We start from the raw sequence: 284,738 nt of genomic DNA on the forward strand, positions 1-284,738 counted from the left end.
TCAGACTCATATGAAGCATCATAAATACTTAATGAATCACCATAAAGTACAGCTGTAATAATTTTCCATAACATATGTGTTAAAGGTGCAGATCTTTTGGATTTGTAGCAGATCATAAAAGAAATACTCGTGTAAACTTTCTGGTGAATATTTAGATCAGAAGCTTGGGCCCGGGCCTGTTTGATATGCTAAGGCCAGCAGGCTCTGAGCCTATCATAACACGTACTCACTTCAACCGAACGACAGGACGCAGCTAGCTTGACTCTGTCCAAAAAGAACTAACTCTGCCTACCAGCACCTCTTAACCTCAGCAGTGAAGGCTATTTCTTGCTTTTTTTAACGCAATTAAAACATTAAAACATATGGTGGAATTGAGCTTGGATTGGAGGAGTTGCTAGGCAACCAGTCGTCGTTTTTGACCTTTGGTTTTTGTTGTGGTGAATTGTAAAGAAGCAAGATAGAGTGTGTTCATTTGTAAATGGTCTGCACTAATATAGCGCTTCTCGACCTTAGCTGTACTAAAAGCCTTACAATTCACCAATTCACCAATGGCGGAAGCTGCTATGCAAGGGGCTCTCCTGCCTCTGGGAGCAAGTTTGGGACCAACGTCTTGCTAAGGGACACTCGGCAGGGCAGGGATTGAATTGCAAACCCTGTGATTGGCGGACAATCCGCTTTACCACCTGATTAGTCATCAGGTAGTGAGCTGCAGGTTCCAGTCCCTATGCTATGCTATGCTATGCTATTCTATGATATCAGATAGGTACCTACAGGGATGGGAATTAATTAGATTTTATCAATCTCAATGTCACTGTCGATCCAGCTTATCCATCCAATCCTTTCTTAATTCCATTATCAATTCCTGATCAGTCTCCTGAATGGAAAAAAAAAGTAGTTCTTCACAGCTTTCAGCACAAAACCAGTTGTTTTGTTATTTGCCAGAACACAATCTGCTCCAGGACTTGAACATGTTAAACACAGGAAATCATTACTCATCATGTGAAATGGATGAAACGAGACAATATTTGTACACAATATGTTTTGTGGGCTGTTTTCTAAGTCAGAGTGTTCCCGCTGCTTATACGGCGCCAGAGTGCCAAGGCAGGAAATTTAACATTACCTTCGTCAGCTGAGGTCAGCTGAGGTCGACTGGAGGCTGCTGCTTGTTTGGGAAGCAGGCAAGTCTCGGATTGCTAATTCTTCTCCATGAATCCTCACAGTCGCGGGGTGTGAAGTCATGTTTTATCCAAAAAAAAAAAAAAAACTGAAACATGGCTTTGTTTCAGCTGTGATGCAGAAACGTGACTCAGTAATGGGAGAAAACCACTGACTATATACATCCTGTCAGCCATAACATCATGTTATGAAGTGAATAACATTGAGCATATTGTGAAAATACAACGTTCTGCTGGGAAACGTTTGGACCTGGCATTCATGTGGAAGTTACTTAGACATGTACCACCCACCTAGACCAGACCAGGCACCCCCATCCCATAGCAATGACACTCCTTAATGGCAGCAGCTATCAACAGCGGGATGCAGCCTGACACAGACACACACAAAAACGGTTTAGGAACAACTAAAAAAACATGAAAAACAGTACAAGGTGTTGACCTGGCCTCCAAATTCACTAGATGCCAAACTGACCAAGTATCTGGTGGATGCACTAGATCAAGTCTGAGTCAAAACTGTTTTGGAGGCACAAGGGAGACCTGCACAATATTAGCAAGGTGGTCATAATATTATATGTGATCGGCGTATACTGTATATCACATAGAAAATGTCACGCTGGGTGTGGGACCCAGGAAGAGGAATCGATAACATCTGAGGTGTACAAGTCAGACGGATTGTAGAAATTTGAATCGGAACTGATTTTCGATTCCCTCTCCTGGGCATTAGTCCTCTCAAAACCACTTACAATGTGCTGTATCTAAAGGTGGATTCTACTTTAAATTCACTGCAGTGGTTCCCAGATCTCAAACCGACTATTACTGGAAAGAAATTGAATAACATCTTCACAACATCATCTGCAGGTACCACAAGACAGCTGCAAGTCAGCGTGGACCTCCATCCCTGCAGAGCACTTCAGGCATCTTGCTGAATCCGCTGTTTGATGAATTTCTCTGTTCTGGAGGTGAAAGAAAGTCCTATAGGTACCAGCCTAGTCTCTGTGTGTGTGTGTGTGGATGAACTATTGAATGTGTTGAACTGATTTATGCCAGATTTGATTGTTCATGTATGTAGTTTTGTACTTTCACTGAACATGTGGGGGACAGAGAAAAGCACTGGAAGGATCAGAAAGATCAGAAAAAATGTGGGAGGGGCCGAAGGCCTGCAGAGCCTCGTTAATAGCTCCATTAGAACTGACAAGTAGCTCAGTGTGACTTCACATCTGGACACTGCAGTGGCTCATTATAGCTGCGGACAGCTTTTCTTTAATACGCCATAGATTTGGCATGCGGCTGACTGCACGAATATACCCTTTCAAATAGAATTCATGCTGACACAGTGCACACTTCAGCCTACATCCATGAAGTGAAATGATCATCAGTCATCTGCAATGCAGCGGGCTGTTTTTTATGTTTCTCGAAAGAAATAAATTGCTTTGTTTGAGTTGTGCTGGTCACTGGTCTTCAGCGATGGCTTTTACAGTCTAATGTGTAATCCAATCATCATAATAGTTTTTCCTATGATGTTATGATTACTCCCCACAATAACAAAAGGGAATATGAGTCAGCTGCGGTCCATCCCTCCAGAAACCACTGACTGGCTCTTGATGAAAGTTCAACTGCATGTTGTTGCTCAACTGCAGCATATTCTAAATCCCTCTGTTTTGTCCTGAGGGCTGCTCCACAAGATGGATTCTTACTTAACTGTGAAGAATGGTAACATTCTCACATACTCATAAATAAACAGATCGCCCCATAGAAAGGTCACTTCATAATTTGTTGACTCATCTGCGAGTCGTATGCAATAATATCCGACTGATCTGGGCCATGTTTCCCAAAAGCTTCTTGAAGCTTAAACGGTTGTAGCACATGGACTTACAATCAAACTCAGCCTTGAAGGAATAGTTTGACATTTTGGAAGATATGATTATTGGCTGCGAGCTGAAGTGCTTCAGCACAGGCCGTGGTTTTCAGAGAGAGCAATTCATAATGTTTAAAGACGTGTGATGGAATATAGCGACACGGTTAAACACAAAGGTTGATTTTCACCTTGGATAACCCATGTTCAGCCAATCACAGTGAATGAATGAAGGACGCATGGCGGCAGCTATTATGTAGCAGTGTTATAATACACATGGCCCTCTTAAACTCATATATTTACCAATAGGTCCATTTAGGCTGTATAAAGAGAAGCTTACAAGTGTATCCGTGGCCTATGTATAACCTGCACCGATATGTAACCTAGCCTTCTGTGACTGCGAGCAGTTGAACTAGAGAATTTGCATGATTAAAAACTTTCATAGCTCACTCCCTAAGGATTTTATGACTGTAGACTACACGGATCTCGGAGCAACTGCACTCCACAACTCCACAATCAGCAACATTTCACCTTGAACCTTTTAAAAATGCATTCATTTGCCCAAGGCAGTGGCTTATGTTGCTGACTGACCAAGATTTATTCATGTTCCTGTTGCTCTGCACAATGTTTGAATTAGATTACATCAAATTAAAAGGCATTTTTGTAAATAACATCATCTTATTTATGGAGAGCCATTGATCGTAAAGGGGAATTACTGTTTTTTTACAACCTGGCCCTTATTTCTGGCATAGCATACGATCGTTTACTCACCCATATAACTTTTGAGTCATTTGTAGTCAATCGGGAGATATTTAGATCTGCGTATATCCATATAGTGGGAGTGACTGGGGCACCGAAAGGCAGTCTCTAAATAATGCATTATCTGCTGCGAAACTCGTTCATTTCACCAATATTTTGTTATCGTACGCTCGTGCTATTCCCCGTTGAGTCCGGAGTTACCTGCTATCATCATTCAGGGTCTGTAGATTGACCTGGTAAGAACAGGAGTTTCACAGCGGATAATACATTATTTAGAGGATGCGTTTTGGTGCCCCAGTCACTCCCACTATATGGATATACGTGGACCTAAATATCACCCAATTGACTACAAATGACACAAAAGTTATATGGGTGAGTAAACGATCATATTTTATGCCAGAAATAAGGTCCAGGTTGTAAAAAACAGTAGTTCCTCTTTAAGAGAATATTTTCACAGTGTTAGTAAGAACTAATTTTGTCACAAGTACACTGTAGATAACAACTTGTTCTGTGCAGTATTAGATCCATACGTGAAAGCCCCGGTACATGAAAAGCAAAACGACCTTCCTGACAGTTTATGAAGTCTCATCATTGTTTCAAAATACCCAGCATCCGCAACTCCTGCAACAAAGTGAAACAAGGTTCAGGCCGAGACGCTGCTTGAATAACAAGGATGAACAAACTCAGAGAAGTAATTTTATTTATTCACTGAAGCATCAGAGGAAGTAGAACAGTGTGTCTGCAAGCAAGTGTGAGAAGTAGGGGGAAAAGGCGCGGTAATACTCCAGTTGTTTGATGTTTCTATTTACAACTGACAGCGGTTACAAGATAATAGCTAAAGCTTTTTAAATTTGACAAGCCCTTGAGCAAATAAATAAAATGTACCCCCAGAATGCGAAGATGTAAAAAAAGCAAAAAAACAACAACAACAAAGCCTGCGTGAGACGAACCGAAAGGATGTGCCCGGCTCATTACTGCTGGAAATATAACGTGTGCGCGCAGCGGATGAGCGACAGAGTCCAGGTCTTTGAACGGGAAGTGATGTTCCTGTCACGGGAGCTCCTCTAGAACCTAATTAGAGCACAAAAGGCAGAGCGGCTCCTGCTTGTCGTCCAGGTGTGTAGCGAGCAAGTGCCGCGAAACACCTTTGAGCAATCATCAAAAAATGATATCAAAGCTCGACTCCAAATTGCTTTTCTGTGCTCCTTTTTAATCACACATGCTAGGTTTCAGTGGATGAGACGCGAGGAGCAAATGCCACCTAAACTGTGTGTTTTGCATACAAAAGTCAGTGCACACAGTGGTCTTTAATGAATCTCATTATAAGCACAAAGTCAATTACAGAGGATTTCTACATATGCTGTTTAACTACCGTTGTACAGCGGCTTTGCAGGGATACGGGTCTTTTAATGAGATATCTTAGCCTCTGTATGAAGGCTGGTGTTGCTTCGTGTTAAAATATCTTTGGTTTTGAATTAATGAGGTGCTGTTTTACTCTCTCCCAAGCTCACATCTCATAAGAGCCCTAAGGTTGGGGTAGCAGTGATTGCTGGGGTTTGTGCATTCTCTCACAGCCGCAGAATTGCTTCACTCCGTGCAGTTTATGTTGCTGACGCAAGAAGGTTACGTTGTTTTTCTGTAAAATATTTCCGTCTTTCTGTTTGTGTATTCCCATGCTGTTCCGAGGACTGGTAGAAAAAAAATAAATAATCCAGACTTGTTTGAAAAACATTACGATAGCGTGGTCTCGGTTACATATTTTATCCACTGTCCCGAACAATATCACATCATCTCTGAAGTGAAATCCCCGCCAGCATAATGGGAAACCTTGAAAGGGGGTAAAGGGGTGAGGTGGAAACACTGCCTCGCCTGAATTCAGAGGAATAGCTGTTTCAAGTGGCGTCATCAGCATATTTTCACACTCGCTGTCACCGCCTTCATTGACCGTAACAGCAAAAACACTTCATCTAGTCCGCCGCTTGACGGTGGCTATTCAACGGGGATCGGCTCAATAGAAGTGCAGAGCCTGCGGGAAGGCCGCGTCCAATCACGGCGAGCGGACAGGCGTGCCAGACTGAACAGAGAGATGGAGCACCGCGAGAGATATTGTTGTCCAGAAATTGCATTACAGGAATGCGTGAACAATAGAAACAGGTCTGGCCAATAGATTGTCTGTAAATGTCACCGAGGCATTTGTGTTTAGCTCATGCAAAAAAAAAAGAAGAAAAAAGAAAAAGGAGTTTGGAAAAAAATGTCTTCATGTTAAAATCGTACAGCCGCTACAGCCAACCGGACACTTTTCCTTAACACAAAACATTTTTTTTTTACTCACACAAAGTGACGATGGAAAAAAAACTTCAAAGAAAGAGTCCTTTAGGAAAAATGTTTTACAGTGCCAAATTTATGGGATTTTTCAATTGTCTGCACATAACACCCGTGTCTTATGTGCAAGGCTATTTTTGAGCCATCTCCCACAGCAGTAGCTCAGTTTAATAGAACAGTAACGGGATACTAGCCTAGAACAGTGTTCAATTTGATTACGCAGTTCATGGGTACTGCGGACTTTGATAAAGGATTGATTTATTTTTCAGGGAGCTTGAAATAATAATCCTCTGCTAAACCTTCGTGGCCTCCAGGCTCGAACTTTTAATAACGTTATGAGAGAGACGAGAATAGCGCATCACTCCGGGCTTGGTGCGGCTCCGCTCAGCCGTCCTGTACAATAGGCTCTTCCTGTAGCTGTTGGTGCTTCTGCATGATGGGTTGTTTGTTTTTGATTCTTCTATAAGCCGTCCAGGAATGCGCCCTTGGCTTTTATCTTAAAAGTCATATGTGCACTTAAATAACCAGCGCCATGAGTCACTGCGCCGTTGTGAGATTACAAAGACAGTGGCTCTTTGTAAAGGCTACACAATCCTCATAATAGATGTGAAGCTTGTTATTAAAAACCAGACGAGCACATAGAGGTTATAGGCTTTGTGGGGGCTGCAACCAAATGCGAAATTAGGAAAGGCTGAGGAGAGGGCACACGAGGGAGATTGTGATATAAACAGGCTGAACTGCCTTGAACTGCCACTGGGGGCTCATAAAAACTGAATGGAGACTGTGCTTTGTGTGAATTATTTAAATCTGCAGGGCAAAGACCCTACAGCTGCTGCATTCTCAGTGGTTGTGCGTGGAAATGTACATCACTGCTCACATGCCATGCAAGATTTGGGGATGAAAATAAGTTGGAGGAGGTTAATATATCTGGGTAAAAACTAGGACAACTCCGTTTTAGTTTTTAGAGATATTTAAAGGCCTGATGTGTAGGATTTAGGGGCCTTTGCTAGCAAAGATGGAATATAGCTCTCATACATCTACATAGCCCTTCATATCTGCATTGTGGGTAGCTGCCATGTTTCTACAGTAGCCCAGAATGGACAAACTAAACACTGGCCGATAGTGGCAGCCACCGTAGTTTCTCTTAAAGGCTCGGAAAGAGAAGAATGAGCCGCAACTACAACTAGGGGATGCTAAACACCTGTAAATTGTAGCCTTGAAGCGTCTATGAATTTGTTAACGTGTGTAGTCAGGCCACGTCTCACAATATCCTTTCAAGGAACAGTTGGACAAACATGAAGCTAATCACAGAGGATGGTTACCGTAAAGCATATTGGCATAAGACTGAAGTCCAGCACATGATCTGAACATGTAATTACAAGGTTTTTACATGAATGAAAGAAGGTGTCTTAGCAGATGGGAGTTTTTTTTTTTAACCTTGGGCTAGATTGATACAAATATGAGACAAGTGTTTATAGCTTGGCGTAGACATACAGGAAACAGCTGGCCTGTAAACGCAACAAAATCCATGCACCTGCCACCTCATTTAAAATGTACCCATACGTTTTATGTACATGCTGCAGGCAGACAGTACAACCTTCAACTAACTAAATGGACATTGTGGACACTTAGTTAGTTTTCTGGGGTTGCAGCTAACAACAGTCTGGACCGGACAGACAGACAACACTGAGGGCCACCACTCTTTAACATGTGAACTAGGTTCCACGGACGTTCTACCAATTTGTAGTGACCACGTTTTTCACTGTGGTGTGCTTGGGAGGTGGCATTTGGGACTTGGGATGCCGGTGAGGAAAGTCAGCTCCGTGATGACGATGGAGCTGGACAGTGTGGAGGCTTAAGACCATCGCGGACAACGGATCTCATTCTCTCTATGTTCAACAGAGGCATGTCTCAAATCGTCAAGGAGTTCTCTTAAGCCCCATCGCCTCCGCTGACTGTGTTCAGGCGGCGACTTAGCACACAAATTCCTTTTCTGCTATCTCTCTTTCAATTTCAGAGGTGTCACTTTGATTTTCCTCCGCTGGGAATCGATTGAGGCACATCCGCAAGTTGTGCTTAGCCATCCATCTGCTGCACGTAGGTTTATATTTACTGTACAAGCTTGAGTGTGATGCCAGTCTTTAAAATTAGCAGCAAAAGCCACAATGCTGACATATTAAGTCCGGTAACCCTTTTCTGTTCTAAATATTGAGATTTGATCACGGGTGTAAGACAGACGATACCTTTTTGTATTCTCTTTTGATTGCACACAAACCTTATTTGATTTGATTTGATTACCAGGTAGTCACATACTTGGTCGGTGTGGTGCTCAGGTGGAGGTGTATAGTGGGTTTGGAGCTGAAAGACCAAAAGTTGCAGGATCGATAACTAACCGTTGGCTCGCTATTAAGCTCCACAAGGCAGAAGGAATCTGTAGATTTTGCCGGACAGTTCTCCAAACGCATGTCATTGCGAGCGGCCCCTTTTGCAAACACTTAGACGGTAGATTCATTGACTGCAGCCGCTTTAAGGAGATGGACTGTCACATGACATATCTGCAGCCATCACTATCTCATCACAAAATGCATCGGCGCACTAATGCTTCCATCTGACTAGTGCTAAGCTATGAGGTACTGTACGCCCACACTGCCTCCCACACAGACTCCATCATATCATTAGGTCGAGATGAGATAGGTGTCTGGCCTTACCCGCTATCATCCAACCAAGATGTTATTATTTCACCGGCCGCCGCTCGTCTCCCTCAGCCACAAAAGCTCATTACAATTGATAACTGATAGCATCGCTTAATCACGGCTGGACAAAGGCCATGGCCATCCCAACAAGTCCCCCGATTGAATTAATGGTATTCATTAAGCCCCAATGGGAGCCTTTACAGATGCTGCGACCTTATCCTGCCACTTCATCTTGTTGGGGATTGACTGAGGTAAAGTACAAGCAAAGGGAGTGAAAGGAGTTGGGAGGAAGAAAGAAAGTAAGAGAACAAGCCCAGAGGAGAAAGAGAGGAATGTAAAGCATGAGAGGTGTTCATTTCATTGCTACTAGACTGACAGATTCCCACTGGGAGGAATGGTGCCAACACAGATTGTCCCAGAGCTGATTACCATCAGCTTTGCGGTGACTTGAGCATGCCTGGACTAATGGCCCTCCAATGCCACATTTCATCAAAAGTCTCCTGAAACATATGTGAACAACATTACAGAGAAGGGGGGAAATCACTTCTTCCTCATTAATAGGACTAACCTGAGGCATAATATGCGCTCAGGGACCCCCAGACCTTGAGTCAGAGGACATCATTCAGCTGCTGTTTTAAAATCTGCACTAGCATGAACGTGCCTGCCCGTATAACATGAATCATTTACAGCCGTGCTCCAACAGCTTGCTAACACGCTGCTGTGCTCCCGGACTCCCCCAAGCAACCCTGAACCTGCAGCTCAGGAATACACAATGATTTTGACCCCAAATGTCCATGCAGAGACGCAGTGTTATGTAGTTAAGGCAGCACTGTGCACTTTTCACCCCGCGGGGAGGGCTTAGCGTTGGGTTGGGGGTTACTGCACTCGTCCTCCCCTGATTATGCTTTGGACCTGGCTGGGGCTTGGCTGGTTACTACGGACACGTGCAATGAGTTCTTCAGTGGTCTTGTTACAGATGTGATTTGTAATCCCAGGAAATGGCCTAAGACCCTCTGAGTTAGAGGTAAAAAGAAAAACATGTTGGAACATTGATAGTTGCTTTAGGACAGAAGGTTTAATGCAATGACAGACAAATCTAGAAGGGAAATTCCTTCATGTTTTTTTGTCCTATGTTATAATTGAATTTCTTTATTAACTACATTTTTAAATGTTTACATTCGCCCCGAAGGCGAAGCGACTGAAAGTTCGACTTAAACATGAGCTCTTTTCATAACCTGGAAAAGTTCTGGCATCAATTTACATGATGTCTTTTTGTCTTTCAGACACGCAGTAACTATCTTTTACATCAACTATATTCAGAAATGACAGAACATTCATGGAAATGTCCACAATGGAGTGTGATTCTTGGCATCTGGGACACAACATAGTTTTTCTTATGTTACTGCTGACCTTGTATCAGGACATTTTGTGAAAATCTGATGTTTTCAGTGAGTTAAGCATCAAATTGGCTTTCCATTACTTTGTGTCGCCAACATAATTGTTGCCTCGATTGTGTTCCATGTTATTTGGCTGTGACTAAAGTTCTGCATTTATATAGAACAGGGAACTTATAGAGAGGTTGTTGGGGTTGATTGAGGGCTTAAAAACAAGAGACTGGTATTGCATACTGAGCCAGCAGCGTATGAGTAACACATAAAGTCATGTAGCATGCTATCAGTTCTGTATTCTTGGTGATTCTTGGTTATGTTACTCTGTGTAATGTCAATGAGGGGCTGCCCTGTCCTTAGCTCTAACCCTAACCATCTTATGTGTCATTTTACGGCGGAATGAGGCGCAAAATTGTTGAGTTGAGTCTTCTGACCCCTTTTTCATCAGTTTTTGGTCAGTTTTAGCCTGATGTAGTCAACATTAAAATAAGATTGTTGGATCAGACGGCATGAAGTGGACCTAAAACACTGATGGCTCTCTGTTATGCAGAAAGACTAGCTGTAAAAATCTTTCACTTATTTTGCTTATTTAACTAAGCATGCACAGATCTCTGAGAGAAACGCCATTTCAATCCGTATGTATTACAGTATGTATTTCAAAATAACAATAAAGCTTGATTTGATTTGATTGATTTAAAGCAGCAGGGTCAGAAATGATTTCAGTTTCTTTAATAGTCCAGAAGCTCTGCATTTGGAGATATAGGCCTGGATGTCAGTAAATTAGTGCAGTATGGCAGTTGAGAAAGCTGCATTTATTAAAAAATAAAAAATCCCCAAACACAAATTTGCTTATATCCCCAGCTACTACACACATACCCAATGCCCCATGACCAAATGAGCATGAAACGCTTCTCAGCATGCTGCAGTATGGCGCCCTCTGTTAAAACACTGTCACCCCGCTGCTGGCATTGTTTAAACAGTTATTCTTTGAAGTGCATACATTTCTTTTTATTGCGCACTTGATGTACAGACCTTCACATATGAAAACAGACCGGGAGCATGTGCGTGACACTTGTGACAAATGAGCTCAAGACTATTTGGTTTGCAAAAGGTTGCAAAGTGCGCGCGCGGTGTTTACACTGGGCACTTAAATTCTTGATTGTTAAGGTTTGGGGACAAGTTGCTAAGTTGTTGTACCCTATACAGCCATACATCATTGTCAGCGGTGTGCGAGCAAATAGCAGGCCCCCCTTTGTGAAACATATAGTTGACTAATGAACGCGGTAAACATCGCATTTCTTTCATTTAGTCACAGCTCAGTCTGTAATTACACGGAGGGATTGCTATCAGAGCGACGCTCATTGTATAAAGCTTTAGTGGGTCATCTGCAGTAAAACAGAGAGGGCGGGAAACAGTCCTCTGCAGACCTTTCATGGTTATCAGATTGGCAAGAAGCAGTGGGGAAAGCACACAGTGGAAGACCTGCTAAATGTGCCTGTAATTATCGGCTCAGTTGTCACTAATAAACAAACATGCTAGGGGAAAGAGGCAGCCGTCTACGAGAGCGATTTTTTTTTCAGCATTTCATGAATTAAAGCTCATTTTTGAGCACATGAAAATTAACCTAGAATATTCAAAAAGGGTTTAGAGGCTCACGGGTCAACCTACTTTACTGTTGCCTTCTGTTTCTCCCCCCCTCCTCTTTCACCTTCCTCCAGTGTGTCTAGTTAAGGCAGTCGCGGATCATCTGTGAGCCTATTAATTAGTCCAATCACTGGCAAACAGGCCTGCATTATCACTGCGGCACGACAGTCTTTCAAAGCTGAAATTAAACCATGCACACTACTGTCTCAGTGCCAAGGGGAGTAGAGATTTAGCTCCACTGGCACTGTTCACGGATAAATCACCACCGCTAAGCAGCCTGTAGCCATGCCATGGCAAAAAAAAAAAAAAAAAAGGAGAGGGCAAATTAAATGTGCTGCTGTTTATGACAAAAAGACCATTATATATGATGACAAACTAGTGATGAGCACTTTGGTTCAAAGAGAAATGGCTCCGCAACTTCAAAAGGAGGGAATGTCTGTCAGAATGAGAGTGGAAAGACAAAGGGAAAAAGAAAGGCAGGAAGAATGTGCGTAACCGTGGAAGAAGAGGGATGCCAAGAAGAGCTCCGGCAAACCAAGGTCTCCTTTTATCGAAGGGGAAAGATGAATGGCGAAAAATGTGAGAATTAAGTGACAGAGAGAATGAAAGACAGAGGATGGGGAAAAGCCAGTGAGCTGAAGAATGTGCATCAGTGTGTGTGTGTGTAATAGGCATGTCTACGTGCCCAAAATGTTTCTGGACCAGACTTTGGCGTGAGGGAGTATCGTGAAACTGTTTCCAAGCTTAGGGTCTGTTTACTCCCCTTAAAATGCAGATGTTGGTAATAAATCCTGCGTTTGCTCATTTATTTGGGGGGGGGGGGGACTGCACCTTGCTTTATTAAACCCATCTATCACTCAGGGCTCCTGAATCAATGGGATGCAGAGGAAAGCAGTGTCAGCACGGCGGCACGCAGCGAGAATACCGGCAGCCTGCACAAGTTAGAGGGGAGAGGAGCGCCGAAGCAGGAACAGATCAGAGCATCTGTCACACATTGAGAATGAAAAGTGACAGAGGTCATTTTGGATGTGCGTGGGATGTGTGTGCCGGCCACTTCGGCGCAGAGGAGAAGATGTTTAAATATTGCACAATCTGAAGAGGAAATTCTGAAAAATGTATCAGGTGCAGTATGCAAATACAGACCTAAGTGCAGCGAGGTAATTAATTACACTCAATCTGCATTTACTATTCAGATATGCAGTGATATCCCGTATGGCGTTCATCTAGGGGGAACCAGGGGTGAACTGCTTCAAACCGGGCCCATCTGGAGACTGCCTCTCTGGGATTCACTCTCCTGTGGTAGAAAGGGCCACATCAACCTCTTTCCCACAGCTGCCACATCCAACGCCCAGCCTGCCAGGCAGCGCTTGTTAAATAAGTCTGTCGCAGCCCGCGGACCTGAGCAAAAGGAATATGGAAGAGATCTGGCTCAGCGGAGGGAGATGAGAGAGAGAGAGGGAGAGAGAGAGAGCGCGAGGAGAGGAGAAAGTTGGAGAGCAAAGTGAGAGTGGGAGGGGATGAATGGGTGGAAGGGAAAATAAGAGTCTGCGGTGAGAGGCGAGAGAGTTTCTATGCAAACGGACATCAAAGGCTCCAGATCGGTCTGTGCTTTTTTTTTTTTTTTTTTGTGGGTTGGTACTAATCGGCTAACCGGCACAGCCTCCTCCTCAGACGTGGGGAACGCTATACCTGAGAGGCAGAACTTCTTAAAAAAGATGTTAGGAGAGCCCGCCTCCATTGTCCATCCTGAGCTGGGAGTGAGCACCCGGTGATTCAATAATCAATGCTCGGTAATCTGTCAGTGACTTATGTGTCTGCCCACCTGACACTGCTTGTTTTTTCATGGAGAGGACAGAGACTGGACAGAAGCAACTGAGTAGATGGACTCACCAGAGCTGTACATCTCACACTTAGCACTTGTAGACAAACTTAGTGTCTACAAGTGACTTGACATACTTAAAACTTGAGAGCGTGACTACAGGCATTTCTGTATAACTAATTATTAGGCCTATTGCTTTTAAATAACATGGTGTCCCGTTAATAAATGTTATTCTCTGCATTCTAACATGACCACAATAGCCATGCATCCATAATGTACACCATAATGTACATAATGTACCATCCATAATGTACATACATGACATTATGACCACTGACAGGAGAAGTAAATAACACTGACCATCTTGTGACAATTCAGTGTTCTGATGGGAAACTTTTGGACCTGGTATTCATGTGGATGTTAGACTTAGACATGTACCACCCACCTAGACCAGACCAGGTACCCCCACCCTATTGCAATGACACTCCTTGATGGCAGCAGACATCTCCAGCAGGATGCAGCCTGACACAGACACACACACACAAAAACGTTTAGGAACAACTCAGAAAAACATGAAAAACAGCACAAGGTGTTGACCTGGCCTCCAAATTCACTCAATCCCAAACTGATCAAGTATCTGTGGGATGATCCACAGACCCTTCCCCTCAACCCATAGGACCCAAAGACCCCCCACTAACAACATTCTGTTGCCAGACACCACAGGACGCCCTCAGAAGGCCCATGTCCATTTGATGAGCCAGAATTGTTTTGGAGGCACAATATTAGGAAGGTGGTCATAATGTTATGCCTGATCGGTGTACACTGATGTGCATTTTGAGGTATTGCATTGGAAAACTTTTATGGAAATGGAAAAAATTCTGGCATGAGGTCCTTTTTTCCTTTTTCAGTAAAGAGTTATTTTTTTTGGCTCAAGTTCTGGCGTATCAAACATTTAAATGACGTCACTGATCAGCTGTTAAAGCTTCTGCAGATGAAGGAGTCATTCTTTGTCTTTGCCTCCACACAGCATGAAACGTGTCCAGTGCTAGCTGACATGAAAGATGAACTCCATCTTGCCCACAAATGAAGAGTCATCCCGAAGCTCTTTCTCATTTCTTTTCTCAATTTTTGACCCACATCTTCTTCTTTTTCTTGGTCTTTGATGTTTAGTTGTGTTTCTGCTTCGCTGCCAGTGCTTTGAGTGGAAAAGACTGGCGTAGATGAGATGAACAATACACAATATAAAGCACATAAACCAGGAATATTAATCTAAAATAACATATTAAATCGTTTGTTTTCACGGTCTTTTTGTTCTGGGAGGAGGAAATAGTTGTATGTCGGGTTTCAATAAAAGTTTATTGTTATTGACTTTGGATTATGCAAAGTTTTTATGGGAGGATTAGGTTGATTTAATATATTCTTTGCATTTATTTATTTATTTATTTATTTCCTTTTGTGTAAAGCCAAACAATACATTTTATATTGGAAAGTTAAAGTCAGTGCTCAGTGTTTTATCCGTAATAAATCTGCTCAGTCTTTGGTCACAATGCCAGGGAAGTAATGCAGGGTAGTAGGCAATCTGTGTAAGATTTTAAATGACATTTCTATCACTTTATTGGTCAATAGATATTTATATTGTAGAAGCCAAATGGGTTTCCAGCTGAGCTCTTTTACAGAGCTGTTCCGGTAAGTAACCACATAAGAAATGGTGACTACATCACTTTGGAAGGGCACTCACCTGGTGCGTGGCGAGCCATGTCCTCATCTGACTCCAGTCTGATCCGCACTTTCTTCTTGCCGGTTTATCCCAAATTGTTGTGAGTCATGAGTAACGCTTTTGCAAGAACCAAGAACAGAAAGAGGTGACACATAGTGCCCCCCTGGATGATGTGGAGTAAGTGCCAATCTGCGCACATAGGGAAAAATCAAGAAGTAGTGTTACTGCATACTGAAGGGTAACAGCTGACTTAAAGCACTGTTTGCAAACTCTACTTTTTCTGCTCTTGTAAGGTGTATTTCAGCTACGCAAAAACTTCTGACTAAACAGTTGTTCCACTCCTAATCTGCTGGTTGAAACACACCTCAAATGTTTACTTGAGAATTATGAGGAAATGGAGCTAATGACATCAATAACTCGCTGATATTTTACAGTGTTTACCAAAGTCACCATCTTAGTTTAGCATCTTGCTAATGCTGCATAATGCTAATACTTGCTAATTATTTCAGTTTTGCATAGTTAGCGCTTTTAATGCACACACTACAGTTGGTTGTTGTTTGCAAAAGGCACAAACTGTGCAGAAAACTTGGTAGAGCAAATAACCAGGCTACTGCATCATCATCATCATCAATGAAACAGAAAACCTCTGGAGCATGTTGCATCATCTGGGAGGCCTTTTTCTGTGTTTGCTGAACACCCACACAAGCTGAATCCACTGGAAGGTCAATGCACACATCACTCCTGTGACTTTCATATAAGCGTTAATAACCATCCTGGTTCAAGTCTACTACCGGCAAGTCAATTATAACAGCCAATTATGCAATTATTACTGCCTAATTGCAGGTAATGTCAGTGAAAGCCCAAAGTCAAACAGAGACATGCAACAAACTGAATACCGAATGTAGTCTGCAAGGAAACATGACAGCTTACAACATGTCTCCTAATGGCTTTGTACAAGCGCTTGGTAAATATTACAACAAACAAGCCACTGTTATCTTATACTTCCACTTCTTCAACGGTGTTCCCACACATTTGCGAATGACTCGTGAGTGATGTGGTGAAGTGCCGTACACAAACATTTTTAAGAACAGTGACAAAAGCTCTAATTTCAGAATTTCAAGGACTTACTGTCGGGTGGGATAGTCTTAAGGTGCCATGACGCTCATGCATAAATCATGCAATCATCATCAATGCATATTCAGGGAGGCTGTATCGCTCCGCTTCTCAATGGGAGATAACAGGGAGCCCGGTCTGTGACAAAACCCAGCTGATTGTAATGAGCTTTTTTGTGGCTTCCTGCGCTGACAAAACAAGCCTAAATTAATCATGATACCACCCTCCTACTGCGGCAAGGAAGCCTAATGCTTCCATCGGCACACCCTGTTGTAAATTGGACCCCGAGACAGAAATTTCTATGAAGCGAAGGGAACCAGGCTCTGAAGCGCTTTTCATTTAAGTCATTCATAGCAAATGGGCAAAAAAACATGTTTTCAATAATTGGCTTGCCTTTATGAAACATGAATCAAATGGTTGCAGTTTGTTTGTTGAACCATCTGCGGTGAAAGGCATTAGATAAGTGAGAGGGAGGGTGGAATGAACAGCAGCAGAAACGCGCACTAAAGCTACAGCATGCGTCACAGGAAGCAGAATATCAGGGTGCGCATGCAATGAAATTTGCATGAAATTTTTTTTTGCATGTATTAGCCTCATCCATCTCTCATAGACAGCATATGCTCTATCCATTATGTCGGCATAACTGTTGGATTTTTGGCTAATCACTGTACATTTCAACAAAGTAGATCTCACTTCTAAGAGAGAATTTGTCTTGTGTTTAAATTTGTCACTTTAATACTTCTTTGTTGAATGAACTGGTCAAAGATTACTTTCAGTGCAACTTGCAAGCTTGTACTTATAATATGAAGAGACCTGTTAACCAAATGCTCTGCGTTCAAATGGTAAAACTAGCCACAAGATCTCAAAGTGTCGCATCACAACTCGTGAACTCGGACCTTACCATAAATGCACACTTGTACCACAACCACAAAAGGTTGTCGTCCATATGAACTTTTCTTGTGCACGCAGACAACATAATGGAACTCAGGAAGTTGTTGCTTTCTTCCTGTCCTGTGATTTCCCACCTGTGTAATTGTCTGCCCTGCCCTGATTGTTTTCCTGCTAGGAAACTGTTGTCCTTAGCAAGTTAACAACTTGGTATAGGAAGTGTAAATTCAAAAGGAAAAGATGAGGCTGTTGCTTTTGCATGTTTTACGAAAAATTTCACAGACGAGGTTGAGAACACCTCAACTTCATAGGCACTCTTCTTGAAAAAACAGCGAGGTATTTTGAAGAGAACAAAAACTTACGAGACATGAACTACAAGTAGCAAGAATCTTGGCACAAAAACGAGGCTTGAGACAAGTACGACCTAAAAAGACAAGACATGGAAAAACAGTATGATGCGACAGAGGACAAAGGGAAAGGCAGGACTATATATACACAAGGGCAGAAGAGACACAGGTGAAAACAATCAGGGCGGGGCAGACAATTACACAGGTGGGAAATCACAGGACAGGAAGAAAGCAAGACAGGAAACCAGGAAAAACTTAACAAAATAAAACACAGGACATCAAAACACAGAACCATGACATTATGAGCATTAACTAGCAAGCTAAATTGATAGACAGATATACTAAAGTTTAAGTTAAAAACAGGCCTTAAATGTTAGCAATATAAAATATAAATATGTATAAAGTATAAACATGTGAAAAATACAAGGTATGTATGATTATATACTGTATACAGTCAGAAGTAGAACGTAGTAAGTTCAAAATAGAGACAGTATGTTGTGCAAATAGTGCAACAGTGAAATGAGTTAACGTAAGATGTATGAGTTGTTGGAACCTCGTTTCAGTCTGCCTTTTAATATTTTTAATTTTTTTCCCCTCCTAACTCTATTCTTTTTTTTTTCTATTTTCATTGGATTCATGCCCTATTGTTTCTGAGCAAACATTTTTAGTGTGCATCTCTTCTAGGGTTACTATGTTTGCTAACATAATGCTGTACGGCCAAAAAATAGGATAGCAGTATTAAAGTTTTAGTCCTGTGGAGGAGCAGTTTCCACGCAGAATAGAAATTATACACAGTGATGTGTTAGCAGAAACTTCAGGCCGTTTTTTTATGATCGCAACAAAAGTTGTTCGCTGTTGAAATGTTCTTGTCCTTACTACTCCTACTGCTGTAAGCTAGTTAGCTGGCCATGCTAACATTTACAACTTTATCTTTGCTAACAATGATTTAATCCCTTACTTCCACTGTTGATTTTGTGTTTTTTGGTTTTGGAAAAGTTTAAACAAAGCACAAACCCCCGGTTGAAGAAAGCGATTTTAAGCATTAGCTAACAAGCTAAATGAGTTAACGTTAAATTTAGTTGGTTAAACCAGGTTTCAGGCTGCCTTTCAATATTTTTTTACATCTTACTTGTTCTAAATATTTTGAAACTGACATTAGATTAATGCCCTATTGTTATTGAGTAAATATTTTTATTGTGCAACTCTTCTAGGGTTACTATTATGCTAGCATAATGCTGTACGGCTAATTTAAAAAACAAGAAAGCAGTGCTATCTCTTAGTGTGAAGTAGCAGTTTCAAAGTAGAATAGAAATTATACACAGTGATGTGCTAGCAGAAACTGCAGACATTTTTCTTAAGATCCCAATAAAAATTGTTCGCTATTAAAATGTTCTTGTCCTTACTCTTACAAGCTAGTTAGCTGGCCATGCTAACATTTAAAACTTTCTTTGCTAAACATGGTTTAATCTCTTGCTTCCACTTTTGTGTTTTAGTTTTGGAAAAGTGGAAACAAAAGCACACAACCCCCTTTACCGAGCAGAAAAATCCAAAGTGACAACCCTGCAGAGCCTTTACAGTTGCTGTGCCGAAACTGAAGAGTCAGTGTTCTGGGGAGAGGTCTGGTGAATGGTTAATGTATGAGCATTTTGATTTGACTCCAGTTTTATAGAGCTGTGTGACAGCAGAATGTCATCCCAAATAAGTCCCGTCCGCCTTTTATGCTGCCAATCATGCAAGTCGAATGCAAATACGGCTGAAATTCAGTGACAGCATTTTAATTGTACTTTTAAAGTGACTTCCTAATTGTGCTGCAGGCAGTCAGAACTGACAGACCAAGAGTGAAAAGACAGCAGCTGCTTTGAATTTGTAAAATGTTTGATTTCCGTCCAAATATTATCTGACAGGTAATGACATTACCTTATCTGTTTTTCCATCATGTGAAGGTGCCCTTTTGGTCAAGAATGATGACACTGTGGAGGTTATGACTTGAGAGGAAGCTGAGGACACATCTCATCAGACTCTTTAGTCACACTGAGAAGACATGCTCATGTCCTCTGTCTAACTGATACTTCCCTCATGATTCCATTACCTAGAGTGCCAGAGGGCCCGTGGGACAAGAGCCATCCACACAGGAAGCCAAGAAGCAAGTGAAGGCAAGGACGAAATGAAGGCTGGTGCTCGGTGGACGAGTGGAACATGGATATATCAAAAAGGCTTGAATGTCTCCTTCCTTGGCAAACAGATGTCTGGGTTGGGTAGATTTCATTCCAGCCATGTGCCTCAGGGATATTCTGGGTCTTCTCATTTTAAGGCTCATCTTCCCATTTTTGCATGTTCAACATTTTGTGATAATAGAAAAACTGGGTCAAACTAGCACTCTCATATTCCAGTCTCATCATTTCAACGGAGGGAGAACTTTTGGGCATTTGTATTCACTGCAAATAATTTCAAGTTGGTTCAGTTTGAAAACCTGCTGCCTTAAAAATACGAGTTAACTTAACCTGAAGGTTTAACAATTATGTCAAAGTCTCCTAATTCCTAATCTCCTCAAAGAAACAACACACTTAAGATTAATCAACAGTTCTTAAGCAGTCATCACACAGATTGGCTTTTCATTTACATTTTCAGAGTCATTTTATTAAACCTGAAGAACTTCCCACTGACTGTTTAATGTCAGGTGTATGGGGTAATAACTGAATTAAATAATGCATGATTCACATTATTTCAGTTATTAGGCTTTGAATCATACATTTGAGGGTGAATTGAAGCAAAGTGTCTGTCATCAATAATCTCACTGTGAAAAAAGACGAGCTATTTGCAGCTGATATATATTTTGATATATATCAATATAACTGTATGAGTTAAATGTGAAAATGATGGCAGAGAACCAGCTACTGTTCTTTTATTTATTTTTTCTGCAGGATTAATCCTTTTCGATTCAAGTCACAAGGTTACCAAGGATATTACTGGGTTAGCTAGCTAGCTATCCCAAACAAGAACCAGAAAGCATTGTTGTGGTACACCGGTGCAGAAAGTACTAAAGTATTTTGGTATCATAACTTCCATAAAGTTATTTTTTCCTCAGTAAAATTCATCTGGAGACTGCGAGTATGGTTAATTGGGTCATATGACGTAAGGCATCGCACTTTGAGCTATGTAAGGCAGTCCTGTATTACTGCTATAGCATGTTACAGACAGCAAGGCTAAAATATACTGTAAAGTGTTCCAGCTCAGTCAAAATGACCCAAACAGCAACACGAAGTATTTTACCGTATTGAAGAAAATGTGGTATTGTAGTGTAGGTTTTTACAGTACCGTGCTGCAGGTACAGCAGCATTCATGAAACTCATCCTGTAAAAGTCAAAACACCACAAGTTAGAAAGACGCGTGTTTAAATAAAATGTTAAAGCTGAGATCAATAAATATATGTATTTACAATACGTTCTTGAGAAAAGATAAGTTGATTCCACTGAATTCCTGTTTGATGTTTTACAGTGTACTGATGGAAAAGTCCCGGTTCAACTTGTGAACTGGTGTATTCCACAGGGATATGAAAGGAGTGAACTACCGTACGGCAACAGAAGAGGGAGAGGGAAAAAAAAAAAAAACGTTGCAAGCATTATCTGTGCCCTAAGTGCCCTAAGAGGCCCTGCTTCAATGTTATCAAATCTCACAACTGCTACAAAACTTTGTGCTGTGCTCAACACAGAAAAAAAAAAAAGAGCGATACATCCTGAGGGTTCAATATGAGAACAGGGATGCCCCAAAGTAATTTACCCAAAATGACCTAGCACATGAATAATGCACAAAAGCCATACAATAGCAAAAATATAACTTTAATGGTTTTACCTCGCCTTATAGAAACTATCCCAAGAGATGTGACATTACAAAAAAAATTATATGGAAACCGCAGCTTCCAGAGCAATATAAGCCACAATAAACTTGCTGACAGCAGTAAATATGACTCCCATCTCAGCCTGCAGTTTAACCGGTGCTGAAAGGCACTGAACTGAAGACTGTACAGACAGAAAGTGAGTTTGACAAGGAACTCGGAGCCCATGTTTATCAATGCAGAATCGTCCTTTTAAAAAAGCCTTTAACAAAGATTCCCCAGGCAGGAGGGACATGCAAAGGGAAAAGGAGTGGATGTGTGAAAGAGTGAGAAGGAGGTGGAATGAAAAGAAGAGAGCGGCGAGAAAGCGAAGGAGGGAGACAGTAAAAGCCTGAGCGCTAGCACTGAGCCACTCTAACCGAGCGAAGACTATAGCCAGCTATTTGGACGCCACCCAGACACCTGGAGCTGTTATCAGGTTGCGGTGAGTGAGGCTTTCAGGGGGCTGTGAATGGTAAGCCCGTGCTCAGCACTAACCGGCATTTTAAGTCTCTTTTTCCTCTGATGATGGTGGCGTTTTAAAGCAGGTCAAGCTGACAGGGCAGCACCCAGGACCTCTGCGCCCCAATCTGCTTTGAGGAAATCTGACTGAATGAAGGGACAGCGAGACCGTCTGGCCGCCAGGGCAAATCCTGGAGCCACATTACACACATCGCAGAATGGAACAGCGTGTTCAGCCAGTGATACATCTGCAAACATGCACATGTGCACATACACAGATGTAAACACCTAAAACTAAGTAGCTGTGCAGACAAACACAGATGGTGACATTCTTCCTCTGGTATGTCTTTTTGGTGTGAGGAGAGTAACACTGGCTGCAATAAAGCCAGGGAACATGGAAGCACATTCTTCTGGATACCGAAAATATGATGAGAAAACCTTTTTTAAACTTCCTATTAACTCAGACCAAAACGTCCTGAATCACTTATTTTATTGTAGAAAGGAGTAAAATATGAACAGTACCTCCCCCCACACCACATTTACCTTCAGTGTTTACCTAGTGACTGTTACTGTTTCAGACATTTTGACCCTGGTGCCTCTGAAAGTGGTTCAATCAGCATCAAGCAGTGTTTTATGGAGTACTGCAGGCTTGCTGCTTTTGGGCAATTTCAATGTCATAAATTTTATTTATATATTTATTTGTTAAACTCAGTGGGTCGGGAGCATCTGGATGCCCTGGCAATGCTTTTCATGGAGCAACTTAGCCATCGCTGCAACAACAGAGAGATTTGGGAGGCCCCTCGTGATTAATAGCGTTACATAAAAGTACTCAAATAGCCAAGACTGAATACGTATGTGTGAACGAGAGGGACCCGAGTGGAACGGTAAAGTTACAGGGAGCGGATCATTCGCTGAAGGGAACAGCCGAATGGAAAAGAAGTATTAAAAAGATTTACAAGCATCCACTAAATGTATCAGAAGTCAAAGTTTATATTTGGTTTGAATTTTTATATGTTAAATATAATAGTGAATATTATTACCATTGCATTAGCAACATCATTTTTATGTTATAGCTCATATGTGTCAAACATACGGCCCGGGGGCCAAAACCGGCCAGCCAGAGGGTCTAATCTGGCCCACGGGATGAATTTGCGAAGTGCAAAAATTACACTGAAGACATTAACTGCAATTTTTTCCAATAAAAGACCTAGAACTAAACAGAAATTGCATTTCTTTTTCTTAATAAATGTGGGGTTTAGGGAAACATTTGGAGGGAAACATTTAGAGATGTCGTTATTTATAGGTAAATACGCTATCGTGTTACTGGTCCGGCCCCCTTGACATCAAACTGGCCTGGGCTGTATGTGGCCCCTAAACTAAAATGAGTTTGACACCCCTGTGTTATGCTGAAGGTAGTGTGTGCTAATCTGTGAAAGTGCTTATTCTTCGTGTTTTAAGTCTTACCCTGCAAAAAAAAAAAAAAAAAAAAAAAGCTTGTAAAGACTACTGGAGCAGATGGATGAGGAGTTTAATTATTGAAGTTAAATCTATACAAATACGGCACTACAAAACAATTCTGACCTTTTCATGACCACAAAAGATGGAAAAATTGGAGAAATAATCGTTTTCTCATAACAGTTTTGGCCATGAATGTGTGGGAACATGAATACGCCTTTGCACTGACAATGAATCTAGCTAAAAGGGAGCAGACACAATGAAAACTTGACACTCATTCATCTTTAGCTGGCGTTCTGGCTGAGAGGAGCTGGAAGGAAAGGCAGACGGAAGAAGGGGGGGAAGGAGGAGGAGGGCTTTTTTTTCCCCCACTGAGCATTAGTCCTTGGTTCTGTCAGTCAGTGCTGATCCAGCCTTTTAGTTTCCTAGCTGATTCCTCTACTATTCCCTCTGAAATGCTAATATGGCAACTTACTGCGCCAACGTCAGCCTTTCCCAGCCTCACATTTAGTTTATATCTCCTGCATGATCTTGCATTCTGCCCCTCTGTCCCCTCTTCTAGGAGTGCACAAAAGCAGGGTTAGCTTAGTTGCAGCTTATTTAAAATGTCTACAAACGGAGGCGAGAAGGTCAGGGGCCGTGTAAATTTTGCATCCTCCAAGACAAGAAAGAGAAAACAGCCACATGCTATTAAACACTGCTCCTCGTCGCAATTCGCCAAAGCGGTGACCTTTCTTTGTGCCGCTGTGAGAAGAGCCAATTTAAGGAACCTTTATCTTGCGTGTGGATGAAAGCTATAATTTCAGCTGTTTCTCAAAACTTCCTTTGACAGTTCTTTGAGTGTACCTGAGTCCCCAGGGCGCCTGCCAGAATGCGAGAGAGACTAGCGCTTTCACAGCCTCAACACATGGTGCCAAGCTCCTCCACGATGCCGCTGCACACACGCTCACATCCTCCTGACAGACGCATCTACACATTCATCCAAGGAAATTGAATATGATGACAATGAAACAGCGCCTCTGCGTATCAGGACCGGAGCAGAGGGAGTTCAAATTTGGGCGTAACCGAATCTGATGCCATCGCTGCTGCTGCTTGTATCTAAACCTCCGATCTGACTTGCTCAGAAATTACACTTCACACTGTGATTACAGAGCACCACGTCTGCAGTCTATCGGAACCCCTCCGCTCTTTGGTTGGCTGAGCCCTTTCCCTGTATCTATTCTAATAAGCGGCAGAGTTAATCGAGAGCATAGACCAACACAGCTTCCCCCTGGGAGCAGCCAGGCAGCGCTGCTGACTGTGGCGCTGACAGCCAGAGAGCATTAAGCACGGGGGTACTGCCGCCCAGTGCAGGCGCTCAGTGAACCATGACGGTGTCATTTCTTTTAATAGGGCCTCTTTCGTTCTCTTTCTCTCATAGTCTGTTTCCTCCTCTCCCGCTCCTTCTTCTTCGCCTGCCACATATTTCCCGTCCCCACTCTAGTAACGCCAACTATTAACCCTTACCAGCCTCCTCTTTCCTAGTTCTTTCTTTCTTTCTTTCTTTCTTTCTTTCTTTCTTTCTTTCTTTCCTTTCTTTCTTTCTTTCTTTCTGTAATCCCAGCACTCATTTGCCTATTTAAAATGCAAGACATGGGGATGCTGTTGTTGCCGAGAACCCCAACGGCGTGTGGGGAACTCTAATTGGTTTGCTTAACCTTCAGAGCACAATGAGCAGGCTGTAATGAAGGCTCATGATTCATGGCCAGGTAATAAAGCTGAAGAGGACCGTTTACCCAACAGCGAACACACACACACACACACACAAGCCGCAAGACGCTCTGAGTAACACACAGCTGCATATGGGATTTAACACAACATCGGGAGTGTGTTGTCAGACAGACGTATGGTCCCTAATAAAGCCCTAAGCTATTCTACTGAGAGACTATTGAAAAGCATTCCTTCTTGGCAAGTGATTTTCATCAAAAACATGCAACCAACATGGCGACCAGGTGCGGGCAATTTGAGCGCTGGATGCCAGGAGGGAAAATTATCAGGGTATGTGACAGTTGACAACATAATGTTAAAGTTTTCATTTCTGCCCGTGACAGGCCAAAGCTGTTTTTTGCACAGTAGATTTCACGTGCAGCAGCCTAAAGCCCGAGCCAAGTTTCATGCGGTGTGTTCTGACAAAGGCCTTTCAGGAGGTAACACAACCCGATTTTACACCCTGATAAGACACGATATGAGAGCTAAGGGAGACTTGTTAGCACCATAAGGCTAATTTAGCATGCGTGTGTGTGCGTGCGTGCGTGCGTGCGTGTCTGCGTGTTTGTGTTGTGCATGTTTGATGAGGTTTTTTAATGAACTGGCAGACTCTTGGTGGATATTGCTGTGTCAGGGCACACTCTGCCTTTTTAAGGGCTTCTGAATAAGTTATGATATTTGGAGAGATAATGAGATGGAGGGAAGGAGATAGAGGGCGTGAAGGAGTAGCTGAGCTCATCAGCAGAAAAGTCTTAACACAAAGTGACAGCTGGAGCTTGGAGGCACTTTTCAAGGTCAGACTGAAATATTCAGACTAAAGAAAATGCTCATTTAATTTTTTTTATTTTGTTAAATTTGAACATCAGTGCATCAATTTTCTAAATTGTATTTTTGCCCTGAAAACATCCACTTAAAGCTGTGGTTGGGGATTCATTGATAATGCTTCATTTAATGTCTGCAATATTCATATTCATAACATATATATTTATATAGAGTATGACATTTAAAAAAATGCAAATACTAAAAAAATAAGCCAGAAAAATATTGTTCTGTCATCCTGGAGAATGTGGGACTGTAACAACTAGATGATTTTCATATACCGTAGTGCAGCCGAAGCCCATGTATCTTCCATCTGACTATCAAGCCACAGATAAAACTAGCTCTCCCTTCAGCCTCTACTGCCAGGCTGGAAATCCGAGGAGCCCCTGATGCTCTGACTCACTGATGCACTCTGTCACAAAGGTGCAATGAATTATGGCCTTTGCAGTTCACTAACAAGCACTTGGGGCTTTGCCACATTAAATCTTGAAAAATTGAACTACATCATTGAGGCTTCATGTATCACGACACCTGTAATAAATCCAAAACAAAGGTTTGCTTGTTGCATTGTTAATTCAGCCAGTTGCGCATCCTGTGATATAAGCCGAAGTCATCTATGGATAAACACGGCCTTACCTGACTCCACATGCCTGTGCCAGTAAAGAAGACTCGTAGAAATGACTTCATCGTAATAGAACTGAGGTCTGCAGCTAACCTGAAAAAGTCAAATCCAATCTGTCTCAAATGCAAAGAAAACTGTGGGATCAGGACATTTTACCGATGTAGTGTGGATGTGGCCTGAAAGTCATGGCAGCCCTTAAGTCAGCTATTCCTGCTGAAAATAAGTTGTAGACTGGTATTTTTTGGGAGGTGGGGAAGTTAACCAGACACATGTGTGTCCTTGACCTGTAGTTCTACTGTTAATAGGAGGCATATTGCACTCAGAAACATTATGTCTTTGTCAGTAATGTGGCATCATTAGCGTTAAACTAGGAGCTGCAACAATACTGCTGAGCCAAAAAAAAAAGGAGGCACCGACCCAACATTTACACAAAGAGAACTTCTACATTTACATTAAAGACAGTGTCACTCATTAATGTTGACCAAAGATTTAGCTTCTCTTATCAAGCTAAACCCACAATGAACGGTGCTGCAGTGAACAAGTGACTGAATCCAGCTCCAGAGTAATTCATCACTCATTCTGCAGCAGACAGCACAGGAAGCTTCTGTAATTTTAATTCTATGCTAGCTGTGGTATGACTACAGATCAGATTAGTGTAGGACATTTCACCTGGATTTATCAAGGAGAGAGTGTTTGCAGTAGTACAGTTGCAGGGCAGACATGTACATGGGCACATGGCCACTGTGTCTATGCCCATGTGTGAGATACCTTGTCCACTAACCTTGCAACAGGCAGAGATATCTATACCCGTGGTGTGCATGAAGAACATGCAACAAAAATCAGTTAATATGTCTTTAGTTTTTTGTTTGTCAAAAGATTAAAAACTGAATTGAATTTTTTTTTTCAAACATTACTTTTCAGATTTGTAAGCAAAAAATAAATAAATACCTCAAGGATGCAGAACTACCGGTTGGTTGACTTCCTCACCTGCAGTAAAGGGCAGCACACAGCTGCTTCCCGAAGCTTTCCCGAAGCTCCTTCCTGGGATTATCTGCCACCCAGCAGAAGAGATGGATGAGGCAGTCCCAGGCGGTGCTAGGGACTCTGTGCTTTGCTGTTATGAACATTAAGTCAAAGGGATATATAGCCAGCGACTTCTCATGTAGAGCCTGGTGCCTGTGAGGCCAGAGGAGAAAACCAGTCGCCTGGAGAGGTGCTTGTTGATCATTTTTTCCGCTCCCTCCAGGTATTGTAATCCAAATGTATTCCAGGACCCTATGGATGATCCACTGTATGCTGCCATTTTTATGACACCAGCCCGTTGTCTAGATGATGTTGAACTGTTCTCTTTGTGTGAGGTGTTCCTATGTTTACTGAGTCAATGGAATGACCTCAACCTGTCATTAAAGGTTAATTCCCGACATCTTGATTACCGGCTCCTTTTGCTTCTGGTCCAATAATGTCATGTTGTCATACTGACAGCATGCACTTTGCTTCTTCACAGAACTATTACTTACTCTAAATCATCAATCCACATGCTGACTCCGTTCCTCAGGCGCCATATTTCTTCCAGAACGCTGCAAGAGTGATAGTGAATGTGGTTTAACATACTCATATGCACCCACATAACATTTTAGCATGCTAACATTATCATTTAGCTCAAAGCACCAACGCACCAGTTGCTTAGTGTTGTACATCCAGTTGACAATGCAAGAATCAGTTAACCCAAGACATTTGAAACAATCCCTTAGTTGTGTGTGTGTGATTTTTTTTGTTATCTATATTGTTCACTGTTGCCTGTCATAAAACTGCAGGTGTACGAGTTAGTGTGCCAAATCCGACCCAAGCAGTAGCTCATGGTTGAAACTTATAAACATTTATATGATTGCACTGCACACTCAAGTCGCGTTTAGAAGGAGCACCTAGATCGCTACAGTGTAATGTTGTTATGATAAATACTAATGGTTTTCATAGCCATTGAAATAATGTCTGCTATGTGGTGTGGACAAAACAGAAAAGCCATTTTATGTAAATTTGGTCCATAACTACAACCTCTCATTACAATAATACAGAAAACGTGGTATACTACAAAGAGATTTGACCAGGAGAGATTGTGTAGCATCTTTTCCTCTCTTGTTGTCCCCCCTGTTATCCTCGCAGGTATCGCAGATAATCCAAATTTATAGTCCTGAGAGCCCTGTGTGCTGTTGACTGACGCCACATTACATGATGTCTGGGTATCACAGCACACATTTTTCAAACGGTAAGTCTCTTGCTTCCTTTTAAAGTCATCAGCGCGTGAAGGTGTCAGGGGCAGCGGCATCAATACTGCTCTTTGTGGTTAGAGTGTTTGTCAGGGAGAGAGTAAAAAAAACAAAAAAAAACTAAGAATGCTTTAAAATGAATTAGTTCATTTCAGGTGATAGGACCTTTGCCACTTCTGCCTGGGCAATTTGATATGTTGCTCTCATGGTGCGCAGCAAATAACTTCTTTGTAAGTTGTTTTCTTTTTCTCTGGTGAGCACAACAGCAATTACGTTCGGTGGTTGGCCTTTTCACACCTCCCATTTGTATTTTTTGAGCCTGTCCATTCAGCTGTTTGAAGGAAGGAATGGGGTTGTATTGTTTAACTACAGCCATTTCCCAGTGAGAGCACTGGAGTCATTCATCTTGTAGAGTACAGGTGAACTCACCCCGTGAGGGGAAAAAATATGAACACTGACCCGAGCAAACAGGTATTTTTCTTCCCAGCAATGACTGTGCTGGGAAGGAGCGAGATTGAGGGGGACTGAAAAAATAAATAAATAATTGTGTGACAAAGTGCATGGTTGGTGGTAGACGAAATGGACTAAGGGTCTCGGATAGGAAATGGAATCCCTGACATATGAGAGTGCTAGATTATCGTGACATGATAGAGGATTCGGCGAAGTCGAATCAAGGCGATGACACGGTGGTCCGCTGTAAAATATTCATCCCATTCCGAACAAGGAGGAAATGCATGCAGGTAAAACACAAAAGACAGGGAGAAATAAACAAAGAGGGAGAGGCTGAAGGGCAGATTACCCCTGGGTTCACCTCAGGTGTGCCTCTTGATCATTCTGTTGGCCTGGCTTAGAGATTTTGATAAGGGGAGTGACTGCTTATTGAAGGTGGCAGCCTCACACGGGCCCCAGAAACAAGCAGCGAGGAAAACATCCAGGGAGCAGAGAGGCCGTAAACTATCATCCCGGCGCGTGTAAAGCCTCATATAAACATGCATCTCACTCATATTTCACCCGTTTATTGGACGCAGCTTCACGGCACATCCAAGATATACAAGTGTCTACAAGAAGAAGTTTAAATTATATCTCTATCATTGTACCTGCTGCGGGTTACTGAGCAATTTGATGCCTAAAAACCCAAAATTTAAACACTCCTCCAGTGAGGGAGCTGGCAGCAAAGCCTGAAGAATCTAAGTAGATAATAGCTCGGTCTTCTGATTCATGAAAATGAATGGTGAATTCTTTCCAGTGACACACTTTCCGCTGTCATTCTCTAAACTTCAAAACAACAAAAAGAAACTGACAGAGAGAAACTCTCACGATATAAAAAAGAATCAACACACTGTGTATGTTTTAGCAAATCCAGAAGTTGTTAAAGCCAACCTCACCTAAAGTTGCTATATTCAGTACATAGTGTGAACAATAAATCACGTGTGAAAGTATTGGTCAAAGCGATTAACCCACGGATAAGTAACTTTACATTTCCTTTCTGCAGCTTTTTAGTTTTCAAGGTTACAAATTTATACACCGATCAGCCACAACATTGAAACCACTGACGAAAGAGAAGTGAATAACATTGACCATCTTGTGACAATTCAGTGTTCTGCCAGGTAACTTTTAGACCTGGCATTGGTGTGGATGTTACTTAGACATGTACCACCCACCTAGACCTGACCAGGCACCCCCACTCCATAGCAATGACACTCCTTGATGGCAGCAGCCATCAGTAGCAGGATGCAGCACAAGGTGTTGACCTGGCCTCCAAATTCACTGGATCCCAAACTGATCAAGTATCTGTGGGATGATCCACAGAGGCCCCTCTCCTCAACCCATAACATAACTAACAACATGTCCATTCCCTGATGAGAAGTGCCTGATTTCTGATTTCTGAAGGCAAGTGCTGCAATCCCCAGTGGTCTCATCCTTTCATTTCATCCACAGGCATTTTAATTTCCTACATTAAGTAAGCTAAACTAAACTGTTGGCTCCTCGACACCAAGCTTTGCCGAGCAGTGGGTTTTCCTACAACTTCAGGCTGATGTTACCACGGCAGTTATTTTGAGTACACAGTTTAACTTAATCCTAACCACAAGCTCACAAGGTCCACTTGAGGGGAACCAAAAAACTCCCTACATGTATGTGTTGAGCACAACACAACAATTACGCTGTAGATCATGTTTTTTTTATGCTGCACAAGAACAAATTTTAAAATAATAATTCCTGAAAAACTCCTGTTATCCTTTAGTTTGCGCAGAAACAGAACGGACCCTAAAGGATGCAGGTGATTACAGAACTGTACTTTGTACAACCGACCACAAATCCTTCCGGCAGTAGGTGCCTTCCTCAATAACCACAAGTACATCAGTTTGGTTGGGTGCTCACTGGTCTACATTAAGAATTTCAAAAAGGCTTTGGACTTTAATAAAGGGCTTGGTTTGTGACATGATTAGCTATTGTCAGTTCTTTAATTCGATTCATAGAGCTTACTTTTTGGTTCACCTGTTAAACTGTTAATAACTGTATTATATATTTTTCGGAATTTCAGCCTTACAGTTTTTTTTCATATCCAGTTCAATATCAGCAGGGTTTTCACTTTATGTCACGAGAACGTGCTGTAACTCTTGCAGGTCCTCTGCTTTTCATTAATATATACAATTACAGCACTGTTTCTCTGCTGGTGGGGCTGCAGAGTAACAGACAAGGTTACTCACAGAGGAGTACCGCTGAGCTCAAGGCCTGGCAAGAAAGTACAGCCTCTTTCAGCAGAACATCACTGTTTAATGTATCGCCTGAAACAGGAAAGACTTGGCATGTGAAAAACTGCTTGTAGGCACAGAAACTTTGATGAAAGTTTGCGTACAGTTTATGTGAGACAAAGTGGTATTGTATATCTTTTCTTGTCATTTGTAGACTATCCAGGGATTAAATCAGTCATCCGAGCTTCTACTTTGTGATGATGCAGGCTTTAGGAACAATGAGATAGGAGTACTTTTACTAAAATACTCTTATATGGGTCAAATGAGTCAGTGTGTAACGTGAAGGCTGTGCATTGTAGTGAGTCTGCTGCCCTTCTCTTCTCAAATCTCCATCTATGGAGTGTTCAGTGTCTTTTAGCACATTGATTTGGTTTCATGTCCTGCACAAACATGTGTGTTGAATCAACTTTTCGACAGGCTACATGCTAAATGTGAGATAGATCATGTTAGGGAGCTGCTGGTGAAAATAAAGGTACATTTTACAGCTAGAGATCCAGACGACTCTGTTGTGAGAGAATACAATTAAAACTAAAAAGAGAGTGAGGATTGGACTTTGCCAGCTGGAACTAAACATTGCTCTGTGTGTGGATGATTGATTAGGAATACAAGTTCACAAAACTTTATAATAATAAACATTACAACGCGGCAATGTGTCAGCATTCATTTTACAACATGCTAATCTTCCCTCGAGTTTTCAGAGAAAGAAATTAGTGCTAAAGAACATGTTTGAAAGACTTCTACCTTACTTTTGTGTTTTCAAATATTCCAGTTTTATCTCCTTTCCAAAGGAAGCATTGCACTAATGCATTTTTAATAGACATAGCCTAACTATAAATCCAACGACATCAAGAATCTCATACAGATTAATGAGCCGGTAGAAATAAGACAGCGTTGTTTCTAATTTCACACTTTTAGAAAGTCATTATATATCAGAGCTTCACGTTTGATACTCTTAATTGTTAATTTGCTTGTGATATTCCTTTTATTTTTTTATTAATATTTTATTATCACTGTTTTTACTTAAGTAACAGCTATGAACTAATACATATCTAATACATAACTATTAAAACAGCTACTCATTTGCCATTTAAATGTATGCAAATACAACATTCAGAGTTCATTTCTGGTCCAGTGTCCTATTTGCATGCCGATTTCTCCCATATCTTGTATGTCCTGCCTTTATCTAGTCTGTCCCTTTTTAACAGAGGTCTTGTGCAATCAAAATAATATATAAAAAAAGAGCTTCTTAATGCATAAATGCAAACTTAAAATTATATAGTTTGCCAGTTCCCCTGAACATGATTGCCTAGAGAAAACACACAAAACAAGTGCTCTGAATGCTAAAACAGCCACTACACTGCACCAGTTCTGTGTGGAATAACAAAAAAAAAAAAATCAATTAGGTTTATCCAAACTGTTTCTATAGTGAAGTTTCACAGCAGGGAGGAAATAGAAAGATGAGAGCAAGGTGAACGAACAAAAGCAGCACAAAGACAGAGAGAGAGCTCTCTGATCTTGATAAGGACTCTTAAGATAGACACCCACAATGAGAGTGAATTAATCATTGTTCGGGGAAATGGCAGACATGGTCCAATTTACAGGAGATTTATAGGTAGGAAATCAAATGCCACAGCATATCCATTAGCCAGGGTTACACCTCTGCAATCCAATGCGCAGAAACAATGACTCCTTCCTGAGTAGCTAATGTATGGGCCGGAGAAGTCTAAAACACTAAAACAATTTGCTGTAATATGTAAGGGCGTCACTCTGTTAGCTATGAATCACATTACATTCCTTACGACGGCAATCGAAAGTCGATTTTAATTTGAGACAGCAACACTTCAGCTGAGAGACCAAAGCAGCCATCATCTTCCAGCAGCTTCTCCAAGCCCCGAGCCTCAGCCCCACCGCTCAACTCTCCGTGGTAAAATATGAGAGCGCCTATTCCTCCCGCAAAACTCTATCATCTGGCAGCGAAAGCCTCTAAATCTTGTTATAAGCTCAGAGAGGATAGAGTGGCACACCATTTATGAACGCTGCATAGAAGCCCGGGGGACGTTATAAGAATTATTCCTGCTCTTTTCAATGCCAAAATAAATAAATAAATAAACCCAATCACGACAAAAACTGGCTGCATTTGTCACAGGCTTTAATTTAAATTTGCGTTGTGTTGTCTGAAACAAGGCAGCAGATGGGCAGGTGACTCAGATAGCGGCATTGTGTTTGACCTTTAGCTCAAAGCTGTCTGACCTCCTCCTTCCTGTAATACCAAACAAAATATGACAAAAATTGGTAGAATAAAAGCCCTATATATTCTTAAACAACTGAAAATATAACCGATTGGCTAGAATTATAGGAAACGCATCCTCTTAACTGTTACAGTCCTGAATCATCAGCTCAGAGTCATTGTGCCTGCTGCATGGATGAGAAGCATAGCAAACATGCTTAGGCTGAGCCCTCCGTCACAGGACCTGTGAGGGTTACTTTAAATGTTTTTCTCTCTTCAATTTCATTTTCTTATATGACAACAATGGGGCTATGACTTCCTGTGAGAGAGAGAGAGAGGGAGAGAGGGAGAAAAGGAGGATGCTCGATTTGAGATCAATAGCCCACAGAGAAGCAATAAAATACAAGATGCTTTAGAATTTCATGCTGTTTTGTGTTTTAGGTTCAAGCTCATCAGGACACTGGAATGCAGCGTTATTGATTTATGGCTTGGCAATGCTGCCCTTCAGTGGCAGCTGACTAGAATCACTTTTTATCCGCAGACGAGTTGGAGAAATAAAACTGATTCCGCTGAGGAGAAAGAAAATGTGGTGCAGCGGCAGCAGGAGCGGAATCAACCCAAAGAAATACAGGTATGGAATCTCCCTTTCCGTGCAGCGACCACCTTAAAGATGAAATTTCTAAAAGTCATTCTTCTCCATTATTCTCTCCCCGCGTCATCAAGTGTCTGGAGGGGCAGGCCTCCATGTAGGTCAAGTGCACGCAAATGTCAGGTTTTGTCCCGAAGGAATAAATTGTGGCTAATCCATCAAGCCTCCATGTTTCGGCCATGCTTGGCGCGGCGGTTTCATCATCTCGAGACTCAAGGGTGGACTGATCCACAGGCTACCTCTGGCTCCTTGCTGAAGACATCAAAGCGCCTGCATCTGAAAAGAACAAGGGTCCCCTCTGGATTTTGAAAGCGTAGAAACCGCAAAGTCACATTTTGTCTCGTTAAAGCATTGTCTTTGGCTTTATTTTGATAACATAAATTTCCAAATATTCCCCAAGTTCAGCTGAGTGACACAGTGTTTAGAGTATTTGATGGTGCTGTACACAAAGTGTCGCTGACCTCACCGTGACTCTCCTCCTTGCCCGCTATCATGCTGTTCAGCCTGACAGAGTCCAGATGAAATATAATTATGCCATTTGTAGTCTGTTTGAGGATATAATTTGTAATACTTTTCCACTCTTTGATGACATGACGTAATCATCAACCGCTTGCCCTTGTTCACCGGGGCAATATTTACCCGGGCTTTGAATAAGGACCACCTCTCTGTGCCCCACGTCCATGTGCCACCCACATAACAAAACAAAGTGCCAAACAAAGACCGCCGGTGAAAAATATCATGTCCAAACCCTAAAACACACGCGTAAACAATATACATCTCGCCAGTGACCAAACCTTCCCATTCATATGCACGGAGCAGGAAATAAACCCCTGAGAGAACGTCTTGAAGTGTGTTTTTGTGTGTCTCAAAGTGGCGCTTCATAATCACATTTGTCACAACATCCTGTCAAGTCCACACATGGGCTGCAATGGCGGGGTTTGTCCATCGGGTGTCGCTCAACCACTGCACCGATTGCATCCAGCCCCCAACCTCTGGCCAGGGTTGTTTAGTAATTGCCCCGGACCAATCACAAAGGAGGTGGGCGGGTCTCCATTGTTACTACAGATACTCGTAGAAGTTTGCGCCGACCTGCTGCTGCACCTATGAGCCTCCACGTAAATGAATAGCCGCGGCCCGCGCGAGACAGACGAGCCCGATTATGCCGAGATAAGGAGCATATGACTCGCGCTCCGTGTGATAATGGCATGCGATGGTTCACGCGCGGAGGACTTCCCGGACAAAGTGATGCCCGGAGCGGCTCCCTGCACGTGCGGCAAGAAGTGCAGGAGTCGGAGCGGCAGTGTCGTCTTCCTGGGATTATTCCTGCTCTCGTTGTGTCTGCACGCCGTCACCCTCGTCTGCTATTTGGATCTGCGGTCCGAGTTCAAAAGGGAAATTATCCACCAGAAGCGGGACTCTATGACGCTCCCAGGGAGTGACCCGTCTGACCCGGCGGTGGCGGCGGCGGCAGCGGCGGTGCTGCTCCCGCCCGGACACCCGCGACTTGACTCCGGTAGCAGACCCAGCAGAGAGGCTCCTGAGGTAAAGACATAAAAACCAAAAAAAAAAAGACAAAAAAAAAAATAAAAATGCTTCTTTAACTCAGCATTGTTTTCATTCTTCACACAGAATCCGTTCGTGTTCACTCAGCCTCCATTCAGTCCTCCTTGTTCCCGGTGGCTCGGTGTCAGGTTTTGCGTCTGTGCTCTTGTTATGGCATGTTTCTGGGCAACTTATTTTACAGTAGCCTCTCACGAAGTTTTTGTCGGCTCAGTTTCCAGACAAATATGTTTGGATTTGCGCTCCCCCTTGTGCGTGATTCAGCTCACAAAGATGCACAATGGTGTAGGCTTTAAATCTGTCACCTGGCCAAAGTCTCCTGTTCAGGTAAACACAGCCAGGAGTGGCATATTTTAAAGAGGCTGACAGAGGCTGTGGTGCAAATGGGGAAACATCTATCGGTTTACACCCATCAACTTCTGAAATGGCTGTAGTTTTCTTTCATCAGACCACGTTTAACTCGGTTTGCTTCCAGAGCCCCATCTCGACAGGCAGAGGTGGATGCTCGGGACTTAGGCAGCCTGCCCAGCTGGAATCACAGAGAGGGGGTCAGTCAATGTGCTGGAGCAGGTGGACGGAAAAATTAACTGGATCACCAGCAGGTGCAAAGCCCGGGGGCTGATGTAAATTCATCAGGACTTAGATGGGGCAGTTGGTACTTGGAGCAGAGCCAGCCTCGTCTCACATGTGTTTTCTTTTCTGGCAGCGGGCTGATTGAACGCTCATTGTGTCGTCTGTGGCTTTGGCAACAGCCCCTGCACCGCCGCCGCCACCGCCCGCTGCCATCACACACTCCCTAATTCCATCAGTACAAAGGGGCCGAGTGTACCTCTCAACTTTTGCATTGCTGGCTCAATTAGCTCATATGTCACCGGTTGTGTAACCTTTCTGCAGAGAAAATGATCCTCTGTGTGGGGCATTGGCTGGACATTTAGTTGTGCAGAACTGTCAACTTGATAGTCACCCAGAGGAATTCAAGTCATCCAGGGTGCAGTTATTCCTCTGTAGGGAAGATTAATGAGATCCATTGCTCGTGTGGGGATTTGCTCTGTAACATTTTCCTTTCACAAGCTCGTCCTATTCATTTAGTCCTCTGCGAGGCCTTTGCTAAGCTTATTTTAGATAGTAGCGGTTTCGCCGGTTATAGCTGAGTGAGATGGGCCTGGTATTCGGCCCAGATGGTGACGCTTCATGAGGTGAAAGACTGTGGCCCAGCTGTAAATATTTAACGGCGCTGTGATGCTGTCCTAGCCAGATGTCTGCATTAAACAACTCTGATTACACATCCCACAGTTTACATAGTTGGAGAAACAGGAGCATGTGGCATTTAGATGCCGCGGCCGCACTTGTTAGCTTTTCTGCCTTATCCTTTGAAGAGTCTCTTTTGTAGAGCTAAAAAATTGTTTATTGGATTTTTCACACAAGTCTTCATCAAAGGCTTCTTCAGCGGCCTCAGTGAAATTTGATGTGATGAGCAGGTATACAGACAAGTGCAACGGGACATGAGAAGTATTAAAGAAAACAAGCCTGAAGAAAAGCAAATCATGTAATGGAACAAACATTTCTACCACACTGACATGACATGAAATGCACAAGATTTGTCATCGTGTTGTACCAGTGCACAAGCGCGTAACCTCTATTCAGACTCATTTATTTTTGCACTGAGGTCGAGCTCTGTTTTGAGAGAGACAAGTGGTGTAATTTGTCGTCATGTAGAAACACCTTTGTTGTGAGAGTGCATTGCGAGTCTGGTTGTTTTCAGCGGGGCCTGTCGGTGTCGGAACAGCCGGGATAATCAGCAAAAGAAATTATAAGAAGAAATCATCATAATTATCTTGTTTAGAGTGCTCGTGAGTAAGATTAATGGAAAGAGAAGATTTGAGTCAGTTGAGGACACTGTAAGGACAGGTAATGTTAATGTAATTGGAGAGAATAAAAACCACATGAAAGCGTATTTCAAACTGTATCTGTTATGAGCGAGTGGAAAGATAACTGGTTATTTTTACTGAGCTAAAGTGGTAACCCATGGGAAAAAATTGTTTTAATAAAGTAATATTAGTATTTTCTTTCGGTTTAATGCATTTTTATTGCATGTTTATCCTGATCTCTTTTAGCCGCCACCTGTTTTTTCGTAGGAAAAAAAAAAGCTATTGAGCCCTGGAAAATTGGCAGGCTTCATTTGCAGATACATGCCTGATCTGAGGAAAGTAAATGTGGCTGAAGCTCTGAGATAAGAATCTAGGCTGTAAAAGCGGTAATATGAGACAAAGAATTAAATAAAGCAAACCACGCAAATGCTATCACACTGAGTTTGTAACAACTCTATTTGAGGCTATTTGTGTCTCTTGGGTTGTCTATAAAATTGTATTTTATCTCTTCTCTGTTGTTTTCCACTCAAAGCTTGCACTTTTATATCTTTTAGAGAATTAAAGTATACAGTCCGAGGATGTTTAGTAAGAGCCTTGCAAGGGAAATTAATTCATTTCTGGAATGCAGTTAAAAATTAAGCACCACTTAATACCTCACACTTCATCAGATCCCTCCAGTTGTTTCTCAACGAGAGCAGATGATCATTTGGTCATTTATGATCTGGGCCCGGGAAGTGAACAAACAGTGTTCACCTCAACACTCACAGTTGGAATGCCCTTGAGCAAGGCAGTAAATCCCAGCTGTCCGGCAGACCTGCGTAGTTCCCAACAGTAAAAATCCCCTCCCAGGTGTGCGTAGCGCTAAAATCTGTGTTGCGATGTAGGAGAGCGAGAGCAAGTGTCGCCCTCACTTAGCCTGACCCCGATTCACCTGACGTCAGCGGGGCGTAATGAAAGTCAATCTCAGCTATATTTAATTGTGTTTTATTCTCGAGCCCAACATTTTTCTTTACAACCATTATATGAAATAATTTTCTCCTCTGATGTATGCCTTCAAAGTCTCACAAAGAACAGATGCCGAAACATCTGGAGTCTAGTTAACGGCTATTAAAAAAGTCAGTTTGATGGGAGACAAAGTCCTCTGCAGCATACAAGCTCAGGGGCGCCCCGGGTGGGCTGTCACCCTCATCTACTAAAATTGTGACCAGGGCGTGATTAGTTAGAACAGCAGTATGATATGTGTGAATAGAGCGAGCTTACATATCTGGGAGATTAATCAGTATAGACGCATGTGTCGTAAAAAGCACACGGAGGTAGAGGCATCAGAGATACGAGGCTGCAAACTTTTCCTTATAAGCCTGAATCGACTTGACAGACAGATGGCGTAGACGCCCAGTAAAGATTAAGTCCAGAGTCACAAACATCTACCAAAATAATAAATTCTCAAGGCTTTTACAGCGTTCAGCTAGGATTCACTTTGCCAGCAAGTGTTGCAACAATCTGAAATGTGATTGGCTGCTGACAGGCTACATTTCCCTTAGGTTGAGTTCCACAGCCTTTTGAGATGACAGTCTATGCGTACTGTTATTAAATTACTGAAGCTATGGTTAAAAACACATGGCCTTCCAGAGAACGGCGTCTGACACTGGCTGAGGGAAGGACACTCCTTTTTTTTTTTTTTTATGACATTTAAGAAGAAAACTGTCGTCGTTGAATCCAGGGGTGTGAATCACAGGAGTATTATCAGTTCTCCAGAGTGCGCATGCCACTGAAGTTAGTAATGCCTGTACAGCAGTGATGGGCACCCGGTCCGCAACCACAGCCAAGAGCACTCAGTTTCACCTCTTCAACTTTGTAACCTCACACACTCAACCACAACTTAGTGGCTAATTTTCAGTGAGAGTCCAAGATTACTGCAACCACAATGTCTGTATTTGTGGATTCAGAAACAGCACAGAAGGTCTAAAGCTTTTTATTTTTCTAAATGTCTCGAAGCTTTATGAATGTCAGAGAATTTAACTAGTATGTGTTATAGTAAGTGTTAAAACTGGTAGGAATACAAGCCATTGTAATAATAAGTGTTAAGCAGGCCAAAAGAAGCCTTGTGATCCCGAAATTACACATCCCCGGGGTGACTGAATTTTAGTCATATCCTCACGAAGCAACAGGGAATCGCGTTTTCTGTGCGCAACAGCAACCCCCACGCTTTGAAGACTTGAAAGCCCTCTAATTAATAGCATTTTTTCCCTTGCGCGAAAAAGAATGGTTTACTCAATAGTTGGCACTTGGCATACATACCAACACGTTGTCATCCTGATTTACTGTAACTCTGCGTGCCTTTGAAGGGTATGGAGGCTGTAAATGTTGTAATGAAGTGAAATGAAGCAAACAAGGGCACAAAACCATTTCTCAAAGTCACATCGCATAAGAACTTTTATCTAATCCACAATACCAGCCGCACCAGTTTGGTAGTAGCCTAGTAGACTGCTTGTTTGTCTTTTGTCGCTTTGCTTGAGCTTAATCTCGGGCCAGAAATTGGCTGTTGAGTCGTGTTTGGCTGTCAGAACAGACGAAAGTGTAACGCCATATGCTTGAACATACACCAAGAATCCTTTGAGAGGTAAAAGCCCCTTGCATGCCAACAGCTGGAGAGGAGATGTGGAGGCACCTGCGCACCAAATGAACAGCAAACGCCGCTGCTTGCAGGAACATCTGGAGGTCGGTCTGTGCGTCGGTAAACTGTTCCAACACATGCTCCTCCATCAGGCTGGAATTCCCGTGCTCGTAAGGTCAGACATGGCTGGCAGCTGGTCAGGGATGTAGACTTTAACTACTTTGAGCTTGCCCAACGGGGTGTTTGACATGATACATCTCATCCCTCACCCCAGGAGGGGGTTCCCACATCTGAGAGGAGGTATAGAAAAAAATTCGAAACATAACTTTTCTTGCCTTCTTACAGTCTTTCAGTGGCTTTAAAACCACACAAAGAGGTACTGGGAGTTCACGCTGCTTTCAGAAGAAGGATATGCCTTGCCGTCGGGGTTTAATAACTGTTTACTTGATGAAAACAGGGAATATGTCATCTTGCACCCAACTGGGATACAAAGGCTTCCATGGAGAGGTCAGAGTCTGTCGGTAAGCTTGTCGTTCATTTCTAGCAGTAAAGCTAAATGATACATCACTATTATCTTTTGATCCATGCTAAGGTGTGGCACGTGTCAATGCTTTAGAGAGGTCAGCTGTCCAAACGGCAAACAGATGTCCAGCTCGACACAAAAGTTCTCCGGTTGTCTGTCCTCTGCCATCGAGAGCCTTTATGCCTCGCACTCTTTCCGTTATTTATGCTGACACTCCAAAGTGTGACCGAAAGCGATCTCATATATTGCGAGACTCGACGAAAAGAAGGCTTTGGGTGGTCTTGTTGTGTTTCTATTGCCAGTTTTCTTTGTCTATCGGGTTCTGGGAATCCTCCAAAGATGTGATCAGAACAGGAAGACACTGAGAACAATCTGCGTTTTAAAGTCGGCATGAAACATTTTGTTGTCAGAGCCAGTCACGTCTTGAGCTTGTTACAGTCAGGTTAGCGCGTCCTGCAGAGTTCATGTGAATGTAGGTCGACCAGAACCAGTCACATAAGAACACAGGCATGCGGTTTGTCCCGCCACTCACTCACCCATGGGAACACCCCACCACTGTAGCATAGCTTTCCTGTTTTTAGGGATGAGCTCAGACCCGCTACATCAGATCCTTTTCTTTGACACTTTTTTAGCTTATTCATGGCACCAATGAATAGGGCTGGGACCAGGTGCCATATGAATGGGCAATGCTCTCAGATTAACCACAGTTCATGTCCTCCTTTTGTATAAAAAGGTGAATTTTAGAGCAGTCGTGTCCAGGTGACTGTCTCAAACGCCAGAAGCACAGACAAAAGTGTCTTGGGTTACAGGATAGGTTACAGCCCCAATGGGCCAGACAATGACTTGGCCACAAATGAATGTGCTGGCTGACAGTGTCTCACATCTTTTCAAATGCCCCAAGTTGTCTCTGTGCAAACATTATACCCAATGAATAGAAAGGCCACTTGTAACATGGGTTTCACTCTCTGAAACGTGTATCATTCATTCCTTTTGTTTGCTTCACACAACTCATCCAAGGTGGTCTTTCTTGGTACTAACAGTATTCACAGCATATGTACGTGTGTGCGCAATTCAGTCTCTTGATCAGAGCTTGAATTTTGCGTATTTTTCCGTACCTAATGATCTTTTTTTTTCTTTTTTCTTTTTTGCATTCCAGCTGGAGAAGTTACTGCACAGAAATAGCGACTTCCATGCCACAGAGGATAACAGGGGCATAACTCAGAGATCGAAAAGAAGTCCCGGCAAGGAGCCAGAAACAGGTGCGTGAGTTTTTTTTTTGGATATGTCATCCTTTACTACGGTTGCGTCTTTTATCTTTGTGCTTCAATATAAAAGCTTTTCAGCCTGACGCATTTAAGTTTCCATATTTTTCATGGTCAGGTATGTTTAAAAAAAAAAAAAAAAAAAGAAACCATTGCTCCTGCTGCACCTGCATCAGCCTGTTTTCTGGATTCGGCAACGGACTGGGCAACACTTGAGCAATGGCTTCTCTAACCTTGTTTGTTTGTTGGGTTCAGTGTAAGTAATTGGTTTATGGTGGGCTTAAGGCTCTTAAATTTTGAAAAAGTATTGTTAATGGTTTCTCACTTTTTTGTGGAATTGATTTTTTACTGCTTTGTGCTTACTTAACAAAGCAGCTCCACCACATAATGTTGCCGGGTTTATAGAGCAAGAGTTAAACGGAATGGGACTGATTATTACTTGGATAGCAAACAAGGACAACAAGGAGTTTGGGAGGGTTTCACCAATTTGAAACAGACAGCGAAGCCCGCACAGATTTCCCCCGTCTCCAAAATAATACAAGGTCTCCCAAATGTCTTTTGACAGTGAAACACTTACATACTTTCAAATCCACTTGTGTTATCAGTGAGGTCTCAGGAATCAGAAGAAAGACAAAAAAAGGATCCCTTTTCAGAACATGCACTTATTTTTGAGAACCAGGTGGCCATTTGTATGAGACTTTGATGGCTTTCATTAATCCCATTGAATTGATTTATTTTAATCAATAGCTCCACAGTCAAGACCATGTGGCCAATATGTCTGAATATGCTTTTGTAGTTTTTGTTTAGAATCTGAGCTATGCAAATAAAAAAAGCGAAGCCTTTGAAGTTTCACGTCTGAGTGCAACAAGTGCAGCATGATCACAAGGCATTCCAATGTCTGTGGCGTGACACCGAATACTTGGGGGGAAGTTTAGTGATTGTGTTTAAATTAGAAGAAAAAACTCACCTTTGAGACTTTCTACATAAATCAGTAAAGTCCCGAGCCTCTAAACACTAATCATTCCCAGGTCTCTCCTCTGCTCTCAGCACACAGACAAAGGCTTTTGTAATCTCAGCCTTAGATGTGTGCTTGTGTGTGTGTGTGTGTCCTGTGTTTCCACATGTGTGTGCGTATGTGTGCGTTCTCTGCACTCCTAACGGGCACCAGATTCCAGATAGGGCTGCTCGTTAAGAGAAATCTATGCGGATGCATCCAGTCATTTAGCCAGAGGAGAAACCCTGGCCATATGTTTGAGGGGGACTCAAACTGTGAGGTTTTAAGGTTAAATGGCCTTTGTAGTTATAATGACATGGTAAACACAAGAGCAAGCGAGACGGCTTTTTGAAAAGGATTCTTCAGCTGCGCACAGAGCATATACACACACAGATGCACACTAAGTGCATTTTGTCTTTCAAGCGCTGACATAGATGTCCCACCAACAACCGCGCACGCACACATGGTTGTAAAGGGGAGACACACACGCACACATGCACGCACACTTTCATCTGCATTCTCCATCTGGGCTTAATTCAAAGAAAGGGATTTTGGCAGGATAAAGTATCTCTCTAATGATCTTCTCCAGTTCCACTGCCTGTGAATGCTTAAGGCACTTGTTCATACAGAGGAGGTGAAACCACACTTACAAATTACTACACTACAAGATACCACAGACTGACATACCTCCACTCCAGTGTTCAGTGCACAGCATCTGAATCTGTTGTTTTAGCCTATTTACGGTACCTGGGCGGAATGAGCTGGATACTTGAGATGTTATCTGAGATGATAATTGTTGAAGAGGCCATTTCCAGCTTAATCACGCTGTTTTATGTTTCTTTCAGAATCGACTGGAAAGGAGAGAAGGAAAGAGAAGAGAAAAGGTATTGCAAAATTCAGCCAAAATTTCCTTTATCTGGGCTATTGATTAGACAACTACCACCTGCTCACTTTCTGGAAAGGTTTTTGATATATAATCCAAACTGTTTGGCTTAAAGTGGACGACGATCTTGTATTTGATTCTGTCCGACAGGGAAGAAGTTAATTCTGCCTCTTGTCTCTAATAGAGAGTATCAGAATTTACAATCTACACAGATACTGTATAGATTTTTAAGCCCTGCGAAACTAATTTATGATTTCTGGCTATATATAATTTTGCCTTTTCTCTGTACAGGGAAAAAGCGGCCGGCGCCGGGGCCCCCTGGTCCCCCCGGTCCCCCAGGGCCACAGGGGCCACCGGGCATCCCTGGAATCCCCGGCATTCCAGGAAGCAACGTTGTGGGGCCTGCGGGACCCCCTGGACCTCCTGGGCCGCAGGGACCTCCGGGCGCTCAAGGTCCGCCAGGTATAAAGCTTAAAATAGAATACACTGAGATAACCGAGACTCCAGCCAGAAAACTTGAAAATGAGCTGAGAGATTTGTTTCTTAGATTACAGTATTTTCCTGCGTGTAGACATTTTCCCACACTAGGAGGGGGCTCAAGTTGTCAAAATTGATTAACTCATTGCCTGCACAGTGAGAGTTTCTGATTCAGGATGTTAAACATTGTGTGGAATAGCAATGACCCATTGTTAAACTATGTGAGTGTTTGTTTTGTTTTAAACATCATCTCTGCTTTGTTCCTAAGCAGTGCTAAAGGCCAGAAATTTATCATATCTCTCTCTTGTTGTTGCAGGGGTCTCTGATAAAACCAAAACAAAGGAATTCCAGGTAAGAGTATGTCACCTTTTGGAATTTAATATTGTCCCGCACAGTGTACCTGATGAAACTGCTGCTCTCTTGTTTGATACGAATTCAGATTAGTCACCAGAGATATTTGTTTTTCAGCCTGCAGTGGTTCACTTGCAAGGGCAGGAAACAACCATCCAAGTGAGAGAAGGTGGGTTTTTGTCCGTTTGCTCAGTAGTTACACCCCTGTGTGAGATCCAAAACAATAAGCATCCATAATCCCTGCCAGTGCCCCTTTGTCAGGCAGACGTCTGGAACCGTGCATATAGACATGCATGCAAAACCTCAGAATTACAAGAAAATAAATATAAACACTTGATTGACAGATTGTTAACATGCAGTTTATGTTTACTCTGGAGTATCAACATGTCAGATTGGGTAATTTTTTTTTTATTTAATTCTACTCTTTACTTTCCAAAGAAACCAAACATATTGTATGCAGGCTATGACCAATATAAACTGTGATCTTAAACAGAATTATAGTTGCCTAAGTAATCCTATAGGCATTATACGATTAGTATACAGCTTTTACTATAAGTCAGACTGATGTTGCATGCCAGCAGATTCAGATTATGCTGCTGTAGGAGTGTAAGCATCATTAGCAGGTTTATATTGTGTGTCAGCCCTGAGCTCTGGTTGCAGTTAAGCTGTTTATGTTGACCGTTTCCCTCTTTTTGTGTTTGTTGTGACATGTTTAGATCTGTCTCAAGGCGTCCTTAAGAACTGGAAGATGGTGTCCATCCATCACCGCGTGTTTAAAATGCACTCTCGCACTGGGCAGCTAGAGGTGCTGTTGGACGGTGTCTACTTCATATATAGTCAGGTAGAAGTGAGTACGGTCCTTGACGTAACTCTTTAAATTTACAGTTCAGAGTCAGAAGAACTGGCAGGTGTTTTTTTAGTTAAGGTTAACAACCCACTTTTTTTTTTTAAATCCATAAATGTTACAAGACATATTTCTTTTCCCCCTGCCTGTGTTTTAAATATGAAACTCTATAACTCATACTCTTGTTGGATACTTTGACATTGCAGCTGTTTCAGTTTTAAATAAGCCCTTAAATTATCATGTGGACTTGTTTTGACTACCCCTCTCAGTTTCTTGTGAATATTATGTCCCCTGTCCACCAGGTGTACTACCTCAACTTCACTGACATTGCCAGCTATGATGTGATGGTGGACTCCAGCCCGTTCCTCCGCTGCACTTGCAGCATCGAGACGGGCCAGCGCAAGTTCAACACCTGCTACACGGCTGGCGTGAGCCCGCTCCGCGCCGGCCAGAAAATCTCCATACGCATAGCCCACGAGTACACACTAATCAACATGACCAACCACACCACCTTCCTGGGAAGTGTCAGACTTGGGGAGGCTCCATCTGCTGGGCAGAACGGATAACTACACAACCTATCTGCATACTCCAAAAAAAAGAAAAAGAAAAGAAAAAGAAAAGTTGCTCACAACAGTCACGATAATCCTGTCCTGTCATCCTGCCTGATGTAGGATTAATACAATGATTAAAAGCAACGTCTAGCCCCTCTCTTGTCCCTGTTCAGAAGAAACTGAATGTGACTTTTGTTCACTTTCACATGTCTGTATTAAAAGGACAATAAGGACTGTTACGCTTCCCTTCACATTCTGTGCAGAGTGATGAGCTTTGATGAACCACATGTCCTGCTCACAAAACAAGAGTCTATTTATAGATCCTATTTTGTGTCAACACAGACAGCATATCTCTTTATAACAAGGAAGGACACTGCGCTGACAGATACTAAGTAATTACATTATTTTAAGTGCTGTTGAATGATGATCTTGTATCTCCAAAACAATTGGAAATGTTTTATTTGCATTTTAGTTCTTTGTAATTCATTTGGTTTTAAGTCGGTTGGTTTCACAAATCTCCATATGTCCCTGGGTTATACAATGAGTTAAAGGTTATATAAAGGTTCAAAGCAAGTATAAAGGTATCTATGCAAAGCTATGACGTAAAAAAAAAAAAAAAATGGAGTTATAAGGTATTCACAGAGCAACAGCACTATATATTTTGCGCACATTTGCACTACAGCATCCCTGCAGAATATCAGTGATATGTTTTGTTCCAGTGCTATTGTTTAGTTATCTTATGAATGAATCCATGTAGAAAAAAAAGATAGTTGTTAATACACGCCTGTACATACTGTATATAAAATGGGATATACTTTTGTAAATGGAGTTGATTGATGGATTAAAAATGTTTCGTTTTTCTGTCTGAACACATTTGTCTGCCTCTTGTGTTGGTGCGGCCGGTGGTATTAATTTAAAAAGGTTGAAGACGTCACTTTCGTATTGGACTGAGCTGGCACGGGTGCTGACAAGAACATATGATGTTCTGCGAGCGAGGCCTTTGTCTTTATTAAAATGTGGCTTTAAACTTTGCAAGTTTCACAATGTGCTTCACAAAGTTGGCTGTAATTTTCATGCAATTTAAATGAGTTCCATCTTGAGAGGGAGTGAGCGAAGATAGTTCCTCATTTAGAGAGCTAATTTTGAAACCGAACGTTTCGGTTTCCGGAGTTTACTGTTGTGTGACCTCAGCTGTTTAGTGACTGAGTAACTTGGGGACAGTCAGACCGAGAGCCTCGCTATGGTTTATACTGCTTTAATATCACTGACCGCGTTTATGTTTTGTCTTAGTCTTTTCCTGGTGTACAAAGCCAGTGTTTTAGAACATGATTTTCGCAAACTCCAAGGGGACATAATTCTACAATTAAATCAGCCACGTTCTGAGGGAGTCAATGGGAAAATGGCCAAAACAAGGGAGGTATGTCACTGATTATACAGGATGGAGTCATCTTGGACATTATACTACTGAGATTTATGCCATTAGTGAGTATTCAGATAGCGCTGCAATAATAAATTTAATCTTAATGCCTTGTTTTCTCTTAGGACATAGAGCCGAGTGTTTTCCAAAAACTTCAGAGTTCTGTGAAGTTATCTTCTAAGAAAGTGAAACGGGAACAAAGCATCTCCAGAGGTGGGTTGGAACCTGTGTCCATTAGTTACGGTCTAGTCTGGTAGTGAGACCAGTTAATTAAAAAAAATAAAAAAATTCTAAGTTAATAAAATGAACGTATGATTTTTATTTCCTTCTCTTGGCAGCTCCAACATCATTTCTGCAGTTTAAAGCTAATACTAACAAACAACCAGACATAAGGGGTAAAACTAAATTCAAGTCTTTGGCTTTAGTGTTGCGCCGTCTGCCATTATTATGAATAAGTGTGTCTTGCCTTTTCCCACAGGAAATATAACAGTGATCCCTTGGATTGTTTCTGCACAGCAGGGAAATACAATTTCACAAAAGGAAAACAGAATTGTTGTCCAAGAAGATGGTTATTACTTGGTGTTTGGACAAGTATTGTGTCACTCTAACTCAAGCATAACTAAGTTGATATTGCGTGTGATTTGTTCCAACTTCTCAGCTAATGTTCTACTTAAATCGCAGGTTTTGTTCGAAAGTCCAAGCACGGTTATGGGTCATATCATCCAAAGTTGGGAATCCACAGGGACGAGATCAACAAAGCTCTTGCGCTGCCTGCAAGAGATGCCTGATAACACCCCTGCCAATACATGCTACACCGCAGGTCAGTGAGGCACTAATGCTGGTGGATTTAGTTTCCTTTTGACAAAGCCAGAATAGCTGTTTCCACTCTCTCTGCTAAAGGTTGTGCCTTCACTGCTCCTGTACAGACATCTGAGTGGAAGTCTATTCTTTAATCTATTCTAACTCTTAGCAAAATATAAAACTATTTCTTTATCTCAACAGGCATACAAGTCTACAGGCATTTAAAAGATTTTCATTCAAATGTCTGTTAAGTTACGATCTAATGCTGAATAATCCACTGAAGAAAGTATGGCAGTACTTAGATATATTTGCATTGTTCCAAACTGCAGTGACATTTTCTGTAAAATTAGGTTTTAAGTTGCTGCTAACGTAACGTCTCTATGAACAGATATCCTGGTACAAATGCATAATGGTAGTTTTCATGAGAAGTGAGCTTATGGGTTTGGAGATGGCTGCTAATGCAAGCCAAACATTTACTACTGCTGCGACATATTTTACTGGCAAAACACAAGTTGACGTTTATTATGAAGCAGTCACAAGAAATGTTTTGTCCGTAGGCTTGGCACTTAACACTGTCATTCATCAAGGACTTATGTACAAAGCATTTTTTTGGGCACTGTTTGCGGATCAATTTGAAATGTTACACTGAGTGTTGGAGCAAGAAGCAGCAGCCACAGTGAGCTATTAGATGAGGAGCTGCAGGCCTCCGGTTTCTCAGCAAAGAAACCAACTTCTTTCACTGTACCCTGCTGTTGGAACTTTCATGACCTGTGCAGGGTACACTGAGATCATATTACATTTGTTCAAGGCTAATTATTAGAATGACAAAAGTTTGTTTTTCCACCCCACATTCTTCTGAGCTGTAGTATAAAACCACATTTGCAACCCGTAACTACCGTAACTACAGTCGTTTGACCAGGACTAGAATCACTGCCACTTAAAGAGAAAATAAAAGATTGGAAAAATATAACAAATACTTTCACACATGACAGGAAGCAGAGATCACAAATTACTTTCAAATGTGAAGAAATTATTTAAAAATGTCAAACATATATTTCCTTCACTTTTCCATCCATATTGCGTCTCTCCTGATGCATCCTCTTTGAACATTATCTATCCTCTGTTACAGGCGTAGTGCAGCTGTTTCAGGATGATGAATTAGAACTTATTATCCTAGACAGGGCCACTTCCCTGATCTCCATGGACGAAGAATCAACCTTTTTCGGTGTCATACAGCTAAACTGAAACGAGAGAGTGCTGCGATGATAAGTGTTCAGTTCAGTTGCTGCAGGAAGTGGGAAACCGACACTGGGCTGTGTGAGAAGACGCTGATAAAGGAGCGAGTGACAGCGGCAGGAAAACTGCTGGACCCTGTTATTAAACTCAGATATAATGAACATTTAAAACCAGCTGTCATCTGTCAGTTTTTTTTAATCCTTTAGCTGTTATTCAGACAGTTCACACGGGCCTATCTGCTAGCATTGTTTTTGTGTGCCACCAGCTCCTTTCATCAGTCTATTTTAGTGTGTCTCTTAATACCTCACCGGGGCTTCCCTCCTGCTCCACCTGCTTATTTGTTCTTCTCATCTATTTTAGAACAGCTTCCGTTTTCCAAAGACTATGTCAGGAACAAACAAATGTATAAATTTATATATTGCTCAGGAGGTGTTTTCCTTTGTTGACATGAAACTTAACAGCGCTGCAAATTATACTTTAATGCTGTTGTTATTTGGCTTTATAGCTACACTTCAAGGCATTTATCTCTGAAACCGGCTAAATATAACGCAAAGATTTGTCTATTTTTGCCTATAAACCTTTTTTTATATATATATATATATATATATATGTACAAATTAGATAGTCATTGTTTATATATTTGTAAAAGCTTAATAAAGCCCAATAGAGTGATATGAACTGGCCAAGTCTTTATTTGTCTAAATATAGTATCAGTGCCTATCTATAATCCACAGCTGTTTATACCCCCCCGCCTTTTTTGTTTTTTTATAAAGCGTGGCTATAAGAGAGTGTGTGTGAGTCCCTTATCTGTGAGCTCTGACAACAGCAGTGGCACAGTTTAGCAGCAGCAGAAACAGCAGCAGAAGGAGAATGGTCAAACATATGTTGTCTAATCTCCTGCTACTCTGGTCACTCAGCCTTGACCTTTCTAAGACTGGACTGACACACTATGCTCCAAAGGTAGGTTCAAGATGAACAATTTAAAAGCAAGGCGTGTAAAGACAGCACAATATATTGTTTTCTTAGCCCGCAAAGTTGGTGGTTGTTTAACTTTGGTCTCCATGGTTCCCTCTTTGATTATGATTAATGTTGCTTTCATTTGAAGGAGCAGTCCTGGAACAACCACAACCTCTCCTCTGTCCCTCTGGATTTGAATGTGAGCCTCAGAAGTCTGGACCTGTCCAATAACTTCATCAGACAGTTGCACACACTTGCTTTGCCGTACTTGGAACAGCTGGACCTGAGCAGCAACCAGCTGGATCTCATCTCTGAGAGGGCTTTTGAACACTTGGCTCGACTTGAACTGTTGAATTTGTCCAGAAATGGTCTAAACAACAACCCTGGCAGTAACAGCAAAGCCCTGCAATCCCTGAGTAGGCTGAAGAGTTTGGATCTATCAATGAACGGTTTGAAAGATGATTCAGTGGAACTGTACCTTAAAAACAAATCTTCTCTTGATCGACTTAAGTTGAGTGGCAACATTTTAACAAGACTTTCACACAAGCTCTTCAAAGAGAGTAAAGGTGTGAGGGCCATTTTTATGGATGACAATCTGATATCAGAGATTGAACAGGGGACATTTGAACCGTTGAGCCAATTAGAGACGTTGAACTTGGCCAAAAACAATCTCGTGCACATTTGTGATTTTAAATTACATCAAGTCAAATATTTAAATCTCAGTAGCAATTCAATGGAGTACTTTGTGACACATGAGGATGACCACTTGTACATGTTGGAAATTCTTGATCTGAGCTACAACCAACTTCTTTACTTCCCAGTTGTTCCAAAAAAGAACTGTTTGCGGTATCTTCATTTACAGAATAACATGATTGGCACCTTAAATTCAGAGGCTGCAATGGTGTCTGAAGCCAACTCTCTTCATAATGAGATTGTAAATGAGAAAACAGTTAGAAAAAATAACCTGCACGCAAACTGGAGGCTAATGCCGCTGATTTACATTGACCTGAGCTTCAACCACTTCAAGTCTTTCCCACTGGAGACTTTGAGCCTCCTCTTGTATTTAGAAACACTGAATTTCAGTAATAACTGTCTCCAAAACATCTTCTGGAATATTAGAAATTACACTCACTCAGGGCACGTCCGCCAGCTTTACTTCCACTCCTTAAAGCACCTCGACCTGCAAAGCAATGGACTTGTACATATTTCCCCACTCTTTCTCACTGCGCTTGCACAAATCGAAACGTTAAATCTACAAGACAACTCTGTGCAACCTTGCCCTTTCAGCTATCATTTGAGAAGCTCTCAAACAGCACAGCAAAGAAATCCCAACAGATCCTGTGTCCCCTTTGGGCAGTTAAGGACACTGAAACACCTAGATCTTAAAGAAAACAACATAAAAGAACTTCAGCCAAACACTTTTCAGAGAACCTCTTTGGTTTCTCTTAACCTTGCAAAAAATGTGCACATGGTAATGCATGAGAGGGCGCTTGAAGGTGTGGAAACAACTCTTGAGTCCTTGATTATCAGCGAAATAAACAGCTCTCATTTATCTTTGCCCTGTATGCCAGCATTAATCCAACTGAACATGTCAACCAACCACCTAGATATGATACCCAGCGGTTTAAGTTGCTCTCCTCTTAGAGAACTTGATATAAGAAATAATGTTTTTATGACTTTAAACCATTCGCTTCATGCTTTATCCTTACATCTCACTGTGATGTTTATCAGTGGGAATCATTTCAACTGCTGTGACAGTAAATGGCTGACAATCTTAAATGAGATGAAGATTAAACTGCCTGACATCAACAAGACTGAGTGCTTCACAAGTGTCCGAAGCTTCCTCATGTCTGAATATCTGAAAAACCCTTTAGTGTACTGCTCGGTGCACACAAAGGCTCAGGAAGTGCATTCAGGACCAATGTTCATAGTTGTTTTATTCGTAACTGTATTATTAGTACTGCTCATCATATTCAGTAGGAAACTGTGCTGCACACAAAGATCATTTTTTGTGTGATATTTAAAATCTATTGTCAGTGATCCATATTGTATTGCACATTGTTCCATATAAAGTATGCACATAGGTTATATAAAGTAAGCAAACCATCAACCGTATACAGTCAGTGAGAAAATGGGGTGCGAAGTGCACTTCCTGAAGAAAAACTCAGGGGAATTTCAATTTGCATGACCCATTTTGTTATTAGCAGAAGTGAGGCGTAATGGCTGCCTAGACTGCAAAAACAGACTTCCAGTCGATACAATTCACTGAAGACCTCATATCATCTGACACATAATTATACTCTCACACTGTTCAAGCTTTCTCAAATGACACCAGTGCCTGCATCACTTTGTTTAACCAGCTAGAGTGAAAATTGGCTAGGATTGGTGAGGATTACAGCTTAGGCCAAATCAATGATCAAATGTTGAATTTAATGTTTATTTGCGACTAAGACTTAACCTTGGCTTTCATTTTTATGACGTCTGTGAAGATTGCACAACATTCCCAGAATCTGGGCTTAATGTTCGGTACAATGCCAATAATGGAGACCTTGTAGAACTATCTGTATAAAACGCCTATTAATGTATCTTTAAAGAAAAGTGGCTCATTTGTCTTCACGTAAAAGTCATTTCAATATATATCACTATATAAATCAGTTTGAGTTTTGTAATGTTGCATTTATGTGGGTCCTGGGAGATGTTATCACGTACAAATGTGGAAACAGTTGTGTTGTACATAATAAACATGCTGTACCTAATAACCACAACATGTTGGCAGCCTTCATTCAGGAGTATGAATACCCTGTTTTTATACCTACAACATAAATTACTGAGCTTGGAAGAGGAGCAATATCTGTTTTTAGTTGAGCAACTTGAATCCCACCGAGTCATAAAATACTGACTGAAGCTACTACCATTTAGTGTGTGTGTGCACTCTCACTCAATAAATCTACTGAATTTGGATCCACTAATAAAATAAGACTCTCTGTGTAGCACAAAAGTTAAACTAACAACACATGAATAAAAGTATGAATTGGATCCCACTCTGCCGATCCACATGCAATGATGTGAGAATGTGTACAGGCTTTGTGACATGTTGTAGAGCAAAAAGGGCATCAGAAACGTAATTACAATCTAAACAATCTCTGGGTGAACGTCAGAGAGAAACTGCTGCCTTGGGAAATCCTGTTAAGCAACACTCTTACGGACACATCCTTCTTCTTTAAACCGATGCAAATTGCCATTTTGCAATTCTTGTACCCATTACTACTTTGTCCACTTGGGGCACAGCCAGGCATGTGATGCCAGCATTAGCATCAGAACAGCCAGAATACAATTTGACTCTTGAGCAATATAACTGTAGGAAATGTCTCTACTGCCCCACCCACGGGTTTTTGGGTACTAGATCAAGTAGCAGCTTGACAAGTTCAAGCAAAGAGCACTTGAAGAATAGAACACTGTGTGGATAGTATTAGGTGTGAAACCATAGGAATGCAAATAGCAAATTGCATTCATTCTTCTACCTGGTGCATATAGTAGCAGGAATCAGCAGCAGCTTGTTTGTCTGTAATTACTAAAAGCTTGTCTTACTGTCAGTCTCTCTCGCTAGACTGAAGAAATATGTGAGGATAAAGACAATTTTTTTTCATTACATAAGTGATATTCCGGTTCCTCAAATGTAGCAGTCACACCGTCATTAATATTGGACATTATGTTATTCTGCAGCATCTGGCTGATGCATCTGCTCTCATTTTCTTGTGCTCCATGTTCTTTTTTAGAAATATGCTCACTTGGAATGATGTTTTTCTTAACTAATACATCATGCTCCTTCGTCCACCATGCTCTTACAGTAGTTCAGTGAAGAAAATATATGGCAGTGGTCCACAATACAGAAATTCTCAGAGCCACTGAGTTCTCAATACTTTCTTTTCTCATACTCTACAGCAGCCTATTTTCTTAATGCAGAATGCTTGATTCTGGGATGTAAAATTATACATTTTCATAAAGGCTTATAATGACCTACATGAACTTTAAAGCTGTGTTATACAGTAAAAAATATATAAAAAAAAACATTGGACTGTATTCTGTAAAGGCAGATTTACAATATAAGGTATTAGAAGCACTGAATTCAAAAGGGACAGTCCTACTTTAGCGGCGCTCTGGGGACTTTTCACTATGAAATGTTACAGATTTCTGAATTGGGGTCCCTTATCTCTGCGCAGTAATCTATCATGACCAGAGAAGTACCTGAAAAAGGGGGATCCCTAGAAAGCATCGCTGTAGTATGCAGACTTAATTGCGACCCTAGATAACGTCTGTACAGCAGTAATGGATCTGTTCCTGGTGGTCTAAAATATTCATGGCTCCCTGGCATGCCTTCATGTTTTCTCTGCATCACAAGAGCCCATCCATTAGTGTTTTCATCCACACTGTCCAAAAAAAAGACACAGAGCAAGGTCATCTGCGAGGGCAGATGAGTTGAGGAAAGAGCATCCACAACTGACACCAAGGCGCTAATACTTCTTCTTCTCCTTGCGAAGAACTTTCAGTGCCGCCACCTTCTGGCTTGGAGTGTGGATCGGACCTATGATTCTTTATAATGCAACAGGCTTTTTGATCTTTCCTTGGAACTGCCCTGTCAGATTTCTTAATCAAATCAATCAATTATGTCACTGAAAACAATAGTACTTTTGATGTCAAACACCAAACTTCATTACTGAATATCCACAATCCTTCTGAAAACCACTGTTTATCAAATACGAAGAACATGTTGCTCTCAATGTACTTTAATGGGTTATAGGTATGATTAAAAAAAAAAAGAACAAGGGGACATATGCTCCCTTGCCAGTTCATTAGTTACACTAGTGAAAACAAATGCATCCTAATATACCAGTCCAGCACTAAATCCTCACTCATGACTGTTATATATTAATTTTGTTGCTTTTAAGAAGTAATGTTGTGTGTAATGTTGTGTAGGAGGTAATGTGATAATTCAACTGTATGAACATTTTGGAGGAGGATGGAGTTTGTGGTGCTGTTCAACTGGATTAAATTAAACACTTGAGTGTTTCTGTTATTTAGCCTAGTCCATGTTGGTACAACACAATAAACCAAACAAACCACAGCCTCCAAAATGAAAACACAGTTGAATCAACACCTCCATGTTATTTTAAATAAATGCTGATGACTAAAACCTCCATTAAGAGAAGATATATTAAAAGGAATGTGTTTGCCTTATGAGCATGGAAGAGAGAGTGTGTACAACTTACATTTCCAGCTAACTTATGCCTGATTAACAACTTTCACTCCATGTTTTAAATGTATTTCAGTCTGCTGCTCTCTTCTTCTCCTCCATCCTGTCCTATCACTTTATACTCATGTCTGGACAGATGTTTGGACTTAGTGGGGACTTCATTTTAGTTCAAATTGTGATAACAATCAATTGCCAATTCCCCCTCCAACGCCAAAAGAAACAGTCAGCCACACCTTCCCTTTAAATGAGGTAGGCAATTTAGAGAAACAGGTGGCGATAGTGATGGCAGCTGGAGGAAAACCAACATGAAGAAGAAAAATAACAAGAAAATGTGTCACTCATACCTTTTTTTTTTTCTCCAACATGTCGGGGGCTGAATCCTGGTTGTGCACAGGCTGTCGAGCTGAACAGATAGTAGGACACATTTCTTTGACAACCGCGGCTGAAAAAAGAAACCATAAATGTCAAGAAGACGAAGAAATGTTGCCTCGCTGAAACTCTCAAAGCCGTGAGCAAAGACTCCGCTGTTAAAGAAAAACGGTAGTGGCTAACGACGTTTCAGTTGTATGATGCTAACTGGCTAACTAAGTTGCTAGCTAGCTAACGTTAGCCACTCGTTTAAAAAGAGCCCGGGCTTCACGCGCCGCACCGCAGACTGACCATGACGCTTCAGCTGCTACCTGGCCACCGCCACCTGCATCCCTCCACCCACAGAGTGCAGTTAACTTACAAGCTCTTCTTGCTGGAAAATGCCCGAAATACACTCGAGCAAGAACTGCGCAGCTTCACCAACAAGGTAAAGTTGACACAAGTTTAAGACTCGCAGCCGCGTTTTATATTTCAGGTTAGCAAGCTATGTGAACCGTTTAGCTAGCTAGGTAGCACCCGGGCCACATGGCCAAATAAAAATAGAGGTGCACCTGGCTAGCTAAGTTTGTTGACTCATATCATAATGTAACTGGTGAATAATAGTAAACCTCACGGATATTTGCTGCTTCATTATGAAAAGATGGGCATAAAGCAGATAATCTAATATTTAGAGGCATTGAAACAGTAAAAGTGGGGTGAATTTTCTGCAAATTTATCAGATGATTAACAAAATTATTTTTCTGTACATCAAATAATAAGCATAGCAGACAGTTTTCTTTTTCTGAATAAGTAAAACATTTTTTAATGTTGTTTCATTCTTTGCCAGGCCTATGAAGAGGTGCAAGGTTTCTTGAATTCAAGTCTTCCTAGCGATGTGTTCAGTGATCTTGCAAAGACTTTGGATGTGAAATTTCAAGCACTTACAAAGCTTTCAGCTTTATTAAAAGACCTCACAGCTGGTAAGTCAAGTATCATCTGTTATTAATCGCTAGTGTGACTTTGAAGAAGTGGAAACTGGAAAGATTTTCAGCAGAGGTCTTAACTGAACCTCCTCTCCTTGCTTTTTTTTTAAAATCTTTACAGATCCTCATGTTTGTGTCCCACCTGCTGTCAAAAATGGGGTGCGAACAAACCAACTTCAGCCTCTTGGAGACAGTGGAGTCAATGGGATCCTGATGACGGATTTTATAAAGTTTGGACCCATGCTGAAGAACTCGCTCATGGTGAGCTCAATTGCTAAAGTGGTCAAGGTGCTTGGAGCCACACTGTCCCCTCAGCAGCCAGATCTTTTCCTCACCTCCCAGCCTCCAACAGTGCAGCAGGATGACACGATAAGCAACATCTCATCCAGCCTCAACAGTGCTACTTTGACTACGAGCACGTCCTGTTATGTAAAGCCTGAGGACGATGATGTTCTTGAGCAGAACAGCCAACCAGATGCTGTGATTGATTCACCTGTCATTACTCAGAGCTGCACCAGCATTGCAGAGAAGCCACAAATACTACTACCTCCCATACCAGCTATATTCCCAGAGGTCAGTAACCCTAAACCCATGATCACAACACCAATAAACTGGGAACTGGAGGATGTTCTCCAGGTGCAACACCAAAAACAAACATCCTCTCAGCTACTGCACTTCCTCAGAGTAAAAGCTAAAAATATTGGTGCACTGGAGGTCACTGTTATGGAGTGGAATAAATGGCAAGATCTTTCAAAGTCGGTTCAACCTACAATGAAAACACAAAGCTATCAATTCAGGCGTGTTGTTACTGACGCACTAGCTCCCAAAACGATGCATATAAACATTGAAAGTCAAACACCAGTCTTCAGAGTAAAAAGAGTCAAGCCAGGTGGCTCTCTGGTGTACAGTTGTGTGATCGCAACAGAAACTGAGCTGTGGGATATTGGAGATGTCCTCACAGAGGTGGTACAGGGGGAATCTGTACCTAGCCCCATGGAAGATGGAGACTGCCAACATGTAATGACTGAAGGGAAGAACTCGTGTGTAAACATCCACTGGAAAACCCAGACTTTCCAGTGTGTTGAAGCCAAACATGAGAATAATTCTGTTGGTGCAGAAACGCCAACGATCACCAGTGTAAACATTCCCGAGTTCCAGATCCAGAAGTTTGAAGAGACTGAAGTTGTGGTGTCTCATATCGTCAGCCCTGGCAACTTCTACATCCAGCACGCAGACTGCCCTCTGAAGCTGCAGGCCCTTGTCACAGAGTAAGTTCTTCAGCATGCTAGTCTAATCCCCGTTCTGCTATTTTTCTGTTTTTCTCAGACTGATTTCTGTATCACATCTGTAGGACTTAAAGACCCAGTTATCCTTTTTGTTCATTACTGCTTTCTTTGTAGATTTTTTGTTGTTTAGTAATCCTCATCTTTCTAGTTGTCATCATGTTTTTACTCATTTGCAGCCGCTGGAAAGCCAGTAATTCATACGCCGAGCAGAACTGTATCCCAGACATTGGATCGCAAGTAATGGGTTGGTTCCCTAAGCAAGAACAATGGTGCAGGGCTCAGGTGATAAAGATATGTGGAGTAAGCAGAGGTGGGTCTGGCTTGGTGTGTTTGGAATATATTTGCAAACGCGCACCTCTAGATGGTAGCAGTGTCACTTGCTTGTAGCCACTTGGGAATTTCAGAATGGATTTTTAACTCGTTGTGTTTTGTGTTTTGGATGTAAGACAATGCCACAGACGGTGCTGGGAGTGAGACATCCATCCAGGTGGAAGTGAAAAGGCTGGACTACGGTGACACTGCTCGTCTGTCACTGTTCAATGTGAAGGAGCTGGACCCAGAAATGGCGAGTCTACCACTTCAGGCTGTACATGTCTCACTGGCGAATGTAAGTAGTTCCTTGCTTTAACGGTAATTATAACTTTCACTTCACAAGTTTCCACATGCATGCAAACTAGTGCATGAATCTGTCACTGATAAACACGCTAAAATGTTCAAAGACGTGCAGACTATCCCTCACAAGTTGCATTCATGGAACTGGTTAATAAGCTGTGCTGTGAGAGTGTGCACTTAATTATTTGCATTTGCCTGCATGATTAGTATCAGCTTTGCCTATCGCTCTGTGATGAAGGAAATGAATTATCTGAGTTCATGGTATTTTGAGTCTGTTTCCTCACCCTCAGGTGACGCCTGTGAATGGGACAGACTGGTCTGAGGAAGCAGTGGGCTGGTTCAAAGCGATGGTGCACAACAGGATGCTCTACGCCAGACTTTACCCACAAGGGGCCAAAGTTACAGTCGAGCTTTTCTTGGAAAGGGGAAAGCTAGGAGCTATGAGGTACTAAAGTATGAAACAAGCAACTCAGTGTACTGCATTTTGAAACTGGAATTTGACATGACTGTAAATTGTAAAAACCTGATCATGTCATTAAGATTTAATATTGTGTATGTGCGGTTTTCAGTAACTGCCCAAAATCTTAACAATGCTTTTATAATTTAATTTCAGGAGGGGTGCATCACTGTCTGTGAGACTGGCTCAAAATGGGCACGCAAAACATAACCAACTGCAGAATGCTGGTCTCGTGAAAAGAAGTGAGTTGTAGTTATAATAATTACATTCCTTGACCACGTGTTGTGCGTCTACAGTGGGTGGCAGTATAACCGTTGTGTACCATAGTGGCACTCTTCTCATTATTATGAAACATCCAATGTTGTGTTTTGTTTCTTTAGGCACCGCTCAGCTTAAATTGCAGCAGCAGCACTCTGACTGGGAGAAATACCTCATCTCGTGTTATACTCGAAGTAAAAAGTAAACAGATTCACACTTTCTGATTTCTGAGTTGTGTTATTTTGTCTTACTTGTGTGACGGCCAACCGGTGTCAGATTTAACATACAAATGGCGACCCTGCCATGCAGCATGGAAACAAAACAACATTTAATAATTCTTAAATCAGAGAAAAAATGATCTCATTTGATGGTCAAAAGTACAAGTGAATATACACTGATCATGCATAACATTATGACCACCACCTTCCTAATATTGTGTAGGTCTCCCTTGTGCCTCCAAAACAGTTCTGACTCATCAGAGAATGGACATGGGCCTTCTGAGGGTGTCCTGTGGTGTCTGGTGACAGGATGTTGTTAGTGGGGGTCTTTGGGTCCTATGGGTTGAGGGGAGGGGCCTCTGTGGATCAGGCTTGTTCCAGTGCATCCCAGATACTTGATCAGTTTGGGATCTAGGGAATTTGGAGGTCAAGTGAACACCTCATTGTCATTGCTGTGGGGCAGGGGTGACTGGTCTGGTCTAGGTCGGTGCTACATGTCTGAGTAACATCAACACAAATGCCAGGTCCAAATGTTTCCCAGCAGAACATTGTATTGTCACAAAAGGGTCGATGTTAATTACTTCTCCTTTTAGTGGTTTTAATGCTGTGACTGATCAGTGTATAGGCTACATCTACATGGATACAAAAACTAAAGTGGTTTGGATGTTTTGAAATAAATATCCCATCATATTTAAAAACTGGAAAAAAAATCTGAAAGGTAGAAAATCAGTGTCTTGCACAATGTTACAATGGGCTGACTTTTTTAAAATTTATTTCACAAATCTCTGCAAATGTTGTTTTTGTATTTGAGTTTTCCTTCTTTACAACATCACTCTCTACACGGTTTCTTGAACTCCTTTTAAATGATCCAAGTGACCTGAGAGTTGAAACTGGATTTTCTAAATCGAGTCTTTATTTTGACACTTTAGTCAAACAGTTACAAGCTTTCATGTCGTGATTCAAGGGGAAAGGATCTAGAGTTGTTTAGTCTGACATGCAAACAACATGAAAATGTTAAAGCTTTCCGCCTCTCTCTCAGCCATGAGGTATTTCAACTTATATGAACTTTTACAATAAATTTTCTTGTTAATGAAGGTGACTGGCTACCAAGTACAGATTTTATCGGACTGTTTTGGATGAACTTCATTAGGAATTTGACACTACAACGTCCAGGCATGTCACAAGCATTCTTGACGACAGAGAAGCATCTTTCTTGTTGAGGTATACAGTGCAACTCAATCATTAGCTTTACATCAGTTCTGCCTAACCTGGTAAATACAGCACGTAATTGTACTTCAGACTATACACTGGTATTTACAACAAAAATTTCACTGGGGACTGAACTCTGAACTCTTCCGGGAGTGAAAATATTCAGAAACTCACTTATTGCATGAGAGAGTGTGTTGTCAACTTCTTTGTTTACAACTTGTGGGAAATTCTCTGAAAAGTGAGTGTTCAAACTTGGAACTGTTGTTCTGACAATTTTCAGATCACCATGTACAAAGTTTCAAAACTGGAAACAAACTAATACATGCGGAAAACTCTTGACAGGTTTGAAGCTTCTTTTGTCTGTAAATGTTTGGGTGAAGCGCTGTAAAAAAAACTAAACAAAAAAAAACAGTGCTGCGGTTGTGAAGAAAGAAATCTCAAATACAGAATAAAGTGGTTTACAGTGGTTTGGTTGTTTCCTCAACAGAGAACTGGGTCTAAATAAAGTTCTGGGGAAATTATTTTATCCACAAAAATTTCTGACTCAAGGGGTAGTACTTTTCAGGAACTTGGAGTGTAGAGCGCTCAATGTTACCGGCAGCATTTTATCCCACAGCTAGTCTTTCATTGAGTATTTCCAAATCTAACATTTCGGGTGTTTTGAATCCTCTCTCCTATTACTACTCGTCTCTTTCCTGCAATCCTCAATGACCCCAGTTGTGAAACAGTAAATCACGATCAACCACGACTTGTTTGCTACTTTTTCCATTCTTGGTTTATAAACATAGACACCCAAGCATGTGAATTAACCATATTGTTCCTTGCAAAAAAAAAAGTTCGCGGGACAAAAATTTTTGGGCACTTTGGATGAGAATGTGGCTTTTGATTTAAAGCCCTAAACATTTTTTTCTGTTTTGGATTATCATATGGTATTGATCCTATAAGAAAATATATTCATTCATATAGGGATATATAAATGAACAATATTTAAATTGTAAAAATCAACACGTACAATTATAACTGAAGGTATTGATTAGACTAGTAAATGTTTCATGTGTCAGATTTCTTGTGTTTTACATGGCCGTTCATACGGTGATGGCCGTTAAACGATGTCCTAATTTGAACCTTGTTTTCATTTTATGTGTATTATAAGGTCGTAGTTTTGAATGTTGTCTTTTAAAGTGGGTTAGCAAAAGGAACCGAAAGAAAAAAGGCGCAACTTTTTATAAAATAGAGGGATATAAATACAAAATAGTTTTACTTTGTTTTTTGTTTTTTTGTTTTGGGAGAAGATATCCTCTTTAAAAAAATGGTTATATATATATATATATATGTCTACATTTTGCTCTGAAAGTCAGGGACGTGTGTCCGTCCTCATTATTCCGTCCACTAGACTGTGCCAGTGCAGTCAGAATACCTCCTCCCTCGATTAAGTGATACTGTAAGCTATGTTTGGTCAGTTTTGTTGATTTCCTGTATTTCATTTTTATCTATTACTTGTGATTAAAAAACTAGCGTAGCTTTGTTTATGTTGAGTTTTTGTACATGGCTGTATTGGTTATTTTTACGTGTACATTTCAGCTTTTTGAAATAAAGACGTGTTCTCTGCCATTGTCCTATATGCTCCCTTCTGTACAGAGAATGTAAATTAGGTTCAGTTCATTCAAAGAATTACCAGGCCACCCAAACCCTCCCACTACACTTGTCATAAGTGACGCAGAAATGCCCATGACACAGTGAACTGCTAGGTCTGTGATAGTACATGACAAAAGACACATTGTGTTTTGGCTTGCATGCAGTTTGTTACTGTAAATGATTGTTTCTCCTCTTTTATAGGGAGAATTTTGGATAAAACTAACTCCCTTCTCAAGTATTACATTACATTGCATGGGTTTACATGGCCAAGAGGGCGCATGCAATGAGTATGCATCAAGCGTACATGTGCAGATTTGTTAACAGTGCAGCATTGGCTCATTCAAAGATGGCAAAGAATAACTTTTAATCCAGTGACTGGATATGTAGAATCCTGTGTCTCAGTTTGGTCGGGATTAAAAATGTAACATGCAAAAGTTTTATTTAATTTCAGTTAAAACATTTGTTCATATTTGTTGTCTGTCAAAGAAATTATCAATTTTTGTATTCCAGACGAAGAGCTAACAATTTAGAGCACTGGCCGCTGCATCGGTGCTTGTGCATTTTTTTATTTTTTTTTCTGTTGAATTTGCAAACCTTTTGGTGACCGTGCTCTCTGTGGCAGTGGCGCAGGTCAAAAGCTTCGTTCACTTCCCTGCCCTGCCAAGCACAATAAATAATGTGGCAGGCTGAGGCCTTTTGTGTCCACACAGATTCCTTCTTTTGCCCGGGGTGGGCGGAAATCGAGGCGTTTGATCTGAATTCTAAAGAGTCTTGTTGCAGCCCAATAAAGGCTGCCATTGTATGTAAATAGTTTATATAAGAGCATATGACTGCTACGGTGCAGGGCAGCGGCTAGTGGCGGAGGAATGATTAGCATTTTCCAAACGCTTGGTGTTCTCAGTCCAGCCTTTTGGCTTGCTAAAAAACACAATATTTTAATTCATTTCTTCCCATTTTGTACACATTTTTGTGTACCACCACAGCTGAAGGTAAAATACATGTTCTATCCTTTTCTATCTACTGTTGTACTAACACTCAGAGAGTAGGGGTTGGATTTGATGTGAGTGGTGACTGACATTCCCCAGTGCCTCAATTTGACAAACACTTGGCATGCTAATGGTCACAGTAACATTATATTATTACCCTTCATACATGTAATATTTGATTGAATCTGCTTTTAAGGATGGATCATTTTCAGTTTATTTTAAATCTGGTAAAGACTGTAGCTTTTCTCAAACAATAGACGTCTCTCATATGTCTTAAAAAAAAAAAAAAATCTCACAATGAGATGCATGTCTTGCTGGTTCCTTGGAGAAATTTGCTGGCAGTCTGTCAGTCTGTCTGCAAGTGGGCTGTAGGCCAGTCTGAGAGTACAGTATTAATACGGGGTGAGCGAACCACGTGGATCTGCGAATGTTTCGCAATTGGCTTCGACCTGCCGCGTCTTGTGACGGTGCACGGCGGTAGGCCGTCGCCCCTGCTTTTATAGCGCCACCAGGCTACTTGGCGATTATTGTCTGTTGATTCTTGCTCTGCCAAATCCAGCTTGATGCTCAGGTCACGCCTCAAGATGGTCAGCTTTGGACCCGGTGCTGCTTACGCCGCTTGCACCGCCGGCTGAGCCTGGTAAACTTCTAAAAGCTAATGTTAACGACAGTTTGACTTTTGCTAAATTGTTTTTCGTCAGCCATTTCTGTAGATGTGACCAAGTGCTAAAAGGTGCACATTTTCAAAATGGACAAGCATTTCCAGGAATTATGATCAAATTTACAGATGATTCATTGTTATGCTATGCAGACTAGAGATGTAGCCTACATCAATGTAAACTGAATATATCCTTCTTTATTTTTTTGCAGACCTGGAGTCAAAAATGAACTGGGGTTCCTTTTATGCCGTGATTAGCGGCGTAAACAGGCACTCTACTGGCATTGGACGCGTTTGGCTCTCTGTCATCTTCATCTTCCGTATCCTAGTCCTGGTGGTTGCTGCAGAGAGCGTCTGGGGAGATGAGAAGTCCGGCTTCACCTGCAACACCCAGCAGCCCGGCTGCAACAGCGTCTGTTACGACCAGTTCTTCCCCATCTCGCACATCCGCCTGTGGGCACTTCAGCTCATTCTGGTCTCCACCCCCGCGCTCCTTGTCGCCATGCACGTAGCACACCGGCGGCACATCGACAAGAAGATCCTGAAGAGGTCAGGCCGCGGCAGCCCCAAGGACTTGGAGCTCATCAAGAACCAGAAGTTTCAGATCACAGGAGCTCTGTGGTGGACGTACATGATCAGCATCATCTTCAGGATCATCTTCGAGGTGGCGTTTCTCTACATCTTTTACTTGATCTATCCTGACTTTAAGATGGTGCGTTTGGTGAAATGTGACTCATACCCTTGCCCCAACACGGTGGACTGTTTCGTCTCCAGGCCGACAGAAAAGACCATATTCACCGTGTTCATGCTGGCGGTGTCTGGGGTTTGTGTGCTGCTCAACCTGGCGGAGGTGGTGTACCTCATAGGCAGGGCCTGCAAACGGTGCTTCGGTGGCTCGGAAGATGAGTCGAACGTAGCTTGGATAAGTCAAAGATTGTCCTCCTACAGGCAAAATGAAATCAATCAGCTGATAGCGGATCATCCTCTCAAGTCTAAGTTCGCTGTGACCAAAAAGAGCCCAACGGAGAGGGGTGAGAGGTGCTCTGCTTTCTGAGACTCTAAACTAATCAACAATAATCACACCCGTGGAACATGTCCTGCCTTAATGACACATATACTATTTATTTATTTATATATAGTGACACTACTACTATTGTATATATCGAGCCTGGAGTGGAGGTTCAAAGATGACGCCAGTGTTTTCACACATTTTAGCTTCTTTTCTGCAAATCTGGCTTCACTGATGGTACTGTACGACTAAGCTTACCTTCATTTGTTACAGGTTTTTTTGTTTTTAGTCCTGCATTTGAAATCGTTTGTGTTCACTTCTGTGGAATGTGAAAAGCATGTTTCAAGTTTTCTTCTTGGTATGATACAACCATGAGTTTAAACCCTGTGCTTTCATTTGTTTTAGTCAAAGTTGCATTATAATTGTGTATTTATTGAAATCTTGCAGGATTACTCCCAAATTTCCTGTCATATTCGTGAGCCGCTATACAGGCAATTCAAATCTGGAACATATAGATATATATATATCAACCATTGGAAGGTAAAGTTTGCATTATAGATGTTGCTCCCTTTAGTACATGCATATGAATGCTACCTATAGCAAGCTTTTCACTATTTTCACATTATTTTTGCTGTTATTTTTGAAGTATTTGTAAGAATGATGTGTTAATTCTTAATAAACAGATGTTTATTATAACAGATTGTGCTGAAATTAAAGGAACTGTACGGAAGAGGATTAGGGCCATACCAACAAAGAAATTGGTGGTTTTACCCTATTTTTATTTAATTATTCTGTTATTTTTTATTATTTGATTGGATTTTTTTTTAACAGTGTCCCTGATCCTCTTTCGTAGAAACAGGCAGCTGTCTGGAAGGAAAGTAAATTACAATGAATACAGAAACACCCATTTTGGTAACTTTAAAATACACAGAGATTACTAAAGCATTTAAAATGTTGGATAAAAAAAAAAAAAATCAACTTGTTTATTCAAATCAAACATGATGACACATTTAATCCAGTCTGAGTCAAAGCCACTGCAAGTATTGAAAAGGAAGGCATTTACGTGAGTCAAATGACTTGTAGGAACAGTACTGGTCCTAGGAAGCCAACAACAACATAGTGGTTGGATTTCATTGGACTGTCACTGATTATATTAAACCTTGTGCAGACAGCTATAAAACTTTTGTAACTTAGCATGCTGCTATGGAAATTTTTTTTCTTTTAACGGTTGATGCTAGAAAACCAAACCAAAATTTTAAGATAACATCCAACCGTGGCCCTCAGGCGCGTAAAGAAACACAAAAAGGAAAATGTTTCCCTCTAAACAAATATGTTACTCCTTAACCAGTTATAACACTGAGTCAAGTTATTGCTTTGGTTTGTCAGTAAACCTTCATCTTGAATTCTTTCCAGGCCAGCTGATGAAAAAGCGAAATTAATATAATGATTTATTTCTCCCTAAATGCTGGGTCATCTGTAGATTTTTACAAATCCCAGTACTGTAAATAAGTTAGCTTCCAGTTGAGGTTGACCTACTTTTTTTTATTTTTTAGCAGGGCTCCATTACTGTCGTAAAGTTGCACCTGTTTCCCTTAATATTTCCCTCTGTAGTTTTATCATTCAGTGCCTCTCTTTTCTCTTGTAAATGTAATGTGTCGCGCTCTGGCATCTGTTTATGCTTTGCCATGAAATTATAACCAGTTTATTGTTTGTGTGTGTACATGTATATGTTGACATGCCTAAATGTATCAGTGTACATCCAGGTATACAATCCAGATAAATTATATAATGGGTTGAAACTGAATATTGTGTACATTATGTCATGTAAGGAAATAAACTGCCTGATAATTTTACATTATTTGAAGCTATATGGCAAACAGATGGTGTGTTGTTTCTTTCAACCGTTCACCGAGTAGCTATGAGCCTATTCCTCACTCGTGCTTCTACCTCCTTCCTGTCACAGTGACTTGTAACTTGAGGATGCCAATGACTGCTCATCTCCAAATCAAACCCCTCCCACATGATAGGAGAGGGACCCTTGCGCTAAATTTAGACCCCAGGAGCACTTGTGGCCAGACAGACCTAGCAGAAAACATCATTGGCCAGCTGCCCCGTCACTCACTGTAACAAGCGAGTAGATGGGCTTTAATAGTTTACACTGGAGAGTTACTCTCCGTGCCAAATTTAACCACAAGGGGGGGAGGAGAGGGGGTGTTGAGGGGTGGGCAGGTCGGACGTGGTCGAGAGTGTGACCAGCGGGTTATGTGTGTGTTGTGGTCAGCGGAAGACCCCCGGGGGCCTGGATCTCGAGTCCTGCCAGAGCTGCGTTTGAAGACGGGAGACTTGAGTCAGTGGGTTTGACGGTGTGGAACTGGGTTCGTGGCGAGCAGGAGTCCACTTTTTGTGTCCATTCAAGGGCATTGCTGGGGGCCCGAGGGCCGGCGTTGCACCGAGGCCTGTCAGCAAAGCGGTCCAGCCTCATGGATCCTCTAAGGCGCGTAGAGCTTCAAGAAGGGGGATGTATAAGTTGACAAGGTTCTTCAGTAAATGTGAGTTTTCTACGATTATTTGTGAACTTTATAACAATTAATACTCTGTGGACTGAGATACCTGTTCTATTAGGAGCTTAAGTATTAGGTTATAAACTTAGGTTTGTGCCGGCCAAAGGTTGTTTACAGCTGTCTTGTGTGGGAAGTTGTAGTTGCTTCCACAATTTTTTGATTATGTTCATGATATTGTCCTCGATCATCTCCTTAAGATCTCACTGTATGAGTGGCTTCATAATTGAAAGCACACCTTTGTTTAATATCACCACCCAGTCTGTGATGGTTTAAACATTTAAAAGATTGATATGCAGTGGCTCCCTAAACATCAATTCACCTGCCACGTTTCAGCAGTTAGTCAGGATTCATTCTCCCTCTGTACATTACTGTACAGTACATCCATCAGGGGGGGAATATATTTATAACGCAATGTGTCAGAGGAGCTGGCAGCAGCAACAGTACGCAACTGTTTCTAATTCGCGCTACCACCACATCTGGCGGGTGTTTGATTTCACCTCGTGTGGATCGTGTTGCCACGGCTCGAGTCGTGAAGGCCATGAGCTGCAGAATCACGACTGAAACCTGCCGTCCCCCTGTCCACACTTGCCAAATATATACCCTCCTAAAGTAAATATAATCCTGTCTGCATCCACGTGGATAAGGTCACTACCTGCTCAGCGGGGCAGTCCGCTAGTTGGAGTCTCGGCTGGCAGCTTGGCTCCTTAGAGTCTGCTCTGAGCTCTGCTGAGCTTTTTAAGAGAATTTGTAGTCAACAAGAACCCTGAAGCTTACTTTAGCCTCTGAGCTTTGGATTCATTTTTGGCTTTTCATTTGTTGGCTGTGTGTGTAAGTCACGACTTGTAACTTTTCTTCAACGCTTCCGTAGCCCCAGATCTGACCTCACGCAGCCATGGGGGACTGGAACCTGCTGGGAAAGCTCCTAGAGAAGGCCCAGGAGCACTCCACCGTGGTGGGGAAGGTGTGGCTCACCGTCCTGTTCATCTTCCGCATCCTGATCCTCAGCGCCGCCACGGAGAAGGTGTGGGGCGACGAGCAGTCGGGCTTCACCTGTGACACCAAGCAGCCCGGTTGCGAGAACGTGTGCTACGACATCACTTTCCCCATCTCCCACGTCCGCTTTTGGGTGCTGCAGATCATCTTTGTGTCCACGCCCACGCTGATCTACCTGGGGCACATTCTCCATCTGGTGCGCATGGAGGAAAAGCACAATGAGAAAGAGAAAGTCAAGGAGCATGCGCATCATTCAGACAAACAGACCCTCATTGTGGATGCTAAGCACAAGAAGCCTCTAGTCAGAGACGAGAAGGGGCATGTGCGCCTGCGGGGGGAGCTCTTGCGCACATATGTCTTCAATGTGATCTTTAAGACGCTGTTTGAGGTGGGCTTCATCGTGGCCCAATACCTCTTGTATGGCTTTGAGCTGAAACCCATGTACACATGTGACAGATCACCCTGTCCCAATGTGGTTAACTGCTACATATCCCGCCCCACGGAGAAAACCATCTTCATTATCTTCATGCTCGGAGTGGCCTGTGTCTCTCTGTTTCTTAACCTCGTAGAAATCTACCACCTGGGCTTCACCAAATGCCGCCAGGGTATGACTTTCAGGAGAAGGAAGCAGTTCCTTGAGAATCTCTCGCAGGAGCCCAGCGAGGCCGTGGTGCCCATGGCGCCGAGCTACGACGACTACTTCCACAGCCACCGCCAAGTGCAGCCCGCTTACCCTCCGGTACCCAGCTACAACCTCTCCCCTCTACCTCCGGGCACGGACTCGTCCTACCACCCCTACCACAGCAAGGCCGCCTACAAACAAAATAAGGACAACTTGGCGGTGGAACGAAGCAGCAGCAAGCCGGAGGAATGTGACCTGAAAGGAAAGAAGGGAGCCGGATCAGCCCCCGGGTCACCTACGCAGGCCAGGCCAGGCCACAGCGCCAAACACAGCAACAACAAGACTAGAATAGACGATCTGAAGATATGAGGAGGTTTATATTTCTCTGAGGGGTCTTAAATTGCTGCGAGGGGATCGTATGTTGCTTGGAAGCGTTCTCGCCGAACTGACTTCCCACTTTAAGAAGGTTTGACTCATTCCAGCGTGGAGGGGAGTGACATTTACAGGGCACACAGAGAGGCTGCCAGTGTACTGTAAATGTGGAAAGACTGATGCGGTACAACAAAAACATATCCGATGAACTTTCCCGCGCAAGGAAATTCTGCTGTCCTTTTTATGTCGAGAAACTTTAAACTGTAGCATCAACATTTTCAGTAAATGTAAATTGGCGCTGTCTAAAATTACTTGCGTGAGTCTGGTGCCGTTCAGTTCGATCGCTTCGAATCGAACAAAATCAACAAGTCGGCTCAGGTTTATATTCAATAACGTGAGGAAACTCCAGGATCCGTGGCAGCAACCCGTTCGGCACTGACCCGACCTCGTTGGAGGAAATCAGATAGGTCGAGCAGTTAAATTTAACCTCCTTTAACTGTTTTCATGTCATCATCCAGCATAGTTCACTCGCTTAGACTTGAAGTGAAGAGTTGTGCAATAGCTGACAACATATTGGACACTGGAATAGCTGTTACTAATTCCAGAAAAGAACTGGTCTCAGGAGTTCCCACAGTTGTACTGTCTCTCTCTCTCTTTTTTTTTCTTTTCTTTTTTTATTGCGACAGCCAGCAAGTACATAATTATAAGCACATTGTTTTGTTTATCCTTGTTTATATCTGTATTTGTGTCGTTTGTTGTCTGTGAGGCACTTGGTGACAACCATGTTTGTAAAACCGCTTGAAATAAACCTGTCTTAAATTTGCACAGTTAGCAGCCTGTTTATTATCTCCAGTCTTTATCAGGAAGTCGCTGTTTGTTTCATATTCCTGAGACTGATCAACCGAGATCAGCTCGGGAAACGAAAAGGCGACGTAGGCCGGGTCGGCGGCTCTGAAGCCATGTTTTATACTCTCACATTATTGCGCTCTGAAATTAGAATCTGCCAGGTGTAAGTTTGAGTCATCAACGCGCGACCATTTCACATGTCAAAAAGCTGACATGTTCGAGCGGGAATAAACATGTCATGTGTGAAACATTTGGCGTCTGCATATCCCACACATGCAGCACTCATCTGTGCCAGGAACAGCACGTCAGGCCCCCCCTGGTATGGAAACCTTAAAATTAATGACATAGCACGTTCATGACGAGGAAGCGCTCGCACGCCTCTGGACTCGAACCTCCATAATTTCCTGTCAGAGCTCGGGCGGCGTCAAACCAAGAGCAAATGTGATTTCCTTTTATTTAAACGCATTAAAAAAACAACGCCCGTTTCGGTTTTCGTTTCTCCGCAACAAGATTGAGCACAGTCATGCTTCATGCTGGCCTGTGTTTCTGAGTGTTGTCATGCCAGACACAATGTGCTTCACATCCACCATATGTCACTTGAGAAAACAAATAATAGCGCAACCAGACTAAACAGTCAGAAGTGTTATTTGTAATAAATAGCTCGATAAATCAGCGCGCACGCTAGAATGGTGGGTATTTTTTAAGAAAATGTCACATCCACTTTTTCAACATGAATGATGAAGAGCGTTTTGAAATATAATAAAGTGGCCATCTTTGAGGAAGGGTGTTATATGTGTTTTTGAAATGATGACAGACGAATAGATATGAGTTATGACTTATATATCCAGCACTTTGAAACGAAATCCTTTCGGAATTGCGGTTGCATTAGGACATCGGACTTTTATAGACGCAGAGCTGTCTATGGCGTATTTTCCGGAGACAAAAGTTACGTGAGAACTGACGGCAGCATTAGCATACCGTGCAGAGAGCGCTGGAATCCAAATCGTGTTTGTAGTTTGACAAATTCAAACAATAAAAGTCTCTATGACGCAGAGTCATGCGTAAGGCTTTGTTATTCCTCGTCAGATTTTTCTTTTCTTTTTTTTCTTTTTGGAAACTTCACAACATCCCAATCTAAAGTAAAGCCATGCTCTTAAGTTTTATTTTGAAGCTAAAAAGTAAAAGTGCACAAAGATGGTATACATTATAAATAAGCAGCGTAGTGGAATAATGATTTTCACACAGTTTCAAAATTACATGGTGCTACTTGGCAAATAAATGCCTCTGTATATGGGACATTTACATTTCAGACACCTTTTTTCTTTAATATTTTGACGTTTCAATGAGAAGGGGAGCCCGCTGGAGTCCTTAATGTAATGACCCCCCTCCCACTGTAAAAGTGTTGCCTGCTCTCTTTTTTTAGCAAAGATCTAAATCGCGTACTCACTGACCTTTTTTGAACTTTCCTTTCTCTATATAATTTTCGTTCAGTCCCTAAAAACTTGACAAAGACTCGATTGTAAAGACTATTTACCATATTCTACTTTGCTAGTAGAGATTATGACCTTTTAAAAAAATAAAAAAATGAAAAAAAGTTTCTATCACAAAAGAAAGTGATAAGCAAATTACTTTGGATTCCCGACTGAACCCTCAGATTTATAATGAAAATGAAGGCAAAATGGACATTGATGGATTTGACATTAAATTTTCAGGGCAGACATTCTTGGAAACAGTTCATACAGCTAAAGATGGCAAACGAGAATAAAAAAATCCCCAATTGACGTTGTTTTCTTCTGTGGAAAGAGGTAGGTACACCATCGGCCTCAGAAACCCTTTTAGCAGAAATAACTTCTTGTCCGCTTTGTTTACCGGTCTCTCACATCAGCACGCTCAAAATGTTGACCACTTTTTCATGAAAAATTCCTTCAGCTGCAAGATGTTTGACAGGCATGTACTGCCAATTTCAAACACCCTCCCCCAATAATTTAATGGGATTCAAATCTGGGCTCAGACAGGAGCATTCCACAACCCCCAATTTCTTCCTTTTCAACCGTTTATTTTATTTCATTTTAGTGTGCTTATCATTATCCTGTCTAAAGGTCCACTTCTGGTTTAGCTTCGAGTTTCAGACAGATGGCCTCACATTATATTCAAGTACTTGTTGATATGACGCAGATCGTAGCTGAGTCGGTGACTGCAAACTGCCCGGGGCCCGATGCAGCGTAGAAACCCCAAACATTACATTTCCACCGTCGTGCTTCACACACAGTTGGTATGAGGTCTTTCTAAAGAAAAGCTGCCTTTGGTCTGAGCCAAACATGTCCAGTGTTACTGCGGCCAAACAGCTCTATCTTTGATTTGCCTGTCCAGAGCACATTATTCAAAAGGCCTGGTCTTTGTCTGCGTTTTCACAAGCAACAGTAGTTTTGCTCTAATGTGCTTTTTGGACAGAGCAGAGTTTTTCCCGGTACCCCTCCCATGCAGGTCAAATGTCTGAAATCTCTCTCTGATCGTAGGCCCGCGCACTTTGATCCCAGAGCTTGCAAGAATTACCTGAGACAGAATTTGGGGGAATTTCTTGGAGACTTCTGTTTGTATGAAACACTCTGCGCTGCAGGGGCTGACTTTGCTGGGGCGGCCAGTTCTGGACAAACCGGCAGTCATTTGAAACCTACACCGATTGTGGATGATTTTCCTTACAGTGGGAAGATTATTTTCCAAAAATGTGCAGATCTTTTTTAAATCCCTCTCCAGATTTCGCACGCTGGTATCCACAACAGTTTTCTCCGAAGGCCAAGGTCTAGCTCTACCTCTTCAGAACTTGGCGCAGTGACACCACACAAATGAACAGCAAAGAGAACAAAGATAATAATTAAGATAAAATAAAATAAAGATAAAAGATAATAAGTCTAGATGTCAGAGATTTAAATAGGACAGCTCCCACTTCTCACTCCCTGAGAAGGTTCTAACCTTTACCAATTAAACTACTCTTATGTTATGTGTTTAAATTTGTCTGGAGTCTTGGTTTTCTTAAATTGTGGCATTTTGTGTCACCTGTTTGATAAATATCACCTTTACCTGTAGGCAAAGAAGTGTTAGGAAGTGTTTTCCTGTTCAGATGTGAGAAAAAAGTCCACTATTTTTTGACTGTAAAAGCAAGGTGACTACATGAATTGAGAGATGAATGTCATCAATCTTTATAGTCACTTTAAGATATATTTATAGATATGTATAGACCAATCATAAAACCACTGACAGGAGAAGTAAATAACCATTCAATGTTCTGCAGGGAAACTTTTGGACCTGGCATTCATGTGGATGTTACTTAGACATGTACCACCCACCTAGACCAGACCAGGCACCCCCACCCCATAGCAATGACACTCCTTGATGGCAGCAGCCATCCCCAGCAGGATGCAGCCGGACACAAGCACACAACAACTCAAAAAAAAAACATGAAGAACAGCACAAGGTGTTGACCTGGCCTCCAAATTCACTAGATCCCAAACTGATCAAGTATCTGTGGGATGCACTGGAACAAGCCTGATCCACAGAGGCCCCTCCCCTCAACCCACAGGACCCAAAGGCCCCCACTAACAACATTCTGGTGGCAGACACCACAGGACACCCTCAGAAGGCCCATGTCCATTCTCTGATGAGTTTTGGAGGCACAAGGGAGACCTACACAACATTAGGAGAGTGGTTTTAATGTTGTGGCTGATCGGTGTAAAAGTATACAACAGGCGGCCCAGTCAAGAGAGTTAAAAGTGAGAATACATTCAGTCTCTGCACAGTAATTATATTCTCTTTGTCTGTACTTGCATGGACTTAACACCCAGGTGTTGTAGTTTTTCGTCCACATCCGATTCAGCATTTTTTCCGAGGCACTTGGGCTGGGTTTCATGGGAAATAACAGACCAACACAATGAAGTGCTGCCTTAGTTATGTCTAATGGTGGATATGATTTTATGTGTCCAGATGAGTTATGCTATCACTTCATGCTGTTTGTTCCCTGTGGTGCATTGTAGTCCAGCTGTAGCGCAGTACTCTACTGCCCTCTTCCTTCGCGTTCGCCTTAACACTGACGTGCCCCTCGTTTAAGCGCTGGGTCTGCTGTGCACGCCATCTGCTGGGCAAAGGAAATCCAAGTGACAGTGTGTTTGTATGCTCTGTTAAATTAGAACACATGTCAAGCGGGCCACACAGAATAAAATCAGGGATTGTTGTTGTGTTTTTTTTATTAATCCTTCACTCAAGCAACTGTTCCATCTCTCTGCGGCCTGTTTCTCATCACCCTGACACTTTGTTCACAACCTGCTAATGTGTGATAAATGACAAGGAGCCAGAAGCCATGAATGCCCTTGCACCGACTGTGAGCTGCTGCAAGGACGAGCTTATGAAATAACCAGCCAAAAGCAAAACAGGGCTCTCTGATGTTTGCTGACTGGATCAGTCTGATCGCTTGCAGGCCTGTCACCTCGTCAGCAACACCAGACTCATGAAAGTCAACGCGGACCACACAGCTCCGACTACCAAGCCGGGGCACAGTGCAGTGTGTGTGTGTGTGTGTGTGTGGAAGGTGGGGGGCACAGGGCAGAGATGGCGATGAAGAGGTTTCAACGGAAATCAGCTGCCGACGTGGTTTCTGAGCCAGAAAACGTGGTTATGGCCCGGCATCTGTCAGTACTCAACTTCTCTGTGAGAACAGGCTGACTGTTTGCTGCCACCATGTGACAACTGAAACCCTCTGCAGAAGTCAATAATGCATCCTATTGACTGTTTTCACGCGCGCGCACAATATAAAAGATTTATTGCATTAAAATGTTCTGCTTTGAAAGAGGTTGACTCACGTAATGCATTTTAATAGTTTTCATTATAGCATTTTATGATCGCTCTTCAGGGTTGGTACTGTTGTAACCGTTGAAAGGGCTTCTGGGATTAAGAAGATAAAGAACTACCTTTGGTGAAAAGAGCCACACAAAGACCACACTCACACATACACACATTCGATCGGTATGGCTTACACAACAGATAGCCCGGGAAGTCATGGCCTCCTGTGTGATGCAGCTCGTTCATCACGCGCAGACCTCATTCAGAAAAAAAAAAAAAAAGGTTCAGCCAAGATTTCATCATAAGATGTTCTCGAAGATAAAAATAAAAGTTGTTAATCTACTGTTTTGTTTATGTGTGACTCCTAACCTCATAAACTTCCACATTTCTTTGCCTTTATTATGCACTTAAAATCGATTCTCCGTGGCTCGTCACAGCAGCGCGTCCCGAACAGTGAAATGTCCCCAGAAACTCACCGTGTAAGCTTTAACGAATTAACCGTAGGAAATGCGTCAAACGACAAAAAGGTTACAATTATTCCAGTTTATTTTTTGAGCAAGTCGGGATTCACATCCGCGTCACGCAAACTTCACGGACATCTACATTCTCAAATCAAAACACAGTCACTTAAAAACTTACGGTTTTAGGAGGCGATCCTTTCCTAATTCATAGTTCCACAACGTCACCAAAACACGGTACACAAACACAACAAATCAGAAAGAAAAACTCTTTGTTTAAAAGGACCAACGAAAGAAAAAGAACATTTAAACGACATCGGAAAGACTTTGTTCCAAAATTAAGAACTTTATGGGTTTGTACTGAAGAGTATTTTTTTTTTTAATGTGTGCAGATAAGCACTGAAATCTAAATACAGAATGATCAGTTTAGTAGCACAAATTCTCTGCATTTTGGAATTAAATCCTTCATACAAACACGTCAAACAAAGACTGTGTGCACGCACACATCTGTCAAAACCCAAGATGTTACCCTGCATGAAAAACTCTTTACTGTGAGGGGACTTACAGCACTTAGCCAAATGGAAGCTTATGACAAAGCCTCTTAAAAAAAAAAAAAAAAAAGGAGCTGTCCTCTGTCAACAAAAGTAACATTTTCAGAGAACAAAAAGTCAAAAAGTGGGCCTGCCGAGGCTAGTGAGACAACACAGCCAACAGCGTCCACTTCCCCCCTTGCAAATACAGCCTAAAAGCAAAACCAGACAGCCTAACTGTCTGGTTTCTAGATGGTGGCGCGTTAAGTGTTGGAGCCCACGGTGGTGCTGGGAGGGCGGGTGGTTGAGGGGGGGGGGGCTGTGGATCCCTGCCCAAATATGTCCATCTCTGCCAGTCCTGAGGGCTGATGAGGACGTGCCTTAATCGTGTTTGCCCTTGTCTTTAGGCGTGCCTTCGTTCCAGGCCACGTAAACAAACAACGCCAGAACCACGTGCACAGCGAGCACGGCGACTATGGCTGCGTAGAAGTAGCTGTCGGAGCTCGACATCTTCATCGAACCTGGGAGAAAGGAGGTGGGGGGGAGGTGGCGAGCAAATGAATTAGTGTCTGAAGTGTTGAATGCTTACAACTGACATAAAATTAACACCGTAGCAGTAGGGTCTACATGTTTTCACTTTGCTAGATAATGATTTAATATCTATGACTGTACTGGAACAACAACTGTGTTTACACGGATAATATTTCTTTAACTCGACTGAACAAATCCTGGTTAGAGATTGCAACTCAACTGTTTACATCTGATGAGATATACGTGTTTGTGCCTCCCAAAGCATTCATCAGATTAGACCTTTCAGATGTGCAGAGCGGTTCTGTCTGATTGTGGAAACTGACAGAAATATAACATGATTCACTGAATGCATTCAAAAGCAGAAGACCACCAAGACGGACCCACTGAGATTCTTCGAATTGCTCGCCATTTTGCCCGAGAATTCAGTAATTAATGCCAGACCAGTTAACGTAAATAAGGACACTGTTATTTTAGAAATAATGACAGCCAGACGATACAGTTAGGTGAGTAAAAGTCTTGGTTTTGTAACTTTCTGGCTTAGCCTCACCGTTACTACTGGAGAATGACTGAATCTGACTCTTGTCAGCTGACGTTTTCACATCGTCACATTTGTGGGTCAAAGCATTTGGGGCATTTCATGCTTCTTTTATGAAGTACACAGAGAAAAGGTCAGAGCAGAAATTGAACCATGCAGTGAGGTTAATATTAGTGTCATCACTGGCTTTTATAAATGCCCTACGATTTGTGTCAACATTGTTTTGCAAAGTAAATAAACGGAAACCAAATTAGGAAACTAGGTGAACAGTGCAGTTTGTGTAAGCGGCCTCCTTTCATCTGAGCAAGAGAAGCCAAACAAAAACTAAATGATGTAGTGATAAGGCAACCGTACCCTCAAAGACGTATGCCTTTGTTGCGAAGTACAGTCCGATGGGCAGTGTGACCATGAGGATGGTGAAGAACAACAAGGTCTTGAGGGCTGAAACCAAGGAGCTCTCATTTCTGCAGAGGAGATAAAAACAGGACAGCGATCCTACTGTTAAACATCAACCGGACTCTTAAGATGCTGACTGCTGTTTCCCCGGGGACGATAAACAATGTGTTCCAGGTTTACGGTACTTTCAATAAAAGTCTTTATATACTCTGGCACATGCCCAACATCAGAGACGCGGATCTTAGAGGCCAGGCGCATCTAAGCTCAGAAGCTAGCTAGCTGGCTAAGGCTACCTAGCTAGCTAACGGTTTATTTAAAGATTGACTTCTCACCCTCTAAAATACGGCGGCGGTCCGGCCGAGGCGTCCAATGATGCTCTGACAGATCCGTCCATTGCTGGGCTGACAGGAGGCGAGATACGGAGGAAAAGAAGAATTAAAAGCAGCTTATGTTTGCGTTTATCACTGTCAGTGTTGTGCTGCTACTGCAGAAGTCGCTTCTTCCTGCTAAGTCACGAGACTGTCACATGACGAGGTTTGACGCCACGCAATCTCGCGAGACTTCATGGCACCTTAAAAATGCTGCTTTTCTTGAAGAAATATCATATTTATGTCAGTAAACTTAAAGTATTACACAGGTCACAGCACCAGAGCTATGTCAAAATCTGTATAATCAGTAAACGTTGTGTTTTCATTGTCTTAAGTTGAAGCACAGGCATGTTATCAGTAAAATATTACTTAACTACTACTGTGTTTTCTAAGTAGGCTAGTGTATTTGATTTTTAGCATAGCTGTGGCAGCGTTAAATGGTGTGTTACATGGCTTTATAAACTGTTAAATCGTAAACTATGCTTCATCGTTTATAAGATCCTCATGTGGCAAATTTAGTCTGTAAAAAAAGAACTGGTCGCTTACTGAGGCTCTGAGGTAAAGGAACTTAAAAAACAAACACTGACACTGAAATCTACCACAATAAAACTATAAAGCAGTAGAAATTGTGAAATAGATGTTCAAATAGATGCGTGCTTACTGCTATGTGCTCAATATTACTGTTTATAACACACAGGCATAACAGGTTTAAGGTAATATATAAAATCAAGACTTCGCCCTTCTTTGTTCAGCTTCTTTTTTCACATCAGAGTTTATGTAAGAAGTAAATTTCTTGTTTTTCGTTAATTAAAAAATTTTGCTGTGTAAAGGCTGCTATGTAAGGGGTGTTTAATTCAGTAAATAAACTTAATTTAGATGGTCAGCTTGTGAAATAACAAATTATATCATATAATCACGTGTACAATGCCTTATTAGCTTAAAGTAGCTTTCATTTTTTATCATATTCCTCATATATGCAACCCACACGATACAAACATGATCTAGTTACTTGAAAAAAAAAAAACACTGACACTGAAATCTACCACGATAAAACTATAAAGCAGTAGAAATTGTGAAATAGATGTTCAAATAGATGCGTGCTTACTGCTATGTGCTCAATATTACTGTTTATAACACACATTCATAACAGGTTTAAGGTAGCGTCTCATATAAAATCAAGACTTCGCCCTTCTTTGTTCAGCTTCTTTTTTTCACATCAGAGTTTATGTAAGAAGTGAATTTCTTGTTTTTTGTCAATTAAAACATTTTGCTGTGTAAAGGCTGCTATGTAAGGGGTGTTTAATTCAGTAAATAAACTTAATTTAGATGGTCAGCTTGTGAAATAACAAATTATGTCATATAATCATGTGTACAATGCCTTATTAGCTTAAAGTAGGTTTCATTTTTTATCATACTCCTCATATATGCAACCACACGATACAAACATGATCTAGTTACATGCCCTAAAAACAATGGAAGGCATGGAGAGGAATGCGGAGACAGGCACGTGCTTGAATACTTTATAAATGCCGCGCACACTTTCACAAGGGTTTGCTCTTCTGACTGATGAGAAGATTTTGCTTCTTGCCTCTCAGAGTGTGAATCAATGACTGCATATAATATATTTATACTGTAAACACAGGCTTTAACATCAAACCCATTCTGTTAAAAAAAGGCACTATTTTTCCTTCCGTCCTCACGCAGACGCTAAATATAGATTTACACATGCTTGTTCATTATTCAAAGGTCATTTAATGCATTGCTCAATAAACTGCATCTTATATATAAAAAAAAAAGAACATGAAATGCCTCAGAGGCGGCACATACACTGCTCACATGTGCAGTTTCACTACATTCCTGAATAATGTAACACCGCAGAACGGCACTTGTCTAATTGCACGATGTAACAGACAGCCATTTAGTCCATTTCTTAGAGCGTATACATTTAGTGTCGGTGCGCTGGTTATGTTTTCTGGTGGAAGTCTGCCTGCCTGAGCGTTAAGGAGTGGCACTTTCTGCTCCAGTTGGCTTTGTTCTCACCGGCCCCGCGCTCAGCAGGTTCCCCAAATCACATTTAATTTGAGAAGACTCTCAAGAAGGGACCAAGCGGAAGTGCTAAGAAGCATCCAGCAATGTGAGTTCAAAATAATCATTACGCTCTCTTTGGCAATTTCACTCACAAGTAGTTATCCAGCAAAAAGCCACAGACTTAACTGCCTCACAAAGGATTGGTGAGTCATATTAACCAACAAGAGCAGCTTTAGAAATGATTCTCTGCCTTGTGTGTTTTGTTGGATGTCACGCTCTGGTGAGGTTCAAACATGGCCTTGATGCTATCATGTGACGACTAGAAGAATGAGAGGCGAGGAAGGGGTTAACCTGATCTACAAATGAAGGAGAAAGGAGGAACTGGCAGGTTGATGAGCGGCTTCATAAACGTCGATGGATTTAGGTGTGGGGTGCTTCCCCTGACCCGCAGCCTAACACCGAGCTTTATCAGTGACAGTTGCGCAGTTGTGCTGAAACGTTGGTTCCTTTGTTCTCCGTCTCCACGTTTTAGATGCAGAAAGATTATGCAATTTGTTCCTGTTAAATTCACCTCATCCGGGATAATTTAGCTGATTAAGTTAAGTTATTAATCTGCTGATTGAGCGATGACTCACGCGCTGCATGTTTTGTTCCCTTTGTGCGGCTATATAAACCAGTCAGTCAGCAGGCATCATCCTCAGTGTTCAGCCGTGCAATAAAACTGTCAGTTGGATTCATTCATCTCCGTGATCTTTGTGTCTGAGCGCACTAACATAGTGTTTACCCTCACCTGGAATCCAGTGCCAGCCTGCCATCGGTCCTCAGTATCCCGCAACACAATATTCAGACATGTTTTTTTTTTTGACTGTAGGCTATTCGTTATAAAGACGTCACTTCACTTCCACCTTAGAAAACATTTATCTAAGTCCCCTAAGTATTTAGTTGGTCGACAGTCTGCATACACAAGGCTGTCTATACTGCACGCTCTTGAGCAATAGTCACAGTGTCTTTCACAAAGTATTTCAAGCGGGAAAAGTATTCGGATCCTTTACAGAAGTAAAAGTTCCAGCACATTTCCGTAAAAGGCAAGCATTCAAACAGTTTAATTACTTAGGAATTATAAGCGAAACTAGATTTAAAAAGGCACTGTTTTACTGTAGAAAAAAGAAATAAACCATGTCAAATGGTTTTATTAGCCTGTGTTGTTCATTTCAGTAGTTTTATTCGCTCTTCTTAAAGGCCTAAAGATAATCCGAAGGGCCATTTGATGTTTAATGAGAAAGAAGCAAAGAAAAAGAGTTTTACTATGCAAGTTTGTATGTCTTGGATTCTTCTCTAATCTTCTTAATCCATTTTAACCTCTTTGTGCTTTGAATGATTATTTAAATTAAACCATCTGAGACGTTTGGCTCCCTCTCTGGTGGAACTGCATACATCTCAGACATTGCACTGAAACGCACTACCGTAATGGACCAAACTCGACACTCGTGAGATAAGGACATCTAGGCATCCAGACCTAGTTATAAAATAAACAGTGACCTCTTTTCATAAACAGGTCATTAGTAAATATTCCAAATTAAAATCCTTCAAATACACTTTGTGTTTACTTTGGCAACAGATCCAAAACTCCAAATTAATTAGATGCATTTCTGCAGGGAGAGCTTCGGGGATGGACTGTAAACCAACAGAAGATGAAGGTAGCTGTTGACGCACATGTTCACCATGTTATGGTGGGATTATGAATTTTAATAAAACAACCGGTTCTAAAATAGAAGCTCGACAAAAGCCGTGTCCTCAGTGGAATAGCAGTAGGCAGATTGGGTCGAGAGGTCTTTCACTCCAAGTTCAGTACAAGGTTTCTCTTCCTCACGGATCCCGACTTATGAACCTCTGCAAGTATTTCTCATGGCTCTCTGAGTCTGGACTCGTAGCTATTTTCTACTCTATATGTCACCAGTAGTCTATATTAAACGTGGCGCTCTTTACACTGCGCACCTGTTGTTTTGAGCGAGCGTCGCGGTGACCTTCAGGAAATATTTAAAGTGTCTCCACTGGGAACTCTTGTAAATTAATTTTCCATTTGAAACCAGAGTGAGAATTAGAACCGTTTAAAAACACTCTATGCCGTCTATCTATAGCTTTATCATTTGCTGCATCTACAACTTCTACGAGGCGTCAGAATTGTTGTTAGCATTTATTCATTAGCTGTCATCAACAAGTACCAAGCAGTGGTGAAAGGTAACCAAGTGCATGTGCAGAGCTACTTGTCTTTTACTTTTTTATTTCATACTCGGAGGGAAAAATCTATCTATGTACACTGTTGTCCATAAAGTTGTAATATCTTGTTTTCAGACACATTACACTTTTTATTCCAATTTATGTAAGTCACAATCATTTCAGGAGAAGAGGTAAAAAATATTTTATTCCAACTTCATGGGCAACAGTGTATTTAGAGAAAGGGAAAGCGATATGTGTGTAGTATAGAAACAATATTTTAAGGTGGACATGCTCCCTTGGAGGGGATGAGCCCTTGGTTCATAAGCCACTAGGGTGTAAATAAAGTATTTTGTAATTGCAGAGGTACTTGTACCTCAACCAGCAACAGATTTGCGTCCTGAACACAATGTTGCATGTGTTGTAATATAAATCTGTAATAATTTAATGATAAGTCAAGCATTTTTAAAGATTTCCGTTGCATCGATATGCTGACAAGGACTATGGTACGTCTTCATGGCACACGAGAGGTGATGCCAGCAAACAAGCAGCATGGGAACATTTTGTCTAGCCGAAATAACGAACCATTAAGAAATGGCGTGTGGCATTCAGTCAAAGGAATTCAAGTCAAATAATTGCAGTCATCCATATTTCCTGTTGCTCTCGTCGGCTTCCTCGGACAAACAACACCTAAAACCTCCTGGTAGTTTTGTGACCCACAGCCCATCGGGACATGTAGGAACGCATCATATGCATGAGGAGACAGCCAGCGCTAAACCTGATGCACAAATCCATTAGGAGACTTGCTATTGTAAGCAGCAGGCCCACAGTGAGACCCCGCCGCTGTAAAACGCAATGATGTGCAAGGGCCGTAGTAATTCCTCTGTGCAGAGAGCAGGGCTGTATCTGACTTCATCCAGCGGGCGAAAAAAACATCATGTCATGCTAGCCATATAACGCCTCGTTGCTTGTGTATTTTGTGTTAACCACATTTGTGGCAGAGTTCTGCTGCCGTGGAAGGAATCTTTATCTCCCACAATGATTTGTTTCTTTGAGGCCCCTTGTGCTCACACACCACTGGGCAGGAGGAGGAGGAGGAGGAGAAGAAAATAAGCAAGTGAACGCATGGCTGTGGAGGGAGTATCAGGTCCTCGGACATACTCAGGTGCACGCCTTGCTCCTTCGTGTGACGCGATGATGTGTTTGACGTATCTCTACATGGCGGCACAGGTCTAATCTTACCTGAGACACATACTGCAGCTGCAGCCAAGGCGAGTAATAGAGTTGATGTTGGGGAAACCGCTGAGGCTATATAACACTCCATACAAAGATCATGTAACTCACAGCCTGACAGAACCACATACGTACGTGAAAAGGGCAGAATGAAGTCATGAGTTATGATGGATCTTATAGCGCAGGACAGCATGGATAGATCATGCTGTCCTTGAACATAACTGTAAGACAAATGTCTTCACATGCGGTTGCCCTTCATATTAAGTCACTGGCAAAATGACAGACATCAGACATGGGTGCATTATTTCAGCCATCCATCCCAGACTCTGTGTTAATGAATTTTTCTGCTCAGTAGTTTTGCTATGTCTTTCCTGTCAATGTTTTTAATGAAAAAAAAAGCCAATTATTATTTCCCAGAACATTATACCTTAGGATTATACAACATACATTACATTTTTTAAGAGATATAATTTATAAATCGTATCTGTTTATGTCAGAACGGACAGATTTACAGATAATATAAGACATACATTTGCCTTCTTGTTGAAAAGGTATACAGATGTGTACATTAATTCTGAGGCTGACATTTTTTTTATATATATATAGCTATTTTGGAACATATATACAGTACTACTCCCGATGCCCCCAAATGTTATGCTAAGCTAAGGTAACTGTCTCCTGGCTGCATGTATTTCCTAAAATGTCAGACTACTCTACGCTGCCTTAGGAGAGAGATATAAAGGAACAGGTACAAAGAGCAGAAAAGGAGAGAGTGCAGAGAGGAAGGTGAGACGAGAAGGAAGACGGATGACCCAGCCATTACTCTGTGGCTCTTTGGTGTGGTGGAGCCGGCGCTGTCATTTTCCCCCGAGCCGCTTTAGCCGCTCATCTGTGGCTGACCTTGCGCTGGCATGTCGGCTGCTTCTTTCTTCCACATCAGTTTCTCTGATGTGGAAGAACTGAACAGTTTTTGTGCCATTTTGCTGCTCTGCAACGTGGCTCTGCAAGATAGGAGAATGAGTCCAAGATCCCTCATGGACTCATTCTCCTATTCTTGCATTTGCAATCACCCAATTATGGTTTAATTTAGTCAGACACCAGCACTGCTATCCGGGCTGAGCAAACCAGGACACAAAGTCAGAAAAATGGATCTGTAAGTGAATATGAAACATGCTGACAGTGTTTACAAATCCCAACTTAGACCATGGGAATGTGTAATCTCTTTAATATTCGGGTAACAGTGCTTCATATCAGGAATGTGTCACATTGACATCTCGGAGCCTCCCTGTGAGGTGAACTGCTCATAGTTTGTTTGCCGGGTGGAAGTTACGCTGCAAGGCTGTCAGAGCTCATCTCGGGCAGGGTGACATGTGCTCAGGCACACTTGCACTATCTCGAAATTACATCTCTCCAGATGCACATCATGTCCCGCAGGCATTAAGTATACAAGAAAGCCAGCTTTGTAAATCATCTGTTCTGTTCCCCTTTTCACAATTTTCCCAATTCCTAAATCATTCTGTCTGATAGGGGACGCCCCGGGCTTTGAACTTTACAGTCTCTCAAACACAGGCACACAGTAGTTGGAACAGTTAAAAGACAGCTTCTTTAGGATTGATGAAAAAATATGAGAGAATCCTGTTTTACAAAACAACAAGGCAAGCATTTTCCCATTAACACACAAAGCCCGCTGTGATATTTGTTTTTCTTTTGGCCGAATTAAAACCAGAGAAAAAGCTTCCACAGTCTTCCCAGTGTCATTTTTTGAGGGTATCTTTGCTCAGAAGACAGGCCCGAGGGTGAAACAGCATCATGGTGAATTAATGAGCCTACGTTACCAGTGCAAACGAGTCCGCGATGTTCGCAAACGAGTCCGCGATGTTCGCCGAGGATGAAACATGGGATTCAGACTTCACCGTGGCTTTGACTGAAATGTGTTTCCGACTTGGCACTTACCCCAGTTTTAATACTAAAATCCAAATAACAACATTAAGTCCTTGGTAATTGATCTGGGCGTCAAATAAAAGGGCCCCGGTTTAAATCTAAAATCAGATAAAGGACTGCATTGAAGGGAAATAACAAACCTTACGGCTTTTCTATCATTAATGCGGCATTTAAGAGCGCAGAGACACCATGGCAATAAAAATTACATTTATTTTATTTTATGTGCCTGACGTACTCACAATCGATCCGTGCAAATAGGCAGTGAGTCATTCTCACGCACATGATGTACACATGCTGGGATGTGGCTTGAAGAATGAACCCAACCCTGCAGTGTTTTGGATGTGTACGTACTGTGTGTGTGAAAGATTTCAAAAAAGTAACCGTCCCCGATCCAATGGTTAACTCCCCCCCACCCCTTTCAGTAAACCGGTTAGCTGTAAATAGAGTGCAGAGATGCGGCCACAGTGGAACACAGTGTACTGGCGATGCATTTGATGTGTTTTCTCTCAACGTGAGGGAACAGCGTCTGACAGGCTATAAGGATAACAACGGCGGCAGTGTCCTCTCCAAACACGATTGCATCTTTACAACAGGAAAATGATACACATCTTGAAAAGGCACTGAGTGAATCATGGCACACAGCCACTTTCCCAGCAAAACCCGAGTTTATACATTTATCTCTGCTACGTTGTTGTTCGTCACAGCCGGTGAGGGCTTGCTCTTCAGTCCCTCTGTGGCGCACCTTGAGGTCTCCATGAGCAGCAAGCGCGGCACGCAAACAGCAAGGAGGATCGTCTTGTACTCTTTACGGAAGTTTTGGTTTAGCAGTCCGTATATGATGGCGTTGAGGCAGCTGTTGAAGTAAGCCATGAAGTAGCTTGTGACGAAGAGCCACTCGGGTATGTTGGGAGCGACTTTCACGGGGTTTATAGCCACGGCCAGGCCTATGAGGTTCAACGGAGCCCAGCACACGGCAAACAGCACAAACACCATAAACATAGTCAGGAAGTTCCTCACGTCGCTAGGTTTCAGTTTGGTCCTTTGCTCCGGCTTTACCCGGTGTTTCACTTGAATCACGAGCACCCATATCCTCATGTAGCAGTAGGACACCACCAGCAGCGGGATCAGGAAGTGAATGATCACCACTGAGATGGTGTAGTACGAGCTGACAGTCTGGGCGAAGGTGCAGGAGTAGATGCGGGGATCGTACTGCAGCGAGCCGACAAAGAAGTTGGGCACCGTGGCGAGGGCGGTGAGCAGCCAGGTGAGGCCCAGGTAGCAGCAGGTGTTCCTCAGGCTGTACAGGCGGTCGTAGTGGAGGCTGTGGCAGATGTAGCAGTAGCGGTTAATGGCGATGGCTGTGATGTTGAAGATGGAGCCGATGACGCTGAGGCCCATGATGAAACCGCTGGCCTGGCAGTGCAGGTCGCCCATGGTCCAGTCATTGTGGAAGATGGCGGTTAGGACCAGAGGATATGGGTACAGAGCCACCACCAGGTCTGCCACTGACAAGCTCACCACAAAGATGTTCCCTGAAGAAATAGAAAAGGTTATGGTAATGTGGTCAGCATACAACACTTCCTTTCTTACTTGACGCTCCGGGATAAATTCCTTAAAATAAACCGGAAGTATGACTGTGGCATTCAAATGATGAAAGAACAGCTTCACTGTGCTCTGTGGCTCGTTTTGATAAGACTTCATACCCTCCGGTGCACCAATCTGGATCCAGGTAAATAAAACTAACACTATTTTAGCTGTGCTTGAGACACATCTCTAGTAACTATTAAATTGTCGACCATAAAGGTTGATACACGGGTCACTGATTTTTGCTGTCCCCCACATTTTTTTACTGTTCCCACCTTGAGGTTCACATTTATGAATTTTAGTCAATATCTCAACAAGCATTGGCTACATTATCGTCATATACAGTCTAAATAGTCGGCCTCAGATTAACCGTAATGATTCTTAAAATCCTAAAACGTTTCATTGAGAACCATCATCTAATCAAACTTTAACCACTTGACGCCTGATTTGATTTACAATTATATAAAAATATTAATTATTTGTGTTTGTGCTTTGAAGCTGATGCTAAATTAAGTGGAGATTGTTAATTTGTCTATAGCACACAGTGTAGATATAATTTTAGGTATCATGCAAATTAGACAACAGGCATGAAAGGTAAAAATGGTAAAAACATTTACTGAAATTACAAAATCGATATGTACAAATACATTACAATTCAAATTACACAACTATACACTATAACACCAACTATCATAATCCAATCTGAAACAGAGTTCAAGCGTTTCACTTAGGACTTCTAAACTTTAAAACGTTAATTCAAAAATTAACTTCCTATTCGTTAGCTTCCATTAACCGGATGTAGTTCCCACTCCAACTGGTCCTACGAGAAACTAGCGCTTGCAGAAGGTTCCTAGGTATGTATTGAATGTGCACAAACCGACACGCGACGTCAAGGGGTTAAACTGCCCAGTCCTTTCAATTATCTGTAAAATTAGTAGCCTATCCGAATTCCCCGTAGATCTGTGCTGTCATCTGCAGGTGGCGCTAATTAGCAAATGCTAAATGCTAAATGGTTGCAAGAATTTCTTTCCCTACATAAAACATAGAAATAAATTCAAAATATATTTAGAGAAGCTCTCTGTTAGGTCCAAAGCTGTGGTTATGTACTGCTCTATTTATGTGTTTGCATTCTTAGAAATGGGTGTCTGTGGTGACTATCCCAGAAATAAAAAAAATTAACTGCTAATCTAGTTTTTATAAACAGATATCTTGTTCTGAATGCAGAACGGTAAATCGTCGTCATAAGACAAGGACCGACGGGTTCAGAGATTGCTGCAGGGAGAAACAGTAAAAACTACGGCAAGTGTATGTCAGTGAGCGTTGCGCTTACCGCTATCGCTCATCAAAAATGCATCTACAAAACATGACAATGGTAATTTTTACCACTTGCATGACAGCGGATCAGTTTGATATGTTTTTACACCCTCCGGTATGGAGGACGGAGGAGGAGGAGGAGGAGCAGCCACAGTGAGCTGTTAGATGAAGAGCTGCACACATCGAACGTCTCATTGAGGTGTGCAGCATAAAATCCATTCAAGGTTGTTCTCAGAATGATGGAAAAAGGCCAGTCATTGCCTGACCTCTTTGTTATGAGGACTCGTTTGAGGGTTTTTGTTTTTTTTGCCCCCCAAAATCCTTTGACCTGTAGAATGAAACTTCATATGCTGTTACCATCTGTAACTACAAGTGTCACCAAATAAATCAAGACTAAAATCTTTGAGACATGCCCGTCTTAAAGTATTTTTCTTTGGCAGGCCCATTCCAATAAAAACGCTTAAATCAAACTGTTCCGCTTTTATAGCTTCTTGGCCTCTGGGCACAGACAGTTAGATACTTAGAACATTAGAGATAAAGTACATGAAAAAAAAAATAACAAAACAGGACATTGGTCATTTTTAATGTCCAATTACGTTCCAAACAAGTTCCTGTCCTCCTGAGGTCAGGGCCGACGCTGGTGTGATACCGGATCTCCTCAGAAGACACGAATTACAGAAAATGACGTCTGATATGTAACAGTGCAGCTGTTCTGGGTGGGGACGAATAAAACAATAAATCAAACTGGAATGTTGTATCAGATAAGGAGACAGATAACAAGAAGAGACAGAGGAGCCACAGTGAGACTCAATCGGTCTTTCATAAAATATGATTTAGGGTGGATTTTGTGGATTTCGTGTGAAGTAGACTGGACTTTTGCACAGTGTGTGAAACAAGTTTACTTCGTAATACTTCAGTTTATTTAAAATGATCAATAATTGGATTTAAAAACTGGAAAGCTACATCGTAAAATAAAAAAAACGCAACGACCGTTGGCTCCGATTCAGTCTCTCCTGCGCCATTACATCAGCGGTTAACGCGTAAATGTATGTTTTCTGTAAATGATCTGTCCAGGATTACAGAGGACGTGCCTCATTTTAACAACAGTTCATGTCAGAGGTCGGGGTGATTCCAGGGTTGATACAACACGAGGTGCCTCCTGAAGCTGGAAAGTGACGGCCCGAGGCTCCGACTCCCTCAGACAACAGCTGAAACAACAGCGTTGATTGGCAGATATGATCGGGGTGGATTTAAAACACATGCTGGCCGTCAATCCTCAGCGTTAAAAGCCTGTTATAATCCCCGCGCCCCTGGGACACGGCAGCTACAGTATGCTGTTTAGCAACCAATCTAATTTTAATTTACTCGCCTGAGCTCGACTCAGTGATAAAGTTCTTTTTGGTTTTTTTTATCTTACAAGGATGTTGAATTCACATTTTGCTGCCGCCAACTTAGCCGTTGAGTCAATTTCCAAGTCGCTAAAGCAGCACAAGCCATCTCTGAGGCCCGCTGAGATAAAAATAAAAGCATTTGTTCTTCATCCTCCAGTCAGCTCAGTGGGCAAATCTGTCAGATTGCATTTGCGACGCTCGCAGTGCTCGCTGTGTGCATTTGTCATTGTGCAGAGGTTTGATTCCTCGCTGACATCATGCGGCTGGGTGTTATCGTGTGGTCTGAGTGGACGGAGCATGCTCCAGCCTCGTGGCCCCCTCTCTCTCCCTCTCTCTCTCCTCTCTCTTTTATCATCTGGAGGATGAGGTAAGTGCTAAAATCCGGCGGAGAAGATTGCAGCGAACTGCCCAGATGACCATGTTTGTTATTAAAGCGTTAAACGAACCATTACCTCGCCGCGTTTCATTAACCAAACTGATGCCCATCAGACAGACAATAGTTGTTTTAACGGCCGACTAGCGGAGACATTACTCTCACACCTGCTCATAAGAATAGAAGAATGTGCGCGCTGACATCTTTAGGAGCTATAATTATCAACGAGTGAGAGTTGAATGGAGCTTAACCTGAATGCTGATTGGTTACAGGCCGTCAGGGACAGCTGCCTTAACTTCTCAGGCACCACGTGGCGTGTAGATTATCTGACGGCCGAGCGAGACGTGGCATCAAATCAATAGACTCTTGCTCTAAAGCAGGGGTGTCAGACTCATTTTTCAGTTCAGGGCCCACACACACAGCCCAATCTGAACTCAGGCGGGACGGAGCAGGAACATATTAACCTGTAAATAACGACAACTCCAGACTTCCCCTTTGTTTTAGTGCCAAGAAGTACAAGAACATTATGAAAATGTTAACACTGAATGAGCTATCTGTAACGTTTTATGAACAACTTGAATTATTTTGAGGAGAATAAGTGCGATTTCGGCGCATTGCTGCCATCTACAGTTTAGTTCTGGGTCTCTCAGGTTTGTGTTACTGTATGTCCGCAACTCTTAGTGGACAAATTAGGAATAGGTACCAATTTGATTGAAGAGTTTCAGTTAACGTCTTCTTCTTCTTCTTCTTCTTTTTCTTTTTCTCATCTTCGTCCTTGTCCTCTTTTTCCCTCTATATCTCCTCATCCTCCTTCCCCTACTTCATCTTCACCTCCACCTTCTCCTCCTCTTCCTCCTCCCCTTCTTCTTCCTCCTTCTCCTCCTTCCACTCCTCCTTCCCCATTTACCTCTCCTCATCATCTTTTCTCTCTTCCTCCTTCCTTCTTCTTCTCAACTTGGTCTCTGTCCTCTCTTCCTTTTTCCTTTCTTCCTTCTCCTTTTTCTGCTCTTCCTCCTTCCCCATCTTCTTCTCCTCCACCTTCCTGTTCCTTTTCATCATTCATCCCTCCTCCTCCTCCTCCTCCTCCTCTTCTTCCACCCCCTTCATCTTCTGCCTTCGCTTCATCTCCTCCTTCCACTACTCCTCCCCATTTATTTTCGCTTCATCTCCTCCTTCCTCCTTCTTCCTCTCAACTCCCCCTTAGTCCTCCTTCCTTTTTTCTACTCTTCCTCCTATTCCTCCTTACCCATCTAGTTCTCCTCATCCTCCTTCCTTCTCCTTCATCTTTTTCTTCTCCCTCCGCCTTCTCCTCCATTTCACCATTCATCGCTTCCTCCTACTTCTCTCATTCTTCCTCCTCCTTCTTTCTAATTTTCATCTCCTCCTCGTCTTCCACTCTTCCTTATCCTTTTACTTCTCCTCTGCATCTTTTCTCTCTTCCTCCTTATTCTTCCCTCTTCTTCTCCTCTTCCTTTATAAATTCATCCTACGGGCCTGATTGGACCCTACAGCGGGCCGGTTTTAGCCCGCGGGCCACATGCTTGAACACTCCCCAGTGTACCTCTGCCTCTTTTGTTATCTTTTGCTAAGTGAAATTACAACAGTGCTTCACCATTCAGCTCTGTGTGAGTGAATCACAATATTTCAGCAGAACAGCAGAACACTCGCGGCACACTGCTTCCCTCCAACCCAACACTTCTGAATGGCAACAATGCAGGACGCAAAACGTGACGAGAATAGGTGCGTTCACTCGAAGTGGTGAATGAGATAAACAGACCGAACCAAAAGGCAAAAACAAAAGCCCGCCGGTCGAGTCGGTTTTCAATCTCACGACTGCCATGGCTGCGTGCACACGTGACTCTCAAGGGCTTACGCGCCTCTGTCAAAACCCACCGCCTGCATCCCATCACCTATCACCGCTCACGCTGGAAACGTGATCTACTATGCCGTGATTCAGCCGGCTATATTTATAGACACCTTTGAAGGAAAGAGGGATTCATGAAATAAAATGCGTAGGAGGGCTGGCGTTGCTCGAAGCCAGCTGAATGTCAGCAGGTTTATTACTACAAGTGCCCGAGCTAAATTAGATCTCGTTCGACTTAGTCAGTGAAGTTATCAAAAAATAAGCAGGAGTAACCTTTCGGCAAGGGCACCAGCTCTGATGAATTAGCAGTGACGACTTGGCGAACTCATCTCCAAGGGGCCAGAGAGTCTGTTTGTTTGTTTGTTTGTTTGTTTTTTTCTCAGAAGTTTAACATTAAACTGACATGAGATGCCTTTTGGTGATGCAGCCCCGCTACGAGCCCGGCCAACAACATCATCGTCATCCACAAAGGCCGTGTGTACCAACCAGACCTCCTGTAAATAAGACTCACCGGCCCCCGGGGGAAACGGGACCACCAAGCATGCGTCTGGTGCTTTTTCTACTCGTCGATCCCTGAGACGCTGGAGGACGGTGGTGAAATATCTGAACAAAAAGCAGCATCCTTTTATACTGTAGATGGCATCTCCAGGTGTGGTTTTTTGTTGGATCATCCCATTATGCCCCGCGTCGTTGTTTCCACATAATAAAACTAAATGTCATTTACTATCGCGCTGTCTGGAAAAGAAGACATGCTTAATGTAGTGAACTAAATGATGTTCCCCGTGGATCTGGGCTGTCAATTTAAATTGGCTTCTGGTTTGACTCACTCAGTCCACTGACTCAATTACGATCCAGTTTTTAGGTTTTATTCATGACTGCGGAGCGGCCGCGGGGGGCGCGATGCATGATTTAACAAAATCCTAGTCCATCCCCGAACTTTGCGCATCCCGTGACCCACGGACTTCACGCGCACATGGGCTCAGTCTTGTCATTCTCCGATCCATCTGCTCCCCCTTTCATCCTTTACTTCCTCTCTCTGTCTGTCTCCCTCTCTCATGAGTGCATTTTGTGGGGTTATTTTTAGTTTGGTTAACCCCAGTGGGAAGCTCTAGTGTTAACAGCCCCCCTTTGGCAGCGCTACAGTGGCAAGCCCCGCACTTTGAAGATTCTTGCGGATAGATGCTGCTACATTTGCACACTTGAAAGAACCTGCAGAATTGAGAAAATGGGAGCATGAGGTAGCTGCTCTGAGCAGACATACCAAGGGGCACGCATGTAATTCCACCCAAAAGCATCTAACGACAGTGTGCATGGATTTTTTTATTCATTTTATTTATTTATTTCTTTTTTATTTTTGGGAGGGGGTTAAGTGGATAGTGGAGGGATATATGGAGGCAAAGCCAGTGTGTTGAAGTGAAGCGGACCAGAAAGGTCCTGCCGCTGTGTGTGTGAGAATGCCAACCAGCAGTCTGAAACAGCATGTTTAATGGAGAGAGGAGGTTTTCAGCCGTCTGCCTGTCACAAAGAAACCCACAAACATGTCTGAGTATTTCTTTTTTTTATTTTTACCTTGCATGAATCGTAAACTATACCATTATGTAGGCTGTCGTCCTATGTTATTGCACCTATCCGCCCTTCATAAAACAGCCATCTATCACAGAAACCGGTTCTGTTTTTTTTTTGTTTTGCTTCTTTAATCTTACGACAGACAGATCTCCTACAGCTGCTCTGAGATCCTCAGCTTTGTGCGTTCCTTTCGGAAACTCTGTACAATTAAACATTCATACAAAGTGAGCCAAACCTATAAATAGCTTGTTAAGAACAGAGAGGAGATTGTTGATGGGCTAACAGCAGTAACAATTTCAGTCACATAAGGACAGCCTTGGAAAAAAAAAAAGTAGCAGGAGAGCTTCTAAGCTTTCAGGTCCTTGCCCGTACACGCCAGCCGACAGGACGCTGGGACTCTTCGGAGGACTCTAGTGTGCGACAGGATCTGTCCGTCTGTCACACAAAGTGACACAAGGTCAGCAATCAGTGCGCCGTCCGCTGTCCGCCAGCATGGGGTGGACTTTTGAAGAGGCCATTTACTCCTGCGCTGTTGTTTCAGACCGGTCATCTGTGTCATTTATGCAAACCAGATAATCGAATTATGGTACGGGCTCCTAACCTCCCAAACCGCTCTCGGCCGGTGCACGTCTGATGCGTTATGTAATGTTATTTGAAATTGCCATTAAAAGCCCATTATTCCCAAAGAGTCACTTGCTCCGCTCCCGCTGCCTCATTCACATGTTCTCATTAGCATTACGCTGCGATCACTGAGTTTAGTCTCTCAGGCCGAGCAGGAGGCCTTCCTGGCGTGCAGTTTTAACCGTGAAGCTGCTTGTTGCGATGGCCTGCTTGACTTGCAGGACCTTGAAGTTCAAAGCAGGAATTGCAGGATTTGCAAGACCTTGAAATCCAAAGCAGCACAACATCTAATAGGCAGCTCTTATAGCTTTTAGTTTTCAGGCTGTGCGAGACATTTCTGAGTATTACTGCTCCGTTCTTCTTTTCAGGAACCAGAATCATGAGATATGTTCATTTAACTCAAGTAAAATGTGCTTTTATGTTTCTTTTGGTTGTAGAATGAAATATGCAGCGTGTACTTTATGACTCCCACTAATAGCCTAAACCCTCTGGGGCCTCTGTGTATGTTTGCAGCAGAGATTTATCTAACTGCTTCGTGTATTTTTTTTCCCACTTTTCGTGACAGCTCAGACTGTAAGACTATAATCATATTATCTATTTTCATAGTGGGACACGGACATTCAAACAAAGAGGAGGCTGATTTAAGACCGCATTTCGTCAGGGACTGTGTAAAGATGGGATCAGGAGTGCAACTTTGAGCCGAGCGGGCTTACAGCTGGATTTGCTTTTGGCAAAATTCGCTTAAAGAATATAACAGTAGCCAAAGAGACACATTTCAGTGGATTCGTGAATAACGTTTGCCAGGAGTTGGGTCTCATCTGTCTGCCTGCACTGTTTGCAGTGTTTCGTATTGTTCAGCTTAAGCTTGCACACACGGACTTCATTCTCAGTCCCTTGTATTGTACTTAGTCATGTGTCTTCATGTACAGTAGCTCCATGGTCCTGCAGGAAACATTCTCTCATCTCACTACGCACTGCACCTGCTATATGAGGTTGAAATGAAATAAAAAACCCTTGAACCTCGACCGAAAAGTCACAGGAAGTATGCGTAAACTGAATTAAAGGAAGCAACTTTTGTTTTGTCTCTTAAATTCAACTTTGTGATGTGATTTCTCCTTTTTAAAGTTTTAATATGCTGGCACAATGTTCACAGCAGCCTCCAACGTTCACTTTAAAAGTAAAAAGAAAAGACATTTTGAGAGATTCCAATAACATGTTTGATCACTAAAGCGTTTTGCTTTCGCTCTCAGACAGCTGCTTCACATTCATGATTTTGATTAGAAAACCGAGCGCTTGTTTGAAAAAGACAGCGCCGTTGTCGTTTTCATTTAGCAAAAACCATGTTCATGGACCACAAGGCGGCTGTTTTATTGGAACCGTTTGTGTTATCATCGCAGGCATCAGCTCCAATAAAATATAAAAATCTGAGATAAACCAAAAACACGGAGAGAGCCAGACACGTCTCTAGCCGGGAGGCCTTTCCCATCCACCCTTCGTAAATTTTGCACGGGCCTTTGGTTCTCGAAAGCAAACTTTAGGAAACAATTTGAAGGGCCAGTTTAAAAATAGCACCGGGCGCCGGAAATAACAGGAGCTCTGCGACCATTTGGAACCTCATGCTGGAACGTAAAGGATATTGAATGATGATGCTATATTTACCGAGGGAGGCAAATGACACGAAGGTGGCTACAATAAATATCTTCTTCTCCTTCACTCCGCTGTAAGGACATTCCAAATGCAGCTAAATACAAGGTTATTTCTATAATAAAATCTTATAAAAAGGACACAGGGGCTATACTGCTGGGAGTCCTTCATGTTATCAGTACAGGTATACTGATAGAAGGAGGGATGTGATTTATCTGGGATGGACAAACCAAGGATAAAGCCAGGTGGAAAGAATGGAGGTGGTTGTTATTTATAAAGATATATGAAGGCAGACGTGCAAGGCTGTGGAAACTCCATCACACTGAGACTGGAGGCTCACTTAAGCAAACAGCCTGCTTGTGGCACACAGATGGGGTCACAGGCTACACGGTGCACTGCATAATTTGAGTTGTGAATGAAGAGAGTGAACCCAGCTTGGATCGCACAGGTCACCGGGGCAGAGGAGATGTTTTGGGGTTTTACCATATATTTTCTTAAGGGAAAAATAAAAATCACCCCCCAGATATTTTAAGCCCATTTTTTTGTCCCATCATTAATTTACGCACAAAGCACAAATGTCCACATCAGCCATGCACGTCTCACCTGCATTCCTGAGCTTTTTGTTCCTGTACACGGACAGGATGACGAGGACGTTGCCGAGGATGTCCACCACGATGGTGAAGATCAGCACGCTGGCCAGCGCAGTGGACACTCCGCCGGGGGAGGAAGCGCTCAGCCCGCAGTCGCTCTCATTCCGCGAACAGTTCGAACCGTCCACATCCTTCACCTCTAAATCCATCTCCCCTCAGGATGCAGCGGCCATGATGGAAACACTCCAATATTTAGCAGGGGAAAACAAATAAATAAATAAGTAGAGAGGAAAAAAAAATCAAAAGGGCTTCACAGGAGGGAGTCCTGAACTTCTTCTTGAGGCACGAAACCACACTCCTCCGCCTGCGTGGTAGGAGGAGGGGGACGCGGGCCATGGCATGCTCGTCGGAACAGAGACGCGCTTTACGCACGCGGGGGAATGGGAGAACTCGATTTCTGGTGGGATGATGAAGGTGGAGGTGGTTCACGGCGGTGTCCCGCGTGGCCCTCGTCCGTCAGCGAGGCTCCTGCTGCGCGCCGCTCCATAATTCTGACAGGGGAGCTCGTCCAGGAGGCATGTGAGCGCTCCCCTGTGCGTAATGGAAGTGCGAGGATGCACAAAGCAGAGTCCCTTGCTGACTTTGAGAGCGTTGACTGAGTCAGTGTTTTAATTAAATTCAGTCTGGAAACAGGATGATTGTAGCTCTGGTTTTAAAAATAATAATAATAATAATAATAATTATTATAAAAATAAATAGAAACTCGTTCACGTTGAAGATGTTTCTAGACTCCAAACAGCCGTCATGTCCCGGCCCTCCTCACTGTGCTGCTCTGTTAAATAACAGCTCCTTGTGGACATAGATAATCTCAAAGATGACTGTGTTGCTTGTTTTATTTGCAATGCCAGTAACTACTGCCATTAGCAATTTGCTCTAGTATCAAACTGACCTTTATCAGACACTGGCTGCCATTTTTGTGGAAATGGCGCCTTCATGTGTCCAACAGAGACTCTTACACTGAAAACCAAGAAGGAAAAGACAGATATTTGACATCTATGAAATTGTTAAGCTATGATAAATTGTCCATTTTTGGTGTTAAATGGAGCTCCGCGTTGCCAAGCACCTCTTGTAAAATAACAAACCACAGCCCTCTGAGCGTGACACGAGTCGAAGAGGTTAAACAAGTCCATCATTTGTAAAAAAGCTTTTGGAATGAGCCAACTGGTTGTCAGATGATGTCAGGGGAACAAGCTCTGGCCAAGTCTCAGATCGTTATTGATCTGACTAATATAATCCAAAACCCAAAGGCAATGAGTTTACTCTAATACAAAATGATTACGCTGTTTAAAGAGGTATCCGCAAATGAAAATGACACACAAGGATTTTCGTGGTTTTCTTTAATAAATCATTCAGAAGCACTTGCACGTCATGAAAATTGCCCCGAATGAAATTTGCTTTCTTTAAAAGACCGACCTTTACACTTTATTGGGCTTGACAGCTTTAATTGTTATGCCTCTTGCGCGCAAACAAGTCTGTGATGTCTAGATGTGGGCTAATCTTAGATCATAGCCTTAGAGTAAAAGTTAATTTAATTTCAAATTAGCTTTCACTTTGCTCACTTTGCAGTGCGGCGGCAGTGAGGGCTGCAGAGGGCCCACAAAATCCATGTATTTTGTGATTCATTTAGTATTAACTGTGAGGGACCAATGAGGCAACATGTTTAACTCAACAATTTACCCAGCAAGAACAATCAAATTACAAACGTAAGTAGGTCTGTAAAAGAGCTCCATGAAATATAACTGTACTCAACTAAACTAGATGTAAACTGAACAAACTGACCTCACAGAATGACAAGTAAGGGGACTTATCAGCACATTTTATGAGCCTCATGAGCTGGCTCCAGTATTAATGCAGGCCTCACTCTCAGCTGCACCTTTTGCTCACCAGGAAGAACCAGGGTAACCCATGAACGTTTTTTTAATCAGAGTATAGCAAGTCCGGATCAGCTTCTGGGATGTTGCTCTGGTCAGTTCAGTAGCAGAGGGGGTTGTTGATCAGTTTCAGCTGCTTTGGTGTTAATGAAATTAACAACAGGTGCACTACAGGGGCAACAATGAGGCAAATAGTTTTGCATTTGACTTGGGTCAGTGTCACTACTGGCAGCATGACGCCATACCTGGACACTACAGACGCTGCACAGGCAGCCCAACTCCTCCAGGACGGCACATCAATACGTACCATTGTCGGAAGGTTTGCTGTGTCTCCCAGCACAGTCTCAAGAGCATGGAGGAGTTACTCTAGGAGAGCTGGGCAGGGCCGTAGACGGTCCTCAACCCATCAGCAGGACCGGTATCTGCTGCTTTGTGCAAGGAGGATCAGGATGAGCACTGCCAGTGGTGTGAATGTCTCTGACCAAACAATTAGAAACGGACTTCCTGAGGATGGCCTGAGGGCCCAACATCCTCTATTGGGCCCTGTGCTCACTGTCCGACACCGGGGAGCTCAATTTGCATTTGCCATAGAAGACCAGAATTGTCAGGTCCGCCACTGGTGCCCTGTGATTGTCACAGATGATAACAGGTTCACCATGAGAGCAGATGTGAAAGGATCTGGAAAAGCCATAGAGAACATTATGCTGCCTGTAACATCATCCAGCATGACTGATTTGGTGGTGGGTCAGTGATGGTCTGAGGAGGAATATCCATGGAGGGACGTACAGACCTCTACAGGCCAGACAATGGTACCTTGACTGCCATTAGGTAACTGGAAGAAATCCTTGAACCCACTGTCAGACCGTACGCTGGTGCAGTGGGTCCTGGGTACTTCCTGGTGCGCGACAATCCCCGGTTTCATGCGGCAAGAACATACAGGCAGTTCCTGGAGGATGAACGAACTGATACCACTGGCTGACCCCCCCATGCTCACCTGACCTAAATCCAACAGAACACCTCTGGGACATTATGTCTCGGCCCATCCGACGCCGCCAGGTTGCACCTCAGACTGTCCAGGAGCTCAGTGATGCCCTGGACACCATCTGTCATCTCAACAGCATGCCCCTAAGTTGTCAGGCGTGCATACAAGCACATGGGGGCCGTACAAACTAGTGAGCATCATTTGGAGATTGCTGCATTTTGTCTCTTTGTGTGTCTTTGAATTCAGCCCTCTGTAGGTTGATCATTTTCATATCAGTATAAATATCCAGCATGATTTTTTTCCCCGTTGACATTTGATGTCTTCCTTTATTTTTATTTTTTTTGAGCAGTGCAGTTAAAAGCAAATGCCTACACTAAGCAAAGTGTTGCGTTAAACATCTTGGGATTAAGTGCGATTGGCTGCACATAAAACCAAGAGGTGTAGGGAGTCGTTTGGCGCGTTTTAGGTGCTTGGACACGGTCGTGACTGAACCAGTGAACTCCATGGGCCCAATTATCTTTTATAGCCACTAGCGGACAGCCCTCAAAAGATTTAGCAGACCTTTAGCAGCATCAGTCCCTGAGATATGGGCCCAAAACACTCCCGCTGCGACACTGTGTTAGAAAGTAGTATTGCTGTGGTAGTTCCTTTAGTATGGAGAAAACGAGATGCCTCTTCAGGCTAGCGTGACTGTGGACACGGTCTGATAAACAGGAAGCAGGAGGAGACAGAGATTGACCATCTGAGACTGAGAACAGGACCCCGACTGTGTCTGAACCCCTCACGATGACCGAATGCTGGTTGCGAGGCTCAGTTAACTTGTTTTCCAACCAAAACACACGCAACTATTTCAAACTCAGCAGCGGGAGTCATTGTCTGACAAATGATATTTCTCTTCATCCAAGTGGTTTGACATGTCTTACATAAGGCTGCAGTCTGAGAGCAAAGATGGGGTAATAAGCTGATGCTGTCAGTCAGTGAGGGATAAGATGGTTTCAATAACCTTAAAAGGCAAAAGAAACTGGGGTAAGCGCGTGTGTGTAATGAGCTGCTGACTATTATAACGGCGAGTTGGAGTGTTCGCCGTGCAGGTAGCCAAAGCGACACACAATACATTGTTGGCGGTGCTTGAACAAGGACACGCCAGAGAGGTTGACATTGTGTAGTTACAGTAAGAGGAAGTTGTTGCTACAACTCGGGACTCTGACAAGTTTTCAGCCTCACAAAAGGCCCAGGCTCTCACATCACAGATGCGGAGCAAAGTTTGACTCATTCTGGCTCTGAGCCGATCTGCCTCAGTCAGCGAGTCGTCCTGTTCCAGTAACAGTCGACGTGAGACAGCCAGAAATCTCTCCAGTAACACGTACCATGCAGCCTCAAAGAAGCTGTAGTCTAGTTGCCACCCAAATGTGACAGCTAAATCTCTGATCTTAATATGTCTGGAGGGGCTAAACTCAACAAAAGCACATATCTGATCTCCCAAAGTCATGTGGAAAATGCGCTACGGTACGAAGAGACCAAGATTTGAACTTCCTTGGCCGAAATTACAAAACGTACAGTATGTTTGGCTCAAAAACAACACAGCTCATCGGCAACAGAACACCACGTCCACGGTGAAGGACGGTGAGGGCGGTGAAGGACGGTGGATGGCGGTTAGGGGCTGCCTTTCTTCAGCTGCAACCGTGGCTTTATCGAAAGTGCGAGGGATTGGGAATAGCTCCAAGTATGAGTCAGTTGTGGCACAGAACCTTCTGGTGTTTGATAACGGGCCAAAAGTGAAAAATGTGATCCAAAGAACACGCTGAAATGAACAAAAGTAAAGCCAATAAAAAAAGATTTGATGATGCTTTAGAAGGACCAAGCCAGAGTCCTATGGAAAGTCTGTGGGGGGACCTGAAGAGGGCAGTGAGCAGAAGATCACAATTTGGCAGATATGTAACGTTTTTGCAAAGAAGAGTGAAAATAATACCAAGTTAAGATTTGCCAAGTCTATAGACTCGTCTCCAAACAGTCCTGTAATCTATTCAAATGTTGCATCAACTAAAGCTGAGGACACGATACAAGATTTTTTCATTCATTCATTCATTCAACTTCTGTAACCGCTTGTCCTGTGAAGGGTCACGGGGTCTGCTGGAGCCTGTCCCACCTGTCATCGGGCGAGAGGCAGGGTACACCCTGGACAGGTCGCCAGTCTAACGCAGGGCTAACACTGAGAGACAGACAACCATTCACACTCACATGCACACCCACGGCCAATTTAGAATCACCAATTAACCTAATGAGCATGTCTTTGGACGGTGGGAGGAAGCTAGATTTTACCCACAATTCCCAGTTGTGCCAAGTCTGCACCAGTCTACATTAGTCGGGGACAGTCGGCATGGGGAGTTGGCACAAAAATCTCTCGGCATGTGAGGGGAACAGACCCGACCCGATCTCATACGCAGTCAATCAAACATGTTTGAATTGCTTGAGCCGAATCTGGAGGCAATCGGGTAGTGTGAGCTGATCACCGACCCAACTGCAAACACCTGTTGCCAACAGCCAATGAAAAAGAGAGAGTGGGACACAGGGAATCGTGTTAGAAGACGGCAGGAAGTAGCGGGAACATCGAAAAAACGATGGCGAACAGCGAGCGCAGGAGAGTGGCGACAAAGTGAACCCGGACCACAGAAATTGAGGAGATACGACCACGACTGTTGCCCTCGCAAGAGTTTTCACCAGAGTTTGATGCGTTTAGTTGACTTTAGTTGGTTTGACACGTCATGTAGTCTGTGATCCCTCATTAGGCGCATGCGGTTAAGTGTGTGATCCCGTGTCTTTCAGTCGTCATTCAAAAATCTGTTAGTGTGTACTCCTAGACTTTTAGAAATCTGTAAAGACTGTGAAAGTTGAGTAGTGCGTCCCCTACTCAAGTAGAGTTCAGGGTATAAGGATATAACTTATGCAGTTAGGTTACTCGTTTTTTTATTTCAATATTTTTTCTCTTAAATGTGTCACATTGATTTTTCAGTGGGATAGCAAAGGCTGTAATTTTGCACAAATGGACAAAACTTCTGGTATGACTGTCTGATTTTAACATCACAAAAGGCCCTGTTGATTTAACAAGGGTGTTGTCGTGATCTTGTGTTTCTGGAACCTATCATGTGGTTCCTCTGTTGTAACCCTGTTTGGTTTCTTTGTCTTTCCTGTTTTTATTTTGTGAAGTTTACCTTCCTCCTTTACCTCTTGTGTTTTCCCTCTTTTATTGTTGCTTTGGTTTCTCCTTGTGCATTCCGTCCCTTATTAGTTTCACCTGTCCCTCATGCTCTTAGCCCGGTGGAGTTTCCCCTGTGTTGTCAACACTGTGAATTCACCCTCGCGCTATTTACCTCTGTCAACTTCCCCGGTGTTTTGGTTCGGCTCTTAGTGATTCCTTTTTTCCAGAGTTTTTGTATGGCTTTTGGTTTTTGGATTACCCTTCCTGCGCCAGCCTCCGTCTTTGTCCTGCATATGTGTCCTAACCCACCACCACAAATCGTGACAGGTGTATAGACTGTTTTATACCCATAGTAGAGTATTATGCAGAAACAAGAAGAAAGCATTATGGATAAAAGGTGTAAGTAGGGATTATAGTGTCACATTTTTATTAAAATGTCAGACGATAATGGATCCTGTTTTACAGTAAAAACATTGGCGACGCTCAAAAATACTGTCATGTTGGGGCTGTAATTAGTGATAACAGCGACACAGATTAAACTGATATCAGTCTTTTCATCCGTCTCCTGATATTTCTTTTTTTTTGAGTCTGATTGTTAGGCCTGCTCGAAGATTAGGAGCATTAGACGTAATGAAAGCCGTTGTGCTTTTTAAAACTCTATTCAGCGTGAAAGCCTCGGTTCCAGTATTGAAACTAGACACTCTTCGGTCACACTTAATCCACTTTTATTAACTTCTCATTGTGCAAAACCAGATTCTTCCTTTTATACTTTCCAATCACGCGTTTCTTAAAGCACACCACTGAACACACTTACATACTGCTACAACCTTCTCTCTACTTACAATTACAGCTTTTATTGCATAAATTCTGTATCCGCGTGCCGTTTCCTCACCGCAAACCTTCAGCACTGTACATTGAAAATATGGCTAGGGTCGTTAGCATAATTACTTGGACACGTAATGTGACACAAATCTAAGGCACTAGGAGTCATAGATGATGGTCCGCGTATTCTGCTGAAGCACACATAAATCTAGGACGATGAGACGGTATAGTCACAGCAGCTATTTCTGCTCAGCAAATACATGTGGAGATACAAAACAAGAGCACATGATTCATATGTTCTTTCTTAGCCAAAAGTCAGATTGCTCACGTATGCAGTCTAGAAGGAGCCTTGTCACAGTTCTGCACATGAAGAGCGTAGCGTGTCTCCAGATAGGATTCATCCATGTGAAATGGAAATCTTATAGGCACAGTATTGTCCTGGTGTGGCTAATCTCCAACTGGGGGGGTCTAGATCCATATCCAGCAAAGCCTGAGAAGTGGCGGCAGGTGCTTATCCGTCAGGGGGGGGAAGTCACCTCACCCGTCTGAACGCCCGAGCCATCACGGCCGGTACGTCTTGATGACGTCTTTGATGGGCCTCCTGCATATTGGGCAGCACGCGTTGATCTGCCTCTTCAGCTTCAGCCCGCAGTCGTTGCACAGACACATGTGTCCGCAGGTGTAGATGACCGTGTCCACTTCGTGGTCGAAGCAAACGGTGCACTCTCCGTTTTTGCCAGCAGGGGGCAGCTCTGGGGCGGAGAACGAGGGAGAGGTGGGGGGACTGAGAGGGGAGCTGGGAGCAGTCACTGGGGGAAAAGGGAGAAAGCGATATAGGAAGAAGATGCAAAGTTTGAATTGAAGCCATTCCAAGTGCATGTTTCATGTTCAAATCTTAATCTGACACCTCGTTATTTGCTAAATTATTACTACTAAATGCAAAAGCAGCATGTGCTAGACCTTAATCAACTAACTGTTTGGTTTACATATCAAAAATCCATTAAAAACATCATCACAGTCGTAAAAATGTTTTGTCCAACAAAAAAAATATGCAGTTTACTAGAATGTTTAGAAAACAAAAGGCCTTAAATGTTCACGTATGAGAAGCTAAGCAGCTGCAGATTTGTTTTCGTTGCCTGACAGCATCAGTTAATCTACTAATTGTTACAGCTGTAACACGTAGGGATATTTCCAAACTGTAATATAAAACGGGAGATCCGTTGCTGTCCCACCTGAAGAGAGACAAGACATCTTTCTCCCCGCTCGTCAAGTCTAACATAAAGCGCACTGGCACCGCCGAGCACAACCAGTGGAAAACTCGCTATAGAGATCGTGTGAGGCTTTCTATAATCACTGTGGCTTTAGGTATGCCGTCAACATTTGGCAACTTACCCAGAGAGGATTCAGAGGCAGAGGAGGATCTGTTGACGCTGAACGCCAGGTCTGAGTCACTGTCATCTGGGCTGCTGCTCTGAGAAGTGGTGGGGGATGTGGAGGGAGGACTGGACTGCAGTGTTCCTGTGTTACAAAAGACAAATAAACAGGACTGAACTCCAGATAATTAACCTCATCTGCCTCTAATGTTTGGATTCATACATTTAACTGCGTGGTATGATTTCAGTACGGAGTGTCCTTGAGTTGTTTGACAGTAACGCGGGAGTGGAAGCCTTTAAACTGTCCAGCCCCAACCAGTCAGATCACACACCGGCTTCATGGAGTGGTGTTCTTATAGCTGCGCCTGTTTTTGGAGAATATTCTTGGATCAGAAACCGGCGAAATGGGGTCTGAGCTGGTGGGAGTTTATGTGGGAGTATTGGGACTGGGGCAGATAGGTCACAGCTCAGAGCTGAAGAGGCTCGTGCAGACATGGGCAACTTAAATGCATTCCTTTAGTCTGGGAGAAAAATACTGTGGGGGCTGCTTAGGACAGACATTTATCATTTTAGCATTAAAGCAAAGGTTTTGAGAAATATTTTGTGGCAAAGAGATGAATATGAAGATTGATGCTACTCGTATTTTGTCCAATACACGTGCTACAGCCAGGAGCCATTAGCTTTTCAGTCACTGTGAAATCAAACTCTAAGTGTTTTCATATGGTGTGTTGTGCATTGTACGTCATTTATGTGCCAGTATCTGGCCCAGCAGGACAAAAAAAGTAGTTTTGTATGTATTCTTATTTTAGAGTCTGTCATTTCCCGGAAAATTGTTTAAATCTTACAATCTGGGCCAGTTGGGACAGAGCTGACCGGGACACTGGGCCTATAAAGTTTAATCCACGACAAATACAAATGACAATTAAATGCGACAATTAAAGGGACACACCTTGAGAAACTCATGCAGTTTTTCACATTTCCACATACTCGTCAAGATCTGTGAGTTTCCTTTTACGCAGGAATGTTTTCATCTTTTTACAATTATGAGACAAACAAAATTCTTGGAATTCAAGAGTTTTCATGCAAGCCGAGTAAACATAAGTCCTGTTTTGGTTTCTGAATCACCTCTCCTCACCTCTGCGCCGTTCTGAATTCACTTACCGAGTATCCTGAGTCTATTGACAGCCCCGTGGAGGGTGAAAAAGGCCCACAGGACCTGAGAGGAGTCCACACACAGCAGCCTGCCTCGTCCCACGCCGTTCACCCCGTGGTGCACCTCTCCGCCGGGCAGCATGCTGAAGCTGAGCACGTCTCCAGAGCCAAGCATGGGGAAGCCCCGGTGCAGCACCCAGTACTCTTTGCGGTCCAGGAGAACTTCAGGGTCTGCTGGCAGATCTCCGGAGTGTAGACTAGCCGGATCGCACGAGGTCAAACCAAACGACAGCGCACCGAAGTATGGCAGGCCCAGGTGGCCGACCTCCACGTACAAAGTCTCGCCCACGTGCAGCGGCCGGTCACTGAACACCAGCGTCCGACTGCTGTCCAGAAAGTGGATGCAGGCGGCTGAACGGTCCGCGGAGAGTATAACATCGGAGCCACGGACGGGGTGAAAGTGCAAGTCGTTGTCCAGCGGGGAAGGTAGGCCCCGGACCACCCTGGGGACGCTGAATCCAGTGGAGGCAGACGAGGACGGCGTGGAGGAGGAAGAGGTGGAGGAGCAGCAGGGGATAAGCTGAGAGTAGTTATTGAGCTGGAGGTTGGCCATCTTGGCAGCAGCAGCCTGGTTGTTTTCCAGCTGATTGTTGCTGTAATTGGCTGAGTCGTGGCTACTCTGGGGCAGATAGGCACTCAGACGGGCCGCACTCAAGCAGCTGGATCCCACACTCTCTGCGAACGTGCTGTCTGTGGGAGCAAATACGGACAAACAAAATATATATATATATATAAAAAAAGTACGTGACTTGGACGTAGTTTGATCTGCCCTAAATAAGTTCAGGTCATCCTTTCTTTCTTTTATTTTCTACAGAGTTTTCTTATACCTGAAGAACACAATGAGCTCTTAGATCTGTGTTACTGCAGTCAAACCAAGAAATCCAAAGACAAAGCGAAAAGTGTAAAAATAACAAACAATCATAATAAATGTTCTGTCAATTGACATATTTATGGATTACCCTTCCTGCCCTGCTAACACACTTGAATTTTTAATAAATGATTCCATCGGGGTTTTATTTGATTGGAAAATAAGAGAGTGACTGTTTGCAAATCTGCATTTTCTTTCATTATTTCCCTGCATTATCTAGTGCTATTCATTAGTTTTTCCCGCCGTAACTGGAAGCTGCTGGGAACACTGTCAGCGACAACTGGTTGCTGTCAAGGTACTGGATAATTCACGCTGACCGACACTCCAAAGAGAGCTTGAATACGCTGCTGTGCTTATAGCCCTTCATATGTCGCTCTTGTTGTGGTGTTTGTTGGGGATTTAAATAAACCTTCCTTTTCAGCTCAAATAAGCAAGTTTATTTGTCATTCACCATTTTATACACGTCCCTGTTTCATTCCCTTTCTCCACTACACTACTCTCCAAACCACAGTTCGGCTCTGAATTCCGCGATGTTTTAGAGGCTGATATAAACAAGTCTGGCACTAGTAGTCCTCCTTTGACTTATGATACATTCCTCTATTACTATTTCTAGTGATGCCGTAGCAGTTGAGTGCACTGGCCCCTCACCAAAGCTCCTGGGATCTGCCGCCTTGACCAAACAAGGCCATAGCTCCTGTCAGACTGAAGATAAACACACCCAGTGAGTACGAGAGGGAAGCGCAGGGGGAGAGGGCGATGGAAACGAAGCCAGCGCAAAGGGAGAAAGTGACAAAGCGCGGGAAAGTGACAGTAAGAGGGTGAAAAAGAAGAGTACTCGGGAGTGTTCATGGTCACTTGACGCTGGTTGTTTATCTCCTAAGGTCATGTCAGCCAATCTAAGAGGGAGAAGTTCTGGTTTTCTACAAGATCAGTCTTGTCACACAGATCACTGAATCACTGAGCCACCCCAGGCTGCAAAGCTTACGCCTACTGAACTGGCCCGTGGTGGCGCAGGGCTTAAAACACAGCTGCTTCTGAACTCCCAAGAAGATGCTTAAATTAGGTTTGAGTATGTTGACGGTATAAAAATATAATCCTGCCGTCCAAGATTGTCACAACTATGTTCAAAACACATTACCTAGAAGTGTACACCAGTCCAAAAAATGACTTCATTGGATTTATTTATTTCCTCTCTTTTCTCTATTTATCTTGCTTGGCTGCAGTCACAACAAAACATGTGTGATTTCATTATGCAAACGACATAATAAAATGCTTACCAAGCAGCGTAACCTCCTGAGTGATGCCATAAATATCAATGATGGCCCAGAGTGGGCAGCCGATGCTGAGCCCACAGTGAAAGAGGATGGGCTCTCCTTCATTGATGCTGTAGAAAACCCTCCCATGGCGATCGGCCCAGAATGACAACACATTGTCCTTCAGGGCCAGTCTCTCAGGCAGAGCTTTGGCCCAGTAACCGGGCCGAGTCACCAGGTCTGGACACGCGTACTTTGGGATGTCAGTAGAAAGCAATTCGCTAGGGTCCAGACTGGTGAAACCAAAGCGCAGAGCTCCGCTCCAGCCGGTGTGCACGCCAGTCAAGCGAAGGCGCACCTAGATAAGAGACATTAGTTATAAATGAACTTTTAATCCTTAAGTATCTACACTTTGAAGTGATGAAAACAAACCTTTTCATAGAGGTGAACGGGCCGATGGCTGAACGTGATTCCATTGCAGAAGCTGTTCTTGCGCGTGGCACGGCGAAGCTGTCCGTCCAGCCTGATGTTCTTGCCTTTGGCATGCGGGTGAAAGCGGGGCGACTCCACACTGACGCTGACCGGAGGAGCAGACGTTCTTCTCTCCACACCTGCCCCATTGTTGGGCAGCGTGTAGTACTGCCTGTTAGCCACTTGGCGGGGTTGCAGAGTCGCATCTGTGGGTGGAGAAGCACCAGGGGTACGTTGAGAGAAAAGAGAGCCATCAGTGATTAAAACTGGAGACTAACACGGCATGTGGACACGGGGGTCTGCTTTTGTGTGACTCAGACAAGGTCAAAACTGTAATGTTTGTGACACCAGCTGTTGGAAAGAGTGGCGAACATATCAGCACACAATAACTTGTTTGCAAGTGGCCCATGGCAGCTGGTTTAGAGGGCAGAGGCCAGTTGCGAAAAGGAGCCCACATTCTCGCATACTTCCTTTCTCATAACGATTATGAAGCCTCCCTGCTCCTCTGGAGAAGTACATTAAACAGTCTCTTTAAGCATGTAACCCACATTTACAGTATAAAAAGGCAAACTGTCCCAAATCAGTCTTCTACCACATCCATACGGGATATTTATATCTTACACATAAAACATAGTAAATTTAGATTTAAGTGAGGAAAAAATATTTGGTAAAAGGTTAAACCAACAAGGACATGTTCATTCCTAATATTAGCTCTATCACAGGAGAGAAAAAAACAACAAAAAAATCAACAGAAAGTCGACAACAGACGCAATAAGTCTTCCTCTTTTTTTTTTTTTTATGGCCTACACACACACCCCTGGCCTACAGCATAAACAAACCCTGAATAGCCCCTTTCATTCCTCCATGGTTATCTTCAAAAGCAGAGAATGAATCACACAGTTGCCTAGCCCCGTGTAGAAAATACTCAAATAAAAGGCTTAATCTTTGATCACGTCTTCACAGGAGTCAACGTCCTACTTGGTGAAGGCACCGTCTTGATGAGCATCACAAAGCAAATTAACGGGATCAGCAGTCGAACAAGACAAAGCGAACGTCGGGACTCGAGTAGCTCGGCTTTAATATTTAATGAAATTAAACCTTCACATGAGTGTTTATGGTATGGATTGGCTGAAATTCAAAATTCAAAGGGAGGCCGCGTTTCTGCTCCGCTCGGGGCCACGGAGTGATTACATTTTTGTTTAAAATTCACTGCGATCTGGTGTAAAGACAATAACTCAGTGAAATGTTCCACAGTACATTTCCTAAATGAGACATTATCACTGATTATATTCTAAACTATGAAGCAGCAGCAAGAACATCTGTAACATCTCAAATGATGTGCGGGTGCCCCCTTCCTTTCTACTCTGCAAATTTGGCTTTTGGAGGAGTAGAATATACTTTGTGTAAATGAAGGAAAAACACAGGGCTTAGCCTATATGCCTTCTAGGCTCAGCTGCGTAGCAGACAGAGCGACATAGCTGGGAGCCTACACTGGAGCTTGATATAGACACTTGTTTGCCATTATTAGATGAAAGACATAGCACAACAGGTCATGCAGCGAGAGACAGCTCCCAGCATGGTCAATGTTAAACCTATAGCTGGCGCCTCTCATAAATTAACAATGCATTTGTGTCACAGAGCAGAACATCTAATAAATATCTCTGAAAATCCCAAGACGTCGTGGAACAAAACCTGCCCTTGTTCTTCGGGAATTTCAGAGACTTAAGTCAACTCTTATTCTAAGTCTAAAAAAAAGGACGGTAGCGATAAAAATACTTTTGATTATTTGCAAAGTGTCTCAAAGGCACCTCGTGGAGTTTTTCCACCTCTTGTAGTGCTGTAGAGCAGGCTATGTACTTATTTATATGAGGGAGTCAACATTTTGATGCATGTGCTTGTGTATGCAAGCGGAGCGGTACATATATCTGTCAATGGCTTTGTGTTTTTTTATTTTAGGTCTGCATGCGGTGGTAATGCACCAAGAATGCAGCACTGTCCTCCAGCCTGAATAAACATATAGGTCATTTGTCACTTCTCTCAGAGTGTGATAGAGCGCAGGCCTTTTTTTTTTTTTTGTCTCTGATTAGTTTTATGTACAATAGCAACAAGGGTTTAGGTAAGGGGTTAAAATACAGTGGAAGAGTAATGTTTGAAATGTGTACAGAAATGCTCCAGTGCTTTGTCAACCTGTCCATCCACCCTGACCTCCTCCCTGTACACACTTTGTGGATCTTTAACTATGTCACCTTCACCTCCATCAGTGTCACTGTAGTCACTAGACGGTACTGTCACAATGAAAAGTAAGTGTTCATTGCCATATGCAGAGTTCAACACAAGTCACCCTGAACAATAGAAGTCTTCCTTTGCTGTCAACTCTGAATGCTGGTTTAGTAAAAACTTGCATTATTCAAGAGCACACCGTGCAAAGCTGTCAGCCAGTGTCAGAGCTCAAATTGCTGTTCAGAAAGTTTTATGAGGATGAAAATGCACTTTGGTAAATAGTTTTCTTTCTCTACGTACGCTGTGCGTGGGACTTTGAATATCATATCTGTCTGCACTGATTGACTGACTGATCTGACATCTGGTCATCTCCAGTTTCTTGAATGAAAAATAAAAACACATATTTGAAGGTTCAGATGATTAAAAGAGTCTTTTAGGATTCTGAATAACAGCACAGCACAAACTGGAGCTATGTCAGTGTCATTAATGGAAAGGTCTCATTGTCAAGGCACAGGTTGATGCTTCTTAATGATCCAGAATCCAGGATTCAGGATCCTGTTTTAAAACAAGAGAATGATATGAAATTGTTTTTGCCAGGAACCTGCACTGGGGTCGGAAAAAGCGACGAGACAGCTGATCACGATTGATTATAAGCTCAGCTGATTCCTCAAGGCTGCTGCTGCAACAAAAGGTCTCACATTCAGTAGGTATATGTCCGCTAGCGCACATGAATCTGTTGCTTTGAGAGAAAAACAGTCGGGGAGCAGGAATGTTGACTCCCTGTTTTGTTCCTAATGAATGGAAAAGCACGAATAAATGCAATCATAAGACTGCACAAGACACACTAGCTGTGCCAAGGACCGCTTTTTGAAATGTAAAACTGATTACGTGCATCCGTCAGGGTTATCTCTCGGCCTCAAGAAGAGCTCTTTCCTCGCTCGGGCTGTATGTGTTCATCGTGCTGTATCTAATTCACTGAGCAAGACACGCGCCTTTGTGGAATTAAAGGACATTAAGGGTTGTTTTTATTACGTAATTATTTCTGGAAGTTGTGAATATGAAACGCTGATAAAAAAAAACAAAAAAACACCTGACGATTAACTCGGTAAAGCGAGAGATAAAGAACTACTTCATGTGCACATCTCTAATATAGGCCCAATATACCTATTAACTCCCTGTTAATAGAAACCATACAGCGCAAGCAATAGGACCCACGCTGCTGCTGCTGCTGCTGCTGCTCCTCTATGACTAAACGTTCTCAGACCAAACCCTACGTCAGCTGCTCTGGTGGCAGCAGCCACATCATTTAGCTGGTGAGTGGGTTTATTGGGGGCGTGGGAGTGTGACAGACGGTAAATCAAAGTGATATGAGGAACTGATTATCAAGCAATGTGCTCTAGGTGTCTTGACAAAGCAGCTCGGGTATCCTGAGAGCACGTAATAACAGCTTTATTCAAAAAAAACAGGGGGCTCACAATCAGGTGAATGAATAAATCACTGACAATCACTTGAGACGGTGCTTTATGTGAGACAGATTTGATGGTGCAGAACAATACCAGGAAATGTAGATGTATTACGGCCTATGTTTTATAGTGATGGTTCATTTTAAGATTGTGGTTAATGACGTTCTTTCCTATTCTCTGCTTTTTTCTGGACCTGCTGGTGTAGCACGCATTTGTGTGAGCTGGCTGTGGGAACAATTGCTGATATAGGAATTCACATTAAAAAGTACCAATTAAGCAATGTTGTAGCACATGAACCAATAATAATAATAAGAAAAAAAAGATATTCTCAAATGGTAATATGTCGCACACACAAAAAGCCGAGAAGAAGGCAGGAAATAAATACAGTCAGGTGACTGCACTGACAGCCATAACTTTGGACACTGGACATGTCAAAATCAGGGATGAAAGAAAGGACAAATGCCTCCTTTTCAGTATCAGTGATTAAATCAGAATAGGCGAAGTCTCGCAGATCAAACTGATCCCTTCGTTGGGGGTCAGACTGTGGACAATAGTTAATAAAAACATGACTTTTTGATGATGATGATGGGTTTTCCTCGCATCATGGTGATCGTCAGCAGTTTTCTTCAAATCTAAGGCTGCATCACTGCTTTGAATCCTGTACATGATGGGTAAATAAATAAATAAATAAATAATAATAAGTGAATTTCCAGAAAAACGCGGCTGCCGGAGCGCTCGCTTGGACTCGCTCCCTGGGAATCACGCTCAGCTCCCCCGTGATGAGAAACGCGTCCCTGAGCAGTGCGAACACAAGTAGGACAAGCCATGTGTATCTCTGCATATCGAGCTGCTTCTCTCTCTCTCAAACACACACACACACACATATGCAATATATTTTTCGTGGGCACACGTAAATCCATCGCGAACGATTAATAAATATTCTCACCTATCAAAGGTTTAGGTGTTGTATTCCCCATTATATCCAGAAATTCCTCGCACCGGCGGCTGACAACTTAATTCCGATTGCAGTATTTCTCTGGCCATCCGTGTGTCCTCGGTCCGTGGGGTACCTTGCTGGAACAGCTTCAGACTGAGCGTCGGTGCCTTCAAAACGCGCTGTATACTTCCTCGCTGAAGCATTGACACGCTCCTCTTAATGTCAACCCCAAGCCGCTGCGACAGGCAGACACCTCCAACTGGCGCACAGCAGCCCCCTCCTTTCTTTAGTACGGGCTCCCCTCTGCACGACTTTAAAGACACAGTGAGCAGAGATCCCCCCCCCCCTCCACCACCACCACCACTCTCAGAAGCATCACAGAGCCTCTAAATAATTAATTCGGTAATTCACTCAACGCTGTGATGAAGCCTGGAGAGTGTGTAGCCTGTAAGACAAATGTGTGGAAGGTGGTGCCTAATCTAAAGGGAGACGAAGACAGTCAAGGCATTTGCACATAGAAGATCGTGCCGGCAGAGCAATGCAAACTTTGACAGCAATGAGATGACTACAAGGTTGGTCGGTGATCATGGCTGTGTCACAGATCTCAGGACAGTTGATCTTAAAATCGCCATTACAGAGAGAGCAGATTTAAAAGATGAGGCTGTTGATCCGCCCATGTAGTCAGATTTGTAAATCACAGCTCCCCATCATAGGACAGATTCTGGGAAGGTGACAGACCCTATATTAATGGTGCACTCATATGTAGGACAAGCAGATAAGGACCCCACACTTTTGATAAAAGTCCAAGAACCATATGAGGAAATCCCCTTTTTTTCCCCCACCCTATCCGCTGCCCTCCCACAGCCTTGACTGCTAGTCTTCTCTCAAGCTGTTTCCTGTCTTCTGGACCACGCCGCTCTCAGAGGAGCCATGGCCTGCAGGGCTTGTGGGAGTGAGACCATCAGTGACGAGGGGAGAGCTGGGACGGCACGTCTCCAAGAGCGGGAGAATGAGCGAAGCCCGAGGTGCCGCAGCAGCTGTGTGTCAAACGCTGCTCTTAAAGAAACGCACAGGAACGCTCATGTGTGCGAACGCTTCTCCCTTGATGTCAGCGTACTGACAAATTAGAAAGCACAAGGCAGAGCTCGGGTTGTCCGAGTATGCGGGTTGACATGTGCTGTCAGCGTGTTCATATATGATCCAATTCAGTCTGAGGGCGCTTGTGGGAGATGTTGTTTGGGTGAAGGAAGGCTGGAACTAAATATAACTCAAAGACAAAAGCATTTGTTTCTACCTCCTCAATACTGTTTGTTTTAGCAGGATATGGTGGCTCCTTATATGAGCCTTGGGTGAATGGTGTTTGGGGTGAAGCGAGGCAGAAGTGAAATTCCCCCCACGCCCTAGCCCTTGTCTCAGAAAGAAAGAGCAGTTACAGCAAAGGGGATTAACACAGGAAGTGAATATGAGGCTGCGATGAGGTCTGCAATCAAGCCTTCCCTGTAAACACAGCAAAGCTGCAGTAACAAGTGCTGCTTCCCCTGATGCTTGCTGTACAGCGTGAGTGCAGACTATGGGGTGCTAATGAAAGCGTAATGACTGCCGAGCTGATTTTCCTCCAAAGGCAACAAACTGCACTTTTCAGGTTCATTTTCAGCGCGGGCCGTTTTAAGACACCGTCGGACGTCTGCGGAAAAACAATCGACACTGCAGGGAAGTGTAAAAGGGTTAGATATTTTGGGAAATATTCAGTCTGCCTTTACAGAAAGGCTGATGGCAAACACAACAACGTGTACCATGAAACATATGTTCATGTTTAAGTCACAAAGTACTCCGCGGCCTGCAGTAATTACGATGAGGGCAAAGGAGGGAGTGAGGTGACATTATACGACCTACAGCACCAGATTTCAACACCAAGTAATGGCTTCTGTATATTTTTCCAGTTTTAACAGTGTTACTTCGGTGCTTATTATCGTAACCATGGCAACAAAGCTTTCCCAGCCTTAACTGTTCTGACCCAAAGTTTGACCCTCCCTTAAATCCTTGTTTTTTTTTTGTTTCTATACCAAACCCGAACAATAACACTGTCACGTAACCCAGATTTATTTATTTTCAGGGCACAGACAACTGGCAACCCTGTTAAATTAACAATAAAACATTTTAATTAATACGTTGCAGAGGTGCTGAGAGGAGTATTTGTTACTGTTGGACAGGCTACCTGCTTCCCCCTGTTTCCAGTTTTTGTTCTGAGCTATTTGGCTGTCGGCTGAGGCTTTTTACCACACAGGCATGAAAGTGATATCAATCATCAGAACAGTTTGATCATTTCTTTGAGATTACTTCTCCTCTGATGTGCATAGAGACCAGGAGCAGGTTGCGCCAACTGGAAGGTGTAAGTCGCTCATGCATAACAAGTTAAAGTGGTTTGCACCACACAAACGTGCCTAGATATCACTTAATATTCACACCTAATGTCTACCAGGTGTAATCTGCTGAGCAACTTGCCTGCTGCAAGAGCAAAGACGTGACGAATAGCGCGTGCAGAGCAACTAGATGTGCCAAATGAAAAGGGACGGCACATTTGCCCTCAGCTAAACGCTATGACGGATCTTTTACTGAAATGTGACGCTTCTGCTGACATCCTTGCTTACATTCTCAAATGGTTTCTGTTTGGCTGGTGCAACTCAAATGTTAACTTGCTTAATTTGAAACTGGGTATTAGTTAGTGAACAGTTGGTGAAGCCCACTCCTGCATTGTTAGCTGGGCCGATCGTGTGCGAAGAGAATTAAGGAATAACTTTACTTTATATGTGGACTTTCCCTTCAAACCTGAAGAGTCATGGACGCTGGCACCGACTTTGGGAGTATGGTGTGATTAGTGAGCGTGAGGCGTAAAAAAATGGTTTGATCCAGAGTTGTGGTGAAGACCAACAAAACTAGGTGAAGGACACAAAGTACTGTAAGAAACTGCATGTTTTTTTTTGTGGGGCACAAACAATAACCGTGTGTTCTAAAATGCACCGTAATGAACAGTGTCCCCCTTTTGGGTATCAAGCATCTGTGATGCAGCGATCTCTCGAGGGCCCCTACAGCGAATAAAGTTACTTCCAGAGAGGGAGGGCAGACATGCCTCGTTTGCTCAAGGAAACTTGGCCCACAGCGGTGCGACTGCTGCCATGCAGTGCAGCGCAGTGACTGGTCCTTGGACAGCAAAGTGTTACATTTGCAGTATTTCAATTCTCTTTAAAGATTCAAAGGCCGTGTTGAAATGCTGAGCAGATGGCTGTTTGGGAAGGTTTGTGTGTGGTGGTCTCAGTATCAGGGCAGGGCTCCTATCCAAACCTCAGCCACTGATCTAATGGATGAAGTGAGTCATACCCACCTTCAACGTGAACACAACCATCTCCATCAAACACACATGGGCCAGCACAATGAGCCACATTCATGCACCGATGTTTTTCTGGTCACCTCTTTTTGTTCGTACACAGTTTTCTACTACAGTGAATTCACATGTGTTTCCTATAAGCGCTCCCGTCTTTTCATTAGGTTCGGCTCTTAACAGGCCACTGGAGTCAAGCACCTGCTTTTCAAGAGTTCAACTATTGCCAAGACCGTGTGTTGTATCAAGTCTCTCACGTAGATGATGAAACATGCTAAGTTGAAAAAGGTTTCTTAATCAAAGCAGCAGGGCAGCATTTGCCTTTAATTGGAGCCATTTTAGGGGGAGTTCCTGCCATGTGCTTGGTGCCCTCACAGATTGTTCTAATTTGCAAAATCCTCAGATCATAAGAGTGAATGCTGTGGTAGTCTCAGGCAGACAAAACGTATGCATGCTTGGTTTCACTCCTGCAATTTCAGATTTCAGTAAATTAGAAACACCACTACAGTGAATCACTGGCAAGTGGTGTAAATTGGGAAAACAAAGCACTGCCGCTGGTATGAACACCGCACAGTAATGCCATGAGCTGACAGTCTGTGTGCTTTTAATGTTCTCTCCATAATTAAGTTTTTATGAAAGCATCAATAGGGGGTTTGAGCTGTTTCCAGAAAACAATTTGATGAAGCCATGTTAATACAAGGAATTAAAATATGATTCATCACTTCATGTCAACAACACAGGATAGAATTCGATCGTTTATATCTCAGTGCATCTCTATGCATCTTAAATAAGTTTATATTATCTTGCCATAATGTTGCATTGTTGCATGCAACTATAAATCCACTAACTACCATTTTTTCTTAACTTACAGCTGTATCCGTGAACGAAGTATGCCCTGTCGTCATGGCGATAATTCATTTAATAGCAGCGTCGACTGATGAAAGTGGCTGAAAGTGAAGAAAGACAAGTAATTGCATCTTGAGTAAAGAGAGTCTTTCATTTCATTCGAAGCACAGGAACTCTACAAACACACAGCATAAACAAAACGTGGAGATCACAGAAAGTCTGATCATCTTCACAGAATCTGTTCTGTTTTCCCAATTAATCTCTCGAAAAACCAATTTTCCGTCTCCAAATGAATTCAGTGTTTGCTGTTCTTGTTGTCAGACTGGCTGCAGTGTTCATCACGTCATGGATTACTTTCCCCCAATCACTCCTATGACTATTTACTGACTTCAATATAGGTCTCGTGGGTTTATAGACCAAAATTATAAGTAACACAAAACAGGGTAACCAAGTTTAGTTTGGTCAAAAACAAAGCAGGCAAGAATATTCCAATTTCCATGTTCATAAACTATGATTTTTATGTCTATGTTTCTGTCATTTATGGCTTTATTACATAGCTGACATAAGCATCCACAGATGGAAGCGAACAGGGAACAAGGTCGTACCGCTAATAATGTTCATGGACAGAGATATTGACTGTGATATTAAGAATTTCCAGATACAGTTTCCATTGAAGGAGCCTAAATCATGACATTACATAACATGCCAGACCCTGACATTAAACGACCCCTGTTAACACCAATAAAGGAAGCAGTCTGGGGTCCGCATTGGAAAGATGTTTTGTTTTTTTTCTTGTCGCTGGCATTTTGCATTTCAAAATCCACTTGACTGTCAAAACGACGGCGTAGCAACTTGCTATAAAGAGCAACGTTTCTGTTAACATGAAACGGTGGCACGGCTCCACTTAAATGTTGTTTTAGGCCTCTATGTCAGTGGGAGACGTGCTAAAAATGGCCTCTGAATGCATTTAACCAGATGCACGGACAGTGCTCTTCCTCCATCTGTTCTATTGTCTCAGTGTTCTCTGGGATGAGGAGCGGATGCACCACCGAAGGAGATGCAGGAAATACTCTTGGCCCAGAACAACACTGGCCAGCTCCTTCTAGCCTTTAGTATAGTGGCTTCAGATGCAAAGTAATGCTTGAGACGCGGTGGGCAAAAGAAGGTATTCCCCCAATGCATAACTCTTTTCTATTGTTTTATGTGGAAAAAAAAAAAGTTCAAGCTAGAATTGCTCTCATATTTCAAAGCGGTGACTAGACAAGAGCGTGCTTGATGTAGTGGAAAATTCATAGAGCTGTCTAAGGACAAGTCAGAGTGGAGAGGAAGGCTTATTGGTGACTATGTCAAGGTCTTTGTCATCTCTAACATGACTCCACATAAATACCAGCAGGCTCGCACATGCACATTTCAGAAATAGACATGTTGGCGAAGCCATATATTTTTAATCGCTCAATGGGTAAAAATAAAAGCAAACCTGGTAAAGACCAGAGGTATGTGATGCTAAATAAAGTGCGGTGCGTGTATATATAGAGGGAGGTTTATGTTTGTGTGTGTGTGTATAACGGCGCACGCGTGTTTTTATGGGATAATATTATGAAGGCAGGATGGATGCTGTTGACCCACAGCCTTTCACTGCTGCACCGCAGTTGTAAAAAGCCTTGTGCCATATTCGCATGAATCCCGTCAGGCGTGCGGAGGGGTGGGGGGAAAGCAGTGAATTCTTGTGGCGTATATTAAACAACAAACCTATGGTTAAGAAAATTCCAATTAAGCCCCGTTAACATCATTAGAATTTATGACACAGTTCAAAACTGACTTCCCAAGCGATTTAAGGCTCGTCAGAATTTTCCTTCGGGCTCCCAAATTCTAACCTCTTAATAGCTTCACTCTCAAATATTCAGGAGAAAAGAATCCAAAATCTCATTAGGGAAATACGAGTGGTTTTTGGGGGGAGGGGGAGGGATGCTGAGCATAACGCTTTGGGGCTTTTCAGCTACAACCCTTTTAATCAATTTCTTTATGTTGCTCCTGTTTTGTGTGTTGGTCACGCAGAATAATTTCTCCCTAAAGTTTAGGCAGCAAATTATTGAAGTTAATGTTCCTGAAAAGTGGATGTGAGTTTTCAGCCTCTAAACTGTGAAGCGGATGGGTGAGAAGTAATTTATATATTTTTTTTTTAACCCTCTGGAGTCGACGGACGCGCCGGCGCGTCCAAATCACATGACCAGTTTAAGACGATGTAGCAGCAAGACGAAGTCTCACTGAGACTCCGTTTCAATTTGTGCAGAAAGTGCTAACTTCAAACTATATACCAGTTTTTAAATTGTGTTGATAGGCCAAGTAAAAGTGGACTTATGAAAACTAATATACGGCATGCTTTTTCCTGAATATTGTCATCATATTTCTTGCGCGTTTAGTGCAGTAAGATACGGCGAAAAGGAAAACGCTAGCAAGCGGAGATCGCTAGCCGGCTTCAGGTGATCGAAAAAAAAAAAAAAAAAAAAAAAAACATGACACCCTCTTTCCTATTGGTGGAAAAATGCATCACATCAGCCAATCAGAAAATTATATGGTAATGGTTGCTAAGGAAGAGGGAAAATTGGTGGGAGTGACGCTATATACAATCTATGGAGTGATGACGGTGAAGAGAGAGAGAAACGAGTTTTGAGATTTGAGACATTTGTGACCTTAGTTATTTACTTACCTTACTTATTAGACATTACTTATTAGACATTACTTATTGTGACGCCTGATAGTTTTGCAGATGGTTCTAAATAGTTGTGCAAAAAACGCCTGATGCATTTCCTGTATTTCAATGTAAATAGTTGTAAATAACTTTGTTGTTTGCTAAATTTTTATATAAGCTTTTGAAATTTACAGTTTAGATTTGCATTCTAAGTTATACAAATGGTTCGTTAAATATGTTTGTGGTTTTCACAGTGAAAAATCTAGGTTTTTCCTACTCGGATTTAATATTTTTAGTGTGGTTTTAGGTCCACTGTGTTAATACAGTATATCAGAATGAAAAAATAACTGTATAATCACACATGTGAGGTTGTGTTGAAGAGAATGACACCCAACAAGGCAAGGTAAACTGTTTTTAAGATGAAATATAAAGGTAAAACCAAAAGTAGAAAAAAACGGCCAATTATACTCTGGACCCCAGAGGGTTAATAAAGTATTTCCCCTGTAAACTTTAAATGACACCATGGGAAAGAAATATAAATGAGACATACTGTAAATATTGCCATATCTGAATATTTTCTGCGCGCGTTGCTAGCGGCAACGGAAGCTTTACACACGGCTGCCCATCGTGGTGACATAGACCTTGACTGCGAGGGGCTCAATGACCCGGCGAAGGCCCAGAGGTTGTGACACAAAATTCTTCTGCTATTATTACCCTGTGTAATCACAACAACAAGCCTGGACAAACTTTCTGTTTTAGAGTGTTTCCACGAAGTTCGGAAACAACAGCCAGCAGCTGTCATACTATATACTCTCCGCTAGCGTGTGCCCGCTTTGTCTCGCCGTCCAAAAGGAGAGGGCATATAGGGATAGCAGAGACCTCCAGGTACTATATTACATAATAGCATATTTAAGTCAAACGCTCCTCTCCTTTCATTCCTTCCCCAGTTGCAGCCAGACAGTACGACAGACCTAAGCCGTATAGGGTAACCTCCCTGTAACTGTGGCATTCCTGACCAGTGTTTTTCTGCTAGTTGCCCCTTCTCTGCTCCTCTCTCTTGGGCTTAGGAGGGACGTGCAGGATGTTCAGCTCCAAATTTCCCATAGAAGGCTGAAAAAACAGACACAATCTACTGCTCAAGGGTCACAGAAGTTTCTTCTTTGTTTATGCATAATTCACTGGCGCCTGAGCTTCAGAAGTTATCAAAATAAGAAAAACTGCCATTGGTTTCACTTTGTAGCCGATGATAGATGTCCTTTGTTATTGTTTTCATGATATCATCACAGTCTCCAGCAATGGCTCACCTCCAAAAGCAGATGAACAAAACAGTCTGAAGCGAAGCAAAACCGGGGCAACAAAGCCGTTTTTGTTCTCCACTGGACTGCGCATCATGAAGGACATATAATTGACACTCTGGGAGACATATAAGTCCGGCCTCTCCTTTCAGGGCTCTGGGATGCATGAGTCACTCATGTCAACTGTCATAAAAGACATTCAAGCCACCAGCAGCACTGTACCAGGAGGTCCAGTAATAACGCGCTGTTCTTTTCGGTGTCAAGGGCAATTTAACGGCCTGCAGCTCTCTGTGCTTTGGCTTTAATGAAGGCAAACAGGGTTGCCTCACTTCATGTAACGTTCCAGCAACCGTGTCCTTTTGCTCGAGCAGGGAAGCAAAGCTGAAGTCTAATTAGCCAATGTAATGTCACTTGCACATTCGGTGCAGAAAGGAGAATCGTTTCTTTAACGACAGAGCAATCGCAGCAATGTTTTTACCTGTCATCTCAGCTCTATGCCAGCATTGTATCCCACAGGCCTGTGTCGCTTCCTTTCCAGTTTCCATGTCCTCGGCTGTTGCCCTCTTGCCTCTACGCATCTTCCTTCCACCAAAACGAAGCCAAATAGATATTCTTTGTTTCTACGTTAAGGGTCTTGAGATGAGGCACGCTCTCACTGCCTTGCTCTTGACTTAGGTGGGCGTGAGGTAATTAGAGAGCAGGTCCTGTTAATCCAGGTCTCCAGGGAAACAGCTGCCATCCATCCCCCCAGTTCCCATGGAGCAGCGTGAAGCCGAGGTGTGCAGGGACTCCTCTGTTGGCTACCGCTCTGTTCTGGATGGATGCCCTTCACCGAGCACGCGCGGGCCGCCGTCTTTCCCGCTACCTGAGGTATCAAGTCGGGATCACTGATCACATCATACATTCTGACGGCACGAGAGTGAGATAAACAAATGGAGGAAAATCTCCATTTCGATTCAAGTGAGAGGCTTGATCTGTCAGTTGTCGTTGTCATTGACGCAAAGATGCTGTTGGAATACAGAGCACTGTCGGGAAACGAGAAGACAGAGGACAGACGTTTAGCTGTGTCTCCAGCTTATCGTTCCATCGCCAGACACAGCATAAGAAAAACAAGCGGCTTAAAACAGCTCTTCTACTTCTTCTTGTCAGATTTGCAGCACTGTGACTGTAACTGAACCAGGAAGCAGTGACAGATCATCAACAGTCGCTGCCAGGCTCTGTCTCTCGATAATTCAGATCGGCTTCTTTCGTTGACCCAGTCGAAATCCAACACCAAAATAAACAGAAGTCTATTATTTCTTACATGGAAGGGGCAGAAAAAAAATCAGTTTTTGAGAATTAGCTGAGATTCTTTTTTGGTTTTTCGTCTAATTGCAAGATGAGACGGATGATTGATGAGGTTTATAAACCGGAGAGCCAAATCACACAGTGCTGCTCTGATTTAGTCAAAGTAAACTTATGCGTTCGAATAAAAATATTTGGAGAACCAGATGAAACCTTGATGTACACAACACATTAACTACTCATAACTTGTGGATTAGAGGATTTCATCACAAAGTTATGGATTATTGTGTACACTCTATTTGACGTCCTGCTTTAATCTGTGGCCACGGGCTGAGGAGCGCGGCCGGTACGTGACGTTTGAATTCAGTACCGTTCATTTCCGGCGCCGTCAAAATCTGGCGAACCTGGAATGTGTTGGATGGGACGCTGTCAGCTATCTGCAGGCTCACTTCATGGACAGACTGCATATCAGACATCAAAGAGAGCTGCCATGAGAGGACATGAGCCTCTGTAAGATGATCTCATGTCCAGGGCCCTCTGCTACAATGTACACTATGCGGCTTATATGTTCAAACAGGTAAACAGCTAGGTCCGGTAACATGCAGGGGTTGCATTTTTGGAATTTGTTCCCCTTTATCAATGAGATGAGGGACAAAGTCATGGGTGCCGTAAACACCCATTACATAACCCTCGCGTTTGACTCGAAGCCGGGAAACATCAGGGTCAGCTTCACAGACACTCGCTTCACCTTTAACACTTCTATACCGCTGAGTGCTTCCGTCCATCTGTGCCCCTTTTCCTGTTCTCCGCGTCCCAGCGCTGCCATCGGGTCAGTCATCATCTTCTCTACTTCTAACATGGGTTCGTGAGCTTTTTGTCCTCACTCATTATTCTCATTCCCGCTCCTCGGAGCTAATCTTCCCCCCTCTTCCCAGATCCCGGCCCTCTTCCCTCTTCCTCTCTCTCTCTCTCTCTCCCTCGCTCCCTCTTGTCATGACATCGGCCTGTGACACGTGTGGGAAACTTCTGCGGGGCCCCTGCTTCAGACGGGACACTGATATACTGAGAGTGGTGGGTGACGGGGCTATTTTGGGAACTTGTAAATATGAGAACTTCCTTTCCTGAAGTATATCTTATATCCCAGTGGATCAGTAACAACAAGAAGCAATACAGATGCAGAAAACTGGGATGTTTCCACAGCTTCAACGTTCTTTATTTGCTCTCTTTGAAGCAACAGAGCTCCAGTATAATAGCCATTTTTATTTTTCCCCACAGCTTACTGCGTAGTAAACGTGGCCGTACCTTTAATTAGCAATTGTTCTTTTGTCCGTATGATAGAATTTTCAGGTGCTTCCATGTGTTAGGCCCAAATATTATGGGCGGCGGCTGCATCCGGGTCTGACACCCAAACCCTCTCCCCCCCCCGTTTGGAAATGGGGAGACAAGACAGCGAGCAAAACAGGGAAGAGATATTATTGAATTGGAACTTCAGAGGAGGAAGCAGAGATTGCGATAAGGGCGATCTGGGGCTGGCTGCCAGCATTTTATCAGGAAACAGAGCAGGCTGGATCACATGAGAGACTCTGAGCGGCTAATGGAAGATGGAGCGTGATTTTCTTGCACTGCATTATAAGACGTATGGGTTTGGGTAAACTAGAGGAAGACCAGCAAATATAATAATAATAGTTATGACTGCTTTAACTATTACAAACACCTCATTAATACAGGTGATACTTATCTCTGTCTTCCGTCTCTCACTCACGTCCTCACCGCAAGGCTTAAATAATTAAGATGGTGCTGAATGTTTAACTGCCTCCTCTTATGTCCCCCAGTAGCTTTTTCACGTGTGAGCGAAACAACCAAGGTCAAATTAGCACGCACAGGAGACGGCTTTCTATTTCTTCTGATGTCCATTACATGCACATGCAGCGTGCAACACGAGACGCAGCAACAGATGTAATTTTCCACTTTCTTCAAAACGCTCAGTCTGGTCTCCTGGTCTGGGGTCTTCTGCTGACATCACGACTTTTACGATTTTAAACAACGCTAACGCAGAGCCCAAACACACAATAGGTTCCATTACCCCTCAAAGAGAGGCCGTCCTGCACTGCCCGGCCTTCAAACGTTACTATACACAACCACACCTGTTGCTTGAAACAAGACATAAGCAACTGCCTCCACCCAAGCGCAGAGTAAACACTGAATGGGAGCTTACATTTTAGACTATGAATGTCTCAACAGGAACAATGTTTATTGTCTTGTGCGGTGACCTAACGCAGGGAAGGAAAACGATGTTAGATGTCACTTGGTTTGGCTACAACCATCCAGTGAACTCATTCTTTAACTGGCCAAGTCTAACGGCCATCAGTTTGTGGTATCAATGTGATATAGTGGCGCCACCTAGTGATCGTTATTAGTATGCATTACTTTTCAACAGCCATAATGCCATAGGTGATCAGGGCAAAGAGAGATTGTGTGGTTTAAGTGCCCTTGAGTAGCACCGGGTCTGAAAGGGCTCTTTTCCTTGAGGAGTATTATGTATCCCATTACTTTAAATGTGTTTGGTCTTAAACATAAAACCTTACTGTTAGGGTTAGTATAAGAGTTTGGGCCCTTCTGTTAAAGTGTTCACACTGTCTTAAAAATAGGCTCTTCTACAGCACATAGTTTATAAAAAAAAAATAAGAGGGGAGAACAAACACAACAATGTAAATGGAAAAAGGCGTAAAAGAAATGAAGGTTATAAAAAAAAAAAGGAAGAAGCAGATAGTAAGGGAATGTCCAGGAGCTTAAAAATACTCATCGGTTTGTTTTCTTTGCTTTTAGATTACGCTGGTTCTTGACCAGCGGCTTCCTTGACTATTCTCCAAACCAATTTTTTCTCATCAGGGGTCTGGGAAAGCTATGACACGGCCTCTGTGAACCTCTCTCAGCCACTTGGGGCTTGATAAAGCGACGTATGAGCGACAGGCATTTCCTGTCTGTCTAAAACAATAAATAGCAGCACAGTTTAATTCAGTTAAGATGTGGCCAAAACGGCTCAGACAATGGACCGGGACTTGAGGAAGAAAATAAATCTCAACAGCTGTACGGTGTCACAGCAACAGTAATTAATACATATATATAGTTTAATTTTTAGAGATAATGCTTGCCATGTGATCCATAAATCTGTAATAGGCCAAAAAAAATGTTTGCCAATTAGCCTACAGCATCTTTTCATATTCTGTGTCGTAACATGTTGTAGTGTAGTAAACAGAGCAGTGCAGCAGTAGTTGCAGTTATAGTAAGTTACTGTGTCAGCATACATGTAGCACAGTGGGACTACAGGAGAGACAGTATTTCTCACCTCTGTAGCTTTTTATAAACATATCGTGGAAGTGACAATAAACACAACTTGAACCTTGAAGTGTGCATATTGATGTAAGTTATTATGTTTTGTTGTGAGGTTGTAATATAATATAAAATATCCCATTGTATGCAGTTACTGAGGCAAGCTAGATCACACACGAACCCAATGCAGCCTTGAAATGAACAACTGTTTCTCTGTTATTTATAAATAATTAACAGCTTTAAGTGAAATTACAGACATTCAAGTCACAAAGAGAGTGGGAGGTGTGAGATAAACAGAATTTGTCTTACCCTTTGTGCTGCTTTTAAGTTTCTTGTCTTTGTTGGAAAGAGGCAACCTGCACAAACCAAGGTGACTGGTTGAAGACTGGTTACTTCCCATGGTGCTGTCTGTTGAAAACCTCTCTACCTCTGTAAAGTATAAAAAAGAGTGGGTACTCTGGTGGTTGTCCCTTCTGGTACAGCCTCTTATAGTGAGCGTCTGGTTTTTTGAAACTGTTTGGCAACAAACACCAAATCCCGCCTGAAATTTTGAAGATATGTAAACATGAGCACGTGCCTATTGCCATCGCTTTGTTTTGTCCAATAAAATCCAGCTCGAGAGGGGAAGGACGTTAGCACGTGGGGAAAGGCGTGCGCGTTGGCGCGTGCGCGCGCGCGCGGTAATGAACACCGCGGACCGTTAATGACACTGGAAAGTTTTCTAAAACGAGGAGGTGGGCGTGAACTGAAATGATCCCGTCCTTGAGAGGTGACTGCAAACAGGCAGGCTGATGAACGGGGCCGTGGACTGTGGAGTAGGGTTACCTTTATTTGCTCTCAACACATTCAAATAACGACAAATGAAAGTGAATAAGGCATAACTATGTTCATTTGACAAGTTCATACTTAACCAGCTGTAGCATATTTATTTAAATAGACAGCTGCTTTCATGTGATATCCAGTAGTTGGTATGTGACAGTTGGAAAAGCATGTGTTCAAATGATACAATGAATGCCGGAGAAAATGGACTTCATCAGATCAGAGCCAAGTTAGCTTGCGTCATAAAGCTAAAACTATGTTGTTTCTAATAATACATACAGAATATCTCACATACTATAAACCGAGGCATCAGGCATAACATTGTGACCTTCTGCTTGTGAACACAACCCTGTACCTCCAGTGAGTGGAAAACTTTTGGGAAACTTTTGGACCTGGCATTCATGTGGATGTTACTTAGAGATGTACCACCCACCTAGACCAGACCAGACACCCCCACCCCATAGCAATGACACTCAACACTCCATGATGGTAGCACACACAACAACGGTTTAGGAACAACTAAAAAAAAAACATGACAAACAGCACAAGGTGTTGACCTGACCAAATTCACTAGATCCCAAACCGATCAAGTATCTGTGCGATGATCCACAGAGGCCCAAAGTCCCCCACTAACATCATTGTATTGCCAGACACCACAGGACACCCTCAGAAGGCCCATGTCCATTCTCTGATGAGTCACAACTGTTTTGGAGGCACAAGGGAGACCTACACAATATTAGGAAAGTGGTCATAATGTTATGCCTGATTTGTGTACTGTAAATATGTTACAATATACACTCACCCGCCACTTCATTAGGTACATGTGTGAAAAACAATGCATTCCAATATAAGAGTAGGCTACCCTAAATCGTCATAAGGTGTCACTTGTTTCAAATGAGAAAGCTGTATATTTTGTATTTCAGAGGCTGCGGTTTGTAGTACTATTGGTTGAACTGTTTTGTGTATTTTGACAACCCCATTTTAGTCAGTGGGTTAGGCAAAATAGTGAACACTTTTGTGTTTAATTGAATCCAGTTTAACTGCATCCTTTAAGATGATCATACAGTTGAATTACCACCTTTCTTACACTGTTTCAACATAAACTGAACATTATAACAATCATTTTAGTGCAGGACTGTTTTATTAGAGTAAACTAGTTTTCACAAGTATACCTAGTTAACTGGCAAGTGAGCTAATATGAAGTAAAACGCCTCAAATTTGTACCTCATGTAAATATAGCATGTGTGCTCCATGTTGACTGTAATAAGGTCTGTTACTTTAAATTACTCTGTCACTGTAAATATGCTCCTTAAAATACTTCTGTCGAAACCAAAACAACACGTTTTCAGATATTCTGACATCTCATTTGGAGCAATTACAGTAATGCTTCCAATCTGTTCCCATGTCCTAATTAACCCACGGTAGCAGAGTCCTGTGTCTTGATAAAAGGCTTACCAACATCTGAAGCTAAATGATTTACTTTCCCTCATTTAAACTCAATACGTCAATGTTTCAGTGTTTCAGAAAAGTTGATCATTAACTTCAGCGAATACTGATTGCTCAAGTGGTCACATTTCCCTCTAAATGCTGGTTGCAGCCTCTCCGTCGGGAGCGTTACTCATTAACAATACTGGTCAAAAGTCAACAGTTTGCATCAGAATCGCTCCAATTTAACCAATGGCAGTCGGCCATGTCCCTGGAGCTATCCAGCTTACTTCAGCACTTTTTCATCTATTGGACTTGGGGCTATTTATCGAATCGTAGTTAAAATGTGACTCAGGGCCGACTCATGAAAAGCGTCTGTGTTTTACTGGGGGCTGTTGATTTTTTGATTTTTTTTTTTTAATACGCCCACGCTCATCGTCTCACAGCCAAGAGTGATCACGCTGGGAATTTAAGTCAGTATTAAAAAAAATGTGCACTGCCAAAATGCTTCTGAGGCTGTATTGAACACTTTCTTTGTGTGTGCCCCAATTAATACCTTTTACAAATAACACTTCTCAGGTGAAACATACAATATGTTCCACAAGATGGCGCTCACACTCAATGATTTTAAAAGGAGGTATCTCAGAGTCTGTAATCCCAGAACATGTGTTTAACAGACTATTGATCCACTCCTTTTATCCTGCTGTCACAGATTAGTTACAGATCATATACAGAGCAAATTAAATTACACACAATTAATATTCACATGCACTGTATTTTCCAGGGACCTTCTTGTTTTGTGTGTTTTGTATATGTCACCATGCCACCTCAAGCAGTTCTTCACAAAGAAAAAAAAGTTCATAGGAACAAAAAAGGACAAAAAGAGCTAATGAGTGACTTTACTGATTCTGACACTGCATGGTGTGACAGACAACGTGAAGCCCTCTTGTGTGGCGGTTTGAGTAAGAGCATACAGAGGTCAAAACTGATATCACCAGAGAGGTTACGTAACACAACATGACAGCCGTGCACACATATGCAACCATTTTTAAACATGTGTGATTAAAAGATGATTAAAAAACATTTCCAGTAACATACAAGCCTAAACATTAAAAATAATTTAGGTGTGAAGCATCGAAACACATGATATGAGAATTTAGAGGAAATGCTGTAGGTTTTCTAGTGGGTGACTGCAGCATGGTCATTTCTTGTGCAAGAGGAAGGACAAAGACGGACACGTTTTTGCACAACGTCTTATCAGCGAGCGCATTGCAACGCTTGATATGACAAAATTTCAACGGACGTCACAGTTCAATTCAAATCGATTAAAGCTTTTCTTTCATTAAGCAGCTGCGCTAACGTCGTAAATACACCAACAGCATATGATTTCTCATCCTTTTCCAGTCATGTGGGCTCCGCAGTTTGTAAGGCAGCCTTTGTATGCATTTGGGCTGAAAAGCATCAGTGTTTAGATTCAGGAAGTCCCATGCTTTTGCCCAAGGCCCCCCGGATTTCCAAAGCATGATTACTTAAGCACAGAAGCAGATTTAACTGATCCTTTTCTTAACTTCTTTGTTGTGGTCGTAACTGTTAGCAGTCTCTTCCTGCTTTGTAAGCGTGCAGATTCCGCCACCGGTTTGAGTAAAAGCCCTCAAAAATAATACTTACAGTATGTAGGCCCCAAAATACTTCTACATATCTGAGTTGTTTTAGCAGACGAACGTATCTGCCTGCTGCTTTGTGATTTATGTGCGCACATACACTATATTACCAAAAGTATTCGCTCACCCATTCAAATGATCAGAATCAGGTGTTCTAATCACTTGGCCTGGCCCCAGGTGTATAAATTCAAGCACTCAGGCATGCAGACTGTGAAACAAGACATGTGTGAAAGAATGGGCCGCTCTCAGGAGCTCAGTGAATTCCAGCGTGGAACTGTCATAGGATGCCACTTGTGCAACAAATCCAGTCGTGAAATTTCCTCGCTCCTAAATATTCCACAGTCAACTGTCAGCTCTATTATAACAAAATGGAAGCGTTTGGGAAAAACAGCAACTCAGCCACGAAGTGGTAGGCCACGTAAAGTGACGGAGAGGGGTCAGCGGATGCTGAAGCGCATAGTGCAAAGAGGTCGCCGACTTTCTGCACAGTCAATTGCTACAGAGCTACAAACTTCATGTGACCTTCAGATTAGCCCAAATACAGTACGCAGAGAGCTTCATGGAATGGGTTTCCATGGCCGAGCAGCTGCAGCCAAGCCACACATCACCAAGTGCAATGCAAGGCGTCGGATGCAATGGTGTAAAGCACGCCGCCACTGGCCTCTAGAGCAGTGGAGACGCGTTCTCTGGAGTGATGAATCACGCTTTTCCATCTGGCAATCTGATGGACGAGTCTGGGTTTGGAGGTTGCCAGGAGAACGGTACATTTCAGATTGCATTGTGCCAACTGTGAAATTTGGTGGAGGAGGAATTATGGTATGGGGTTGTTTTTCAGGAGCTGGGCTTGGCCCCTTAGTTCCAGTGAAAGGAACATTGAATGCTTCAGGATACCAAAACATTTTGGACAATTCCATGCTCCCAACCTTGTGGGAACAGTTTGGAGCGGGCCCCTTCCTCTTCCAACATGACTGTGCACCAGTGCACAAAGCAAGGTCCATAAAGACGTGGATGACAGAGTCTGGTGTGGATGAACTTGACTGGCCTGCACAGAGTCCTGACCTGAACCCGATAGAACACCTTTGGGATGAATTAGAGCGGAGACTGAGAGCCAGGCCTTCTCGACCAACATCAGTGTGTGACCTCACCAATGCGCTTTTGGAAGAATGGTCAAAAATTCCTATAAACACTCTCCTCAACCTTGTGGACAGTCTTCCCAGAAGAGTTGAAGCTGTAATAGCTGCAAAAGGTGGACCGACATCATATTGAATTCTATGAGTTAGGAATGGGATGGCACTTCAGTTCATAGAATGAGTAAAGGCAGGTGAGCGAATACTTTTGGTAATATAGTGTATGTATGTTCTTTGGGTGCGTGACATCATCTGAGCAGAGTGCAGTCAGTGGAAGACAGGATGCCAGACATTCCTTCAATACTCCACACAGGATCTCTCTTCTGCTTGTGAACACAACCCCGTACCTCCAGTGAGTGGAAAAATACAGGCTCTGTTCAGAGTCGGAGGGCTGAATGAGGCTCTGAAAGGCCCGGGAGGCGTCTCACTCCAGGCTATTACTCAAATGTCAAATGAGCTTTTATGATTTTGAGCAATTAAGAGCTGTTAATCGTGCAGGAAGGTTTAAAAAAAAAAAAGTTTAAAGCAGGAAAATGAAACAAAAAAAAGTGCTCTACTTTTATCATCTCATAGCAGACTCACTTATCTGGACAGGTGGAATGACCACAAACACAATAGAAGATTGATGTGCAGTCATAACAAAGCACACCTTTCGGGTCGACACAGTTTCTCTTCCACCATCACATTCCAGGCGGGCTTGTCGAAAGGAAGGGGAGCCCTGCTGGCAAGGAAGAGCCACTTCACTGCAGCCATACGTAATGTCCTGACATTCCTTCAGCTATAGACTCCGGCTATCGCGTCCCAGATCTGGCCTTATCTCAGGCTCCTGTCACGCAACAGCAGCGTGTCTGGCTTACGCTGCTTAAAACCGTGCTCTGGAATGTCATGGATAAAAAAAAAAAAAAAGTTAGAAAAAACGCTCTGCAGCTTGCAACACACATCCCCATCTTTGTCATTCTCTCACCAAACCTACGACATTGTCGGTTTTATTTATCCAGTTTAAAGCTTTTTGTTTTTGCTCTGACACATTGGCCTCTTTTTAGACTCTATCAGATTTGGCACAACAGGCTGAGCCTGTGCGTGTTGATGGACAGATTAGAATAACAACAATGCTTCAGATGCTTCAGCCACCGGATATTACAGAGGCCTCGCCGTCACAGTCACAATCCTCTTACAGATTTAGTGCAGGTACCTGTTCTGCCGTGACATCAATGTGTGAACTAAATCTCTCTCAGGATATAAAGCGTGTCTGTGAGATGGGATTAATCCAATTTTAAGGTACACTGAGGTGTGAGTAATTACTCTGAATGTGCCATTCATGAGGCTAACTATTATGTACAAATGTAGCTGTGCCAGTTCTTGAAAGAAAACATATTTGACTTGTTAGACGTTGCAACAATTTGCTAGAAACCTTTTCACATCAGATATTTTAACTTAAGGTTTGGGGAAATCATATTACAGCAGTTATCCTAAAACTGAGGCCTGTGAATGGGATTCATCCATTAACTTTGTCATCTACTGAGAAAAGAGCCACAGAAACTCAAGCACACAGTTATTTCATTTGTTCACTAATTAACAGCTAGAAGGACGAAATATACGGCTCTGATCATTTGAAGTGCTCCCATGTGTTCAAAGCGAGATGTTAAACTGCTTGTGCAGAGAATGTCAGCTGTGTAGGTGGCACGTCACTGTGGCCACGACGCAGCTTTGTGGTCGCAAGCAGCACAAACAACCTCTGAATGCGGTCTGATCGATCGCGTCTGCAGTGTCATTCTGCGCCCCAAATTGCGTAGGTGTTTATTTGCATACATACGCTGAGATGGGATCTCAACTAGTCACTCCAGACACGTGTGGAGATGCATTTTAATGCAAGGTGTGAGCACCCGTACTTGCTGCCCTCTTTTGATTTGATCATCCAGGATCAGGTGTGAACATGGCCCATATGAACTAAAAAGGGACTGAAGGAGGCTTTGGTGCAAAAGTTTTGAAGAATATCTGCGTTAAACCTGCTTTGAGTTGAGTTATAGTCATGTTCTCTAGCATTCACCAGGTGACTGGCCTGCATGGAAACCATGGGACCCGTGAATGGCTTCTTATCTCATGTTTTTATTACATTTTTGTTTGATGAAATAAAACAACATGGAGCCAGGTGGAAAAAAAAAAAGAAAAAAAAGAAAAGAAGCCATTGTTTTCCTTCTCAGTATTGCGAGACAAATGTGGGCTTTTGTGATCGAGCACAGCCATCTGTAGAGCAAACTGCAAACCTTCTGGCCACAGCTGATATCACTCTGCGTGACAAAGTGGATGAGACAGCGTAAAGAAAGTCCTTATTTTGCAATTAATGTACGACGAACCCTCATAGACGCTCATAGACATTAACATGACAGTTAACCTGTAACACTCTACTATAAAAATAAAGGTATTAATCCTGCATGGGCCTGTACAAACATTTACACAGACTGAAAGGTGTAAAGAAGGTGTTGTGGTAGGCTACTAGCAAATTCAGCCTTACTTATCAAAGAGTTCAGTGTAAATATGCCTTTCCCATTCACTAAAGGAGAGTGTATATTACTCACAAATGGTGTCAGAGAGGCATGAAACTTAACAGAGCACAGATCCCACAGATCCGCACTGAATGATGTAAAAGGGAGGGGAGGGATTCAGCCTCTTCCTGTCCTGGCAGCAGCGTCTGACACTTTATATAATCACTGTTTTCTCAAGATTGTGTTAATTAAAATAACTTTGAAGTTAAGTCAGAGCTTAGTCGCTAAATGGAAGAGCCAATTGACAACTTGGTGAAACTGAGAGGCAAATAGCGTTAAGGCCAGTCCCGTCTGAGTGCAAATACTTTTTGAGAGTTTGAGGAAATTAAAAGCAGAGTAGGATTTTAATCGTGGATCAACTGAACTTCGCTTTGAGGGAATCGTTTTGAATGCGTCTTGGAATTGTCTCACACTGTTTTAAAATCTGACACACCGCTTCAGTGTCTCTGACCCAGTAACTGACTGAAATGGAGGGGGGGGGGGGTTATTTATTTTTTCCCTTTACCCCTCTGGAGCATCCGCATCAGATCATAAAAGGCTCCTAACGACTTTCACACACACACGCACACACACACTCCTGCCAAACCCCCTTCTTACAACAGGAAATCTGAAGACACAAAGAAGGGTGGCCTGGACGAGGCAGGAGGGGGTGGGGGGGGTGCACATATGTCACCAAAACCACAGCCTGTCTGAGGGGACTGGTGAGGTAATGAATGAGCCTTTCATCACAGAGGCATCATCCCCGGTGATGTTTTCTCTCAGACACAAACATTTTTGCATTGCCGTCAGAAGAGCGGTGAATGTCCTTTTAAAGATTACCAGTCGTGGTTTTCTCATCCCAAACCTTTAGGATAGGTGCGTCTGTATTTGGCTTTGGGGTATCATCGTCGTCGTCATCATCACCTCAACAGGAAGTACTTTTTCTCACACCCCCTCCAAGGGTCACAGCCAATGTTGTAGCTAATTTGCAACCCAAACATATTCCTCTCCCTTTCACGGCCATCTCCGTCCCCACCTCCTTATTGGTGTGCGAGGCCGGGGACACAAGGCCGGTGCTTGACTGAGCCCTGAATGCTCTTTAGTTGTCACACTTTTCCCAAACGCCTTGCAGCTGCTCCTATTGTGGCCTCGGAGGGAGGGCTCCTTAGCTGATTCTTTGAGCCTCCTGCTGTCGCCCCGGCCTCAGATGGGTTCATAGAGAGGGAGTGTGGCCCGAACAATGGCCGAGGCCATGACATCATGCTCCGCATTTTGGTCAAATCCTCATGCAAGATACGTGGTAGGATTCCATCGCATGGAACGAGACTGTGGAGGGTGGTACGAAGATGTTTCTGACATGGTGGTTGACCGGTTCCTCAGGTTGGTTTAGGTTCCGTGTAAATGTGTTATTTTAATCACAATAAACTTTAATTTGGAATACTTCACAGCTTTTAGAGTTGACAGCAACTTGTTTAGATAAGTGGTAAGTTGCAGCCCCCTTGTATTGCAGACCATACTTGCTTATTAACATTGCCTTTATTAAAAGGCATAGAATTCAATTATTCATTGGATCCATTGACCCACATATGGTTTATGGGTTAATTTTTTATTTATTTCAAAACTAAAATCTGCATTATGCCTTGCTTGAAGTCACCGTGTAATGTTGGCAACTAGCAAAACAAATAAACGGGAACAGATGTAAGGAAGAAAGAGCGGATTCCTCAACTGAGTACAAAAGTCAAATGAGATTTATTCAGTCGTATAAAAACAACATTTACACAAACATTGCAAAAATAGATATAGAAATATATTACTTTAGTCAATAAATATGTCAGAAGAATGCAGCCAAAGACGACTACATGGCCCCATTTTAGTAGTCTTCGGGGTTCTGTCCGTCTCATCGCCGCAGTACACAGTACGGAAACATGAGGTATTTTATGGTCGGTTTCCCCAATGTGTCAGGATCGTCAAGGTTTCACGGCTTGTCTTGAAAGGCAGGCATTTGCATTTGAATTGGCAACCTATTCAACTCAAACTGAACATGAAGATTTCTGCCACATATTCTCTGAGAAAAGAGGATCGGGGGGGGGGTACATTCATTGTTCGTCAAATGAAGGAGTAACTCCCATTTGCGTTTTGGGAAATATGTTGCTTTCTTTGACCAGTGCAGAAAGCAAAATAGACATTCGAGAGGGTATGTCAACATTCCTGAGACAACTGATAGCCCTCTCCACTTTGTTTACTTTAAATGATTGTGATTATCAAAAGCAGTCGTCTTCTTGAAATAAAAAGGAAAGAAAAAAAAAATCAGTCTTTTGAATAATGATTATTCAAATGATTTCCTATATAGGAAAAACCTCCGGTTTATAAAACTGTGGATGACTTTCACATTTAGGAGGTTAAACTTCAATACTGCCTGATAATAATTATCAAATCTCCCTTTGAAATGTTGTGGCCAATCTACAGAGATGTGGCCAGCAGATCACAGAGTCAGTTCAACCCCAAACAACAGCACCCAATCAGCCCAGTGATACCAGTATCACCACAGATTGAACAATCAGGACCATGATTTGTGAGGTGCTCTGTGCGGAGTCACTGGCGAGTTCAAGTCCTAACAAAAGTCTGTGCTGCCCACATCTTTCTCAGCAGCTGGGCGAGGTGGTGATGGGACTGTGGAGGAATGACAGCTGACCCGCTGAGGTGTGAACGGGGATGGAGACGGGGAAATTGAATACTGTGCTGCTGTTGCCGATGGCCGGGCTGCCCGCCTCCGAGGAGCACGTAGACGTGGCCAGGACCTGGGACTCAAACTGCAGGAGCTGACCCATGAAGCTGAAGTTGGGGGAGATGATGCTGCGGCGCTGCTTGACAAACTCGAAGGCCTCGTCCAGCTTCACGCGGTTGGTCCGCATCAGGTAGGCGAGGCAAATGGTGGCGGAGCGGGAGATGCCGGCTTGACAGTGCACAAACACGCGGCCTCCTTTGTTTCTTACAGAATCTGGAGGGAGAGAGAAGAGAAAGCAAGATGAGTGCACTGTGAACACCGACGACGAGGAGATAAATATAGAATCAAGGTTTGGCTGTCACAGGAAACCACAAACAACAAAAGGCTTTGCAACACTTTTAGTTTCTTTTTAAATTCAACAGCGCTCATTAAGACACAGGAACACAGTTAATAGGGGTTCAGGGTGTGAGCTTGTGGGGGCTATTCCCAAAGGAGGCAGACTGAATGGACAAAGAAGGGGAACAGACCCCTGCTGGGGGTATTGATCTGGGAGGAAGGCTGTCAGTGAGTGAGTAGAAATTGCCTTTTGTTTGGCACGAACAAAGAGCAGTGTGGAGGGAGCTATTCAAGCACAGCCAGCCCCGCCACTACAAAACTAGTTTGGGGCTGCTGCCGCCTCGCAATTCAATAAAGAGGGGGCATCCCTTTTTCCACGCCTGAGAGGTGGCGATGATGTAACCACCATTGTGGCGGAGTGGGGAGCCTGCACCGACCCAGCTGGTCGTTTTTGGAGGGAACTTTTTTTTTTTAAATTTAAATCCAGGAGCGAAGAGAACGAAGAGGAGGAGAGGGGGGGGGTTGGGTGTTTGCGTTGCTCGGTGGTAACAGCTGTGACAGGCGCTCAACTTGAAGGGGACAAAAACGGTGGACGTACTCACCGATAAACTCGATCGCCTCGTTGAACCAGGAGCTGATGTCGGCCTTGTGGTTGTCCTCGACGGGGATGCTCTTGTACAGGAAGGAGCCCTCAAAGTGGTTGGGGCAGTTGGCGGAGACGTTGATGAGAGCGGTGATCCCAAGCATGTCCAGCATGTCTTTTCTGGAGGCATGGTAGGCACTGCCAAGGTACAGGAAAGGCAAGATCTCCACAGGACCCCCCTGGATAGAGCAAAAATAAACAATCCACTCAGTCATCTTCAAAACACTGCATCAGGAAGTAAGACACATATATAGTGAGTATAGTGTGATTCTTTGACTATAAAAATAAAAACAAACCTGGTCATATAAAGGTGTATTGCAAGGGCTGCAGTTTGGATCTGCACTCTCAGGTCGGCTGGAGCTCAGGGGCAAACTGAGTCCCTGTGGAGGGGAGGGTTTGGTGCACATGTCTGGATACTCCGTGGAAAACGAGTCAAATCCACCTGGAAAAGCAGAAAGAAAAGACACCAAGGTCAGATCACAGGACAGCCGAAACATGACATCCACATTTAAACGCGGGTATCCAAAAAGGTGACAACTGCTTCATGGCGCTATTTTGGAACATTGTTTACTCCGGCAGCAGCAGCTGGTATGGTGACAGCTGTAATCCGCATTTGTTTGCCCCGTTGTCAGGAGACGGAGAAACAATTGTGCGAGGCTGTTTTAAACTCTTAAAAGCCACTTTTCTTACCTTTCAGAATAAAGACGCTGGCTCCACAGGGGTCGCGACACAGGGCCGTAACAGCAAGCATCAGTGTCCCGTCCTTCTTCGCCTGGCTTAAGTCCAAACTGCGGTCGTCAAGCAGCACCACGGACTCGTACTCCCCGGACAGGAGCCTGTTCCTGGTGTCCTCGTTGGGGACGATGTGCTCCAGTCCCAGGCCGCCCCTGGCTCTCCTGCGCACTATGGTGCTAAAGCGCACGTTAGTGGAGCCCGATATGTGGGACGAGTTGAAGGACAGGAAGGAGCGACAGTCCAGCACCAGGCAGGACGGAGCGTCGTCCTCCAAGAAAACACGGAGGGACGCACAGTCGATGGTGGGAACCTCCATTATGACCATAGTAGTGCGGCGGGAGGGCAGAAACGTAAAATCCAAATACATAAAACAGCAATAAGAAAGAAGTTTCACAACGTTACAAAGTAACCGTTGAAGCGCAGAGTCCTTTGTTCCGGTTGGCTTGATTAAAGAAACAACAAAAAAAAGTAGCGTAGATAAACAAGAAAAAAAAAAAAGGTTTTAAGACTATCTAAACTGGTCCTGTTTGATTCTTTAGTGTATCCGGTAGTTGTGGTCCTTTTTTTAAGAGTTTAATATATTCGACGTTGCGGTACGTAGCTTCTGCCTGCGAGTGCCGTGAAAACCTTTTATATACGTACGCGAACCCGTGCTTATACGTGCGTGCTCGAGGGACCGCCCCCTCCTGGCTCCCTGCCAACAAAGCGGACGTCATCGCGGCTGCCCCTGAGTGCGGCAGGGCAGAACGAGGGCTCGCGCAAATGCGGGACATTTCTGCACAGGCGCGCTGCACGTAGCGCGCGCGCACACTGCGTTGCACAACTTCATTAGAAAGTTTCTCTTTCTTTCTTTCTTTCTTTCTTTCTTTCTTTCTTTCTTTCTTATGCACTTTGGTACAATTATCAAGCATCCCCTAAACTTTTAGCAACATCATGGCCGTTTCCTAAACACAGTATACAGAGAAGGAGGGTCCAACGAGCCGTTACATGCTGTCATTTTTAATTTTCTTTTAATTTTTAATTTATTTATTTTGTGTGTGTGTGTGTGTGGAAACAAAGTCTATTTCTGGCTGAGAGCACAGTGATAGCCACTGATAAATTACTAAATTAATAGTTTAATTTCACTACTTCCCTTTGTCCAAATAAAGGCAGATGATATATTGATGATATTATACACTTTTATCAGCGCCAGCAATTATCCAAAGCTATGTTATAATTATTAACATGATGTATAAACGACAATACCAATTTGAATGGTAACCCTGCAAAGCAATGATTGATTATATTTGATTTATGATTAATTAGGCTGATTACTATTTGTTTATGATTAAAACCAAGGCTATATTAATCTTCCCCTGTTCAAAGAAATGTTCCAGTTATTATCCCTTTATCATATCCTTATAGTTCACCTCATTATTCACAATTTAAAGTGTTTGTGTAAACGGCCTGTATGTCAGCAAATAAGGAATTTTTGCCAAATTTTCCATGATGTTAGTGTTTAATTAGATTTCTATCTTGCCTCTTCACCTGAGAGTTGACAAATAACAAGATAATAAGTAAATACCTGCCATGGGCGCCATAAAAGTTTATTCTTTGTTTTTATTAGTCAGTGGGACATAATGTTCAATGCGCCGAGAGCAAAGGCTAACCATAAAAGTTAATCACTGTATAGAAATCTGAAGTCCAGTAAATTTCCACATGCTGAGAAACAAAACAACGGTATACCAGGAAAACAACAGCAGATGGACATCTCTTGAGTTGAGTTTTGTTTCACTTGTGATCTAACTGAAACAAATGGATGAGGTGTTTTCCCCCCCGCCAAATTAAGAGTATATATTAAAAAAACAAAACACGATTGCCCTCGGTCTGGGAAACCCTTTTCATTTGCTGATGTGGTTTGCTGACTCAGAATGGATAATGCTGCTGTCTCATAATAAGGAAGCTGGAGGATCTTTATTGATGGACACAGTCAACTGTTGACAAGAGGGTGTGTTAAAGTCTTAGTGTCTTGAAGATGAACCCCAAAGACACGCCAAGGTTGTTTATTGTGAAACAAACGTTTACTAAGCAGGTAGGTTTACCACATTGGACTCCATTCTGGATCCAGTTTTAGTTTCAGTCTAAGAGACCCCAACTGTCACAACTAACTAAATCTAATGATCTAGTTAAGCGAGTATGTGTGTAAGAGGATTTCCAAGATGTATATTTCTTTGAATGACCACTATTGTATATGCCATGATATCATTCTCACTTTACATAATGTCATTCTCGCTTTACTGTAACCTGTAGACTTTCAGCCCCCCCTGAATCCACATCCATGCTGTTTTGTTTTGGCTCTCAGTTTTACTTCAAGCCCGGCCAAAATTGACGTGTTATCTGAGAAAGGAAGAGGGGGAGGGGAGGTGCTGCTTTAAGGGCAGAAACTGAACCAATCACAACAGAGTGTAAAAACTCTCTTTAACCTCACACTCGTGTGAGATGAGTCAACTGTGAGGCACATGCCACAAATCAGGAATGTTACACAGTATACAGAGAAGGAGGGTCCAACGAGCCCTGAAAACAGTCTGTACTCAAACATTTTGTCCTCACTGTAAACGCGTCTTCCCTCCAGTCATGAGGTGACGGGCTTACTGTTAGGAAAGACATCAGAAACCTGACGAAGAGGTAAACGTAGACAGCTATTACAAAAGTTGCCTAATAAAGCCATTGTGTGCTTCTGCGGAAGTGATCAGCCCTTTTTCCTGAAATATTAGCTCTTTCTTTCGCTTATTTACAACACCTGCCACTGGTATCTGGAATAGTTCAAAATGTTTCACTAGCATACTGTATAATGACAACAGTTTAACTGGCCAAACCCATGTATCATATTTACTAGTCATGATGAACAGAAACTAATAGAAAGCTGGGTCTGTGTTGTTTATACTGTGTGTGACACAATATTAAAATTGAGCACCAAAAATAGTGCCTGTACTGTTGCTGTGTTTTTGATTCCCATAGCTAAGGTCCATAACCAACCGTAACTCTCGTCCCGAAAGGGAAGTGAAACAGAAGATGACAAAGAGGCATTTCCTGTGGTCCAACCTCACTGTCGCTTGCTGTCATCCCTGCCTGTTTACTGTCATTGTCACTACAGGCAACAGCTGAGCCATCAGTGGGAAAACACAGGGCATATCCTGCTTTGTCGTGTCTCAGTTGCACAGCCCAATGTGTTTTGTTTCGTGTTTCTGTGAGTGTGGGGATAACAGAAACACTTGTAGCGGGAAAAAACTTTAAATTATGGAGTTTGTGGATTGCCTTTCGTGACATATACATTTTTTTAAAACCATGTCGATGACGTATCACTATCACTTTCTATTTGTAGCAGTTATCAACTGATTGAACTGAATATGAAGCAAACACATGACCAATTTTAATATTGCTTAAAAAAATACTATTATTTCCCCTTCATTTACTGAACAGTTTTGAACGCTTGGTCCATATTGCTTGAAAATTAGCTTAGTCTGTGTATCACCCATCCGGACCGACACAGGTTTATACACAGTACAAGTAAAGCATAACCTGTATGCTTTTATTTTTTTGCTGACATTTGTATTATGTTTGCTAGCCAAAAAGTTGACGTGTTTGGGGTAAGCAGGGACTTGTTCCTACAACAACAAGTTGTTACCACAGGAACATCAGTATTAGTTTTCTAATAACAACATTCAGATTAATGTTACATTGACAAAAATAAATGTAACAGTCCTGCACTAAATCCATTTCATGACTGTTATAAAGGTAAGTTTATGTTGAAAAATGATGTCCGTCTCTATTTCTTGTACATTTGTCCATATGCTAATATTCTAATTTGTAACATTTTTGCTTATACTATTTTTATTTTATTTTACTAGATTTTATTTTACTTATTTTTATTTTTATTTCTATTTTATTTAATCTTCTTTTATCTGAGGTTCTGAAGAGTGTTTTTATGTACAACTGAGCTACTGTGACCAAGCAATTTCCCTTGTGGATGAATAAAGTTTATCTAAGTCTAAGTCTACAGTTTAAGAAAGGTGGTAATTCAACTATATGATGATTTTGGAGGATGTAGCTTGTGATGATGTGGGTTGGCACAACACAATACAATTTGAACTACAAACCATAACCTCCAAAATGAAAACACAGTTGAATCAACTAGATAATGAGTCTGCCTGTTTAAGAAATAATAATAAAAAAGAATACAAACCAGTATAACTCATAATTTCAGTAATGTCAGGCTTTTTCATTAGCTGTTGCGACCACATTTTTTAAAAAAATCTTTCAAACTCACTTTCTATTTTAAAAAATAAAAACGTTTAATGTCGGCAAATTGATAATTATATTTTCAGGGCATTAAAACGATACAAAACCTATTGGAAAACCAAACTACGTGGCCGCTATTACTCATTTAAAATAAATAAATAAATAAAAACGAACTCTGAGTCAAGTTTCGAGAAGGAATGTAACACCGATGCAACGCTCTCGGCGGAAGAAGAATCAGAGGGAGCCGGAAGTAGCTCTCGGCCAATCAGCTTTTGCAAAGCGTCCTAAGCTGACGTCAGCCCGGTACCGATGAACAACCGGTAGTGTTGAAGGGAGCTGTATGGTCGCCCGTTGTTTGTAGCTTTGTTCGCTAATCCCCCCCCCAGTCAAACGTGCAAGCATCATGCCTTTCGATGTTAGGAGGTGAGTACGGGGCTTCCGTTCGTTTGGGTTCATCCGTTAAAGGGACGGTGGCGGTGATTCTTTACGCTCTGTGGATGAATTAACGGCTGGCACAGCATCGCCTGCTAATGAAGCAGACAAAGTTGTAACAGCAGTGTTTCTCATTTCATTTGGCATGAATGGGCTTCATTGTGGCAGGAACCGTGAAGTTTTTTTGTGTGTGTGTGTCTGCGTGGAGAGAGTGATGCTCAGGTATGCTCACAGATTTTTTTTTTTTTTTTTTTGAGCGAGACTTCCCTCCTGCGCATGTGCAGATTTCCTCGTGCAGCCTAATGTTTGCAACACTAACCTCGGGGTACAGTGTCCCTGACGGAAGACACACTGGTGTCACAGGTCAGTGTTGTTCTAAGCAAACGTCATAGGCTTATTTACAACTGAATGCTTAAAAATGCACCCATTAGCCACCAATAAACAGTCGGAAACAATGGGAGTCAAGCAATACACCCATTGACATTGCAGAGACATTCAGTTAATCTCCTGATACTTGGGCAACAGGAACTAAACCAATAGTCACACCTACTCCATAGGGCTGTCAATAGAGCACACCCTAATCACCAGAATATACAGGATGTTTGCACTCTGCCGCCATTTGCATTGGGGTGACTTCACTCTGTTGTCCAGATACTGGGTGGTATTCTGTCTAAATCCTATGATTGCTACACCATTTGATTGATGATGTATTGTTTTATTATAATATGACAAAAAAAAAAATAAAAAAAAATATGATTAGATTTTCTCAAGAACAATTGACATTTTTCCTCGAGCATCGAAAATGATTAACTGCTTGTAAAAGTGCATTCGCCAGTTTACTAGGTGCAAAGGCGGAAACAAATGCATTCCAATATAACAGCCCTGCTCTAAATCTCATCTTCATTCAAGTTATTGTATTTAGCATTATGTTCAAAATAACTGAGACAACTATTGATTCCACATTGTTTTCATTTTTTGGAGGCTGTGGTTTATCGTTCTATTGAATCGTATTGTGTTGTACGGACACATGTTTCTATTGTTTTGACAGCCCCGTGTGGCCAGATTAAACAACAGAAAGACCTTTGTGTTTGATTCAGTCCAGTTTAACAGCACCACGAACTACATTCTCCAAAATGAGCATAGTGTTGAATTACCACCTTTTAGACGCGGTTTTAACATAAACCGGACAAGCGGGCAAGTGAGTGTGGCTCCTAATTAGTAATCAGTCAAATGACCAATCATGTCAGGTCTGTAGGTTAATTTTAACCCTGACATTTTATTCACTACATCATCAATGTAAGGAACAATGATAGTCACAGAGCTGTGTGCTAACGACAGAAAGAATTTACTACACAGGATGTCGTAACGTTCTCAATGGGACTTCTTCAGTAGATCGGTTTGTAAGAGCAGGTCAGGGGGTTATCTAGGGGTCATCTTTGGTTCATGTGCTTCCCTCACTCCACTCGGAGCCGTGATTACACATAACCTGCGTTGCAACAGATAGAAGTTGGATTGGCCAACTAACGAGTAGGTTTCGTCGTGTCGCCTGCTCAGAAATAGTGAGGTGTTAGTCACCAGTGTGAGTGTGTGAAACAGCTTTATTCCCAGAATGCCGCGTTGTGTATTTTTTGTTCTTACCCCACCAGAAGTACGTTAAAGCGAACAGCTGGCCTTATGTTTCTTGTTACTATCAAGAAATTCCCTGAAAAGGTTAAAACCAACAAAGTTTTAATATGAACGATGGTCTCCTTGTAACCACCTCAGTCGAAACAGACTGTTCCAATCCAGCCCAATTGTAGATTAATATCTGTCTTGAGCAATATGATCGCAACTGGCCGTCTTAATGTACATGTGTGAGCACACCCAGGACACATTTGCGATCACTCTGACCCCATTTGGAGGTGGTCTGGCCACTTGTGACCACATTCTTTCAGCAGTGTGAACACATGCCTTCCTGGGTGACATAAAGGACCTCTTACTCAACTGAGCTTATCATTCATTCAAGAAAAAAAAATACAACCACAATTACAAATGATCACATGAATAATAATTTAAATGTCAATTTCATTGAGTGTGAGACATTACAGCTTGTTCCAAAATGTGTGTCATGACCTCAAGTCTTCATGATGTAAACTCGACAAACAGCGCTCTTTGAGCTTTTCATACGGCAGAAGGTAGCAATCAATTAGAGACTGCAGCATGTTCTACTGTACATCAGTCCTTGAGATGCACCGAATTTCTATTTAAAATTAGTATTTTCAGCTGGTTACTTGCGGTTCCTTGTCGCTCAGGACGGATTTTAAATAACCTGGTCTGAACAGGGTCTTGTTCTTCTGTTATATTTATGGAAAGCTGGATGCTCCACGATGGGCAGAACCACTTTGTGGTTATAGTAAAAAACGTTATTTAATGTTATTTACAGTTGTGTCAGTGTAAACAGTGAAATTGGAATCTCTAATCAGACTGGTTTTAGTTAGACTGAGCAAACATTCAACATATAAACAAATACACTGACTTGTTTTTAACATTTTGCTCAAACAGGAGTAACTAGTTCATTTGTCTGGTACCATTTTCAGCTGCGGATTAATACACATCAGGGATTTTAGTAAGGTGTACTTGTTTGTAGGATCAGTTCATTGCTGGACTTGGCCTTTCTTAGAATTCAGCGTGGACAGAATGTATAGACTTTCCGTTTTGCTTGTGAATGGCTGCAACAATGCCGCAGCAAAAAGATCATCTTCTAACAATAAGGATAACCTCATTCAGGATGACTCAATGGATTTCTCTTGAAAGAATGAGTGCATAACTGAAAGGCTTTATCCTGAGCATTCATTGACCTTTTTGATTGTGTCATTTATTGACACAAGGAGGGTTGGTTTGGGCTAACTTGATGATGTGCTTTTAAGTGATGATTAGATCATGGTGAGTTTAGAGCTTGAGGAAGAAGGTTCAGCTTTCTGTCAACAGACGTAATGATATCTCTTAATCTTGACGGCTGTTGTGTGGCTGATGTTGTTCACTTCCAGCACACACGGACTGACGACCCACGTAAAGAAAGATGCAGGCGACGTACAGGATCATAAGTGACAACCACAACCGCTTATAACGTAGGCTTACTCACAGAATGGATGAGCTTCTGACTCACTGTGACTCATTTGCGTGATTTGGGTTTATTTAGCAAGACCCCTCCTTGAAATGTGGCCCTGTATTCTCGTTTCACGGTGTCGACAGAGGGATGCTGGTACACCACGTCCTCGCTAATCACAAAAAAAAAACAAAACAGAGCCCCTCTGCAGAAGACGGTGCAGCGAGACGTGACGGAGGTAGATGTTCTGACTGTAATTCAGGAAATTACAAACGTCAACAGCAGACCGAGAGGTGAAATCTCAAGAGTCAGCATTAATATTCATGAAAACAGAGTGTTCTGAGCGGAGGAAATGAGGAGGCACTGAGTTCTCATCCTAGCTAAAAATAAATACGTATAGTAGACATTAAAATGTACATGTGCAACATATAAATGTCTTGGTTGATCTTGATTCTCACGTCAACATTAAATTGTAAATTACTCTCCATAATAGGTTTTAAATACTGTATTTTAATGATTAAAATGCCACATGAAGCAAATATTACAGGTTATTCTCACAGATTTATTATCCACAATATATATATTTTTAACTTGACTAAATGCAGTCACATATAATAGGAAAAGCCATACCTTATATGTTTCTAGCTTTGTGCCCTTCCTCTGTGTTTGACCTTTCAAAATAAAGGTTCACACATTTTGTGATATTTTGGGCAAATAATAATTTTATGGTTTTATTTCAGTATTGGCAGGGTCTACATCAGGTCTTTTTACTTTAGCACAGTGTATGTGGGGTAGCGGTGGAAGGATGAGACGATCACATGCTTTCTTTCGTGTGTGTGTGTGTGTGTGTTATAATGCAATCATTTAGTTCCTGTCATATCAAAGCAGAATAATCAGTGTGTGGGATGGAGTGCGTGTTTCCACGTGATTTCTGATCAACACCGGAGGAAATATAAAGTGGTCATCGTATCATATGAAGATGTCCACATCTGACTGTTGAGTTCAAACGTCATTTGGACCGGCTCACATCCAGACTGTCCATCCATCCGAGTTTATTTACAGCTCACATGGAGCATCAGATTCCGCCTCACGTCTGGACCGACCAGTGGAGGGAGATTTAGTTTCGTTGCTCACATTTCAATTTGGCGTTGGGAAACGAGGCTCAAACGAGGCTCCCTATAAATATGCGCTTGTGTACATACGGCTAGTGCTGAAGGCTTCTTTAAATATTTATTTTCATTCATTCGTTTTAGACTTAACTCTGTATATATACCTGAATTATCTAAATGTAAATATAATGCGTATATTCAGCAATTGTAAGTTAATGAAATCTAGCAAAGGCAGAGGTTGACGTGTATAAATAGTTTTCTGAAATAACCTAATGTAATTCATGTGGTTTCCACCGGATAAAAGTACAAAACATCACCCAAATGTGCCAACTAAACTTTTCAGTTTTAGTGTCAGCCACTCTGACCACAAGTTCCTTTTGCAACTTACGTGGGTCATCCAGTGTATTGTCTTGTCTATTGTCAGGGGAAATCTAAAAGGGAAATCCTGTAATCCTTGAACTGAAATCAAACATGTGGCGAGCGACAAAACTGGATTTATTTGAAGGTTTTCACACGACGGTGTTACACCTGTCTTGCGGTCTCAGGAGAGCACAGGAGGAAAGAGGCTGTCTCTCTCGCACATTAAGGCTCAACATTCAGGGAGTGTATTAGGCTATTAGACCCCCGCCCAGCCCTTCTCTCTCTCTGCTGTCGTCTGGCCTATATTTCCTGTCCGGCAATTTGCAGTGATCTAATACTGAATAGAGAGAGAGAGAGAGAGAGAGAGAGCAAGAGAGTGTGATACAGAGACTAGATGCAGTGCTTTGAAGATAAAAACAAAAGAACCAGAAGCAGCTAGGTCGAGACTTGGACAGGAAGCCCTCCCTCCTGCTTCCTCCTCCACCCTACATTGCATCAGCTGTGATTTTTTATTTTATTTTTTTTCCCTCTGGCAGCTCTTGGTGGAAGAAATGTGAACAGAGGAGAGTGTTTTGGTAGGAGATGGGGGGAAAGGAGGAGAAAGTGCTAGAGGGAAGATGAGAGTGGGCGGGGTTCGCGCAGCCGGCGATGGAGTTCGGGGTCGAAAAAGTTTCACTGCCCAAAAAGGACATGCGCTAGAACTCCCAAACTTAAATAGTTTTTGCGTTGAGTAGCAGATTTTCTTCCCTGTCTCAGCTCCCAAAAATAGGCAACAAAAGTGTTTCACAAGACGAGAGTCGATTGTGTCAGGTAGCAATGATCTTCCTCCGCTTCTGAATCACTGATTTACTCAGTGTGTTTTTTCTGAAAGTATCCGAATGGGTCTAAAACTGGTAAACTGATGATTTAGATGAGAATAAATCTACCGCCTGACTAAATCCCCCCCTGCTGTTGTTACTAGACGTAACTGTACAGCAATGTCCTTCCGTATAGTTTAAAGCCGTTGCTCTATTTTCACTGGTGATTGTGTGTGTTTATGTTGGCTTTGTGTATATGCGAGGTGTCAGAGACCTTTGTTGGGGTCAGGTCATAATTACAAAGCACACATTCAGAGGAAGAGGCGTGACCCTGTAAAAGTGTGTGTGTTTGTGTGTGTTGCGGCTGGCCGTCTGGATCTGTTGATGGCAGCGGTCCAGAGCTAACATTCCTCCTCTCTTCTGTAATATCGCACAGCCTGATGGGTACAGAATGTGCTGCTTTTCTCAGCACGTAGTTTTAACATTTGCTGTGTTTTTTTTTCTCTCTCTCTCTCTCTCCCCTTTCCCCCCTTTTTTTTGTTTTCCATTTCCCCCCTGTGTCTCCTCAGATTTGATATCTACAGGAAAGTGCCAAAAGATCTCACCCAGCCAACATACACAGGAGCTTTCAGTGAGTAGTCCTTCACGCACAGGCCCAAGTAATGACCGCATGTTTTGCTTAAGCACGTCGGAGTTGTTCACATTATGTAGCTGGGATCCTTGAATGTAGATTTTTATTTTTTTAAACAAAACACACAAAATGGAGTTAAAAATAAATAAATAAATCAAGGTATGAGCACATATTTTTACTCAGCTGGAAAGATCAAAATTACTCTCATGAAATTTGAAACTATCAAGCTGTTGGCAGCACTTTCAAAACAGGAAACGGCAAGTCTGGCTTTGTCCAGAGGTAACAAAAATACCTCTATTACTCAATAATTCAAAGGAAAGGAAAGGAAAGGAAAAGGTAGGAGTGACAAACTACTTAGGCACTTAAGGTTTTCTTGTTATTAAACACAATGAACAAACTTTGTGAGCATCAGCTGATTTTTACTTTCTTTGTGCTAAGCTAACTGGCTACTTTCTTTGACTTTCATATTTTTTATATTTATCCACCTCGAATTAACATGTTATGTGATAACATTAAGCTAGCTGATAATATTTCGCACACACAGACCTCAAAGTCCTACAGATACTGCTGCCTTACCTCGTGTTTATGTGACGCTGGAATAATTGGAAAAATAATTGGAAACTGGAAATTTGATGTGAATAACTCCCCAAAATAGGAGAATTTGTATCATTTGGTCACGACTTGCCAAGCTGTTGACGTCATACTCACAGAAACGTGGTGGACGTGAGTAACTTTAACCCAAACGTGGCATAATGTTACAGTTTCGTCACTTGCAGGTCCCAGGCACCTCACACCTCACCTACATTAAGATTAAGATCTGACCTGGGCCATCCGATCACATAGAAAGACTGGTGTGAACACCCCCGGGACGCATTGTGATTGCATTGTAGGAGACATGATCTCTGACCACATTTGGCTTTTGTGCCGCTCTAACTAACGTCAGGGCCGGGATCAATAAATAATAACTTCACGTGTGTGCCAAAGTCATGACACGCACCAATAAAACACCGCTGTTCTTGGTTCTGGAGCAGCTGTTGTGATCTATTGGAGACGGCAGCTATTACAATATTCCACTGCGCCACAGATGATGATGCCGGGGTTTATTTGCATACGGAGCGCAAAACTGAGATCGGATCTGGAGACATGTGTTTAAGGCCAGGTCTGAACATATGTACCTAGCTAGTCACCAGTGACCAGTCACAAGCTAGTCACTTGTGATCAGATAGCCCAGGTTGGATCTTTCCACAAGGTCTGAACAAAGACCAGAAAATGTTTTTATGATTAACATGCATGCGTTTGAAATGAATCATGTGTCACGGGTGTCGCGGCCTGTTTGGTTTGCTCTTTGTCATCTTGAATATACCAATAATGACTTTAAACATGTCAGGGAAAAAAACGACTTTCCAGGAAATGAGACCATCCCAGCTGCTCATTGCTAATCTGCCCTTAAAGGGTAGAAATAGCAACACCTATTGTAAATGTTTCAATACTGACGAAAGATGATAAAGTAACCGGCAACAAAAACCAACTACCATCGATGTGATAACCTTTTTAGACGAACTTTATTTCAAGCGATAGACCTGTTCTCTCTCAGATGTTTTGGTCTGGCACACTTGCAAACTGTGTCGTCATTAAATAGCAATAACTTTGCAATGCTAGCAGCGGGGCTTCAGAGGTGGTATTTAACATACCTTTGGAGTTTGACACACATTTTTTTTTATTAGGAAGGGAGGAAGGTGGATGTGCTGAAGCATAGTTTAGCAATAAGGGGAGTTGACAGCTGTAACTTAAGTACCTGCGTGTCCTAGCGTGGAGGTATGCCCTGACAGAGACAGTCAGCGCTTAGAAGTACCTGTTTTAGCACAACTAGCACGATAAGAATGTTAATGATTGTGTTCTTTCATCGCCACAGGCTCCTGGGAAGTCATCAATGGAAATGTGAATGTGTTTGTCTTTCCTGTCACGTCACATGTTTTTTTTTCTGCTTGTCATCCATCAGTCATTGTGTAATCGGATAGGGGCTTGATTGTTCACCGCTACACGTAATGCAAAAGACTTGATGACACATTTTTGGCTCCTGGGTCATTTTCTAGTTTTGATTATTCATTGGTCAGCTGATGAGAACGTGGGGCAGAGCAAGCCAAGCAAAACTGATGACACGTTGAATAAACAGGGCTGTCGTTGGTTAGCGAACAGTCAAAAACAGGCTGTAAAAGCTTATTAGATGACAGGGAAGACAATGAAATTACTAAACATACTGCATATACTCTGGATTTTCCACCCAGGAGGAAGTGGATGGAAGTCCTTCCTCTACACCGTCGACTCCCTTCCTGTCTCTGTCCACTGTCTAGGAGCGAGGGCACTGGGTTGATTCGGACGTTAGGCAAATGTTAGAGCTTCACCCACAGGTCCGCTCGCATTCTGGCAAGTGTGGTTCAGAGGCAACCAGAAACAGGCTCCCCCTTTTCACAAAAGGCCAAATATTTGACCCCATCTGTTTTTGTTGCTCTTTCTTTAGGGGCACATTCCTTTGCTTCAATATTTTTTTTTTTTTTTTTACTGTATTTACTTCAAACAAAACCTCTGCTTTTACCACCGAGAGTCTCTTTTGGTTAAACTGTAATGCACTGTATCAGTGTGTTGTGTGATGATTAATATCTGTGTGTTCTGTCTGTGCGGTTAGAAGATTGCCATTAGTCTGTGCTGTGTGGGGAGAATAGACTTTAGGCAGAGACATAAACAGTACAAAAATAAATGGGACATCTGATTACGGAAATGTAAGGCTAGATTCTCATGTCACCGGCTGATTCATGGTGTTATTGTACCCGATTATTTGTGTCAGGGCTCTGAGAATGTATGAGCCCTGCGGATGAGCTTAAGTTTAAATAAAAAGCACTCAGGTTAGGGCTTTGTAAATCTCTCGACTTGTCAGGGTTTCCATTGCGAAGCTGTTGACGTTAAACCAGTAGTAGCCCATCGCTCTAATCTGTAGTACGCCGCTTCCAGTATTTCATCCTTTGAAGCCGGGGTAGAATTACTGTACAAGTCTTTTGATGAACCTGGCATGGAAACACATGTGTCATAGCGACACTCCCTATTGTTTGTTGGTTAAACATTACCTTATGTAAATCCTGCACCAGCCACAGGTTTGGTGCGACGCCCTGCCAGCCACAAGGTCATGTGAGTGTGTGAGCCTAGGAGACAGTTGCCACGTAAACACGCCTCACCTGCTGAGTGAGGGCTTTCCGACCAGGCCCTCGCCATACCGGATAGACCGCAGTTGCGCAGACCCAGATCAGTTGCCTCCATATTTATCTTTGTAAACGCATGACAGTGTTTTATTTGACCCTTTGGCTGATTAGTTTGACACATGAAATGAAACAGACAGCCCGGCTCCCTGTCCTTTTAAGCTCACACTTTATATTGTGGAGAAAAAAAAAAGACCCTCATTATATAAGGTTTCTAGTCCTAATTTGGTTTCCGTACAGGTTCTTTTTTAAGAGGATGTTTCCTCACTGTGATTGTCAGTGTGCGAGTTTGTCTATAGAGTCCTAAAATGACCTGTTTGTATTAAAGCAAAGCATGAGATCACCACAACATGTTGTAATGGCTTCCTGCTGTGTTGCTTCTTAATGTGTAATTTGTGTAGGTGGGTCTTTAAAAAACCTGCGTAATGGCAGACCTAACACCGCCAGTAAAACCGCTATTTAGGGGGAAAAAAAAATAAAAAAAATCTTTTTATGGCCGCTGTGATTTCATTAATGTCAGTAGCTTAGGTCAGCCATTCCAAAAGGCTGGATTAGTTCGTCTCACTGGGTTTGCATCATTCTGTGAGAAGCTGGTGAAACTTGAGATTGATGTGAAAGAAGTGACATCAACAGTGAAGCCATTCATGCTAACGCTCTTCCTCTTTGCCCACAGTTTCCATCCTCTGCTGTGTCTTCATCATCTTCCTGTTCCTGTCTGAGCTGACGGGATTCATAGCCACTGAAATGTAGGTACCGCGGTGGCGCGCGCGCCTCTCGCAATATCCTGTCGCGGAAACGCACCGGTCCATCGGTAGATAGACCCTTCGGCCGCCACACGGGAGCTTAATCATGAATGTCAGTGCCCTCATTATGATGTGTTCGGCCCGGCCAGTGTTGTAACCAATGAGTGAAGTCAATTTTGTCACAGGAAATTGACTTTGTGCATGCGTCAGCCTCTTGGCAATGTGTAATAAGGGATGACTTGGGGAGGGTGTGACAGAAAGGAAATTACACTGACAGAGATACTCTAATGCTTCTTCCTCTCAGTTTGGCACAAGATGAGTCCCCGGCTGCTATAGTGGTGTGCGATGGCCGTATTGTGTGTGTGTTTTTTTTTCTTTTTTCTTTTCATCCCATCAAAAGTTTAATGTAACCATTGTTTCTCTTTTTTCGTCCATGACAGTGTTAATGAACTGTATGTGGATGATCCTGATAAAGACAGTGGTGGGAAGATAGATGTGAGTTTAAACATCAGTTTGCCAAACTTGCACTGTGATTGTGAGTATATACACACTATATACATATCTACCACTATCTCTTTCTCTGCACTTCCTGTTTGTGTGTTTTCTCTCTCGCGTCCTTCAGAGCGCCCGTTTTTATGGTTTGTTTTTCTCCTTTATCAGACACCATCGCACCGCACCCTGTCATTTAACACGGCATATTGGCAAAAGATAAATGCGGACTTTAGATAAAGACTCTCACTACATAATTGTTTGTTGGCCCAGTTGTGCCGTGGCAGGCTTCGCGATAACACGAGACTCCGTTCAATCTCGTGCTGCCACACAGCTGTGATCTGGCTCCGGCGTTAAGTTGCCTCCGCCGGCTCGTCTACTGTACCTCCGATGTCATGGAAGTGGGCAGGCCTCTTGACGCGTAGCCAGGACGGAGAGCAGTCACCGGTTATTTGCGCCTCATGACTCCCCTCAGAAACTATGCCGGGTGACAAATGGCACAAAGAAACGCACACATTGGCGCAGAAAACTCCGCACATTCATTCAGTTCGAGCGATATCCAAAAATGGCAAAGCTAATAAGTGCCTGCATGAAAATGAAGTCCAGATTTTCTGCGATAGAGGCCTTGGCATGCAGACACACAGCTGTCGGCCACGTGTTCAGACCAGCTCACTCATGGCATGCCTAAACACAGGCCGGTTCTAATTAAAGCTCTTGATGATTGTGTGTATGGCGGTTTTGTTTATTTGCAGAATTTTTTTCTTGTTCCAAAATGTGGGGCCCTCTTAAATACCAGCTCAAACACTTTGGTTTAACCGCACTGCAGCTGCATGTAATGAGCAGAAATGCTCCTCCCCTGCGGGTTAATATTGTACATCAGTCTATTTTTCCAGGCCTCCGAACAGGTTGTCATACTTTGCACATTTACTTGGAGGGAGAAACCGTTCCATCACGGAAAACCTGGCATTTCCATCTCGTTTTACTATTTATCTGCTCTGCTCTTCCAGAGTTAAACATTGTCTCCCTCCACTGACCTTTACGGATTGCCTCGTCTTGATTTGTGACTTCATGGAAAAGCACAACCGGCGTGTAATAACCTCATAATAACCCACCGCACCACCCCATCCCACCCCACCGCACCCCACCCCGGATCCACTTTGTATCACCCTTCTTTCAACTCCCGAAATGTCTTAAAAAGGAGAAACGACCATCTCTCTCTCTCGCTCGCTCTTTCACACGCACACGGCACACTTCACTTTATATTTGTGCACTGTATTTTGAGACTAAACTCGTCTTGAATGTCAAAGGTCAGACAGACGGCATGCGGAGGTTTTTAGCACACATCCAGCAGACGTCCCCCTGTGGCGTTGCTGGCCAACATGCAGCTCAGGCAGGCTCTGAAAATAGGCCACTGCCAGTGTGCCAACACACGGCAGCCTGCATGGGAGGGTTACTGAAGTCTAGATGGAAAAACACAGACAGAGAGACGGGGTGATGGGCATGATAAATGGACTGTTTGGACTTAGTGTTTACTTTGTGGGTCACTCTCTGCAGTCAAATTCTTTTCTCTATTTTTCCTATTTCTTTATTAATGAAATATGTCTGTTTTGTTGTTGATAGTTATAATAAAAAATATATAGGTTAATATTTAGAATTGTCCAGGTATTTGTTTAGTCTATAAGATGATGTCCTCCGCATTTTAATTTTCTTCAACTTAACAAAGATCGTCCTAAAAATGGAGAAAATAAGCTGATGTTTAATATATATTCACTTGCCAGTTGATTAGGTACTCTAGTGAAAACTAATGCAGTCTAATGTAACAGTCCTGCACTAAATATTTGCTTCATGAAGGTTTTTGTAGTCAGCATTTGTTTGAAATACTCAAGAGGCTGTGGTTTGTAGTACTATCGAATTGTACTGTGTTGTACCGACACGTTTATGTTGTTTTGACAAACCCAGTTTAAGTGTTTATGTCAAAGCGGTAAAACAACACCACAAACTACATCCCTCAAAATTATCTTACAGTTGAATTATCATCTTTCTTAATCTGTTTCAACATAGACCGAATCGTTTTATGGTCATAAATGGGGATTAAGTGCAGCAGTATTATGACAGGATGCATTTGTGTACCTAATCTTTTGGCAAGTGAGTGTTGAAGTTGAGTAATTCATCCGCAGCAATTTTGATTAATACTTTTTAAGGCCTCTTTGTCTCAAATGTGAAGAGTGGACTGTTTTCTGTAAATAATTACACGGATAAGATAAGAAATTTGAGGACATCTCTTTGGGAGTTTATCATAGTTTTTAGACTAAACGAGCCACTAAAACAAATCAAAGTTCGTTTTTGTTGATTGCTTTCTATTGTTTGATTGATTAACCAATACCAGCACCAGTAAAAGTTTGGACGAAACTGTTTATTACTTTGATGCTTCCTCATTATGTTTGCATCGTCCCCCCCATGGTTCTTTTTGTTTTCATTTCAGTGGTGGGTTTGGACATCCAAGATGAGATGGGCCGCCACGAGGTCGGTCACATTGACAACTCGATGAAGATTCCTCTCAACCAGGGTGGCGGATGTCGCTTTGAGGGAGTGTTCACCATCAACAAAGTAAGGCCTCATGGCCGGCCCACACAAACTGAATGAGTCATGTGTTGATTTCCTTCAGGAAATAGCAACAGTCTGATGGTTTTTTCACCAGTATTTACATTAAGATGAATAAGAGACCTGGTATTTTTTGAGTTGCGCACTTTCGTTCTATTATTATTATTTGTCTTAGACTAGAGTCGTTGCACCGTCCACTTCCATATAAATTGAGTTACGTTAAATGACAGAGCTCTGGTATTCAGTTACAGTATAGTCTGTGCTGTGTGAATCCCTGTTTGTTCCATCTCCATCTTGTGCGTCAGTCCTTCCAGCACATTTAAAATGACTAACTCAGCAGTTTAACACTCTACTCGTAGAACGGTAGGAAATACGTAAAGCCCGTCAAGTCGGGAGGAAAGGAACATTTAGTTTCCAACCAAGTGTGCGTGCCTTCAGACGTGGACATTAGTTTACTAGATGTGTTACAGGTGCTTGTGGCTTCACTGGCACAAACCTAACTAGCTGTGTGTGTATGTGCGTGTTTTCAGGTACCAGGAAACTTCCATGTGTCAACACACAGTGCCACAGCGCAGCCCCAAAACCCTGACATGACTCACATCATCCACAAGCTGGCATTTGGAGAAAAGCTCCAGGTCAGGACACGCATGAAAGACACACACACACAAGAAAATGAAGGGTAATCTACAGCATAAAGACTTTAAGAATGGATCTCTTTTCCCCCGACAGGTACAGAAAGTCCAAGGAGCCTTTAACGCCTTAGGAGGGGCCGACAGGCTGTCATCTAATCGTATGTATCCGCTCGCACATGAACTCATTCTAGCCACTATGTGACGTTTATGTAAGCCTGCCTGCTGACATAGGGTGACGGAATGAAATGAGACACCCAGTGGGCAGCTTTTCAATCCAAACTGAGAGGAAACGGCCTCACAGCTGACTCCAGCAACTTTTGTCATGACTTCATCTTGAATACTGAAGATGTGTTTTTTTTTTTTTAATCGAAGTAACTTCCTTGCAGCTCTGGCCTCGCACGACTACATACTGAAGATTGTACCAACTGTATATGAAGACCTATCAGGCAAACAGAGGTTCTCCTACCAGTACACAGTAGCCAACAAGGTACTGTATCTCATCTTGTTCATGCCATACGTTTATGTCTTATGTTGTTTTTGGACTTATTGTGTAGGCAGCATGACCTTCCCAACATATGGCCAGAGCGTGTACTGCTGTGTTAACTGGTGCACTCACTCGGAAGTGAAAGCTCACCCCTAGTGACTGGAAACACTGCCCTCGATGTCAACAAACCATAAACACACTTCCTAGAACTGTGTTGACTGACAGCTGTGTTGGGAGTGTGGACTAATAACAGTGCAGGTCAGCTGTGAAGCCGGGAAAATATGAGCAAAATATTCCAAAACTTCATTCCCGAAGCGTAAAAAAAGGCCCGGCTGATGCACACATCTGAGTTTTGGACTTTACCACCAGTCCATGTCATGCCCTGACCTGATATTTATTGTTTATTGCGTGAACTCCCTGATAGCCACGTCATAAGTTATAACACACTGTAGCCTCCTCATACTTACTTCATGAGTATTAATCAGGCAACATTTTTAATGAGTCATTTATGACATTTGAATGACTTCCATCCTAATCCAGTAATGACTCAGAAACCGCCGCTGCCACCATGAAAGAGAAGAATGAGAATCCAGATGGAGCTGGATTGATTTCTAAATTTAATGAGATTAACTTTCTCATTGTTGAGTGAATTCGTTTCTCTTGCCAGCGCAAAGCTCCAAAACTTATTGAAATTTGTGACGCTTCCCTTTTTCTCCTTTCCACTCAGGAGTACGTTGCTTACAGCCACACAGGCAGAATTATCCCAGCAATCTGGTTCAGATACGACCTCAGTCCGATCACAGTCAAGTACACAGAGAGGAGGCAGCCGTTCTACCGCTTCATCACAACAGTGAGTGAATTCAGCACCCGTGGCCAAACAACTTACATTAAAGTACATTTCTTTTTAATTCAGGCCTTTTAAATGTGTAAATGTTTTGACTGAGGAATACACTCTGTCAATCGGCTGTACTTGTGAATCCAGTGTTGAGCCATGTTTAGCCACGCTACGACAAAACAAAGCTGTTCCATCAATCTGTAACTTGATCTCAGCTATAATTATGTTAACTGCCGATAGTAAATGTTAATATTATAACATGCTAAACTAAGAGGGTGGACATTGCACCTATTAAACTTTGGAGAAGCCTGTTTGATCTTCAAGAAAACACAAACAAGTCCAGTTGCCTTTTGTTTTAGCCTTGTTTATAGCATGTTAGCATGACAATGTTTGTATTCACCTAAAAACACGTGGGCCCTACTATTTGTGCCAAAGTATAGCCTCAAAAAAGCTAACTAGCATAGCTGTGAACTGGTCTTGTTCAAGTAGAATATAAATTAAGCTAATGACTTTAGTTTCCCACAGTTCTATGGAGTATTTTTGTGTCTTTTAGCTAAATGTTTAGCTTTTTGAGTAAAAAAAAATAAATAAATACATCACTGTAAAGCACTTGATGGCAAACCAAAAAAGTTAGTGATTAGCTGGTTAACTAAGTGAAGCATTTAGCTGCTAAACAGCCAGATACTTCATCCGAGCACTGAAAGGAGAATTAATATAAGACTTTTATGTGTCAAGTAGGCAGAAACTCTAAATAAATCCTAAATGCTAATGCTAAATAAATGCTCTGCCTCTGCCGAATGCATAGAAAGGCATCTGTTAGGTACCATGTTAGCCAAAGCAACTTTATAGGCTACTTTTATAGTCTGTTTACAGGTTGTTGCACTGCTCTGTTTTACTAAAATTGTGTTAATTGAAGTTTAGTGTAAAGTCAGGCTCTTCTTTTTGACTCAGGAGTCAAAATGGACATACAGTATTTAACAAGGAAGCTAGCTAATGGCTATCCAGGCTAACCTGCCTCGCTATTTCCTCCTACTTCCAGTTCGTGTACTAAACTAAGCTAGCCAGCTGTTACACAGAGTTTTAGCGTACAGCAACGATAGTAGTAGTGATCTAGTAGTGGAATAACTTCACTTCCCAAACTTCCCATTTGTATATGACTAAATTTCCCAGCTCACCCTTTAAGTTGAGAAATGTAGGCCGCCTCATCACAGTTTCCTGCCGCCTGATTAGTGGGTCAGGATTAAACTGGGTGCCTCACCGATGAGCTACACCATTATTTGTCTTCGTATTGTTTAGGTTTATCATGGCTTAAGGCATGGGTAGGAGATGAGTGTGCTTATAGCGTGATCATGAGTCATGGCTCAAGATTGTGAATCAAGATGCAGCGGGGCTGGATTTGCCAGATCCCATGCTGAGATGTCAGTGTAACGCAGTGTTGTGATTAAACATAACGAAGTACCGCTAATATTGGGCCATAATGACCAGAGATATAAACATCAAAGCTCTTAAATGCTCTAACGGACGTGTTTTCTGCAGATTTGTGCCATCGTTGGAGGGACGTTCACAGTCGCAGGAATCATTGACTCGTGTATATTTACTGCTTCAGAGGCCTGGAAGAAGATCCAGATAGGAAAAATGTCATGAGGACTGCTTCCCACCCCCTCCTCGCATCTTATTTATAAGTGCAAAGTTGCTAGCCTGTTAGCTAAATCCAGTCCAACTCCAAACGACTTCCTCGGGTAGATCGTATCACCGTGACCAATGAAGAGTCTCTGGCACTCGATATAACTACCAGGCTACACTGCTGCGTGTCTTTTACTGAAGATCCTCTCAGGCTCCATCTGCTCTGGTGACGTGTGGACGCTGACTATCACATGTCCTCTGTCTTCAGTGTCAGGAGAGAGGAGAGGAGAGGAGAGGGAATCTCTTTTGTTTCCGTGGGGACAAAATATTAAGTACTGTGTCAGGATTCAACCAGCTGCAGCTTATATTTTTAAAATGAAGTTGGAAGAAAAAAAAAAGGCTGATTTCCAAATTTGGTGCTAGCACAGTATTTCCCAAATCATTTTTAATTCATTCCTGAATTACTGACAGACAAAAAGAGCCTGTAAATGAGTTCAAGATAAGATAATCTGTTAGTATATCAGTTTAACTGCACTATGTTTGGCTCTTCAACACTGCAAAAGACAGTGATTATTTGAAGGAAGCGTCGGGGGTTTATAAACCTTAAATCGACTGAACTGAAATCTAAAGTATTATTGTCACTGAACTAAAAGAAAGTGCATTTATATCACTCTACAGTCAATCTGTCCAACATGTCATCCCCAGTATTCAATCAGTGTGCCTTTAGCTTTCATGGCTCTCATTTGTTTGACACTCTCTTTCAGCAGCTGCCATGAAAACCAGTATCTTCACATTTTTTTTTTTTTCTTTCCAACACATGGATCAGTCAGTTTATTCCATATATACCAAATATGTTACACTCCCAGTTTTAATTTAAGAAATAAGGTGAAGGTGTAGTTTGGTTTATGTACATGGTACATGGACTTTTTTTTTTGTTTTTCATGAAGTTGTAAATTGTAATGAAGGTTTGATTTTGCAAGGGGAGAACTAATTTTTCTTTTTATTCTGTGGTTACCTCTCCCTCCGATCAAGTTCAGCGATAATGAGAATAACCTGTTTTTCTAATCTAAAGGTCATTCATTTCTTGTTCCGTCTCAGATTACCCTGTAATCTTCCTCAAGTAAAAGGTACTGTAGAGGTTACTGTTGTGCACTCTGTGTTTTTGTGTTGACTATCGTTCTTTTATTTCGTTTTATATTGTTTTTAACTATTCATTTAATGTGTTCCTGGTTAAACTTCACCTATTCAGACTTTATTGTAGTAACAGTCTTTGAGTCCAGGTTTTAATTTAGATTGCTGGTTGTCAACATGAACTACGTTCCCTCATCAAACACTGTTTACCTGACTGTGTGCCCTTATCAACAGTCATCCACAGAAACTGAAAATGGAACCTTTACCTCTTTGATTTTTAATACGTATTAAGGCCTCGTGCCTCTTTATGAGGGGATGAGGTGGACTTTGCACCCAGACACTGCTCATTTCCCTCAGCTGGCAGCCTGAGCCAACACCCTGCAGGTTGTCATCTGTGATGTGAGCATGTAAGAGGGTGTTAAGCTGTCACAGCTATCATCATGCTTACGTCCAACTCCGATAAGAGGTGCTTAGTGTGACTCACTCCTTTATTCACCCCACATCCCTCTGTTTACCTCCGTCACTTATTACTAGTTAACGCCGCTGTGTATCCAAGCGTCTACACCTCCACCGAATGACACAGATACCACAAATATCATTTGTTTCGTTAAATGGCCCACTGCATGGATCGTCACAGGACTCGTGGCTCTTGCTCACCGTGAGCCAAATGCAAATTTAAATGCAAATCTGCACTTATAGCCTGCACTTATCTGGAATAGTGACCGGTCCACCTCAAACTGCACATCACCACAGACGTAAAAGCAACGACGAGATAAATTTTTTTATTTCTTCCTACATGAGTCATAACAAATAAAGGAAGACTGCTCTGTATATAAAAGATAAAAAATATAAATGTATATGCATAGAAAATACTTGTGTTTTTGTCACGATGCTGCCACCCAGTGGCTGGTTAGAGGAACCTCAGGCACATGTGGCTCAGTCCTTTTGTCGAAGCAGCATAGAGGAAGGATTTTGAGATGAGTAGAAGTCGGCTGGGGTCGTAAGGATCGATTATAAAGTTACATGTCAATAACTGCACTTATTCAACCTGAGCGGCCCACTTTCTTTTCTTTCTTTCTTTTTTTAAAACCCTCCCTTTCTTTGCTCTGCATCTTTGGTGAGATTACACATTCGAAGAGTGGGCGTCTGGGGAGGAGTAGAAGTCGCAGAAGCCCTCCTCAGACAGGTGGCCGTACTCGTTGTTGTAGAAAGTCTGTCCTGACAGCTGACTGAAGAAGTTGGGCCGGTGTCTGGAGCCGCCGATGCCAACGCTGCTTTCACCTGGGGAACCTTGGGAGGCTGTCAGGGGCTCTGTGCTGCTGCTGCTGCCTATACGACTGAGGACAGAGCAAAAAAAAAAAAAAAGACAGCTTTCAGCATCCCTGTCAAACCCTGCAGGCACACGGATGCCCAGCTTGTTGTTAAGAAACAATCTTTTTTTTTTAGGATACACTGTCTACACATACCTGTTGGTAGGGCGGACGTATTCTCAGCTTTGATCCCTCAACTTAAACATAAACTTAAATAATAAATCTGGGTTATATTCTTTAAGATCCTGATCTGACTAAAACACATTCTCTCTAATACAGACCAACATTAAGAGTGGCTTTTTAAAGCACATCACTGACCCACACTGTTGCTACAGTGACAAGTTCCCTTATTACCCTGAACGTGGACACAGTTTATTTTGAGCCGGTGCCACAAACACCATTCTGCCTCTATTTATGACACATGCCACAGTGCCAAATCCGCAGCTCAAAATACCCTTGCATCATGCACACAGAGTTGCTCGAAATTCATCTAATGCGCCCAGCTGTTTGAAGAAATAACGTTTCTCGCAAATAAAAGGACTTTACACGTACCCTTTGGATGGTGGCCGCAGGAGTATTGATTGAAAAAGTCTAAAAACAGCTTAGGGTGGTTTTGAGATGTGCTCTGGTATGACTGCGCGGACTATCATTGTTGATATGAAGAAACCACACGTAAACCGTTAGGATCTCTATCTTCAACCAATTTTCTGCATTCTCATATCATAAGCTCTGCTCTTAAAGCCTCCTCCTACGCTTTTTGCTGCAGAAATATTGATAAACGTGTCTCCTTTCAGAATTACATACATACAAAATTGTTGGGTTTTTATGAGTCTGCCATATACTCCTACTTAGTCACGCGTAGGCCTCTACTGATGCTTACTTCCCTTGCAAATCTAGTTTCGCTAGATATACAGTAAAGCCGTGGGTGACTGTCCTACACTTTCCGAGAATGACAGAATGGGTGTTTTCTCGTGTTGATTCTGAAACATGTGAAACCTCTATAAAAGCTTCCTTTATTAATATATTTTGCCTGGCTCTGACCTGACAGTGACTGAGTGGTTTCACACTGAGTAATAAGCGAATATCGGGTCCAAATGTCAAACACTGTGACTAAATGCCAGGCTTCATATCTCTTGCATGACACTTAGAAGTTTTGTGGATGGCAGCTTTTGTGTGCTTCACCTTTTCGAGTCGGCGTCCCTGTGGCCGTGCTCGATTCTCTCGAATTCTTCCGAAGCCAGGACCATGCCGCTGTCTGTCTGGTTGTCCTGAGGGGAAGACACGGTTTGACATTGTGTGAATTAAATGTCTTTAGTTGGCCTCGTCATCACCTAAAGCACTACTACTAGGGGGGAACATCCGAGGAGAATATTCCCAGAGTCCGGTGCCGTTTAAATAAAGGTCACCAGCCGGTTCACATTTCCAAATGATAACCGATAAGAGGATGAACTGCTTACTTGGGGAGATTTTTGTGGATGCATCTCCAGGGGCAACTCTTCAAATGTCTTCACTCTGGGCTGGCATAATTTGGAGGGACCCACAAACACGCATCCGCCAAAGGGCACGCAGTTATAATACCTGGGCAAGAATTGAGACAGTTATCAGATACGTACACAATAGAGCATCCTGATAATGCACAAATGGTGACACATAAGAAAAAAACTTTGGCCTGGCTTGACTAAAACGTAAGAAATCAGGTCTGGATCTGGCTCTGTACTGAGGTTTGACTCAGATTATCAGGTAATGTGAGAGGTCTACAGATTCAGTCTTGAGAGGGGATCAGACTACAGGAGTTTTTGTCCGATTTATCCCGATCCACCGCTCCCAATCCAGTCCAGACTGGTCTGTCCCGAGGTTCAGCCTAGATTATTGGCACACATGATGTGTTTAAGACCTATTCTAAGACCCACCAGGGTCGTCCTGATTAATATCAAACATGTTCTGGATGATCAATCTGTACTTTCAAATGACAGAGTAACAGTAAACGTTCTAGCCATCTAGGCTAACGTTAGCTAGCATACACTATACTGCCGACTCTTTATACTTTTTGCTTAGTATCATAAAGTTACACCGAGTCACAATTTTATTAAAATCTGTTTACGCATGAGGCGGCGCATTCAAAGCTCCCTAATTTGACATGATAATCTTGTAGCGTGTGCCGGTTTGAGATTAGAGAGAGGAATATCTGTGAAGATTCTCCTGGAGTGCGCAATAAAACCTGACCTCAGAAAAACTTTAAAACTCCTACAGCCTGAGCTCAGCTGAAATCTAACACACGGGTCCTTAAACTAACTAATAAAGATGATGTCAAGTCGTCAGTTCCAGGAGAATCCAGGTCACACACCACGGTGGCAAACGTTTGCCCCCCTTTTGAGGTTGTTTTATTTGACTTACTATCAGTGAAACTGTTGTAACGGAACAAGATAAAGAAAAGATTAGGGCAACAATTGAAAACACTTAGTAGACTGGAGTAATAAAAACGCTTTCCCATGGTGTCAGCATTGCAGAATGGAACAACCTCTGTTCTAACACATGACAGTGCAACACCACCCCCTGTGTAATAGTGTCTCATTTATCTGTCACATCCTCTTGTTCGCCATAACGCCGAGGTGCATTTTTGGCATCCAAAGCATCGTGTTCTCTCTTTAGCTCTGTCAAATTTCCAACATTTATTTGATGACACAAATAGTGACGGCTGCGTTAATATTCTGTCATTGCCCCCGCTCTTTATGCTTTCAGCTTTTATCGGCTGATTTTTAACAGTGGCATTTTGTTCTTACTCACTGGAAACATTTTTTTTTTTTTTTTTGGTGAAAGAAACCCAAACAGAGGGGAAGTCTTATAAAGGTTGATACCCTTTACAAGAACATTTGTCAAATTATAATGAGCGACTTGAGCACGTTTGTTCAGTTAATAGAGTTTAATAACTTGAAATGCTGTCTCACAAATCTGACAGAAAAAAACGTCACATGGAAGACTTTTTGATTTGCCAGAAGGACAAATGAATGGTGGTACATTTAGACTTTTAAAAGATTTTTATGTGTATATGGAGGTCACCATTAGCAATATATTTCGTTACTGCCAACATGTCTCTTGAGCAGACCAAACCCCAGAGTCTGTTTCTGACTACTTGTCTTTCAGCCCCAATGCAATACTACTGTCCATCATAAACCACATACTATATGCTTTAAAACCAACTAAATCCATAACAGGATGGGGGCTGTTTTTGACAGATACTCATCCAAAGAGGAACTCAACATAAATGGAAGCGCGTCCATCCATCCATCCATCCATCCATCCATTATCTGTCACCACTTATCGTCTCGAGCATACGTTTCAAACATATGGCCCGGGGGCCAAAACCGGCCCGCCAGAGGGTCTAATCTGGCCCGCGGGATGAATTTGCGAATTACAAAAATTACATAGAAGACATTAACTGCAATTTTTCCAATAAAAGTAACCGCTATTCCTAAGGTTCACACAGATTTAGTGGACATAACACAACACTGAAACCTAGAACTAAACAGAAATTGCATTTCTTTTTCGTAAGAAACGTCCAGTCATTAAATGTAAACATTTTCAAAATGTACTTCTTTGCACTAGAACAAAGTTAAACATTTGAAGTTTTCATTATTTATAGGTAAATATGCTATCATGTTATTGGTCTGGCCCCCTTGACATCAAACTGGGCTGTATGTTGCCCCTGAACTAAAATGAGTTTGACACCCCTGGTCTAGAGGGTCGTGAGGGGCTGAAGCCTATCCCAGTCATCCCTGGGTAAGAGTACACCCTGTACTACTGGCTAACACAGAGAGACAGACAACCCTTCACACTCGCATGCACACCTACAGCCGATTTAGAATCACCAATTAACCTAATGAGCATGTCTTTGTAATGAGGACAGAAGCACTGTCAGCAATTACTGACCATGGTGATTGAGATATATACACATAATGCAATCAAGGCATGCTCGTTAGGTTAACTGGTGATTCTAAATTGGCCGTAGGTGCGAATGGTTGTCTCTCTTTATCTTAGCCCTGCGATAGACTGGAGACCTGTCTAGGGCGTACCCCGCCTCTCGCCCAATGACAGCTGGGATAGGCTCCAGCCCCCCCCCCCCCCCCCCCGACCATCCAGAGGACAAGCAGTTACAGAAAATGAATGAATGAATGAATGAAATTAGGGCTGTCACAATCATGAGATAGTAATGAACAATAAATTCTCATACAAATAACTGCGTCTGACAGTTTAATAGTGTCAACCCTTTTCAGCATTTCTTGAAATATTTGTCACTGATCAGCTCCACTTCTGAGGCTACATGCCGTCACCATTTCACTTAAGATAAGCGCCTCAAGATAAACAGTTGCAGCTGCTAATTCTCCCCTAATGTGCCATGAGACAGAAGAAGGGAGCGCAACAACATGACTTTATTAAATGAGTGCCAGTAAAACATAATATTTAGCTTTTTATTGCAGGAGAAATGGAAGATTCAGTGGGCAGCTCCAGTAATTGTGATCAGGTGATTACAAATTTAGCGAGAGAGGTCTAGGTTTTAGTCAGTTCCAGTTTATAAAGCGGTGAAGGACAACATGAGGATGCGTTCGTACCTCGTGGGCAGAGTGTTGCAAGCCAGTCTCAGCTCTTCCTCTGACGGGGGGCGTGATGAGGCCTGCGAGAAGCCGTCATCTTCTGAGTTCTGCGAGTGGTTCAGAGGGATGTAGTCCTTCCCATCCTGGAGAGAGAGAGAGAGAGAGAGAGGGAGAAGCTCAAGACCTCAGTTTCTTTTTACGCAACAAAGCTTCAAATCGCTTCATAGAGTTACTGAATCTCCAGAAGAACTTGCAGGTAGGCTGTTGTCCTGCAGCAGGTCTCCCAGGATCTGAACCAGGGCGGGGAACATGGGCCTCTCTTTGGGCTCGCCCTGCCAGCAGGCCAGCATGATGCCGTATCTACCAGCAGAGGGCAGCACAGACACGACAAGAGCAACACCCTCATTAATGCAACCACAAGTTTGATCTCATCACGTTTCCTGAGTATTCCTCCTTCAGTTCAAGAGGCTTAAAACTTAATATCCCATTTGACAGCAAAGGCAGATGTAGCTTCAAGATGTGGAAGAGAGAGGAAGAATAAATACTCACATTTCAGGGGAGGCAGTCTCTGGTGCTCTCATCCTGAAGCCATCCTTCAGTCGTTTGCAAAACTCTTCATCAATCTGCACCCCCGGGTACGGAGATGCACCTGAAGGTGGATGAAAAGAGCGCGGCTCATTCATTATCATATCAGAGATAGGAAAACAAGCTATTGTTAGATTTACTCTGCTTCTCAAGAGTTACAAACACCAAATAGTTTTTGGCAGGAACACAGATTTATAGACACTTTGAAAGGCAGATTCTCCGCACATCTGGTGCCGTCTCCCTTGTTTTCCACACAAATGACTGTCTTCGTAAAATATGAGAAAATTTTCAATTTACCAAGTGAAAAGATTTCCCAGAGGAGAACGCCAAAGGACCACACATCGCTCTGGCTGGTGTACACTTTGTCAAAGATACTCTCTGGAGCCATCCACTTTAAAGGCAGACGAGCCTGAGATCACGATAAAGCACCAGAAACACAATACATGAGAAGCAGAAATGTCACCTGCCATTAAATGCAATCATTATGTGGGTGGTTAAAAAGCAAAAACAAGAAAAAGGAGTTTTATGTTTCCCAGCAGGAAATGGAGATAGATAATTGGAATTGCAGCGTGGTGAGAGGAGGGGTTGCCGTACATTGCCTTTCCTGACGTAGTCGGGGTCTTTGTATATGTCTCTGGCCAGACCGAAGTCACAGATCTTCACGATGTTGTTCTCTGACAGGAGAATGTTCCGCGCGGCCAGGTCTCTGTGGATACACTGTGGAAACACACACGACCGCACATACATCATAACCCAGCAGGCAGGTGTTTGTTCATGTATGTGCGCATGTATGTGTGGATGTGTCCATGAGCACCGTTCCCATCCCGGCTTCTCTGCTGAGTGAACAGCAGATAAGGTTCGGAGTGAGTAAATTGCAACTTGGCTATTTTTTATAATCTGTTGCCTTAAAATTTGAATGTGTGTGTGTGTGTGTGTGTGTTTCTCTCTGTGTGTGTGTGTGTGTGTCAGTTTGTAAGTGGGACTGGACTATGTCTCGAACAGGTTTCGCTCTGAGGAATCGCTGCAGGAGATCCGACATCATTCACAAAGCTGAAATGTGTCTCGGGGTGATGAATGGTTTGGGGGGGGTGGGGTGGTCTTTCAAAGCCAGACGGCCTGCTTTAAGTCTCGGCCTCATATTCATAATCAGTCAGAGCTGCTCACTGCTTTTATTTTAGAATTGAATCAGTCTCATTGGTTCACAAACGAGACGGGTTACGTGCATCACTGTGTCAGTGCTTTAGAGTTAATAAGAATCAAATCAGGTCACGCGGATACAATCCAGTAACACTGAAGATGACATTTTACAGACCTCTCCAATACCGGGATACTATGAACTTTATATATTTATTCCTGCTGAGATTTATTCTTGAAATGAAGCCAAGCTTTTAAACTTTTTGACAGACTTTAAAAAAACAAAACAAAAAAAAACCTGAATGGCTAGTTTCCCTTCTAATTACTACGCATGGTGTTTTAGTTTAAGGCCAAGTCAGATCCTGAATAACAATTGCTCTGAGCAGCACGTGTGAAAAGAACTAGAGCTGAAATCTCAATAGTAAGATACAGTAAGACATTTTCACTTGTGTCCAGTAGTACACTCAACCTTCATTTTTACATACTAAGCTTAAGTATTTGAGTATTCCCAGTCTCTGCTAGTCTATACTCCACCCTATTTCAGATGCAAAGTACTTTGTATGACTATAAACTGACATGTCAGGTGTAACGGCTACAGAATAACACGATGATCTTATGAAATATGATGCATCGTAATAGATCAACCTGCTCAAATGTACGTTGAACGCGAGTGAGCATCAATCCTAAGCTGTGCCATTTGATAACTGTCACCATAAATAGTACATAAGACGTTAAAGCACGTTACCATTTTTGACTGATGGTAAATAAAGCCTTCAGTGTGGAAAAAGGCATTAAAACCGCGGCTGTTAATTAAGCTTTAAAACAAATTTTGTTCCACTTATTCTTTGGTTTCCAAATGCCTTCTTCAAATACCCCTAATTTGATTTGATGTTTTGCGAACGGCTTAATTTAATAAGATGCATTGCACTACGGGACAATATTATCCAATCGACAGCAAAATGTCCATGTACAGGTGGATTAGTACTCATACTCATTCTTTTGAATTAGTATATAACATAAAATGTTTAATTTATCAAGTGCAATGGTCTGAAAAGCTGACTAATATACAGTTATATAGTGCTTTATTCCCTTTCCACACACGCTCGATTGGCTGCAGAGCAGAGACATGAGAGAAGGATCCAGTGAACTGAATCACTTGAATTAGTGGACGAGCCGCTCTGCCGCCTGAGCCGGTATGAATGATGCAGGCTACCGGCCAAGTGCCTCCGAAGCTAACCTCTGGCAACGTTTCACCACAGCTTATTCACCAATGGTTGACGTTGCGGCGCTAAGAATTCACCTTTCTGGAGGCCAGGAACTCCATCCCACGAGCCACCTGGAAACTGTAGCAAATTAAATCTTCTATTGTCAGAGGAGTTTTCCACAAGTCCTCCACTGCAGGGGGATAGAAGAGAGAGGAGAGAGGAGGAAGGGAGGCGTGAAATGAAAAGAACCCTCAGCTACATTTTATTACAGGACAGTGAGGTATATCATGTACTCATGTGAGTTAGACCTGACTCACTTTTCTCCACAGCGGGACCCTGACCGGCCACGTTGGACGACGGACTCCGAGGCCCGGAGAGCGGGGAGGAGGACGGAGGAGGCGTCTGACAGGCTCTTTGGTCCATCTGACCCGCTTCAATCATCCGCCTCACTTGGCTTTGGGTTTTCGGAGAGCGATCCTGTGTGGGGAAACACTTCAATGCATCATCTTAGCAAAATCAATATCGGAAAAGAGTTACGAAACACATGTGTCATAGTTAACGGGATCTGTAGGCAGAAAATGCATAAAGGAAACAAAGTAGAGGCAGAAATATTGGACAAACTAAAGGTTAGGATGAAAAAGTGATGATACTATCAAGAGTCAATCTGAAGATTAAAGTGCTGTCATATTAGAGGAGCAGAACAAACAAATAAAGTGTTGCAGTGCTTTGCTACCCTGTAGGGGAGGAAGAACTCCCTCTTGGCTCGTAAGAAGTTGGACAGATTTCCATACTTGCAGTATTCCACTATCACCATCAGCGGACCTGGAGATACAAACATCACAAATATTAACAAATCTCTCAGCACGTGCTACTTCGCTTTCATACTTGATAAAAAACTCAAATGCAATTTCTGCCTATTGTTTCGAGGGCTATGGGGCGCTGCTCTGGAGCTCGACTGTTTCCTGCCCGAGATTGGCTGCCGGGCTGCTTTTGTTTTAGGATAAACATTTTCAGATGTACTCCGCTCAAAAATGCGCTCCATAGGTCAGATCAATGTGTGGGTGAAGAAGAAAAGAATGCAGCTGTTTTTACTTCTCATCTGGTTTGCTGTTAAGAAAGAGGGAGAAGCTACGGGCAGGCGGGCGAACAAATGCTGTAAACACTAAATAAAAAAGGAATTTCACACGTGCAGGGCAGGCAGACAGGCAGAACTGAAACGAGGTTAAAGATTTCATGATGACAAAGAGACAGACTGGTTGAAATTATAATACAGTGACAAGATACGCACCAACAGTCTTGTTTTGTTTCAACCTTGCATTGAAATTCAGTTTGCCTCTACCAACCCAGCACTGGAGTGGATGATTTCTCGAGTGCTTTCAACACCACCTAGCCTCTCATACTGAGCAGCAAGCTGGTACACACAGGAATGGACCACCACCTCGCACACTGGATATCGTACCACCGGACCAATAAACCACAGAATGTGAGGAAACAGGACTGTGCTTCTGATGTGGTCATCTGCAGCACGGGAGCCCCTCAGGGAACTCTCCTGGCTCCCTTCCTTTTCTTCCTCTATACGGCTAACTTTAGACACCTCGCAACCAGCTGTCATCTGCAGAAATTCTCAGATGACTCTGCAGTGGTCGGCCTCAAACAGGATGGGGAAGACGGAGAGTATAGAGGAGTCTGCTGGAAGGAAAACTGCCTCCAGCTGAATATGGGTAAAACCAAGGAGCTGGTGGTGGATTTCCACTGGCACAAAAACACACCACACACACTGGTGAACATCCAGGGAATGGACTCTTACATGTACCTGCGTGTGCACCTGAACAAAAAACTGGACTGGACGGGAAAGCGCTTCATAAGAAAGGCCAGAGCAGACTCCACCTTGTAAGAACACTGAGGTCTTTCGGACTGCAGGGATCACTCCTGATGTCCTTCTATGACTCTGTGGTGGCATCAGCCGACCTTCTCAGCAGCAGACAAGTAGAGACTGAACAGGCTGGTCAAGAAGCACGGCTTTGTTCTGGGCTGCCCTCTTGAGCCTGTGATCTGACCATAGATCGGAGGATGAAAGCAAAGCTGTCATCCCTGATGGAAAACCAGTCCCACCTTCTTCATGGGATTATAACAGCACTGTGCAGCGCCTGCACTGTGTAACTGTGCGTTACCGCAGGACCGTCCTTCCTGCTGCTGTGAGTTGTACGACTGAGCCTGCTCCCAGTAGACCACATATGTAGAACCACTGTTGTATTTAATTTTCAGTTTTTTTCGTTTTTGTTTACTTTTCCACCTTTTGTGTGCACTGTCATTTAAACTGTATGCTACTGCAACAATGCAAATCCCCCCTCTGTGGTATAAATAAAGGATTATCTTGCCTTCCATGTGTCTTAAGTGTAATCCATGTAAATGGTTTTACTCACCATTTGGTTTGGTGCAGGCTCCTAACAGGTTGACTACATTCAGATGGTTTCCGATGTGAATCAGTATCTTTAACTCTGACATCAAGGCTTTGTGCTCGCTGGCCGTGGCTCCATCTGTAACACAAAGTAAAACCTGCTTGTGATATACTGGACATACTTCTTTAATGCACGTGGACACAGCAGAGCCATGTAGCTAATCTGTGCATCAGTGGCTCCTTGAAAGTCTCACCTTTCAGCATCTTGACAGCCACTGTATCCAAACTGCTGCTCTTGCTGATGCCGTAGATTGATGCTTCAATTACTTTTCCGAAGGCGCCGTGGCCTAAAACTTTCCCTGTGTCGCGAGAGAGGACACAAACCCAACACAATATTCATGCTCATTGATCTGTTCGGGTTTTAGTCTCACTGGAATACACAAACACACGCGTTAGTGGGCATTTGCTAAAACGTAAAAGCCTCCACATAGACAAGGAGGAGGGATTAGAGTATCAGCTTGCAGGGTTTGGAAAACAACATGTTCGGATAAGTTGCTGTCGTGGAACAGATGCTTTTCCTCTGGGTGTTTTTAAAAAGCTGTTCTGGGAATGAGCACATATTTAACATTAGCACTTTACTTGGCAGCACTCTGTCCAGTTGGCCGCGATCCAAACTCATGCCATTAAGGATTCTGGAAATGGAAAAGTAATTCAGTTTCGACCGTTTATTCACTCTCATCCACGCCTGTGTGTGCCCCTCGCACAAACCTTCCTCTCACGACGCTCCTTTACCACATCGATCTATTCCTCCTCCCATCCCTCCCTCCCAATCCTTTGCCCCCAGTCCCCCTTTGATGCTCACCCAATCTGAGTCTGTCTCTGGAGATCTCCCACTGGGAGGAGTCGTAGGGCAGGTATTCACACTGCTCATCAAGTGGCACCTCCCCTGGGTCCATAATGATTGACAGATAGCCCGTCTTTATGTCTGCAGGGTTAACCTAAGTCCAGGGAGAGAAAGCGTAGAGTTAAGGTGAGGAGGTGAGCGATCAGGATGGGCTGAATAACGCTGGAAATTGAAACACAAATAGCACAGAAAGAAGAAACGGTTAGAGGGGGATAGGAAGCTGTGAAAGTATAGAGAAAGCAAACATAGTAGTCGAAATGAAATCACTTTAAATGTACATTAGTAGTTTGTATTAGTAAATGGAAGCTTTTCAGGGAAATATTATGGCTCATTTTTTAAGAGGCCTGACTGACAGCAGTTGGCATCGTGAGCTCCTGCAGGGAAACAAGAAACTGTGCTGTGCTGAAGCTTTTAAGACAAAGCAACAGACACTGTGTTTGCTAATGATGGTTTTAAAGAAGAGACCCCATTACAGTCTTAATGGACTGAAGTGATATTTGCATGTATGTGGCCAAAATACTGTTTAATATGCTAATCAGCTAATTATCTACCTAACCTGCAACGTGACATTAGCAGTTTTTGTTTTGTTGTTTTGCATCAAGTTCCCAACACTGTGTCTACATAAACTGATCAGCCATGCCATTAGGGCCATAATCACTGGTTTAGTGAATAACACTGATAATCTTTTTATCATGGCAACTGTCTGTAGGATATATTAGGGAGAAAGATGCACATTTTGCACTGTACGGCTATACGACCGGGTCAGTGCATGTCTAAAACCGCTGCTCTTGTGGGGCGTTCCCGGTCAGGACCAATCAAAAGTGGTCCTACTGTAGCACAAATAGCCAAACAAGTTCATGCTGGTTCTGGTGTCAGATCACAGATCCACAGAGGGTCAGGGTGCCCATGCTGACCCCTCTGCACTAGCACCTGCTATGTGTGAGTGTCAGAACTGGACCACGGTGCGTGGAACGTGGCCTGGTCTGATGAATCACATTTTCCTTAACATCACGTGGATGGAACACATGACACCAGGATGTAAGGAACACCTCCTGGCTGTTGTTTTATAGTCTTTTCATAGTTCAGGTTCCCATGAAGAACATTACACTGAAACATGATCATCAGTGTTAGTCACTATTGAGTCTCATCGGTGTAAGATGCGGTCAGACCCCAAACGCAGTGCATAAAATGGAAAAAAAAATAGAAGCTAGGAGCAACAGTTGTCTAATTTACATATGCATTGTAGACCGTCTAGTATAGGTGTGGAACTGGTTTTATAACTACAAGCAGGAAATATAATGTGGGCTGTTGTTCAAAGTCTGTGTTTTCTTCTGTAGCTGGCTGCTGTCCACCGACAGAGCAATGACTGTTATAGTTTATATATAGGTGGAGAAGTAAAAGTCGTTTCTTTAATGCAAAAAAAAAAAAAAAAAAAGTGAATCGAAATAACATAAAAAGGGAACGCCTCCCTATTGACTTCTGGGCTTTTCTCAGAGGAGAATGATTCACAGAACACTCACCGAGCATTTGCTGCCGCAGGCATTAAAAAAAAATATATATATATATATATATATTTTCTTTTAATTTCAGTTATACTATCAAGTAATTTTGGCAACTGTTTACTTTTAAGTGAGATAGGATTCAAAGCTGTGACTAATCATACAGAATTATACACAAAAAGCTTTTTAGATCGATTCAAAAATGAATATTTAGAACATTGTGATTTCTTTTGTTGAAAAGTTCCATCTACCATTGAATATTTGCTGGTTTTAATTAGCTCTGCGTACTGCGCATAACAATCTGCCTTCTTCCACCGTTAGGTGAGCAAACCTAGTAAACCTGCAGCCGTAGAAAAGCAGAGCTGTCGAGAGACGTGAGCGAACAAATGAGCAAGAGACTGCGAAGAGGAAGAAACAAGCCATCTCTAATTAAATCAATTTGTTTATGACAGCACCACCCTGCAGATTATGCCCGAGCTACTGTGTGGTGAAAAAAAAATAAAAAGCAAGTCGAGCCTCATTATGACCGTGCTTGTTGGACCGGCTAATAGCTGTAAACGACAAACTGGACTCGTTCCCAGCAGATAAAACGAACTCTCCCAGAGTGTAAATTACAGACTGAGACCTCTGCGATCAAACAGATTGCGTTCAAACGCGAGGCTGACGCGTTGTGAGTCAGAGGTTAAAGTTCCTCCATCGCAGTCTGACAGTTTTCTCTCACAGAGACTCATGGATACTTGGCAGAAAATGTAACGCCCTCTGACCCGTTTCACGTTGCAGAAGATGAGGATGAGCAAGGCCCAGAAGAAAACTGCGATGACTCCCGTCCCGATGAGGATTACAATCTCCACGCTGGCCTTGTCACTTGAACCTGAGCAGAGAGAAAGAAAGAAAGAATGCTTTTAAGAATATTGAAAGCCTCTCTATCCAGTCACAAGTCTTACCCTTTACCAACTATAGAGGGTGCTGTATCACTAAGCATCTGTCCCAGATTTCTAGCAAGCTCCTTACATTAAACCTTTAGGGGAAATCAATGTGCTAAGCCGGCATTTACTCATTTCAGCCGTTCATCATAAAACCGCTTCCAGCAAAGGCATTCAATTATTCATTCTGAACCTGAAATTGCAGAATGGCACGGTGGTCAATTACTTTGATTTGACTGCAGACAAGTTCAAAAACAAACGCACAAAAACTACAGCGAGAGTGTGTGAGGGTAACGATTAAAGTTTGAGACCTGCGGATTTTGTTGGTGAAGACGAGAGCTCGAGGGCAACTGTGATTTCAAGCTTGAGTTCGCTCGAAAGAGCACACGCTCGCGGCGAGAGAGTGTGTGAGCAGATACGGGTGCCTCCCTGTGACTGTATACAACTGAGTGTGTGTGTGTGCGGCTGTCTCACCGATGACCCTGACGGCAGCTGAGGAGTGGACACATCCACGCTGGTTGCAAGCGGTGCAGGTGTAAAGACCGGCGTCCTCCTCCCTCACTCGCTGGATACTCAGCGTGCGGTTTGAATCCTGCAGCTGGATCCCTGCGGGGGGAAAGCGCGGGATGATTAGTGACACACGTGCCTCGACTTATTTGGCGCTACTTCTTCACCTCGCACGTGACAAGTTCAGCGACATTTTCCTTTCAACTCTTTGGATTCTTGTCACACCTTCCGGGCTTTAATCTGTAGTGGTCATTTATTATCCCGTCGTCCCATATGTCAAGCCACATGTCCCAGCAGCCCCTCTGAGCGAATCCAGAGCATCAGCTGCCACTCAGACTCACACTGCCCCACCTCGCCCCCTCATCTCCTTCAGATGCTAAGAAGAGACACACACTGAGAAAGCTAATGAGTCTTATCTATTAGCCCGCAGGGTTTTCATGTGTGTGTGTGGGCGTGAGTAGGTGTGCAGCAAATACATCTGAACAAGTATTCACGGGCTCTGTCAAACTGCAACAGTGTGTGCATGCTTGTGTACCTTCTGCGTGTTTCCATATTGTTCTAAAGTAGGAATCTTAAACGTTTCCATTTTAAATAAATGTCTGCAAGGTCCCTGAACGAGGTAACGCAGTGGTGACTCAAGCTATTCCCCCAGTGATGGAAGTGTTCCTATGTTTATTTATATAATCATATATTATAAACTAGACGTCTGTGATGACATTTGCATTTACATGAGCGCAGAATGCTTAATCGTCATCTGACAGCTGATGGGTTTGGAGATTGCTGCTAATGCAACCTGGACATTTCCTGCTTTTATTGTGAAGTTGTTATTTTTTTGTCCATCTGCCCATCAATAACTTGTCTAAACATGTCAACTGTCATTTTTCTCAACAAAATCACTCATTCATTCATCTTCTGTAACCGCTTGTCCTGTGAAGGGTCGGGTCGCTGGAGCCTATCCCAGCTGTCATCGGGCGAGAGGCGGGGTACACCCTGGACATGTTGCCAGTCTATCACCGAGAGACAGACAACCATTCACACTCACACCTACGGCCAATTTAGAATCACCAATTAACCTAATGAGCATGTCTTTGGATGGTGGGAGGAAGCCGGAGTACCCGGAGAGAACCCACGCAGACACAGGGAGAACATGCAAACCCCACACAGGAAGACCCAGTCGGCCGATGGATTTGAACCCAGAACTTCTTGCTGTGAGGCATCAGCGCTAACTAACCACTGTTCCGTCCTCTACAAAGTCAGTTTGAAAGATTTCAGGCAGTAATGAAACCAGAAGGAGCAGCCTCAGTGAGCTCTTAGATGAAGGGCTGCAGGCGACAGGCTGCACACCTGCAACATCCCGGCAAGTAACCAACTCCTTTCACTGAGCCCTGCTGTTTGCAGATTCACGCTATGAGCAGCATAAAATCAGGTCACAGTTGTTCACAGAATGATGGAAAAAGAAAAAGGCAAATTATTGCCTGACTTCCTTATTAAAACCAAACAAAAGTTTGTTCTTCTGCCCGTAAGATTCTGTGCCCTGTAGCGTTAAACCACATCTGCTGTTATCACCAGTAACTACAGGGGTCGCCGAATCAACCACGACTGTCCAGATTGCCACTTCAGTATCTGGATTGAGATTTATCTTGATTAAAAGTGCAACGACAACTGCCGGAAGCTGAAATGTGAAAATAAATTCTCTCTGTTCTTTCATCTGTTGTTAAGCCAGATGGATGGAAACCTGCGCTGCACAACGTCAAAGGACTGATATAAGATCCAGAGGGGCAAACCTGCTGAGCTACTCCTGACGTATGAGTGTGTGTGTACGCCGGTGTGGCTACAGGGCCGACGGGCGGTCGGCTGCACTGTAGTGGAAAAGTATGTATCGCCTGTGTACGTGTATTCATGCACCTGACATTTGGTGGAGGGGCTGGTTGTCTTTGAACCACGAGAGGTGGGGAAGAGGTATGCCCTCCACGTCGCACTCCATCCGCAGAGACTCGGTCACATTCACCGTCTGGTTGGTGAGGCTGCGCTTATACCGCGGCGCCTCCAGGGCTACGGAGGACAGACAGAGAGAGAGAGAGAGAGATCAGGAAGGGGGGTAAACGATATCAACACTACATTCTGTCGATAATCATTGGAACAGGATGGCAAATGTACATGATATTTACCAAACAGTCTCGGGGGACAGAAGCAAATAAAATCCCATTAAAATGAACATCTGTCCTCCAGGCACTGATGCAAGGTTAGAGCGCACAACATGAAAGAAACATGAATTTCAGGCTCCGAGCGCCTCTGCTCTGTGTTCTGTCACTGCATTCTGAGCAAACACCATGTACTTTCTCCATTATGTGTACATAAAGGTATTGGGGCTGTGTGGGCACCTCTTTGTGAGTGTATATAATTTCAAGCCTGCAGCCACTCAGCGTCAGCCGCACTGCGACCCGCGTGTTTCCCCCGCCTGGGGCCGAGCATTTCTTCATAATTAGCTGTGGTTAGAGTGGCTGGTGTGTGCACCTCTACGTCTGAAGCTTTCCTTTCTCTCTCGGCGCTCACCTTTGACAGAGATGTATCTGGTCAGGCATTGTTTCTCCCCGTTGCGCCTGCTCTGCGCCTCGCACACATAATAACCCTCGTCGTGCAGCTGTACGGAGTGAATGGTGAAGTCCAAGACCCAGCTGTTGGAGGTCTCCTGGAAGGAGAGCTGGCCTTCAAGCGTCACAGCGTAGCGGTGCAAGCTCTTGCAGTCCAGCTCCTGAGCCTTGCCCTGCACGTCCTGCAGGGTCTGCGGGTTGAGGCGGTACCACCGCAGCTGCTCGTAGGTGTAATTATCAGCACTGCAGCACATAGACACCTTCTCCTGCTCCTGTGGATTCTTAGAGGGCAGAACATCTACGCTGAAGCCCTCGGGGATGGCTTTGAAGATGAGAGGGGAACAGGTAGAGAGGGTGACAACATTAATTAAATGCATTCTTTAAAGAAAGCAACTACTTCAACAACAACAAATGAGGTTTTTCACTTAAACCAGCTGAATCTATCACACACATTTTAGTTTATGGTGCTGACAGCATTTTAAAATTCAGCAACAACATTATGTCTGTTACTCAATATAACCTGCAGGCTAACACCACTGTGAGCAGTTTACATCGGGACTATTTCTTTGGCAGGTCAGTGTTATGAGGCAACGGAGCTTTCGGGCCACAAAGTCGAAACTTAAAGGGGAACTGTTGTTTTTTACAACCTGGACCTTATTTCTGGCATAAAATACGATCGTTTACTCACCCATAAAACTTTGGTGTCATTTGTTTTCCTTCGTGAGATAATTAGATCCGCGTATAGTGGGAGTGACCGGGACACCGAAACGCAGCCTCTAAATAACGCATTATCTGCCGCGAAACTCGTTCATTTCACCAATATTTTGTTATCGTACGCTAGTGCTATTCCCCGTTGAGATGCTACTGCCATGGTTCATGCACAACCTCAGAATCGGAAAAATATTCAGCCATGTTGTAAAAAAACTAGCAAAGCAAATTACAGGTAAACAAGCCGACAGCTGCGGGCGCGGCGCTCAGAGATGACATCATCCAGGTCAGAAGACATCATCCGGGGTCTGTAGGTCAATCTACAGACACCGAATGATTATAACAGGTAACTCTGGACTCAACGGGGAATAGCAGCGTATGATAACAAAATATTGGTGAAATTAACGAGTTTTGCAGCAGATAATGCGTTATTTAGAGGCTGCGTTTCGGTGCCCCAGTCACTATCACTACATGGATATACGCTGATCTAATTATCTCATGAAGGAATGCAAATTACACAAAAGTTATATGGGCGAGTAAATGATCGTATTTTATGCCAGAAATAAGGTCCAGGTTGTAAAAAAACAGTAGTTCCTAGGGTCAATTACATTGCGTTTAAGTGTGCTATATAAATAAACGTGACTTGACTTGACTAAACATACTGCCAATGGTCAACTAGAATGTGCGTTCAGGGCCATTGTGAGAGGAAATAACTCTCTATACCAGCAGGCGGCAGTAGCCTGTGTTTGTCATTCAAAAGGGGAAATGCTAGCAAGTTGTAGGATTAGCTAGGAGGCTAGGAAGCTATGAAGAGCTACAAACTGAGCTACAGAGCTGGAGTCTCCTGAATCATGCTGATCAGTTGGTCTACGGTTTCTTCGTAACAGGTGGGCTTGTCATTTTTAAAATCTTTGCACACTGGAATATTCAAAAAGCAAAGCTGAAACAAATGCAAATTTGTTGGGTTTCCTTTAAGTCTTAACCAATGTTCCTGGGGAACTGGGAAAGCTACTTGACTAATGAGATGTCTTAAAGTTTAAGACATCTCATTAGTCATTGGGTTTGGGAAGATGTGGGAAGTTGGCGTCCCTGACTAATAATGGGTCGATAGAGCAGGATCGTTTCCTCCAACTACAGGTACACCAAAACCCACAGATGTTCCTATTTAAACCCCAACTCCCCACCAGTCTTTTAGAACTGAAGACGCTATTTGGATGAGTGGTGAAACATTTACAAGAAACCTCTAACTGCTTAATTGGCTGAAACGCTGCCGACCATCGACCGGAGGTGTCACAGTCCCACCAGTCTGAACGACCAATCAACGCAAACTGTAAAAACTGTAAAACGTTATAAAAAATGATTATTTTACTGATGAAGAGCAGCCGGCTAAATCCTACCCAGATTTTCCTGTACCAGCACAGCATCAGCTCTAATGCTCCTCTTTATGACTGAAAATCAGAACGTCCCTCATTTTTATCCTTTTTAATGAAAAGTGTTTATAGCAGTGGATTTAATCAGAAACAAATTGCTTACGCCCACCTGACCTCTTGGGCCCTTGCCCTTGGTCTTAGGAAACCCATTCAATAATCCATCCACATTCTTTGGCAGAGAAAAAAGTTGTTGATGAGTTTTTTAAATCTAATTTTCCAATTCTGTGAGCATGACAAAATCTATTCCCGTCACTTGTAATGGAGTGAAGGCGAAATAATACCCGGAGAGACACAGATATTGATATATCTCAAAGCCTGAACAAATCAACTCCACATTATCTGCCTGGCTTATCGTAGCACCAGTGGGAGATTTGGGACAACCAACGTCTGCGGTGTTGGTGTGAAATCAAAACCTGACACACTCACTGGTTACGTAGAAGTAGATCAGCCGCTCGTCTTTGCCCACTTTGTTTTCAGCGGAGCACTTGTACATGACGGAGACGCTGGCGTTCCGAATCTGCAGCCTGCTCACTGTCTGCGAGGTGAGGAAGGGACGATAAGATTTTAATTCGTCTGGGGGGGAAGCACACATATTTCAAAAGGAAGCGCAGACTCCTGTCACGTAATTCTTTGTGAGACGACGCAAACCAGATTTTCTGCTGACAGGTCAACAAGAAGCAAACTCACTTAGGTGTGACTGAAAAATGTGGGACATTCGCTTGTGTGAGCATGTGTATGCATTCATGTGATAATTTCCTCTTATGGTGGTGGTCTATAAATGCACTGGCGTGTGTACGTGCACATGTTCCCTATCGCGTGTGCATCTGGATGTGTTTATAACCGCTCCGTACAGGAAGTCTGCAGAGGAAGACTGATCTAAATATTTCCACTGTGGAAATTGTTCTTGACTGACATTTTTTTTTATTTTTTTTATGACGCTTAGAATTTGGGACACTTACATAAATGTCTTCCGTTCTGGGTAATGTCCTAATAATAATCTGTTGTTTTTATAATACAATAACATAATCACATTACGGTTTCATGCATTTTAGGATTTAGGAAAAAAAGTAGGTCTGCCTATAGAAAGACAAAACCTCGATGAACCTTTTGTCGTCCATCCACCACTTCGACAGACGTCTCAATCGCTTCGATTTCGTTCATGCCGCTCTCCAAGTTGATGCCCTGCCAGTTCTGACAGTCGGCGATCCTGTCACTCCGGCTCTTCCTGTCTCGTCGAACCCTGGGGAGAAAGCACACACACATTCATGACATCTCCCCTCATTGACATGTAGAGCAGAGAGTGGGCAGTGGGCAAGAATTCAGAAGCACACCAAACCATATCCTGCTGTTTTATGAGATTTTTTTTTTTCCTCTTCCCACACTCTTGGTTGCATTTCAGATTAGCCTGCCTCCCGAAGCCAAGGCAATGATGCTAAATGTCCTAGCAACCAATGAAAACAACTGCTGTATTAATTTCTATTATGGGGATCCACTGTGAGAGCTTCATAACAGAATTAATGAAACATGAAATGGAACTTTATCTTGCTTTTTTCTCCTAAAGGCAAGTGGGATGTAATCAGGGTCAGTTTCACTTTACTCTCTATTAATATCTGAATTATAAAACTATATAAATACTTTACTCCATTATAAGAGGGACATTTTTTATTTTTTTATTTATTTACCTTGGATACTTTGGAAATGACTTTAATACATATTATCAAGAATGTAAGCTGTGAGTAAAATGGAGAGTACACGGTCATCATACAACTGGCAGCATGAATATTGACATTGAATGAGCACTTGTTTTTTTTTTTTTACCTTTGGACAAAGCCAGGCTAGCTGTTTCCTCACGTCCGAAGTCTTTAAGCAACTAAAACTAAAAATTCTTAACATCCTCTGCAGACCTGCTTTTTGTTAACAAAAGGAAGGATTGCCCCCGCAATGTGATATTGCCCCATGTTGACACATTTTTTGTTATTTTACCTGTTTCTTAAAATAAAATAAAATAAAATAAAGTTACAGTTTTCATTCATTCATTCATCTTCAGTAAGTGCTTATTCCTGTTAAGGGTCGCGGGGTCTATCCCAGCTGTCATCGGGCGAGAGGCGGGGTACACCCTGGACAGGTCTCCAGTCTATCTCAGGGCTAACACAGAGAGACAGACAACCATTTGCACTCACATTAACAACTACAGCCAGTTTAGATTCACCAATTAACCTAATGAGCATGTCTTTGGACGGTGGGAGGATGCCGGAGTACCTGAGAACCCACGCAGACACAGGGAAAACATGCAATCCATGGAGTTACAGTTTTCCATAAATATTTGCTTAAAGTGCAGACTCTCAGCTTTAAATTGGGAGCATTAAAATAGAAATCCCCAATATTCTACCACAGTCCTCTAATTACAGGAGGAGGTGAAAACTGATTGGGCTCAAAATCTGTTTCATGGACACATATGGGATATTCCACTTCATTATTTCGGTCATTATTATTATTATTATTAAGTTCTGGAGCCAACACGTGTTCAGGAGCTCTCCGTGCGAGTGAAACAGGTTATGCTTAGGTTGCACAAATAAAATCAGGCCATCAGATCGATGGTGGGAACACTGGGAGTGGACAAATCAACAGTTTGTCACATTCAGAGGAAAAAACAACGCCCCGATGATCTCAGCGTCCCGGGATATGACATATCATATATGTGTGTTTTTGAAGGAAAAAGAAGCGGAATAGTCTGCAATGGCCGGGTCACTCGCCTTTTGTCACCCTGATCGAGCAGCTTTTCTCTTACCTAAGAGAAAACTAAAGGCAGAAAGGCCCTCAAACAAGCAACAACTTGTTGCAGACAGCTGCAGAAATGTTCCCGGTAAGCTGTCACCAAAAGGGAAACTAATTCTGGTTTGGTGTCCATGAGTTCAACAGTTCAGGTTGTCACTGCCTGCAAGTTTAAAAAAAAAAACAACCTTCTTTATTAGGTTCATTTGTCCAATCACTTTTGAGCGCCTGGAAATAGGGATCTGTGTGTAAAAGTGCTTGTAATTCCTATGACTTTACCCCAGTTTGGATGTAAATATCCTCAAATTAAATCTGAGAGTCTGCACTTTAAGCAGTATTTCATTATATAACTGTAACTTCAGTTAAATGACAGTAAACAGTAAAATAACACAGATTATGTGTCCTTACAACAGATATAGTTCTTATCGTTCAAGACTATCCATTCTTCTAAAAGTAATTTCTCAAGCTCTGAGCAAAGCCCTGCACCACAAAGATTGAAAAAGCCTGATATTCTGAAATTCTTTTTCAAATACACTCCACGATGAATCCACATTGCGCGCTACCACACTTCATGGGCTCCAGTGACCCAAGACAGATGTAACTCAAAGTCCTGCTGTTATGTTACACCATCAGATTAAAAAAAGAAATTCGACTCCGATACAGCAGAAATGTCAAAAACAACCATGCATCAGTCGGTGCCCACGAAATGTCATACCCTGTGCACAGAGCATGAGACAGAATATTTGCAGCCACAGCTGAAGCAGAGCCTAAGGTCGGGTGTCTTCAGTCATGTTGCATGCCCGCATGGAAAGGTCAGAGCTGCAATAAGTTCAGAAATGAAGCCTGGAAGGGAGACGGTGGAGGTGAATTTTAGAAGGATATTCAGCAGAAGCAGCCACAATACAGGGGCTTAAAGAAATTGGAAATAAGTGAATATGCCTGTCCAGAGAATCCATTATATTTCAGAAGGGATGGAGAATGGGAGAAAAGGCCCCGGGGCTCTGCCTGGTAATATGCGTGTGTGTAGTTCAGTGCTTATGTGTGCATTGGGGCATGTGTGTGTGTGGAATCTACACCCACATGGTGATGGTCTCAAACACACCTTGGTGGTTTATGTGCATTTCTGACACGTGAATGAGAGAGTGGGTCTGTTTGTGTGTCTAAGTGCATCATGTGTTTGCTTATGCACGTCTGAAAGTGACGCTGGTGTGTGAGCACTGGACCATGGTGGATCAGGAGCAGAGTAGCAGGCACATTAAGGGGCAGGAAGCAGGCTGGATATCGAACAGACACTTTCGTTTGCTCTTTTTTCTTTAATCATATCCTTCCTTCCTCTCCTGTTCACTCAGACGCAGTGGATAATTTCACACTGACCTCTTCTTGTTATCCGGATTCACATAACACTTCATACACCATGCATCCCACCCCTCTCCTCTCATCTGTCCCGTTCTATCAAACATCATCTTCACCGACACTAGTTACACTGAGTTTGCAAAAATAACAGTTCTGTGTTTGAACAAATCTGAGACTGAACTTTTGCTTACAGTCTGCTTTGGGTGCTGTTGAGGACACAGGGGCCCCAGGCCCTCCACTGCCAGCTGACGTTGGGAGCAGGGAGACCATAGGCGGTGCAAGTTAGCGTCTGGCTGCTGCCACTCGGGTAAGGACTGGACGGAACTGCCACTTCTTTCTCGTGAATCTGTGGGGGGACTGGAGAAGAGGAATCGATCAATTTATCCAGCCATCCATAATAATTACAGACGCAGGTCTAGGGAAACACCCCTGGACTAGACAGTTTTGAAATAGAGAGAAAATCAACCTTTAATCGAATTCAAAGTTATGAGGAATGGAGATTGTGGCTTGAACATCTTTGAACTGTGGGAGTAAACGACCGGAGGAATGTTACTAGACGACAACAAGAAAATTAGTCGGTGTGGCGAACACACGGAGAATCAATCAAACTTCACTCAGCAATATGAAAGCGCATATGCTCCTCTGTGTGATTTCAAAATCCAATTAGTAGGTACCATAACAACAAACTGTGCGAATTTTAAACAGAAGAAACGAAAAGGTTGATTTTGCATTTAACACAGCGATACCAGAACCACGTACTATGCAGTGCAGCTCTCCTAAGTGTCTTTTGATGGCATCGTTTTGATCTCATAGTCCATTTCTTTTATGAAAAGCCTCCGAAGCACGGTCACAGCAGGGACAGCATCCAGTGCCAAAGCATCAGAGGAGCTCATTTTCCTGGTTAACGCATCAAACTGTGCAGTTTGCACCTGTGTGCAGCGTCTCATCGAGCAGAATAATGCACCGTGGCGGAATCTACTTTAGTACGTAACTTTAAAATACTTAGTTTAGTTTAGAGGTTTGAAGGAAGTACACTTCACATTATTTTTTTTTACACTTTCAGACTACCTTATCTGTCACTGGTATAAACTTCGACACACTACAGAAGCTGTGACAGTGCAAACCTTAAATCTGATCATACATAAAGCTAATTCTGACAATCATTATTATTATCATTATTATTAAGGTTGTCAGTAGTCCTGTCATATCAGGAATCTATTCATCTAAATGTCACACTTGTAAACACCTATATGATTGTGTGTAACCGTAAGGCGTATATTCTATGGTCTGTACCTCTGGCGTACACCAACACACACATACCGTTGACGACAAGCTTGACGTTGAGGCTCCTCTCCAGTGCGGCGGCACTGTTTTTCAGCACCACCGTGTACCGTCCAGAATCCTCCTGACAAATATCCTTAATCTCCAAAGCGTGGTTAAGGTGCATCCTCATCCTTTTCATTTTGAACTCCGGCCGCTGGTTTATCAACCTTCCATCTTTATACCTGCACAGAACACACACAAACACGCACGGAGCTGCTAAAGCACAGAATATTATCCTGCTGAGGTGAACTGCCCCTAAATTAATCCGCACTTCTCAGCTCGGCGAGGCCTAATTATGCTTTGGAAAATTACATGTAATGAATACACCGGAGAGTCTCTTACCATTGCGTTTCAGGAGCGGGGAAGGCAGAGACGTTTACTTGTAATTTGAATGACTTCTGGCCGGCAGTTACCTCCACCGTAGGTCCATTTCTGTAGTCGAGGTTGATGAAAGGCCTTTCTGGAATCAGAGGCATGCAGTGGTTTACGTAAAGCAGCTGTCAGGCCAGAAAGTCAACTTGGAATCACAGACTTACGGCATGAAAACGTTTCAAACTATCATAGGAAATGGGGACGTTCAATAGGTTTACTGTTTTACCAATGCATTGTTTCATACACTGAAGGTCATGCGGACATTAAATCATATTTTTTCATATCTTCCTTTAAAATTCTACTGAATAACAAATCATTCCTCTTCCCTATAAACCCTAAAGGACCTTGACACGTCCAGCCAACGGTCGTACGTTTTCTGTTGACAATCTGAGTCGGCCACAGAGATCGCTCTGATTGGCTTAGAGGACCAGAGAAACAGCACACAGAAAGCTTTATGTCTTCATGCCATCTGAGGATTCAAACTGATCAACCCGATCGTCCAGGATAAACAAACGGTTTGTCGCTCATCCTAGCTTACTTGGGAGCAAAAGATGTTGCCACATTCGTTGGTTTGGTGTGCTTTTCAGGGGGTTTTCCAATTTTGTTTTCTGACTTGACACTCAGGATAATAGTGGTGTATGTAAGCTAATGGTAAAAAAGTAATGCTGCATTACTGAGACATTACTGAGTCAGCCATTTGCACTGTACTATTGTTACGCTACATTTAAGCAACTATTGGTTTCACTTGACTGTACGAAAGTTGAGTTTTTTTCCCCTCCTAGTGCCTTGAAGTCAAGAAAAAAGACAGATGAAAGACGTTTCTTAAAGTCCCGGACACCAAACTGTTGTCACAGCACTGCCGTAAACAAGTCTGGACAAAAAAGGCTGCACTTGAACACACTGCAAAGACAAAAGTCAAAGGCGAGCTAGGACATAAGTTCTGCAAATGTGTGAGATTAAATATTTCTTCATACCAGCAGCTTTCAGTAGTTTGTATTCATTTGAAACAAACATTTAGGTGTCACCTGGGACGGAGGATATATCTATTTATACACACATGCAATATGTGAAAAGTAGGAATGGAGGATTTGTCATTGATTTATTTAAAGTCACGTGGCGAAGCATTAATGAAAGTGAAGTAAGTGTAGAATCTTAGTATTGTCATTATGTAAAGATACCTGTGACATTTAGTCAGATGAATCTATTGTGGAAAAGAAAGGGAGTGTAGTAAAGTAGTTCCTGCTTACCATGAACTATGACCTGAGTTTGTTGGGTTTGGGTTGCTTCCATGCTGGTGACGTTGCAGATGTACGGGCCAGAGTCGGTGACATTGACATTGTGGATGGTCAGGATGCTAACAGCCTCTGTGGCATGAGACAGAGCTTCACGATGGGGCTTAGTCTCCACCCAGCTGTTTGTCTGGCGATTAGAAACTGTATCATGAAACCATCTGAAACTCAGCCTTTTTATTTTACTGTTGCAACATAGGACCACCTTCTACGTACCTGTTTTCCAGGGTAAGACCACTGAATGTCCACGCCGGCGTTGAATTCCACCACTGCTGTGCAGTTCAGGGTGAGGGCCTCCCCGACTAGCAGCTCTACCGGGTCCTCAGGAAACAGCTTGACATTGTAAACCTGACTTCCTGTCCGGGAAAAAGAAAAAAACGGGGACGGGGAAACGGTCAAACATAGCGAGGGAGACAGTGGGAGAGGTCACTGTGACATCGTCAGCAGTTTTTCCTTCCTCACAGGACCAGAGGAAATGACTTTCCTTTGGACCAGAAGAGCCATCCTACTTTAAAGAAGCAGCCTGCCACAACCTCACACTACTTCCATTCATATATCAATGAGAGCAATTAAAGTGGAATACGGGTGAAGCCTAAACCCAAGATAAGAGGGAGAATGCGACGTTGCTTTGGACACTGGCCAGGGTACCTGATATTCAAGCCATCTCTCTCTGCAGTCCCTGGAAGAGACTCAAAACAAAACGTACGCAGGTGATCTCTGTGCAGCAGACTGTGATTGCCTGATTGTTTAAACACTCCGTTAGTATTCGCAGTGAAGACTCGCTCGGAGTCTCTCCTCTGACTGATGTGGCTATTACTTTTGGCCTGCAGCGATGGGTATGAGTTTCCTTTCGCCCTCTGAAGAGAGGTGAATGATCTCACGCACGTAGCAAAGAGCTTCTGGCTCCCACGGCATTCAGTCTGGAGCGAGAACGGACCCCAGCGTAACGTCTCGCCTCTTCATCCTAGTTTCCTAAAACTTAATTATGCCCTTTCGCTTTCCTTCTTCTTCTTTTCTTTTAATTCCGCGGGCATAATGGCTCATTTCCCACATAAAAAGGGGGAGTTGTTATGGAGGAAATGACATAATTACCTAAAAGCCTTGAAACTGTCTGCATTAAGGCGTAATTGGCTCCCGGACCTCAGCGCAGAATTATGGTGAAAAGGCAGTCGGTGCAGCAACACCTTTGATTTCCAAGCACTCAACAAGAGCTGAGTCTCGAATGTAGTTCAAATATTTGTCTTGGGTCAGGAGTGTTTTTGTAACTGCGTGATTTTTGCTTTTCTGCAAGACTCCATGCTGAAACTGAGTGCGCCCAGAGTGTGCTTTTACCTGTGGTGTGGATCAGGTAGTTGACAGATTGGTGCTCTTTACCCTCCAGCGTGGCCGTACACATAACACCAATGAGCATCGGCGCAGTGTCTATGGCTTCTCTGGGAATGGACCAGCCTCGCTTGTTGTCCCACGTCACCCCGCGCATCTCCACAGGCATGGGGTACTGATATGATGACATGATCACACACACACACAAAAAAAATAAAATTGATCAAATCAAACATTAAAACTTTACTTGGCATCCTCATATGGGAGAGTGGAGAGTGAGAAATCTGTGGTGAGTACAGACCGCGTAGAGAGTGACGTTCAGATCGGGCACCGTGACCAGACATGGCACTATGAGGTGCGTGGACAAGCGTGTCATTAAAATGGTCTCCAGGTTTTTTGCGTCACTGTGGCTGGCTCTCCTGAGGAAAGGCTGCTCGGGGTCTGGTCGCAGACAGAAAAAAAAAAAAGCGGGACGTGTTAAAGGGAAACATTCAGAGCAGCTGGGGTAATGGCAGCTATTACCGAGGTAACTTTACAGACAGACAGCCACATCTCTCAGAGCCGGATAATGACACCCAAGGACAGGCCTTATGTGGAGTTTATCACGATTACCAACAGCTCAGTCTGTCCCCTCGCAGCAAATAGCATTAAAGAGTCCTATTGCACATCAGCCGAGAGACGGACAGCTAAGGGCTTTAATCCTCTTCTTAATAGTGTTACAATTTCACCTCAAGCTGTTAGAGGAAAATCTCGTCCAGGTTTCATCCTTAGCGCCTTCATATTTCCCTTTTTATTGTCTGACTCCCCTGATGCACAGGGCTTTGAGAGACATCACAGCAATTGTGTTACCAATTTACATCGCTGCTGTTATCACTACAAAACCCCACATTCCCACAGCAAGGGAGCACGCAGCTATAAAAATGCTCATATCTCGGGCTTCCCTGTCAATACCAGCGACTTTTGTACGCCGTACGAATACAGCCCGCCTCGCTTCTTTTCTTATTTCTCCTTTAAGATAAGCCTTCTGTTATTTTCGTACTTCTTTCTGAGGCACTCAAAGGTATCACTTTGAGCTGCTGCAAGGGCAAACAAAGGGTCCTATCAAAAGGTTTTGTGTTTCTGCCCTGCGGCGGTCTAAATACACACAAGAAAAAAACACACAACTGCTGGCAGTTTATGTTCTTCTCAATAAATCATCTCAGCTATTAGGCTGCAGAAGAAGAGGCCTCTTACCCGGGGCAAGAAGAGTTTGCAAAGCATCAAGGTTTTGAGGTTTGTGGGTGAGAATGTGTGTGAGAACGGTTCGTGTATTTCTCTATCTGGAAAGCCTGTAGCCGCACCGCACTGCTGTACAATCATGAGTCTAATTCTCGACTGTTTAGAGGGCAGCGCGCGGCACGGACGGGGTAAAGGGTCAACATATGCCTGTCTAATTGATTCCGCATGTGTCCCATCTCATCCCACGGCACGCTGGCTCTAATTCACGGCAGCGATTTCATCTGCTTCTGATCAGCCCCCCGGTCAGATCTGTGGAAACTGTTTTGGCACCCTGTCAGAGGGGATAAACGGGCGCTTCGCATGAGTGGACCGGTCAGCAGGCTTCCCCTACATGACAATTCCTCTTTCTATCTCCGCTCTTCCTTACATTCCATTCGCGTAATCACATTTCAGCTCTGAAAGCCAATAAATCAGCATAAAATAGAGAAAGTGGCTCTGAATCTTGAAAGTGACAAACTATAAAACTTGGAGGAGACAATAAAACGTACGGCACATTTTACTGTGCAGTTCTTTAGAGATTTACGCCCAAAAAAGTCTCATGAGAAGGTGATTTGAACGAGACCTGCCGCTGCAGCTCAACCTTTAGAAATAAAATTAATAACACACCCTATCTGTAATTAGAAAAGTGAATGAGCTGATCGTTCTTTTTTATCGCTTGGCATCTCTCATTTCCGAAACACTAATCCCGCCAGCTTCCAGGGTGTCAGCGGGGCGAACTCGACGCTTCCAGTTGTAATAATGCGGGGGCCGCTTTGATATTGAAGTAACATTCAAACAGGAGGTCCGTCGGACAGCTCTGGTTTTCTTGAGAAACTCCCAAAGAAAACAGAAATGCAGCTTCCACGCGGCCAAGCCAAAGAGCAGCAGACCGGGTCACGCAAGCAAGGAGATGAAACACCCTCTATTTAAAACCCAAGTTCAACAGCAACATGAACTCGGAAAACACGCAGGCTCAATGTGAAATGATGTCTAAATAGAAAAGAAAAGTCATGGTTGGGCTGTTTATTTGACAGTTTAAGTCTCATAGTTGATATGCAGCAGACTCTGCTGGTTACCTTCAAAGGGAGAAAAGATTCAAACAGTCCTTTATGAATACTGCATGCTCATCCATGAGGTGAGCAAGTATTTTAAATATCTTCAGTTTGCATTTACAAGAGACTTATGTATCAGTGTATACGAGAGTGTAACAGGGTGCAGTTGGGGGGTGTGACTCACCCCTGACAAAGACATAAATGCTGACAGCAGTGGTGCCGTCAATGATGGCCTTGATGTCCTTATAATAGCAGCGGTAGTAGCCTGTGTCTTTGCCCTGTGCCTCATTCAGGACCAGCCTCTTGCAGTACGGACTCCCAGGCTGCCCCGGACACTCGCTCACTAAGGCCACCCTCTGCCCAGGGACCCTGGTGGCGGGCAACTGAGCTTGACGGTCAGTCAGCTCCTGTCCAACCACAGTCTGATCAGGCCAGGCCCAGGCCAGTGTGCGCTGTCCCCTGAGAATTGATTTGTTAGACAATAATCAACAAGCAAAATTAAATGTAATAATAAAAAAAAAAGAAATCACATCCTACCAGTCAGTGTCTCGTAATAATCATAAAAGTGTTTGTTTTTGTGACAGTGTGTGACGCTATAAATTCCTCTGTGCGTCCTCATATTCCCTGTTTGCTCTGTGCCTTGCCACATAAATTCAGTTATGTTAACCCGGAGGCATTACGAGCAAGATAGAGCGCAATCATAATGGCTGTCTGAAAACTGATAGCCATGCTTTCATCACCTGCCTCAGCCAAATACGGATGTCCGCGTTTGCAGGCGGTGCCAAATTGTGATGACTGGAAACAACATAAAAATGACAGAGGACAATGCAAGTATTATTTTCCAACTCTTGCGGATAACTAACGTAGATCCCTGTGAAGTGTGCGCTGTAGACTATAAAATGACTAGAATTAAACGGATTTCCTTCTCTAGAGATTCTCAGTGGTGCGGATGTGTGAGGTTTACATGAAAACAACTATTTAAGGCCTGCGATGGGAAAACGCCACAAGCATCACCAGCTTCCCAAAGACAGCCTCTCGTAACCGCAGGAACAAAAAGGCTAATGGATTGATGGCTTGGCAGCAGACAGGGAATCCGAGATCTCATAAGGATAAAGGACGGTTATTACGAGCGGATTCATATCTCGCATGGGCTCAGTTTAAATCAATGCTGGCTGTGGTTCAGAACGAGGATCCCTGTGTGTCATAGGACATGGTCTGTTGTGAGCACAGTTTAGGAAAAATAGACCTTTTATGTTAAAAGGGCTTTTCTTTGCTGAGTTTGTCTTGACAACAAGCATGCAAAATGCTGCGGAAACTGCAGTGAGTTGTTTTTATAAAGCATCAGTGTTCAGAAAGATGACATTAACTACAAGAACTGCATTTTTATAGTTCCTATGAGTGTTTTCGGAAGTGTCCCTAACAATCACAGCTCTTAGACGTCTATTTAGGACAATTTTTAGTCCCTAGGTAGATGCTTTTTGGGTAGGTTCTTTCCCAAAGGAAGCTTGAGTGACGTGCGTGGATTTGTTGAAGACACGACTGGAATAAAAAATAAAAAGACTGACATTGTTAAAAGGAAAAAAAGTGGCTTTTAATGTCAGCTTTAAAGCGATTTAAACAAAAGAATTGTGCATACATTAAAGTCTTGACTTTGAGCCTTTTTGCAATGTTGTTGCGTGTTGTGCAGAAGAAAATGACGTAGCCATGCCAACCACTAGCAGGATACTGGTTACCCTTGAGAAAGTCCCCAGGACTGTTCTGGTCTGAAAGTGCCAATTTGCACTATGTAAAATTAAGGATCAAAGTGTTGTAATGCACATTAAGAATCAAAGGTAAAAGTACTGAATGCAGAAACAAAGTAGATGCCATGAAAAGGATGATGAGTGATAGGTGCAATTTTGTATACTGTCATACTTTTTTTTATTCTGGCACAATCGCTTAATATTTCTTTATGGAGTGGATTATGTAAAGCGTGTTTCATTTGTAGTATAGTAGTAGATAGTAGCAGATATGTTCTTTTTTTCCCTTTTCATCACTACAAAAGAAGTCATGCACAAAAGCACAGACGCAGAGCATACCTGCATGTGATAGTGAGCGTTGTGTGGACTGGGATCACGAGGTCGTCTTTGGAGCTGTCGAGGATGGGCGGAGGCATAGAAAAGCCTATCACCAGACCTGTGGACGAGAGAAAAGCAACTGTGTTAGATTCATGTTACACAGGTCACTCAGGACCTAGTGGCTGTGACGAAGCTGCATGGTAGGCTGACAAATCTCCGAAACGCATCAGGAATCTGAAACCTGACACGACGGTTATTACATTTACAAGCTGTAAGGCAATCTGCTGCTAAAGCCCTCAGTCCCTGATGCTGAATAACACCCAGACAGAGAAAATCATGGGCTCACTCATGAGACAATGCTGTTGTACGCTCCTTGCCTCCTCCTCCTCCTCTACAAACACTATTTGCCCCTTGATTCATTACCAGTGCATTCACTTCACTGACTGGTGCTTGGTTAATACGACCCGTCTAGAATGTCATTACCATCCCAGAGTCCCCTCAGGGTGCTATTAGCGCTTAGTCAGACTCCACACCTACAGTCTATCATATATAAAAGTGTCACCATGACTTATGTCCCACCTGGATATCATTAGGCTGGAAAACACACACACACTTGGCAATAGCAAAGATGGAGCGGGTGAATGGTAATGGTGGGGCTTTCTGTGCATTTACAAATCAAATGTTGACCATTTTTCACACTCAGTGTTTGTTTGAAAATCATTGTGATACGTATAATTAATGTACTGCATGTTGGCACTTTCCCAGCTCCCCCTTTTCCAACTAGTCAAGGTCAAACAGAGCTGCATCTGTAAACAGTCGAAAGCCTTTATTAAATCAGTACATTCGTACATTAGATCAGTGTTCTTTCTTCTACCGGCAAGTAGCAGCACATGAGAGAGTACAACACAACAGACTAAAACTGTTTCACAACAGCTAGTCGTGACCTGCTGCCAATCAAAACCCAGGGCTCTGGACATCTGCGGATCTTGTACACAAACCCCAATCCCCCCAACGCATCCTGCTGCCCAGGGAGCACAATAGAGCAAAGTTATTCTTATGTAAATATTTTGGTAATTTGGAAGGAGACGATCGGCCCCAGTTCCTGCCAAGTGTGCAAAGAATTCAAAAACTCCGAGGTGCCCTCAACTTTCAGAGTCAGTCCTGGATACAGCAAAGCGAAAAAACACCCAAGGTTGTTGTGAGAAATTTGTTCTTGGAGGTCCACGATGGATCTGTTAGCATAAATGGAACCAAGGATTCATATATTTTCATTAGTGTAAAATCGGCTGTGATTGTAATTGTGTTTTGTTGGCTTTGAAGGAGTTCTTCATATCTATGGGAAGCATGTCATCTTCCATGGAGTCCATCATGTTGCTTCACCATTGCTGCTTCTACAGTAGCCCAGGATGGACAAACCTAATATTGGAACACTTGTTTTTATACTGAAATGACAGCACACATTCATCTAAGTAATTTTATATAAAGGTGACACATGAACTCTTTCTGACGCCACCCAGAGGTTGCCCAAGAGCGATTTTAAAGCCACAGCATTAAAATAACGGCATAATGGACTCTTAGAGCTAGCTAGCTAGCAAGCAACTGTGCTGAAGTAACTTGTTTGTACTTTGTAGTGTGCTGAGTTTGAGCCACCCGTAGCGAGCCAATTCATCACTGACCAGCATGTATGCTATCCTGTTCAGGAAATAAACTGAAATAATCACACATAAACAAGGCTTCCAGCCATCATTTGCAACACAACACAGAGTCAAAGGGTTGTTTGAACCAGCCAGGTACGCTGAAGTGTAGCTGAACGTGCCTGTCTTTTAAAGTAATGAGTAGAGATTTGGGGGAAATATGCTTGTTTGTGTTTTTTGCTAAGTCTTAGATATGAAAATCAGTGCTCTAAATAGCTAGCTTAGCTTAGTGGAAAGACTAAAACAAACTTTACAAATACCGACACAATGAACAGTTGTAATATCCCAAACTGTGTGATAAGAAAACAAAATGTCACAATCACTACTTACGGACAGTAGACTTCAGTAACTTTATGAGTCACAAACCATGGCAACAGCAGGCAACAATAACGAGCAAAACGATGCTCCAACCTGCGTCCAGGTGTGTGCATCACTTTTTAGCGCCCCCTGGAAACAGTTGCTTTGAAGGTGGTTTGTAGTCTGTGGTATTATGCTACACCAAGCTTAGCCGCTGGTGCTATTGGCTGTAGCTTCATATTTATTTAACAGATGTGAGAGGCAATATTCTTAACTCTCGACAAGAACACAAAGAAGCATTTATTCCTAAAACATTCCTCTGTGTTTTATTGTTCTTGGTACCGATCCTTGTTCTTCTCTTTCTTACAACCTATGAATAAAAAAAAATAAATATTGATTCATATTTCAGATATCCTTGTTCATGTCTGCTAGAGATCACAGCTGAGACAGCAAAGCCACCCAGCGATATCAGTTTCTGTCTTTGCACGGATATTGAAGCTGATGGTTTTAACTCACACACAGGCCACAGCACAACACTTGAATGATTGTGAGCTAGAACTGCAGCGCTGGCAGAAAACAAACATATTGAAAATTGAAGTGGGAAGTGGTGACAGTCCATGAACCATTCCCAGCTTGGCTCCCAGCGGGATTTTCCTTCCTTGCTCTTTCGGAGATCTCTAACTCAGCCTGCGAGGAGAAGCAAAGCTTCCCCAACATATTGTCTTGGCCCTGATGTGAACCTGCCACCAGCTTCGGTCCCATCACCACCCCTCTGCAGTACAGCACAGCTTTGTCCACTCTTCCTCACACCTTGAAATGCTGTAAACCAAAACAGTGGATAAACCCATACACGGGGGCCAACATGGGACCCCCCCCGGGAGCTACAGACAGGGGGAAAGTGAGAAAGGAAATTCATTATCAGGACAGCTCAGTTTTTTTTCAGTCCCTCCTCTGCTCATTATAGACAACAAACCTGGATGCTAACCCCCTGACAAAACCTGCAACACTATATCTTACATTGCTGCACTCATCATTTTTTGCAGCAACAGATTAGGTGATTCTACTAAAATATTGATGTGGGTCACTTTTTGTCGCAGTCCCTCAGGATAAAATGATCGTCTGTGTTAGCAGCCCCTTTCAACTTTCTAAATCTCTATGGATTTTCAGCTTATTGCTTTGTCTTTCTGGCATGTAACTCTGCCGGCGCTCATGAGCTGCCTGCTGTTTTACAGCCACAGCAGAAAGGAGTGTGATTTAAACCTTGATAAACTGTCCTTTTGCGAACTGTTCAGCACCGAACAGTCACACAAATCGCGAGCGAACCCAGTGGAGCAGGCAGCTTCTGAAGGTGTTAATCTTAGGAGGTGGTGGAGACCAAAACAGAGGCAAAAGAACATGAACTGATAGGTGTTGGGTGGACAGAACTACATATCCGTCTAAAAGCCACTACTGCTTTGTAGGTTCTGGATGTACATTTGGACATTTTTTTGAGATGTCAACCAGAAAGATTAAAGCATGGTTTGTACTGGTTTGTACAACGGATCAATGCAAAGTCTTTGCCCGCGCCTACGAGAGCGGTCTACGCCGTCGTAAACATTTACAAATGCGGGGATTGTTCTATAATTGCGGTGAAACCTCTAATCTCTGGTGTTGTTTCTTTGCCACCGTGCTTCTAGGTGTATTTCCAACAACTCATTGGACCAAATAAATGCTAAACCACTGTTACTTTCACTGAAGTCCCCAGACACTGGAGTGCATTATGGTGTGACAATTGACGGCAGCAGAAGCAGGGTGATTTATTTGTGCTTGTCGCACCATTGACATAATTAAGAAATGCATTTCAGACCAAACACAGTTGCTGCGGAGAGGATCACGTCAAGCTACAGCGTAGGCCACAACATGAATACTATGAGGAGGCAAAAATCTTGCTAAAGGTGGTGTGACATTTAGAGTCTGGTTAAGATGGATGAGTGTATAAACGTTTCCACTTGTTTGCTTCGTAATAAAAGCCATATGACTACAATCTTTATCTAACCTTTCACAAACAGCTTTATGTGCTTAAACTTAACCTTAACCACCGAAAGCACAGATAAGACATGTGTGAATGTGAAAGTAAAAGCAAAAGCACTGAAAGAAACAGCGAACATAAAAGGTAGTGACAAATTACTTGTTTTGCCGTTTTGGTTCAAGGGCTTTTTACTTTAGAGGCACCATCAAATAAGACATCGTGGTAGACAGCGCACACACTGCCACCCACACAGATCTGACTTTCTGTATTTCTGGCATTTGTTTATCGAGGTTTACACGAACATTAGCAGAGGAAGAGAGGTCACCAGTGTCAAACCAGAATGATTTGAAAGACGCTGACAGACATTTGATTGCCCAACTCGATACGGCACAAGTTCAGCAGTAAATACACTGACTGAAAACTTCTCAGAAAAATAATGAGGGGCATCACGGGAAGATGTATAAAAATCCTGATGCGCACTGACACGACTTTTTGCCTCCCGCTAGATGTGCAGACTGAGCGATGAGCTGTGAGCTAAATCTCTATTGTAACTGAGCCTCAGTGATGGATGCTCCCATCACAATCTGTTGAGAGATCAAGCACTGACAGACAGGATGCAATTTGTAAATCTTTCTGAAATGCCATGACTGACCGTCACGCCCTGGGAGATACAACATCAAGATGTTCTGAAGTGCATGTGGCGGTGGGAGACCTGGGAAAGCATTGTTTACTGTAAAAGGAAGACTTTTTTTGGGTGGGGGCTATTTGATACGCTCCAATGGGTCGTAGATGCGTCTATCACACTAAAGCAAGAGTGTCTCACACTCAAAGGCAATACACCCACACAGAGTCAAGCTAAATGCTCCTTGAAGTCAGGCAAAACATTTCACAGATCTTTTAAGACTCATGACGGATACTCTGGGACACTCCGAACCCGACGCTTCTGACACAGTGTATTTCCAAGGTGATTTTCGAGATAATGTGCACCACATTACTTGTCAAGATCTTATATATCACTTGTCATCCTAAGTGGATAACCCATAACTGCTGAAGGATGCTCCACAAAGTCATAACTTACAGTGTGCTGAGTTAGACATGACCGTGGGTCAAAAGAGCCAGCGACCTCTCTGCGGTATGGACACTAAAGATTGATGCGAGGTGGGAAGGGGGCATGTTTATATGCCTTACACTCTGTAGGCGACTCTAATGTATGATGCTGCAGGAGCTGCTGGTTATTTCACCCTGTATTTCACAATGATGAAAATTCTTTGTGCCAGATGTCAATATCTTCCATATGGATGCACTCTGTAATGTATACACTATGTTTCCAAACTGCGAGACACCAGATATGGAGGCCTGTCAACCTGTCAGCTGCGTAAATAGTTTGTGAAAATATATAATCCCTATAGTAACTGTTTTCATTCTGTCAAATACAATTAAAAGCGCAGCGTTGCCCCAACGTACAGTTAAGTGAAGCGGATGCCAACAAAAACAGAGCCCGTTAATGCATAGCTATCCTCACGGCTGATAGCATATCTTGTCACGATAATAAACACGCTTTCCCGCAGTGACCTTTCATGCTGCTTCTCGTGACGGATTGTTATGGCTGTTATCACTCCGTAAGCTCATTTATCGCAACAGGCATTAGAAAATAGAACAAAAAGGTGAGCTATCGCCATGCGTTTTACGAGCTTAGTTACAGAACAACAGTTTCGGCTGGAGGACGGTCAGAACAAAGAGGAGGACAGCGAGCGAGCCGAGCTGCAGCTGTAAACGGTGTATGAGGAGACTGTGTTGCCTTTCTTTACACAAGCCGCCAGCTTTAACAAGAAAAATTACTGGTGTAGAGGTTGAGTCGAAACTGATTTTCTTTAATTTATTATACATGATTCGGCTCGTAGCTCCTTGGCTACAGTTTATGTTGAGTTTACATTACCGCTAAGCATTTAAATCAGCGCTCCCACGCAAATCTATTTTACATGCAGCCACCCTGTTGTGTAAGACATAGCGGCAAACATCCTGTCTGTTTTGCATTTAGTGTTCAAGTGCTTTCCAATTACCGTGTGGCGTTGCAGGCATAAAATAAAACAGGGATCGGTATGAAGTGTGGACCAGATTCACAATGAACCTGAACTTAAACCAGGTCCCTCACCTCTACCTTGATGGGTGACAGTTCATGTTTAAACATAAAAGCCCCTCCTGTGAGCCGGGGATTGTTTTTCTGTTCTGGGCTACGTAGAAACCGTGCAGTGCAACATAGTGAACTCCATGTAAGACTAGCAGAAACAGAAACATTTACAAGTGATTAATGAAAACATAATTATGAGTACAATTTTAAGGAGCTCACACTAACTCCTACATGTCGACCTTTAAAAGATAATTGCAGTGTAACTCTGACAGTAAATATAGAGTTGATGATTGTGGATTACACATTAACCAATCTACACTGTTGCCCATAAAGTTGTTCCTTCTTTTATTGCTATTTATACACATCCATTATATGTTTGGAAGAGATTGATCAATAAAGTTTTGATAAGATATACACTTTATCAAGAATGATTCACATTGCCATAATCATTTCATGAGAAGATGTAAAAAAAATATACATAAAAATATGGTATGGGAGACGTGATCAAAGTTATGTGATTTGTTGTTGCCCCCTTATTCAACTTGCAGATTATCATTGTGCAGTAAATAAAATCAGATGGAGACAACCTCTATCAATTCAGACTAATCCCTCCGGCCAAAGCAACTTCAATGGACAGCGATTGGCTCTTTGACAACCGCTTAACAATTGTGAACACGGGCGGCGAGCCAAAAAAGAATTTGAGCTCCGTTCGCCTCCCTTCCCATGCATTCCAGCTGGTGGTGCGCAGATAAGCGCTGGCTTTGGGTGATTAGTCTGTACCAACTGAAATCAGCATCACATTTTAACCTACTAAGATAATGCGCAAGGATTCCAAGTTGGCTTACTCCTTCTGATACTGCATGATTACGCCGGATAGAAAAACACAAGTTTCAACGAGAGCCGAATTCACAATCTCTGAGAGTGAAAGGGTTGATTGTGTTTCCAATTTTCTATGTTTCAAGGCAAATGACTTTATGGGTCCTGTGACTCAGCTCATCACACTCTCAGTATCTGTCATACTGATCACCGGGGATTGTGGAAAATAATTACATTTTGCTTTCAGCTCTTACAGAAGATTTAAAAAGGAAATCTTCACTGACAGCGATTTGATACGGGCTTACCCCGGAGACAGACGGCTCACTGGACATGTCCTCGAAAACACCTTAACTTTGCTCTCGGGAAAGGTGCTCTGTGTTGCTGTGAAAACTCCATTCTCACTGTGGGAGTAATGTGTGTGTACGCTGCAACGGGTCCAGCTGGCTCTGTCAAGTAAACACGAAGATTTAAGAGGCCCAGAAAACAAGCTTTGCGCCGGTATTGGTTTAAAACACACTAAGTGCTTTTGTAGGTACAGTGTATTTTAGATATTAGATAAGGACGAGGGCAGCGTCTCGCAAACATGCCAACCATGTCACAGAGATCATATAGAGGTGGTTACATTAGACACATGGGTTCACACAGCTGGTCTTTCAGCTAACTCTGTGCCGCATGCCTCTGTAGTGATGGAAGCGCCAGATGTACGCGGACACAAGTCAAATGTTCTTCAAGGACAATTGTGCCTGTCCACTCAGCGTGAGCGACAGGCCGCACTTTGATGTGTCAGCCGCGCATACCTGGCTGACAGGGGGGAGAGATGAAATGTGTAAACAGCACGCCAGAGGAGCGCCTTCAGTAGCTCTTTATTTATTCTGACGGGTCAGGGTGCCAAGACGTGCGAGAGACTGCTGCTGCTTCCGAGTGGTTTTAGACTACTTAGTTTGGTGAAACGGAATAAAAAATTGACACTGAAAATACCACAACGATCAGCCATTATGACCTAATATTGTGTAGGTCTCCCTTGTGCCTCCAAAACAGTTGGAACTCATCAGTGAATGGACATGGGTCTTCAGAGGGTGTCCTGTGGTGTCTGGCAACACAATGTTGTTAGTGGGGGCCTTTGGGTCCTATGGGTTTTTAAGTTGTTCGTAAACCGTTTTTGTGTGTGTCTGTGTCAGGCTGCATCCTGCTGGGGATGTTCTGCTGCCATCAAGGAGTGTCATTGCTATGGGGTAGGGGTACCTGGTCTGGTCTAGGTGGGTGCCACATGTCTAAGTAACATCCACACGAATGCCACGTCCAAAAGTCACGTCCAGCAGAACATCGTCACAAGATGGTCAATGTTAAGGCTAGATTATGCTTCCGCGTAGTGATCACGCAATGGTCACGCAATGGCCACGCAGTTGCTCGGACGCAGTCGTGAGACCGTGATGGTTCTGCGTGGGGTTTACGTGTCGAAATGCATGTCACACTGGTAGAGGGCGCTATGATTTTTTGTGACCGACCGACCGAGACTCTTGTGACGTATCTCGCCTCGTTATTTACCTTCCGGCTTTTGTCGTAGTCACAGTGTACGATGGACACCGAGACAGAGAGACTGGCGTTGGAGCTCCAAATTATTCAAGCAGAGGAAGAAATACTTCTATTGCAAGTTAGGGCACGACAAAGGAGACAATGATGTTTATGAGTGGAAACCGGAAAAGCGGTCTCCAGCGGATGTAGTTAGCGGACCAATCACAGCCAATGCCGCTGCGTTGCTGCTGCGTTGCTGTTGCGTCGCCTCGACGCGCGTCAAGGATTTTTGGGAGGTGCACGTCTGGCCCTTGCGTAGGACGCACGGGGGTCCGCAAGGACGCAATAGGTCCGTAATAGGTCCGTACGCGCCCTCGCGCTGTGTCAACGCGGAAGCATAACTTGGGCTTTATTCACTTCTCGTGTCAGTGGTTTTTAATGTTGTGGCTGATCAGCGTATATTTCATATACTATGCATTTCACGTACTGTAACTGCAATGTCCTCATTAAAATCCAAACTGGTACCCTTGCAGCGTGTCACCTAAATGTTCTCTGGCCTTGCCAAAGAAGAGAAACTGCACAGTCAGCCCGCTGCTCGGAGCAGAAATCCATGAATCAAACAAATGTTTGTCTCAAATTGCTTGTTTCTGCTTCTACACCACATCAGGGGCATTTTGTCTTGCTTACTCTGTAAACAAGATATAAGAAAAATGTCCACCCAAAAGTAGAGTTACAGAGGCATTTATAGTTGCTGTTCAACAGTGCATGTTGTGTGCGGGGCTGCGGCAACACAAACTGTAGAACTGGATCGTGGCACCACATGTATACGGCAGGTCCTTGACCTATTTAAGTGCTTCTGCATATACGCATTTACATTATCCCCTGCTGAGCTCTCATAATTGCTCACACTGGTGGTTTTGTCACATTAAGGCAGCGCTGAAAGTGGACTTCCTCGCCTTATGGAGGAATCCTGCTGAGTAGATAAGTCACACAGAGGGGAAGGAGCCTAGATGCCATAAGGCGCTCTAAGCCAGTCAGAAATGTAAAGCTTCTCCTACAAGACGACAGATGCAAGGCAGGCAGGAGTTGGAGCATTAAAGGTAACCATGAAGGCGAGCGCTCCTCTCTCTCCCCGCGAGCACAACGCAGGGCACATTAGAGCCTGTGTGAAAAGCACAGCGGTGTTTTTCACCGCGAGCAAATTTCCTGTTTTCTTTATCACGTTCACGCCTCTCCCACTTCCCTTTTTCATGGACAGTGAAGACGATTCTGCCGCTGGCGTTTTCCTCTGTAGTTTTGTCTCTGATCGGTCACGTGACGGGAACAGGAAAAGAGGAACCTTGTGCAAACAACAAAAAACAAGCTTTTCTCAGAGTCTTAGTTTGGCAGAGAGGATGCGACGGGGGAGTAGTTCAAAAATAAAGGTACAGAAATAGGATTCAGGACAAGATGTTAGTGTTTATGCTGTGGTTGCAAGTATGTAGAAATTAGTAGCCTGGGTCTTCCCTGCAATTAAAACCACAAATGGTTAAACAGACTTCAATGTAATAGCCAGTGCAACAACTGAATAGTCTGGGGTTATTCTAGGGTCAAAGAGAAAGGTGTATACAAAAGTGCTGCAACTTAGCTACTTCAGTGACACTGTGTCTGGTCAAGTGCCAAAGCTGGAGCACTCTGAAATAGCCTTGAATATCTGGCGAGGGACAGGAGGCCAGTTAGGCCACGCAGCAGACCTGCTCTATGGATGTGGAGTCAGCAAGCCTGAGGCTATAACAAACTCTCTCTCTCTCTCTCTCTGAAAGAAATAAAGTCAACTTCCTCTGTCATCTGTACACAAGGCCGGGCCGAAGCCAGGCGACGGACTGACTGGCAGATCGGCTTTGATTTCATTGTTACTACTACGGAGGATGACATCCACCATGTCCCTGTCCTCTCCACTATTAGAGGAGACCGGCCTTTCCAACATCCTGCCGGAGGAGGGGTGCACAATTAAGGATGCGGCGACAGGCCATCTGGGCCGGCTTCCTATGTTTGAAAACCCTGTCCCTGACTACACCTTCCTGTACCTGCCTCACAGGCACACCGGACAGCTCAACCTCTTCCTCTGTGGCAACCCTTTTTTTGCTCATCATCATTTTTACCGCTGAGAAATTGCTTCCCCTGCCGAGAAGCAGATACTGGTTAAAGGCTCTGCCCAAACTCCTGGCAATGACATTTCTGTTGGGATGCATCTCAAATATCGCCACACCAAGTTGTAAAAAGATACAAGCAAGTGGCAAAGATTAGCAGTACTGCTGAGGCGGCTTGCACGCTCCTAAAACTCATGCTGCGACTGTTCAGAGGCCAAACTTTGAGGAGCCCCGTAACGGTGCTTGTTACCTAATTCATGGCGATTCGGCCCATAAACAATTCTCAGCTGCCGTGTCAGATCTCCCAGGGAGCTAAATCACCGTGGCAGCTTAAGATGCCGTAGAAAACAAGGGCAAAGTAGGGAGTACCAGGTCAACAATTATGGTGCTGAATGCCCAAAGGGAGGGAAGCTGGCAATTTCCTCAGGCATTGCCAATGGATTCTTTCCCATGAACCTCAAGTGACCTCTAAAGCAGGGCAAGAGGAACGAGCTACGAATCACCGATGGTGCCACATAGATCTCCAAGTCACAACCTTTTACGTACACAGCTGCCAGAGACTGAGCCGCAGTTTGAAATAAATAGCAATCGTGGTTCCTTTTAACCTGAGAAGTGCTGATAACTGTGTTACACCGTGTCCCAGGATCAAGTAGTTGCCATCAGAACATGCGATGAAAAATAAGACGTGAGACGCCACGAAACAATTTCACTTCAGCTTCTGACAACACTATTTACGGTAAATGCCTTTCTATGGGCTCTTATAGGTGCAGGAACACATGTAATTAGCTTTGCATTAGCATGTCAAGAGAACCCGTACAGTCGACACATTTGTAGCTGTAAATTCAAAGCCCCTAATTATAGTGGACTCCATTTATTTATTTATTTATTTTCTTGGAAAAGCTTCCCAAGATATAAACTGACCAGAAAAATGCGGCGTAGTACTCATGAACGTTTCAGTCTCGTTTGTTATAATACAAAAAAAGCAGCGACATAAGATTTATTGCTAGGTAAACGCACTTATATGCACACTTGTGCACACTTTCGTCCCTTCACAGGAGGTTAAACACACTTATGGAGTCATAGTTCAAGTACTCCCCGTGCAAAGTACGGGTAAAGTACTGTCTTTGTGCTGACTGCAAAGCAACACTCAGGCGTGTGATTGAAAGGACAGAGGGAAAGTGAGAGACAGGAAGAAAATCAATAGGTTAAACCTCCTCTGCATGGTAATCATTCCAAGTGTGGGAGCTGAGCTTCAAGAACGCAAGAAAAAGAAGAAGGAGAAGAATGGGAACCTGCTGTGACTAGCGTTTCATTTGCACAGTAGGGACACTGAGAATGGTCATGAAGGGACGGAGGTCTGAATGTTAATCACTTTCTTTGTGTAACTCATAACTACGCGTGCAAATCAGACTTTGGCACAGAAAAAGACACAGCAGTCCCATTGATTCTGAAAGTTCTGAGGCGCTACGAGCCACAGCGGGTAATTGTAAAACACTGAGTTGCTTTTTGTTGCGATAGGTCGCGCAGTGAGAGGAGCATTTGCAGAACTCATAACAAGACTAAAGCTGCAAGTTCATCGGATGGCTTAACAGCTTTGGAATTGAGGGGGAGGCCGTCTCAGACAACTTCAGTACTCACCCCCACATCATAGCATGACGGGCCAGCTATGCAGAGGTGAGAAAATAGTCAGGGTCCGAAATTCTCTGATTTCTTGACGGTTTCTTGACATCTAAACAATCAGAGCATCTCCTCCCTCTTTATCACAATCAACCAACTGGTATTTTGATTTTCAATAAGCTATCTTACCAGTTTCTTGCTAACTAGCGCTGGAAATTTGAGTTTTAATTGGGTCCGGGGTCTTGTGCATGGTGGAAGTCTTAGTGTATTGTTTGTCTACATCGTTACTGCCCCAACTGACTGCTTGTGACTGTGTGCAGGATTATCATCAGTGCTTGAGAGAAGAATGGATGAGAACTAACCTTTCGAATTAAATTCTAAACGCAGTACCACGTCACAGAAAAAAAGTCCTGACAAAATTTGCAGGCGGCGAGGCATAATCGCCCTGTTTGGTATTCTTCTGCATACGGGCTGAAGTCGCACAGGAAGTGTCGGGGGCATCGAGATCTGGTTGTCACTCCGCCGAGTAAGTCGCTGCCTGATGTGAGCAGGTCGATTCCATTTGCATGCCACTCTGCTAGTTAGGTTAGACATAAAAGCATTTGTAGAGTTGTTTGTGCCTGTCCTGGAGGAGGTATGTGCAAGTGTAGAACACAAAAACACGCCGCAAAAGTCCCTTCCCATACAGCCGTGCCAGCAGTAAAGGCTTTACTTAGGCACAGCGGTGGTTTGAGCCAAATGCTAACATTAGCGTGCCACATTTAACATGCTAGCATGCTAGTATTTGCTTATTAGCACTTAATATGGAGTCATAGGAGTGCCATAACATACAGAGGAAATACTATATACACACATTACTACTTGCCTTCATGCCGTGGCTGATTATTCAGTTCCTGCAAATACTTACTTATGTATTCTTTGACAGATTTTCTTATTTTGTCCAAGATTCAAGTAGCTTTTTTAACCTAACCTCATGGCAACCCCAAACAATCCAACTGTTTGTGAGACATTTCGCTCAAAACTATAAGTGTGAACTTCAGGGTGGTGCAAGAAAAAAGTCAGGGGATCACCAGAGAGTTTAGGATCACAGAGGTATTTCCACCTGGATCTGAGCCGACCCATTGCCACTGCCATTAGTTTTGCAATTTGCGAGGCGAAGAACCGGGCACAGAAAAACACAGAGGGGTCAGAAATATGAAAACCCACAGATGGTTTTCATCGACTATCTAACACCAACTTAGACACATATTTGGCTTTTGCTGTGAATTCCTGGTGCCGAAAGAGCTTATCACTCAGCTTTAGTCGTATCTGTGGTGTTAGTGCTTGATAGTGCGTGATGAGAAAGTGAGTGACCAGACATCCTGATGCCCAAGGGGCCCTCGCCGCCTCATGCCAGCGTTGAGTGAGGCACCGGACTCCCTGTTTATTTGGACTTTAGTGCAGCGACCTTCCCACACTGAGCGGCGGCGGCAACAGCAGCAGCATTCCTCTCTCATCCGAGCTGCTCTCCAGCTGATAGAACAAGATATTCAAGGACGAACGCTGCGGGTCCCCTCCTCAGAGTCCTGAGGTTGAATCCTGAGATCAGCGCTGAGAATAGGGGGCTATTGTTGGCTAAAACAACTCAGCCTCTATAAGTGGACAACTAGAACAACACCGGGGGTTGAGAATCAGATTTCTGGGATGATCTGATCAAGCGGAGGTATGCGTACAGAAAACACTCGGCTAAAAAAAATATCAACACTGTGCACCCAAGACACAGACCGAGCCAAAGATCATTTGGCTTACAGCTTAGGCTAAGAAAAAATGACTCACTGCTTTCATCTGAAGCTTTTTTTTTAAACTGGAATAGGTTTGAATAGCTAATTGTGCAGCAACAAAAACAAGGAAATTCGAAGAGATGAATCAATCAGCGGCTCACTGTTTCAATAGTATCCTTCACCAGCAACGACGCACCACGATGTCTCTCTAAAATAAGACTGAATCTCTGTAGCTGTGTGATAAATGTTTTGGAAGCATCGCGATTCAAACCAAAGACAGAGCGTGACAGGAAGATGACAGAAAACGGCTCAGGGTGAAATCTTGAAGCTTTTTAAATGCAGCTGCTGCATAAATTACATCCTCTCACCGCCTAAGATGACAATGACTTCTGCTGGGCTGGCAGCTCTACAATCCACTCTGCCTCAATCTCCCCCTGTGATCACAATAAAGGGAGCAGTGCTCTCGGCGCGCTTGCATCAGACTCAGAATTGTCTTTTTAATGTCACACATTTGTGTTCTGCTGAAAGAAATTTGAAGGGGGTTAGGAGGGTTATGAAAATCCTTCAGACAAATGAGAACATTAACAGTCCGTCAGGGCGTATTTAACCTCCTAAAAGAAGACCTGTTGCTTAAATTATTCAGTGAGACGTTTTTGTTTTTTTTTAAAGTCAGACATGTGCAGACAAAAGGCAGTTCGCTCAGTTCAAAGTTCTGCTTTTGTGTCTTGCGAAGGTGCCATGCTCCGAGAAATGACGAGAAAGGTTTTGCAAATTGTAGATCTCCATCTCTTAACCCTCGGCCGGGCTGTGCAAGACATCAAACACGTAACATGGATTACGAGTTCATTTCAGCTGTAAAAAGAAAAACAGCCACGCTGTCCCAGAACGTGACCTCTTTCTCCCCCCATTTGTACCTTAATGAGGCACTCTCTGTCCCACACGTTCGTCCTGAGAGGCTGCACTTGAAAAATACACGTCCGATACAAAGCCTCCAGGATAATTCTGGGATATTGTGCTTCAAGTTCATGTTTTAGACATCATCTGAGGAAAATAGAGATACCATATGGTCGAACTAACAGCTTGCAAATAAGTCTGTCAACAGATAGCGCTAATAGGAACGTCTACTTTGTCTGATGACAGACAAAACATCCCTAATTCCAGGCTGCAAACTCTGGATTGCTGAGCAAATCTTTTCATGTGCATACTTTCACGAGTTTTATTTTACGGCTGCTGCAGAAGTTTGGACGGCGCCTCAAAAGAAACATGTGAAAAACACATTGTCACACGCCATAAAACCTATCATCGCCGAGAGTCATCATTTTTACAGTAACTGAGGGCTGTGATTCTCCTGTTTACGTGACCCGCCCTGCACAGCTCAGTGGCATTTCACGAGAGGAGCCAGCCGTCCACCACAGGGTTATGATTCAGGGCCGGCCATATGGCGACTGCCCCTCACAAAAAAAAAACATAAGATCCACGATCTTTATGAACAGCTGTGCAGCTGCTCCCAGATATGAACAGACATCAGCTTAAACCATCAGACGGCAAAATCAGTCAGTGTGTCAAGTATCGGATTTAAACAGAGCAAAGAGAAACTTGATGCTTTAGAATATTTAGCCCCTGATCTCAGTTATGTTTGTTTCATTTGAGCACAAAAGTGGCACCACTGCAGCTATGGGGGACAGGTCAAGCTGTTTTACAACCTGTGCTGATCCGGACCTCCATCCCAAACCCCCACATGACAGCTCAGTGTACATCAGAAGGCTCTCCCGCCACTCTGCCTCCCAAAATGTGACATACACAACTGATGTAAAGTTAATCACTCAACACAGCACACTCTAATATTCTGTCTCCTCCTGATTTAAACTGTGGCACCATCAATTAACAGCTGCATCCTTACCAAACACAACAACAGCATGCCTCCCCCTAGTGCCTATTTGCATGTAGACTTGGAGACTGCTTATTAATTCAGCCCCATACCGAGAGCCACGGGGGCAACTTTCAGTCATTAATGGGTGACAAATGGCGTGTTCGAAATTTATAAGACAACTTCATATGATGTGCAGCTGCGAGCAAGAGGGATCAGGATGACAAGGCGCACTGTTTTTTATTTTTATTTTTTTTAATAATCTAGGATTATTCCACTCCTTTTACAACCGGTGGCACAGATAAGTACGCGCGCAAATGCCCTCCAGTCGAGATAACCTTTGTTTTAAGACCGACCTTAACTTCAACAAAACTTTAACCACCCAACATTAAAAGCGCAATTAACCCCGGATCAGTGTAAAGTCCGTGTAAACAGTTATAAAAAAGTTGTGCGCGCTGAACTTCTCCTCACCTGAGGCGTACGCTATTCCAATCCAAGTCCGACAGAAAAGCGTAAAATCTGTCTTCATTTCCAGGTCTCCGGTCCAGAGGTGCAGCAGCTTGAGCTTGATTATTATTTTTTTTTTTTTCTCCTTCAAAAATAATGATTAGTTGATTAGCTGATTAGTTTTGGAGACGCTGGTTTGAATGAAAGTCCGCGAATGGGGTACAAACTCAGGTGAACCAATCGATGCTCGTCTGTGTGTAGGCTGCTCAGAGAGGACGGTAGCGCAAGTGCTGAGGACAAGAGGGTGAAAAAAAAGAAAAAAGAAAAGCGTTTGGTTTTTTACCCCCCTCTTTTTTTTTTTTTTTGTCAAAAAGGATGCACTGAATGAGATTTACAATGATTTCCCTTTCCTTTGCTCGTGACTGGAGCGCATGCACACCCACTCAACTGAGTAGTTCATAAAACAAGCTTGGAGGGGTGTGTGTGTGTGTGTGTGTGTGTGTGTGTGTGTTCTAGGGTGTGTGTTAGTGTGTCTGTGTTGGGGGTTGGAGTTTGGGGAGGAGGAGGGGGGGTCTCCCTAACATCCATGACAAATTTCCTTCCTGCAAGATGCCATTAGTTTCATCCTCTGTGCTAAAGACCTGCAGCACTGATACAATGAGAACCCTGTACTGGAGCCGGGGGTTTAAATGTGCGGCTTTAACACAAAACTCTTTGATATTGATTTCCGTTTCATGGATTTTTTCAAAGCATTTAAACACCTAAATGCCACAGCGGGTGATCCCAATACCGCCAGAAATACTTGCAAAGCTGCAGGAATGCTGCAGTGTCACCGCGCGAGGTGAACAAACACCACAGCAAGACAGACGCCCAGCCCCTAAAGGAATATTAGAGGCACATTAAAAGATATTCTCCCTTTAGACCAGCTGTTTTTAATCCGCAAAACAGCATTATTCACAACCCTCCCGACACCCAAACGTGAATCCGGCTTTATCTGTTCAGGTCAAATTAAGTGAACGCTTATGAACTCAGATTCTTCCGCGTGTTGGAAAAACAAAAGCTGAGTGCTGTCGAGCTCTGGGAGTTTCTTTCTATTAAGAGAGTGTAATTATTCATCCTGAGGGTCAGATGTATTGATGCCTCCAATGAAGCTAAACAGCGCAGAGTTCTTCCAAGCTTGTCCGAATGCTGTTAACGCCCTCCACCCATACGTTCATCCCTCCCCCGGGGGAGTTCTAAGAGTGCGAATGAAATACATGTACTAAGAGCACAACACGCCGGCACCGAGCTGCTATCAGCTGCTGTGTTTGATTTGTTTTTTTCAGGGAGGGGTTTTAGAAAATTGAAAACCTGTGTACCATATACACTTGGGAAAAGGGGAGAAAAAAACAGGGTATACAGAGTGTGCTTTTGGATGATCAAGCACACACGGAGAGGGGAGTTTCAGGTGGAGCTGTTTACTCGGCTTTGAAGGCTGATCAAAATTCTTATGGAGCATCAGATGAACCAGCTTGCCCATTCAAACCACTATAATCAATCCCAGACTGCTTCACTTTCCAGCTCCAGTGCGCTATAAAATCAATAGCATGCTGAATCTCTACTTGGAAATCCATTATAACAATAATAATAATGCTGCAGCTCTCTCCTTCCTAAATGGGCCTTCAGACCGGCTGAGCACCAAAACACCAGGAAAATGTTGCTGTTCACAGTTATTTGTTAGAGCTAACATCAGGTGAAATAACAGGGACTCAAAGGTTCTTTGCTTCTTATTGTGGGCGTGCGTTTCCCCCCTGAAGATTGCTTGCGACAATCCACCTCTCTGACCTTAAAACACAATGTTGTGATTGAATGGTTGTAATTAACATGTTCCCTCTGGCTTCGGCCCGGCAGCGCCCTCGGCTTCAGAGGAAAATAAACACACTAAATCGTGTAGATAGCCCGACATAGCTTCGTCCGGGCAGTTACTAAGGCTCATTGCCAATATAAAACAGATACTGTCGTAAACGCGTGAAAAGGCTTGAACGCCCAGTTTAATAATAAATGGCACGCATAAGCCGTTCGGGCAACGGGGATAACGGACAATAGCGCTCACGCAGGATAGCGAGGTCGCCTCTGCTGCGTCAGATGAAACGTTTCGAGTTTATAATCCCGCTGGATCCTGAGAGACAACCCAGGACTCAAGGACCCGTCCTTGAAGTGTCAGCACTCCATCCGGCCCATCCTCAGGTCAGGAAACAGATTACTGCTCCACAGCTACTATCATAGGAACTTCCTATGATAGTAGCTGTGGAAGGATGTGGAGCGAGCTCGCAACCCACTCTCCCGAGTGCAGTTCATGCCCACGGGCCTGCGCTCCCAACTGCTCTTTGCCAAGCCACTGTACTTTGAAGTAGCTGTTCAATAGAGTCATTTTTTTGTTTTGTTTTCACTGTGGCAGACAAAATTTCTCATCAGCGCTAGGTCACGTCCGATGTCATTCGGTAGTTACGGCGGCCCCCGCTGACTACAAGAGCAGCACTCTAGCATGTTAATTATTTAGCAGCTGATTGGCTATGAAGCTAATGGCGAGGAGTGGATCGGAGCTCGACAACTCAAACTTTATTGTGCTGAAGTCTTGCAGCTCAAAATGAATGGGAGCGTAGGTTGTAGTTGCACTTTAATCAGCTGATGAAAGCTCCAAATGAAAAATATCTGGCTCTGTAAATGCTCCACTTTGTGTATGAGCTATTGCTAATTTAATCTGCAGTTTTGGAGCAGGACAAGTAGAATAACTTGAATTTACTACTGCTTGATGCTAAAATTCATGCAGATTAGAGTACTTCAATACAATCCAAGATAAAGTTTCCTTTTTGACATAGGCCTATTTGGACAAGGATGATCTACTGTGTAAAGGGTAACTACACTCCTCAGCATCCGAAGCTAGCCATTTAAGCTAGCAACGTAAATAACGTGTTGCAGTCATTTTGCAAAACTGTCCACCTATCTTTGACACTGGCTGCAAGAAAAACTCCACCGGATGCAAATTGCTGTTGCGGGTTTGCGTGCATGCACTGACCATTTCATTTCTCCCTAACATTTCATTCATTCATTCATTCATTCATTTTTTGTAACCTCTTGTCTTCCGGAGAGTCGCAAGCCGGAGCTTATCCCAGCTGTCATTGGCCGAGAGGCGGGGTACGCTCCGGACAGGCCTAACATTTCGGTCGGATTCAAATCTTTCTTCTTAGACCATTCTGTTACCTGTCTGTGCATTTTCTAGTGTGCCTAGGATAAACATCATGTTGAAAGAACCACTTCTGTAACTTGTGGATGGATGGTCTCTTCTTATATTCAAGCACTCCTTGATATGATACAGATTTCCCAGATGAATCAATGACTCCAAGCAGCAAAGCAACTCAGAGTCCTTTTTACACCACCACGTTCACACAGCTGGTATGATATATGATACCTCCTGAAAATATTTCTGTGGTCTGAGCCAAAAAGCTCTGTCTTTGATTTGTCTGTCCAGAGCACATTATTCCAAAAGGTCTGGCCTTCGCCTGTTATATGTTGTTTATATGTTCATTGGCAAACTGCGGTTTGGCTCTAATGTGCTTTTTGGACAGCAAAGACCCGGTTCCTGGTACCCCTCCCGGGCAGCAGGTCAGATTTGTGCTATCTCTTTCTGTTTGTAGGCTCATGCACTTTAACGGTTCAGACTGTGTGATGAAATGTCTGTGTTTTTAGAGACTTATTTTTGCATCAAACGCTCTGCTCTTTGGCTGAATTTGCTGGGGGCTGCCAGTGCTGGACAACCTTGCAGTCGTTTGTAATGTGATGACAGCGGAATGATTTATTTAGGATGTTTTGGACACCCTTTTAATCCCTCGCAAGACTCACAGACATCCACAAGCTCGGAGGCTGTCAGACATCAGAGTTTAAAATAAGGCAGGCTCCACTTGCCACTACGTGAGGAGGTTCACATCACTGGCATTTAATCCCTTGGATCTGAAGGTGTCATAAAAATAAAGGAAAGTGAGCTATTTTTTGTTGTTTTAAATTATGAAAATTACTTTGAAATGCAAATTCCATATATATATATATATATATATATATATATATATATATTTATTTTTGAGTATAAAACCTGTAAACACTGTTTCAATCGACCAGTCTGTTTGTCCTAAAATGTTGTAAAAAGTGAAACCAACTAGATATAAGGCACTAAAATGCTCAGTGCAACTGAGGGGAACTGCTGTCGTTACTAAACGTTTGTCACCATAAGCCACTCTTTTTACGTAACGTGGTCTTTTTCACCATTGTTAACAAAAAATATTGATTAGTGCAGCTTTAAAATAATGTTTTAAAAGTTAGAATGATCATTACCATGGCTATATATTACAGTCCCTCAATTTCCACGTTTATGAGGTAAGTGATCAGCGTGTTGTGAATGCACCCTTCCCATGTGGCCCCTTTGCAGGAAAAGCTCGCGTCCCCCTCTGGTGTGGTCCGCTGTGCCACTTTTCCAGTCAGCATCCTGAGTTAGCATGCCCCCGAGGCCCATCAAATGCCCAAAAGCAACCCCACTGTCACTCTGTTTATCTGACCTTTTCACCTGGCGGGAGGAAACAGGACGTCGGCCCTCCCGCGTGTTTGCGAAGATAACCCGAGAGTCCGGCGGTTCTCGCCGTTTAAGTGTCAGACGCGGCTCACGCTTTGAAAAGTTCCAGTCCAGGTGCAGGAGGATCAACAACCCCTCCGCTGTCTCTCCTGCTTAATGGATCTGGATCCTCATCAACCACAGTCGTGCGCCCCGCTTTGATGATGCTTAATAACATCCTTGATTATTTCAAGTGGGGTCGGCTTTAAACTTCCGCAGGCCATGAAAGAGTGCAGAGACGCAGCTGCAGAAAAGAATCAAAGGCAGCGAAATGAAAAGTGATTTGGTTTATTGTTTGCATCAGCAGCTTTTACAGTGATTTGGCATTTATCATGGAAATGATCAAAAATGCATCTATGTTGTAACAGTAACTAAAACATGCACTGAAAGATATGTAACATATACTGCATAGAAACAAATAGGCACATACGATGATACAGATGAGTGTAAATTTGACACAATCAAGGTGAAAGTAAATTGATCTGATATTACATCCAAAAAAAAGTACAAAAAAGAGTTGTGTATAAAACACACAGCTAAAGTAAAGTGCTCCATTCTTTCATGCTGATTAAACTCTGCTGTGATTAAAAACCCTTTTTTACAAGTGAATCAGAGAATAGTCTGACTTGATGAGAGATAATGATTGAACTTATCATTAGAAAGGTCAACACTGAAGATAGCTAGCATGTCATTAAAAGTACTTGGGTGCATCTCAAGCTGCAATACGGTCTTTTATAGCGCATTTTAAGATGATTGGTCCTGCTAACAAAATGAGCCTCTTTAAAGTGATTACAAGACTGTGATATCATGAATATGGCAATATTCTTAAAAATGTACGGTTAACTTTAGACAGCGTCTGGCAAAATCCAGGAAATAAAATGTGGAAAAAGAACAGCTCAAAGTGTTGATCTCTTATGATATGTCACGATGGCCCAGGTTCATTTGGTATCAATATGCGTCCTGAGCTTTAAGCGTATGTGTTAACACCTCCACAGAAATCTGTTTTGCACCGGCAGTTGAATATTGTGCAAACAGCTGATGCTCTAATGGATCACTACCGCTGTTTCAAACCACGAATACTGCTGTTTGTTGTGTGTGCCTTTTCTGGCGGTCATTTGAAACAGTGGTAGTGTGAATTTTTCTAAATGAATGAGGCAAAACTCATGCAAAACGACGTAAGTTGAGCACGTGGTCTATGTGTCTGTTCATACTGCTGGAGGAATTTTTGTCACAAGTGGTCCAGCCCACTTCTAAATACTTCCAATCGGATCACTCAGGACGCATGTTAACACCAGTTCTGAACAGGGGCCCTCTTACAGCTCGTACGTGCCGAGAAGCACTGAATGATCGCAGCCACGTTAGCCAGACAGATCGACGGGTGGGTAGTGGAGGAGTTTCATTGGCTGGGGCTTTTGTCTGCTCTCGCTAATGCACGGGCTGAAGAAGGGGAACACCTTGCCCCTCGGCCCGTTGGAGCACGAGCAGAGCAGACTCATGTCATCGGCGTCGTAGAAGTACACCTTCCTCTCGTCGCAGTCTAAGAAAACCCCGACCCGCTGCGGGGAAGAGGCAAGTTGCAGCCTCGTCCACGGCTGAGTTCCGGCAAAGTACTCGTTGCCGTTGCGCAGGCGCAGGGTCCAGTAGCCGTTTTCGGGGCTCAGCTTGATGCGGGCGCGCCTGTCCACAGCCTCGGAGGCCACGCCCACGTCCCACTTGCGGCTAGAGCCCACCTCCACCTCCCAGTAGTGTCGCCCCGACTGGAAACCCTGGGCTGCCAGGATGTTGACACACTGGAGGAAACGCTTGCTGTTGTTCGTATACTGGTTCATGGTGTCACACTCAACTGCCACGGTTCTGTCCCTGGAGACATGGATGCTCGGGTGGGCTGTGTCAACATCAAACTTTAATGGGGAAGGACCTTTGGGGTGAAAGAACCCATTAAAAGATAACAGTGATAATATTTCCTGTAATAAAATTCATTTTTAATTGGATATATATGATGTCAGTGCAACAATGGTGTCACTGCTATCGCCTTGTTCCCACTTTGTGCAAATATTTCCATAATTACTCCCATTGTCAAGGCTGGACAAGTTTTCAGTGCAGGTCTTTTTGCATATAAAGGAGCAAGTAACAGGAGAAATTACCTGGCTTCAAAGATTTGAACATCTTCCTCCATGTGATGTACTGTAATGGGGCTGTGTATTTGTTGCTGAAGGCGGTTATATCAAACTCTGGGCTAACATCCACCTCCGTACATTGTCTGTCCAAAAACAAGCAAGCTCAGATTTAGTTTGGAGCATTCAGGCTCAGCACAAATTACAATGAATGAATAAATAAAACAAGCTAAAAGCAACTAAACATGTAATGCTTACCTTAGCTGTGGGAGCTAGCGCGAGGGAAATCAAAGAAAAATCACATTAACAACTTTCAAACTGATGCTAAAGTCACAATAAGGTGACAGTTTTATAAATTTATAAAAAACCCACATCTTTAAGGGATTAAAATTGACATAAATTATAATTGAGAAGCCCTCACCTCAGTCAGTACGACGTTCTCAGTGTCAGCACTGCTTTGCTGCAGTATTTGTATATTGTCCTCCAGGTCTTTTATAGCCAGTTCCATAGCCTGCAGGTGGCGCTGGACCTTCTCCAGCTCGTCCTCCTGCTCTCTTCTGATCTGCTCCAGCAGACGGTTTTCCTCATCGTGCAGGATCTGATGGAGGGATCCAAACTCGCCTTTGACGTGAGCCGCCAGGTCTGACCCGACACTCTATGGACAAGAAGAATGACTGTCGTTAAAGGACATGGCGTGGTATTTTCGGTAGGGATGCACCGAATATTCGGCCACCGAAAGACTTTTATCACCGAAACAACACGGCCAAAACAGGATGTTGTGATGACGCAAGCAACAACCGCAGCCAGCAAGGGCATGTCTGCCGCGTGGACGTATTTCAATATATTATATAAATATGTAAAGACCCACTGATAGCAATTTGCAAAAGGTGTTATACTGAAATTTCAAGAGGGGTGCATCTGCAAAGAATTTCTCCACGTGGGGTTTAATTTATCACCTGAAATCCAAATATCTATGCAAAAGCTTCTGCTCCATTATTATTTAATGTACACATTGTCTTCATTTTCGGCCAAGAATTTTCATTTCGGTGCATCCCTAATTGTCGGTGCAGTTCCACGTTTTTATAGGCCCGTTTTATGTTGCCACGTGACTTGTTCCATTAAAGCCTTGCATAACTTGTACAAGATATCTAGAGAGATACAAACAAGCGGTAATGAAGGTACAATTAGCATCCATGTGTCAAACAGCTACACAGTGTGTTTAAGCGGAGAACGATTTCCTTTTCATCATCTCAGCCCAGCACGCACAGCTAAACTCGGGCTCTTATCTGCCATCTGTCTCACACGCTTCGGATGTGTTTTTTGTTTCTGTCGCCTCTGCCTGTGCACAGCTCATCACGTGGTACGGTGCATCTGGTGTGCCCAGGCAAACATGGCAGGACTGAGTCATGTGAGAATGAGACTAAGGATTCCCTACGTAAAGCAGGCGTAGAATTGAGTCAAGGTTTAAATGGAGTGGGACATCACGTTTTACATATCAAAGCACAAACGGTCTTACTCAACAGCAGACACCACTAAATATGCACAGTGACATACTGCAAACAGCCATTAGGGAGGAACATGTGCATTCTTATCTGTTAAGTGCTGCCATCCCTTTGGCTTGCCAGAGCAGTGTACCTTTATGATATTCATCTTTTCTTTGTCTCTGCGAATACTGTTGATCATGTCGTCCTTCCTCAGCCGATGTCTCTCCAAAGTCTCCCTCAGCTGTTTCTGTAAAGCAGTATGCAAATCAAATCAGCGTGGGGACACTGGAAGGACTAGAACAAAGATGGACAAAGGAGGGAATAAGGGAGCTCATTAATAACTTTGTAAGGGTGAAATACTGAATGAACAGAAACACAGAACGTGTAAATATGCACTTTGTTGTGTTCTTATATATGTGTGCGTTTCTAATACTACTCAAATATCAGCAACCTCTTTATTTAATGACAACTAGTACATGAACTAGCACAGCCTCAAGGTAACAACATTCCTTGTAACATCTTAAAGCTATAACGCATGGTCATAGACATTGCCAAACAAGTTTAGACAATGTAAACTAAATTAACCAGCGACAAATAAATATCTGTATTTCACAATGTACATAAATTTGTTCCAATGGTAGTAATGTGTTTTATGTCCATCAGCAATGTTTGCATGCCAGACCTGAAGAGGGCAGCAATCGTAACAACTCAGAGGTGGTTTAGACTTCTGCGTTGGGTTGACACAGAGGCTACGGCGCAGACTCTAGCGCAGTAACTGACGTGCTCCTCCCCAGATATATAACTATATATACGCTGCGGTGACGCAGACCACAAGAGCTGTGACTGGTCGAGCCAGACTGACAAGCGCACAAGTATAAACGGCTTACAGTGGTGCAGGTTGTATGTGTAAGTTACGGCGTCTAGGTCCCGCAGTACTCTAGAAAAGCCTCGAGGCTACAGTAAAAAAATAAAAAATAAAGGTTAGAAATGTAACTGGGGTTCTGTGAATTTACCACCTTCAGTAGTCAGGAAGTTTAATTATAAAAAAAGATATTCAGCATTTGGAGAAATGATTCCAGGCTGAAAAAAATATATGGCAAGCGAAGAAGACAAACTGCAATTATCATGCAATTAGATTTTGTGTCAAAACACTTTAAACAGTGTATGTGCAATTACTCGCACGGCCACTAGGGCGAGACAACATCGCCGCAATGCAGCTTTAACAACTACGCTTTCTTTGCTTTCCTTAAGTCTTGTTCTAACCGTAATGTTGCCGGGAGACCAGCTGTCTTGTTCTAACCGTAATGTTGCCGGGAGACCAGCTGTCTTGTTCTGACCGGGAAGTCACTGCACCCTTGCATACGCCCATACATAAGCCGTCGTAGAATCACAACATACTGGTGTCACTGTTCCGCTTTTGCACTAATTAAACAAACTGGACATAAAAGGTTAAAATGTGACGGTGGGGGAATTTTATTATCAGCTTCTAGTTTCATCCTGTTTCCATTTTTTTTTGCTAAGCTAAGCAAAGATGCTTGGCTTTCACTTCACATTTTGTGGGAAGATCCCTTTTCTTATCTAACTCGTGACAAAAACAGCAGATAAAGAGTATTTCCCAAAACGGTTAATGTTAAATTAGCCGTGAAGCGGGATTAACGCCTTTCAGTCACACTGAAAAAACAATGAAACAGTGACAAAAGTACCGTTTATTACAGGGATTTGGGCTGCATCAGAACATACAGGTGGTTTTATTATTCTGTCATACAATTGTGGCATTATAAGTAATATAAAAAGGGAGTGGAGAGCGAACTTTGATCCAAGCAATCCAAGTACGGTATGTTCAGGGTGGACCGACGGGGAAATAAACAGAAGTGGACCGAAATAAAACATACAACTGTGTTGAACTTATAAAAGTCAAATATTACTGAGTGCTCATTTGTTATTGATCAGTTTACTTTGGAACACACGGGTATTTATACAAGACAAACAGTTATTAATGATTGACAGACAACCAAGATTAAAGGCATGGAAGACTGCCAGCAGGATGACAGCTGAGTGAACTCACCTCCAGGTTCTTGATGTAGGTGTCGGAGGTGGTGGCGCGGACCTTCTCCACCATGGCTGCCACCAGGTAGTTGGTCTGGAAGTTTTTGGAGCTGAACTCTTTGCGGCACTGCGGGCAGGTAACGGGCCCATGGGTCCCCCTCCAGTACCTGGAGATGCACGGCCTGCAGAAGTGGTGCATGCAGGCCAGCATGACGGGCTCTCGGAACAGGTCGCAGCATATGGCGCACGTCAGGTCCTCTCTCAGGCTGCCTTTGGCGGAGGGAGCAACGGCGGCCGCAGCCATGTTGGACAGCTACTTTCTGTCTTCTGAGGAAGTGAAAGCAAAAGTCTGGAGGAGGAGGAGAGAAGCAAAGAGTGACTTAACTTTGGAAATTTATGAAAGGACAAGTTAACACAAGGACAGGTTCTGCAGCTTCCGCTTTCCCTGCTTGTCTACATTAGTTACCCATTATCTAAATCTGAAGCCAGCAGCGTGTTTGTGTTCCTCCACTCTGAAAAAACACTGATAACAAATCCGTGCTACCAAATTAATTAGCTCACAACAAACACTTAACTAAACGACAGTCATTTCAAGAGCAAATCGGGGTGATTAGCAATGTAAATCAGGTGGTATATCACGGGACTGTACAGAATAAGCTAAATTGGGATTTGTATTGTGAAGGCAGGTCAGGTGGTTTGTTTTGCTTCAAACTGCTAGCGTTTAGCTTCACGCAGCAGCTTGTACAAAGCAACACAACGAAGCTAAAGCTATTCTAAACTTAAACGAGGCAGCTTAAAAGTCATTTAATCAACACTTTGGCGAACTTACGCTGTCTGTCGTTCGGAGAGACGCGAAGACAATAAGGTCAAAGTCCCCCTTTTTCTGCTCTCTGATCCCTCGCTGGCTGGCTGGCTGCTGTTGATGTTGCCGTTTGGGGACAGGACGTTCACGGGGGTCTGCGCATGCGCACAGCAAAGGCCTCGTTTGATTGGTCCGTCACACATTTCATGTGAAACCACAGGATGTGAAAGCTGCTGCTATTTGAGCTTACAAAACCGCTGCAATGAATAAAAAAAAGAAAAAAAGAAACTACTGTCAGTTTTTTACATTTGCCTATTTCGTAAATGCAGTCAGTGTGATTCAGCCCTTTTCGTTTCCTCCCTTGTCTTGCCGCAATCAGGGAAGTTGCGAGGATCTTAGAAATGGGCCTACTGAGAAAACTTGAAAATAACCTCGATAACACATCTATTATTTGTTTTAATACCATAATATTGTTTACAGGCAATCTCAACAAATATATGTTATTTCTGCGGAGGACTAGTTACCCAGTCCTGTATAAATCCTGTCATAATATGCTTATATTAGATTGTCTTTCCAGCTATTGAGTATAGCTGAAGTTACAAGAACTAGAAGGGTCAAAATGGAGCAGTAACCTTACTTTGTCTCATGTACAAGTTAAGCCCTAGAAGAAAATCACTCTGCGTTTCCCTTTAAAATGAGAATCACTGGTGTTTTTCATCACGCCCTCCTGCCTTGTACATGATCACTTCCAGATCGTGACAAATTTTTCTGATCAGGATTATTTTTCAGACTTCTAAAAGATCCAAATGTTCCCTCCGGAGCAACAAAATACATTACAGAACTGGCAGGTTGCTCTCTCCGTGACAAGAGAACTGAACAGGATGTGTAAAATCAATGAGGACCACATGTCATTTCAATAAACGTTGACGATTATCCACTATCTGTGATTTATGTGTACATTAACTGTGAGATGTTGTCTCTCTCTTAAGTTGTTCAAACCTCAAAAGTTGCAGTGTCGAGTACATGACCTTTGTTTTCTCAGTGGCAAGTACAGGCATGCTTTCAAAGTATGTGGCTGTTACATGTCATTTTAATGGGAAAGGGAGAAAGAACGAGAAACAGAGGGAGGGACATTTAGATGCACCGGATGAGCGTTAGAAGAAACACAAGTTCACAAGAAGTTTTAATTGGACCCCGGGAATCCAATTTTGCAAACTTCACAGACTGTCCATCCTTTTAAATCAATATTTTCAATCATTAAAGACTTAAAGGCTGTCATCTGCATTACGCCGCTCCCAAATGTTGAGCGTAACCTCCGCGAGAGCAAAGGAAACAAGGAGGAGGCAAGATTGAGAGTTCTCAGTTTGTCCATCCTCTACTCCCACATTCTTTAATTCACCCAGAAAAACAGATAAACACAAAAACAACAACTGTGTGGGCTGGGCGACGTGAGGACGACACAGTCTGTGACTATGTCAGCAAATCGGTGGCACCAGTGCTCTCAGAGGAGCTGGACAGAAACAGTGGTCAGACGGAGAGCAGCCGACCATAAATACAGGCTCGTCAGCCATATGGAGGGCGGAATATATGAAGATTGATACGAGCAGGTAAATTAATGACAGAGCAAAAAGCCCAATAAAGTAAGTTGTGAAACTAAAGAGAGAAAGAATTTTCTGCATGGCTACACTTTATACCTGTTGAGATGAGCTAGTTTGAGGACAGACATCACTCATCTGTGATGCATTTAAGTCAGGCTGGCTGAAAGAACTCTCAACCTTGACTGCCAAGTGACCCAGTGCACGTGGAGGCTGGAGGCTGCTTATCATATTGAAAGAATAAATTGATGTGGAGTGGAAGCCTGGCCAAATCAATAAGAGTCGTTTCTGTTGCTGGGACAATCGGTGTAAGACTTAATGTGTTATTAACCCCCCCAAGAAGATTCGAGACTCTCATACAATGCTGCCGCCTGAACAGTACATTCTGGCTAACACTGAGGTAGACAGCTCTTAACAACTTCAGGGAAATGCAGGGACATGGCTCAAGGGAGACGTGGCCTGCAAAACTTTCTTGCAGTCTTTGGAAATAGTTTTCAGACCAGTCTTGTTTCAAATATAGCTCTGATCAGATTTTATACAGTCATGCGGGCTGCCTTCAAGTACAGCAGACAGCTATTTTTCAGACCATTTATTTCAAAGTAGATTATACACCGATCAGGCGTAACATTATGACCACCTTCCTAATATTGTGTAGGTCTGAGGGCGTCCTGTGGTGTCTGGCAACAGGATGTTGTTAGTAGGGGCCTTTGGGTCCTATGGGTTGAGTGGAGGTAGCCTGGTCGTCACCATCCTACGTTTCCGCCCGAAATTTGAGACCGAAATCAAATTTCGGGCGGAAACGTAGGATGGTGACGACCAGGCTAGAGTGGAGGGGCCTCTGTGGATCATCCCACAGACACTTGATCAGTTTGGGATCTAGTGAATTTGGAGGCCAGGTCAACACCTTGTGCTGTTTTTCATGTTTTCTTGAGTCGTTCCTAAACCGTTTTTGTGTGTGTGCCTGTGTCAGGCTGCATCCTGCTGGGGATGGCTGCTGCCATCAAGGAGTGCCATTGCTATTGGGTGGAGGTGCCTGGTCTGGTCTAGGTGGGTGGTACATGTCTAAGTAACAGCCACACGAATGTCATAGTCAATGTTATTCACTTCTCTTGTCAGTGGTTTTAATGTTGTGGCTGATCAGTGTATATTTCATATACTATGCATTTCACGTACTGTAACTGCAATGTCCTCAATAAAATCCAAACTGGGACCCTTGCAGCGTGTCATCTAGAATACAAAAAGTATAATATTCACTGATCAGCCATGACATTACGACCACCTTCCTATTATTGTGTAGGTCTCCCTTGTGCCTTTAAAACAGTAGTGACTCATCAGAGAATAGACATGGACCTTCTGAAGGTGTCCTGTGGTGTCTGGCGACAGGATGTTGTTAGTGTTGGCTTTTGGGTCTAATAGATTGAGGGGAGGGACCTCTGCGGATCAGGCTTGTTCCAGTGAATCCCACAGATACTTGATCTGTTTGGGAACTAGGGAATTTGGAGGCCAGGTCAACACCTTGTGCTGTTTTTCATGTTTTTTTGAATTGTTCCTATAGGAAACAACCTTCTTTGTGTGTGTCTGTGTCAGGCTGCATCCTGCTGGGGATGGCTGCTGCCATCAAGCAGTGTCATTGCTTTGGGGTGTCTGGTGGGTGGGTGGTATATGTCTAAGTAACTTCGACTTAGATAAACTTTACTGATCCACAAGGGAAATTGCTTGGTCACATCCACACAAATAAGAATAAGAATAAGAAAACCTTTATTTGTCCCACAATGGAGAAATTGCAGTTTGCAACAGCATGCAGAAATGACAGAGATAGAACAGATAATAGACATATTGCACAGACTGATGTTATTACACCAAAAGGTGTAACAATATTGCACATATTAGGAGTGCTCGCCATGGAGCCTAACAGCAGCAGGAAGGAAAGACCTTCTGTATCTTTCCTTCACACATCGAGGGTAAAGCAGTCTGCCACTGAAGCTGCTCCTCAGTCCTGTCAGGTCAGACCACGTCCAAAAGTTTCCCAGCAGAACATTGGATTGTCACAAGAGGTCAATGTTATTTACATCTCCTGTTAGCGGTTTTAATATTGTGACTGATCAGTGTATGTTCTTGCCTGTATGTTCGGAGTTTTAGTTTACTTTTAACTGTCCCCTGAAATTTCCTCTTAATGTGCAGGCCTTCGATTTTGTCAACAACAACAGATAATAATAATAATCACCCCTGAGAAGTCTTTTCAAACTTCTTCACCGTTGCTGAAAGAAAATGGCCCCAGGCACATAAAACCTGCTTCATTCAAGCCCCATAAGAGTTGAATTCAGATAGACAGTCACACTGCGCATATTAAAATATTGATTAAAATTCCTAAGCAAACCCAGTTCAAAGCGGCCAATGATGTAGCACCCAAAAAATAATTTTGTGTACTGCTCAAATTCAAGGACAACTTTAATCTATTTCAGGAACACATAGGAGCTCGCAGAAACGAGCTTGTGAGATGTTTGTGTCTTTATTGTCTTCCAGGGAATCAGCTAAACCTGACAGCTGTTTCGTGCAGTGAAATTAAAATGAGCCGAACAACCATATGAAAGCGTGTCTCATGGAAACTTAAGCGTTCGTTTGAGGGCACACTTTGGATCAGTTGCGACACCGACGAGAGGCATTAAACGAAGCAATTTAAAGCGTGAGGTTTTGTTTTACAGCCCTGCATTGTTCCAAAGTTCATTCAAAATAGTATACACGACAAAAAATGGAGAAACCTCTCTTTCATGGATGAAGTGGGAAGAGAATAATAAACGGACATAAAAAAAACAAAACAAAGTGTAATAAAATAATTTACGCTTCAAATTGGTGCGTTAATATAGATCACGCGGTTTTGCATTTTATTTACTGAATAATGCAGTTAAAAAAAAAAAAAAAAAAAAAAGAAAAAAAAAAAAAAAAACGTGTCTCAGTTTTAAATGTGACCTGCAGGGCGCAATCTCTGCGCAGACCTCCAGCGACAGTCCCTGGCACGGAGATGGACAGCCACACTGGATCCTGTAGACCTGACTCAGTCGAGCCACAAGATGCGCACTAGGCGCTACAGGCTGGGAGGAGCTTCGGGATTTTTCCCACTTGTTTCATGCCACTCTCGAGTGAAGACTCGCTTGCAAAAGGAGAAATAGAGGGAAAGGTGAGTCCACTAATATTTTTAAATGAATGCTGCGAGGCTATAGTCTCGTCACGAACATGCAGAAGTGCAAGATGTGATTTCCTCTGCTCTTTTGTAACCTGTATTGGACCTGTTATACTGTACGTGCGTAATTTGGATATGGGAAAACCTCCTCAAAGCAAGATGAACAAGTGTCCAAATTACGAATCACAGGAGACTATCTGTGTCGGAGGCTACGGGTTCCACTGTCTAATCGGCTGAGCAAGCTTTGAGAGCTTGGAGATATTTGAATGCGCACTACTGAATAAGTTGAACGAATGGATACAAATTACGCATCAATGCACGGTTGACTAACAATCAGTCGCCTCATCATAATTTGGCGGCAGTGCGTCCTGTATCTGGTTTTATTTTCTGTGCATGCGTGTGGTAACATTGTTCACTGGCACAAGCGAGCCGAGGTTGATGAAGAAAGACTGATTTGACAGATTATAGATGCTTTGCAAAGTGCAAATGTTGCCTGCAGCCTGCCTGATAAATCATGCGTGCTCCTGTGCAGCTTTATGCTCTGGAGGGTCCAGGCTATTGGTGCTGCAACCCTTCAGTTGTCATGACCACATATTCTGTGGTCCCTACAGTTATTCTCCAAGTCAGTTCATGACACACTGTGTGCACTATGCTTTATTTCAGGCCTCACCTCGTATTTTACATCATGCACCTAAATGTTGAATGAATGGTTTAAATTTCATGGAACTGCAGAGTAGCTTGGAGACACGTTCTGATTTATTGTGCAGTGCATTACCTAGTGTGTAAAAACAATACTGCAAATGCAGTTTACGCCACTTTTTTCAGAAAGAAAACATAAAGGTGAATAAGATCATGGGAATAATGTCAAGTAAATCACAGCCTTCCCAGGAATTTGTCAAGAAATAGGCTGCATCCCCAGAGCAACCAAAGAGCATCTGTCACCAATGAGATGACCTCTCACCAAGTGGTGCCCTGGTCTGTCTCAGTGATTCCATGAAGGAAACTTTAAGAATCAAGTGTTAGCGGGAAGAAATGTGCAGAGTCGATTCAGGCCAATAAGCAAACACACACACACACAAGAAGAGTCAGTTTGCAAAAAATGAAATCCCTTGAAATCGTCAGTTGTGGATTTGTCAAAAGCATATTTCTGAGTTTAATGATACTTAATGCTCTTAACGTCCATCTGCTAAATAAGGATAAAGAAACCCTGCTGTTAATCAAGAGTCAAACAGAGCCACATGGCAACATGCTCTCTCTGTAGTCAGCAGGAGCTCTCAGCCTTTCACCGGTAAATTGACAGAAAGATAAAGATAATGAACTACAGATGTTTTTTTTTCTCTGGAAGTTGTTTAATATTAGGCATGCCACACAATATTCCCTCTAAGAGCTGCAGACTCTGTGTGCGACCCGTCTGCAACTCTAATGATGTCGCTTTGAACTGTCTGACTCTTTCTGATCACACAGCTTCCTCCGTCATTTTTCTTTATCCGGCATAATGGCACAGGTGTTCGTGTCTTTTGGAAAATTTGCATCTTGCAAACCAACTGTTCCGATAAACAAAATAAAATAGCCCGAGGTATCTGTGTGGTCTATTTCTGGCGAGCTTTGGAGCAAGTGAGTGCGAAGAGAGCTCATCTTCGATTGAATTTCGTTTGTTATCTGCGTTTCATTTTCTTTCCTTACATCTACCTCCTTGATGCCATCACGGACAATTATTGTTCCAATTATTAGACCGCATGCACTGGAGCATTCTCTTATCTCCCAAATTGCACTGTTTTATTACTCTTAGTTCAATACTGTGTGACATTTGCAATGAGAGCTAACCTTTCTGTTTGATGTGAAGAGAATAATGCAGTAATTATATATCAGTTCTGTTCGGTTATATTTCATTATAAACATTAGATAAAGGCTCCTGTTCTTCATTCGGTGCTGATAAGGAAATTACCCTGAAAATAAATGACAAGGATTTAAGTACATCATTATTACTGCCACTTTGTTGATCTAAACATGCTGACACGAATGCCTAGAGTTATTTTGTGTGAATGACGGAGGGAGTAAATGGGTTAGAAGGCCTTATACACCTGAAAATGGGCTCTAACCACTGATCCATCTCCAAAGAGGCTCTGATCCTCGGCAATTATACATCTGGAAAGCCTGCAAACATAATTGGCAGTATTTGGTGATGGGAAGTGAGAGATCAGGTCCTATTAACTGCACTAATAACTCCTACTGCTTCATTGTGCCAGTTATTTAGAGGAGAAGGGCTAAACCGGTCTGGCTTGTGCCCTTCCGCTGGAACACGCAGCCAGAAACGCAGACCGTGATTGTCGGGAGTTCTAAATTGCAGAGATAAGTGAGTAATAAGAAAATAAACACCTGAAGCTCAAGTGCGTCTCTCGCTGACTGCCTCGCTGACATTTCTTTTCACTGTTTGAAATCCTGTTCTGTCTCAGCTTGTCTCAGACATTTATTTCATTCCATGTATCTTCTCTGCCCAGGCGTCGCCACAGCCTTGATCTTCCAGCACGATGAGCCCGCCGGACACATCCAACGGAACAGGAGAAGGGGAGGCCGCCGAGACCGTCCCCTTGGTTCTACTTAACGACAGCACGGATTTGCACGCGCCTGGTTTCGCCAGTGACGTCACCAAGCACGTCGGCGTCCAGATCACCTTGATCACAGCTTATTCACTTATCATCCTGCTGGGGCTGCTGGGGAACTCTCTTGTCATCTACATGATCATTCGTTACAGAAACATGCGAACAGTGACCAACTTTTTCATAGCCAACCTGGCCCTGGCAGACCTTCTTGTGGACACGATTTGCTTGCCCTTCACTCTGGTCTACACTCTGCTGGATGAGTGGAAGTTTGGGGCCGTGTCGTGCCACATGGTGTTCTTTGCCCAGGCCCTGAGTGTGCACGTATCTATTCTGACTCTGACTGTCATAGCTCTGGAGCGTTACCGCTGCATTGTCTTCCACCTCGGTCGCCGCCTTACATGGGGGTCCAGCTTCCTCATCATGGCGCTCACCTGGATTCTGTCTGCTGTTCTCGCAGCACCACTGGCCATTTTCAGAGAGTACCACATCGAAGAGTTCCCTTCCATAAACCTGCGTATAGCTGTCTGCTCTGAGAAGTGGCCCAATGGCACCAGCAGAGATGGGGTCATCTACAGCCTCTCAATGCTCCTCCTACAGTACATCATTCCTTTAGCCGTCATCAGTTATGCTTACATATGCATCTGGGTCAAGCTGAAGAACCATGTCAGCCCGTCCAGCCGTAACGAAAGCATCAAGCGCCGCAAAAAGACCACAAAGATGTTGGCGCTGGTGGTGGTGGTGTTCGCTATCTGCTGGCTGCCTTTTCACGTGTTCCAGTTGGCCAGCGATCTGGACCTGGTGCTCAGGTTTAAGGAGTATAAACTGATATACACCGTGTTCCACATTGTGGCCATGTGCTCGACTTTCGCCAACCCCCTGCTGTACGGGTGGATGAATAAAAACTACAGGAACGGCTTCCTCATGGTCTTCCGTTGCGAGGATAAGCCAGATACTTTCCACCCGGAGGGCTCGTTCAGGACTCGCTCCATGAGAGGGATGACTCTGAACGGTCGTAACGGCGGACACCCTCCCACCGCTGTGTGAGATTCACAGAGCTTGAAATGTCTGTACATCGTGCACCTCTGCTTAGAGGCACTTGTGGTTCTAAAGTAGCCTTTTGACTTGAATGGTCTAATCTCGACTATCTGTGTCACTGGAAAGGACCCAAAGCTTTGCATGCAAATTGCTTTACGTAAGGCTCTTCTTTCCTTTCATGAATGGTACTTGTGAAATACAATTATGTCAAACATATATATGTGTTTAAGATGTTTACTTAGGTGTTATTTAACTTGGTATAATGTACGATGTGTTCTCCTGTAAATGCAGAGCTCTTGTTATTAAGCAATGTCTCATTGTTTTACTGAAGGGAAGAAGACAGTGATTATTGTGACTGTGAGAGCTTCAAAACCCGTTTTTCTATTTCTTGGCTGTTTAAAACATTTGGATGATTGTCACTTAATTAATCCAAATGCTGTGTTTTTGATTAGTAGGAATATTCTAGCAGAGAAACGTTCAATCCTCGTCCAAGAAATCCAGAGGAGGCAAATTTTCTGTCCGAACAGGAAGCTAATTGTCTTCACCTGGCAACCAGCTGTTCCTGATTAGACGGAGCAGCAGGACTCTGTTTCCAGAGGAATGGGATTGAAAGATATTGATGTCTTTGTCGCACAATGTGGCCAGCTCCTTTGGGGATGAAAGCATGGAGTCAGAATGTGCAATTCCACATGCATTATCGTCCTGCTAAAGTGTCCTTTGTTGGTGGTCTTTAATGAACACGGCAGCATTAAGGAACTGCAGGGCCTCTGGGCACAAATATATTGAGCTCTGGCTCTGGACATAAATCTACGACCTGATTTGACCATCAAGAGAAATTATGTTTTGTGCCTCCGTGTCAAATAAAGAGACCTTGACTGGTATATGTTTATTTGATTATGGCAGAAGTTAAGTAAATGCCTGTCAGAGTGCATACAAATAAAGCATGTCTTCTGAAAGCATTCTAATAAAACCGAAAATGTATTTAACACTTGCGCTGCACGCAGGCTACTCCTGGTCTAATCCTGTGGTCTGATGTGTGTGCCTTTTATGCCTGGGGTATGCAGCAAAGATACACTTTAACTCTCGGAACCTGACAGCTGGAAAATCAATGTGAGCATCAACAAATCTTGAGACCTTATCTTGAGGAAAAGAAAATGGGTCAAGTCTATATAATAGAGCACTGAAGTATATACAATAATCTTTGCAGCAAGGAAATGTTCTATTTTTTTAATGATGTTTCCTGGCACTCACATTACTGATTTGCCCATTGTGGCCTACATTACTTTATGGGCTGTAGATTATAGTGGATAATCTAAACCCTTGCCAGGATTACCTATAATAAAAAAAAAAAAAAAAAAGGGTGTGGCTGTGGTTGGAGAAGCAGATTTAGGACTGTAAATTCACTGGTTCGCATCCCGTCCATGGCTGAAGTGCCTTGAGTAAGCAGCCGAACCCCTGAAAAACTGCAGATGTGGCTGCCCGCTACTGTGTGTATATGAATGGAGGAATGGGTTAAATGCAGAGAATGAATGTACCCATGAGGAATTAATGAAGGATAATAAAAAATAAGCATCAATTCACGACATTAGATACAAATTTTAGATAGATAGATAGATAGACAACTTTACTGATCCCTTTAGGAGGTTCCCGCAGGGAAATTGACATCTCCATCGCATACAGCACTGTCAGACATACATGTAGGAAACAGTATAATAAGCCCAAATACCAAACACCCAGTAAAGAATAATAATAATAATAGTAATAAAAATAAATATTGTGACTGTACATACATGGTTGTTACATAAATAGAAAAATACCAGGTACATTGTTATTGCACTTTTCTATTGCAGGTTAATTAATAAGTCATTCAGTCCCTTTCTTTATTGTCCTCCTCCCCCCAAGTGAGTGGTGGTTGAACAGTTTGATGGCACGGGGGACAAAGGAAGCGGAAGTTTGATTATTTCTACTCAATATTTCCTCCAAAATCTAATGAGCGATTCTCAATTTCAGTTGTTTTGACATTTTCTACCCAAATCGTTTCCGTCTCCATTCAAACTACAGGAGATCCGCTGAGTATACTACGCGCCTTTTTTTTTTTGCTGTCATCTGCTGCCCCCTAGTGTTCGGAGCAGGCATCGCACCCGCACCAGATAACCGGAAGTGTCGTCAACGTTTGACCTTCGCTCTAGTTCGATTCGCGTTTGACATGATTTGTGGGTGGCAGCAAGATGAAGTTCACCCGGACTGGAGCGTGAAATACAAATATTAATAATTTAAATGGTGTCGACGCACAGGTAACAGTCTCTTTGCCGCATACATTTGCTTAGTGAATGTCGGTTGGTAGTAATATCGCTGCTTGTGGTGTGTCATTCATTCATGCGGTTTGCCTTATGCTAGGCTAAGCTCATGCTAACGAGGAAGCTAAAGCAGTGCGGACGTGACAAATGAGACAGTATCGTTTTACCAGATGTTAGCTTCTCACTTTGGCGATATTCATCCGTCTCTGGTCGTAATGATGGCCACATAGTCAGCTGTCAGTGATGCCAGGAGTCACAAGAGCTGTTTTCATGAAGTAATAAGCTGTTACTTGTTGATTTGTCTGACATCTGTCATGTAGCTTTAGCTAGAAAGACCCAGAAAAAAACGTTAACTCTCATGAGTATTGACCTAAATCATATTGTTCATTAAAAGTCAGTTGGCAATGGCATATTTTCTAATAACACTCAAAACTGCTGTTAAATTGTTTTTTAGTATTTAGCATATGCTACCGCTGTCACATTCATCTTGATCTATCTCTCCATCTAAGCCCGTTGCACAATCCTGGTGTACTGACACGCTTTGTTTGCCCCCTATTTCAACAGGGTATTGCCTGAGTAAACGACGGGAACAATGGTGAAATACTTCTGCTGCGCAGATTTGCTAAAGAACACCTGGGACCAAGTTTGTGTTGCTTTTTGGCAACGCTATCCCAACCCTTACAGGTGAGGAGGGGGAGAGTGGTGGGTGCACTTACCTCTGATCTGACTTTCTTTCTCTTCTACCACGATACTTAGTTTGAATTAACTGGGTTTTACTTGCACTGAGAAGACTTAATGTAAGGTGGAAAGGTATTATTACTCAAATTGAAGCCTTTCATTTTATTCTGCTTCCGAAACACAAAAAATGAATTCTAGTGTTTGTGTAATTTTTTTTTTTTTTTTTTTTTTATAGTGATATGATGATTACATGGAAAATAAAACTAAATTGCGTTGCATTGAACTTCCCTGGGTTTGGTGTATGAGCTAATCATCAGGTACTTTAAAACCAAAAACCAATGAACTGTGCAACAGTTATGATCTTGTGATAATCACATGTTCTTTTGGGAAGCCTCCTTCCTGCTGTGCATGTGATTTTGGTTTCATACCAAAATCAGCTTCCTCTTTTTTTTTTTTTTGGTGTTACCACCGCTTGAACATCGTTGCAGACCAAGCACACCCGAGTAACTAAGCGACGTACACGCACCCAGCAATGCTTGTGACGTAAAAGAAAGCATGATTCATCACACCACGCCACCTTCCTCTATTGCGCTGTTTCACATCACCAATTCAAAACAAACTGTGATGCAGTTTGTTTTCTGACACCGTCCAATCAGAATCAGCATTGACTTTTTCAGCAAGCTACAGTGGCTTGTGGATCGGACCACACGGGCCAGCCGTTCCTTACTCACATGTGTGTATGACCGTGACCGGCCATGATCCTATTGCACTGCCTTTCCTTTCTTAGACCTTTCCTGATAGGCCACACCCTCTAGCCAGCATCTCCTAAGCTTATCTCGCACTTATCTCCCAAATCTTGATGCGACTTGCATTTCAGGTTCCGAGAGTTATTTCAGCAATTTAGTTAGTTGTAGGTTATGTCTACTCCGATCAGTCATAACATTATGTCTATCTTCTAATATTGTGTTAGTCTCCCTTGTGCCTCCAAAACAGTTGTGACTCATCAGAGAATGGACACGGGCCTTCTGAGGGTGTCCTGTGGTGTCTGGCGACAGTCTGAATGTTGTTAGTGGGGGGCTTTGGGTCCTATGGGTTGAAGGAAGGGGCCTCTGTGGATCAGGCTTGTTCCAGTGCATCCCACAGATACTTGATCAGTTTGAGATCAAGTCATTTTGTGCTCTTCTTCATGTTTTTTGAGTTGTTCCTAAACCGTTTTTGTGTGCGCGCGCCTGTGTCAGGCTGCATCCTGCTGGGGATGGCTGCTGCCATCAGGGAGTGTCATTGCCATGGGGTTGGGGTGCCTGGTCTGGTCTGGTCTAGGTGGGTGGTACACGTCTAAGTAACATCCACACGAATGAAGTAGATGTTCCTCATCACAAGGTGGTCAATGTTATTTACTTCCCCTGTGAGTGGATGTGAACTACTGTAGTCTGAGAAAGAGAAGTCTGAAAATTAGACTTTTTCCAATTGTGAAATGGAGTAAAATCCATATCTGTAATAATCCCCAACTCTTCCTTCTTTCACAGTAACCATGTCTTGACCGAAGACATCATTTTCCGAGAGGTAACTCCAACCAACTGCCTCATTTCCAGACGTCTGTTGACCAAAACTAGCCGTTCGCCTCGCTGGATGGAGAGATACCTCCCAAAGCACATGGCCAGCTCGGCATACATCATAGAGGACTCCATTGTGGACCCTCAGAAAAGGACCATGACCACACTAACATGGAACATCAGTCACGCTCGCCTCATGGTACTTTAATATTTGCTTCCATAAGCACTCAGCGTCGCACAAAGACACAACATGGCCTCATGTTTTTACTGTTTTTTTTTTTTTGTTGCAGTCGGTGGAAGAGCGATGTCAGTACCGTATCAACCCTGAGAATGGCGGCTGGACTGAGATTAAGAGAGAAGCTTGGATCTCTTCCAATGTCTATGGGCTTTCTAGAGGTATTCAGGTCAGTAGAGTAAAGTGGATGCCTCAGGGAAAGAAGTGTGGGAAGCCCGAAAGGGAGACTCAGCCACCTATCTTTCATTCTGTGATTAGTAACGTAATACACAGTGTTAAGATGCAACAGCTGAGCAGTGGAAGCTGTCTGCCAGGACTTTAATCACTGAATGATTTATTGCGACAGAATCAGAGTAGCCCTTTGTTGTTTCCAAGCTCTGACTGACAGCGACAGTGAAAGTGTGATGGTGTGAGTTATATCTTTTTATAATCCAAGAGTCTTTTTCTGTTTTGGCTGATTTTGTTTTTTTGTTTTTTTTTAACTTTCCAGGAATTTGGTCTTGCTAGGTTCAAAACTAGTGTCACGAAGACCATGAAAGGCTTTGAATATGTGCTCGCAAAAATGCAAGGTAAGTTGTCAGTAATTGCTCATTCTGTGTTCTTTTAGTTTTAATGACTGGTGTGCTTCATCTAAAAGCTGTTTCCTGTTGGAGGATGTGTGACTAATATTATCAGGAATTACTCCCAGAAATTTTATTAGTTGCTTGAATTAAGGCCTTTGTTTAACTTCTCAGTAATACTACTTATTTTCCTGGTGCGAGAAGTCAGAGTATAGAGAGTTGGTGTATTTAGTTTTACAGTAAAGGCCATTGTGGAAACACTGATTTCTGTTTTCTTTTTGGCTTGACTTTATTGTTTGTTAAAATGTGGAATCTAATTATTTGTTGGGTACTCATGAATGTATTTGAAATAATGCTGACTTATGCTAAAACTTTCTTTTAAAAAACAGATTACTGAATACTGATAATTGCAAATTAAGCTTTTTGGTTTTCTACAACTACATAAATCAACCTAAGATCAACATGTTGTCTTTCTGTAGGGGAAACTCCGTCAAGAACCTTAGCAGAAACGGCCACAGAGAAGGCGAGAGAGACGGCACTGGCAGCTAAAGAGAAAGCCAAAGACCTCGCCTCTCAGGCCCAGAAGAAACAGTATGTCTGACGAGCTACATGAAGGACGATTGGTTCCGCAACCACTGATACTGACGGGGGACAGATCTGTATCGACTCCCCTCTCATTATTCAGTCAGGGGTGAGACAAACCGATCCCAGTCGTGGTTAGGCACCTCTGTGAGGGAGCATCCAGCTGAAATGGTGGGTGGACCACAAAAGGCCTGAGCTGGGTTCAAGGGCCTGTTCCAGCCTCCCTGTTCATGCTAGTTTACCCTATTCCACATCATCTCAGTGTTCACCAGAGATCTTAGAAAGGAATATTTGGCTCCGAGTGCCATGAAGTAACGATAGCCAACTCTGACGCCGTTCCCGAGACCCTCGCTCCACCTCTGTGCCCATCAACAATGTTTGCTCTTTACTCTCTTCCTTTGAGTACGTCGTTTTCTAATGGTCACCTGTTCTTTACAGCTTCTTGTCCGGTAGCTAAGATCAGCACATTTCTGATTAATGCGCGATTGCTTACTGTGTAATTTGTTTCTGTTGTGTTGTTTTGATTTCACAATCTTTGGTTTCATTCTACTGCGACTGATCAGCTCAATGCCTAGAGTAGAGGCTGGGTGACTGAAGAACGACCTAAGTTGTTTGCAATCATAGCTTGATAATAAACTCGCACTTGGGATTCCTGATACCGTTGTCAGAGCTGGAAATGGATATTGGTGAATTCACATAAACTGAAAGTGTATGTCGCTTAAGCCTGGACATACAACCCATTCAACAATGTACTCTTATTCTAATGATAGAATATCAACTTGTCAATAAATGGACATGTTCTTTCTAACCATACTGCTGTCTCGTCTTCATGCGTGGCCACCTTATTGGGTTCAGACTGCCCGCTAACACAAATATAAGCCAATCACATGGCGGCAAGTCGTTGCATTTAGGCATGGCCTGTAGACAATCTGCTGAAGTTCAAACCAAGCATCAGAGCGGGGACAAAGGGTGATTGGAAGTGACTTTGAAGTGGCTTGATCTGAGGATTTCAGAAATTGACACTGATCTGGTTGGATTTTAATGCACAACCATCTCTTGGGATTATAGAGAATGGTCAAGAGAAAATATCCAGTGAGTGACAGAAAGATAGAAAGGCTGAAATAACCACTTGTCTGAACCTTGCCACTCCCGTCAGCTGAGAACGGGAAATTGAGGCTACAATTTGCAACGGCTCAAAATTGAACAAGATTGGAAAAACGTTGCCTTGCCTGATGAGTCTCAATTTCTCCTGCAACGTTCGGATGATGGGGTCAGAATTTGACGTAAACAACCTGAAAGCATGGATCCACCCTGCTGTGTTTCAACAGTTCAGGCTGGTGGCGCTGTTGCGGTGTGATGGATATTTTCTCGGGACACCTTAGTAACAAGTATCTAAAAACCACAGCCTGCTTGAGTATTTATTATTGGTGCTTATGTTCATCCCCTTTATGACCACTGTGTACCCATCTTCTCTGGGCTACTTCCAGCAGGATAACGCACCATGTCACAAAACTAAAATCATCTCAAACTGCTTTCTTGAGTGAGTTTGCTACACTTAACAGTCCCCGTGGTCGCCACAGCTCAATCAAATAGACGTGGTGGAAGAGGAGATTTGCACCATGAACGTGCAGCTGATGAATCTGCAGTAATCAGTAAGGACCAAACTCTCTAAAGAACCTTTCCAGCACCTTGTTGAATCTATGCCACCAAGAATTAAGGCAGTCGAGAAGACGGCCCAGCACTAGGGAGGTGTACCTAATAAGGCGGCCGGAGAGATATCTCCTCCTAGTCCTGATTCATTTTGCTCATTAGGACAGGGGATGATTTGCAGCATAACTTGCGCTTAACTATTACATGAAAATAACCATAAATGGCACATAAATATAGAAAATATTTATTCATTACAAAAAGCTTACACCAGTACAAAAAAAATGCTACATAATATTACTGGGCGGAGAGACAGATATAAAAGTAATAAGGCATCTTGCATATGCAAAAATGAAGGGAAATAGCACCTTCATGTATTAAATACATTGAAATCAATATGATACATACTTGTAACAGCATCAATTGCATAATCATTACAAGTAGACATTATCTGTCAGAATGGTGAATTTGGTGTATGCATAATTGATAGAAACACACAAAAGAAGTGCACAGCTTCGATAACCAACACTTCTCAGAAACGTTATCAGTTAACAGACCTGCGCGAAGAGCGCCTCAATGCTCCGACAGTCCGACACAGGCTTCAGTTTCTTGCATGTCATTACAGACGTCAAATTAACATTTGGCCGTGGCCAAATATCAATGTGCAAATGTTACCAGTTGATTATGGTTTTTCGTTTCGGCTTTTATACCCAAAATCAGTTTGAGAAGTGCAACATGTGGACGTTACGTGCAACAGAATAAAAAGAGCGAAGTACACGACTGAATTTATATATTAGGACAATAATACAAAACATACTGTAGCACAGATTACTGTTTAAGTGCATACTAAAGATTACTGGAATATAAACTTAGTGCTAAAGGAAAAGCTGTATAGAATACTAAACCAAATCTTAGTTTTAAGGCAGAATCCAGTACAGACATACTGTAGTAGAGAATAAGTTAAGAGTTCTGAATGAGAAGCCCCTAAAGAAGAATGAAAGGAACCGCTTGATTCGTTTAAAGTTAGACACCTCATGGCTTTGCAGAAAAATGTCGCTTATGCTTAATGTCAGAAAAAATATATATGCGTAATGAAACAATCCATCCCAGCCCAGTGATTTTAGCTGCTATTCAGTGCAAATGGACACACTTTAGCTTGTAGTCCGACATGCTTTAACAAGAGAATGGCACAAGTAGTCCCTCTGTTAACAAAAAAAAAAAAAAAAGTGTGTTCAGGTGTACAGTATCCTGTTCCTCCATTCTCGTTGGTCCTTTTATTTTTTATTTTTTTGGAATGTTTTCACCTCCTCCTCCTGCCCCCGACCCTGCCGACACTAAAGGAGCGCGTTGGCCGCCGTCATAGCCACGCCTTGTCCATGCTGGAGTAACAGTGGTCCGTGTCGGCGTGTGTCATGCTCAGTCCGTCGGAGTCCACGCAGTCGAACACGATGCTTTCCACATCAACCTCCACATCCTCTGCAACGAGAGCAACCACAGATCACACCCATTAGCAGAAGGAAACGGCAGAAGGTTCACTTGTGACACTGAACTGCTCTTGACGAGAAACGCGTTACACAAACATCTTGAGAGGCATCAAGCAAAAAGGAATCCTGACAACTTTTGATGAGAAAAAAAATCAAAATATTCTCAGGTAGATCTTATTTAGTTAGTCATGCAACTTAAATGAATTGTACCAGCTAATTTCCATCTGAACTCCCTGTGTGGAGGCTACAAATGATGTGCAAGTTACAGAGATAAAATATAACATCAGCAGTGGAGACGCACCTCTGTCGGAGTCCGACCTCTCAGAGGACATGGTGGACCCCTGGCTGTCGTTCCTCATCCTCTCCGTGCCTCTCTGCAGCTGCTCCAGCCGAACCCGTAGCTCTCCCTGCTCCCAGAGCAGGCGGCCCTTCATCTGCTCCGCGCGCTCGTCCTGCTCCTGCAGCTTCTGAAATGAGCCCAAAGAAAGGAGTGAGTGGTGCGCCACATTTAGGAGGTAAGAACAGCAGGTAAGAAACACTGGCAAAACCAAAAGTGGTGCGAACCAGAACCTCGCTCGTACCTTTATGTGGAGCTGGGCTCTCCTCAGCAGGTTGAGGGTGGTGTTCCTCATGGAGTCCGAAGACAGAGGAACCTGCTTCTTGAGCTGCTCCAGGCAGTGCCTCAGCTGAGCTCGTCTGCGAACAACACGCAACAACTCCTCTATGACAACAGATCATAACAACCGCCAGATATGGATTTGTGGAAATGTGGCGAAACAACCATTACCTGTTTTTCTCCAGCTCATTGTGAACCGACCTGCGGTTAAAGGAAGAGACAATCTGGTTAGAGACGAGGACATTCTCTGCCTGTGAGGCAGCCGTGCCAAACCGGCTGCCTCACCAAAACTGAAAGTCAGACTCCCAACCACACCCTCTTGTCGGTTGTTTGTTGTGTAATGTTTTGTCGTGTACCTGTTACCACCAGCATTCATCTTCTTGCTCTTCTGCTTGCTTCTCCCGTCAGAGTGATCTGGGCTGAGAGGCAGGACTGAAGCGTATCCATGTTCTGCCTCTGTGCAGGGAGAGTCACCACAGTTGTGTTAGGACAATGGGCTAAATCACTGTCTGTCTGCAAAAGCAGGTTATGTTAAACGGTCACTTTTGCAATGAACCCCGCTGCTACAAATAAAGATGCATTAAAGTGTGCCTTAATACAGATTACTTGAGTGTTGAAGTGAACTAAGGAGGGCGATAACGTCCAGCTGCTGTGATCAGCTGGACGTTACGGTTTTGGCGCCATCACCCCCTCCGACTACAAAACCGTTTTTATATCCTCACACGTAAAAACCTCTAACAGTGTGTCTGCAATGAGTGAACAGTGAATAAAACTTATAGCAAAGCTCCCTCTCGGTCTCCGATTCATTCGTATCAATGACCGCCCGGATTCATTTTCAAACTGCTCCATATTGGCGCCTTTGAGTACAATGATGCGGCCGATATGTAGGTCACTGAGTCAAATGGCACAGATCGCCAAAAATAACCTTCCGCCAAGAAGCTCGGTCAAATCCCGAACAATTGCACAATATCGAGTCTGGGCCTCGGCTTTTATGCGCACAGTTGACTGAGCTTTATTGTGCGTTTTGTTGTTTTAACAATAACCAACCAACTCCCCTCTACACTGACAGTTGTCAAAAAACAACAAAAAAAAAAAACAACAACAACAAACGCACACTAACCTCGCTCTCTCCTGTCCAGAAACTCAGCAGCCCGAAGGAGGACCTGGATCTTGCACATGTTTCCATCCATTATTGTTATTTTTTTTGCAGCAATATAACGACCGCAGGTAAACAACCTACTAGCGTCGGTAGCCTGGAGCAGATGAAGCCGCTGCTGTGTCTGAGGAACGTCTATCCACAAGAGCTGCTGGCGATACCTTCAAGGGCTCCACGTAAGCTCGGATTTCATAGTCTCTTCACGAAAACTCGTCGTAGCAGGTTTGAAATGACAACAAATAGCCATTTGAAATATTGATCAAACATAAAGTGCATATATGGTTGTGAAAATTCATTCGTTTTTTTTTTTACTTCACACACAACCATAAACAACTTAATGTAAACTTTGTGTTAATGGAAGATTTACTTCGCTGTCCATCTCGTACGTTTACGGACGCATGTTTACAATTACATTTTTTTCGAATGCGCTTGAAAGCATCAAGTAAAACGTCATTGTCAAGCCCCATACTCCTCCCTTTCTTCCACACTTCCCAAACACAGCGATTTATTTTAAAACATTTATTTCGTTAGTTAACAACGATTTCGACAATATCGCATGTATATGTGTGGTCCTATTGTATAAATCGTAAAACAACTCGGTGTGTATAGTGTTCTTCGTGAAGGTAACTGAAAGCTGTATTGTTACGCTTATGATTAATGATTAATCTTATTGTCAATGTCTGTCAATGTCAAAAATAAATAAATAAATAAAATACACATTTACCTTAAGTCGAGCCTTTTCTATCCACTTTTATTCATATAACAATGTATTTTATTATTATGGACAGTAAAAAAAATAAAAAATAGATAACTAAAATACAATAATATGCTCAAAAAATACACCTAAACGCTAAAACGGCTGTTTGGGCAACTAGTGTGAACATGAGGAGCAGTTTCGATTGTACGTTATTTACAAAATATATTATTTTCACATATGGAAAGTGGAAGAAGGATTGCCCTCACTAAACATGGCGGCGTGTGGCGTCACCGCCAGAATAGGGCCGCAGTCGTATCCTCCGGATGTGAGTGAAGCCTCCCTGCCAGCAGTATCTTTAACCTTTGAACTCCTGAGTGTGCCAGTCCTCCGCCATATTGACTGTTGTCTTGACTGGAGGAGATAGAGAACATTTTGAGGTCCGACAAGAAACGAAAGTGTGCTCTTAAAATCATCGAAACTGGTGCAAACTTGGCCAAAGCGTATTATAAACACCGTCGTGATGGCAAGGAAGAAAAGCAAGCAGCAAGGGGTCGCCCAGAAGGAGCTTGTGCCTGGACAGCAGACCGTACCGAAGAGCCCAGTCTCTCCCGGCGATGCAGCTGGCGGTGGCGGGGGAGATGCTGGGCTGGATAGGCTGGCCACTACCAGGGCGAACCAGGTAGCTAGCAGCAAGCCAATTGCTTCCTTTAAAACGGGCTAGCTAGCCTCTTTGCTAGCACTTCTAATGCTAATCCAAGCATCCTCTATTGTGCTTTTATTTTATATAGATGGATCCTGCAGAGGTGAAGTTAGTTGCATCCACTGATTTGTGGGTTTTGGTGTTAATGTGGTAGCCGTGGATGTAGAGCTTTTACGTCGTTTGATCTGTAATTAAATAAATAAAAGGATCAACTTAAGAGAGCAGAGACGTTCCCAACAGGCGGCTTTAATGCATTGGGGCTAGCATTGCAGTCCCATCTCTTCTACCGGACAGGTGACATTGTGTCTCGGACAGGTCGTCCCATTTCCAGCGTCTACAACTCTTCATCCGCCCAGCTACTGTTAGCCGTGAAGCTAGCCGGGCTATCATCTTCAGCTAGCGTGCTGTAAACGTGCTTACTGCCTACACTTGATCTCATCCACTGGAGCCACTCAGCCAGCAGCGGCTAACCAGCTACTAGCTTATCAGCTAGGTAGTTAGCTAGAATAGATAACGGGTTGATAATTAGGGATTAAAGCACTTAGGCGTGTTTTTTACTATTTAATTGTGTCACATGTGTGTCTAATTTGTTTCCGTACCATACTATCGGAGTGTAGCAGGAGGTTTAAGCCCGAAAGTTTAAGTTTCAAGCAGTTAACTTGTCAGCTAATGATGCTTAGCTAAATCGTAGTAACATTAGCAGTAGCTGAGGGTAACAACAAACCTTTAAAAGATCCTACACCGCAGACTCTCTCCTCAGAAACCAGCTAACCTCACATCTGATGTGATTTTATGATGCCCGCACATATCGACCAACCACATCTTCCTGTTTTAATTCTTTTGTATTTAAAAATACATTGTAATAGTCCTGTACTAAATCCCACAATCATGAATGCTGTAGTGTTAGTTTTTTGTTTAAACTGAACCTTTTAAATTGCAGGTTGTTTTGCATCACTTTTGTAGTAAAATATTATTTAGCAAAGTGTATCTTACTGCTGTAAGTGTCTGTGCACGCACACGTTGTGAGTAACAGATGTTTGGAGACACATGGATGTTGTTTTGGTGATCATATTCATTGTATGTTTACATTCTGTAAATTTGTCTTCTCAGTTGTCTCTAACGTTAATTTAATCTTATGTTGTTATAATATATTCACAACATCAGTTATGTGTCTGTCTGTCCTGTAAGGGGGGGTTGGGGCACGTTCAATCAGCATTGAAGTAAATATTAAGAGACGCAACTGGACAAGTAGAAAATTTTTGCCTCATGTTAATTAATCATCAAAATCATGCATCACAGATTGAATCATAATCACGGTATTAATACTGAACCTGTTTATCCTCTCTTTCTCTACCCAGCCCATGCACACCTGCTGCCTCCTGTGCCATCGTGAATTTAAGGACTGGGGAGCGAGCTCTGTGAACGGACTTCCCGGGGGCCACGGGACGAAGCTGGCCGACGCCGTGCCTGCGCTCTCCCAGGCCTTATTGCGGGAGGCGCCGGGGCGTAAGCTTGCCGACGCCGTACCCTCGCTGTCCCAGTCCCTGCTGGGTGAGGTGCCGCTGTGGATCTGTCAGAGCTGCTGCAAGAGTGTGGAAGAGGAGGAGAGGCGGAGCACGCAGGACCAGCCGACACCGGTAAATAAAAAGGGACTGATTTGGGTCAAGTGTCTGGTTCTTTTTCACAACTTCTGTTCGCCATTGTTCCGTTAATTCTATTCAGTTTGTTTCTGTCACCTAGATCATCACATCTCTAGTCATCATGTAGATCACTGCATTTGCATGAGTTTACTTACTAAATAAATCGGTCTCTGTAAATATTAGCTTGAATTTGTGTGTAGTTTAGATTTTCCTTTGTATCTCTGCTGCAGTGTAAGCTTCCATTTGTTTTCTTGGTTGTTTTTACATAAGTAGTTTACATGAAATGCAAAGTAACGTCTTATTTAAGCAAGACTGCAAGAGAACGTGGTGTTCATGATGTTTTGTTCTGTGGGGAATTTAATACATGCTCTCTAATGTATGTTTCTGTCATTTAAGATATGTTAATGCACCTATCAGTTCTCCGTTGACCCAAGTGCCAAAATATAAGCCTGAGTAGATAGCCAGATGATTAACTAATTGGGTGGTGTTTTTTTTTTTTTTTTTCTTTTTCATATTCAGGTACCATTGTCACACTCTTCCTCCTGTAAGGCCCAGAGCTGTGGGAACGGTTACCCGGAGCAAAGTACTGTGGATTGGGACCCGAGTTCCTTCCTGTCAGCCCACAAACTGTCAGGTCTCTGGAATTCTGCCCACACCAACGGAGGGGAGCACTGCAACCACAACACGTCTTCACACTCACAACAAGGTCAGTCATTCCAAGGTAAAAGAAAAGCTTTTAATAACAGTGATTGTAATCACGGAAAACACCGCAAACCTAAATTCTAGGGCTGTGTCGCGAGTTGCCCTTTTGGTAAATGGACACTTATTATGTTCAAATCAGAGACCCGGCTGACTTGTTTGCTTGTTCACGTAGCAGTAGACGTGTGACATATTTTGGGCCACTCTGTTCAGCTGTTAGTCTACTACATCTTAAAAGAACAAAGAAAAAAAAAAAAGCTTTTTCCGCTTCCTTAGATCCTTAGGTCTCACCATCACGGAAGTTGGAATATTGTTTCGAGATAAGATCGGTGACTATAAAATGAGTTGTCACAAAAATGGAGTACATGTGTGACTTTATATTTACATGTAATCTTCATTTGAGAACTCTTTTTCTGTTGCATAGTATTTGCCAGATGTGCTGGAATCTGAGCAAATGATGAAAAACAGATTAAATCTCAGTGTCGGTGGAAAGGTTACAGAAAAGCAGGAGCAAGAGTATGACCACACGTGTAGAAGTAGACAGTCAGGGACATAACTCAGTTTATAGAGCTACAGAAACTACAATACCAAGCCTTTTTGCATATTGTCAACTTCTCGGTCTGACACCTAAAATATGACCTTTAATGCAGAGTACTCGCATATCATGCTCTGTGGTTTTAGAAATTTTGTTTAAATGGGACTGTAAAATAGTCATATGAAAAACTTACAGTACAGTACAAATAACTACAGTGATAAACATAAAATGGAAAAGTAACATTGAATGTGAACTGAACTATGAAATGTGATAGAATTACACAGAAATAGAAGATACAGTGCATTCAAGATGATCATGGTAATACTTTGCAGTATTATTTTAATTGTTAATTCAACACAAATGTGTTTCTGTTATTTAGTCTAGCCCACTGACTATACTGTGGTTGCCAAAGTAATAGAAACGTGTGTTGGTAAAACACAATACAGTTCTACAGTACAACAAACCACAACCTCCAGACTGAAAACACAGTTGACTCAACCGCTCTCTGTTATTTTAAGACAACTGCTGAATACCACATACTCAATGAAGCTGAGATTTAGCGCAGGACTGTTATATTAGAATGTGTTTGTTATCGTGACGAGTGTACCTAATGAACTGGCAGCTTAGTGTATACCCCAATCAACCATTGTCAACATTATGACCACTGACAAGAGAATTAAATAACATTGACCATCTTGTGACAATTCAATGTTCTGCTGGAAAACTTTTGGACCTCGCATTCATGTGGATGTTACTTAGACATGTACCACCCACCTAGACCAAACCAGGCAGCCCCACCCCATAGCAATGAAAACAGCACAAGGTGTTGACCTGGCCTCCAAACTCACTAGATCCCAAACTGATCAAGTGTCTGTGGGGTACACTGGAACAAGCCTGATCCACAGACGCCCCTCACACCAACCTATAGGACCCAAAGGCCCCCACTAACTGAAGAGTCACAACCGTTTTGGAGGCACAAGGGAGACCTACACAATATTAGGAAGATGGTTGTAATGTTATGGCTGATCAGTGTATACATAACCTACAACTAACCTAATGTGAATTCCAGAAACTGATTAAGTTACATCAAGAATTGCATTGTAATCAAATCATTACATGTTAAAATGTAATCTTGTAAAGTGTCCACCAAAGTTTTCCCACCCTGTCTATACACAGATAATCCATAAAGTTTCTTCTTGATCTGTCATCTGTCACATGTTTTATTGAGACAATCAAAGAGAGTATCTCAGGTGCACGGCCTCGCTATAACTAGACAACCTGAAAGAGGTGTCATTACAGCAGAAGCGAATGTGAAAGTGAGCCACATTCGTCGCGTGCCTCCGGAAGGCAGGTGTTTACGGAATGAGCAGACAGCTGTGTTGTTGATGACTTTGCTTTTGTCTGTTTTCTTCCTGATCCCTGGCTTCCTTCAAATCGCTTGGTGGAGTTTACCTGATAAGTAGCTGCGGTTTCATTTGTAGTTTTATCAGGTGACGTTGTCAAATTGCATTTAAATGAGAGCGAGTGAATGTAGTCAAATGATGCGTGTGTGCGCTCAGTGAAGGCGGCTGTGCCCTTGTTGAATATGCAAAGTTACATCTAAAATGGCGTAAGTGGTTCTAATTAATGCACAAAGAAAGGAAATTAAAAAAGGATGCTTGCTGTGAATGCGGCTGTGATTACGCTAGAGGTAATGTCAAACAAATGTGAATCTGGCTGCCTACTGAACATTATATAACACAGAAAATGTTATTTAAGTGTGCATTAAGTTACAGTGACAGTTCCAGAAATAGAAATCTTAAATAATTCAAATATTGATGTACCACTTTTTCATTTTATTATGGTTAGCAGGAAAGGGCTTTGTCCTTCAGGGCTAAAAATGTCTTCCAGTACTTTCAAATAGCAGTGACAAACGATCAACGCCGGACAGTTTAACATGCCCAAGCGTGCCTTCGAAGAGAAGGGAGTTACGTTACAAAACACAAACCGTCCAAAAAGTAAGCGTTGTGCTATTAAAATCTCAAGATTGATTTGAGTACAGGAATCGAAAGCTCAGAGACTCCCTGAGACGTGATTGTGTACAGTTTCAGTCGTTCTCTGAATCTTTTTTTACTTACAGTAGTAATTAGGGTCATAAATCAATCAAGGCTTAGTGTAGAAAGCGTGGAAATTCTTCAAATCCATTCCCCTTTTTAAAAAATTTTTTTCCTCCGCCTGCAGGTGTAACGGCAGGATCGGCCTGTCATGAGAAAAGAGGGCTTCATGAAGCGCCTGGCAAATCGGCTAAAACGTCAGGGACCAAAGTGTGTCCCTACAGTCATCCGTCAACCCAGAATTCCAGTGGATCCTCTGCTGGGAACCCTCTGTCTACCTCAGCAGACCTTTGTAAGACCACTCCCAAGCACTTCAAGACCATGTGCCGTCGACCAACGCCACCAGGTACGGTCTCTCCATCTCTCAGGTCTCAGTAGCGTTTTATTAAACCCGTCCTGTAGAATCCACTTATTAAACTGAATTAGGCCTGCAACATACTATTTTTTCTTATTAATTACCTTATAAGCAGTCAATTAATCCTTTGACTAACAACTAAATGAAAAACCATAACGTAAAACTGTTAACCTTTGAACCTTTTGTCCTAACGTTTTCTCATAAAGACATATTTTAAATCTATGAATGAAGAGACCATTTTAAACTTTTACCTAATGATACTTTTGTTTATTAATGTAAAGGTTTAGACCTGATTAGGAAAAGTGCTGCCACTAATTAGCAAAAATAGTGTTGAATATGATTTCTGCTTACTGGAACTGCATCTGTATTCATTTTCAATGAAAGATTGCCTAGACCATCTTATAGTAGGGCTTAACATTAATGGAAATCTACATAATTTAGTTTATAAAGACACAATAACCACTCCCAGACATTGAACACGGACCAAGAATCTAACGCAACTCTCTGTCCAAAGTCCAAAATACATACGCTCTTGTCTCATAATTTTGAGATCCGGCTGTACTCTTGAGTCAGTGGGCAGTCACGCTTGTGGCGCTTGGGGAGCAGTTTGTGGGTTTAGATCATAGACTGTATATAAATATGGACAATGCATCCCCACTTCCTTGCATTGGACAAACTGATGCTATCAGTACCGTCAGGGAGTGGAGCCACGCGGAGCCGTGATATTGATGACCTGCCCACACTTCCTCCAGATTTAATCGCGTTTTTATTTAAATATTACTGCGCTCTGCTCTACCTCCTCCAGTTAGAAAGAAATGTTGTATTATACACTGTACTTATACACCAGGGTGAGTTCTCCATGCTTTGGCTTCACTTTTGAGGAGATGTTCCTCCGTCGGTCTTCATACTGTTTATGGTTTAGATGCTTGCTCAAGGTACCTCAGCTCTGCACGTTGAAGGGATTCGAACTCATACCTTCTTCTTCTTCCACCACTAGGCCACACATTCCCTTACAGTTAAGATGTTCCAAATAAGACTACTTATTTTAGTATTTGTATTGATCCATGTTTGTCATTCCCCAGGTGAAGCCTTCCATCCCAGTGACCACCATCAACACACAGATTTGTCGGTACCCCCCAACAGTCCCACCGGTCTGTCCTCCCAGCATTCCTCCCTCCTGCCCCCAAAGCCGAACTCTGGGCAGCATGGCCACGTAACGTCCTCCTCTTCCTGTGGCACCGGTGCAGCAGCTCACGCTCCCTTCTCCCCGCTGGTACCAAACCTCCACTGCCCCACGTCCAAACTCAATTCTCCGAGTCCAGATAGCCCAACATCTGTTCATAAGCCCAGCCCGTGCAAAAACTCCCACATTCCCGCCGTGAACACTCAACACAGCAAACTGGGCACGTCTGTCATGGGCTGTAACCACTCTTGTAATGGACATAATCCAGGAACAGTGGCCACTTCCAATGTAGGGCACCTACCAGCTGGGGCTTGCAGGTTAGTATTAATTAAAATCTCTTGATTCTCTTAAGACTTTCTATAGATTCAAAATACAAATGCATCAGTACTTTTTTTTTTTTTTGTAGGGATCAAGCATGTAAGGGGCACAAAGTGACTAATGGGACATTATGCCACCCTTCGTCTGAGCTGGAAGAGGGAGATGATGAAGACAGCAGCTCTGAGAGGAGCTCTTGTGCTTCCTCTTCAACAAACCAGAAGGACGGGAAGTACTGCGATTGCTGCTACTGCGAATTCTTTGGACACAATGCGGTAATTTGAAACTTTTTGATGTAGCACCTTTCGAAGTATTGGTTAAGAGTTCCATTTTCTATTATATACTAATATAACACATTAATAAAAGCTCAAATAGTGAAGGTACATCAATATTGGTATTTACTCTTTGGCCACAGCCTCCAGCGGCACCAACTAGTCGAAACTACGCCGAGATCCGAGAGAAGCTTCGGTCGCGTCTGACCCGGCGCAAAGAGGAGCTGCCTCAGCGCCAAGACTCCGAACTGACAGTAGCCGGTGCCATTGACAACCGGGACGTGGACGAGCTGCTAGACTTCATAAACAGTTCCAAGCCCAAACCTGTCAACAGTGCCAAGGCTGCCAAGAGGGCTCGACACAAACAAAAGAAGAAGGTGTGGTGGTTTTAGAAACTATGCGTTTGTTTTTCCCCTTAGTAAAATGGGAATTGTATACATGTACACTGGAAACTTTTGTTAACGTATTGCTAACAGAGAAATTACTGTGATTTCTTCATAACATTTTTCATTTCACAAAAGAAAGCCAGTATTTTCTGAAGCTAAATGCAAATGTTTTTTAAAAGCAAACAGCTCCTTGGCAACAAGGACTGAAGTTGTCAAAGCAATCAGTAGTAGGAACTCATAAACACTAAAACTAGATTAGATGCATGCACAGTGAGCAATCATGGGGAGATGGGTAGTATGTGTGGGACTGTGACCTTAATGAAAATTACATTATAAAGTAGTAACTAAAAATGTTAATACTCTGAATGACTGTTGCTCAAAATGCACCCAGATTTTTATTTCCTGTATTAGGACTGAAAAAGCAAAGAAATTACGATCTTGGCTGTGATTTATAATATATCCTTGTATAACCCTACTCATTTATTACCTTAGTAACATCACATTTTGTGTGTGCATGTTTATATAGACATTCACTTTATTTCCTGTACCTGTCTGTTGTAGGAAAAAGCTCAGCAGGGCAACATGGGTGCTGCAGGCAGTGACCCCAACTCCAATCCATCTGAGTCTGTCGACGAGCCCCTCCCCGATGGTTCAGAGGCCACCCGGTTGCTGGACTGGCCTCAGCTGGAACTCGAACGCGTTAACAGTTTTCTCACAAGTCGGCTAGAAGAGATTAAGAACACCATCAAAGACTCAATCCGGGCCTCGTTTAGCATGTATGACCTCAATCTGGACGTCAATGACTTCCCAAAGAAGGCCGCCACGTTGGAGGGAAACCACTTACTGTCCCATCTCAACGGCTCCTCTGACTTGCAGCAGATAGACCTTGACCTCTCTCCTCTTTCACTGGGAACCTTTAAGAGCCACCTGGACCTGGTTAACGGATGGGAGGACACAACAGTGGCTCCATCCCCTAATAACACCACCACTGGTTCAGGGGTCTGCGCTGCTTCCAAGGATGTCCAGCGGTTGCACACTACCCCCAGCCTCTCGAAGCTCATAAGAGTTCGCTCCCCAGAAAGATGCACTTCTACTGGATCTGACAGTTTGCCACAGGTGCCAGCCCAAGCGACGGCTAAATCGAAAGAGGACGCCCCCGATCTCAAGAACGCAACAGTTGGGAACGGCGCTACAAAGTCGAAGAAGAATAAAAAGCAGCAGCAACAGCCGAGACAAGAGCCATTGGCGTCAGAGCAAAGTACCAACAAGCCAACCAAAGCTGCCTCTGTGAGTGAAACACAGAAAACTAGCGAGTCTAAAGAAGTGGCGTCGAATGGCTCAAAGTCTGTGAACAAACCGCCTCAGCACGCTGCAGACAACCAGAAAAACGGGCCTAAGAGAGCTGAGGAGGGCAGATTGTCCAAACATGCGACGAATGGAGCTAATGGTGGCCCCTTCAGTTCACAAAGGGGGAGAGGGGAAACGGAGACACGAGGAGTTCGGTCTGAGCAGGATTCGGAAAGCAGGATTCATCCCACTGTTCAGACGAATGGGCAGCAACAGCAGCAATCCAAGGGGAAAAATAAGAAGAACAAAAACAAGGGGGAAAAATCCAGCAGTGCTATAGGTACAGGAGTCTAATTACAACACCGTGCACAGTTGTAGCTGTTTCAAAATGTTACGTGGTCGCATCTGATTTTTACAATGATATTTTCATTTCTTAGATGATGTATTCCTGCCTAAAGACGTGGATCCAACAGAAATGGATGAGATTGATCGGGAAGTTGAATACTTCAAAAGGTAAACTCAACCCAGCACTGTATTCGAAAACAAAATGTTGAATATTTAAACACTTCTCTAAAACTGTAATTTTTTTTTCCTGTCCTCTTTTTGTTTGTCTGCGTTTGCTCCCTGCAGGTTTTGCCTCGATTCTGCGAAGCAAACTCGCCAGAAGGTAGCAGTGAATTGGTCCAACTTCAGCCTCAAAAAGGTTCCTTCCAATGCAGCTCAATAACTTGGATGAGTGCCCGAGAAACAGAACTTCACACCACAAACTCTTTCAGTAGAGCCCTGTTTGGCCTGAGGCCTTCTCTCATTCCCAGTTTTCTTCTCTTCCTCACTTAAGCCAAGGGACCCTGGTTCAAAATCATACTCTCCATTCAGAAGACTGAAACATAACTTGTGGCTTACAAGCCGGGGATCATTCTCAAGGCCAACTCTACCCTTTGCTATTATTGTTCACTGAATGAGATGCGAAAATGGAGAAAAAAAAAAGTCTGTTGAATCAACTGCATCCATGTGCTTACGTATGTAGTATGTAAACGATTACCTTACATGAAATAAATGTTTTTATCACAAATCTGAGACATTTTAACGTGGTTAAACGTCTGAATTCCAATCGGTTTAATTTGGATCTCATCACACATTGCTTTCGCTAGTTTACGACGCACTACACTAGTATCAGTAGACACTAGAGACCGTTTGTCTTCTATTCTGCGACTGTCAAAAAGGACCACAAGATTACAATTTAACTGAATTTTAAGGAAAACCACGAATACACTTTTCTTCTGCAGGGGAGGCTGTGGACAACAGTTGTGTTGATCTTACTTGCAAGGAGGCTGCAGTGCATCTGGTGGGTGTTCATGGCTTTGAAATGTATTATTTGTCTCGAATTTGAACGGTGATCGTCAAATTATTTATGAATCAAAGATGGAAAAAAAACAGATGAACAGCTGCCTACTGTACTGTTTTGTTATATTATGTTAGCAACAAAACATGAACGGACACCAGCAACACTAACAAATTGCAAATTTATCACGTTATAAAAAAAAAAAAGGATGTCCCTATGCATGACGAGCAAGACAGAAAAATGTTAATGCTGTCGTGTTAATTATGTATGTTGCTTCGGCGTCGGTCCTCCAGTTATCTCTTAAATATACACTCCGTTTGTAGAAAGAAAGTCCTTCACTATGATTTTCTTTCTCCTTCTAACCCCTACATCCAAGCTGAGATAGGTACACCAGTGTGCAATGTCCATTTTAACGTTCGTGACACCTTGTTTGACGCAGTTCGCTTCAGTGCTTGTACATACTGAGTGAATATTTTTGGCCCCTTTGAGCCGTTGTCACGCGTTTCAGACGTTTGTGTGTGTGTGCGTGCGTGTGTGAAATACATTTTCCACCAAACTACTCTTTCCCCTGTACTGTGACCTTGGTGGCATCCTCCACCTCTGCTGACCTACACGAAGTTTTATCTATTCATGACAAATACCACAGAAGAGACCTTTGGGGACCCGGGCCTTGGGTTTTTTACACCAGTGTCAATGTTTTAGCTGATGGCTTTCATTGAGATGGATTTTGTTTTTGAGATTTTGTTTTGACATAACATCTCTGATGCTTTCCAGGTTATATTCAATTAGATAAGAGTATCTTAATGTTTCGAATGTAGATTTATACTATACCAATAATAGCCAAGTGTATGTTGGCTTGTTTCTTTTTTTTTTTTTTTTTTTTTTTTAAATCACTTTTGATACTGTGAAAAATCTTTCGTTCGGAAAGATTAAAACAATACAGTTTTGACAAAAATTAAGTGTGGCGTTTGCTTTCTGAGTTTGTATTTTCCATGATGCTGACTCTGCAGGACGCGCCTCTCCGACGCCGGACTGCCGCTGTGAACGCAACGTCTCGACACGGTTTGACCCTCGCCGCTTTCCGTACACACTCAAAGCTACTACTGTTGTGTGTAAACATGTGGATTAGATAGATTCTTTGAAATTTATAGCAAATATTTCGTCAAAAACATAGTTGGTAAACTAATTAGAAAACGTTTGCGTGCTTGTGAATAAAATGGAGACTGAAAATCGGCCCAAAAAGGTAAGTTTGGCTCATGTTATCTTTAACGCTATGAAGATGCTAACTAAGGCTAGCTGAAGCTAGCTAGCTAGTCGAGCGTTAGCTAGTTTCCTTTTAGCTTAGCCACCCAGCTAATCCATTATAACTTGAAAATAGTAGGAACAAACCGGTGCATGTCTTTAAACCAACGTGTTTGAGCAACGTTGAGTTCAATTAAATAATAAATATGAACGTGAATCGTGTTCATTGTAACTCCACGATTAGCATTAGCTACATCGTATTGCACCCGTGGTAAATACGTAAAGGTGACGTTATAGAAATCTAACGCACCTCAGAATATCATAACCTGCTTTTGTATCGGTTAAATTTAACAGTATCATGCTTAGATGAAGACACAGCATCTTAAAAAGGACACACTTGCTCTACGTCGTGCACAGATCTTGTGTTTTTGGTTATAAACGCAAAGCCAGTGGAGTCCTGCAAGGCGATGTGTTGTCCCCAGCCTCAATGAATGGCTTGGTTGAGACACTGAGCCATTTTAAAATATTAGAAGTTAATCACAGGAAGTTTAAAAGTGAAGACTAAGTGTAAAAAAATGAGTTATACCAGCACACAGCTCTAGTGTGTGCACACCAATCACATACAGTACAATAAATAACTAATAATGGTCATAATTTCTTATCATTTAAATGCATGGTCTGCACAAGAAACCCTGAACATCTCCAGCATCTCTTTAGTATCTTGCATGGTTGATTTTCTTTCAAAAGACTGGTTGTATCTGGAGACTTATGTACTAACCTCTCTATGGAGGGGGGAAAAACTCAGATGACGTAATGAGGTACTGATAATAAGTGTGTTTGTGTGCAGCGATCCCTTGAGGAGGAGGAAAAATCAGGCTCAGAAGGATCGGAGGATGATGACTATGTACCATATGTTCCCGTCAAAATCAGAAAGCAGCAAATGGTAAGTTGTTGTGCGCTGTCCTGCTCGACAATTTAGAAATCTGTAGTCGTGTGCCAATAAAATCTGTTGAGTTTGTACCAGCCGACGTTGACCTTATTAAGTGGATCAGCGATATCGGGTCAACATTAAATACACATTCCTAAACTGTGTCCTAATAATTTGAATTCCCAATAATGCTTCTTTTTTTTGTCACATTTGGGATGTGATGTTTCCATGGACAAACACAGAAACGGGACACTTCAAAAGCTCTGATAGTCAAGTCCATGTAAAAACACACATTGTCAGTGGAGAAAAAAAGTGCGTTATACACTCACTTGCCTGTTCATTATGCAAAATGCTGAAAAGCTCTGCACCAAATCTCTGCTTCATGACTGTTATAATGCGCAGTTTATGTTGAAATAGTAACAGAAAGGTGGTGATTCAACTGTATGATCATGTAGGAGGATGTAGTTTGTGGTGATGTTAAAGTGGATTGAATTAAACACAAAAGTGTTTCTTCTATTTCAAGGGTGTCAAACTCATTTTAGTTTGGGGGCCACATATAGCCCAGTTTGATGTCAAGAGGGCCAGACCAATAACACGATAGCGTATTTACCTATAAATAATGACAACTCCAAATGTTTCCCTTTGTTTTAGTGCAAAGAAGAACATTGTGAAAGTGCTTACATTTAATGACTGGACATTTCTTAAGAAAAAGAAATGCAAGTTCTAGGTCTCAGTGTTGTGTTACGTCCACAACTTTTACTAAATCTGCGTGAACCCTAGGAATAGCAATTTACTTTTATTGAAAAAATTGCGGTTAATGTCTTCAATGTAACTTTTGCAATTTGCAAATTCATCCTGCGGGCCAGATTAAACCCTCCGGCGGGCCGGTTTTGGCCCCCGGGCCTTATGTTTGACACGTATGTTATATTTAGTCTAGCCCACAGACTAAAATGGGGTTGCCATAATAATAGAAACGTGTCAGTACAATACAATTCAACGGAACTACAAACCACAGCCTCCAATATTAAAACTCAGTTGAATCAACAGCTCTCTTCGTTATTTTAAACAAATGCTGAATACAATATCCTTGTTGTATTATTATTATTATTATTATTATTGGAAAAGACAATTAGCCAGTCTCTACATATCAATGTTTCATTCATTTTAACGCATTTTCCTCACAGCTACAGAAGATGTTACGCCTGCGAGGGAAGGCGGTGGACGAGGAGCAGAAAGACAGTGGGGAGGAGCAGCGAGATGAGGATGAAGGTCTTGGTCCACGCTCCAATGTTAGTCTGCTCGACCAGCATCAGCACCTCAAGGAAAAAGCAGAAGGTATCCCCGTCAAACCGAACCCGCTCTGTATTATGATAGTCGCCTGTTTTATTCTTTCCAGCCTATTTAACTTGACTATATGGATTCTGTAATACCTCGCCTGCTTTATGTGTTTGTGTCTGCAGCCCGTAAGGAGTCGGCAAAGGAGAAGCAGCTGAAAGAGGAGGAGAAGATTCTTGAGAGCGTTGCAGAGGGCAGAGGTAAAATTATAGTTTAGTCAAGTTCTTGTGAGGTCATGTTGAATTATTAAATTTTGAGATGCTGAAATTTGCAAAACTTATTATGACAACTTTTATTTCCCTACTGTCAGCTCTGATGTCTGTGAAGGAAATGGCCAAAGGTATCATATATGATGATCCCATAAAAACAAGGTAAGTTCTTGATTAGTCACGTACAGTGTTGTAACTGGGTTGTTTTTACTGTTATTATTATTATTTTTGTTTGACCTGAATATTCTTTATAGTTGGAAGGCACCACGCTACATACTGAACATGCCAGACACCAGAAATGAACGTGTCAGGAAGAAGTTTCACATCCTGGTTGATGGAGATGGCATCCCTCCTCCAATCAAAAGCTTCAGGGAGATGAAGCTTCCGCCAGGTGACACTAAGCTCCGGCTGTCCAACGCATTTTATTTTTCTATATGTAGCCTTTAGTGATCCCACGACTAACATACATCACTATAATTTTTGCAGCTATTCTGAAAGGCTTAAAGAAGAAGGGAATCGTCCACCCAACACCAATCCAAATCCAAGGAATTCCTACAGTGTAAGTGCATAATAGTGAACTAGAATACAAAAAGTATAATATACACCGATCAGCCATAACATTATGACCAATATTGACAAATGCCTAGTATTGTGTTGGCCTTTAAAATGGCTGTGACTCATCAGAGAATGGACACGGGCCTTCTGAAGGTGTCCTGTGGTGTCTGGCAACAGGATGTTGTTAGTGGGGGCTTTTGGGTATTATAGGTTGAGGATCAGGCTTGTTCAAGTGCATCCCACAGATACTTGATCAGTTTGGGATCTAGGGAATTTGGAGGCCAGGTCAACACCATGTGCTGTTTTTCATGTTTTTTTGAGTTGTTCCTGAACCGTTTTTGTGTGTGTGCCTGCATCCTGCTGGGGATGGCTGCTGCCATCAAGGAGTGTTATTGCTATGGGGTGGGGGTCCCTGGTCTGGTCTAGGTGGGCGGTACATGTCTAAGTAACATCCACATGAATGCCAGGTTCCAAAAGTTTCCCAGCAGAACACTGAATTGTCTCCTGTCAGTGGTCATAAAGTTATGCCTGATCGGTGTATGTAATTTGTGTTGAGCACTGTCCATATAAACTGTTTGTATACTGACACTGATTGTTTTGTAGTCTGTCAGGCCGAGACATGATTGGCATCGCCTTCACGGGATCAGGAAAGACTCTGGTGTTCACTCTGCCCATCATCATGTTCTCCCTGGAGCAGGAGAAAAGGCTGCCTTTCTTTAAGAGAGAGGGACCATACGGACTTATCATCTGTCCTTCAGTAAGACATACAAGATTAACCTGTTTCATTAAAATCTGCTTGATTGGGATAGTAGTGTTTGGTAAATGGTCAAAATGTGCATTCTTGTATTTTTAAGACAAATATTTTATACTAAGACCGATAATGAATGAGTCTTTCTTTTTTAAACGAACTGTTCATTATGGTGAGCAGATTTTTGAAGCTGGGATGGATCATTTAAAGACACGACATTAAATCTCTCACATTTTGCCCTTCAGACACGACGACACTAGCTGCGAGAAACTTTCTCTTCTCATACTCATGACTCCCTAAGCAGCTCATCTAATTTTATTACCCCTCACTTTATTCCAGCGAGAGTTGGCGAGGCAGACACATGGCATCATCGAGTATTACTGCAAGCTGCTTGAGGAGGAAGGGGCTCCTCAGATGCGCACTGCCCTCTGCATCGGAGGCATGTCTGTCAAGGAGCAGATGGAGGTCGTAAAACAGTAAGCAAGATTGACGGCCCGAGTGGAGTTCATCCAGAATTTCATTCTATACTTGCGTCGAGCAAATTTTGCCTGATTCAGCTACATCATTCAGAGATCAACAAAATAGGAGAAGATGAAATGTTCTTGTCCTAATGTTTTGCAGCGTTGCCACATAAGGACTGAACCAAAAACAATACTCGTTGTGTACTTGTGAAACATTTTCCCCCTGACTCCTCTTGGTGTCCTCTTGGTTACAGTGGTGTCCACATGATGGTCGCCACCCCTGGAAGATTGATGGACCTGTTGCAGAAGAAGATGGTGAGTCTTGATATCTGCCGCTACTTGGCTCTGGACGAAGCTGACAGGATGATTGACATGGGTTTTGAAGAAGACATCAGGACCATCTTCTCCTATTTCAAGGTGAGAAGAAGATTCCAGCTTCCACCTTTTTACACGGACATTAAATAAAATGAGTGGTGATTAAATGCCCCAAATAAGCATTCAGAATAGAACTTTTTAGGCATGAGCAAAGCAGCAAAGAAAAGTGTCAGATCTGCCAGAAGTGAAACAAAAGAAGAAGTTTTTTCCCCTTAACTTTATTGACACTGAATTAATACATTAGAAGACTATGACAGAGATTCAACTGTGCTGCCCTCATCAATTCCAGCCTCGTTCATCTTTAGAGAAACTTCCCTCCCAGAAACTTGTCACGTCGCCTGATGTTGATGTATTTGTTCCAGCCAGAGAGAAATTATCCGGTCAAGCGTACGGTTGTTTATGTGAAGCGTTTTTGTTCCGATTGGGCTGTTTTGCTGTGGCAGAGTAAACGTAGAAAGAGTTCTGTGTGCTTGTTGTGGCCTTCACCAGACAAGTACCTTCACAAAGCCAGGCTGACAAGGCCAAGCAGGCAACAGCATCAGTTATTAATTCACGTGGGCTGCACACTGGATGATTTAAAGCCTGCGGCTACACTTATTATCTTGTTTGACAAACTCGCACCCTAGATAGAAATCCTTGGGCTTTTGTACAGATTTTACCACTGTAAAGTTATTTTGGCATATTTGCATTAAATCCGTCCGTGAAATCGTCTTCTCATTGCAACTAGAGAAGCCAAAATCACACGGTCTTCTTGCTTTCCTATGTAGCATTACCCACAGTTGGCCAAGTAGTTTGTTTTTCAGCTGCTGCGCTCAATCAGCTGCGACTCTTTTGTTTTTTTAGAAACTTGCCATGATTTAACTCTTTTGTTTCCTCACATAGGGACAAAGACAAACTCTGCTCTTCAGCGCCACTATGCCCAAGAAGATCCAGAACTTTGCCAAGAGTGCGCTGGTCAAACCGATCACCATTAACGTGGGCAGGGCCGGAGCCGCCAGCTTGGATGTCATCCAGGTACGTTTGTTTCATTCTGAAACCCCGTCGTTGCGGGGGTTTAGACTGAAAATCCGTGTCAGAATTTCACGAGCTGAATCTTTTCATGCGTGTGCAGGAGGTGGAGTACGTCAAAGAGGAGGCCAAGATGGTGTACCTCCTGGAGTGTCTTCAGAAAACACCACCTCCAGTCAGTACTTATCATGACTCATGCACGTCTTATGACACGGGCGTACCCAAAATACATAAAACTGAACATGTTCCAAATCCTCCTCCGTTGCGACAGGTGCTGTTGTTTGCTGAGAAGAAGGCTGATGTTGATGCCATCCACGAGTACCTGCTGCTTAAGGGAGTAGAGGCGGTGGCTATACATGGAGGAAAAGGTATGCAGAACTTTATGCTAAGCATCAATATATATCAGTAGATAAATACACTGGAATATTACAAGCAGATGGTCGCCGTATATGAGGATGAATGTCCAACTCATCATCTCAGCTCAGAGCCTGTATATGTGCTTGTAGTTACTCATCACTACCACTAGATGCCACCCTTCTTGCAACTTTCACTGTTTCTACATCACAGTTTCTATGAATGTTTTCCTTGGAGGATATTGTTGCGTTAAAAGTGATATTTGTTGATTGTTTTTCAGATCAGGAAGAAAGAACAAAAGCCATAGAAGCGTTCAAAGAAGGAAAGAAGGACGTCTTGGTTGCCACAGATGTCGCCTCCAAGGGTCTGGATTTCCCTGCTATTCAGCACGTAGTGAACTATGACATGCCTGAAGAGATAGAAAACTATGGTAAGAATAGACATATATATATAGACACACACGCACACACACAGCTTAGCTGCCTTAAAATAGTTTATTTATTTTTTAACCTTATGACCTTAAATTCCTCAAAATATTCCTGTTTCAGTCCACAGAATTGGAAGAACTGGACGATCGGGCAAGACTGGCATTGCCACGACATTCATCAATAAAGGCTGCGGTAAGGAAACGTCAAGATTCATCAATATAATAATCCTGTCCCAGTATAGGGGCCAAAGTAAGATAGCTTTCCACCTTCTAGGCTGTAACGCAGACCTAATAAAACATGACAGTACAGGGTTTCTCACAAGATTGTGTGAGACCAGACTACAGTTTGAGTACTCTCAAATAAAATATCAGCGAATAATAATAATTTATAGTAAAGAGTTCAAGAATCAAGAATCCTTTATTGTCATTACGTGAGAACGTAACGAGATTTTGGGCGGTAGCTCCTGGCTTAAATAGTGCAACCATAGAAACAGTAGAATAAGCACTGTAAGAGTAAAATAAAATTAAAATAGAGCTGTACAGATATATACATATGGGTAGTTAGTAGCAAACCTTACACTGTGCAAACATTGCAATGACTTTGTAAAGTGTCCATGGTGTCGGGGGGAGGGTGGTGTGTGTGTGTGTGTGTGTGTATGAAGCGGGTGGGGGGGGTGATTGATTTCACAGCTCTGGGGGAGAAGCTGTCTCTCAGTCTGCCAGTTGTGGTTCTGATGTGTCTGTACATTTTCCGAGAAGGAAGAGGTTCAAACAGTCCATGGCCCGAGTGGGCGGGATCTGCCGCGATCCGGCTGTGCCTCTTTTCGGACCCGGTTTGCATGGACTGAGTCCAAACCTGGGAGAGGACCCCCCACAATCCCCTGTGCAGTTCTTAAGTCCCTCCTGTCCCGTGCCGTGCAGCTCCCATACCACACTGTCATACGGAGACAGAGGATGGGCTCTATTGTGGTCCTGTAAAAGTTTGTCAGTAGTCGACAGGAGAGTCCAGCCCTCTTCAGCTTCCTGAGGAGGAAGAGCCTCTGTTGGGCCTTCTTCACCAGGTGTGCAGTGCTCACAGACCACGTCAGGTCAGGAATTTGATGTTGTTGACACGCCTGACCGCATCCCCTTGTATGAAGGGAGGACCGTTGCTCTGTCTTCCTGGACCTCCTGTAGTCCACAATGACCTCCTTGGTGTTGCTGGTGTTCACAACAAGGTTGTTGTCTGAGCACCACTCTGTCAGGTGTTGGATCTCCTGTCTGTAATGAGTCTCATCATTGTCCGATATGAGACCCAGCACGGTGACGTCATCAGCAAACTTCACAATGGTGTTTGTGGGATGGACCGCAGACCAGTCATGTGTGAAGAGTGTGAAGAGAGCTGGGCTGAGCACACAGCCCTGCAGCGTTCCTGTGTTCAGGACCAGTGTGGAGACGATGTGCAGTCCCCAGTACTCACTACCCGGGGTCTGTTGGTGAGAAAGTCCCTGATCCAGAGGCACATAGAAGCAGACAGTACCAGGTCATGAAGCTTCGGTGTCAGCTTGTCCGGGATGACAGGGTTAAAAGCTGAACTGAAGTCGACGAAAAGCATCCTGGCGTATGTGTTAGGATGATCAAGGTGGGACGGGGCTGTGTGCTTATAAAGTTAGGCTAGTTCACATTACTTCTGGAGTCGTTTCAGCCTGGTTTGACCAACTGTCTCTAAATAACTGTGAATCTCCATGATCAAAAAAGTCAAGAGCACAAACATCGGGTTTTAACACGAGTTGTCCGTGCCGTTTTTTCCCGTCAGGTTAAATTGAGTACAGAGCAGGTGAGCAACCGGTGTGTGTGTGTGGAGGGTCTGGGGGGAGGCGGCTTTGGGAAGAGGAGGGAGGGAAACCTGCACAAACTTCACATAGTTTGTTGAAAAAATATGTCTGAAATACACTGAGACGTTCTTAAATGTGTTTAAAAAGCCACATATGTCTTGTTTAATAGTTGGTACTTTAGTTGAGTAATTAAATTTTATTTTTCTGTGCTTCTGAATGAGTTTCAATTCCTTTTTTTTAATAATGTACTGGAGAGAATTTAGCATCTTTGATGTTCAATGGCAGTAAGTTAATAGGAAGTGTGTGTCTTTCCCAATAGATGAGTCAGTGCTGATGGATCTAAAAGCTCTGCTCGTGGAAGCCAAGCAGAAGGTTCCTCCTGTCCTCCAGGTTCTCCAGACAGGAGACGAGACGATGCTGGACATCGGAGGTGAGTCAGTCATAGAGGTCTCTTTTTCTGATACGTGCTCATTTATCATCAGTCGCCCTATAAATACTTCACATTTCCTTTTAGTCTTGTATGTTGGTAGTTAGGGTTAGTCGTTATCTTATCTGATGGTGTCATTTCACAGAAATAAGTGCGAAGTTTCCTGAATGAGCTTTTCTGACATATCTGATTCTTGTCTTTCCACAGGAGAGAGGGGCTGTACATTCTGCGGTGGTCTCGGCCATCGTATTACCGACTGTCCCAAGCTGGAGGCCATGCAGACCAAGCAGGTCACCAACATCGGGCGCAAAGACTACCTGGCTCATAGCTCAATGGACTTTTAAGAGCTTTATCAGAAGCAAGATTCTCGGACGCTCGACAGAACTGAGATACATTTCTGAGGAAACTGCGCAGTTATGTGTCGTGTCACTGATGAAAGGAAGTGTATTTTATCATCACCTAAGATATTTTGCCGGTCTGTTAGATTCAGCTCACACTGATTAAGGACAAGATGCTTTTGTATGATACATTTTTGATGCTCTAATTGTAAATAAAACCCACTATATTTGTTATTGTTTTTTTGTGCTATTATCTGGTAAGAGGTGTTGCATTGGCTTTGCACAGTGAGGAAGTTGCTGAAACGAGCAGAATAATGCAAAGGGAAGTTTGACTCAAGACAACAGCCAAACACAACTCCCGTCCTTTCTTTTGCAATAGCTGCCCTCTGCAGATCAGAGAGATTTTGACTTCTACGCGCAGGCAAGAAAATGAAAGCGGTCGTTGACGTAAAGGAAACAATTATTCTGGTGGTAAAGGAAACCTAAATTTAACTTCTTCAGTAGCTGCTTGTTGACCACGCCGCGACAACTGTCATAGCAGGGTAAAGGATTTGCAGACGAGCATGGATGTCATCTACAAAGAGGAGGTGATGTACCTTCAGGCGGTGAAGTTTGGAAAAGTAAGTTATTTGTCGCCTTTGGACACTTTTCGGAAATATACTAATTTGCTTTTGTTGAAGCGACCGCAAGTGGTATGTGTCATTTCATGAAAAGCAAGTTAATTACTTAACACATTATCTTGGACGCCGGTGAGATCTAAGAGTGTCCTGCCATCTTTGAAGTAAAATTTAATGCGTATGTGTCTTATAGTAATTGTTTTATTCGTTCTGTGAATGTAAGTAATTGTAGTATTTCACGGAATCCTGTTTCTGCAAAAGTTATCATTCAACAACAGTTTATTTTCTTTCAAAGCAGCCTTATACAAGAGCACCCTTCTCTTGTTTTCAAATGATTCTGGATGTTTAGTGGCGACAGAAACTCTAGGAGTTCATGCTGAACCCAGTCCTATCAGTACATCATCCTAAGGGACACTGACCCTCTTGAGAATGAACCGTCACTTGAGAGCAGGTGACCGCGGAGACCGAATTAACCGTAAAGCTCCTCACCTGGTTTGCACACATTGTGTGCAGTAAATCAGCGATTATATATTTGTTTAGTTCCCAGTTTGTACATTTTTTCTTCATGCCATGGTTTGTGAAAATCCCTCCGGTGGGGTCTCTCCATCACAAGCCGACCGCGGGGAATAAAATAAATAAACTAACCCCGAATGGTCTTTCATCGGAACACCTTGTGCAACATTTTGACTAAATTACACAGAAGATCATAATTGCTCAATATCTGTCGTCAAGAAACTACGACCCATGATAATCGTACGAATAAACTCGCGTATTTGAAACGAAGACGTTCTTGACAAAATGTGTGTAATCGACAGAAAAAAAACAGCAAACGATCAGCTTTGAAAGATTTGTCTTGGCGACGCTGCCTTATCGTAAAGTGGACACTAAAGTTTGAGTTCTCACAGTGACAAACTGAAAAACGTGTCCTCGTTTGAGGACACACTGATGCTCTAATTCTATATCTAAAATAGAAGACGCTTAACCACGTATGCAGTGTTGTTGGCATTAGCCACTAAGACATACAGGTATAAACTGACCTTTTGCCCCTGATGAATATTTTGAGCTGTCAACCGAATGGAAAAAAAAAATTGAGCTGTCATCATGTTTCAGCAGGACTCTGGTGACTATTTATATAGCTGTGTGTATGGCTGTGTAAAAGCCTATAATTATGTTTCCTGTAAAACAACCTTTTTAACTGTCGCTGTCTCCCTTCCCTCCGACAGAGAACATGGCGGAAAATACGCATGGTGCTTTTCAAGCCCAGCTCTACAGGTGTTGGTCGGTTGGAGATCTATTCTGCAGTAGAGAGTAGCTCCATCACCGACCAGAAGAAGGCTGGTAGGCAGAAAACGCCGGAGAGGAAGGTGGTGCGTCTGAGCGACTGCCTCAGTGTCACCTCTGCTCCAAAGGAGTCTTGTCCTGCTGGCTGCACAGCCTTCTACTTGAACACCATACAGACAACCTACACTCTAGCCTCCCCCTCAACCCAGGACTGGGTGAACGCTCTCAGCCTTCTAGCCTTCCAGGTATCCCACGTCTCACCTCTTAACCGCTGCTTCCTCCCGCCCTTTCTTGTCTGTGTCACTCTCTCTCTCATTTGGGAAAGGCAAGGACAAACTTTACACACAATCAGAGACGGATCGCATAATGAGGAAGTTAATGCCCTATCTGTAACTTCAGTCACTTCTCTAATTCTTGTGCTTGCACAAGCTATGCTCTTTCTTGCATCTTACCACTTTGAAGTCATAAAACAGCGATAAGAGCAAGGTGTACACCCCATGTAATGTTTACCATGCCACTGTGTTTGCAGAAGGATCCTGGAGAAGTAGACAAAGGGGATTTTGATGGAGGAAATGGCTTCACCATGGAGGACAATGACCTTTACTCATCTTGGAAAAGGGGTAATGCATGTTAATCCAAAGGCGGCAACTCATCAGTCACAAGCAGTCAAAAATACACTTGACCTTATTGGTACTTTTTTTATCTCGTCTGTCCTATAAATAACTGGTTGTTGATATCAACATGGTACCATTGTTAAGGGACTGCATGAAAATGATTGGCTGGAGACAGGGCGTTAGAAAGAAGGATGGTAGTGTAATTTATGTTTTCATTCAATTAGGTAGGAAGGGATCGACCTACACCTTATTTTCTTGTTTACTCTGTTTATTTAATTGATTATTAATGAATGAAATGTTCCTTCCTTTGCAAAATGCTTAACGGGATAATTTGGTTTTTCTGGGCGGGGGTTGTATATGGTGTAATATTATGAGCAGATGGAGGCTGGTGTGACTCTAGTTTGGAAAAGCTGATGGGAGGGCCAGTACAGAAGCCAAGCAATTGATTCCCGTGGTCAGGGTCAGCCCACAACAAGGTCCACCTTAAAACAAGCACATATGTCAGAAAGCCATTATTACAAGCCGCCAGACTCCATTGATAAAAACCACAACTTTACCTCGGGATTTGCTGGTCTACTGCTGTGTGGCACAACTAACTAACCAAAAATAGTAAAAAAGAAAATAGAAATACTGTCCTTTTGATTTTTTAAACGTAGTAAATCGAAACAGCAACTTTGAAAGTTTTGCCCTGAGTTACAGAAGTACCCTTGCGGCTGACACTTTTACAAGTTTAACACGTTTATTTTGAAAGTGCTGTTCAAAATGTTTGCAGATATTTTAAAGTGAGGAAATGGTCTAGGTAAAGGTCTTTCATATTTTCGAACATTGACACAGCATTTCTTATTTTGGCTGTTTACCAGAATATATCTGATTTACATAATGAATGTGGGCTTAAAGTGCAGACGCTCAGCTTCGGTCCTCCATAAAGAGAAGACTTCCTGAGCGCGCCCACAAGCCTCAGGAATAGAACGGCCTGATCGTTTTCTGGACAGACCCAAGTCTGATCAACCTGTGGCAGGCTGATGGGAAGAAGAAAAGTATGGAGAGGGCTTGGAACTCGTGATCCGAAGCAAACAACGTCATCTGTGAAACACTGAGGAGGAGGGAGTGTCAAATGCTCGTGAGGAAGAGAGTTTATAGAGGGTGTGACACAAGACAGCAGCAGCTGGATGACTTCTGAAGTGTATAAGATAGCCCAAATGATGTGAGTGTCCAAAAATATATGGACGTCGCAGTAGATAAACTCTGGGATGTCCATTATTACTTTAGAAATTTTAAATAATTTCCCCTCTCACCAATAGAAAAACAGAACAGAAAACACACATTCACACACACACATAAAAAAACCCTGTTCATTGTAAATATAAACACATGTAAAGAGCTACTTCCTTTTTCCACTGTAATATAGAAGCATGTTGTCAAATTTCAGACAGGTTCTCCTTTTTTTTCTGTTTGCAAATGGTTTAGGTAGTCTGGCTGCACAAAATAATATAAGCCATTAATTAGAGTTATTGTTACTTATTAAATTGCCTATTAATAAGAGAAAATTGTTGAATATATTAAAATAAAGAGAAATGGCAGCATTACGTTTTAGACACATTCAGCAGAATTGTTTAATAAATGTGTGCACGGTAGCTGCGGCCACTGATTTATTCAAACATGAAAGACAGAATGTATTAGCGTCAGCAACCTCTGGCTTATACAAATGCATTTCCTTTTTATTTCCTAATGGATTATACTTCTGAACAATCCGGGCAGCCCAGTCATACGGAGAGATTAGCAGAATGCAAGCAATTTAAAATAAGGCTTTTTTTTTTTTCTTATTTTTAAAGGAAAACGTTGCTACATTAATTACTTTTGCTGCCTCGTTGCTGCTTTTCCCTCTTATAGTGGATTTAGTCATTTACACTGAACTGACCTCAGCGTGCTGTCATGTTTTTCCCGTGTGTAGATGTGACTCCTCCTCCGAACCAGTTCAAAGTCACCGTCCAGAGCACAGAGGCTTCCAGGAGGTGCAGGCTGGCCGGGGAGTATCTGGTCAGCCCCGACAAAGAGGCTGTGATGCTGCTGGACGTCAATACCAGTTACACCATCTACAGCTGGCCTTATTGCCTCTTACGGAAATTTGGCCAGGTTGAGGTAACTGCACTTCATGAACTGCATCGCATGAAAAAGCAGTCAGTTTTGAAAAGTCATGCCAAGAGTTGGAAGACGAAATGAACGCCACTCTAATCTTTAAACCTGCAGCAACAGTCAAGTCAGCTGTTTATTCTTCTACCAAGATTATAAGTAGTACCTACACTGATCAGCCACAGCATTATGACCACTGACAAAAGAAGTAAAGAACATTGACCATCTTGTGACTATACAATGTTCGGCTGGGAAACTTTTAGACCTGGCATTTTTAACGTGGATGTTACTTAGACATGTACCACCCACCTGGACCAGAGCAGACACCCCCACCCCATAGAAATGACACTCCTTGATGGCAGCAGCCATCCCCAACAGGACGCAGCCTGACACAGGCACACACATAAAAACGGTTTAGGAACAACTAAAAAAAAAACATGACAAACAGCACAAGGTGTTGACCTGGCCTCCAAATTCACTAGATCCCAAACTGATTAAGTATCCGTGGGATGCACTGGAACAAGTCTGACGCACAGAGGCCCCTCCCCTCAACCCGTAGGGCCCAAAGTCCCCCACTAACAACATTCTGTTGCCAGACACCGCAGGACACCCTCAGAAAGCCCATGTCCATTCTCTGTTCAGTCACAACTGTTTTGGAGGCACAAGGGAGACCTACACAATATTAGGAAGGCGGTCACAATGTTATGCCTGATCAGTGTATAAGCAGTGGTGGAAAGTAACATTTACTCAAGAAAAGTACCATTTCCATTTTAAGCAACGGGGTGTAACAGGGTGTAACCCTGATGGCATCAGTATTCAGTATTAATAATCCAATGATCTCATACTAATTTATCAGTCAGAGGGACCAAACCTCTGTTTAATTCAGCACTACTGCCTGTTGATGCTAATGCTTCCACCTACGGAGGATTTTCAATGCATAACTTCTGTTTTGAACGGACTATTTTTACACTGGTGTATTGGTACTTCAACATGTTTAAGGCATCAGAATAGAACACTGAGTTTATTTTTACTAAAACAAGATGTGCACTGCTGGGTATGATTGCAGGGAGGGTTCTGCATTGAAGCGGGTCGACGCTGTGACTCAGGAGCAGGAGTGTTCACCTTCCTGACCCGGCACGGTTCCCAGATCTTCCAGGCCATATCCAAGCAGTGTGCAGCGGAGAGGGAGGCGGTGGTCCAGCCTATCTATGCCCATAGAAAATCATTGTCTGACACCTCTCCTATTGTCCTCCCAGCCACAACCAACAACAAGCCGGCTGGTCCTCCTGTCTGCAATGCTGCAGATGTTTCTGATGACGTGGACGATTCAGCAGCCGACCTTTACGCTACTGTTAATGTACAAAATATAAAGCGACTATCTCTTCTGAGACCTGTCGTCATCAGCAAGGAGGGAGCGGAGGATTCGGACGACAACAACACAGAACGCTGCCATTCCCTCGGGGCTTTAAACCTGTATGACGGCTTGGAGGACAGCATTTATTACAACTTGAGGAGATCCACGCCTCCTCTGCCAAGAAGAGATAAATTAAAAGCCGAGGGAGAAGTTTCACAGTACACCTATTCAGATGTGAAAGCAGACGATTCTCCCACAGATGCCCCATTTCCGCCTCCCCCCTCTTCCATGACTCAGTTTGTACCCCAGCCTCCTCCCTACCCGCTCACCAAATCCGTTCCCAATGTTCCCAATGTCCCCAAGCCCCGAAACCAGAACCTGCCCCCTGTGAACACCAGCATCCAGACAGGGTATAGTACACAGTCACAGGCAGTAGATGACATGACAGAGACAGAGGAGGCCATTGGCTCCTCTGCCCCCACAGAGCCTCCTGGCACTTTTAAACACAGGCTGGCAGAAATCCTTTCTAAGGACCTGGCAAAGTTCCAGCCACCTCTTCCCTATGGAGAGAGCGGCCCCACGTTTTCTCAGTCAGGCTTTTAGTTAACAGACAGATTGCGAGGAGCTATTTTAACCATGATAAATTGTCAGAAAGCATAATTAGTTTCTTTACTTCCATAAAATACCTTCTACTGGGAGCATGCGGTGAATCACCATGGCTCATAAATGTTTAAATGTAAATAAATGCATCTGGAAGAATTTTTTTTTTCTGCTGCTGCAAAAAGAGGATTTTGAATTTTACAAAAGCTGCGTGCTACCATATATTCACAGTGACATTAGCAGATAAGGAGGATGAACATGCACCTGATAGTTGCTGTTTCATTGTGGAAGATTCACATATGTAAATGAACGGCTTTGCAGCGTGATGGAAGGAGACAAGACATTTTCTTGTAAATACTCCACATACCGCTCACAGACAGAAATGACTTAAAATGCACATTCACATCTGAAGTATATCTTTATTGTAGCAAAACAACCCCCGCCGCATATCACTTAGCAACACATAAATAGAAAAATACTTGTTTTTAATTAGACAAACAGAGGACTCATGACACTGGAGATGTCACTAGTACTGGTTCAGGAAATATAAAGTGCAAAAAAAAAGGAATCCGGTGAGAACTCATCATGGCCCCAGGGAAGAAACAAAGTCTATATCTTTGTAGGTGTCTTTGAGTTTTACCTGTTCTTTTTTTCATGAAACATGTAAGGTATTAATGATGACGGATATGCAATAGAACTGTCTCCTGTGACCAATGTTGTCTCATGTCATATAAACAAACTGGAAACCAACTAGAAGTCTGTGGTAATTGTTCTCTGTTACTGTCTCCCACTGTGACTTTCCTCCGTGTCACTGAGATGCGAAGACTCCCCATCACTGCAGTTGGATACCCCTGACGTGCTTGACTCCAAGTCAGATGTAGGTCCGAGTATAATCAGGTGACCGAAAGAGACGGTGGTGTCCCTCTTCTCGCCGGTCAGCGGCTTCGAATGAATCAGATTCCTCCTGGAGGTCTGGTCCCCTGAGCCTGGATGAGGACTCCTGCACTCCGGGTGAACCACGCCGGACAGGAGCTCAGACAGCTCCGTGATGTAAATCTGCGCCATTTGGAGGGTGTCATATTTGGATAGCTTCTTCTCGTTTTCCATGGAGGGGATGACGCTCCTCAGCTCGTCAAAGGCTTTGTTTAGGCCGTGCATCCTCCTCCTCTCCCTGGCGTTGGCTGCGACCCGCCGGTGTTTCTGGGGGCCGAAGTGGCTGGCCCTGCCTCCGTCCGATGCCGTATCGGAGTCTGTGATGCCTGCAGTGGACACGCAGTCTTGGAGTTTACTCATGGGCACAAGCTTCTCCAGTGAGATGCCCGCGTCTGCAGCTGCGTGAGCATCCCTCCTCGAGAACGCACGGATTGAACTCGAAGAAATCCAAGTTTTGGAGTTGATGTGGGCCAAGTTGCTCTGCTGCAGCAGGGAGAAATCCTCTGGGTACTCTGACCAGCTTGCGAGCTCCGCTTTTGCAGCCATCGCTGTAATGGCCTGTGTTCGTGCAGGGCAGGGAAAGGTCGCACAAAAGACTTTGGCGGATGCCCTCGTCTCTGGAGTGGTTTGCACTGCGCAAACAATTTATACAGCCTCCCCTCAGTCACCTTGGTGTCACTCCCAGTCTTCCAACAGCCCTGACAGCCCTGCAGCCTCGGGAGGCAGCAGCCAATCGCACAGTCCCCTCTGACCCTGTCAAAGAACAATTAGACAAAGCTCGACTTTTTTCTCCTATTGTGCATTGTAACTCAATCACGACCTTGTTGTGGTCCTCACACAGAAGGGTGCCGAAAGTATTAATCATTTAAGAGCGTGGCGTATACTGTATGTTTGAAAAAACTTTTAAGAAAGATGAGTAGAGCGGGCGTAAATGATCTAATGAGCTTGTTCTGTTTAAAGTCTTGGATTCATTATTATCAGCGGATTCAGATATTCTGTAAATGAATAAACCAGTACGCACGTTAATGAACTTTTGTGGCAAAACTAGTTTTTTATTTTTTTTCCCCTCGACTTTATTAATGTATAAGCCACTGAGGAAATGAGAAACTGATGACTCTTAGAATGGATATTAAATGTTAATTTTCTAGTAAGTAAAAACCAGTAAACAAATGTTTTTATTGCGCGTTAGAAACATTTAAGGCTTCATTATCATTATCATTATCATCACGGTGGATGGTCTCCGCTCCCACCCCATGGAAAATGACTTTGGACTTCTTTCTCATGAGCAACTGACTCCTTAATTGGGTCTGACCCCGAAGAGATCTGGCAGCGAAATGCGCGTACGGGTTTGTTCTCAAACAAACAGTAAAAAAAAAAGGTGGCCAATCTTCCTCGGATTATTTGCAGATGAATAATAAAAGGAACAGGTGGGAGACAAGGCTTGAGGCACACCTGCCTATTGCAGAGCCACGATAACTGATAAGTCGTCTGAGGGCGATTTATGAATCATTTAGCAAGATGAAAACACGCACGGGCCATAAAGTTAAATTGTGTGTATATATAGAAGTTCTTTTTAAGTGAGGCAAAATGAATCGGTAGATGAATTAGGCTACAAATTTCGGTTATAGTCACGCGGCCCGTGTCCTGTGCATATCAGCTGGTGTCCCTTGGCACCCCACGCAAGCCACGCACCTCTGTCACGGACAGTGTCACCCACGTCTCCCATATGCTGCCCACAGCGACAACTGAGCTCCCACACTGACGCGCACTGCTCTGACACAAGAGCTAATCACTCATTAGGCCGTCTATTACCGGAGAGGAGCAAATTCAGCACCAGCTCAGATCTGTCCGCTGGGAGATCAGACATGTTGTATAGTAGTTATGGCGACTTGGGGACAAATTTTGCATTCAGTGCCCTCATCTCTCTGTGTGTCTCTCTCTCTTTCTCTGTATGTGTGTGTGACAGTCGGGGTCGAGCGCTTGCAAAGAAAATCACCGTGACCTGCCTCGCCGCCAGCAGTTTAATGAGGCCTGGTCTTAGTTTAATAAATCGGCACGTTCTCCGTCCCGGGGTGTCCCATTCACTTTTGGGGCCACATGAATATTTCATTCCTTCGGCCCCGCTGCCAGCGCAACAGCCTGTAACCCTGCGTGCAGACTCTAAAAAAAAAGTGCGGCTACACTTCCCATCTGGTGCGGGGCGTGAGCGGAGGAGTGGCAGCGGAGGCCGAGGAGGTGCGAGGAACATTTCAAAGGTCAGCCTCCAGTGACCTTCTGCAGCAGACAGACAGAGAGAGAGAAGGAGCCAGTTTAAGCCTTATAATGCGGTGCTTGAGTAAATGTAGCCCACCTATAATCACTGTACATCCTTTTGGATGAGTGGCAGTCCTACTAAAGGGGTTAGAAAGCGCATGCGTAAAAACCAGCGAGTGGAATTGGTGCGGATTTAATTGCAATTTGATTTGCATAAGATGAGTCTTTATTGGTCCCGAAGGGGGGATTTAGTTCTTATAACGGCAAGGCAAAAAAAAAGTCAACAATGCAGAATACAACACGTTAAAGCAACAAGAAATATGTCAAGTTAGTAAAATTAACTGAAAACAAAAAGGTGAAGTGGTTCAATAGTCACTATGGACAGCTTATGCTTAGGAGGTTGTCTGGGGGCTGCAGCTTGGCAAGAAGAGGGGTACGTCCTGAACAGTTCACCAGGGCAAACGCAACTATACATACTCACATGGACACCTACGGCCAATTTAGAGTCACCAGTTGACCTATAAGCACGTCTTGCTCGCAAAGTCTGCATGCACAGAAAAGCCGCAGAACCGTCTCGCCGTGCGGCCCAGTGCTAAGCAAGGTTGCTGCTAAAGAGTCTGACTGTGGTACCGCTCTTTCTTCTATTGTGGGTGCAGTGGCCTCTGACTGAATGAACTAAGGTTCCAACAGTCTCATACCAGGAGTGAGAGGAGTTGCTCAGTTGCTCCACTGAGTCCAACGGACGATCCAGGATTAACATGGCCTTCTTTAGCAGCTTGTCCAGTATGCAGTATGTTTACAGTCCAATAAATAAATACAAACTAATCCAGTATGTGACATAGCCATGACCTGACGTGAAACCTCAGTTTGTCATTTATTTCACCAAAAACTTGAAACAGTGACGTCCTTATCTGCGAGAAATGACAGGAAATCCACTGACAATGCCTTTTTTTTTTTTTTTTTTTTTTAATTAAGAACAGTACTTATACAACTTTAATGCAAGTGTCCTGATGGTATAGTTTACACAAGTTCTATGAACTATCGCAATATCACAACCCTACAACTCTGCCAACCACAGCAGGACCAGCCTGTGTCAACACCACTTCCTGTGGCATACTAACTATAAGCTGTTGCACTGCTACAAATGCGATGTATAACTGCAGCTCGACCAGTCCGTGCAGTTTAATGGTGAGTGATCACTGTGAGCACTTGGGGTTTCTCGTGTTACTCACAGTCTGACACGGAAAGTAAGTCCGATAAAAAGCCCAATACACTGCGTGATTGTTTCAATTTCGAGTAAATTAAGGAGTCCTATAATGAAAATCTTTTCCACAGGGGACGCCTTCGAACCTTCCCAGTGATCCCCGGGGGAGCTGGAGAACCGTGGCCCCGAGCAATCTATAATTACTTCAACACGATTTCTGAGGCTTTAATTTGAAATATTGTCTCAGCTTTTTTTTTTTTTTATTTATTCATTCATTATTATTTTTTTGTTAGCTCCATGTTTGAATGGTACAGCCAAACCTGTGAGGACAAAGATATTACTGTAACACTCGATTTTACAGGTGACTAATTTTGTAAACGATTCGGTTGGAGGTTCCCAGGAAAGAAATTAGCAATTTGGTTCTTATTATAGGGAGAGAATCATTTACTGGAAAGTCATAATGAGTCTGACCTGTAATGACTCTTTTAGTTACTCCAGAAGTTAGAATAATGAGCAGCGTTGCATTTTCTATTTCCTGGAATTATTTGGAAATCTTTAAGGACCAGAATGAACGCTGCAGGTGGGATTTTGCTTATGTGACAACAAGAAGAGTGAATAAATGACAATATACAGTAAGATCCATAAAGGAAATGGCAAGTTCTTTTTCAAATCAGCTGGAATTATTGTATTTAACACACATATTATAAAGAAATTCGTGGAAAATACTAAGACTAGCCCAACATCACACAGACAGGAGTAAATTTCCTTAGACACACTATTAGGTGTGCTTCCTCACTGGAGCTGACTCATCTATACAACCAGCCACCGTTTTGTCCCGTGTTTTAATTAAAGACTCTTTAATTTCCCAACAATTGAGGGTTTCCTTCTTTTCACCGCACAGTCCGTGCGCCAGGAACAGTGAACCTCTTGATGCTGGGAGCAGATAGTCTGTAATTATGCTCTCACACCCGAAGCTACGGAGGTGGCTCTGGTGAGCAAAGAGAGAAATCTTAATGCCCGGATTTCAGACGCAAATTAGCACAATTAGCGGCCTCATTAATTTGGGAAGGGGGAAGTAATATTCTACTTAAAGGAGCGCTTCATTAAGTCAATGTTATCTGCGGCAAAACGGCTAACTGATGAACTCTGGGAAGGACAATAATATGAGGAGAGATGACTTCCTGTGCAGCAGTGTGCTCCACTGCCAGGCATGGGAAATATTACATTTTAACGTGTTCACTTGCAGCACGCTTTGCCGGAGCATCGCGAGAATAACTGCGCGGCTCCTCTCTGAGGCGGAGCGCGAAGTGTCGCGATGCTTGGTAAGCAAAAAGTCTGCAGGGTGCCGTTTTACGCCCTGATGCGGGGAGACAGACGGAACCCGCGGGGTCAGTCAGCGGTTTACTCAGCAGTGAGGGTGCAACAAAGCAGGTCTTCAGAGATTCACACCCGCACCAGTGATCACAGGTGTCACCAGTGGGCTGCCTTTTATAAGACGCGTGTCTTACAAACACTACGGGCTGAGTTATGTTAAGTACGGCCACGCTGTGTCAAAAGGAGGCCACTTTGATCACTCTTAGCTGAAGCAGCCTGCAGCACTGTGCAGAAGCAAAACCTCTGTTGTCGGGCTATGCTGTTCCATTAGACTGCGTTTTAAGCTTTAGATAAGCTACACTCGGTTTATTTTCACCTATTAACACATCTTTAACGTGGAAGAATAGTTAAGTAGTGGTATTATGTGTATTATGAGGTGCTTGTATACTGTTTTTGTGGTTATTTCCTATGCAGATTTATGCTTTATTACATTTGGAATTCAAATATTGCAGCTTTAACTACACTATTATTATTAAAACTAAAAAGTAGCCTTTAAAATCAGACTAAACTGCCCCATAGTATAAGGGAGGAACGTCAAAATAAATGCAATTATATTATTGAATTAGAATAATTCAATAATATAATAAACCTTTATTTTGTATAGATAATACACTCAAATATCTGATTATCCTTCCAGCACATTATTCATCCTTCTGCACCAACATATTTTGCTAAAATGATTTGAGTGCTCATTAGGGACGTAGCCGCGGTAAACGGGTCAGAGTGCTTAATCAATCAAAGACAAGACGTTTGCATTAATGGGGCCGTCCCTGGGTTTTCCTTCACGTATGACGGGCTGAAAAAGAAATGCAGTTTTTCCTCCTCCTTTCATGTACCAGCACAGCATATGGCAGATAGGCAAACGTGGAGCGGGCTGTAAAGACCCAGTCCATCAAAAGAAGAAGAAAGGCTTCCAGACACTTGAGCATCAGGGACTCTGAGAGCTGTCAGCGGTGGATAGACACTTACAGTGTGTAATGGATGCTCGGCCCATTGTGCTTGTGATAACACCGTTATATGAAGTTTTGATGAGCAGAACAGAACATGAGTGAATTAATCCGCAGCCTCTGTCCATTTTTTATCAGGACTTTTACCAAGACTTAGACTTCATAGGACCTTCCTCATTAATTATAGATTAAAAACATATTATTCAAAGATAAATATACACACACACACACACACACACACACACACATATATATATATATACACACACACCAATCCGGCATAACATTATGACCACCTGCATAATGTTGTATAGGTCTCCCTTGTGCCTCCAAAACAGTTGTGACTCATCAGAAACTGGACATGGGCCTTCTTAGGGTGTCCTGTGGTGTCTGGAAACAGAATGTTGTTAGTGCGGGGGGGGGGGGGGGGGGGGGGGGGGCTTTGGGTCCTATGGGTTGAGGGGAGGGGCTTCTGTGGATCATCCCACAGATACTTGATCAGTTCGGGATCTAGTGAATTTGGAGGTCAGGTTTCATGTGTGTTTTTTTTTAGTTGTTCCTAAATTGTTTTTGTGTGTGCCCCTGTGTCAGGCTGTGGGGTGGGGGTGCCTGTCTAAGTAACATCCACACCAATGAATACCAGGGCCAAAAGTTTCTCAGCAGAATTGTCTCAAGATGGTCAATGTTATTAACTTCTCCTGTCAGTGGTCACAATGTTATGCCTGATCGGTGTCCAGAAAGTAGAAATATGCAGTATGTTTGGTTGTCAAAGAGGTGACGATGCCTTCTGGTGATTCTGAAGCTGCAGTTTGCGCATTTGATCATGCTTTCAGGTGTCTCCATTATTTATACAGCATTTGGCCACACACACACACTTGATCAATAATTTTAACAAAAACTACCGATATATATATATATATATATATATATATATATATATATATATATATATATATATATATATTTAAGTATTATTTTTTGATCTAGACTAGAGGTTTTGCATCTGTGTTGCATTACATTATATCACACACATGTTTTTATATTTCTGATCCCTCATTAACTTTAATTCATCATCACCTACTCCTATATACATTTGAAAGATATGATTCAGTTTAAAAAATGAGTGTGTACCTGGCTGAGTTGACACAAAAAGTCTCCATAAATAAATCATGTAATATTGCCAGATGCCAGCAGATGGAGATAACGCAATATACTAGCCACATGGAGTCATGATTCGATCAAACGAGGAGGGGGGAGGGGGATATTTTTCAGCCAGAGAAACAAATATAATGATTATATAAATGCCATAACACACTCCAAAAACTAAATGATCCCTTAAGTGCTGATAGGGTTATTTACTGACTGTCTGCCAGACATAAATCCTGCAGGAGATAGACAGTTGTCTGAGAAGGGGATATCTCTGGAGGCTTCGGCGATGGTCAGCAATCAGAAAGCCATTTACTGTGAGGATAAAGATGTGTATCGTATAATAATCAGGCCCTGCTCAGTTCGCCGAGGATTATATCCGTCATGATACAGACCACAACAAGATGCGATCATATATGTCCTCGGCACACCGGATGCTGCCTTAAACCTCCTCCCTTGGAATTAAAAAGAAATGATCCTCGAAAACTTTTCTCTACAGTGAAACACAGAAATGAGTCGTGGTGTCCACATGTTTTCCTGTCCTTTTGTGAATCAGAGACAAAGTAAATCTCATTAATGTCCAAGCTGGCTGGGGACGTGCAGCTGTCAGTAGAGAGCAGTAGTGCTCTGTGTTTGGAGCAGAGCTGAGCAGCATGTGGCTGCTGCTCGGTTAAGATGAGCAACACTTTGTCCACTGACCCCTTTGACCTTGCGGACTGAATTAAAGTTGCAGCACAAAGTAAGAGCTGTTAAGAAGTCATGTGGACATCACCAGTCATGCCGGGCTGCTTTCAATCCTTTAAAGGCGCACGACCTTCGGTATCTTTAGTGTCCGTGAAGTCAGCGCGATGCCTTGAAAATCATGGACGACTCGCATGCTCCCTGTCAGCCCCTTTGCCTCGATCTCTCCCCCTGTCTGTTGCCGGCAGAAATGAGTCAGGGAAGAGTTTCCCCACATTTAACTGAAAATCTCCACTCTGGCAACAGAGCGGAACGATGTGAGGAGCAAAGCCCCAATATTTAGGATGATTGTGTCTGTCATGATCGCGGTCAGAGGGTTAGTTCAACAAGATTATTTCATTAGACAGAGAGTGACAGCCACAACCAACTTCAATTATAATCCACGAGATCCCTATAATTTGGCAGTAAAGATTGCTCATCAACCTTCAGTATGGATTTGCTATGGTCGATTAATGTAATTGGATTGAGAATCACTGATGTCTCAGTCTGAACTGACATCCTCTGCAGCCTTTTGTGTTAATATAGGTGGCTGTGAATTTCAAGCGTGTTTTCTGCAGGGAAGAAAAAGAGGGAGGAAGTGCGATGCGGGAAGTGACGGAGCCTTGAACCGTGAGCGCGGCCAACGACGAGGAAAGCGTGTCCAGCTCTGTAAGGGGCCACGTATAAATAACCTTCATTATGAAAAGAGCAATTTTCCCCACCTGCCTTCTAATTGTTCTCATGCCGACACTCCGGATTGGTGTGATCTCTCCTTTTAAAGCACCGAGCTCGCCTAGAGGGGGTGTGATTTAAGGGTGGTAAAGAGGGAGGAATGCGGCGAGACAGAGAAGGGGTGAGATCGCTGATGGTGAACGGCGCCTTAAACTGAGCAGAGCTGATGTGATGTTATAATCCTTCAGTGATTTCCACCTGTAATGTGAAGCTGGTGGGTGTGCCAAAGGATTATGTGCAAAGGTGGTTCCTTGCATGGCATGCCCTGTCCACGCCCGTTGCCCAATTCTTTTTCGTCCCACGCTTAAAAGGAGATGTTGATGTCGTAAACGCCAGGATTTATGCGGCACATGTATTTCTGAGCCCCAGCGGCTGAACTAAATGGAAATCATTAGCAGATTATCCTTCATTTTCAGTCCCAGTCTGCAAAGCGTAAGTGTAGAAACCAACAGGAAGTGCCATAGGTGTTGGCTATAAGAGAAGCAATGAACAGAAGATGGATTGCAAGCCAAAGGTGAAGAGTGAGTAAGAGAGCGACAGGGGGAGACCTGTAGGAGCTGTATATCTGGGAAGAGATGAAAACTATAGAATGAGAGGTGTAAACGATGTGTTATTCCCGTGATAGCATCGGCAAACACGAACAACTCTCCCCTCATAGTCTGAATCGCAGCACTTGTGAATCAGATCATTTCCTTGTTGCAGGCTACTGTGTGCTTTTTACTCTGCTGTCAGAGAAGACCACAAAGTATTTATTTTTTTATTCAGCTTCAAAGTAGTAGTCGGTAGAGTCAGAGTTCTGCTGCATTCACATTTGCGCTGGATAACAAGAGAAATTAAATTTGTATGATTTACTCAGCTGGAGATAGGAGGTGACCTGACAGACGACCAGCGGCGGTGTTAAGTGCTGACTAACGCGCCTCTGTGTGGATGCAGCGAAATTTGGTTTCCTCAATACCTTTTTACCTCGGCAGCCGCGGCTGAAAACAAACCTGATGTGGAAAGCGGCGGATGTGCACGCTGTGTCTTTTGTGGAAATGCACAAGTCTGAGTTTTCCTTTGTTTCCTTCTGAAGAATAAAATCGACCCCTTGAGTATTTTAGCTGTGAGCCTATTCGCTTTCTTCCCAGAGCCTGATTGCAACACACAAGCCATTCTTTTATATTTTTTTTTTTTCAAGCAAATTAAACGAACAGGATGTAACTTGTTAATTGGTGGGCTTTAAAGGTGCTGGTGGGTGGAATTCATCACCTTTTGACAGAGCCCGATTTTGCTAAGCCGAGCTAATCGTCTGCTGACTGTTGCCTCATATGTTTTGTACAGGAAGGAGATATATCAGTCTTTTCATGTTTATGTCGCAAAATGTCAAATATTGTAAGTGCTTTTTTACAAGCTTTATACCAGTTGACATCTTGAAACGAAATACGGAAATAAAAAATCTGACTAATTGTAACAGCGTAAAATGGGAGATGGAAGGAGAATGCTTTTACAGTCTCGGTTTTCAGTTTCAGTTTTCATGATGCCAGCAGCCTAAACACATCATATTATGGCTTTTTACTGTCCCGGGAGAGAAAAATCGATTCAGCATCCTATTATTAAGTATATGCAGTATGTATCATCACAAAGAACTGGCCGAGCCTAGCCTGTCACTCACATGAAGAATGACAGACTAGATAGTAACCCAAACACATGATGAAAAAAACCTCACACAGGATACTTTATATATATATATATAAAGTGGCTGAGGACATCTGCAGGGCATCAGGAAACCAGGAGAGTGGAAACGCGGAGTGGTACGGTAGCTCTTTCGTTTTCTGCTCTGGGCAAGGCTTGTGTTTTCCTCACTCGCTCATTCTCGCACACATGCTTGAACACGAGTCTACAAGCATCCGCGATCAAAAATATAAGAGGACTCCGCTCGACAGTGAATGTTTGCCCTGCTCTGGCAAGCACTGTAGCGCTACGAGCTCATCCATGGGTGAGTGACATCCCGGCAAAGAAAAAAGGACGGTTATTAAAGAAAAAAGACAGTGGAGGTGTTGCTGAGTGGAGGCGGGGTGCCCAACATGCCTGGCATCCCAAGGTCAGGAGCGAAGCCCTCTGGCATCAAGTGCTGTGAAGAATGGCAATGTCAGTCAGAAACCTCCCTCACCTCCCCGGACCTGTCAATTTGCCGGCGATAATTAATCTCTCTCTGGTTAAATATAAAGATTGTAAATCACAGCGTGATCGCTCACCATCGGGGGGCCTTCATCTGTCAGCTACAGACCTTGCCTAATGGCCCTTTGTAAGCAGAGCACTGGCTGAGGCAGCACACCAGACACCTTACCAGTCCTCTTCATCATTTGTTTCTCACGGAGACACCCCGCCTCCAACCAGCAGAGTAGTGGAGAGGAGTCGCTGGCATGAAGACTGGTTCAAACCATATAAATTACTATAATGAAAACCCTCATCTTTACTTTACACGCATCTCTTTTTGGTACGACCTTCTACTATTGTGTAAGAAAAGGTTTAAATGTCCAAATGAATACGTATTATAGAATTGTTTACACTGTAGATCCATAAAAAGACGCTTACAATAACCAACTGTTGAGTTGCTATATTGTATAAGCCCACTATTGTATAAATTGCCTTGGGTCTAGGCAACACTGGATGTTTTCACCATTTACAGTATGAGAAAGACTGAAAAGTATCTGGGTACCTTTGTTGTTAACTGATAAAAATGAATGGCTTATTATGATGAGGGGAACTCTTAAAGGGGAATTAGCGTTTTTTTTACAACCTGGACCTTATTTCTGGCATAAAATACGATTGTTTACTCACCTATATAACTTTGGTGTCATTTGGAGTCGTTAGGAAGATATTTAGATCCAGCAGAGCGCTGCATATATCCATATAGTGGGAGTGACTGGGGCACCGAAACCCAGCCTCTAAATAACGCATTATCTGCCGCGAAACTTCTTAATTTCACCAATATTTTGTTATGATACACTAGTGCTATTCCCTGTTGAGTACGGAGTTACCTCTTGTCTATTCGTGGACGTGCAGCGGTTTGTTGTTCTTTGGCCAGCTGTTCCTCTCTCTGCCTCCGCATCCTCATTTCAACGAGCTCCTCATCCATATAGTCTGACTCAAAACGGTAAGGACGTCTATCATAAACAAAGTCGTCGTCCACAACCTCAGAACTGGAAAAATATTCAGCCATGTTGCAAAAAACTAGCAGCAGCAAATTACAGGTAAACAAGCCACGCAGGGGGGCACTGTGCTCAGAGACGATATCATCCAGGTCAGAAGTTAGTAGGTCAATCTACAGACCCCCGATAATGATAACAGGTAACTCCAGACTCAACAGGGAATAGCACTAGCGTATCATAACAAAATATTGGTGAAATGAACGAGTTTTGTGGCAGATAATGCGTTATTTAGAGGCTGCGTTTCGGTGCCCCACTCACTCCCACTATATGGATATATGCAGTGCTCCGCTGGGTCTAAATATCTTCCGAACGACTCCAAAGTTATATGGGTGAGTAATTGATCGTATTATATGCCAGAAATAAGGTCCATGTTGTTAAAAACTCCCCTCCAAAATTCCCCTTTAAGCATTGCCCTAATACCATTTATAAGTGCAATACAAGCACAAACAGCATCTGCATGTTAGCAAGTCACCCAGTTAAAAGGTTTGGATTCTTGCTCTCTAATAAACTACAAGTTTTTTTGTAAAAGTTGCTAAAAAACAGATTTTTGCAGCCCTTCCGAGAACTTCCTGATGAATTAAGGAGCTACTCAATAAAACAATGCTGGCAGTGCAGGAGAATAATTACCGGCTAAAAGGCAAAATAATTTCTACTGACTGGCACCCCAAATGTTCTCCTTATAAAGGGATAACTGCGCATATGAAACATTAATAAAGTTAATAAATGAATTATAAATTAGAACTTATAAACCATTTATAAAGTGGCCTTATTTATGTCATTCTGAATTCCTGATAAGCCGCGTTCTTCAGTCATTCTGCCTGCGACGCTTCTTTAATTAATCCAATCACAGCAAGACAGTAACAGCTCACCATCACTATGAAATTTAGCTGCACAACAACGGAGGGGAGCTGCATCTATAAGCTAATACCTCAGTGTTTCAGCTGGTCTCGTACGTTTAGAGGACAGGCTTCAGTGACCTCTTAACGTCTGAAGAGAGAAAGGTCTGACGCTGGCACGGTGACTGTCACAAACTGAATATATAACCTGATGTGGCATTAAAATGGAACTTCTTTAATCTGCTACGCGGGTTGTTCGTGGTGGGCCTTGGGGGATAGTAGAGAGTATAAGATGCGTTCAGTGTGTGAGTGCAGCCTTCACATTCACACCCCCACGTTGTGTGAGTGTAAATTTAACGTTAATTGCTTATAAGCAGCTCTGCCACCCACTTCACGGTGACCATTACATCACTGCACTGTTGCTTTCCGCAGAGTACCTTAAAAAAAAAAAAAAAAAAAAAAACTTCCCTCACATCCCTTTGGACTCAGCATTACATCAACTATAATAAAGATGTTTGTTTGTGTGCTTGTAGGGGGTAAACTCTGCCATAGTCTTTGAACGATCTGTTAGCACTGTGCACTGTTGTGCTTGTTAAATGCTTTGTTGGAAGTTTGACACTCAGCTTCTCGGGCTGCACTCGACGCCGCCGACGGTATCCTTAAGTCATGAGGCTGTTTCATGCTGGGCCCCCGTGGGTGAGGGAGGGATGACAGGATAGCAGAGGAGGCAAACAACAAATGTGGGCACGCACACATACACAGAGTCACCTTTAAAGTGTATGAGAGCTCCCTGATGCCAGTGCTGCCATACTGCATGACTAATGCAGCCCGCGAGTCACTGTTTCTCCTCACCGAGTCCCCAAGAGCTGAATTAATTGGCTGTCATCATGGTAGCTCTCTCTCTCTTTCTCTCTCTCTCTCTCTCTCTCTCTCACATACACACACACACACACACACACAAGAAATGATCAAGATATAAATAAACTGAGTCAACATGGCATTTAAGTGACAGGCAACCATAAATACTTTGAGCAACTTTCAGTGACAGGCTCTCACTTTGGGGCTGCCATCAAACATACACAGTAGACTGCTCACGTGAAATGGTGGTACTTTAATACTTTAATATTTCGGGGGCCTTCTTTTCGATAGTTTAAAGAGAATGCAAATACCGCTCTCGTGCCTTCTGCATAGCGAGCCGGAGATAGGTGATCAGCTTAGATGAGCAAGAAGAAGAAGCCCTGGAGCCGGAGGGAACACAAGTAGCAAGGCTCAAAATCACAGCTACCAAAATTCACTCGTTTTTTTTTTTTAACCATGTTTTGAACCCCGGTACATATGATGCGTTCACACAGTGTAGAGGATGCTCTATGCCGGGATGGTTACTTCCTCCCTGTAGCTGCACCAGTTTTAGAGCCTAAATTCAATTTGAGCTCAAATCCACTTTTGTTGAGATGAATATTTGTAACGTTTGTTAAGAATTTGGGCGGCACAGTGGTGTAGTGGTTAGCACTGGTGCCTCACTGAAGGCTCTGGGTTTGTATCCATCCATCCATTTCTGAGTTTGCATGTTCTCCCTGTGTCTGCGTGGGTTCTTCCTCCCACCGTCCAAAGACATGGTTGTTAAGTTAACTGGTGATTCTAAATCGGGTGTGAGTGTGAATGGTTGTCTGTCTCTCTGTGTTAGCCCTGCGATAGACTGGCGACCTGTCCAGGGTGTACCCCGCTTCTCGCCCATTGACAGCTGGGATAGACTCCAGCAACCCCGCAACCCTCCAATGGACAAGCGCTTGCAGAAAATGAATGAACGAATGTTAATAATTCAAATCAGATAACACTGTAAATCTTATTTTGCATTAGCAGACCAGTATTTCCAGCCCCTAAAGTACGGTGGGTATTTGAAACATCACAATGAGGTTGAAATACACCTTTCTGCAAGTATATGCTCTGATATGACGCCGTATGATTGATACGCCTGTGGCCTAAGGTAGAAGGAGATGAGCTATACAGTTCTGGTTACATGCACTCCAACTTTTCGAATGATCGTACAGAAGCTTTGAAGTTAATAACTTTTGTTGTAACTCAGTTTTGGGTTTGAAAACCGCATGTCAGCTCTTTCTGAGAAAATGGACAGCGTCGGCCTTCATGCGGCGGGACACGTCGGCAACACCCACACAAAAGATGAACAAGGAGCTCAGCGGTCGCCAACGGCTGCAAGTCATTTTCAATGGAAGCTGGCAATGTGAAGCAATATTCACCTGCATCTCTGCCACAGTGCGGTCGGCCAGGCTTTGTCGCTTGTAGTGTGAACATAAGTTTGGAGAAGTTTTCTAAAACTGATTTCCTCTGCGGTGGGCCAGGAACTTCTCAAGCACCTAGTAAATATATGATTTAATATAAATACATGTGACTCGTTTCACTGATAGTCAAGTGGAGGTTTCTTTACGATCACCGCTGTTGTCTCAGTTGTGATTCACAACGTGTTGCTTTCTCATTCGAAGCACGTTAAAAAAAACAAAAAAAACAACAACCCAAAAAGCCAAAGAAACAATTATACTGTGACAGCAGTGTGACAAAAAGAAAACAGATCTATTAACCTCATGTGCAGCGCTCGCATGCTCATTTTTGGACCGTTGAATTGAGCGGACTAACGCGCCACTGAACTGTCAG

General features: G+C 43.0%; 19 protein-coding genes across 24 annotated transcripts; 12 read left to right on the plus strand and 7 right to left on the minus strand.

The window, feature by feature from the left end:
* Nucleotides 1-35,714: 35,714 nt before the first annotated feature.
* Nucleotides 35,715-46,531, plus strand: eda (ectodysplasin A). Of its 3 annotated transcripts, none has more exons than XM_084550326.1 (8): nt 35,715-36,127; nt 42,307-42,409; nt 44,252-44,290; nt 44,581-44,751; nt 45,083-45,117; nt 45,235-45,286; nt 45,834-45,964; nt 46,264-46,531. In XM_084550326.1, the coding sequence occupies exons 1-8, from the start codon at nt 35,786-35,788 to the stop codon at nt 46,525-46,527; spliced, it is 1,137 nt and encodes a 378-aa protein (XP_084406452.1). In that variant the 5' UTR covers nt 35,715-35,785; the 3' UTR covers nt 46,528-46,531. The 3 variants fall into 3 exon arrangements, with proteins under 3 accessions (XP_084406452.1, XP_084406453.1, XP_084406454.1); XM_084550327.1 differs by having other exon boundaries at nt 45,834-45,958; XM_084550328.1 differs by having other exon boundaries at nt 45,834-45,922.
* A 1,220-nt stretch (nt 46,532-47,751) lies between these two features.
* On the plus strand, nt 47,752-50,531 carry LOC311492146 (tumor necrosis factor ligand superfamily member 13B-like). Of its 2 annotated transcripts, XM_084550330.1 has the most exons (6): nt 47,752-47,929; nt 48,055-48,142; nt 48,268-48,324; nt 48,408-48,520; nt 48,611-48,749; nt 49,860-50,531. In XM_084550330.1, the coding sequence occupies exons 1-6, from the start codon at nt 47,753-47,755 to the stop codon at nt 49,973-49,975; spliced, it is 690 nt and encodes a 229-aa protein (XP_084406456.1). In that variant the 5' UTR covers nt 47,752; the 3' UTR covers nt 49,976-50,531. The 2 variants fall into 2 exon arrangements, with proteins under 2 accessions (XP_084406456.1, XP_084406455.1); XM_084550329.1 differs by having other exon boundaries at nt 48,408-48,749; nt 49,860-50,530.
* A 66-nt stretch (nt 50,532-50,597) lies between these two features.
* LOC311492144 (transforming growth factor beta activator LRRC33-like) lies at nt 50,598-54,123 on the plus strand. The gene is made up of 2 exons (XM_084550325.1): nt 50,598-50,926; nt 51,072-54,123. The coding sequence occupies exons 1-2, from the start codon at nt 50,837-50,839 to the stop codon at nt 52,938-52,940; spliced, it is 1,959 nt and encodes a 652-aa protein (XP_084406451.1). The 5' UTR covers nt 50,598-50,836; the 3' UTR covers nt 52,941-54,123.
* A 2,444-nt stretch (nt 54,124-56,567) lies between these two features.
* Nucleotides 56,568-60,342, plus strand: LOC311491487 (uncharacterized protein). Its single transcript, XM_084549419.1, has 8 exons — nt 56,568-56,970; nt 57,370-57,502; nt 57,627-58,773; nt 58,968-59,101; nt 59,238-59,398; nt 59,694-59,848; nt 60,017-60,102; nt 60,241-60,342. The coding sequence occupies exons 1-8, from the start codon at nt 56,836-56,838 to the stop codon at nt 60,321-60,323; spliced, it is 2,034 nt and encodes a 677-aa protein (XP_084405545.1). The 5' UTR covers nt 56,568-56,835; the 3' UTR covers nt 60,324-60,342.
* Nucleotides 60,343-64,787: 4,445 nt separating this feature from the next.
* On the plus strand, nt 64,788-65,878 carry LOC311491285 (gap junction beta-1 protein-like; the record flags this gene model as incomplete). The annotated part of the gene is made up of 2 exons (XM_084549188.1): nt 64,788-64,806; nt 65,037-65,878. The coding sequence occupies exon 2, from the start codon at nt 65,051-65,053 to the stop codon at nt 65,876-65,878; it is 828 nt and encodes a 275-aa protein (XP_084405314.1). The 5' UTR covers nt 64,788-64,806; nt 65,037-65,050.
* Nucleotides 65,879-69,286: 3,408 nt separating this feature from the next.
* Nucleotides 69,287-70,378, plus strand: LOC311491548 (gap junction Cx32.7 protein-like; the record flags this gene model as incomplete). Its single annotated transcript, XM_084549483.1, has 1 exon — nt 69,287-70,378. The coding sequence occupies one exon, from the start codon at nt 69,287-69,289 to the stop codon at nt 70,376-70,378; it is 1,092 nt and encodes a 363-aa protein (XP_084405609.1).
* A 6,216-nt stretch (nt 70,379-76,594) lies between these two features.
* vma21 (vacuolar ATPase assembly factor VMA21) lies at nt 76,595-79,418 on the minus strand. The gene is made up of 3 exons (XM_084550444.1): nt 78,840-79,418; nt 78,466-78,575; nt 76,595-77,566 (listed from the first exon to the last, which is right to left on the minus strand). The coding sequence occupies exons 1-3, from the start codon at nt 78,899-78,901 to the stop codon at nt 77,427-77,429; spliced, it is 312 nt and encodes a 103-aa protein (XP_084406570.1). The 5' UTR covers nt 78,902-79,418; the 3' UTR covers nt 76,595-77,426.
* A 7,113-nt stretch (nt 79,419-86,531) lies between these two features.
* On the minus strand, nt 86,532-97,491 carry mtnr1c (melatonin receptor 1C). Its single transcript, XM_084549301.1, has 2 exons — nt 97,252-97,491; nt 86,532-87,823 (listed from the first exon to the last, which is right to left on the minus strand). The coding sequence occupies exons 1-2, from the start codon at nt 97,445-97,447 to the stop codon at nt 86,958-86,960; spliced, it is 1,062 nt and encodes a 353-aa protein (XP_084405427.1). The 5' UTR covers nt 97,448-97,491; the 3' UTR covers nt 86,532-86,957.
* A 6,051-nt stretch (nt 97,492-103,542) lies between these two features.
* Nucleotides 103,543-127,486, minus strand: neurl1b (neuralized E3 ubiquitin protein ligase 1B). 3 transcript variants are annotated; one of them, XM_084549554.1, is made up of 6 exons: nt 127,096-127,486; nt 109,308-109,552; nt 108,900-109,233; nt 106,704-107,444; nt 105,562-105,687; nt 103,543-104,978 (listed from the first exon to the last, which is right to left on the minus strand). In XM_084549554.1, the coding sequence occupies exons 1-6, from the start codon at nt 127,184-127,186 to the stop codon at nt 104,731-104,733; spliced, it is 1,785 nt and encodes a 594-aa protein (XP_084405680.1). In that variant the 5' UTR covers nt 127,187-127,486; the 3' UTR covers nt 103,543-104,730. The 3 variants fall into 3 exon arrangements, with proteins under 3 accessions (XP_084405680.1, XP_084405681.1, XP_084405682.1); XM_084549555.1 differs by lacking the exon at nt 127,096-127,486 and adding an exon at nt 113,976-114,221; XM_084549556.1 differs by lacking the exon at nt 103,543-104,978 and having other exon boundaries at nt 105,465-105,687.
* Nucleotides 127,487-136,076: 8,590 nt separating this feature from the next.
* Nucleotides 136,077-139,367, minus strand: dusp1 (dual specificity phosphatase 1). The gene is made up of 4 exons (XM_084550531.1): nt 138,735-139,367; nt 138,341-138,486; nt 138,004-138,223; nt 136,077-137,338 (listed from the first exon to the last, which is right to left on the minus strand). Exons 1-4 carry the CDS (start codon nt 139,144-139,146, stop codon nt 136,983-136,985), a joined length of 1,134 nt encoding a protein of 377 aa, XP_084406657.1. The 5' UTR covers nt 139,147-139,367; the 3' UTR covers nt 136,077-136,982.
* Nucleotides 139,368-143,321: 3,954 nt separating this feature from the next.
* On the plus strand, nt 143,322-161,282 carry ergic1 (endoplasmic reticulum-golgi intermediate compartment 1). The gene is made up of 10 exons (XM_084550334.1): nt 143,322-143,480; nt 149,410-149,471; nt 153,393-153,465; nt 153,903-153,997; nt 156,434-156,558; nt 157,083-157,187; nt 157,282-157,342; nt 157,571-157,671; nt 158,396-158,518; nt 160,040-161,282. Exons 1-10 carry the CDS (start codon nt 143,461-143,463, stop codon nt 160,145-160,147), a joined length of 873 nt encoding a protein of 290 aa, XP_084406460.1. The 5' UTR covers nt 143,322-143,460; the 3' UTR covers nt 160,148-161,282.
* Nucleotides 161,283-161,808: 526 nt separating this feature from the next.
* flt4 (fms related receptor tyrosine kinase 4) lies at nt 161,809-210,401 on the minus strand. The gene is made up of 30 exons (XM_084550331.1): nt 210,138-210,401; nt 193,860-193,956; nt 191,966-192,240; nt 189,774-189,913; nt 189,482-189,647; nt 188,366-188,505; nt 188,108-188,279; nt 186,831-186,948; nt 186,486-186,670; nt 185,357-185,522; nt 182,145-182,280; nt 181,467-181,575; nt 178,865-179,224; nt 178,217-178,363; nt 176,279-176,410; nt 175,646-175,752; nt 173,341-173,476; nt 172,733-172,837; nt 172,504-172,617; nt 170,814-170,902; nt 170,398-170,557; nt 170,176-170,270; nt 168,336-168,458; nt 168,039-168,150; nt 167,706-167,805; nt 167,411-167,516; nt 167,175-167,299; nt 164,025-164,145; nt 163,750-163,835; nt 161,809-162,594 (listed from the first exon to the last, which is right to left on the minus strand). Exons 1-30 carry the CDS (start codon nt 210,193-210,195, stop codon nt 162,381-162,383), a joined length of 4,194 nt encoding a protein of 1,397 aa, XP_084406457.1. The 5' UTR covers nt 210,196-210,401; the 3' UTR covers nt 161,809-162,380.
* Nucleotides 210,402-215,024: 4,623 nt separating this feature from the next.
* On the minus strand, nt 215,025-221,403 carry trim105 (tripartite motif containing 105). The gene is made up of 7 exons (XM_084550332.1): nt 221,226-221,403; nt 220,416-220,745; nt 218,502-218,597; nt 217,288-217,521; nt 217,125-217,138; nt 216,897-217,012; nt 215,025-216,670 (listed from the first exon to the last, which is right to left on the minus strand). The coding sequence occupies exons 2-7, from the start codon at nt 220,698-220,700 to the stop codon at nt 216,111-216,113; spliced, it is 1,305 nt and encodes a 434-aa protein (XP_084406458.1). The 5' UTR covers nt 220,701-220,745; nt 221,226-221,403; the 3' UTR covers nt 215,025-216,110.
* A 6,953-nt stretch (nt 221,404-228,356) lies between these two features.
* npy7r (neuropeptide Y receptor Y7) lies at nt 228,357-229,615 on the plus strand (the record flags this gene model as incomplete). Its single annotated transcript, XM_084550520.1, has 1 exon — nt 228,357-229,615. Exon 1 carries the CDS (start codon nt 228,500-228,502, stop codon nt 229,613-229,615), a length of 1,116 nt encoding a protein of 371 aa, XP_084406646.1. The 5' UTR covers nt 228,357-228,499.
* Nucleotides 229,616-231,775: 2,160 nt separating this feature from the next.
* Nucleotides 231,776-236,424, plus strand: prelid1a (PRELI domain containing 1a). The gene is made up of 6 exons (XM_084549302.1): nt 231,776-231,900; nt 232,468-232,587; nt 234,108-234,333; nt 234,425-234,538; nt 234,860-234,938; nt 235,409-236,424. The coding sequence occupies exons 2-6, from the start codon at nt 232,496-232,498 to the stop codon at nt 235,528-235,530; spliced, it is 633 nt and encodes a 210-aa protein (XP_084405428.1). The 5' UTR covers nt 231,776-231,900; nt 232,468-232,495; the 3' UTR covers nt 235,531-236,424.
* A 969-nt stretch (nt 236,425-237,393) lies between these two features.
* On the minus strand, nt 237,394-240,495 carry mxd3 (MAX dimerization protein 3). The gene is made up of 6 exons (XM_084549470.1): nt 240,379-240,495; nt 239,615-239,714; nt 239,430-239,459; nt 239,224-239,338; nt 238,944-239,109; nt 237,394-238,634 (listed from the first exon to the last, which is right to left on the minus strand). Exons 1-6 carry the CDS (start codon nt 240,446-240,448, stop codon nt 238,516-238,518), a joined length of 600 nt encoding a protein of 199 aa, XP_084405596.1. The 5' UTR covers nt 240,449-240,495; the 3' UTR covers nt 237,394-238,515.
* Nucleotides 240,496-241,452: 957 nt separating this feature from the next.
* On the plus strand, nt 241,453-252,765 carry fam193b (family with sequence similarity 193 member B). The gene is made up of 10 exons (XM_084550248.1): nt 241,453-241,790; nt 243,170-243,448; nt 243,971-244,157; nt 246,906-247,124; nt 248,216-248,633; nt 248,723-248,906; nt 249,047-249,280; nt 249,851-250,916; nt 251,014-251,089; nt 251,207-252,765. Exons 1-10 carry the CDS (start codon nt 241,632-241,634, stop codon nt 251,301-251,303), a joined length of 2,919 nt encoding a protein of 972 aa, XP_084406374.1. The 5' UTR covers nt 241,453-241,631; the 3' UTR covers nt 251,304-252,765.
* A 227-nt stretch (nt 252,766-252,992) lies between these two features.
* On the plus strand, nt 252,993-262,378 carry ddx41 (DEAD (Asp-Glu-Ala-Asp) box polypeptide 41). The gene is made up of 17 exons (XM_084549757.1): nt 252,993-253,161; nt 254,008-254,103; nt 255,273-255,423; nt 255,549-255,623; nt 255,734-255,794; nt 255,887-256,023; nt 256,119-256,191; nt 256,791-256,944; nt 257,275-257,411; nt 257,651-257,813; nt 258,654-258,785; nt 258,883-258,954; nt 259,051-259,147; nt 259,414-259,563; nt 259,682-259,753; nt 261,694-261,804; nt 262,009-262,378. The coding sequence occupies exons 1-17, from the start codon at nt 253,135-253,137 to the stop codon at nt 262,143-262,145; spliced, it is 1,845 nt and encodes a 614-aa protein (XP_084405883.1). The 5' UTR covers nt 252,993-253,134; the 3' UTR covers nt 262,146-262,378.
* A 161-nt stretch (nt 262,379-262,539) lies between these two features.
* On the plus strand, nt 262,540-269,514 carry dok3 (docking protein 3). The gene is made up of 5 exons (XM_084549758.1): nt 262,540-262,759; nt 263,980-264,282; nt 264,567-264,657; nt 266,603-266,790; nt 267,848-269,514. Exons 1-5 carry the CDS (start codon nt 262,703-262,705, stop codon nt 268,736-268,738), a joined length of 1,530 nt encoding a protein of 509 aa, XP_084405884.1. The 5' UTR covers nt 262,540-262,702; the 3' UTR covers nt 268,739-269,514.
* Nucleotides 269,515-284,738: the final 15,224 nt, after the last annotated feature.

Source organism: Chelon labrosus (genome assembly GCF_963514085.1).
Source record: "Chelon labrosus genome assembly, chromosome: 8".
Lineage (NCBI taxonomy): Eukaryota > Metazoa > Chordata > Actinopteri > Mugiliformes > Mugilidae > Chelon > Chelon labrosus.

Coding starts and splice junctions, on each gene's coding strand:
- eda (XM_084550326.1), top strand. CDS start 35,786: ATGGCATGCGATGGTTCACGCGCGGAGGACTTCCCGGACAAAGTGATG. Junction 44,752..45,082: donor GGGCGCTCAAGGTCCGCCAG/GTATAAAGCTTA, acceptor TTGTTGTTGCAG/GGGTCTCTGATAAAACCAAA. Junction 45,287..45,833: donor AACCATCCAAGTGAGAGAAG/GTGGGTTTTTGT, acceptor TGACATGTTTAG/ATCTGTCTCAAGGCGTCCTT.
- LOC311492146 (XM_084550329.1), top strand. CDS start 47,753: ATGGTTTATACTGCTTTAATATCACTGACCGCGTTTATGTTTTGTCTT. Junction 48,143..48,267: donor GGAACAAAGCATCTCCAGAG/GTGGGTTGGAAC, acceptor TTCTCTTGGCAG/CTCCAACATCATTTCTGCAG. Junction 48,325..48,407: donor CAAACAACCAGACATAAGGG/GTAAAACTAAAT, acceptor CTTTTCCCACAG/GAAATATAACAGTGATCCCT.
- LOC311492144 (XM_084550325.1), top strand. CDS start 50,837: ATGGTCAAACATATGTTGTCTAATCTCCTGCTACTCTGGTCACTCAGC. Junction 50,927..51,071: donor TGACACACTATGCTCCAAAG/GTAGGTTCAAGA, acceptor TTTCATTTGAAG/GAGCAGTCCTGGAACAACCA.
- LOC311491487 (XM_084549419.1), top strand. CDS start 56,836: ATGACGCTTCAGCTGCTACCTGGCCACCGCCACCTGCATCCCTCCACC. Junction 58,774..58,967: donor CTGCAGGCCCTTGTCACAGA/GTAAGTTCTTCA, acceptor ACTCATTTGCAG/CCGCTGGAAAGCCAGTAATT. Junction 60,103..60,240: donor TGCTGGTCTCGTGAAAAGAA/GTGAGTTGTAGT, acceptor TTGTTTCTTTAG/GCACCGCTCAGCTTAAATTG.
- vma21 (XM_084550444.1), bottom strand. CDS start 78,901: ATGGACGGATCTGTCAGAGCATCATTGGACGCCTCGGCCGGACCGCCG. Junction 78,576..78,839: donor CCGCCGCCGTATTTTAGAGG/GTGAGAAGTCAA, acceptor TCTCCTCTGCAG/AAATGAGAGCTCCTTGGTTT. Junction 77,567..78,465: donor AAAGGCATACGTCTTTGAGG/GTACGGTTGCCT, acceptor CCTTTCTCCCAG/GTTCGATGAAGATGTCGAGC.
- mtnr1c (XM_084549301.1), bottom strand. CDS start 97,447: ATGGATTTAGAGGTGAAGGATGTGGACGGTTCGAACTGTTCGCGGAAT. Junction 87,824..97,251: donor CAAAAAGCTCAGGAATGCAG/GTGAGACGTGCA, acceptor CTATTTCTTCAG/GGAACATCTTTGTGGTGAGC.
- neurl1b (XM_084549554.1), bottom strand. CDS start 127,186: ATGGGAAGTAACCAGTCTTCAACCAGTCACCTTGGTTTGTGCAGGTTG. Junction 109,553..127,095: donor ACTTAAAAGCAGCACAAAGG/GTAAGACAAATT, acceptor CTCCACCCACAG/ATGCGACTCTGCAACCCCGC. Junction 104,979..105,561: donor TGCCTCTGAATCCTCTCTGG/GTAAGTTGCCAA, acceptor CTTTTCCCCCAG/TGACTGCTCCCAGCTCCCCT.
- dusp1 (XM_084550531.1), bottom strand. CDS start 139,146: ATGTATTTGGATTTTACGTTTCTGCCCTCCCGCCGCACTACTATGGTC. Junction 138,487..138,734: donor CAGCGTCTTTATTCTGAAAG/GTAAGAAAAGTG, acceptor CTGCTTTTCCAG/GTGGATTTGACTCGTTTTCC. Junction 138,224..138,340: donor ATACACCTTTATATGACCAG/GTTTGTTTTTAT, acceptor TGCTCTATCCAG/GGGGGTCCTGTGGAGATCTT.
- ergic1 (XM_084550334.1), top strand. CDS start 143,461: ATGCCTTTCGATGTTAGGAG. Junction 156,559..157,082: donor GAGTGTTCACCATCAACAAA/GTAAGGCCTCAT, acceptor GCGTGTTTTCAG/GTACCAGGAAACTTCCATGT. Junction 158,519..160,039: donor TCTACCGCTTCATCACAACA/GTGAGTGAATTC, acceptor TGTTTTCTGCAG/ATTTGTGCCATCGTTGGAGG.
- flt4 (XM_084550331.1), bottom strand. CDS start 210,195: ATGAAGACAGATTTTACGCTTTTCTGTCGGACTTGGATTGGAATAGCG. Junction 172,618..172,732: donor GGCTGTCAAGATGCTGAAAG/GTGAGACTTTCA, acceptor TTTGTGTTACAG/ATGGAGCCACGGCCAGCGAG. Junction 170,558..170,813: donor AGTTCTTCCTCCCCTACAGG/GTAGCAAAGCAC, acceptor TTCCCCACACAG/GATCGCTCTCCGAAAACCCA.
- trim105 (XM_084550332.1), bottom strand. CDS start 220,700: ATGGCTGCGGCCGCCGTTGCTCCCTCCGCCAAAGGCAGCCTGAGAGAG. Junction 218,598..220,415: donor CCTACATCAAGAACCTGGAG/GTGAGTTCACTC, acceptor ACTGCTTTACAG/AAACAGCTGAGGGAGACTTT. Junction 217,522..218,501: donor AAAAGATGAATATCATAAAG/GTACACTGCTCT, acceptor TCTTGTCCATAG/AGTGTCGGGTCAGACCTGGC.
- prelid1a (XM_084549302.1), top strand. CDS start 232,496: ATGGTGAAATACTTCTGCTGCGCAGATTTGCTAAAGAACACCTGGGAC. Junction 234,334..234,424: donor TCAGTCACGCTCGCCTCATG/GTACTTTAATAT, acceptor TTTTTGTTGCAG/TCGGTGGAAGAGCGATGTCA. Junction 234,539..234,859: donor GGCTTTCTAGAGGTATTCAG/GTCAGTAGAGTA, acceptor TTAACTTTCCAG/GAATTTGGTCTTGCTAGGTT.
- mxd3 (XM_084549470.1), bottom strand. CDS start 240,448: ATGGATGGAAACATGTGCAAGATCCAGGTCCTCCTTCGGGCTGCTGAG. Junction 239,339..239,429: donor AATGAGCTGGAGAAAAACAG/GTAATGGTTGTT, acceptor TGTTGTTCGCAG/ACGAGCTCAGCTGAGGCACT. Junction 239,110..239,223: donor GAGCCCAGCTCCACATAAAG/GTACGAGCGAGG, acceptor GGCTCATTTCAG/AAGCTGCAGGAGCAGGACGA.
- fam193b (XM_084550248.1), top strand. CDS start 241,632: ATGGCAAGGAAGAAAAGCAAGCAGCAAGGGGTCGCCCAGAAGGAGCTT. Junction 244,158..246,905: donor GTCTTCACACTCACAACAAG/GTCAGTCATTCC, acceptor CTCCGCCTGCAG/GTGTAACGGCAGGATCGGCC. Junction 247,125..248,215: donor CCGTCGACCAACGCCACCAG/GTACGGTCTCTC, acceptor GTCATTCCCCAG/GTGAAGCCTTCCATCCCAGT.
- ddx41 (XM_084549757.1), top strand. CDS start 253,135: ATGGAGACTGAAAATCGGCCCAAAAAG. Junction 255,424..255,548: donor CCTCAAGGAAAAAGCAGAAG/GTATCCCCGTCA, acceptor TTGTGTCTGCAG/CCCGTAAGGAGTCGGCAAAG. Junction 258,955..259,050: donor TTCAGAAAACACCACCTCCA/GTCAGTACTTAT, acceptor CCGTTGCGACAG/GTGCTGTTGTTTGCTGAGAA.
- dok3 (XM_084549758.1), top strand. CDS start 262,703: ATGGATGTCATCTACAAAGAGGAGGTGATGTACCTTCAGGCGGTGAAG. Junction 264,283..264,566: donor TCAGCCTTCTAGCCTTCCAG/GTATCCCACGTC, acceptor CTGTGTTTGCAG/AAGGATCCTGGAGAAGTAGA. Junction 266,791..267,847: donor GGAAATTTGGCCAGGTTGAG/GTAACTGCACTT, acceptor GTATGATTGCAG/GGAGGGTTCTGCATTGAAGC.